This window comes from Rousettus aegyptiacus, unplaced genomic scaffold, assembly GCF_014176215.1.
Source record: "Rousettus aegyptiacus isolate mRouAeg1 unplaced genomic scaffold, mRouAeg1.p scaffold_m13_p_5, whole genome shotgun sequence".
Classification (NCBI taxonomy): domain Eukaryota; kingdom Metazoa; phylum Chordata; class Mammalia; order Chiroptera; family Pteropodidae; genus Rousettus; species Rousettus aegyptiacus.
In genome coordinates this window covers 79853194-80083611 of record NW_023416308.1, presented here as the reverse complement: position 1 = coordinate 80083611, position 230418 = coordinate 79853194, and the positions used below count along the sequence as shown (strand labels likewise).

Here is a 230418-nt window from a genome sequence, read left to right as displayed (position 1 = left end):
TTACAGCATATGTTAATGATCTGAAAACACCAATTAACAGAGATGGGCAGAGTGGTAAACGAAAAACCTAACACATTGTCTATAACAAACTCCAGAGGGAGGGAGGGAGGGAGGGAGGGAGGGAGGGAGGGAGAGAGAGAAAGCACAAAGGAAAGAAAAAAACTCATTTGTTAAATATAACAGACAAATTAAAAGTAAGGATGAAAAAGATGCAAACATGATAATCGTTAGAAAACAGGAGTGGTTATATTAATATCAGGTAAAGGAAACCAGAGGTAAAGAATTTGACAGAAAGGAACATTATATAATGACAAATAAGTCAGTCAATGCAGCAAGAAGACAACAATACTAAATGCACATACACCAAACAACAGAGTGCAGAATATGAAAACTAATTGAAAGGAGACAGACAAATCTACAATTGCAATAAGAGACCTCAACACCCCTCTCAATAATTGGTAAAACAACTAGACAGAAAGTCAGAATAGGAGACCTCAATAATACCTTCATCTAATAGGATCTAATTGCCATTTATAGAACACCCAAAACAATACACATTATTTATAAGTACCCATAGAACATATACCCAGATAGATTATATGTTGGGTCATAAAACAAATTTTAACAAATTTGAAAGAATTGAAATCACAGAATGTGTTCTCTGACCACAACAAAATAAAACTAGATATCACTAACAGGAAAATCTACAAACACTAAAGAATGCACTTCTAAATAATCCATGAGTCAAAGAGGAAGTCGTAAGGGAAATTATAAAATGCATTGTAGTTAAAATGAAAATACAACATGCTGATTTTCGTGAGACATAACTAAAGCAATTATGAGAGATTTATTTCACTAAGTGCATACATTGGAAAAGAAATAGTCTGAAATTAATAATCAAAGCTCACCTCAATCTAGGAAAAAAAGGAGCAAAATCCAAACAAATGGAAGGAAATAATAAAGGTAAGAGCAGAAATCTATGAAATTGGAAACAAAAACAATGACCAGTGAAACAAAGAGCTGTTTCTTTGAAAAAAAAATATATCGATAAAATTAGAAAACTTTAGCAAGACTAACAAAGAGAAAAGACATTATCAATATCAGAAATGAAATAACAAATATCACTACAAACCGCAGACAAATATATAAAGATAAAAGAATACTGCAAACTGAACAACTGAAGTGACTCCATCTTAGGTATAAGACCATCTTAAGCATAGGCCAGTTCCTGGAAAAGCTGCAGATAGCAAGACGATCACCCCACCCTAGACTCAGCCAATCAGAGCAACTATGGAAAGTAACTCTCCAAATTCTCCTCCTTGTTCCTTGGCGCTATCACCCAGCCAATCCTGCTAAGCGACAAGCTCGTTGTACCAATCCTGTAACGCCAAGACATCGCTCCCCATGCTTACGATTTTTCCCTTCAAATATCCGTGAAGCCCCATGTTCAAGACCGCCTCCTACTCACTTCTGCGTCAGTGTGTGGACTCTGACTCGAGTCTGAAATAAACTCCCTCTTGCTCTGGCATCGGTGTTGGCTGCTTGGTGGTTTGTGGAGATACGAGTCGGGGCATAACACAACTCCATAAACATATTTGACGACTTAGTTGAAATGGAAGAATTCCTTCAAAGGCACAAAGTATTACAACTTGTGCAATATGAAATAAATAACTTAAATTAAACTTATTTAAAAACAACTACAATTGTCTTGCTAAGGAATCCTACCAAATGTTAAAATACACTTGCGTGCATGCACGCACACACACATTCTGCACCATCTTTTTCTAGAAAATAAGGGAACCCTACCCAATTCATTTTTTTTTAGAGTCAAAGGAAATTTTATTATAAAAGGGGTAATACTCCACAGAGTGTGGTCTCTCAAAGGCAGAGAGTGAGAGGGATGGTGACAGAGACTGAGAGAGAGGAAATAAAGGCACTGAGAGGGCCCCTGAGTGTTAAGGGAATTCAGTTTATATGTCATTCTTTAGTTCCCATTTCCTTTGATATGGACATAGAATGAGGAAGGGGAAGGGAAAGAGTATGTAGTGCTCAAAGCCTGCTGGCTGGAAGTTCCCAGCCTTTAATCCTTAGGTTCCCCATGGTTTTAGCCACAGGGAATGATTTTGTTAGTTCCTGGTTCTCCTTCACAGGTGTGGGGAATGGGTTGTTAGTAATCCCAGCAGAAATCTTTCTTTGTTCTGAAGGTGTTCTTTTGGCTTGGCTGCAGGGCTGATCAGCTTATTGCAGTCTCTGAATGCAGCGTCATTAATATTTTTAATTCTCTTGCTTCCTTCCTACATTATTCCCACCTCAGAGATTTTATTCCCTTATTCTTAAGGGGATGTTGAGGGAAGATCTGTCTTCTATAACTTTAAAACTGAGATAGGGGTATAGTCCCGGCCTACCAGGAATAAAAATCTCTGGAAGCATATCCTAAGGGCCCCCAGAGGCAGAAAAGGTAAGGTCTTTCCAGCATGTAGAAGTGGTAGGAAGCCTTAAAAAGCCTGTCCTGTTGTGGCCAAAGGGTGCTGCTGCACAGTCTTTTAATTTGGAGTTTGGATGGGGGCCCCTCAGCAGTTCTTTGCAATTTTGATGGTGACACTGAGTTAGGGAAGTTAGAGGAAGAAAAGTAGGAAAAGTAGGCAGGACCAGTGAGTGGACTCCCGCTTGGTTAGAAAACAAGTCTCTTACCAGTCCCCTAGAAACGGTGTCAACCATTTGCCCAAGGCCAATTGATCTGCACAGCGTAAGGAAATAAATCCCAGCCACTCAGATGAGAGGAGTCATGGAGATTTTGGGAAGAGTTTATATCCTTTGATCCCTTTGTGGTTGCCAGAAAAGACGATGCAGGACAGGGCAAATGCGGGAGAGACCAAGCCCTGCACAGAGAGAAGAGGGTCCTTTGGCAGAGAGTGTAGAAAGAATTCAACACATATGCCAAAGTTAGAGTCAAAAGGTAAGTTTATTAGAGAAAGGGGAACACTCTACAAACAGAGTGTGGTCTCCTCTTAGAGGCAGAGAGTAAGAGGGAAGGTGGGAGAGACAGAGAGAGAGAGACAGAGTAAAGGCACTCAGAGGGACTCAGAGGGACAGAGACAATAGAGATAAGGACAGTGAGAGAGAGTAAAGGCACTGAGAGGAACTCATTTTTTGAAGCTAATATTATCTGATACCAAAACCAGAAAGAGATGGTATAACTAAAACTACAGACCAATATAGATGCAAAAATCCTCAATAAAAAAAAATTAACAAATAGAATCCAGGAATATATTAAAAAAGAATTATACACCATGGCCAAATGGAGTTTATTTCAGGAATGCAAAGGCTGGTCCAATATTAGAAAATGTATTCTGTCTTATTTAAATGCTAAAGAAAAAAAAATGACAATTACATCAACCGATGCAGAAAAAGCAACTGAAAATTCGACTCTATTTATGATAAAAAGTCTCAGAAAACTAGGAATAAAGGGAGACTTCCTTAACTTTATAAAGAACATCCTTTGTTGTTGTTGTTGTTGTTTTTTTAATCTACAGCTAACATTATACTTAATGGTGAAAAAGATTAATGCTTCCCCCCTCAGATTGAAAAGAATAGAAGGATTTCCTCTCTCACCACTCTTATTCAACATGGAGCTAGAAGTTCTAGCTAATGCAACAAAGCAGAAAAGAAAATGCATATACATCAGAGGAAGAATTAAACTCGCTATATACAGATGATATATACAGTGAGTTCGTCAAGGTTGCAAGATACAAGATAAACAGACAAAATTAATTGTATTTCTATACACTAGAACATGTAAACACTGAAATTAAAAATACCAATTATACTTGCTCAGAAAGAAATTACTTAGCTGTAAACCTAACACTATGTTCTGTGCTAAAAACTATACAACACTGATGAAAGAAATCAAAGATCTAAATAAATGGAGAGACATACTGTGTTCATGGATTGCAAAACAACAGTAGAGATGTCAGTTGTTCCCAAATAGAGAAGTTTAACAATTCCTGTCAAAATCCCGACATAATTTTTTATAGACGTAGAAAAGATTATTCTAAAATTTGTGTGGAAAGACAAAGGAATTAGAAAAGCTAAAACAATTTTGAAAAAGAAGAATAAAGTAGGAGGAATCAGTTTGTCCAAGGTTAAGACTTACTATATAGTTATAATAATCAAAGCTGTGTGGCATTGCTGGAGGGAAGGATAGATGCACAAAGTAATATGACAGTAGAGAATCCAGAAGTAGATGCACACAACATGCTCAATTGATTTTTGATAAGGGTGCAAAACTGATGGGGGAATGATAGCCTTTTCAACAAATGGAGCTGGAGAACTTGTACAGCCATAGGCAAAAACAAAACAAAACAAAAAACTTTGACCTAGTCTCACACCTTATACAAAGGTCAACACAAAATAGATCATGGACTTAAATGTAAAATATGAAACTGTAAAACCTTTAGAAAAAGAAAGAGGAGGAGAAAATCTTTGGTATCTAGAGTTAGGCAAAGGGTTTTAAATTTGACATCAAAAGCATGATCTATAAAAGGAAACATGGATAAATTGGACTTCAAAATTAAAATCCTTTGCTCCATGAAAGATCCTCTTAAGAGGAACCTACAGACTGGGAGGAAATATTTGTAAACTACATATCTGACAGAGGACTAATATCTATAATAATAAAGAACTCTCAAAACTCAAAAGTAAAAAAAACGGTAACCTTATATCTACTAAAGAAGTTGAATTTGTAATTATAGACCTCCCCCACAAAAACAGATGGCTTTACTGGCAAATTTTATCAACCACTGAAAGAAGAAAGAAATAATATCAATCCTACACAAACTATTATAGAAAGTAGAGGAACAGTGAAAAGTGCCCAACTCGTTCTGTGTGTGACTTTTTGAGACATAAAGCTGGGCACAGAATTGCTAGAACATAGTGTGTTTAATTTTACTAAGGGCCACGAGACTGCTCCCCAGAATAACTATTCCAGTATACCCACCTACCAACAGTGCATGAATCTTCTTGTTTTCCACTCTCTTCCTAGCATTGGTCATGGTAGAAGCAATAGAATGCTGTGGAGAGAATGGCTTCTGGAGACAAATGCCTGGATTAAAAACTGGCTCTACCATTTTCTAAATCTTTGTCTCAGTTTCCTTATCTGTAAAATGGAATAATAATCATGCCTATCTTATAGATACCAGGGCTTTGTAAGCATTAGTGGGTGAAAATGACACTTTTTAAAATTTTCTGTTTCAGACATTTCCCTTACTTACCTATTTCTGAATTTGGATTTAAAATTAGACTGAAAAGCTGCAAAAATAAATGAGTTTCAGGTGAGCTACAGAGTGCTAATCAATGAGATTTTTGGTCTTTGGATTTTTATGCATGTAGTGTACAGAGATGGATCACAGATTTCTTCACAAGTTTGAATATGCAAATAAAGTTTAGCTCCTTTCTCAATTAATGATCTGATTTTCCTAACAAGTTCACACTTCCATCCTGTACTTTACTGAATAATGGTAGAGGGTAGAAATAAATTTAATGCAGTTTCTTTAAGTTTCATTTATTCTCTTTGAAAAAATTTTTAGAAATTCAAATTCCTCCCATTCTACTTCTGTTCCTCTCCAAAGTGACATCTGGGTATAGAGGGGGAGGGCTTATTTGGCATTTTGATATCAAAATGAAGGGGTCCCCTGGCCTAATACTGGCTCTTGGAAACCTCTCTGTATGGTTGGCCCAGTTCCATACCTGGGCATTCTACCAACATTTGCTTCTAAAGCTGATGAATCCCTGGTCTTGTCTTTTTCAGTTGTCAGGGCCTTTGCCCCTCCCTACCAATTTGGCCTTCTCTCAACAACTCTGGTGCTGTAGACTACAGTGATTTTCTGCCTCATACTCCATGAAGCCTAAAGGGTCTCTACTTAGCATCCACATCATACTGGAATCAAGAGACTCCTCTTCCTGACCATGCCACTCTACCCTTGTAATGCTCCTGGGGCCACGGTAAGTCCATGCTGCAAAGTAGTTCCCTTCTAAAGTCCCAGGAGGAAAAAGGGCAAAAGCCTCTTTGTCCTCTGTAAGTCAATTTACTGCTCCATCCCAAAGTCCCAGGTCAGGTTGATTTTTGTCCAACTCTTCCCACTCTTGTCTCTCTGCTCCTTCATCTACCCCTGTCCATTAGGACAGGATGGTACATATTTCTCCCCTTTGTTGAGTGTCTTACCCCTTCCTTTCATTGTTTGGGACTTTCTTAATGGGATTTTAATTTATCTGGTAGACAGTTTCAATAGTGAAATTGTCAATTCTGGAACATTTTAATACAGAAGTCATTATATTTGGGCTATGCTGTCATATGGTACTTATTTGATAATCTCTAATTGACTCAGTTAAATAACTAGGTTGACCATAATTCAAGAATGAATTTTGGTCCAGAGAATAGTGTGGATTTGTGGAAAATATTTTTATGAATCTATTTCAGATGGTTTTACAGGCATCTCACTATCACTCCAAGCTCCCACTGGACAATAAATAGTAGTGATGGTAAACATGGAAAGAGGGTTCATTAATCCAAAAGGACTTCTTTAATAGTTTGCTAATCTCCTCCCTGGTTGACCATGGGAAAGAAAAAGGAATAGTTTCTAAGAAAAATGGAGACTTTTGCTTCTCTGCTCAGCCTTTTGTTAAAAGGCATTGGTTGCACCACAGTCACTGGGGAGTGGGGAGACTGTGAAGAAGTTGGGCATCAACATTCAGTATGTACTTTGTTTGCATTTCCCCCCACCATGTAGCTCGCACCTAGCTAGAGAGCAAGGGAAATAAGTTGTCCTAGGAGGTTTTGGTGCTTGGGGGTGGAGAGAGTAAGCCCGTGCAGACCTTTAGCTCTGCCATCCTCTAACTCGACTTTTATCAGAGGTTCGCCCTGGGATAGCATTTAATCATGCAACTAATAACAACATAACATATCAAAGCAGAACTCGATTCCCGACCCCCAAGCTGTCTGTCCCTCAGATTGCCCATCTCAGTTAATAATACCATGATCCATCTAGTTGCTTGCCCCTCAAATCTAGGAGTCATTCTAGATTTGTCTTCTCCCCTCATTCCACATCTGATCCATCAGCAAATCCTGTTGCCTTTGCCTCTAGAGTATTTGCTAAATCCATTTATTCTCCTTCTTCATTGTTATGACCCTCATCCAAAATCTGTCATCTCTCACTCGAATTACTTCAATAGCTTCCAAACAAATCCTCCTTGTTACTCTGGATTTCTTCTACCCATTCACGATAGAACAGCCAGTATGATCTTTGAAAAATGTAAATCAGATCATGTCATCTCCCACCTAATACTCTCCAATATATTCCTCCTTATGCTTTTAGAAAATACAAGCTCATTCTCATGAAAAGACTGTGTGATCTGCCCCTTTCTAATCCTTTCCATCCTCTTGGCTCACTCTGCCCCTCACTTACCATGCTCCAGCTACACATTCTGTTCCTTGAATACCCCAGGGTTGTTCTGCCTCAAGACCTTAGCATCTACTGAGCACTCTAACAGAAATACTCCTCCTAGATCTTCGAATAGCTCCCTTTCAATTATTCAGGAAGCCTTCCCTGACTACCCAAACTGTATTAACTGCTCCCCTCTGGTCACTCCCTTAAATGTCAGCCTACTTTATTCTTTTTATAGCACTTAAAATCATCAAATTTAACTTATTTATATGTCGACCTTTTATTGTCTGTCTCCCTGCATTAGAACAATTTCATCAGTGCCTGGAAGAGCACCTAGCTCAGAGGAATACTCAACAAATAATTGTTGAATGAACATAGGACCTTGGATCTTATTTAACTTTTGTTTTTTTGTGAGTATGGCTCACTCAGAGAATCTATTGTAGGGGAAGGGATGACTCCTAGGCACAATTGGAGCATTCCCAATAATACCACTAAGTGTCTTAAGAAATCATTTTGAGTTCTAATGTTATCCCTTTAAAAATAACCTTTATGGATTTAGCACAAATGCTGAGACCACAGTATAGAGCTGGGCAAGGATTTGAGATCCTGTATGTTAGCCATCCCCAGATCTGCCTAGTGCCTTGGATGCATGACCAATAGCAGACCCACCCTCCTCTCTCCTGGTTGCCAGGCACGCACCCTCCTCTCACCTCTCTCCTCAGTTGTGCACTCTGTGCTTTCCCATTAGTGTGTTACATCCTTGGTGTGCACACACCCTACATTGCTTCTAAATCTCAGAATTGTCTCATGGAATCACTCCAACTTTATTTTGGTTGAGGGCTCAGGACAGGGGTGGGCTGCACACATGGACCCGCCGTTGGACACAGATGGAGGGACTGAGCTTCGTGGGCAGGGGCAGGTGCATCAGGATGTTTCTGCTGTGCAGCCTCGTGGTGCCGAGGGGCCCTTCCATGTAGACAGGACAAGAATATGTAGCCAGGCCAGCATGGGGGGCATGGGGTGGCTGGTCATTGGTGCTCTGGGCCTGGGCACGGACACTGACGCTGACAGGAGGCAGAGGGCTGGGCTGGCTGGATAGACTGTCCTGCAAGGCCCCAGCAAGTGGGTCCCACTCCGCATTCCAGAGCTGTAGCCCAATCAGCAGCAGCCCCATCTCTGGAACTGTGAGCTTTGAGTCGTTCACCACCTGGGGGCGCCAAAAGCTGGTCAGGCAAGGCTAGAAAGCCGAAGTAGTCACGGTGGAGCGCAATCAGAAAAGCAGATGGGCAAGATGACTAAGAGGGAAGCTGGGGTAATTGCAAGGTGTAATCATGGACACTGAGGGGGCGGAATTAGAAACAAAAAGGCGGCTCTAAGATACCTGGAAGTGCAGAGGGTTGCTGTTTAGCTCCTGACGTTTATGGGGGAGCCAATTGGAGCTGGAACCTTGGCAACCAGGCAGATTCGAACTGGACGCATATTGGTCAGTAGCAAAGGCAGCCTCCCAACGCAGTGACAGCAGCAGACGACGCGGGTGGCGAAAGGCCGATAGGTGAAAGATGCGCTTTGGTACTTCTGTGCCCAGGTATCGAACCAACAGTTGCCCACGGCGTGACAGCTGTCGCAGCCAGTACCAGGGCGGCTGCGGCCCAGCAGGAGCATGAGGTCGCCAAGGCTTGGGTAGGCGGCCAGTCCAGAGAGCGTAGGCCACCGCAGCACAGCGTTGGGAGGCGCACGAGGGCGCGCCCTTCAGCTGCTGCAACAGGCAGTCGAGGTCCCCCTGCAGCACGCTCACCAGCTGGCACAATTCCAGCACCTCCATCTGGAGGAAGCTCTCCAGAGGCTGACGCACATTCAGTCCCAGCACCACACACCCGGCACCAGACTCATCTTGGCGAATGGTGTTGGTCAGCAGAGCCTGTAACGACTCCAGCCTCCGCTTGGCGAGCACCAGGCGTTGCCGCAGCTGCCTTTCGGTGCGCCAGGAGCCTCCCCGAGGCGCAGGCACCCAGGTGGGTGAACTCCGTTGCAGAATGCTCAGGAGAGCACGGCTCTGACGTTGTAACAGCCAGGCCTGGGGGCCAGCACTCAGTCCGCAGACCTGGGGTTCAGGTGGTGTGGGCAGCAGGTGCATCTGTGCCTTGCATTCTGCTATAGCATCCAGCTCCTCTAGCTCTTGTAGTTGAAGGTGAGGGGCGAAAGACAATATGGACTTTTCCCACCCCAGACCCAAGGAGCAGGCCTTCCTCTGACACTTTAAGCCATCACCCCATAACTGTGCCCCCTCCTGCCCCTTTATTGGCACCACTCTTCACATTCCCATGAGGGTAGCACTGCATTTTTCTGTTCTCCACAGAAACACAGATACCTGACTAGAGCTTACCTGGGCTGGGCATCAGAGTGGCCAGCAGATACTGGGGTGTATGTGGTTGGCCCCAACTCTCCTTCCTCGGGCTCAGGCAGGCTTGTGTGAGGCTAATCAGGGCCTCCCTGTCTTTGTCGTCTCCCAGAGCACCCCCATAGAAAACCGAAGCTGAAGATGAGGTCAGAACCCTTCAGTTCCGGCCCCTCCAGTTTCCACCACTTCCTAAACCAAAGTCGTGAACGATGTCCCAGGGCCAGTACTCCCACCTCCACCCCTTTCAGGGCTCTCCTGTGGGCTAATGACTATATGAGTGACAGGAAGGGTCTCACCGGCTAACTCCTGCATGGCAGCACTGGGATTGCTAAGGCTGGCCCATAGCTGGTCTTGGATCTGAAGGACCTGGGTCAGGGTCACTTGACTCCTGGGGGAGGGAAACAGGAAGTAGGATTTCAAAACCATCTATATGCAGAGGACTCCCACATCTTTCTCTCCAGCCCAAACCTCTCCTGAGTTCTAGACTTATGAGGGCTCACTAATCATTGCCACTAGGCGCCTCCAATACAACTTGCCTTCAGTGGAAATACTAGCCACCCAATTGTCCAGGGCAGAAATCTGTCCTGACTCCTCTTCCTCACCCTCATACTCTCCATCCTGCTGTGACTACCCTAGTCCTTACTACCATAATCTTTTCCCTCAAGACTTCCAGAGCCTCCTAAAACTGCTTGCCTCCAGCCTGGCCCCATCTGATCCATTCTCCACACTGAAGCCAGAGTGATCTTTCCAACAGACAACGAGGATAATGTTACTTCTCCTACTTTAAACCCTTCAGTGGCTTCGCACTGTCCACATGGTCTTAAAGGCTCTTTACCACAAGCCTCACCTCTCCCACTCAACGCCCAGCATGTCCACCTCAGCCACACTGAAATCTGTCTTCTTTTGAGCTTAGTTCCCTCTTCTCAGAAAGGTCCCATCTACACCTGATCTACCTCAGCTTTCAAGCCTCAATTCAAAGTAAGATCCTGAAGACCTTAGAGAAGCTTTCCTTGGCTTCCCCCTGCCCTCACTTCCCAGAGATGAATCCCAGCATATGGAAAACAGTGTTTACTGAGTGACTGAACAGCATGGGTGGGTCCCTCACCAATGCCCCCTGTGTGCCTGTAGCTTCATCCCATAGAGCTGCCGGTGTAGCAGGAGACCATGCAGAAGGAGTAGAGGCAGCACCCTGGTAGGAGGTTGCTTGCATAGTTCTTGCTGGGCTAGCTCCATGCTATCAATCAAGACGTGGCTCAGATCCAGGGACTGCTCCCAGAAAACAGGCATGGAGTGGTGAGTTAGCACAGCTGGGGAGGAAGCAGAGTGCTGAGTCAACACAGCACAGTTGCTCTCCTCCCTCCAATCTGAGAGCCTATGGGGGGAGCTCCTCACCTGGTAAGGAAGCAATAGCCTCTGCAGACAAGATAAGCCAAAGACGGAAATCTCTGTGGACCACATTCCTGCTGGTAGGTTGGGCTAACAGCAGGTCTACCTCCTGGTCCGAGACCACTAGGGGTCAGACATGAGGCTGAGATTAGTCGCTGGGTAAAGGGTCAGACACAAGTTTAAGGATCAGAGTTGAGGCTAGGAGGTCAGGAGTCAGAAACGGGACAGGCTGGGAGGTAGGAGACTGGCCATGAAGCCTGAGAGTGCAAGCTCAGGCCCAAGTGTAGGAAAGGGCCCTAGAAATGATCTCTACGTGGCAAACCCACCCATTGCTCCCTCTAACAGCCCCAGCAAGGGCTGTAGCAGCTCTTTCGGCCAGTGAGGCATCAGGTGACAATTCTCCAGCACCAGCCAGTGCCCTTTGTGCATAGCCTGGCATAGAGTGCTGACCACGACTGGGACAGGATCCCAGGCTTCAGAGCCCAAGGCTATCAATTCCAGATGTTTCTGCCCCTGAGGACCAACAGAGAGACATCAGAAGAACTCAAAGTGATCTTATAGTGACTCAATGCCACAATGACCCCCAAAGTCCCTGAGTAATCTGGAAAAACCCATCAGACTGCTGAGAGGGTACCCTCGCCCCGCCACACATACAGCCTATCCCAGCCCATAGGAGCCTGGTCACTCTGTGACCTAGAGGTTTGGCTCGAACCTGCTCATGTTTGGCGGCCAGTTTCTGAATGACAGTCAGGGGATGCAAGATGGCTGTGGGGTGACCAGGTGGTGGCAACAAGATCAGCAGGGGCTGAGTAGCCTGACTGCATTCGAAGGGTATGGTGGAGGTGCTCAGGTTTTCATCCAGGGGCCGGCCCAGGAGGCTAGTGGTAAAGTCTGCGAGTGCACCTGCCAGGCAGTCAGGTCTCAGCACACGCCACAGGATCAGCTTCTGGAGGAGGCTGAGTGGATCAGGCCCAGGCCCAGGTGCAGGCCCCAGAACTGTGGATGACAGTGACAGGTAAGCCTGCCAAACACTGGAGTGGCCTGCCAGGGATGCACGCAGCCCAGCAAATGGGGGCAGCAACTCTAACATCCCACATTCATGCCAGGCTCTCAGCCCTAGCCAGGCTGGCCGAGCTACACCTCGGACTGACTTGGGGCAGACTATGCTGGGAGAGGCTGCCAGTCCAGGACAAAGTGCCAGCCTCTCCAGATCTGGCGCCTTCCTTGCCACTCTCAGCAGAGCCAAAGCACCCAAGGCGCCCACCAAGGGTACGTAGGTCAGGCCCAGTGCAGCCACAGTACTGCCCAACAGGTGGCGGGTCAGCTGTGTTCTCAGCTGCAGCAGATGGCTGGGCAAGTCCTTCCCCTGATGATTCTCACACTGCTTCATGCTGATCAGAGCCTGCTTGGTGGCTGCCAGCCAACTCTCTGGGCTCAGACGGAAAGGTATCTTCAGGTTCTGCAATGGGCTAAGGGCTTTGATAATGGCCATTCCATGCCAGACCACACGCCGATAGGGTGCCCACAATACCACCTCCTTCAGCCTCAGGTCTTCTAGCTCCTCACAATGGGCACGCAGCTGACATAGCTCTGCCTGGGTCCTTACTATGTCCCGCAGGAACTTGGCTGGTTTCTTATGATGTGGGTTCTGGAACAGTAGCATCGTCAGCAGTCGCTCCTGCATACAGTCACTCGTTGCATGGAGCTGGACCTTTCCCACACAGAGTCCACCCCATACCAGGGTCCCTTCCAAAGCTCATCCCAACCCATTGAGCGGGCCCCCAAGCACCTCAGCAGCCTCCACAGCTTCGCAGGTATCTAGGACTCTCATTTTGAGGTCCTGCCAGCGGCTCTCGAGCTCAGGACGCTCTATGCACAAGATTTCATGCAGCATCTGTTCTTCTAGGACATCTATGTTCAGGCTCAGATCCAGCACATTCAGTCCCTTTAGCAGGTCACAACCTAGCACTTGGGGTCACATGAGAGACAGTTAACCCCTTGCCCTTGGCAGAGCCATTCGGGGGTGGGTAACGCAGTCAGTACGGCTCTCTGCTACAGTCCTGAGCCTGCTCTGGGCCAGGCTGAGCGAGTCTGTAAGCCTAAGTGTGTCCACAAAGCTGTGCTGTGCTGGCAACTTACCCACTGAGCCTCACCTTTTTCCAGGGCACTGAGGGGTAGGGTAGTGCTCAGATAGAGACAGAAGCCAGACTGAACCTGGGGTGGACTCAGCTGCTCTCGCTGCAGTAGCCATTGAAGTTCTGGGCACCCTAGGCCCAGCTCCATGTTGGTCAGTAGCATAGGATGGCCTGTGGGAGGCAGGCAAAGACACCCTACTGACCATACCAGCATGTAACCCCTACCCCACCCTGCATAAAATCTGACTCTTCGGAGCTCCCTGCTAGCAGATAGCAGGGTTCCCTCAGGACTCTTCAACAGGTTCGTGCCTGGGGCGAAGGTGGGAACTGAGAACTGAGTGAGGGGAGGACAGAAAGGGAACTTGATGGGTAGTGACCAGTTCTTACCACTGGCAGCTGCTTCCCGGAGCTGAGGACCCAAGTCTGGGTCAGCGCCTGAGAGTACGTGGAGGTGGGGAAGGGGTGGAGACTGGGTCTCAGGGGCTGGCCTTGACTCCTGCCTCTCCGTCTCATCCTCCTTGTTCTTTTGCTCTTGTTTCTCTTCCTCCTCCTGCTGCTCTTCCTCTTCTTCCACCTCTTTCTCCTCCTCCTGTCCCCCTTCCTCTGCCTTCTGCTCTTTTGTCTCGTCCTTAGCCTTATCACTCTCCTCACTATCATCATCTTCCTCTTCACAGGCTTTTTCTTCATTTATCCTAAAGCCCTTCCCTGTGGTGGAAAGATGCAGAGAAGCTCTGCTTAGAGAGGGAAATAGCCTCCTAAGGAGCACCATTCACCCAAGGGCCCCATCTCATGAGGGAAGTCACTTAAGCTCTTTATGACCCAATTTCCTTATCTGCAAAATGCAGATGATATCAGTGGGACCCTCACAGGGTTACTGTGAAGATGCATGAAATAATACATAGAAAGCACTCGCTGGCACCTAGGAAGCATTTGATAAGTGTTAGCTATCATTATTATTACTCTAAAATTCAAGGGAAGAGTTCTAATCACCACTGAAATCAGCTCTGTTTCTGTCTTTCTGTAGGTTGAAGAGTTAGTGCATTTCCCTTTTTGCCTAAGCTAATTCTATCACTAACAAATAAAAGAGTCATCACTAATATAGAAATCAGTGCTTGGAAGAAGCAAGGTATAAGGGAAAGGCCATAAACTATAGAATTGACCAAGTCATGGGCAGCATGGTGGACATGGATATTTGGCTAACCAACAGCTCTCCTCACTCCATTCTCCTTTGCTGCCTTTACTGCAGGAGCAGGAAATGATAAGTACTTTTTTTTTAAGTGTTAAGAACTTGAATTTTAAGCATTTTTAAAAAGTATTAAAATTTAAGAATTTTAAGCATTTTTAAAAAGTATTAAACATTTAAGAAGTGGGCAGGGAGAGGTTGCCAGGTCCAACATTTGGTATATGCATTTCCTGTTGCTTAACAAATTACCACAAAGTTAGCAGCTTAAAAGAACACCTATTTATTATCTCACTTCGGTAGGTTAGAAGCCTAGCACAGCATGTCTGGATGCTCTGCTCAGGGGTACCTTGAGCTAAAATCAAGGCATCAACTGGGGCTGCAGTTCTCATCTGGGACTTGGAGCCTCTTCCAGGCTTATGGTTTTTGACAGACTTCATTTCCTTTTCACACTTTCCTGTAGCCCACTCCATCTTCAAACCAGCAATGGTTCATTGAACCCTTCTTGTATTTCACATCTTTCTGACTTCCTCTTCTTTCCTCTTTTCTTCTTCAAAGAGCACAGGTGATTACAGTGGGCCTACCTAGATAATCCAGGATAATATGTCTATCTTATTGATACTACCTTAATTACATCTGAAAAAGGGGACAGAAATGGCTATCAGCAACTCTGACATGATGCTTGGAGGGACAGCGGCCAATTCGATGACAAATTGCTACAAATATGGTCACTTAAAACAACAGAAACTTATTCTCTAATAAGTTTCTCTGAAGGCCAGAAATCCAAAATCAAGTTGCTGGCAGACAGCACTCTCTCTGAGGCTTTAAGGGAGACTCCTTCCTCGCCTTCTCCAGCTTCTGGTGGTTCCAGGAGTTCCTTGGCTTGTGGCTACCTAACTCCACTATCTCTATTTTCACATGGCCATCGCGCCTGTGTACCTGTGCCTTGATTTCTGTCTCTTATAAGGATACTTGTCATTACATTTATGGCCAACTCAGATAATCTAGGATGATCTCATTTCAAGCTCCTTAACTTAATTACATCTGCAAAGACTCTTTTTTCAAGTTAGGTCACATTCATAGGTCCCAGGGATTAGGATATGGGGGGTTGGAGGGTGGGGCGCCATTCTGCCCACAACAATGATAAGCCAACATGCTAAGGATCATAGAGCAGAAAGAGAAAAATCTGGGTGCTTAAAGGCAACACTGAAGCCATGTACCTGCTTATCTCAGTGCTTCTTAAAATGTGAGATAAATTCCTTTGTTTAAGCCATGGTAGGTTGAGTTTTAGTTACTGGCAGTGAGAACATTTCTAACTGATACAGTGAGTTGGGGGGTGGAGGCAGCAATGAGGATTTTTCTTTTCCCTACTGGGAAGGTGGCTAGGCTATGTGGTAGGTTAAAAAAAAAAAAATTAGTTTATCTCATGGGATTTGGATCATGTGCTCACTGAACTTTAGTGGATTTAATAGAAGATGTTAGAGTATGCTGGTTACTTATCTACTTAGATGAAGCAACCTCCAGAAAAAAACTTTAAGGCAAGTTCTTTTTGCTCATATTTAGCAATTTCAGACCATGGATTGTGAGATACTCCTACACCTTGCTAATTTATAAAAATGATTCTCTACTTCATGTTGCAGGGAATAGGAAATTATGGGCTACTGAAAGAGCCTGATTTTCTGGGTCCATCCCAAGCTCTTCTCTCTATGCATTCTCTGCTTGGCAAAGATAATAGTCTCTCTCTCCTTTTCAACTTGGATACAGCCCAAAGTAATAAGGGCTATGTTCCATGGCCTATAAGCCTCAGGTCACTGCTCAGACTATTTTCTTAACAGCTCTGAGGTGAAGGCCGAGTTTTAGATGGATAACAATTACACTAAGCTTAGAATTGGTGGAGCCCCCAGAACCAATATTAAGAGACAAAAGTGGGAAGATATGGTTTAAATTCAAGAATGAGAATGTATCAAGATTTCTGGCATTGGTTAATAGCTAATAGAATCCTTATAATTGAAATCTTCAGGAAAAAGATGAAATATTTAAGAGGATTAGTCAGAACCGCCCCCCCCCCAGTCTGATAACAAGTGATCTGTGTTTGCTTAATTTTAAAGCAAATCCTAAGCCCCTATACCACCTTATAAGGTAGAATAGCTATAAACAAGGGATCCTTCCCCGACTTTCCTTTCACAAGTAGTCCTGGGGACGGGGCAAAGAAAATTACACTCACTATTTATCAGAACCCAGGGCAGCTGAACGGGCTGTCCAAGAACTCCATAGCCAATGATGATGATCATTTGCTTTACTGTCTCTGTCTGGCATTGCACAGTACATGCTAGAGACTAATGTACAGTGTGTTTCTTACCCTTTCCCAGTTTCTAAGCAGGATGTTTATTGTAGTTATCTTGATTTGATTTTGCTTCACTTTGCCTGTCAGGTATATTGGTATGACGAGATGGAATGGGATCTATCATAGGTTACAAATCATGAAGAGCCACATCCAGATCTAATCAGGAGCAATAAACATCATTCAGAGTACTTGGACTCAGAACTGAATGCAGCAGCTAGATGTTTCTTTGAAGTGTCTCTTATGAGAGTGGGGGAGAGTTCATTTTTATAGCGACACATGTGATAGTTCTATAATGGGCATTTTTGTAATAGTGCATGGGCACAATGGAAAGTAGTGCTGGATGACCAAGGAATGGACTGTAGTAATGGTAGCAGTAATATATTAGTAGTAATAATGACTAACATTTTGGAGAACTTATTATATATTAGGCACTGTGTAAACCCATTTTATATGAATTGCTATTCTTAATACTCACAATAGTTTATGAGTTGGGCATAATTAAGACCCTTATTTTGTTGGTAAATAAACTTAGGTTTAAAGAGATTAAGTACCTTGCCTTAGGTCAATAGCTAGCTAGCTAAGGACAGATATCTGACCCAGATAGTTTGATTATAGAGCCCATGTTACAGACTCCTTTATTGTACACCTTCCATTGGAGATGTCTGTTACTCTCACCAATGCAATCCCTAACCCCTTCTTTTGGGAAATAAAACACTTTTACTTTCTTCCCCTAGGAGATGCTTTTTCGGACACTCCACCCAGATGGGTCCTGATCCAAGCAGAACCAATGGAAATTTTACCTCAGAAGTCCTGAACATAGGACACATTTGGCTAGGAAAGCTCTGAGTTGTAGGCCAAGTTTCCAAGAGTGCTGAGCAGACCAAGGAAGGGGAAGATCATGGACTCGTCAGCCATGTAGATTTAGAATCACTGCATTATGGGCCAAAAAATGCAAATAAGACCTAATTTATTAATATTATATAGGCTGGTGAAATCTGAGATGCCCTGCCATGACATGAAAATTTAGAATCTTCATTATGGAAGGGAAGATCACACATGGCTTGAGTGTTGGCCAGTTCAGCCGCTCGAGGAGCATTGTGATTATCATCCTTGGCTTTACCTCTGCTCTTGGTGGGACCTGGGGCCAGGCGCCTAGTCTCTTCCAGAGGCAGTGGGTTCAGCCAGATGAGGGCCTGTTTGCTGGGGTCAAGTAGCAGAGGCCAGCGGCAACTGAAGTAGTGACTGCGACTTCGCAGAAGTAGGCCTGCCAGGCGGGCTGACTTTGCCTGTGGCTTCCGGTCTCGGTCCCACTGGAACTGTTCAGATTCAGAGCTCAGCAAGGACAGAAGGCTGAAGGGAGAGCGTGTGGAGAGCAGGGGGTTCTTTGGTGGCACGAGGACAGATTTCTGATTCTGCTTCAGGGCCTGCGCCACATCATCTGGGCCCAGGGTCTCCTGAAAACCCTTACACAGAGCCAGCCACTTGTCCAGTAGCTCCTGGCGCCTCAGTGGTGGGAAGGGACCCAGGTAGATGATGGCAGCTGAACACAGGAGGGCATCTCCGATCACTGTCAGGCAGTACCCTTTCAACTTCTGATGTGGAAGGGAAGACCAGAGGGTGTGTAGGGCAGTGAGAAGGATATAGGCAAAGGGTTTGGCAGAGAGGGAACAAGGCAGGGTATGGAGGAAAGCATGGCAAGGAGGGGAGAGTGGGACAGAGGGGGGCAGTGAGGGCACAGAGGGGAGCAGAGGAGTGCAGGCAGTGGTGCAGAAACAAACTTTGGGAGAAAATCCAGGCAGAGCTGGTTACCTGAAGCTCTGAAGTCCAGGAATGCATGGGTGTGAGCAGTGCAGCCTTTATGGGCCACTTGTGATACTGGTCACACTGAGCCCAACTGAGATTCTCTACCAGATGGTTATGGGAAGCCTGGACATCCTCTAGCTTCTTGATCAGGGCCAAATTGTGCTCTAGGATCTCCTGAGCCTGGAACTGGTAGTGGGCCAGGCGGGCCTGCTCCCGAGCTCGTGTTGCCTCTACCTGCCGCAGCAGCAGGCCTGTGGGCAGTCCTCGGCGTTGTGCCAGCCTGTAGTGCAGAATGGCCCAGAGCCAGGCTGCCAGGCTTGCTGCAGGTGCACTTACTGCCCGCAAGGCTGCATCACTCATAGCCGGAGCCTTCAGAGCTAGGTTTAACTTCATTATCTCTGAGTCCGTCATCTTCTCCTTGGGGAAGAACACCAGCTCCTGGGAGAGTGTATGTTGAAAGGGGGTGGGGGGAAGACTTAGATGCTCGGAACCTTGCCCCAACAGCCTCCCTCTGCCAAGCCTCTGCTCACCTCATCCATTTTGCCCCACATTCCCTACCTGATAAAAATCTTCAGTGCATAACAGCTGCTTGGCATTGGCCCAACCTCTTTCACGGTGAAACAGGTCACACAGTGCATCAGTCACCTGGACCACAGATTCTGGTGGCGCTCGATAACTCCGTATCTCCTCAAAGTCAGCCACCTGCAGCTGGCTCAAGGGCCCCAGAAATGCATTGCCCATCTAAATGAGGAGAGATACACTCTTGAAGTGAGCTTGCAAAATGTCCTCTTTCTTCACGGTATTGCTAAGACGGATCATCTCCTCCTAGGCGTCCCCACGAAGGGACCATTCTTCAAGCCATCCTATTACTTTTGCCCCCTCTCCCAGGACACTCCATGATGAGTCACCCCATCCTCTCCTCTGGGCATCCTTTGAGGGGCTGTCCCCTCCAAGAGAGGATCACTGCAGGGCAGGTGACAAGAGCCCACCTGCTCCAGGAAAGCCTCATGCTGAGTCCGCAGAGCATCCCACTGCTTGGTGAGGTTCTCAATAAGATTCTCCTGCTGCCGACACTCTGCCAGCTGCCGCTTGTACAGGATCTTGCCTTGCTCTAGCTCCTGATGAAATGTGCTGAGGTTCTGTGAAAAGAGACCCAGGTTACAGCTCTAGCTCCTAGACTAAGTGAGAATATCCCAAGGGAAGACCCTGGAGACTCAGTGGGCTTGGGACCCTAGCATACACCTTACTTGATAGTCAAGGTGATCAGGTTGAACTCCAAATAGGCCACAGACTGAGCTCTGAAATTGTCACTTCTTGGCTTGTGAGTACTACATCTAGTGATGCAGCCCCGAGTTGGTGGTCACTTCTCCTGACCTGCCATGCAGGCTCAGGCAGTCTGAATCCAAAGCCTGTGTGCTTGACCATTACGCTACACTCTTTCTTTAACTTGACCCATTAGTGGCATTTGTCACAGAAGACAGTTCCCTTCCTTTTGAAACAGTTTCCTCCCTGGACTTTGATGATACTGTGCTTTCTCCAACTTCTGTGGCTGCTCTTTCTTAGTCTCTTCCTCTGTCACCCATTAAATATTCAACTTTTTTAGGCTCTCTTCTCTTCTCACCCCGCACTTCTATACTCCCTCCCTAATCTCATGATTTTGATTACCATTGATATTTTAATAATCCCTAAGTCTCTATCTCTAGCCAGATTCTTTCCCAAGCCCCATACCTATGGACCTATTTGCTTGGTGGAAATCTCTTTGGTGTCTCACAGGCCTTTCAGACTCCACATATCCAAAAGGAACTTACTAGTCATGCCTCCTCAAATCTCTTGCAATCTTACACATCACCTCATGTGTTCTTTTTCTTAGAACTGTGCCAAAATGCGCCCAAGCTTCCCAAGGAAGAAACTTAATTGTTCCTTTACACCATCTCTTCTATTCCCCCCAAACTCAACCCATCTTAAGGGACTTCCAATTCTGCCTCCTAAATGTCCCTCATGTCTACTCCTATCCCCAGTACGCATCACTTACATCAGTGCTCTCACTCATAACCTTCTACGTTGACTTCCTAACTGGTATCTCAGCTTCCACTCTTAATCCCTTCCTCTAATCCATTTTCCATGCTGCAGCCTGATGGGTTTTCTAACAACCAAACATCATCATCATCGTGTCCCTTACTGAACTTGCCACTCTTTCATTTGATTTACAGTTCCTTCATAATCAGGATGATCTACTCATCTTTCCAATCTCATCTATTTTTCCTCTCCAGTACTCTACTCTCCGGCCAGTCCCAATTTTCAGGTCCTCCGTCGTAGCACACATTCTCTTTTCTCTGGGCCTTTGCACATGCTCTTACGTCAGCCTGTGACATTCTTCCTTCCCACCCCCATTTATGCAAAATCTTACCAAATCTTCAGGTATCAACTTTGATGGACTTCATTCGTTTATATATTTGAGGAATGTTTTTGAGTGTCTACCATGCTCTACGTATGACTCTGTGCTACATACTACATCACTATGCTTCCTCTAGAAAGTTTTTCTTGATACTTCAGAGTACCCTGCACTTTTTCTATCATAACATGCTGTTTTATAATTGCCTGGATTAATTTATATCTTCCAGTAAACTAGGTACCATAAAGGCAAGTACAGTGTCTTATCTTTCTTATTAGGAGACAGCCTAACCTAATATTAATAGTATCTAACATTTATCAAGTTCTTACTATGTGCCAGCACTTTTAAATGCTTTGTGTAAGATTTCATTTAATCCTCATCCTAATCTCTCTGGATTTCAGTTTTCTCATCTGTAAAATGGAGGAAAGGATAGCCACCTCAGAAAGTTGTATCAAGGATTCTGTCTATCTAGATGTAAACATAGATATAGACGTAAACATAGAGACAAATCTCAATGAGTGCCTGGACAAAAGAATGCGGAGTTCAATTAATTTTTGTCAAGTACAATCATTTGAATAGAAACAACCAATTGAATATAAAATAGAAAAGAGATGGAGGTTATCCTGAATGACTTCTGAGATTTTGCTTAAATGACCGAGTGGATGATGGTGCTATTTCCTGAGTGGGGAACATTGAAAGAAGTATACACGATTGTGGCTGTTGGGTGAATGACCAAGGAATCTGACCCTGAATGCACCTGAGACTATGAACACCTCTTATCCATATTTTGGACTTCTTATGTTGTACTTGATATAACTGACCTAGGGATAAAAGAATAATAGCACCCCTAAACTATAACAATTCCTGGTATTGCTCATCTTGGAAAAAAAGTAGGACCCAAGACAAAAAACTGGAATATGGAAAACATGGAAGAGAGGACTCCTGACCTTCCATAGACATCTTTTTTTTTTTTGCCTCTCAACTGAGTCTTGAGGTCTGATCTCAGCTAATGATCTTCAGTGGTAGTGAATAGGAGGTAACGGTCCCATAAGAACTCCAGCGAGCACCACTATATAAAACACAGTTAAAACTACATATGGAGATACAATGTAAGCTGTGCCTCTAGAGTTGTTCCACACTGGGTGATAGCTCTGAGGGCACCCATTAAAAGAGGCAGGCAAGGCACTAGGAGCCTGAAAGCCCAGTAGAAAGTAAGTCAGATTATTCACCTGTAAGCTGATCACTACTTCACTTCTCTGTAGTTATCCCTGAACCTGCATCAAAGTCTTGTGTAGCAGGAAGAGAAAAAATGCTATTTCAGAATTCCCCTTATTAAAAACAAAAGAAAAAACATTCTATTTTGTGAAAACACTTTTAAATGAGGGTATCTGGCTGTAGAAGGTATGATGACTCCATTCCCACCAGTTTTAGCTAGATATGAGAGGTTCATTTATACAAAAAGAAAATTGCTCTGTATAAGAAAGCAACAGGGTTTAGAGTTTAAACTTGAAAAAAAAAATCTCTTATTACATAAAATTTGTATTTGTGGAGCTCTAAAGGGAAAGTGGGGTGGCTGAATAACATTGTGGAGCAGATCATGTGGAGATGGGAGGAGAAAAGTTGGCCACTGGGAAATGCTCTGTAGAGGAGAGCGACTGAGGAAATTTAGGACACTGAGGTCTAGTATACCTTTTAAATATATTTCTGGTTCTGTTCTAGAATATAAATTGCTCCTACTGCCATCACCCATCCACATCTCCCCACTCTATAAACAGTAGCTTTATATATTTGGTGTTTTGTGGAAGGGATAGGTAGAGGAACAAAGTGGTATGGGAAAAGAGGACAACTATAAAATGTGTGCCAACTAGCAGTGATAGAGAATTCAGGGGAGAAAGAGGATAAGAGGGAGAGGTGACCATGACAATGTAATCCCTGTCCCATCTTCAGTGGGAATCACAGAGATCTTGGGGAACATACTGAACTTTACACAGTCAAGGTTATTAGGGCCAACCAGAAGCAGACACTTGGGTTTCATGTATTTAGAAAAATCAGCCAGGTCTTAGTGACATGAGGAACGTTGAACCGAAGCTCTAAAGGAGGAGGCAGCAGAGATTAGAAAGATCCCATGTGGGAATGGGAGGTTTTCCAGAGACAAGAACTAAGATTCAGACTGGTTGGTTCCTTCAAAGTCCCCTTTTGGACTTCTGCTTTGACCCTACTGTGCACGCCTCTACCTTCTCCACCTTACCCTATGTGAGTCTTTCAGCTGCTGTTCCAAGTTGAAAACCAGGTTGGCATGGGCACTGTGCTGCTCAATCAGCATTGTCAGATTCTCCAGGGCATTGTGGATCCTAGAGATACAATGTACCAGTGAGTGGACCCAAGTGAGCAGATGGAGGTACAATGCAGGGAATGGGACCACTCACCGCTGGGCCTTGTTCTTCATCTGCAGGATCATCTGTTGCTGTAGCAGTATAAAGGTGTCCAGGAAGTCTAGGAAGGTCTTGGGGGTGACGAGTGGCAATTCAGGGCACAGGTGCCCATGGTAGCTGGCAGCCGAAAGGTGGATGAAAGCCATGGCTTTGGCCACACTGGGAACTGTGGCCTGGAGGTCTGGGCACTTCAAGGAGTCTGCAATGGGCATGGCTTTAGCCTGGACTTGTGAGCATGTAGGGGATGGGAAAGGAAAGGGACCCTCTCCTGGCTCAGGAAGAAGGGCAGAAAGGGTAAAGGAGGCTAGTTTCTAGAGAGTGAGAGATTGACCTAAGTAATAATCCTCATTAGGACCTGGTCGAGATGAGTAGAGAGGACAAGTAAAAAGTGCTCACCGTCACCAAGAGGTAGACTCTGAGCACACTTCAGATGGTGCTGAACCACACTGACCAAAGAATCTTGGTCCCAAGATTCATAGCGGTCAGTGTTGGCGATAGCCAGTTGAAGGAGCCTCAGGAAAAGGGTGGAGGGCAGCTGTTTGTGGGCCTGGTCATCGCTGATCAGGATGAACATGTGCAGGTGGCTGCATACTTGCTGGTAGAACCTGTGGGCCAGGAGCTCAGATACTGTCCTTCCCTTTATTCCTGAGTGTGCCCACCCAGGCCCTAGTCCCGACCCTGGCCTCTTAGCCCTGACCTTCTGAGCCCTCACAGCACCCCTAGTTTTCTTTCTGGCCTTTTGACCAGAACAGAGCAGTCAGAGTAGCCCCTAGAATGAGGTTCTTGGCCTCACCACTGCAACAGCACTTCCTTCCTGACGGTCTGCTTGACATTAAGGTTCTCTCTGGGGAGATGTTCCTCAATGCCGTCCAGATCTGCCTCTGTGTACAGGTCAGGGAAGCTGCCCGAGGTTGCTAGGGCCAGCAGGCGATGAAGGGTAGTAAGATCCACACCTTTGGGCACCAGCAGGGCCACTGGCTGGCTTAATATGCCAGCATGCCAGCTGGCATCCCGCAGACACTGAAGAATGGCCTCCTCTGGCCCACATGGCAGATGGAAGAGGCGGGCCTGACAAATATTAGCTGCCAGAGTGACGGCAGTACAGCGCCCAGTGCCCAGTGCCCCTGAGAGCAGAAGACCATGCTGCCGGGGCCTGGCAAGCACCCGGACCAAGCGGGCCACATGCTGGACCATCGAGTGGCACTGGGCAAGGTGTGGGCTCAGGTTCAGTTGAGCGGCTGAGGTGGCCAGCTGCTCCCGCAGGCTTTCCCAGTGCCGTTCCAGGTACAAGTTGGGACTCTCAGAGTTGGAACCTAGTATCAGCTCCTGACTGAAGACCAGGTCTGAGGGCTTTTCTTGGGGACAAAGTAGTAGCACTGGTGGCAACAGGGGTGAGACAAGATCCATCTGGGATGTCTTCTGCCAGCAATTCTTGGATCTCTTTAGCTGAGGTGTGTAGCTGGTGGCCATTGGGTCTTCCTCCTGGTTTATCTTTTCACATATGGCCTCTGTAGTCTCCTTAACTGGGGCTATGGATGGTTTTAGACCCGAATCATTGGAGGGTGGGCCTGTTGTGACCTGAAGGCCATAAGGGTCCTCCTCCTCCTCACTCTCACTGCTGCTGTTGCTTAACTCCTCCCACTGGGCCAGCTCCCCCTCAGACTCCACTTCAGTCACCCTCTCCTCCTCCTCCTCCTCTTCATAGCCTTTGCCCAGGCTCTGCGGCACCGGCCCACTGCAGAAGACCCTCTGAGCTACTTCTAGGAGTAGTTTGGCACAGTAAGAGCGTTCTCTAGGGGTGTCTAGCCGGTCACAAAAGGTTCTCTGTGCCTCGTGCAGCCAAAGACGCACCATGTTGCGCATGGCCATCATAATTGTCAGGCGGGTGCCACGCAAGCCTGATACTCGGCGCAAGTGCTCCTGGTGGTTGGGATAGTCCAGAAAACCTCGGGAGCCTGTTCTGGTTGGCAACATCTGCAGGCTGCCCAGTAGTTGGCTCACAGAGTGCGGGGAGAAGCGATAGTGTGGGTGGCGGGGTGAAGGCATAAAGCAGTTGCCCACAGCCTCCCAGGCCTCCACTGAGGCCCGGACTAGGGCTCTTGCTAGGACACCCTCCCGCTCCACAGAGGGGAAGCGCTCAAGCCAGGCCTGGATGATAGGTGTGTGCCTGCTCAGCAGCATTGCCAGGGTCACATTGCCCAGGGCCAGCACTGTGAAGAGTCGAAAGAGGCGTGGGCACAGTGGGCGCTCACAGAAGCCTGGCACTGTGGCTGTGGCGAGGAAGTTGACAATAGGCTGTAGTGTCTGCAGTTCCAAGGTGCTGTGGGCACACACACTGCCATTCATGGCCTGGCGGAGAGTCTCCAGCACTGGCTGACAGCTCTTCTCTGGGTCTGTGGGACATTAAAAATAAAAGGGAGGACATGCATGAGTCCACATGACTGTTCCCCCTAGCCCTGCCTTGCCACGTTTACTTATGGCTCACACAGGGTTTTGTGTATCTGATGAGTTGGGACTTTGTCATATGTAGGTTTTTTTCTCTGCCCTACACTCTCCTTGGAGAAATTTCTTCTTTCTTCTCCTTCAAATCTTTATGACCAATTTTTCATTAACTTCAGGTTAATGAATAGGAAAGTTTGGAAGCTGAGACAAATGGAAACCTGATCTGACCACAATAGGGAAAAAATGCAATCATCATAGCCCAAAAGTGTGGAGTTTTAGCACAGGCGCTCTTTTACAAAGTCAACTTTATTAAGACATGATTCATGTAAAAAAAAAAGTATACATTTTAAATGTATAGTTTAATGAGCTTTGACAATTGTGTAACTACCACCCCAATGATATTTAGAACATTTTCATCATCCCAGAAATTTCCCTCATACCCCTTTGCAGTCAATCCCTAAACCACACTCTCCCAGGAATTTCTATCTGATCTAATTTCTATCACTATAGATTAGATTTGCCTGTTCTAGAACTTCATATAAGGGAACTCATACAGTATGTAGTTTTACTGTGTCTGGTCTCTTACTCAGCATGATTCTGAAATTCATCTATGCTTTGTGTATTCAGCAATTTGTTCAATTTTATTGCTGAGTAGTATTCTACTATGAAAATAAAATTTGTAGATCCAAAGACACATTGGTGGACATGTAGGCTGTTTCCAGGTTTTATCTCTTCAGGATAATGATGCTATCTATGTACAGTCATGTATAAGTTTATTTGAGAACATACGTATGCTTTCATTTCACTCAGGTAAATAACAAGTAGAATTTCTGGGTCTTATAGTAAGTATATATTTAATTTGATAACTGCCACACTTTTTTTTTCATAGTGGTTGTATCATTTTATACCCCTACTAGCAAAGTGTGAGAGTTTCAATTGTTCTGTGTTTTGCAACACTTGTTTTTCTTGGTCTTTCTAATTATAATCTTTATAGTAGGTATGAACTACTATCTCATGGTGGTTTTAATTTGCATTTCGCTGATGCCTGATAGCCTCAAGAAGCTTTTCATGTGCTATTGACCACGCATATATCTTTCCTTTGTGAAGTGTCTATTCTTTTGTCCATTTTTTTTTAAAAAATAGTTTGTTTTCATACTGAGTTATGAGCTATTTATATATTCTGAACATAAATCCTTTGTCAGATATATATGTCATGAATATTTTCTGTCTGTGGCATATTTTAAAATTTTATTAACAGTGTCTTTTGAAGGGCATAGGGTTTTCGTTTTGGTAAATCCATTTTTTGTGTCTTGTCTAAGAAATCATTGCCTCGGCCCATGATCACACAGATTTTTATCTGTTTAAAAAAATGAATAGTTTTAGCTTTCACATTTAGGTCTGTTATCTATTTATAACTGATTTTTGTGTAGGTTGTAAGTTAGGATTCAAGGTTCATTTTTTTTCCCCACACAGATAATGCATTTGTTCCAGCCCCATTCATTAAAGAGATTATCCTTTCCCCCATCGAACTATGGTGGCACATTTGTTGAAAACAAATTGATCATATATGATCATATATCAGATTCTCTGTTCCATTCCAGTTGTCTGTATCCATGTCCTTATACCAATACCACACCCTCATGATGAATGTAGCTGTATAGTAAGTCTGAAATCACTAGTTTAAGACTTCCAATTTAATTCTTCTTTTTCAAAGTTTGGCTCTTCTAGGTCTTTGCATTTCCACAAAAGTCTCAGAGTGAGCCTGTCAATTTCTCCCCTCCCCCCCACCAAAAAAAAGCCTGCTTGGATTTAGATTGGCATTACATTGAATCTGTAGATCAATTTGGCAAGAATGAGCACCTTAAAGATATTGACTTCTCTGATTCATGAGCATGGTATATCTCTATTTATTTAAGTCTCCTTTATCTCAGCAATATTTAGAAATTATTGGTGTTTATCTTTCATTAACTTTATTTCTGAACATTTTAAGCTTTTAGATGATATTTTAAACAATATTTAAAATTTTTGATTTCCAACTGTTTGTTACTAGGCTATAGAAATACTAATGATTTCAATAGACTGACTTTGTATCCTGTGACCCTGCTAAATTCGCTTATTCATTCTAGTAGTTTTGTAGTTTTTTTTTTTTTAATATAGATTTCTTAGTATTCTCCGTGTGGAAAATCATGTCATATACCAATAGAGAGTGTTATTTTGTCTTCTCTAATTTTAAAGGCTTTATTTTTTTTTTCTTATTGCACTGATATGGGCCTCTGGTACAATGATGAATAGAAGCAGTGGATATTCTTGTGACAGATCTTGGGAAAATAGTGTTCAACATTCACTGTTAAGTACAGACATGCCTTGTTTTACTACAGCTTGCTTTATTGTGTCTCACAGATACTACATTTTTTACAAATTTAAGGTAAGACTCTCCACAAGCAAAAAGATTATGACTTACTGAAGGTTCAGATGATAGCATTTTTTAGCAATAAAGTATTTTTAAAGTAAAGTATATATATTGTTTTTTAGTTACAATGCTATCACACTCTTGATAGACTACAGTATAATATAAATATTTATATGCACTGGGAAACCAAAAAATTCGTGTGAGTCACTTTATTGCAATATTTGCTTTATTGCCGTGGTCTGGAACTGAATCTGCTATAGCTCCAAGGTATGCCTGTATGTAATTAACCGTAGGTTTTAATAGACGCCCTTCATCAAATTGCATAAGTTCCCTCTATTCCCAGTTTGCTGAGTTACCATGAATAGTTTTGATTTTTATCAAATGCTTTTTCTTTATTGAGGTGACCTTACACTTTTTCTTTATTCTGTTAATGTCATGGACTACACTGATTGACCTTTAAATATTTGCGAGGCAAAATTGAGAGACATGATGATGGGACATTGGTGAGAGAGATGTCAACAAGATTTCTGGCTTAAGTGACTGGATGGATGGCGGTGCCAGTTACTAAGAGGACACATAGGAGCAGGTTTTGGGGGAAGATGATAAGCTCGGGGTTAGATCTGGGGTACAACAGGACAGCAAGGTAGCAGTATGGAGTAGGCAGTTTGATAAATAGGTCTGGTGCTTAAAAGAGAAGCCTCAGTTGGAGATAAAGACTTAGCAGTCAACGCATAGAGATTGTGGAAGAGCCATGAAAAGAGTAAGATTGTTCAAGTAGCATATGTAGAATGAGAAGATATTAAGAATGGAACATGGAGGTTTGGTCTATAGGTATATATCTGAGAGTCAACGAATATTGCTAGGGATTTTACGGTCTTAAGAGATAACAACCATTCCTTCCTTCCCTCCTCCCAGGTCCTCACCAGTAGCGGCCAGGTGCAGATCCTCCAGCAGGAAGAGGAGAGAACCTTTAGAATCCACGTGCCGCCCAGGCCATGGGTTGGCTTGGGCTTGGCTGTGAACCCCTTGGCTCAGCAGAAGGCGAAGGTGGGTTGAACTGAAGGCAGGGTGGATGGGGCTGTAAGTGTAAGGGTGATGTGGTTCCACCAGCACCTCCACAAAGGCTGACTTCCCTGTTGCTGCTTCTCCAGCCAACAACACTGGGTATCCCTCTGACAGAAGTAGGTCCACCACATACAAGAGCCGTTCAGTCTGTAGGACAGAAGCAAGGCTTACTGTGGCAGTTCCAGTTTGGGACACCAATCTTAACTGAAAATAAAGGTCTAGGGGTCTTGTGTTAAAGCTGTACTTGTAGAACACTTCGTGTATTCTTGTGAGTGTGAAAACATATCAAAGAACGGGAGCAGGTGGGCCTCAGCTGGGCCTAGAATGTGGATTCCCCCAAGATATCTCCTTGAGCCCCAACCCCAGCACCCACACTGTCCTCACACCTGGGGAGAAGGGCTGAAGGTACCCAGAGCACCCTTGATGCGGCTACCCAGGTACTGGCCAGTGAAGGGGACCAGTGTCCCATCTTCAGGGCATACATGTAGATCGAACACCAAGGCTGAGGGCGGTGGCTCAGGATAGTTGGAGAGGTGACTAATAGAACTCCTCAAGAAGGTATCAAAGAGGGGCCAGAGCCTGCTCAAATGGATATATAGGCAGACGTGTCAGGTAGTTACAACAGTTTAATTTGTGACACATGCACATGGTCCACCCTCCCCCCCAACAGGGATGTCACCTGGGTTTTGACTCCCATGGTCCAGTCCATCTCAGCCCTCTGCATCCTCCCCCATCCCTGGCCTCTATAGATACCTGGATGGAAGGTGGGCTCCAAAGCCCCAAATCAAGGCAAAAAGAAAGCTGCTGACAACCAGCAAGTGCTCCCTGTGTTTATTAGGTACATCATCGCTGTCACCCTGGGACCGGTTCAGAGAGCTGCTTTTTGAGGACCTGAAGCTTTGGGCTACAGGATCATTATAGACGAGGTCCTCTGCAAAGGTCACCATGGCCAAAACAGGAGCCCCAGTAGGAAGAAGTGGGGGCAAGGGGGGAGAATAGAGGTCAGCTCTATTACCTTTCACTTTTAGTCCCCAAGCCCAAGTCCACCAAAGAACCCATGCCCCAGGGTCCAGCCATATGCCATCCATCCTTGAAGCCCCATAGTTCGCAAACCAGCCCTCTCTTTCCCTTCCCTTCACCTGTGATATGTGCCTTCTCCTCATCTATGCGCAGGTGGCGGTCAAGCAGACAGCGCAAGAGGCGAGCCAGGCTGGTGACTTCAGCCACGCCTGGGCATACAGCCTGCTGCCCATGTGTCTGCAGCTGGGAGCTGGCACCCTGGCAGGTGAGGAATTGGAATGTTGCAGGCACCAGCACTTCAGCCAGGTGGTTGAGCTCGGTGACTGTCTGGGGTTGCAGGTGGTACTCACGGGGCAAGGCTGCCATTAGGACGCTAAGCATCCCTTGCCATGTCTGCTCCCCACCACACCAGACTAGAGCACAATGGCACACCACTGAGGGGGACATGCCTGTTGCATCTCCCACCTCCATCAAGAAAAAAGTACCTGGGGGTCGTTCTATCTGCTGACCATTGGGGAGAGTAAGCTGTGGGGGCTCGCTCAGGAGGCAAGTGACAGAGTCCAGCCAAGCAGCACTGGAGGCCCCATCGCATATTATCCAGTGCTGGATCCCCACCGATTCCTGTGCCTTCCTCTTTGGGTCCACAGTCTTATGCAGAAGCCTGGGGAAAACACCTTGGTGCCAATAGGAGCCCTCTAGCCATCCCAGGAACTCCTGGGGGCTGAGGACACTGGGATACAGGTGTGTAATTTCCACAGGTGGATAGCCCTGTGTTGAGCTGTCTTCCATGGCCGCCAGCCGATTCTGGATCTTAAATAAGCTGTGCCAACAAGTGGTCTTGCCACTCCCCGGAGGGCCCAGGAGCAAAATGCCAGAAGCCCGGTCCAGAGCCTGGCTCAGCTGCTCTAGAGACCCCAAAATATCAGGACTGGGGTGCAGGCCTGCCTGCTGCAATTCCTCCTCCAGCAGTGGCTTCCTCAGCCTGTGGGTCGGAGGCTCTGCCAGCACCTGGCTGGCACTGGGGAAGATACCACAGAGCAGCTTTTGGAGGTTGTGAAGGCGGACCCCATCGAGGATGCTAAACAGTGGTGAGTGTAGCAAGGCACGCAGTAGGGCAGCCTCCTCGATGGCAGGTAGACTGTGGGGCTGCTGGGAGTTAAATTCCTCCTTGGTCACATTTAGAGCCTGTATCATGTCTGTGAGTATCTGCTTGAGCAGTGGCAAGCGGCAGGGCAGGGACCCAGACACAAGCTCACACTCTAGGGAGAAGAATTTGGATAGGCGGGTAGCCATGCGGGAGGCATCCCGTATCCCTGCACCCAGCAGAGTCAGCTCTGCCACTTGCCGTAGGTTAGGCAGTGTCAATGCCACAGGCCGTAGCAGTAGGCGCAGATTGGCAGGCACAGCAGGGCTCAGGGCATGCAGCGTCAGGAGACAGCCGTAGCCAAGGCGTATGTACACATGATGTTTCTCAAAGAAGCCACTGCCAAGGAGCTGGAGGTGGGTAGGGTCAACAGTGCTGGTGCTTCGGGAAGCCTCCTGGTACAGTGGGGCATAGATGTGGTGCAGTTCAGCCAGGCGCTGGCCCAGGGCAGAGAGCAAGCCAAGGGGCAAGTGGTGAGCTGCCTCCAACAGCAGCCAGGCACCACCCTGCAGGGCACCATTAAGGTAGTTGCTCAGGCTTTGGGCTTCTATCTGAGGCGAGCAGGGCATCATCACCAGTTGGCGCCCCAGGGCCTGTGCCAGGTTCTTTACCATGGCTACCTTGCCTACGCCATGAGGGCCCAGTAGGGTCCCACAGGCCACCTCCTCCAGGGCCAATAACAATACCAGGGCTGGCCGCTCAGGCAGCAGGTTGGGTAGAGACCCTAGTCTGGGCCCCAGGTACTCATAATTGTACAGGAAGGATCGGCCCAGCACATCTATCCAGCATGCAGCTGGCGACAGAGAAGTCTCAGTGGATGCATTAATCTTGAGATTCTGCAGGGGACTCTGGGGGATGGTGTGAGGTGAACCCAGGTGGTACTTGAGTTGGCGGGCCCAATGGAAGTCTGTCAGATCACTGACCTGGTGCTCCTTCAGCAGCTGTGCAATATCCCGGTGAGTCACTGCCATGACCAGTAGGGCACTGAACAGGCTAGTCTGGCGGACAGAGGGCAGTGGCAGCCCACCCTGGGAGGCCCTTTGGGCCCGTACAAAATGCACCAGTACTTCCAGCTTATATACATGTGTGGGGACCATGGCCAGGGTCCTCCCTGCAAGCAGAGCCTCTTCCATCTCAGCCCGCCATACCACCTCCTCTGCCACCAGCACACATTGCCATGGGAAGGCCTCAACTAAATCCAACCAGTGGTGGACATATAGTTGCAAGGGCAACTGGCTTTGCTGGGGCACCTCCTTGTAGGCCTTGTCTAGGGATGGGCCAACAGCTAGACGGGCAGCCACACAGTCCTGCAGCAGGTGCACCAATGCCAAACGCAGACACTTCTCTAGAGAAGAGAGCCACTTGAGGAGATCTGGATGCAGAGGAAGGGACTCCTGCAGCTTCACCTCCTCCCCACCTGCCCCTAGCACTACAAGTGCCTCCACCTGAGTCTGTGTGCTTGGCCTTGATTTCTGGACATCTGTGTTTCTGTCCAATAGGATGGACTTGAAGCTCACGGCATGCACATGGGGAAAGCAGCGTCGTACCCATATCTGGGCCTCACATGGCTCCAGGGGGGCAGCCAGCAGAGCCACCAGCTCAGTGTCACTGAGGAAAAAGAGGCGGGGAAAGTGAGCACAGAACCCATAGAGCACACTCTCCAGAGCCATAATGATGCCCTCCAGCTCCAATGAGCCTGCTTGCAGCAGCTGTTGCAGCTTCTGGCCTTGGAAATGAGGGCTCCGATTGGCACTGGGCACTATAAGTGACAGAACCTGGGGGTCAGTTACAGAGATTTGCATCAGGGTCCGATATTGATCATCCATGGCCTTGAAACGGGAGTCCTGTAGTGAGGGAGAGGGTAAAAGTGAGGGCAGATGTGAAGGGGCAGTACCCCCTCCCACCCTATGCCCCACTATTCAGTAGCCTGTGTCTACCCTGCCTCACCCCTGATTCCTACCAGGTCGGAACTGGGAAACTGGATCTTCATCTCATGTAGAACTTTATTCAGAAAAATCCACTTCTTCTGGAAAGTCACCCACACCTCCAGCACGTCACCTATGTGAGTAGCCAGAGGGACACTGGAGGGAGACTAAGGTTCTAGCTTCTGCAAGGGGGTCCAGCCTTGTCCCTACCTCTCAGGCTTCCCCACCCAAAAATATTCTGCTCAGCAGGACTTAGGGATCTTGCTTGGAGGAGAGAAAACTTTCACTGAGAATAAAGACCTGGTCACCTCAGCCCAAGAAGTAGCCCTTAAGGAGAGCCTCACTCTGTCTTCCAGATCTTCTCCACCCGAACCCCATCTCTCACCCCCTGCCTCTGGGTCAACCCACCTCAGGTCCCACCCCTCGGCCCAGCCAGAGGCCTGCACTCACCCAGGCCTTGAATGATGGTCACCCACTCCAAAGCTATTTTGTATAAGTCTCCTGACTTTTGGGTGGCCAGGATCTTGAACAACACCTGAAGACTTTCCTGGATAGAATCCTGCAGGCTGTTGTAATCTAAGGAAGAGAGGGCTCTAGCTGAGCAGAGCTGAGCTGAGAGGAGCTGGCAGTCAGATGAGGCAAGGGCAGGGGTGGGAAAAGAGTTGGTTTTATGGAAACCATGGAAGGCTTTAGTAAAGGTGAGTTGATAAAAACATATTAAATTAGGTATAGGCCAGCCATTTTTTAAAATTGGGAAATTATAATAAAAATGTAGAAAAGTTCTGGACTCAGGTAACTTCGCAAATGTCTTCATGTCACTGCTCAACTTTACAGAAACAAATTGGAAATAGTAGACTCTGCACTAATGCAAGACAGGCAGTGAGGAACTTCTATCACTTGACTGCAAATCAAAAGAAAGCTCTTGTCCTTAGGTTAAAAGATTATAAATAAATGTACATTTACATGGTTTAAACTAAAAACAAACAAACAAACAAACCCTTAAACCATGTATGCATCATCTTTTATGATTTCCCGATGTAACTAACAGTGGGTTTCAACTATGTTGAAGACTTCTCCTCTACTGGCTATTCCCTAACTATACCATCTTGGGTGCCTGTACATCTGCTCTTCCCTCTCCCCGGCACACCCTTTTCCCCCTCCCTGGCACACACTTTTCCCCTCGCAAGTTTAGAAAATTCCTCCTCCTTCAAAAGTCAGCAAGAGGCCACTCCCTAGGGGAAGGGAAGAGTTCTCTGACTCTCCCTGGTTCTTTGAAGCTGTGCTCTTTCTGAGGTTCTACTGCCCTCTGTTAGGTGCTCCGTCATGTACTTATCTCTATTCTTTTGTCCCTCTCTCACTGGACTGGGAGCTCCTGAGGATAGCACTTCTGTCTGTAAATCTCAGTGTCTCCTGTGTTTGGCTCAGAGGAGACAGGTGAGTTTGATGAGGGAACAAAAAAGGAATGAGTGAGTGGGGCAAAAGATCAGCCAGCAGGGTATAATCTAAAGGACAAAACATTGAATGGTGGAGAGACATGACCATGAAGAATCCATTAGCACACCCAGAAAGGGAAGGACCATTGCTGAAGAGGCTAGGCATTGGGTGGGGACGCTCACAAAGATTAAGACTATTATATAGGAGCTCATTGGAAGACATTGTCTCAGAACACACTGGTGTCTCATGCTGTCCAGGAATGATGGGGACCTGGCTAGAGAAGCCAGATCCGGCAGGGTGTGTGAATGTGGTAGATGAATATGGCCCCTGGCAAGGGCCGGGTCTCACCTGAAAGGATGAAAGTGCCACTATCCTTGGCCACTACATCCCAGTGGGGGCTGCGGAGCATTTGCCTCTTGGAGCGCTCCAGGGCTTGGGGCTCGTAGGGCACATGCAGGATAAAGTTGAGCAGTCGCAGCTGGCGCACTTCCCAGGCCCGCTGCAGCTGCCGCAGGGTCTCTTGGGCATGAATTCGTTTATTTTCACACTGCCAGATCTGGAACAGCTGGGTCTCAGGAACCAGGCCTGGGTAATGGCTCAAGGGATAGCACTGGAGCTGGGACTCAGGGGCCAGGGCTCAGGGGAGAAGAGCTCTCAGAGATGGAGAGCAGCAGCATCAGGCTTCAAAGACAGGCAATCAGCAGCCTACTTTGACCTAGGGCTGCTGCCCCAAAACCCACTCTTACAAGGCTCCAGTTGAGCAGACAGTACCTCAATCAGCTGTGTTCTTTTGGGACAGAGTACATCTGCCATCCTGTGTGCCCAAAACTTTGGGGCTGCCACCCACTTCCTTCCCCCTGGGTAGTGGGGTGTGTGTGGGAGGGGGCATATGCTCAGTCACAGAGAATCTGAAACCACCCAGGTCCCCTTAAGCTCCTGACAGGCCAACAATCTCAACCCTCCTACCCATAAGCCAGTATCTACTACCCCTTTGTCTCAAGAGCTGCTGGGCCTTAACTGGCTCTGTTAGAGCTCAGCAAACATGTCTTGGATTTGGACCACTTCCCTACCTCCAGTGGGCCCCACCTGATTGAGTCGATCTGCAAACTCCAGGAGGGGACAAGAAAGCAGCTGGCCCAGTGTTAGGAGTTCGACGTTGAGACTGCCCAGCCCTAAGGCTGGAGGTAGAGAAGACAACAAACCAGAGTAATACTGGTATATGGCAGAGTCCTACCCATATCCCGGAGCCCAGACCTGAGACCCAGAGCCCATCCCGACCCAGAGCCCATCCCAGCCCAGCTCCCAGACAGCAGTTCTCAGAGCACAATTTAGAGCCAAGAGCTGTGAACCTAAGGTCCAGAGCACAGCACAGAGCCCAAAGTGGATTCCAGCCTGAGCCAGCCCAGGTCAGCAGGGAGGACCCACATGGTAGAGCATAGTGGAGGTGGAGTGTGTGTGTGTGTGTGTGTGTGTGTGTAAGGGGGCGGAGATTACAGTACTTGGGGAAAGGCAGGGAGCAACCCAGGAAGGGAAAGTGTTTCCAACAGAGAGGCAGGGTATTGAGCTGTTGCGTTGTGCTAACCCTTATGTCCTACCCTTCCCCTCTGACGGAACCCAAACACACCTCGCAGAAAGGCTTGGAAGTTGATGCTCTGCAGCTGGAGGCTCCCCAGCTTGGTAAGCAATGGCAGGTAGCTGCAAAACTCCTCCAGAATGTGCTTGCAGCACTCCAGAACTGGGCTATGCAGCCCCAGGGTGGCACTCAACTGGGCCGCCTCTGTCAGCCAGCCATCTGTCTTCTCCTGGGCCATAGCCAGGCTGAACTGTAGGGAGAAGGGCTCGCTGTGAGCTGGAGACCCTTCCCCCTACCTCCCACCCACAGATTCCATTCGCAGGCGGGAGCTCCAAGGAAAGGTGCCAGCACCTTGGCAAAAGCCATGCACTTCCATTCACTGATGTTTTCAGAGACGACTCGGTACAGGTGCCAGATACGCTGCTGCTGCACAATAGGACGAGTCCCACAGATTGGCAGAGGCACAGGACTCCCATCCCCTATGAGACAAGGCTGGCTGAGGACTGAACTATGTGTGGGGGTAGGGGGCATGATGAGGAATGGTCAGTCAAGAGCCCATAATGACAGAAGGGAGAGTCCTGAAAGTGCCAGGGTTCCAAAATTATTCAGGATAATAATGGAGATGAGGACAATCTGAGGGACAGTTATTCCAAGGATAGAATAGCTGAGGAAATGTGATAGGAATGAAAGGGAAGGGTTTTTTCCATGAATCGCCATCTCACTCACTCCACAGCAGACTCTTTACTTACTGTTGCTCAGGTACACCAGGCCTGATCCCTCCTGCTGAATTGCCGACAATTCATTCTGGAACACTCTTCCCTCAGAGAACCAAATTTAAGTCCTTGCTCAAATCTCATCTTCCTAATGAGGCCTATGCAGCCCACTCTTTTAAGAACATTCCTCACAGCCTTTCTTATTATTAGTGTGGATAATGAATTCCTGTTTTTCCAATAGTTTACTTTGTACTTTGGTGATCAAATTGTCCCGCATTTGGCAGTTGGTGTCATTTCTGTGTCCCTGTGACATGCTACCATCACTTTTTTAAAAAAACTTGACAGTTTCTTTCTGGCTTAAAAGGTATTCCAGACTCATTTTGTATCTACCCTGCCACAGTCTTGGGATCATCCATTGTCTGGGGATCCCTGGTTCCTTCTAGTTGGAATGGTATTAGAAACCAAGTTCTGGGCACAGTGTGGCTCTCTGCTCTTGGGGTATCTTTGCTTCCTGGCCTCTTCAGTAAACAGAGCTAGGAGATATATTCATACGTATGTGTGTATATATATATATATACACACACACATACACTTTTTTCATTTACACATAAGCATGGCTTCACATATAACATGTGTATATGTGTTTTAAAGTGCAATGGAAATTATAGAGTAGATACCACAGAAAATGGAAGCTTAGAAGACAAGCTCTCAATATTTCCCCAGAACTCAAAAAGAATAAAATGAGTAATGATGAAGAAGTTAAAAGAAATGGAGGAGATGTCCAGAAAATCCAATATACAAATAAAAATTCTGGAAGGAGACCAGAGCAAATATAAGAGCCATTAGCAAATAATCAATAAACAGTTTACATACAAAGGAAAAAAGTCACAGTGATATCAGATTCGTCCACACTTCTACATGTCAAAAGAGAACTATGCAGTTTCTAAGGCTGAAGAAAACATTTTGTGACTTCGGAATTCAATATTTAGCCAAGCTGTGATATGAGGACTTCAGAAGGTCATTCTCAGCATAGGAGCTTAGAAATTTTAACACCTCTAAGTCCCTTCTTGGAAAAGAAATACTCAAAGAACTATGACAGCCATCCAAGGAAAGAATGAAAATTAATAATAATAAAAAAAATGTGGCATTTAAAAAAATAGAAGTGGATAAACAAAACCAGGAATCCTTATATGTCAAAATAATTGTTAACATGGTTATAAAACAGCAAATGTCAAAAGTAATGAGTAAAAAATACATAATAAAAAAATAAAGAATAGTATTATAATCTGGACCTAAGATCCTAGATTATTTTAACAAAACTTGGGAGTTTGGTGAGGAGACAGGGATGGAAAAAGGAAGTAAAAGCAATGTTGGGGGTTTTTCTGGGCCTAGCACTGCAGGGCCTGAGTCCACTACTTTGCTTTTTCACAAATATCTCCAAACCTGGCAGGAAAGGTCAAGGTCTGTGATCTATGTCAGTTAGATTATGACTAGGGTCTCCCGATACTTAGTCAAAGAAAAAATCCCTGGTTTGAGGATGGTCCCAGAGTGTTCAACACCTCACATTTGGCCAAATGGCCCCGGGAATGGGGATGCCCATGGGCAGAGATGGTAATAGGTAATAGCTGGCAAAGAGGCAACTCGGAAGCAATGTGCCTTCCAAAGGATGTAAGTTAACAACAGAAGTGACTGCATCTGAGAAAAAACACTTGAGCCTACAAAGTTCTTCACATGCAGAAAGAAACCAGCTGCACCACTGTACAGAAAGGCGAAGACCAATAGTTCTGTCCTGGTCTCCTGTGGGCCAGTAAGGCCCCCAACAGCTGTCTCGCTACACCACATTGGCTGGAAGAAGTGGCTATGGAGCATCAAGACCTATGTTTATCTGGGGCCTGCTGCCTGGTACAGGCCTGGGTTGAACGGGGCTGCACAAAGGCTAGGTACTACAATGAGGACACTTTTATGTTCTCCTGCACAGGCATTTAGCCCTGTCACCTTAACACATTCTAACGAGACATTCATCTGTTTGCCTTCCCTCCCAGACTGTGAGCCCCCTGTCTCCCCACCCTAAGCACAGCACTTGACATATCCAATGTATGAAGATTTTGTCCTGCAATCTTCATTTATAAAAGAGACTAATGAAATTCCTGAGACTTGCTTAAGGTCACACCATGAGTCTTAACCCTTATCTCAGTTGGAGGGTCTATCACAGGGGCGGAGGGGGGTAGGGGCAGGGATCCTCAGTACCAGTGAAGGTGGCATAGGCATGGTGCAGTTCACTGAGGTGGCTGGCTATGTTCTGGAACTGACGCTCCAGGGAGATAAGCTGGCGCTCCATGCTCCTCTGCTCTTGTTCAGGGTCCATGAAAGGGCCAGACAAGGCCTTCTCGATCAGGCCTTCCAGCTCTATCAACGCTGCCGCCATCAGCTGCTGCAGCTTGGGCACAATGGTATGTCGCTTGCTGAGCAGGAATTCTGAGGCCTGGCTCCTCTCAAACTGAAATGCCTCCCACATATCCAGAAGCTATGGGGCAAGCAGAGGGCAGTCAGGTTGGTGCGGTTGTGGAGGAGGAGGGCTAGGAGGGATGAGAAACCCCCTGAATTGTCTTCTCACCGAGATGTCCAGAGCTTCATTCTCAGCACTAAAGAGGCTAAAGTAGTTGCGGATGAGTTCATGGAGTGACCGTATGTATTCCATTCGCTCCTCCAGTTTGGTGTACTGCTCATTGGCCTCGTTCAACTGCAGGGTCCACAGTATGAGATCAGCACCCCAACAACCCTACACCTTCTGGAGGTCCCAGACCCCAGCAGCTGCCTTTTAACCCACCATAGCTGGGGGGAAATCAGGGATCAGATCCCCATCTGACCAGGTTTCTCTGAAGACAGCACAATTCTTCCCCCACCAAATCATTACCCTGATGACAGGGCAACAGATGCCTCTCTGACTGTCACACAGAACAGAACCTTGTTTCTGAAGCAGGACTGTATGTATCTCTTTCATCACACAGGGGCCTCCCACGACCATGTGGAAACTGAGCCAGGCGAATAGGGCAGATCACTTATATGAACACAGCTTAAGAGCACTGAGCCCTTTTGGGAGCTCAGCTGAGACCTCAAATGATTGTGCTGGGCAGTCAAGCAGGATGGGCCCTGTGTAGGCTGGGAAGGAAGAAGGAGAGCCCACCTTTTGGGAGCACTGGGCAATGGTGTGAATATCTGAGTTAATGGCTTGGAAGACCTCCATGAAAACTGTGAGCTCTTTCATTAGCTGCTGACTGCGGCTCCAGCACTCATTTTGTACCTGTGCAAGAATGTCCTTCCTGATGCTCTCCAGCTTGGACTCTAAAGACAGGAGAGGGTTAGGTGTTATGGCATACACGAAAAAGAAGAGGTGCTAGGCGAGTGCTATGGATCCAGAGTACGAGCGGGAAGGGGAAGCCAGACTGTGAATTCATTCCATCACTCACTGGACACTTACTAGACCCCTGTGCAGTGTCCAGTCAGCTGCTATGCACTGGGGCCTAGGCTGGGTACCAGCAGCTAAGAGCGAGTGAGTGAGTGAGTGGGTGAGTGAGTGAGTGGGTGAGACAGAAAGGGTTTCCATCTTCACAAGCTCATGATATGGTGAGAGAGACAGCTATATAAACAGACCATCAAGAACCAGCATGATAAACGCTCTGCAAGTGCCCAGGAGCCTTCAACCTGGCATAGTGAAAGGAGAGGAGGCCCAAGGAGGCTGGGAAAGGCCTCAGAGGGGTGGACATTGGAGCTGAATGTGTTGTGTAGTTAATGCTCCAAGGGGCGAAGGTACATCAGTCACATAGATGAAACAGCATGCGCAAAAGCATGGGGATGACATGTTCATGAGCAGTAGAATGCCCTACCAGAGATGAAAACTTCCTGTCTGGGGAGTCTTACTGCTTCTGCTCTTCCTAGAAGAGTATATAATCTGCTGTTTGTTCTTGAGGATTAAAGGGGAAAAGCTGTCAGGTGGATATGGCGCTAGAAGATAATCTTGGAAGCTGCCTTTGGTGATCTGAACAACCTCGCTGTCTCTGAGGGCAGGAATAATATACCCATATGGGACTTCATCAAATCTAAGATACAACTGATGTAACAGGCATTGTTATTTTATATACCACTAAAAGAGAAAAAAGTGATGCCATCTAAACTCTGACATGCCATCAATCATAATACACCTCTCAAGTTCAGAGATGTTAAAATAATGCACAGAAGAACAAAATACAATATAGAAACATGGTGTGAAGTATACCATGAAATACAGTATAGAGTGCTTGCTACATGACACATACAATGTCAACCACTTTACCTGTATTAACCCATTTAATCTCCACAAAAACTCTTTGTGGTAGATACTATTCTTGTCCTGATTTTACAGATAAGAGAACTGAGGCTTGGAGAGGTTAAGTTACTTTATCAGCATCACACTGTGGCAGAGCTAGGATTCAAACTCAGGAAGCCTGGCTCTACTCTGTTACCTTTTATGTTTTGAGGGTGCATAGTAAATCAACTTATCCCCTATGAGCATCTAGTCCACTGGAAAGTGAGATAGTGAGTTCCAGGAGCAGATACTTGAGACGTAGTGGGTATAGCCTTTTTGGAGCTTAGAGGATTTAACCAAGAAGACTGGGCACCAAGAGTTGAGACTGAGAAAACCAAGAGAGAGGGAATCTATTGAGGGGCACTCAAGGTTGAACAGAACACAAGGATATGAACTTATCCTTTTTCAAACTATCCCTCTGGCCTATGACAGTAGCTAGGCCATTGCCATGACCCTGCTTTTGGACCAGCAGCATCAGGCAGGTGAAGGCAAGAGAGGAGTTCAATGGCGACACCATGTGGTATAAAGGAGAAATGGACTGATCAAATACAGGATTCCCAGGGTTGAAGTTGGAGATATATGGGAAAACAGATTTGAGAAATATTTAGGAGACGAAAGAATGGGAAGGATTTGGCAACAGGTTGAGTGTGGTTGAGTTAGGGAGAGGGAAGGATAAAGGATGAAGTCAAGTTTCTGATGAAGACAACTCACCAGAGTGGGTAGTTATAGTATTCATTGTTCAAGGGAGCCCAGGTAGAAGAGGTACCGAGTTGGAAGATAAGAAGATAAAATTAGATCAGCAAGAAGGATGACAGCAGACAGAAAGAGATAAGTTGAAATAAAAAAATAAAGCACCTACTGCATGCCATACTCAATGTTAAATAATATTTAATCCTCCTTGACATGACCCTGTGAGTGACTGCATTATTACGTCTGCTACAAATAAAGACACCGAAGCTCAGTGATCTGAGGTCACACAAACCAGTGAAAAACATATCCAGGATCCTGAACCCTGTGCTTTCCCTCCCCGTCTGCTCATTTTGAAGAGGCCTGTGAATCCCAGACTAAGGATCAAGAGGCCAACAAACTAGAAAAAACACAGGCTTTCCAAGCAATTGTGGGGCAAAGGCTGTGTCCCAAACAGGGTCAGAATGAAAGCAGGCCAAGTGCAGGCCCAGTTCCCTCCTTGCCAGCTTAAACCTCCTGTACATTTAAGACAGGGGTGGGGAAAGAGCGGGGGAGTTTTGTGGCCCATAGATACCTAACGAGGCATGTACTTCATCTGTTGAAGAACAAAGGCAGGGAGTGCAAGGCAGACAAGTACTTTCAAGCAAACTCTTTCAGGTCCCAGCCTCCAAGGCTTCCCACCTTCATAAAGAAAGCAGGCCTAGGAGCCATGGGTCTGTTAGTATCTTATCTCTTCAGGAAATGAACACTACTGGTTATCGCCATCCTTGGGGGTTAGGTGAGGAAACAGAACTACCTCCCTGATTCCTAGAACAAGTCACTGGCTTCCCAATCTACCCCACTATGAGCCTCTCTAAGGTCAGCTCTTAGGTGGGGGCACTTAGCTAATAAACAATAGCATGAGACATCCTTCCATGGGAAGGAAGAAAGAGATAAGGGGGACAAGACTAAATCTTAAACCAGATTTCTCAAAGACCTAGGGAGACCAACAACTAGGCCTTGGCCTAATGGGGCAAGTATAGGGAAGAGGAGGGAAACAGAAGGGTTAGGGAGGAAATAGCGGAGTAGGCTTGAGCTCCACTTTCCATGTGGAAGAGAATCCCTTGCTGGTGCCCTCATGCTAACATGAGCTAGTCATCGAGCAAAGTAGAAATCACAGTGTGATGTGCTGTGGAAGAAAGAATCAGATATTACATACCCAAGTCCCCCCACAGCTCCCAAATGGCAGAGGATAGAGACAATAGCAAAGACTTGATAGCAGAGAGTGGGCCCAGATGGGGTTCTTGTGTTGAGGGGCAAGGAACCCTAAACAGAGGCTATAGAAGTGGCCAGCCTAAGACAAAGACTAGATGAAGGAGTCAGTAAAAGCCCAAAGATCTGCAATGCCAGCAGGAACGGATGCAGGGCCAAGTCAGCAAAGGTAGACACTCTTGCTCCTACACACCCCAGTTACACTAGCTCAGTGCACAGCTGCAGCAGAAACAGCAATGTTAGGAGGGCAGAAACCAGGCAAGGAAGCATTACACCTCAGCAAGGGTCAACAGAAGCCAGCAAAGAAGAGACGCAGCCCAGCAGCCCTCTCTAAAGCCAGACGCCACCATGGGGAAGAAATGGGGGCAAGAACACTTGAGAATAAAAACAACCCAGAACTGTAGTATCAATTTTGAATTGACTGACTACCCCAAATAGATTGAATTTGACCAAAATGAAAAGTGTTTTCACTTTCAATTGGAATATATTATTTTTTCAACATCAGCAGAAGTTAGGACTACAGAGTAAGACAAAATCAGTTAAAGAGGGTAACTTTTTATATATATATATAAGATTTTATTTGAGGCAAACTGACAACATGCCAGGAAGCAAGATCTCAAATGCTCTCAAGAGGGTAACTGATGCTATGCAAATTATAGGTCAGTTTTGACTGCTACACATGGAGAGGAAACGCCCTTGATTCCTGAGAATCTCTGTAAAGAGACCAGCTCACTTAGCCTAAGGGCAGACTAAGGTTTTTCTCAGTCACATGGTTTGAATTACTTCTAGGCCATAACAACAGAAAGCATCACGTGAAAGGAGCATGATTCCAAAGGAGTATGGAGAATGATCAGAACCAAAACAAGTGGAGAGGAGGTTCTCTGTAATGGTCACAGTCGCAAGAGGAAGGGGTTGGGACCTGGGGCTGTGGGAAACTCTACAGGTCCAATGAGGGGCCTATACCTAATGTCCCTAGAGGACATTCCTGGCCCAAGGAAGGTCATGTGGATAAGGTAAGGAGGCAGAAGGAAAGGAGAGAGGGTTAGCAACACTCACCCATCTCTGCCTGTATATTATGGCAGTTCAGCAGCAGCAACTTGCCTTTTGTGACCAACTCAAGAGGTATACCGGAAACACGGGCCTGCCAAACATTCAGGCAGCTCACCAGCATCACATAGCTCTTGATAGGACAACCTCTCATAGACTCTAGCTTCTGAGGCCCCCAGGCTTGTAGAAACTCATAAATGACTGTCATCCAGTGATATTCCCTGCAGAATTCCTGCACCTCCCTTAGCATGTCCTAGGGGCAGACAAGGTGCTTAGAGCAGAGGTAGGTGGCTACGATGAAAATTGGTAGGTGTCATCCCATTCCTTAAGCCTCTGTGCTTACCTTCATTAGGGCCTGTTGTGTAGTCAGTGCCTGCTGGATTTGAGGGTTGTTGTTTAGGTCCTCTTGTAGCTGCTTGTAATTGGGGGGCAAGTACTGGCCCCGCAGCCGGTATCCACGGACCTCCAGGGCTTCAGTAATTGTGTGAGACTTCCAGGGCCACACCAATCCTATATTTGGGCCACAGAAGATTTGTACAGCATCGCTGGGCTGGCCCTGGGACTTGGACATCAGGGATTCCATGTTTGAGTCCTCCTCTTCATCTTCTTCTATTGGGACACATGTCATAATTGTCCATGAGTGCCCTCTAGGGCCCACATACAACCTCCTTCTCTAAAGTCTATACAGACACATTACTTAAACACACACACACACACACACACACACACACACACACACACACCCTCCCTGCTCATTTGTGAATTCACACATACATCTGTATTAGAAACACAGTACACCAGACTCACCTAGGGAATTTATGAGTGAGGGTTCAGGTTCAGAGAAGAGAATTTACTTTAGTATAAACAGGAAGGGAATTATTAGGGAATATTAAGTGGGTTGAGAAGACATGGAATAGCTGAAAAACAAAAATGCTCTAGCTGCAAGGGTGTCTGGGAAGCATGGACCTCCAGCCTCTCTGTAGAGCAGAGGAGGAGGTGAGAAAGGATGCTGAGCATGCCAGTCCTCAGTATCTGCCTTACGGATACCCTCAAACCTGGCCTCCCCTTTAACTTCTTAGGAACTCATTAACTGCCAATTTCAGTACTTGCGTTAAAACTTTGTAGAAAAAAAGGGAAAAGGCATCAAAATTTTCAGAAATTAGACCCTTACTACCAACACTTTAACACTAAAGTGTCCCCCTACATGCCCTGCACCCACCCCCACCCCTCTGCAAGGCTCCGTTCTCAGATCTCTTCTCTTATCTGTACTCACTTTCTAAGTGAGCTCATCCAAATTCATCTATTTATTCCCAACCTATCTCTAGCTCAAATCTCTCCCCGAATGCCAAGCCTGTTTAAACAACTGCCTACTCCACATCTCTGCTTGGATGTCTAATATGTCCCTCAAACTTAATAAGACCAAAAACGAGCTTTGATTTCTCCCTCCCAAAATTGCTTCTCCTGCAGTCTTCCAACTTCAGCAAATGGGGACTCCATTCTTTCAGTTATTCCAGTCAAAAATTAAAGTCATCTTCAACTATTCTCTCACACAACATACCCAGCTATCACAAAATCCCATTGGCTTACATTGAAAATACATCTAGAATCCAACCAATTCTTTACTACCTCTACTACTGCCTGGCCCCCTCTCCCTAGTTGGTCACCATCAAATCTCATTGCATTATTGCAATACCCTTCTACCTTGTCTCCCTGCTTCCACCCTCCCTGCTCCCCAACCTTGCCTCCTCTTTGCCCATGATTTTGCTTGAGAGTAAGATGCTTGGAACTGCTGCTTCCCTTGAAACTATGAGGCAGTAAACCTGAGGATGAAAAAACATTTTTGGATGTGGCCTCCTCTACTACACACACCCTTCTAAAAGGATCTGCCCTTACCTATGTGGCCTCCTCTACTACACACACCCTTCTAAAAGGATCTGCCCTTACCTATAGCTAAACCCAGGAAGGAGTTAGAAAAGGATATGAAGAGCTTGGTACTTGAAGACATTTTTAAGTTACTGAACCAATCTTGGAAGCACTTACCTTGCAACTTCTTGTTATATGAGATAATTATTTTTATTATTTAGGCCACATTTAGGTATATACAGTACTCAAGTTAGAGCTGCTCCATCCATGCCCCAGGTATGACTATGGCCATGCCATTAGCATGCTGCATATCCCTTCCCCTCTCCTTCCACCTGCCATACCCCCTGCTAGGTCTCCTTAAATACCTTCAAAATACAGGGAATCCCCAGGGGTCTTCAGGTCTGTAGATTGCATTACCTTCATGCCACGGAATGGAGAGAGGACAGAAATAGAAAACAATGAAGGTTCAGGCCAGGCTGAGAGCTTCTGATTACACAGAGGATAGAAAGTGGGAATTCCTATAGTCAACCCCCTAACCTATCCCGAATACCTTCAGAGGAGAGGCCTTGACAGAGTATAGGCCTCCAGTTAGAGTCTGGATTATGTTTTCAACACAGGGCTCATGAGATAAGTGGCCACAACTATCAAACACTAGCTGTGCTGAGAGAAAGGGTTTCTGCCTTGGGGCCTGTAAAGAAGAGTCAGAGGAGGTAACAGGGCTAGATGTCAGTATCCACCACCAGCCATCTGGCCCTTACCTGCCTGCCCACCCTGACACATGCCACCACCACCTCACTTGCAGGATGTTGGTCACAAAAGAGGTTATCTCCTCCTCTATGATAGACACAAGGTTCTGGCAAATCATGTAGTGCACCAGGCGGGCCAACTGTCCCAGCTTCAGCAGCCAGGCCTCTGCCTGCCTCAGCTTCTGCTCCAGATTCTGGAGCTGTACCCTCTGAAGGTATGTGGAGCCTTGGCCTGTCCTGATCCTCTTGCAGTTTTTTACTCGCTCCTGCAGGCCCTGTTGCATTTGATATGTATCCTCATGAACCTGTCAACATAGAAGAGTGGAAAACTCACTGGAGAAAGGGGGATGGAGAGCAAACTGGCCACCTATAGGTCTGTGTAAAACTCTCGGATCTTGGAGCCTGAAACCTAGAACCTAGTTACAGACACAGCGGGCTGCTTTTTAGTAGAGATTAGCTCCAGACATCTTTCAGTTACCAGAGAAGATGCGAAACGGAGGACATATATTGGGAGGCCACGATGTGCTCATTTGATAGGCCAGGCCTGTCTACTAAAAGCCCCCAGGGTGGAACGCAAATAGAAAATTCATACATATATAAACAGAGATTCACATGTCACAGATTAGACAAAGAAAGAGAAAGAATGGATAAGTAAAACTTAGCAATAATTCCAGGATGTGAACTCCAATCATTGAGCCCAGGTGAGGTGGCCTGCTGACTAGCATAATACTATACATATGATAGTGGAAACGGACTTTCTGTTGGAGTATGAGGGGTGTGGAATAAAAGCCTGCAAGCTTCTCTGTGGGTTCTTCTCATATTTGGGAGTGTCCTTAGCCTACAAAGGCTGCTGACAGTTGCCATCTCTCTGGGCCTGTCCTATTGAGGAACAGAGGAGAGACACCAGAAAGATATCCTTGATGAGGTGGATTTTTGGTCCTTGCTACTCTCCTGTCATTTTTGATGCTCAATAGAGCTTGTGATTAGAACTACTTGGTGTCTGTGAATTGTATTCTGCTAACTCTGAGCTCAAATCCCAGTCTTCTGATACCCAGACATAAGACAGTTGAGGCCCAAGTTAGGTGCTTCATACACAAACATGCCCTCAGATTTGGCAAGATGTCCTCTTCTGTGCTATAGAAATATTCTCAAACCTAGTGCTTCCCACTTTATAACCCTTAGTCCAATGTATTATCATTTTCTAGTTACTCGTATGACTTCTATGACACTGTAAATTCTTCGAGGAGGAGTTCTTTGTCACATCTTATTTTTCATTTCTCTATTGCTTAACACAGTGCTCGGCATGGGTAATTCCACAGTAAATATTTGTAAAAGGAATGTATCACCTCACATGAAAGAGCTTGTTGAGTGCCAATCAAAATAAAACCATATTAAAACAATAATAATTACTACAACAGAACATAATCAGTATGTTTTAAAACCTCACCACTAGGGGCAATATCTTCAAAGTTCTGAGGAAATTTTTTAAACCTGGTATTCTGTATCTAGCCACAGTATCACTGATGTTTGAGAATGAATAAAGATGTTTTAGATAAACAAAGACTCAAAAATTTTCCTTCCACAGATTCTCTCTGAAAGACAACAACAATAATATATTTCTGACAAAGGAAAAAAATACAAGAGGATAAAGTGGTCTACAAGAATCTCTGAGGCGCAAAGAAGTTTTTGAAACATATTTTTAATTCTAAATGGGTAGGCTGTAAAACAAGAATATTCGTAACAATCCAAAATTAAAATTCCAAGAAATATCTATATAAGCATAATAGGAAGGGTAGAAGGTAGAGATAGGAAGAGAGGAGAGAAAGGAAATTAAGATGCATGATAAAGTTCTTATTCTACTTGGGAAAAAGAAAAGGGTACAAATTCACACCTGGCATTCATTCAACAAATATTCGCTGAGTACCAGCTATGCGGTATGCCGCAGAGGTATATTAATGAATGAATTAGATAAAAATTCCTACTCTCTTGGGGGAGGGGGAATACAATAAACATAATAAATAAGTAATTTATATTGTATATAAAAATTTGATAAGTGCTATGAAAAAAACCACAGAGCAGGGAGAAGGAAGGATTGGGAATGCTGGTGATCATGGGGGTTTGAAATTTTAAACAGGGTGACCAGAGAGGGACTCTTTCAGAAAAAGATATGATAGAGACATAGACATAAAAATGTTAAGTTGAATGGCACACCTGTTGGACAGGTGTATAAACATCTTACTTATGCATTCGGCTGCAAGTAAGAGGAAACTAGAAAAATGCAGCTTAAGCAAGGAAAAGGTTTCTTTATTTAATGCAATCAAAAGTCCCTGGGGTGGCATATTGGCCCAATAATATCAATCAGAACAAAGCTCCTTCTGTTTTCCTCCTCCATTTTTAATATGACTTTCATCCTTATTATGGTGAGATGGATTCTCTATCACCAAAAAATTCATCCAAGGGTCAGGCAATAAGACAGGAGTAAAGGTCCGAAAAGACATTCAGATCTGCTTTGTTTAAAAGTTTTCCCAGTGACTTCCATTTATGTTTCATTGCCCAGAAGTGAATTACATGGCTTTCCCCAAGCTAGGAGTTTATGAAAAAAAAAAAAAAAAAAATGAAGATTCTAAAACTAAGATGAGTAGGCACTAAGTAGTTCCTAAGGCAACAATGAGAAGAATAAAAAGTATAACATCTAAATCAATAATAGCAACAAAAATGCAAGCAATCCAAGAAAGGACAAGAAACAGGAAGAAGAATCAAAGGAAAAAGAAAAATACCAAAACAAGATGGGAAAAATAAGTCCAAACCTATCGGTAATCATAATAAAAAAGATAAACTCACTACAAGACATAGACCCTCAGACTAAATGTTTCCCAACTATTTAGAAGAAATACACATAAAATAACGAAGCAAGGTTAAAAACAAAGGAATAAAAAAAGATAGATCAAGCAAATGCTTGATGTTCTTAACATCAAACGAGACAACTCTAGTAGAAAAGTAGTAACAAGAATGAAGACTTTTTATATCAATAAAGTCATCATAAAATATTGTTATGAACCATTATGCAAATAACAACATGATTTTGAAATACCTGTTGCAAATGAAAGAACATCAAGGAGAAAACAAATCTATAGTCATAGGAGAAGATTTTATACATGTATCTCTCAGAAAACTAAAAGATAAAATAGATAAGAAAAATCGTTGTAGCTGTAGAACATTTGGATAAAACAATGCATGAGCTTGGTTTAATATATATTTTCTCAGTTTGAAATAGAAAAGGTAATAAAATCTCTAGAAGATAACATAGAATATCTAAATGACTTTGGGGATTGGCAAAGATTTCTTAAACCAGGACTCAAAAGGCATGAACCAAAAAAGATCAATAAAATGAACTTCAAAAAAGTGAAGGACTTCTGTTCATCAAAAGATACCATTAACATAGTAAAAAGGTAAGTCACAGACTAGGAGAAAATATCTACAATACATAATTTTGATACAGGACTCATATCCAAAATATACAAAGAATTCCTACAAATTAATAGGAAAAAAGCAGATAACTCAGTTAAAAAAGAGCAAGAGAGTAAGATGCTTCACAGAAGAGGGTACCAAATGGTTAATAAACATGTGGAAAGATACTCAACATCACTGGTGATCACAGAAACATAAATTAAAATCTCAAGGAGAAACCACTGTATACCCACTGGTTTGGCTAAAATTAAAAACCCTGGAAATACCTAGTGTTGATGAGAGCACGGGATAACCTGAAGTCTCCTACATCACAGGTGGGACTATAAACTGGTACAACCACTCTAGAAAATTGTTTGGCACTGCATAACATACATAAACCTTATTCCAGCAATCAACAACTCCTAGAATATATGCCCCCAAACAAATGAGTTCTTTTGTCCACCAAAAGACATGTACAAGAATGTTCATAGCAGCATTATTCATAATAGTGAAAAATTAAGTCCATCCATAAGAGAATTAACAAATAAATTGTGGTACATTCATACAGGGAAACACTATATAGCATACAAAAGAGTGAACCACTGCTACCTAGAACATTATGGATGAACCTCACTAACATAACATTGAGTGAAAAGAAGCCAGGCAGAAAAGAGCACATGTTGTCTGATTCCATTTTTAGGCAATTCAAAACCAGACAAAATTAATCTATGGTGACAGAGTTGAGAGTAATGGTTACCTTTGCGGGGGTATTGACGAGAGGTACCAGGGAGCTTACCAAGGTGCTAGAAATGTTCTAGATTTTCATCTGAGTGGTGGTTACATGGATGTATATATGTAAACATTTCAACAAACTGTACACTTAAAGTTTACTGCATATAAATTATACCTTAATAAGAAAAAAAACTAATACTGATTATAAAAAAAAAAAAGTTACCACTGTTTTTGTAACATTAAAACAAAGGTGAGATTTAAGAACTGGGAGGTAGAGAAAGGCTATGGAGCATCTCAACCCACTTTCTGCCCCACAGTTTAGTGCAATGGCAGGTCCAGCTGTTGTCTGGAGGATAAAGACTATTTCCCTGTATGAATGCACCAAGGTCCTCTTTTGCATCATTTCTCATTTTCACAAAATCTGGGTGGGTCCCCTCTCTCAGAACTGGACTATCTGTACATGGTGATTATTAGCCAGAGAACTGTGTATTTAGCCCCACCTGACAGACAACAAACTATGAATGGTAGGTCATGGGCAACAGGCAAGTACAGCAGGGCCTCCCAGAGCCCTAGGCTGGGATCATGTATGACTGATGCAAAGTAGGCATAATTAGGAAGGACTCCAACTTGGATGCTTTTACCAGCCAGTGGTCTGCCAAAGTTTCAAGATAGGTTCAAAGATAAGCCCTGCAGCGTGAAAGAGCAGGATTCCAACTCTTAAATTCCCTAATGCCTCTGGCACAAACAACTGAAAAATAAATGTTATGTTCCTATTCCTCCTTCCTCAAGGCCAGGACCAGCCCATAAGGAAAGACTGAGCCTAAGTCTCTGCTCACTTATTATTGATCCATCCACCCCAGAGAAGAGACTGCTGTTGCTCGGCAGGACAATGACTCTAAACCAAATGCAGAGTCCAGGCCATCCAGAGGATCCCAGAAGGAGCATAAGCTAGGCAGAGACTGGAACTCTGGCAAGTTCAGCTTGAAGAAAAGGTTCTCTTACCGTTTGAAGGATGGATGTGCAGAGGTGCAGGCAGCGACAGAGCAGCCGCAGAGCCTTGTGGTTCTCCCTGGCTAGAGCCCGCTGCAGATCCACCAGCTGGTAGCTCTGATCTGGCTCCTGGGGAAGCCAGGACACGGAGCGCAGCTCCTGTAGAAGTCTGGAATCAAAAGCCAAGCTGGTCAGAGCTGGTATCTCAGCCCTATTTCCTTGAACACCTTTGACCTCCTCCTAGCCCAGCTCACCTCTGAATGAGCAAATGTTTAGAAAGATTATAATATTCCCAGTGATCAACAGTAACAGCTTTTTCTTGAGAGTTCTTTGGAAGAATTCAAACCCAGGAATTCTTTGGGAAAGGCCTGGGGTATGTGCAAACATTTACAAGAGAGAAGGTCAAATAGATCCCAAGGTCCGACCTAGAAGGAGAGACTACAGAGGCTTCCTCCTTGGAATAAAGGAAGCCAAAGGCCCTAAAAGTCTAGATGGACAGGTGAGTTTTAGGATCATCAGTGATGAACTTGCAACTTCTTTATGGGCTGACCAACCCTGAGGAAACCTGCTTCTGTTATCCACTCCCCTACCATCACCCCTGAGAACACATCTCTGTATATCCTTGAAGAGTGAAGGCCTCCAATAAGCATAGGATGATCATAATAGGTGTGATTTATTCAGTACCTAGTAAGAGGCACTAAACATGGTACTTTATATTCACAATTTCATTTAATTCTCACTATAGCTGTGTAGCAGAAATCTTTATCTCTAGTTTTCAGATCAGAAAACCGAGGCTTAAAGAGTAAAGACCCTTGCTGGTATTCAGGATTTAAATTCACATCAGTACAGCCTTCAAGCCCTTATGCTTTTCATTGCACTTTGAGGATTAGGCTAGACTGGAGGATGCCTAGAGTGGAGGTTGTAAATTGGTAGCCCCTGGACCAAATTAAGACTGAAAAGGTTTTCATATGTACCACTAAGAGTTGACCAGCACAGTGTTTTAATAAAAATTGGAGCCAACCAGGTAAAACTAAGAAATTTTAAAACAAAATGTGGATTTCTAGGAAATCCTGAAAAATAAGGCGGCTGATATGCTGGACCTATATTCCCAATGGCAAAAGTCAACTGGAACTGAGTATGACTGTCCTCTTTAGATGCAATCTCCAGGTTACAGGCCCCAAACTTTGTAATATCTTGCACCTAACCCACTGAAATTTTTCTATAGCTCCCACTCGGGCCTCATAGGTGTTTGAGATTGCATCACCTATCACAGAAGACAATTGGAGTGGCTGAGGAATGCAGAGAAAGGAAGAAAGTACTGAAAATAAGAACTACTAATCTTTTCCAGAAAAAGAATCCCAGTAATATCATGGAAAGAGCAGAGAGTTTGGATTCAAACACCTGAGTTAGATCCCCAGATTTGATCTGAGACAGGTATACATAATTACACGGAGATATGTTCAGCCTATATTATTCAGAGGAAAAAAAACAAACTGGTTACTTAACAATATGTAAAAATAGAAAGATATGCAGCAAAATGTTCATAGTGGTTATTTGTGAGTGGAGGGATTAAAAATGTTTTTTCTTTGAGCTTTTTTTTTTTTTTTTTGTATTTCCTAAATATTCTACAAGAAACGTGCTATTACTTTTTGTAAAAATGATTTTTCAAAATCCACTGGCGTCATGTTTTGAAGACCTCACCTGCTAATATGGAGCAGCCCAGCTCCAAAGTGGGGCACGACAAAGAGTAGATGCTTCCCCAGGAAAGTCCGGCACCGGGCCAGCCCTTGCAACTTCACACTCTTCTTCCAGCTACAGATCAGAGGAAAGTGACAATGTGCTGCTGCTGCCTGCAACACTTCTCCCCAAATCCCATAGCCACCATCACCTACCGGGCCAAAGCTTTGCGTAAGAGGCAATACTTGAAGAAAGGAATGAACTGGAGCTGTTGCCAGAGGACAGAATGGCGGTGCCAGGTACCCAGCGTCATTGTCTCACTGCCCTCCACGGGGTGCATATGCAGGATCCCAAAGGGAGAGAAGATGTAGTGCTCAGGATTCACTTTGTTTGGTGGCACCACCACTAGGCTGTAGGGCCTTTAAAAAAGGGCTCTGATTAGTAGGAGCCCTGGGAACTTGTGCAGACTTCAGAACAGGACAAAAGAAGGAAGAGGAGATTAAAAATAATAATAATAATAATAAGGCAGGAAAGCAGACAGAAGAAAGTGGAAAGAAGGGAAAAAGAGCAGAATGATCTTCAAACTAGAAAGATGGAACAAATATTATTAAAAAGAAATGGAAGCCAAGGATAGATGGGAAGAAAGAAAAAAAGCCCCTAGCCAGTTCCAAGAAGTTCTTGTCTCCAAACCCAGATACCTTACATCCTATCAAATCTAAGATGCCATGAGTTGTAAGCTGCAGATGAAACACTAAAACAAAAAATGCTGCCAATATGATACTCCATCAAATTATAAGATGCATAACAATTTCAGACACGTTGAAATGTGAAAAAAGTGTACATCTTGGAAATGACAAAATACATATATATCTCTAGGTTCTGAAATAACATCAGAGATAATCAGGGAATGCCATTTGGCCTAACTGAGAATGGGGAAAAGCAGGGGGCAACTAGATTGGCACAGATCATAAAGAGGAAAACTGCCACCTAGTGAACAAGAAGTATCTCTGGAACTATCTTAAAGCCCTACAAAATTCTCTTCAGCAAAATGCACCTACATCCCACATTAAATATAATTTATATGTAGCTATATAACAGCTATTATCTAGTTACAGTAGTTAGCTTAATGTTATGTCACATTTAATAAAGCATTTATTATTTTTTATTTTGCAGTTTTTGTTTCATAACAGAGCCAAGAATATTTTTAAGCATTTCATATACTTTAAAGCCCTTTAAAAGCTGTATGTCCTAGGTCCTATGCCTTTAATACCTAAAAGATAAAATGATCCTCCTCTGTCTCTTATTTCTCTCAACTTTCCAAAATACATTGTTAAACAAATGATTTAAGAGTGTTTAGATAGATACCAGAACGAGTTCACTAAGTCAAGTCATATAAAAACCTTTTTCATTTCTGACAAAGTAACTACATCTTTTCAAGCACTATTATCACCAAATTACAGACGAGAAACAAAAACAAAGAAAAACCATAACTTACCCAAGGCAGTCAAGGAAATAATACAGGATTTAAAAACAAATCTACCTAATTCAAGCCCCTTCTCTTAACTACTAGACCATTTAGCTTCCCACAGGACAAGTACCTACCCTAATGGAGCCCTGTCCCTGTGACCTTCTAAAACAGAGGCTACTCTTTCTGCACCAGGCCAAGAGTTAGGGAGCATTCTCCTCACTCCCAATGGCCACTGCTCCTTTAGGGGTATGGTCACTCATTCTACAAGTGTTTATTAAGCAAAGCACTGTGTCAGACACGGTTCACAGACGTGAACAAGAAAAACCTAGTTCATGACTTCATGGAACTTAATTAAACCATTTATCGAGTTACCTTTCTGTCCAGGCTGAGATCAGAGACGAAGACATAAAGATAACGGCTACATAGTCCTTGCCCTCAAAGAGCTCAGATCAACTGGAATAGTAAGTGATGCTAGAGAGTAAATGGGGCAAAACGAGATCTTCCTGAGTCCCAGACCCATGTACTCGACTGCTTCCAAAATATCTCAAACTCTCTGTCTTCTTGCATGTGCCTGAAACACAGCAAGTTCTCTAACTGAACTCATAATTTATCCTCTCCAAATATGAATGAATGAATTTATGCATTCATTCATTCAACAAATATTACTGAGTTTGTACTCTACGCTAAACTGTTTTAAGCCCCGAGGATGCTAAACATAACAAAAACACCTGCCCTGACAGAGCTCTCATTCCACTGGAGAAGAAAGACAGTAAACCTACTAAATAATAAACCTAATAAATGGCAGGGCAGTGGGCAGGAAAAGGGAGACTAGTAGTGCCAAGAAGAAGGGAGTGTGATTTTAAATGGGGTAGTAAAGCTAGGAAGGTGATAGTAGAGAAAATGCTCTAAGGAAGTGAAGGAATAAATTACTCAAAATCTAGGACAAAGACAAGAAAAATTTGATAAATTCAAACATATTTTTTAAAACCTGTTACATGACAAATAAATAAACAAAATGAAACAACAAATGTCAGTTTCCACTTTGGCTATGGTGCACTAGAAATTTGGACCAACATTCCCACTTAAGAATAACTAGAAAAACTGGGCAAAATATCTAGATAAAATATAAAAATCATCTCAGAGAACCCACAAATTAAATCCCCTGGGCCTTGAGTTGGGACCCTATTTACAATATATGTTAAACCAGAAAACACCTCCCTCCTTGCTGTGGGTCCTCGGCACTTCTGCTACTTCTGCTCTTGAGCTTTCTGAGTCTGTCAACAGCTCAGCTCCTCTTCCCAGTCTTTTGGGAGGGTAGAGTAAAACACACAATTGCCTCCATTGGAACTGACAGGTGTCCGTTTGGGGAAAAGCAGCACCAAATGCTAAACTCATTTCGCTGGTTTTCTTCCTTGGCAGATGCCGCCTTTTCAGTTCTCTTGCTCATGGGTTCTTGTCTCTCAATGTGCCTAATTATCTTTGATTGTGCTGCTTCTCTGATTATGACTATGACTGAGATGATAGTTGAAAGCTCTAAGCTTGTAATTTTCTTTCTGTGAGCTTTCCATCATGGTCAATAGACCTCTCGTCCCACATTGCTACCATTACTATCATTACTGCCAGGTGGTCAAGAATAGCAGCCACTATGTGGCAGTAGATGCTTCATCACACTCCAGCAAAAGTGATAATTTAATTAATTGTGATGCCACTGCATGTCATGGATTACTAGTATCCTAGTTTCCATTAGCAAGGAGCTCAGTACTGTTTGAGGCTAAGGACATTACGAAACCAATATCAGAACTGCATATTTGAGGCTTGTTTCCTGAGACCACTCATAATATCAAGAACTGTATCAATCAGGGTCCAGTCAGGAAAACCAAGACCACACCAGGCATTTCAACAAAGTAAATTTAATAGAATGTGTTTTTTTAAAAGCTGTAAGATAACTGAAAAAGCAAAAGGGAGCACTAAGGTAGCACAGAGATAATAACCACAGGAAATGGATGCCAGCCTCAGAACTAGAGGAACACAGAGACAAGGTTTAGGTTCTTAGAAGCTATGAGCTTGGAGGAGGGGCTTGTAGAGTTGTAAGTTGGATTTCTAAGGAGATGCTTCCTGGCTCTTACTAGTATCTCAGAAGTTTAGAGGGGGCACGTTACAGAGTTGAGACTCAGAATTCTGATGGAAAGTGCTACCCAGCTGGTATGGGTACTCCTCAGGATTATGAAGAGGCTGATTCAGAAAGTGCCTGCCACTGCCAGGGTGAAGTACCATTTCTGGGACAATGCTGACAGGAAGACCAGGCAAAAGAGACAGTCTCTTCTCTTATCCTGCTGTCCAGTCCCCTTCTGGCACCCACTATTAATCAAACCTAATGGGGTTTATAGTCTCAGTCCCAGTATCACAAAGCAGAGAGAAGAGTAAACTCAGAGCCAAGACACAGTTGCTTAATAACAGGCACAATGCTCTCAGTGAATGTTAAATGAATTTATCAGTAAATGAATAGACGATACAGATCAATAGTGCTACCTAAGTCCAGGAGAAAGAGATCAGTGTATATAGGAAATAAGGCTCTCGGGGAGGTAGAGTTTGTATCAGATACTGCTTAAGAGCACACTTGTGAGTTAACATAGTCCTGGGTTTAAGTCTTGTTTCCACCACTTATGTGGCTTTGGACAAGTTACTTAACCTCTTTATGCATCAGTCAATTCATCTCATACATGGAAATAATAATAGCACCTACCTGGCAGGTAAGGATTAAATAACACATCTCATGTATTTATTAGCAAACTGCCTGGTTTATAGAAAAGCTTCATTAATGGTAATTATTTTACTATTATTTCTGAGAAGAGATGGGATTTGAAGAGGACTTTTAAAAATATATAAGATTTGGATCTAATGGAAGAAAGTCAATGAATGCCTCTTGAGCCATGTGGAAGGAGGAGATTTGTTTTTATAGCCTCAGAGAAAAAATTGGGACCAAGGGGCAATTGTGAAAAGAAAACACATTTTGGTACAGTCTAAGAAACAGGATGGCTTGAGAAACACAAAACTTCCCTGACACTAAAGATTTGAACAAGCACCTGATTCATGCATTAAAGTTGGAAAAGATCACCCTTAAATTCCCTTCTGAGGTAATGACTAAATGCTTCTATCATTCTAGGATCGAATAAAGAAGAGCAGAAAGTAAAAGAGGATGACTAAGACAAAAGACTGTGAGCAAAAGGGAGCAAAGAGGAGGGGAAGGGTGGCGAGCAGGGGGCTGAGGAGAAGGGAAGAGGGAGGGAAACAGACAGAGGAAAAATGACAAGGGAGAGGAGAAGGGACAGGAGAGGAGTGAGTATGGGGAAGAGGCAAGGGGGAAGATAGCCTTGGAGGAAATCGGGGAGTAAACAAAGAAGAGGTCTAGATTTAGGCTCTTACCTAAAGTACCGGCTAGGAGCCACATTGAGATAGAGGAAGTGGATCTTCTTCAAGTTTCTCTCTGTCTTCAGAATGGTCATCGCCTGGCTACCCAGCAGGGAAATCCCAGGTAAAAAGCCAGTGCTGCTCTTTTGGAAGGTCTTCTTTCCAGCAACTTCAGAGTCAAGATGAGACCTATATGAGAAAAAAGTGAGAGACCACGCAGAGCAAAGACATCAGGTTTCCACCACTGGCCAGTGAGAGGACCTGATGTGGCACTATCAGAGCCTTTCTACCACCTATTCTACCAAAAGTGTTCACATACCAAGTAAAACCAGTCCATGATGCAACACAGCCAGGCAACTATATTCACACAGACATGTGCATGGACAACTCCACCCTTTCTGATAAATGAATAATGATTCTGGATTGATTGTGATTACTACAAAATAAATACTATGTAATACTGAGTAAAAGTAGTGGGGATACTTTTGTTTTCCCAACTTGTCACCCTGCAAGCCCTCGGTCCTGGATTTCTGCTCTCTGGCAACCTTCCTAACCTTCTTGCACTCCTGTCTTTGCCCCCATTATACCTGCTTTCCAACCCTGCCTCATCTCCCTGCCTCTGTCTCTTTCTTGCTCTTCCCCTATCATCACTCAGCCTCTAGCTTCACATCCTTTCTTTTCCAGCCAAGATCTAAAGGGACATTTTTCAACCTCCTCAAGCCTGTGCCAGTACTGTCAATGTTCTCACACTGCTATCATAACAGTCAACAAAATTATTATGAAAGTTATTTGTCCAAGAAGCCAAATGTTAAGTTAATTACCTGGACTAACAATTTTGGTTGGAGTGACTTCAGAGTGTGCACAAAGTCTCTCTCTCTCTCTCTCTCTCTCTCTCTCTCTCTCTCTCTCTCTCTCTCTCTCTCTCTCATTAAACTTTGACTTAACCAATCAAATTATACTAGTGCCATTAATTGACCCAAACTTAAATCGATAGAACAAGTTACCCCAGGGATAACAGTGCAATCTTATTCTAAAGTTCATATCAACAATAGGGTCTATGACCTTGATGTTGGATCAGGACATCTTAAAGGTATAACTGCTGTTAAAGGTTCATTTCCTACATGATCTAAGTAGGTTCTGAAGAACACAGAACCAGGAATATTGGCTCCTCTATAGATTTCCGGTGTCCAGCCTCAACTGTGGGCTTGTTCTACTCTTATGCCTTAGTACAAGTCCTCAAGCAGCTATCTCTTCCAGTGTCCTCAGCTGCTATTCCAGGCCTCCACCAATTCCCCAAGCCCAGTCCTGCCAAGCCCCAGTCTCCTCCTTTCTCTACCCAGAGAAAAATGAGACATTTTCCCCTCAAGTTCAGCTGCTTTCCCACGTATTTATGTGCATATACTCCCATCCTAATCTTTTCCCCCAATTTGAGAGGAAGGAGTGACCTTTCTTCTTTACAAGGCTAATTCCTCCATTTACACTCTGGATCTCTTATCCCCTCTTCATGAGCTATCTTCAATCTCTTCTTACTATTAGCCTATTTGTATTCATTTGCTCTACATATGTTTGTTGAGTACCCGTTTCTCAAGCACTGTCTTAAGAGCTATGAACATCTCTCCATATATTTTTTTTAACGAGTCCTACCCAGACACCACTCTTCTTTCAGTGTGCGGTCCTGTTATCTCTCTCTCTCTCCCTTTCAAGCCAAACTTTGTGAAAGAATAGTAAAATGTGCTTCCACTTCGTCTCCAATAAACTCCTGAATGCAGTACAATCTGGCTCCCTCCTCACACAACTCCACTGACACTGCTCTCATCAACCTCCTCCTTGCTAAATCCAATTAACTTGTTTCAGATTTCTTACTTGCCTCAGTAGAATTTAACACTACTGACTGGTCCCTTCCCTTTGAAACTTTCTTTTTATTTTACTTCCTAACCTGCAAGATATTTTAATTCTAAACACAAACTCCTCTGATCTGTTCTCCCCTACCTGTGTATACACACACACACACACACACACACACACACACACACACACGAAGAGCAACCAGAGGGAAGGCAGTGTTCTTTGGTTTTATAGCACTTATCACAATTTGTAATTATATTTTACTTGTATCAACTTATTTAACATCTATCTTCCTAAGTGTAAAATCCAAGAAAAGGGATAGAGTCTGTCATGTTCATTTCTGTATCCTCAGCATCTATAAGTTCCTGATATATATTAGGTATTGAATAATACTTTTTGAATGAACCAATGTCTGGGAGACCACTCCTGGAGAACGTCATGCAAATTAAGCCGCCTTAGCTAGGCCTCAGATGTTTACCACCAGGTCCAAAGAGAGGGCAGAAAACTTGACCCCTTCCCAACATCTCAACACATTCTCACTTCAATTAGGTTCCCCCGGGAGAGGAAACATACATTCGAAGCACATGGCAGGTCTTTAAAAAAGAAAGAGTTTGCTGGAGTTATCGAAGGCATGAATTGTTGGCATCGGCCACTCGCTATCAGGGCCCCTAGGAGCCAGCCTATCTGTCCACCATAAAGGTGCTAAGGCTTCAGAAAAAACTGCCCCAACCATAAATTTGGAGTAAAAACTGACAAAATCAGGCTTGATTTAAGGTAAAGTCTTTAATCTGGAAACTCTGGAAACTCAAGCTTTTCCTCTGAAGCTTTGGTTTCCTCCTGGCTGTCTTGATTTTCATGAATTTCTGCATTTCCCTATGGAGATTAACACTCAGACCACCAGCTTTATTTTGCACCTTCTCACTAGCTTGGCTTATTGTCAGGCTAATCCCTAAAGTCAATAGGGAGCTGGTTTTAGACATCCGAGTAACCCAAGGGGTACCCATAAACTGCCTTCTCTCTCTCTTCTGCTCAAAGCCCCAGACTAGATCTCTCACTTACTTAGTCTCTCTTCTTCCACCAGGCTCCTCCTCTGTGTTATCCGTGCCATTGCTTTCATACTGTACAGGGATGTCTGTTGCTAGTGCCAGGGGCAGGAGGCTAAGGCCATCTAGCCACTGCGCCTCTTCCAGGGCCACCTCAGCACCAACAATGCCCAGACTGTGCTGTAGCTCAGGCAGAGTCAGTGGTCGCAGCCATGTGGCCAGCTCCTCCTCCACTTGCTGCCTATCCCTCCAGGCCTTCATAAAAGGGCACGCTGGGAGTGAGGAACCATGATGGAACCTCTGCTTCTGAAGACAGCAGTCAACATGGGAGGCATTCTCTAATAAAGAGATGTCTCGAGGAAAGGCTTGGTTTATGGCATCTAGCAGATCCAGCTGGAGCTGGGATAGGACCCAGGGTGCCCAGTGGTACAGCTGCTCCAAGAAGGGCAGCAAATCAAGGTGACCCACTAGCAGCGCACGATATGGGGGAAGTAGACCCAGCACTGCATGCAGGTAGTGCCAAGCTGCAGGGCTGCCATCTTGCAGCACGGCTGAGAATAGAGTTCGAAGCTCAGCTACTAGGAGTTCCAGCCCTCTGGGCTGCTCTGACTGAGTCCCTGCCTTCAGGAACTGCCTCTGTCTCCTCTGATAGCGCCGAGACTCAAGGGGATCAGATGATGATGCTGCTTCAGGAGAGGAGCCCACCCTCCTCTCTGAGGCCAAGAGGAGTTCGTCATTCAACTGTTGGCGAACCAACTTTGCCCACTGCTCAGGCTCCGACTGCCAGTTCCAGGTTCCTGGCTGTTGGGCCTCACCTGTTGGACCCAGCCCAGGAGAGGGGCAAGAGAAGGGGGTCTTAGGCTCTGGGCAGGGGATGGTCAAGGTCAAAAGGGTTGGGCGAAAGGGGAAGGGAGGGACTTAGGACAGGGAAACGGGAGCTGCAGGCAGAGCCAGACCAGCAGAGGGTCTTTCCTGGGACCCTCGACCCTACCTACAAGCTTCCCCAAAAACTCTGGTAAGAAGCAGGCCCTGGACAGCAGTGGGGGCGCTCCCTGCACAAGAGTTCCTTCCTACTCCCCAGGACACTGTCCCCCTCACCTGGCCTAAAGGGTACAGGAGGCAAGACAAGGGACGGCACACAGATCTGCCGATGAGGTTTCATCAAGGAGTGCCTGTTGGGGAAATGGACGAACTTAAACTTGGGTCCTAGGCACGGGCTCCCTCTACTCACAGCCACCCACACGCGGAGACTGGCAGACACACGTGTGACCACTTGTAGAGGCAAACTGATACACAAAGTGAGGAACCGTCACTGGGAGTGGAGCCTGGCGATCGCCTGAAGAAGAGAAACAGGTCGTCACTCAGAGGTAGCAGAGTCCCAGTCCCGTCTGCCTGCCGGTCGGCTTTCTGTTAAGGACAGAAAGCTGAGGAATGGCCATAGAGAACTATTAGATCGGGATGGGGTGGGGGAAGGAGAGCAAACAGAAAGGGAAAAGTGGCAAAGGACCGGCCTGGCAGGAGGAGGTGGAGGAGGGAGTGAGGAGGCCTCCGTGGGAGCGTGGGAAGATAGAGCCTAACTGCGGGAAGCAGGCGAGAGTGGTCCTAGGGGGTGAAGGGAAGCAGATAGTGCGCCGTGGACTCAACCGCAGCTCCAACCCCTCCCAGCTGTTAGAACGGTTACTTAGATCCCACCCACGAGGCCCGGGCTGCAGACTCCTGGAGTGCGGGAGGAGCCAGAAAAGGAAGGGGCGGGACCCAGGGGGCAGGGCCAAGCCAAACGTGCTCGCTGCCCTAGAGCCTTGGGAATAGAGGGTCAGCCTGGCTGGATCTGAAAAAGAACGACGCGTTTGATTAGGGGAAGTAGCAATCCCTAGCGCATCGTGGGCAGGTGTAATCCATCTGTTTATCCATTTACTACGCAGCTAAGCTAGCACCAGGCACCAATGACCTATGTCATTGGGACCATCCCCACCCCCCACAACCACCTACCCCATCTTATCTCCTCCCAAACCCCAAATAAGACAAAATCCTTGATCACAGGAAGCTCAAAATCGGGGGTAGGGGAGCTAGATGATTCAAACAAAAGTAGAAATTCAGCATATGATAGTCCCACCATAGCCCTGAAATCTATATGTGCGTATCCAACTGCCTATTTAATGTCTCCACTTGAATATCTGATGAGTATCCCAAACTTGAAATATCCCAGATCAGACCCTTAGCTGCCTCCTCCTGTCCCAAGAAACCTGTTTCTTCATTGTCTTCCACTTTTGGTAAATGGCAAGCCCATTTTTCCAGTTGCTCAGGTCAAAACCTTGGAGTCTCCTTTGACTTCTCTCCTTTCCTCCCACCCCTCTTATCCCTACATCCCATGTCTCATCCTTCAGCAAATTCTGTTGGCTTATAGCTTCAAAATATCCAGAATCCAACTATTTCTTATCACCCGAAGTGCTAGATAGAAGTTGATCTAAGCCACTATCGCCTCTCACTTGGATTATTCCATAGCCTCTGACTTGGTCTTCCCGCTTCCACTCTTGTGACTACAAGTTGCTCTTTTCAGAGCAACCAGTGACCCTTTTCAAAGAAACAGGTCCTGTCACTCCTCTGCACAAAACTCACAAAAGCCTTATCATCTCATCCCTTCAAGTGAGAGCCAAAGTTCTATGATGGCCTACAAATTGCTATCTGTTCAGTTGCCTGCTACCTCTGTGATCTTCTGTCCTACTCTCTTTCCCCATTCACTCGCCTCCTGCTGTGCCTGGGTCACATCAAGCATGCTCCCACCTCAGAGCCTACTTTTAAGAGCACAATTGGGCAATGCACATATCACTATCACATAGACACACCTAGTGTCAAGGAAAGCTGCAAAATCGAATCTTGATTTTCAGTGGGCATGTGTCCAGACAAAAGCCAGGGATCCTATTGGTAAAGAAAGAAGGAGACAATAGATACTGAGGGACAACTAGAGGCTTAAATCAGAGTGAACACTCTTTTTCCCGATGTCCACAGGGCTTATCCCCTCCTTTCAAATCTCTGCTCAAAGACACCTTATAAGTGAGTTCTCTGACCACCCAAAATAAAACAGCAATACTCTCTCCACCTTCTTTATTCTTCTTACCCTGCATTATTTTTCTCCACAGCACTTATTACTATCTCATGTAAATGTTTAATTGCTTATTGTCTGTTTCCTCTGACTAGAAACATAAGCTCCATGGTGGCAGAGATTCTGATTGCTCTCTGCTCTCTCTTCAGCCCCTGTGCTAGGCACCATGAATAGGTGATCATAAAATCTGTGGAACAAATTCATAAAGCTGAAGTGGACAGAAGATAAAGCTGAAGTAGACAGAAGCTGGATCATGCAGGGCCTTCTGGGTCAGGTGTAGAATGTCAATTTTTATCTTACGAGTAGGAAGCTGTTGCAAAATTTTAAGCACCAGTTTGTGTTCTGGCCTGTGAATGGAGAACAGATTGGAGGGGTGTAATAGTGGGTATGGGGAGAAGCAGCAGTTGCAATAATCTGGGTGGGAGATTGTGGAGATGGAGAGAAGCAGGCAAAATCAAGGGATATTTAGAAATGTATGTTGTTAGGATTTGGCAATTGAGTGAGGGGATGAGTGAGGTTTCTAGCTTTGCCATTGGGTGAGTACTAGGCATAGGAAGAAAGTTCATGAGAAAAACACATTGAGTTGGGGATGTTTTTGAGATACCTAAATGGAGATGTCAATCAGGAAGCTCAAAAGAGAGATCTGGGAGTCATCAGTAACTAAAGCTCAGAGTGGGAATGAAACAATCCTAGAAAAAATAGACTTGAGAAAGAACAGGGCGTAGAGAAACTTTTAGATTTGAAGGTTGAAGGTGGGTGAGCCAGCAAAGGAGGCTAAGAAGCTGCAGCCAAAGAGGTAGTAGTAAAAATATGTGAGTGGAATCGCAGATGCCGGTGGATGCCTGTCAATGGTGAGGAATTAGACAGTAATACCAGGTGCTACTGAGAAGTGAAGTAAACTAAGGACTGGGGAATAACCCGGGATTCAGAAATATGAAGGTCACTTGGTGAGCCAGCGTCACCTCAGTAAGAACCATTTCAGTAGAATGGAGATTGTAGAAGTCAAAAGACTAGGTGGAGGAATGGGATGGAGAGGGCCAAAGTATTCAACTGTTTATCTGCAAACTGGAAGAAAATAGGATGGAGCTGGAGGGAAAATGAAGTACAGAGTGGTATTGTTTGGTATTAACAGGGGAGTCTTTAGCATGTTTAAACACTGATGAGAATTTAGTAAGGTGGGAAAAAGTCAGATTCCCAAGGAAGGAAAGAAGGACTAGAATTCAAAGTACAGAATATAGGCGTTGGCTTTAAGGGGAATGCTTGCTCTGTTTTAGAAAGGAGAGGAGAGAATAATGCAGATATGGGTGGGTAACCATGTCTAGTAACCAGATGTTGTGAGTTCCCAAATGACAGCTTCTACTTTTCTGTGAAGTAAGAAATTAGATTATCTGCAGAAAGCAGAATTGTGGTGGGGGTGTGTGCTAATAAGAGATTTAGGAATATTAATTTGAAATATTCATTGAAGCAAGAGGGAGAGACAACTAGAAAATCCAGTGGGATTATAGGGGCTGAGACGCCATTTGAAGCTGGTAACCATGGATTCATTGTGACATAAATCTACTCTATAGTGATTTGCTTGGGTGGCTTTTATCTGTCCAAACACAGGAACGAATGTGTTTCATTTTATCTAAGAGTCTAAAAAAGAATTGAGAGGTAAGGAAATAAGCTATTCTAAGAGGTTCACTAGAATTTAAGCTGGATAGGAATCTAAAGACAGCAAGGTTTTAGTATAGAGAAGGGAGAAGCAATGGCCTGATGCCTCTAGTGAAATCAAAGAATGGTAGTGTTACTGTTGCGGCGATCAGAGTTCCAGTAACACACCTCTGATTCATCACTGATGAAGAAATGAATTTCAATTCAGTGAATATGAGAAATGTTCATTTATTAAAAGCATATTATGAGGTAGAAGACGGGTCAAGCCTAAAACTGGCTATGTGGAAATGAGGATACATATCTCAGTGGGGGCGGGGGTGGGGGCGGGGCAGCGGTGGGGGGCAGGCTGGGTTATAGCCAGGGAAGATGGAGAGCTCTAACCTCAGGGGAGGGAGAGGTCTGCATTATATTTAGGGCCGTGATGGGTGGTTACAAAGGCGGGTGGTTACAAAGGCGTTCTTAGGTGATTGGCAAGTGAAGTCAATTTGATTGACACAAGATTGCTATATAACTCTTTACCTAACGTGCATGTGCTTGCCCTGAATTCAGTCTGTTATAGATTCGTGAACTTCCAGAAATAAACATAGCATTTTAATGAAGCTTAAACTGTGGGCAAATTAGGATAGTACCTTCTGCGCAGATGTCTGTAGCTGGCTAAGATCATGACCCTCCTTTCCTTAGTCTCTGGGGATGCAGGAGGGATTCTCTACCAGTAAGGTGTTCTTTGGGTGGTCTCTAGGCTGGGCCCCTATTCCTTTGTTCCCCGTTGCATATGTCTAACTAGCTACCTAACATAAGTAGAATAATTCAGTAAATAAAGTGGGAACAGGGTTGGTAAATAAGATGTAAGCAATAGGGTTTAGAAGACAGAGCAATGTGGGGTGAAGACAATGACCAGGCTATAACTGCGGGAATTGCAGGTAAGGTAGTGGAAATCGTTGACAATTATTAGGTCAAAGAACTAGACCAAAACACTGAATGGAGTGTCCATGTAAACATTAAGGTGGATAGGAAGATCAAAGGCTAGCTATGTAGAGGAAAGTAGGAGAGTGGTAGTTACTAAGGCCAGAGAGGGTAGCACACTTGAATAGCCTCAAAGGAATCAGACTTTGCAAAGGAATGGTAGGGGTAGTTATGTTCCGAAGCCACAGTGGCAGGAATATCAACCCCTCAATGTTTGTCGTAAAGGGATAAAGCTTTATCATCATTTATTCTTGTGCTTGAAACCTCATGTGCTCTCATTTTGCCAATGACTACCACTTTATGGCAAAACCTGAGGGAGACTTCAGCAACTACAGATCGATGGTAGGAAGAAGGTTCTTCTAAGTATAGAGAGGAGAGAATCAGGACATCAGAGATTGAAAATTTAAGAAACAGACTGATGGATGAGATTTAGGGACACTTGTTTTTCCATGCTTAGGGACAGGTTTGGTGCAATTGAGTAAGCAAATAGAAACTCTGTAAGTACAAAGAATGTCTATATTCCTAGCCCTTCTCCAGCAGTTATTACGTGACATGGAAACAGATAATTCACAATCATCTGGAAGTTTAATTACATAGAAGTTTATTGCAAGGATACACAAATGTTGATGTGGAAGAATCCTCCCACCAGCAGCACATCCCAGGTCCTTATTCCTGTTTCTGGAGATTGGGAAGTTCACAAGCTGTTTTACCTGAATTTATACTTCCCAAGGAAAGAATGTTATTGGTAGACATGAAGCCACTAAGTAGGGAGTTTCTGACATCCCTAATAAACATTTCTATGTAAGATTTGTTCACAAGAAAGCTAAAAGGCAAAAAGCTGATCAGAGCCACTTTTCTCAGCATGTAACTGTGTATAAGATGTGCTTCTAGTACATTTTAGATTCTTTTTCATCTGTTAAGTGAAGATAATACCTCTTGCAGTTTTGTCATAGATTAAGATGAAGCATGACACATGCCAACATCAACCCATACAAAGTACGGGCTCAACAGATATTGAGAGGTAGCCTTGTATAGTAAAAAGAAGATGGATTTTAAAGTTAGATTTGTATTTTAATACAGGGTCTGCTTGCAGAGAATTTCAACTTCCTGAAATGTATGGGGAGAAAACGTGTGCTTTGTAGGTGGCTGTAAGAATTTATTATTATTCTGAGAGCCACTGCTTAAGAGCTTCCATTTCCTCTGTAAAAAATGAAACTTGGTCACCTGATGGGGGACAGTTGAGGGTGAGGTGGGGAATTAAGGGGAGCAGTAAAGGTGTAAATAACTGCCCTGTGATTAAGGAGAGCTAATACATCAGGAATCCAACAAGGGTTGCTTGTTGGTAGTGAGGGCTCGGTTGAAGTTGGGGACCTTAAATATTTAGTGGCATTCATTACACAGCTGTGGTTTTCTCTTAGCAGTTCAGAGGAACAGAAAAGATTGAATGGCTAGAATGATACAAAAAGGACACAGGAGTAGCAAGAAAACAGAGTGATGGAGTGACAGGCCATTCAGATTGCTGAATGTAGAAATAAATTCCACAAGGCAGGGCAATAATGAGGAAAGAATGGATAGGCTGGATTTTGCAATTAGAAATCACAGAACAGGCACAGTGGGAACATCATGGAGTAGAGGGTGAAAGAGCTGGAATTACAGTTAAGGTAACATTAAAGATTTTGTCTTATCCCTTTTTTCCCGTAACTACCATCATCTATTTCTCCCTTGAGTTTCTCTCCCCCAAGTTCGACCGTATTGCAGAATATAGTCCAAGTTTTCCCCTTTCCAACTGCCCCTAAAGACAAGCACACAGACCTTCTTTGCTTAACTGTTTTACTGCTCATTCAGGAAGACAGAAAAGAATAAGAAAGTGACAACTTGGGGAAAAGGCTGAAATTCCACAACACCCCAGAATTCTTATAGGTTTTAACTTTGTTCTGGAGCTACTTACTTCCCAGGAAGTAGCGCCTAAAAACTCTGTGATTTCTTGATCTGTTGTCCTTAGCTAACTCCTTCTTTCCCTAAATCTGGCAGAAATTCTTCTTATAAGACATAGTACATGCACACGCACACGTTATGAATGAATGCATACCTGGCTCACAGTGAACCAGTACAGTCTGACAGATTTAAGGATAGCTATACAACTCCCATTTCTCTATTATCTGGGCAGGAACCAACTTTCTGCTGCTACTACCAACCTTAAAATTGTACCCACAGACCTTGCTTTAACCAGGTGCCTGGGAATGCTGAGGTTTCCTTCTACACATAGAAAGCAATTTCTCTGCTGCCCGGGCTGAAGCCAGCAAATATGCACTGACAGAGTAAAGGCTGGTGCTAATAGTGGGCAAAGCTTCCGTGCCCAGGACATAAACAAAACAGAATAAAAGTGGGTTTCTTAGCTCCAGGAAAAGGAGCAACAGTGCCCAGCTCTCAGACAACCTCTTCACTCTCTATATACAGGCTGCACGCAGCCCGAGGTATGCTGGCTCCTTAAATTTGAGGGTCCATCCAGCGCCTCCCTCTGGGGTTAGGGATGGCTAGCTGCCTGATGGCGCGGTCCCGGGCTGTTCAGTAGCAACACCTGGCACAGCTGAGGCAGCCTCGTAGTCTGCGATGCGGCGCTGTACCAGGGCCGGCATGAGCTGCACGTAGGCGGCCATGAGGCGGTGGTTGGAATGGATCAGCTTCCCAGCACAGCTGTGGAGACAGGCCTCCTGGAAGGAAGACAGAGTGGAAGTAGGGACCAAAAGTGTCCTGTCAGGTCAGTCTCCTTCCTTCCCATCTCCAGCCTCGGGGCGAGGGTCATGGAAAGGCCCCGGCCAAAGGTAGGGGAAGTGAGGACAGGAGGGATGCAGTCCACGGTTAACACTCTGAGGATGGAGAGTAAACCCCTACTCGGTTCCCCACCTCCTCAGCATCGAGAGCTCGGTGGTGCAGGCTGGGCACGCAGCGCTGGAAGCAGAGTTCCGTCATCCGATTGTAGACCAACAGGAAGTCTCGCAACTGGGAGAGAAGGGGACCAATAACTCAGCGATAAGGGAGGCCACGACTTATTTCAGGGCCGCGCCATCGTGAAGCCTCCCAGGATCGCGCGTTACAGCCTGACGTCCCCAGCCCTCGGATCGCTCCCTCGCCCTTTGGGGTTCCCGTCAAGCGGACGGGGATTAGAGTTGAACGTAGGACCCTGAAGCCACTCTGGCTGCCACTCACGTTTCTCAGCTGCTGCTGCTGCGGCTGCGGCTGCTCCATCCCACTATGCGCGCACGCCCGACTTCACTTCCGTTACAGCCTCTCGGTAACGCCCTGGAAGTAATTTCTCGTCCAATCCCAAGGGACTGAGGGGTCGATTCAAGGATCGCTCTGCCCCTGGCTCCTAACGTCACCTCCGCCCTCATAACCTACGACGTGGCCGGCTTCTTCTGCCCGGGAGAGGACATCACTTCCGCTGAGTCCCTGACCTGCTGCTAAGATCGCGACGGGAACTGGAACCTGAGGTCCCCGCGCAGCCCGGGCCTGGCGCCCTGAGGGGAAGAGCGGCCCGTCCCCAGGTGAGAGGGACATACTTGGGTGAGGGGAAGTTGAACGCATGAACCTGTCCTGAGGGCAAGATACCTCTGAGCTAGGGGAAGGATAAGGACACACCTGATGCCCAGGTGTATGGGGGGGGGGGGATAGAGAGGGGAAACACACCTGGGGAGACGTAAGCGACTCTGGAAGGGATCACCTATGTCCTGGGGGAAAGAGTGTTTTCCCAGAGGCCGAGAGCATACACCAATTAATTCAAGTAAGGCCTGATGGGGATGGCCTGAGAAAGAGAAGGAGCCTGGGATGGAGGAGAGGGAGACCACCTGAAGGAATGGGGAAGAAACACCAAAGGAGTGTTGAAAGACCAAGCAATGGAGAACATATCTGAGTCCTGGAAAGGGGTTCATCTCCTGATGGGAAGAAACACCTACATGGGGATAAGCTCCAAGGGAACACAGACTTTATTTCTCTTGTTTACTACTGTATTTCATGGCCTCACATGGCACATGACACATAGTAGGCACACATTAAATGTCTTTTCAATGGTTGAATGCATGAATGATCACTGGAGTCCTGGTGGAGTTGGAGGTTGACGAGCCTGGGCGTGCATGTGTAAAAACACGCACCTTGGAGGGAAGAAATACATATGCTACCTGAGGAAGGAGTGGTAGCCAAACTTCAGAACATTCAAGCCCTGAGACAACATCTAAAACCTAAGAAATGTAGGGGAGATCTTCTCTTCTAGCGCTCTGGCCAGTTTCCAGAACTGTCTGTGTTGGGCTTTGCAGGGTGCTGGGGTGGAGACATTGAGTCCAGTCCCTTCCCTAGCCATGACGGACGGGATCCTAGGGAAGGCAGCCACAATGGAGATCCCCATCCACGGGAATGGTGAAGCTGGACAGCTTCCTGAGGATGATGGGCTCGAGCAGGTGCTTCTGTTTGATTCTTCTTATTGTTTCAATTTAGGATTTCCAACTCATAAACCCTGGGCTCTACCCCTATCCCAGTAGCTTTCCCTAACTTATCTAACTCCCTTCAATCTTTTTATAAATCTTTGTTCTGATTCTGTGCAGACTTCCCTTGTGTGCTCTATGATGCTTCAGTCCAAGCTTGTTCTCACCCCCAAAATGCTTCAGCTGCCCCTATGTTCCTGAAGCCCCCCCTCTTCTCTGGCCTATAGGACCTCCAGCAGGTGATGGTGTCAGGACCCAACCTCAATGAAACCAGCATTGTGTCTGGTGGCTATGGGGGCTCTGGTGATGGACTCATCCCCACAGGTACGAATGATCAGAATGATCAGAGTGGAGAGGGGGACAAATGATTCTGGGAAACATAGGATACGTCTAAGAAAGCTTGAATTATCTCTGGAGATCTTGGAAACCTCTGTTAGTATGAACCCTGTGGACTCTCCTCAGCCCAAGGCCAGTTCCCAGGGTTGTCCAGCTATTCCCACTTGCCATTTCCCCTGAGAATCACCCCTTTTTTCTGTTGCCACCACCTTAGTCAATAAGAACTCTGTTCCACAGCAGTTTCCCCTGCTCTGGAGCTTGAGGCTGACTTGGAACTTTATGAGGCTTCTCAGAGTTTTGCTTTAGACTCTAAAGTTCAGAGGAACAAGCAGCCCTGAATCTCTCACTGACTAGGGTTCCATGTGGGAATGCCAGCCAGGTGTCTTGTTATCAGGACCCACCATCTTTGACCTTCCACTCCACACTCACTGTATTTTTTTTTTTTTTAGTTTCCTCTGCCCCTGTACACCAGCAGCTCCCTCCTCCCTCATCCTCCACCCCCCACCATGACTTCAGAAGGAGGCCAGATGTATATTGGGATTTGGTTCTCAGGGCATAACATGAGTTCCCCCTAGTGAACAGAAGAATCTAATTGTCTCTAACTTTTGCTCCTTGGGGAAGTCATGTTCAGGTGCTGGGAGGGAAGTATGGGTGGAGCCACATAGGGGTCTGGTTGTATCTGAGAGAGGCTGGTATCAGAGAACTTGGTCCTTTAGGGTCTGGCCGCCATCCATCTCACAGTGCCACTCCTGGCCCCGGAGATGAGGTGGCTCGGGGCATCGCTGGAGAGAAGTTTGACATCGTCAAGAAATGGGGCATCAACACATATAAGGTGGGATTCAAGTACATCTCCCTTCTCCCACACCACCCCCTGGGTACCGTTTTTCCTTCTCCCAGATCCTAATTAATACTCCATCTATGGCTGAGAGCAGGAGCCTGGGTATGCTGGGGTAGATACCTATTGGGGGTGGCAGGATACTAGGGTCTCTGACCTGTTCTCTCACTTCCCAATCAGTGTACAAAGCAACTGTTATCAGAGCGATTTGGCCGAGGCTCCCGGACTGTGGACCTGGAGTTAGAGCTGCAGATTGAATTGCTGCGTGAGACAAAGCGCAAGTATGAGAGTGTCCTGCAGCTGGGCCGGGCACTGACAGCCCACCTCTACAGTCTGCTGCAGACCCAGCATGCACTAGGTGACGCCTTTGCTGACCTTAGCCAGAAGTCCCCAGAGCTTCAGGTACCTTGGCCAGGCCAAAGAGGGTGGGGGTGGGGAGGGACTGGGCCCAGGCCTTCCCAGGCAGTCACCCTTCAGCCTCCCTCCCTCCCTCCTGCAGCCCAGAGGGAGAACCCCTCCAGGGTGGGCCCAGCCCTGCCCCCAGCAGCACTCACCTGTGGAGGCAGCCTAAGGGTTTGTACAGAGGTCCAAAGTTGGAGGGGCTGTGGGAGGTGGCACACCAGGTGCCTCACAAGTAACCCTCTCTGCATTGGCGAGAATGCCTTTAGTGCTTAGCCTAATTGGAGCCCCTCTTTTGCCTGCTGCACTAGCTTTCCCTGTTCTAGTCCTATGAATTTATCTGAGAACCCTACCCCCACATTCCCACCCCAGGCATCCCCAGGGTGGCTCCACTAACTCTCTGGCTGAGACCCTAGCTGGAGGCAGTCCTTGGTTGTTTCAGTTTTGATGGCTGCTTCCTTCCTGGGGAAGGGGGGAATGAAGGGCCCTACAGCTCCTGTCAGATAGGGGACTGTTTCTCAAGGCCTGTTCCTCCCTTCTGCCCTCAGGAGGAATTTGGCTACAATGCAGAGACACAGAAGCTGCTGTGCAAGAATGGAGAGACACTGCTAGGGGCTGTGAACTTCTTTGTTTCTAGCATCAACACGTTAGTCACCAAAACTATGGAAGATACACTCATGACTGTCAAACAGTATGAGGCTGCCAGGTGTGGGCACTGGCAGGGTTTAGGGTTTTGGGAGTTGGTTGGCTTGGGTGGAAGTTTGAGATTAGGAGCTTAAGAATTCAGGAAGGAAATGAGAGTATGTATGTAGGACAAAGGGGTAGAGATGAACCTCTGTCACACCCTCCCCAGGCTGGAATATGATGCCTACCGAACAGACTTAGAGGAGCTGAGCCTAGGCCCCCGGGATGCAGGGACGCGTGGTCGACTTGAGAGTGCCCAGGCCACTTTCCAGGCCCATCGGGACAAATATGAGAAGCTGCGGGGAGATGTGGCCATCAAGCTCAAGTTCCTGGAAGAAAACAAGGTGCCAACCCCACCCCCTTTAGCCCCACCTTCCTATCTTTAACACTGACCCTCCCCCTACACGGTCCCCATCATTGGATGGAGAAGTGCAGCCTGGCAAAGGAGTGGGATCTTCCCCTAGCCCTCTTTAACCCCTGGGCCTTTCCAGGTCTCCCTCCCTTCGAATCTTTGCTCTTTTCTATTGAAGAATTTGGTTCCAGGATCATAACAGAAAAATCACCCTTTGATATGGGGTACCAGTACCCCAGTCCAGCAAATCAAGGTTTCTCCCATCATACTGAGCCCTCTCCTTTGGCTCCCTTGGTGGAGTTCAGCCCCCATCCCAAAAGCACCATCAGAGCTCCTAGTCTGGGCTCAGGCTTAGCCCCTCAAGAAGGGCATCTGAGTCCAGCTTCAGCTGACCCTCTGGACCCTCAGATCAAGGTGATGCACAAGCAGCTGCTGCTCTTCCACAATGCTGTGTCCGCCTACTTTGCTGGGAACCAGAAACAACTGGAGCAGACCCTGCAGCAGTTCAACATCAAGCTGCGGCCTCCAGGAGCTGAGAAACCCTCCTGGCTAGAGGAGCAGTGAGCTGCTTCCAGCCCACCCTGGCTATCAAGAAAGACATTGGGAACGGCAGTCCATGGGTGGGGGAGGTTGGACATGGGACATCCTTTGCCACCTGCCCTCTGGCTTGGGCTCCCTTTCTCTGGCTGGGGCCTGATACCAGTTTTGCCCACACTGCTGTGGGTAGGGAAGGGGGCCCGCAGGCCCAGCAGCCGCTGCCCTGTCCCTTATCTTCCTGGCCACTGGGCTGCATTTCCAGATCTTTTCCTTCTACTCCGCAGCCAAAGGCTATGACAAAACCACTCCCTGGCCAATGGCATCACTCCTCAGGCATATCCCCAGATCCTGGGGTGTGCCCCGTGACCAATGGCAGAGCCTCACAAGGCCCTGTCAGCCAATGGCAGCTCTTCTTGGGCTCCCCTGGGCCAATGATGTTGCCTCCAATACCCTTTGTCCCTCCTTTATGTGTGCCCATTGCAGAGAAGGGGACTGGGACCAAAGGCGTGGGAATAATGGGGAGCCCCATTTTGGCCCTGCATCTGAATGGGCCTCCCCTCACCTACCCACCCAGTTTAATTGTGCTTAGAGCCCTGGAAGATTGGGACCTAGCACTAGGAATAAACCTTTCATAAAAGCAGGCCCAGTGAGGTCAATTTGTGGGGGACTCTAGGTGGGTGGGCTGGGTGGAGAAATGCTCAGTCTAATCATACACCAAAATCTTATCTAATCAGAAGAGCTGGGGCTAAACATCTGAAGGCACAGGTTTCAGGAACAGCCCCAGTTGAAGCCAAAGCTTTATTTGCCCTTTAGGCCAGCACCAAGATAGCTATGTATCATAAGAGAACAAGGCTCAGAGTGGGTTGGGCTTGTCAACATTCATCATGCATTCATTCATACAGCAAATATTTACTGAGGGCTTTTACTTGCCAGACACTGCTCTAGACCCTGGGGAAACATCAGTGAATAAAACACGGTCCCTGCCCACAGTGCTTATGGTCTAGAGAGCGACAGAGTCAAGTAACCAGGCAACTACAACAGTAACAAGTACTAGAATACAGAAGTACAGGGAGCTATGGGAGCACAGAGGAGGGGCATCTGTTGTAGATGGGTGGAAATGGTTATGTCACCTTGAAAGCTGAAACCCAAAGGGTGAGTTGATGACAGCCAGCCAGAGTAGGGGAAAGAGTATCCTAGGTAGAGAAGCCAACATATGTGAAGGCCCTGAATAGGAATCTTTAGGAACTTAATTTGACAGGAATGAAAGATGAGGAGGGAGTGGCTAGAGGAAGACCAACTAGGCCTTTTCAGGCTGACTAAGGATTTTTGCCCTTTGGACAGGGAGCTGTGAAGCCTTTTCAGAAGTTTGATGGCATAGGAAAGACTATGGTTGAGGAAGTAGTCCTATGAGGCTTAAAGTAGTGTAATATAGACCCCAGATCCTTCATATTGGGTAATCTAGTAGCTCAGGCTCAAATTCCAAAGCTAGCACGACCCCTGTCAGGTGCAGTCACAAGCTTTGGAGCACCTGTGCTAGGTGTCAGAAGTCAGGGATGAGAGGTGGAGGCAGTTCCCAGTGACCCTGCTGCACCTAGGTTGTGAGCCCAAATCTGAACCTTGTCCGAGGCTCCTCAGCAGCACTTTTATTTAGTCACATCTGTGCTCCTTAGCCAAGGAAAGCTCGAGAATGTTTCAACATTCTTCCCTACCTGTGCAGAGGGCTGGAGGAAGGGGACAACCCAGTCAGCCTATTCTCAGCACTGAGATCCATGCAACCTGATTTTCCCATTTGTCACAGATACTGCAGCTCCTAGGCAGGCTTCCTGGGCTTTATCAGCTTGCAGTCTGTCATTTGAGTGGAGCTTGATTATTAGTTGGGTGGTCCATATTCAATCCCCAACTTCTTGAGCCACTGGGGATTTTTCAACCGTGAGTGGTACTGACTCTCCAAGTGACTCAAGGCAGGACTTAAAAGAGCTTGAACTCTGGTTACATCACTTTCTAGCTTAGTGATCACGGTAAACGCCTGGGGAGCCAGGGCCCTCAGTTTCTTATGTTGTAAAGCACAGCTATTAAAAGAAGCTATCAAGATTATGAGTATTAAGGTAATATATGTAAAGTGATTCGTTATGTGTCTGGCACAATATAAGCACTCAGTCCCTGTTAACTGCTATTATAACTTTTATTATTTTCCACCCGGGCCGCTTTTCCACAATGCGATGATGATTCTGGGAATTGCTCTGGTCTTTGGACTGTGGAAGGGAGTCGCTGGATGGTCCGAACCATAATTTCCTCGCTAGGGGGCTCCTGAGGGAGAGCCAGGCAACTAGAGCCGCCGAATCAAGTCCCCTCATCTTTCTACCCTTTCAGCCCCTTTTCCAGAGGTCTGGATACTGCCTTTCCACTTTGGAGCCCTTCGCCGCCCAGACATCCGCGCCGAGATACAGACGATCCCCGTCTTCCCTGCTCTTCAGACACCACACTAGCATATTTCGTAGGAGCCCCCCAGAAAGCCGGGAAGGGCACCTCCAGGAGGCAGCCCGAACTGGTTCCCAGAGTCCGAAATCCCTGCTGTCCAGCTTGCCTTTTATTGACGGATCCTCATCCCTGTCCCTGAGACTTAACTACGGCGCCCTTCCCTGGAGACGTCGGGAGCAGAAGCAGCTGGCGGGGATCGGGGACCTAGGATCCGGGATCCTGGATCCGGGATCCGGGATCCGGAATCCGGCTTACCCGCTCTCTGGCCGGCGGGCGGAGGCAGCTCCAGCTGGAGCCTCCGGGGGGTGGCCGCAGGGAGCGGTGCGGGCGGGGCAGGGAGGCGGGGCCTGCGCAGCGGCGGGCGGAGCGTGGGTGGGTCTTCAGTTCTGGAGCCGCCCCATCCCCCGGCTAGTCCGCAGCCCCGCCCCGACCCCTCCCTCCGTCCTGTGCGGCGGGGTCCGGCGGCGGCGCCGGCGCGAGGACAGGCGGAGGCGCGGGACGTGGGGCGGCGCCGCGGGCAGGGCCGGGCAGACAGGCGCTGGCAGCGGGGTCAGCGCCGCAGGCCCCTCGGAGTGGCCGCAGTCCGGGTCTTGGCCTCCCATCCTTCTCCGCCGCGGTGAGTGCGACTGGCGGCCCCCAGGGGTGCGTTTGTATTCCTGTCTGCCTTGGTCCGGGGCCGGGTCTCAGTGGTCGGGTTTCTGTCCGAGCGTCTGTGGGTGGGGGCACAGATGCATTTCAAAAGCTGTGGTTGTCTCTGTCCACGTGAGGCGTGTCCATGTCCGTGAGAGCAGTGAGGGGATTCTTCGGGCTGTGGCTGCTCACGTGAGGTCCATGTTTGAGGGGGGGAGGCGCGGGTGGATGGGTGATGGTTCCTTGGAGGAGCGCGGGGTTTGGGAGCTTGTGTATGTTGGCGTAGGGTGTCGAACGCTGCAGCCGAGGGTGACGGTGTGTGTGTGTGGAGGGGCGGGGGTGTTGCTGAGTGGGACTCTGGAATCTTGTGGCCCAGCTTGTCTGAAGGGTTCCATTCTCCCTGGTGCAGACACTTCTACCCCTTGCTCTCCCGTCCATCCTCTTCAAGCACCAAGAGGCCCACCAGCCACGATAGAGGACACTCTTTCCTCCTCTCATACTGCTCCCTGGACAGGAAGCCTCATTCGAAGGCTATTTCATGTAGGAAAGGACCCCCCTGGTTTCCCTGCAGCTTGGGCCCTGCCTGGAGGACCCCAGGCCCCTCCCTGGTCTGGCCTCCTCCCTTCTGGACTTGGCTACAGATCCTGGGCTGCAAACCTGCAGGGACAGATGGTTGCAGGTTGGAGGGACAGGCTGCACCTCGGGAGGTCATTCTGACTGAAGGCAGGCCCCGGGCTTGTTCCTGGTGTGGGGGTCTCTCATGTGGACACCATGAACCCAGGACTGGCCCCTGTAGGAAGATGAGATCTGGGAGGTTGGAGCAGGTAGAGCCATCTTTTTCACAGGTCTGCCCCTGTGTGTGTGTCCAGCTCTCTAGTGCCCATTCATCCCCTAAGCAGAGCTCTAATTTGCTGCAGAATTGGAATCAGCTGCAGGCCTGACAGGTGCCCTGCCTCTTTTGGCTTGCATACCTCCAGTGACAGAGCACTTACTACCTTTTGCTGTGGGAAAGGTTTATGTTCAGTGGAGGTCTTTTTCCTTGGAGACTTGTTCACTTTTATTGCCTTTGCTTTTGCCTCTCTCTCTAGTGAGAAGGAACTGCAGTGATTTAAACATGGCTCTGCTGTCACCAACATATACTGAGCACCCTCTGTGTGCCAGGTGCTGCCTCAGCCACTTAGGGGACAATGGCGTTTTTGCGGAGAGACAAGCTTGAGTACTACCCCATAGTTGGGGTAACACTGCCTGTGTTCAGAAAAAAAAAACAGCAAAACCATACTATTAGAGTAGAGGGTGCCCAGAGGGAGTGTCATGGGTGTCCTAAACTCAGCAAACATTTATTTTGGAAGGGAGTGGGGGGAGGGGGGAGACAACTGCAGCCACCCTCTAAACATGTCTACCATAGAAACCAGCAATCAAATCCTCAAGGTAGTACAAGATGGAGTTTAAGCATGGGCACATATTGCAATCTATAGAGACGTTTGGCTGGAAAGAGAACCTTGGGAATCTCAGATTTGGGAAACAAGAAGACCCCCGCTTCCCCCAACTTACAAAAAGGGGATGGAGTAGGAAGTTTCCCAGAGTCTTACCTTTCATTAGTGGAATTAGTGACAGTCAGGACTAGCTCCTAGATCTTCTGAGCTTTTTAAATCTAGACATATTTTAGAGGTAGAATCAAAGATAAAGCATCATAGCTTGTATCTCAAAGGTGAAAGAAGAGGAGAAATTGAGAAAACTCCCAGGGTTCTGGCTGGCATGATTAGATAGATAGTGGTACCTTTTATTGAGATGAGGAATGCAGCATGAATAGTAGGTTAAGGGGAAGTGAACAGTTGTAGACTAGTCTCCATGCATCTTCCATGCAGAGATGTTCAAGATACAGTTGGATATACAGGTGCGGGGATTAAGAAAGTTTTTTAGCATGGGAGATAAGGCTTTGGGGTCATTAGCAAGTAGATGATGGGATTTCTATAGCAGAGTATGAAAGTGAGAGAAGAGGCCCTAGAACACAGTCCTGGGGAACTAGACATTTAAGGAATGGGCAGTGAAGCAGTAGCCAGGGAGCAAGTGGAGAACTCACATCAAGTGATTGTGAAAGCATCATACAACCTCTGCCCTTTCGAGTCCTGTACTATTGCCCAACTGGTCCACGTTTCTTAATTTTTCATGCTTCTGTTCCTTCACTCAGTTTTCCCATTGTACCTATCAAACTCTTATTTGTCCCTCAAGAGCCAGCTTTATATATCCCTTCCTCTGGATGCCTCTTCATTTTTCTCCACCACCTGTTGACAGGTATTTCCTCCTCTTTGCTGCCATAGCAGTTTGAATATGTTACTATCATGCTACTTATCACATTGTAGTTATGTATTTCCATGTCCGTTTCTCACAATAGTCTGAGAGCTTGTAGACAGGGAGTATATATCTTTTTCAGCTTTGCCTCTTCAGTTCTCATTCGAAGGGCTTGGTCCAGAGTGTGCCCAAGGAAGTTTGATTGATATGTTGATCAGCTGATCAAATGGTTCATTCACCTACTCATTCTGGCAGTGGTAGGGGAGATGGTACTGTGAATTCCATTACTTTCCTTCCCTGCCAATCTTATTAAAAGGATTCCTTGGCTTCGAGGAGTTTACCTCTTCTTAGGCTTCATCTGCTCCAGAGAGACCCCAAAGACTGTAACCTGCAGTCATTTGTCATTTTGCTGAGGTGTCAAATAATCAAATACACTTAGAGGCTAGTGAACAGGAGTGAGTCATTTTAGGAAACAAGTGAGCCTAGCTGACCTCTTGCATCCACTTTTTAACAATGCTTTGGTCATCTACCTCCACTCACAGCTGTGTAAATCTGGGACTCTCACAAGGTTGTAGGAGGAAGTCATGGGGGGAAATCAGCTTCTGTTTGAGAATTTGGGGAAACTAAAAAGGCTTGGAACACATCCTCTGCAGATGTTAAGGCTCTAGTGGAGTTACCGCTGGCCACCTTCTTTTGCTCACAATCAACTTCCTCCTCAGCCCCCTGAACCTGGCTTACTCTCCTCTAGCCCCTGGAAACCACACTCCCTAAAGTTAATGATAGCTCCTCCTGGGCTTTAGATCATGGGACCTTTCTGCAGTGTTTTGCAATGAGATTGTTCCTTTGCCCATGAAGCTTTCCTCTCCCTTGGCCTTCACAATCTCCCTCTTTCCTGCTTCTGTCTCTCTGCCCACAGCTTTTCATTTTTTTTGCAGGCTTTGCTTCCTGGGACTATACCCTAAATGTTGAGGTTCCTTGGGGCCATAGTCACAGGCTCTCCTTTGTCATCCGTGGGTGATGTCATCCACTTCCATGGCTTCAGGTGCCATCTCTACACCCAAGACTCCCAATCCTTACCTCCAGGCTAGACCTCTTTCTTAGGCTCCAGCCTGTCTTTCCAACTGCCAGCTGGACCTCTCCACTTGAATGTCCCATTCTTTCTTCTCTTCCTTTTCACTTCAAACCAATCAGCCATCAAGTTCTAACGTATGAAAGCCCCTTCTCTCAATCTCCCCTTTGCTACTACCCTAGTCAAGGCCACCGTCATCTCTCTTCTGGCATATTATGGCAGTCTCTTAACTTACCACTTGTGTCTCCTCTAAACTATTTTCCACACAGCAGTGAAAATTTTTCTATTGTGGCTTTATCACTCTATACTTAAACCCTTTCCACTCCTCTTCCCCCCAGGTTTCCTTTGTTTTTTAGATAAAGCCTTAATCCCTTAGCAGGGAAGGGTGAAGTCTAAATTTCTTAATAAGACCCACACAACTCTGTGTGATCTAGCTCCTGCCTAGCACCCCATCTCAGTTCTTAGCCCAAGACTGTCTCAGTGCATGATTCAGTCTCTTGATGCAGAAGGCACCATGCTATCTGTAACTCATCCTGGCCCTCTCAGCTTGAATGCCACTTTCATAAGAATTCCCTTGTCCTCCAACCACCAATACCTCATCCCCCAACCAACCCCAAATCTAAGTTAGGTAACTTCTGTGCTCCTGGAGCTATCCGTGCTTCCTAATCATAGCCCTCACCAAGTTGTGTTACAATAATCTATTTATTAGATTGTGGAATCCATGAAGGCTGGTCTAGCAGAGGTGTTGAATGAATGCCGAATGAGGAAATGAGGTGCCTTTAGAACTGAGCTATACAAGACAGGTGGAATAAGGGATACGGGATGGTAGTAGGCAGCCTGAGGAGAGTGAAATCTCAGCTCTGAGTTCAAGGTTCACAGTGTCTGCTGTGATAAATAGTTCACTTAAACCATTGGCTAGAGATCTGGAGGCAGATCTCCGGGGCACAGTGGTATTGGAGAGGTGGGAAAAGGAGCCCAGGAGAAGGGAATCTGAGTGATCCAGGCTGGGGGGGTATGGCCTCAGCGATTGCATGCCTAGCAAGTCTGGGTGGGGAACTGAAGCAGGAAGGGGAAGGGAGGGAGGAGCTGTTAGGTCTTGGATGTAGCCCAGTCCCCGCCCCTGTGTGACAGGCTCGCAGAGCCCCTTGGCGTTGGAGAGAGGCAGAGCCTGACATCCGCTGCCCCAGCTGAGCGGGCGCAGTGGACTTCTCCTACTCTTCCTCCTAGGCCTCCCCTTCACCGTACAGAAGCCTGAGCTTGGCTCTGGCCTCCTGTTTCTTCCGCCAACCTTCAATCTGTTCTCCCCCCTGCAATGTTGTCCATGTATTAAGTCTCTAGATTCAGAACCCGTCACCTCTGAGGAGAGAATCTCAGGATCCCAGTGCTCACATCAGGGAATCACTCTCCTTTTGATTTCCTTGGTCCCACACTCCCTTGGTTTTCCTCCCATTGCTCTGGATTCTTCTTTACTTTCCACTCTCTGTCCCTAGGTGGTCTCATTCATTCTCATTGCTTTATGTGTCATTAATATGTCAGTGCTCCTTAATCAATAAATAACAAGCCCCAACTTCTCCCTTGAGCTCCTATATTCCACTCCTTACTTGATGTTTCTATGTGGATATCACACAGGGATTCAAACTTAGCGTGCCTAAAACAGAATGCCCCAAATCAGCTTCTCAGCTTTCACTGTCTCTGCATGGCCCACCATTGCTCAAGGGAGAAATCTGAGGGTCATTATTGACATTCCTTTTCTCCTTTCACATCCAATCCAACATGATGTCCTTTTGATTCAACCTCATGAATATATTTCTCAAATCCATCCACCTTTCTGCCTATAGCTCTGCTAATACCCGACAACTTCTCACTAAAGAACTGGGGTAGGTTCCTAACGGGTCTCCCTGCTTCTACCCCTGGCTCCTCTTCAATCCTCATAGCTGCCAAAGTATCTTTTAAATTTATTTATTTATTTATTTTGTAAATTGCATCATTTCCTTCCCGATTTAGGAGAAAACCATATTCTTAACATCAAGGTCCTGCCTGATCTTATATCAGCGGACCTTCCCAAACTCACCTGTTGCCCCTTATTCACTTTGCTCTAACCACATGATCCTTTTGGGTTCTCAGTGAGCCCTCTAAGAACTTTCGTGTATGCTGTTCCTTGAGCCTAGAATGATTTCCCTCCCTCATTCTCTTATGCCTCCACCTTTATTCTTACCATTTTCTTTCCATCCCTCAGAGCTTTACTTAAAAGTTACCTACTTGGAGAGGCCTTCCCTGATCACCCAATCAAGAAAGGATGCTTTCTCATAGCATCCTTTTCTTCTTTATAGCACTCCCCTCTCCCAATTTATAATTATCTATTTATTTGTTTATTTACTTTTAAAATATCTGTAACCACCTCCCCATTATAGGGACAGTGACCATATCTGTTTTATTACTCTATCACAGTGCCTGTACAAAGGAGGCACTTAATAAATATTTGTTGGATTACTGAATTAGTTCAGTAAATATAGATTGATCCTATGTCAATCTCTGTGCTAAGTGCTTGGATTAAGAAAAATAAAATATGTCTGCCCTTAAGAACTCTGCATACAGTAGAGGAAACAGAGAAGTAACAAGAAAATTATAATATGACATATAAGAGCTAGGATGAAGGAAATACAGGATGCAGTGAGACACAAAGATGGAGCATCTAACCCAGACTTCAGGAAATCAGGGAAGGCCTTCTGGAGGAAGTGACATTTACATGGCAACCTGAAAGATAAGTGGTAGTCAGCCAAAGAGGGGCTTAGAAGAAGATCTTAGACAGAGAGAACAGAATATGTAACTGCCTGGAAGTAAAAGGAGTTTTCCAGGAACTGAAAAGAAATCAGTGTGACTGATCATAGAATCATGAGACATGAGGTAGTAGAGGGAGGTATGGGCAAAGCTAAGCCTTGTTGGCCAGTTTAAGGAGTTTGGACTTTGTCCTTCGGACAATGGATAACTGTTGAAAGAAATATAAATGGTGTTAGTGACAAGATGGAATCTGTTTTAAAAGCTTCATTCTAACTGCGTGGATGGATGAGAGGCACAGTGAGGAGAAAAAGATACCAGTTAGAAGGCTATTGCTGTATCACAGGAGAGAATTGGTGGTGATCTGAATTGGGGGCAGTAGTGTGGTTGGAGAAAAGGGGATAAGAGATTTGGGAGGCAGAATCCACAGAGCTGGATACTGATTGGCATGTGGGAAAAAATTTGCAAACCTGGGCAGTTGTGCTGAGAGGTAAGTCAGAGCATAGGTAGGAGGGCTGTAGGTAGTCAGAGAAGAGAGGCACTCCATCAGAAAGGTCTCCTGGAGGACAATTTGAGGAGGCAGAGGAGTTGAAGGATGGGCGTGTCAGTAAGAGTGGGCACCCATGTACCATGCACTTGACATACACTGTTGCAAATCCTCAGACAACCATTTGAGGTAGGGATTTTTATTCCCGTAATTCCAAATTAGGAAACTGAGTCTCAGAGAGGTTATATGAATTGTCCAAGGTCACATAGTTGGTAAGAGGCTGAGCTGAGTTTGAAACCTAAGCGTGTGCCCTTAACCACAGCAGCATGCTCAGGGGTCACTCAGCCCACCTACTTCACCCTGTTCCTTCCAGATCACTGTTTGTCCTGTCCCTGGCAGGAAAGAAATGGGACTAGTTACTGCAAAGCATTTGAGTGGTGGGGACCAGGTGGGGAGAGGGAATGCTGACTTCCCAGGTGCTGACCATCTCTCCTTACACAGGCTGGTGTGAGTGGCAGGAGCCATCGTGAGCACCATGGCAAAGAGGGAGGACAGCCCTGGCCCGGAGGTCCAGCCAATGGACAAGCAGTTCCTGGTGTGCAGCATCTGCCTGGATCGGTACCGGTGCCCCAAGGTTCTGCCTTGCCTGCATACCTTCTGTGAGAGGTGAGGGGGGCTGTGTACTAGGAGGGATAAAGACCTTGCAGGCACTCCTTAGAGGGGAATAGCGTGTATAAACCTGTAAGAGGTGAGGGAATTCGTGTACACATGCAGAGGAGCTGGTGACTTCCAACCTGTAGGAAATGAGGGCTTGATGCAGGAACCCATAAGAGAGCCAGAAACTCCTAACACTGAGCTATCATCCCTGTTCAGAACAGAGCCTTCTCTGCCCCTCACCAAACCCCAAGGCAGCTTTTGACAGCACCAGAGAAATCAGACAGAGCTGTGACTGAATCAGCTCTGGCACCAGAAGGATTTGTGACCAGTGGGAGGATATTTGAAGCTAGGTCTGTTCTTACCTGTCCTCATTGTTTCCCTGAGGCAGTGAGAGAAGATAACCCCTCCCAGCCTCTAGGCTTCTATCAATTATTGATTCATTAAACAGATATTTATATATTGAGCAACTACTATGTGCCAGCCATGTTCCAGTCACTGGGCATGCAGTGATAAGTCAAAAAAGATACATCTTTGCTCTTAGAAAGCTTACAGTATAATGAAGGAGAGAGTAATCAAATAATACAGCCAGACACAGGTAAATATAATATTGCACCCTTAATAAGTGCTGCAAATAAAGTCTAAGCTATGACAGCTTAGCATATGGGCTCTTATAATTTGAAGAATTGGGGAAGGCTTCCCTGAAGTGTGATCTGGAGGCTGAGGAGGAACTAAGTGAAGGGAATGGTAAGAACATTCCAGGCAGGAGGAAGGATGTGGGATGAGGGACTGTGTCAGGTTAGAGGGCCTAGAGGAAGCCCTGCGAAGCCGGAGCAGTGCTAGTGTGACTGAGAGTGGCACAGGATGAGGCTCAAGAGGAGGGTTGAAGCCAGACCACGTGGAGAGCTTTGCAGGCCTGTTAGGGAGTTTTGCCTTTACCCAGAGAGCCACATGAAGTCTTCGCAGGGTTTTAAACTTGATCACATCTGTGTTCAGATAGTATTCTCTCTCCCGCCTTCATCCCTCTGCTCTATCGTGAATGGCCTGGTCCCTGGGTCTTTTCATGTTTTTTTCCACCCAAGCATTCTCTCTGCCTCCCACCTGGTCTGAAACCTGGCTCTGCCCCAGGGACCCTGCTTCCCTTCCAGCCCTGTTCATTCAGATTCCAGTCCTACCGCTCTCTCCCCTTCCTTCATCAACTGGAAACAGTCTCAGCCTTCCTGCCCATTCCAACTCCTTCCATCAACCTTGGTGACTTCATCACCCACTTATGCCTCTTGGTTCTTGACTGTTTTTCCAGGGATATCCTCCATGCCACCTTAGTCATACTCTTTCCCAGCAATGCCCCAGATCTTGCCATCACCCAGAATAATACCACTTCTTCTGGGTAGTATTATTTAAAGTCCAGTATCCCACTTCTGGCTCCCATTATCCCACTCCAACTGCACCAGTTTTAACTGGATATAGACATCCAGTCTGCTCAACTACTCCCTCTCCTCCCAGCCACCAGATCCATCCTGGCCTCTCTGTCTACCCATCCTGGATCCAATGGCTGTCCATCTGACTGGCTGCCACAATTCCCTCACATCTTTGTCCTTTTCTAAACCCACATGGCAGAAGCTCAGTGCTGGATCAGTAAAGATGTCTCTGCACCTTCTCCTACCCCCAGATCACTAAACACTTCTGGAGAAAATCAGTGCCTGAGAAATTATAATAACTACCATGTATTGATTGCTTAGTATTTGCCTGGGACTGGCAAAGTGATTTACATGTATTGATTTACTTAATGTTCACAACAGATACTTTATTATCCCTATTTCAGAGCAGAGGAAACTAGGGTTCAGAGTCATTAAGTAATTAAGAAATATGTCTACGGCAATAGACGAGGTCTGAATCCAGATTTGACTGCAGACTTGTCACTCTCTTTTTATTGATGTATAATTGACATATAATATCCTGTAAGTTTCAGGCATATATCATAGTGATTCAATATTTATATATATTACAAAATGATCTCCATGATAAATCTAGTTACTGTCACCATAGAAAATTATTACAATATTATTGATTGTGTTCCCTATGCTGTACATTATACCCCCATGACTTATTTATTTTATAATTGGATGTTCTTACCTATTAATTCCCTTTACCTATTGCTCCCTCCCACCCCCAACCCCTCCACATTTTGGTAACCACCAGTTTGTTTCCTGTGTCTCTGAGTATGTTTTTGTTTTGTTTTATTTTTTTAGATTCCACATGTACATAAAATCATATTGTATTTGTCTTTCTTTCCCTGTCTTCACTTAGCATAATACCCTCTAGCTCCATTCATGTTTTCACAAATGGCAAGATTTAATTCTTTTTTTTTTTTATGGCTGAATAATATTCCATTACACACACACACACAATTTTATCCATTCACCCGTCAGTGGACACTTAAGTTACTTCCATATCTTAGCTATTGTAAATAATAATCAGTGAACCTAGGGGTGCAGATATCTCTTCAAATTAGCTTTTTCATTGTCTTTTGATAAATACCCAGAAGTGGAATTGCTAGATCGTATGATAGTTCTATTTTTAGTTTTTTGAGGAGACTCCAAAGTGTTTCCTATAGTGGCTGCACTATTTTATAATCCCACCAACAGAGTAGTAGGGTTTCCTTTCCTCCATATCCTCATCAACATTTGTTATTTTTTCTTTTTGATAATAGCCGTTCTGACAAATGTGAAGTGATAACTCATTGTGGTTTTGATTTGCATTTCCCTGATGATTAGTGATGTTGAGCATCTTTTCATGTGTCTGTTGGCCATCTGTATATTTCTTTGGAAAAATGTCTATTCAAGTACCCTGCCCATTTTTGATTGGGTTGTTTTTCTGATATTAGATTCTATAAGTTCTTTATATATTTTCGATGTTAACCCCAAATCAGATATATGATTTACACATATTTTCTTTCTTTCCATAGGTTTCTTTTCATTTTGTTGATGGTTTCCTTCTCTGTGCAAAGCTTTTGAATTTATTGTAATCTCATTTGTTTATTATTGCTTTGTTGTCCTTGCCTGACAAGACTGGTCTAAAAAATATTGCTAAAACCAATGTCAAAGAGCTTACTGCCTATGTTTTTCTTCTAGTAGTTTTAGGGTTTCGGGTCTTGTATTCGAGTCTTTAATCCATTTTGAATTTATTTTTGTATATGGTGTAAGAGAGTGGCCCAGTTTCATTCTTTTGCTTGTAGCTGTCCAGTTTTCCCAATGTCATTTATGAAAGAGATAGTCTCTTCCCCATTGTATTTTCTTGCCTTCTTTGTCATAGATTAATTGTCTATATATGTGTGAGTTTATTTTATGGGCTTTATAGTCTATTCTGTTTATCTATGTGACTGTTTTCATGCTCGTGTCATACTGTTTTGATTATTATAGCTTTGTAGTATAGTTCAAATTGGAGTGTGATACCTCCAGCTTTCTTCTTCTTTCTCAAGATTGCTTTTGGTGTTTTGTGGTTCCTTACAAATTTTAGGATTCTTTGTTCCAGTTTTGTGAAAAATGCCATTGATATTTTGATGGATATTGCATCAAATCTGTAGATTGCCTTTGGTAGAATGGACATTTCAACAATATTCCAATTCATTATCATGGTACACCTTTCCCTTTATTTGTATTCTCAATCTTTTTCATCAGTGTTTTATATTTTCAGACTACAGGTCTTTGACCTCCTTGGTTAAATTTAATCCTAGCTATTTTATTCTTTTTGATACACTTATAGATGGTATTGTTTCTTAAATTCTCTTTCTGATAGCTTATTAGTGTATAGAAACAGGACCAGATCTGTATGTTAATTTTGCATTCTATGGCTTTACTGAATCTATTTATTACTTCTAATAGTTTTTTGGTGGCGTCTTTAGGATTTTCTATATATAATGTCATGTCGTCTGCCAACAGTGACAGTTTTACTTCTTCCTTTCCAATTGGATAATGTTTATATATTTTTCTTGCCTAATTTCTATAACTAGGACTTCTAATACTATGTTGAATAAAAGTAGTGAGAGTGGGCATCCTTGTCTTATTCCTGATCTTAGATGAAAAGCTTTCAGCTTTTCACCACTGAATATGATGTTAGCTGTGGGCTTGTCATATATGGCATTTATTATGTTGAGTTATGTTTCCTCTACCCCTACCTTGTTAAGAGTTTTTATCATAAATGCATGTTGAATTTTGTTAGATGCTTTTTCTGCATATAGTAAGAGAATCAAATGATTTTTATCTTTCATTTTGTCGATGTGGTATATCACATTGATTGATTTGTGGATGTTAGCCATCCTTGCATCCCTGGAATAAATCCCACTTGATCATGATGTATGATCCTTTCAATATGTTTTTTAATTTGGTTTGCTAATATTTTGTTGAGGATTTTTGCATCTGTGTTCATCAGGGATATTGGCCTGTTATGTTCTTTTTTTGTGGGATCTGTGTCTGGGTTTGGTATCAGGGTAATGCTGGTCTCAAAATGAGTTTGGAAGCATTTCTTCCTCTTTAATTTTTTGGAATAATTTGACGAGGATAGGTATTAACTCTTCTTAAAATCTTTGGTAGAATTCACCTGTGAAGCTATCTTGTTCCAAACTTTTGTTTTTTAAGAGTTTTAAAATTACTGATTCAACTTCATTACTTGTAATCCATCTATTCAGATTTTCTATTTCTTCATGATTTACCCTTGGTAGGTTGTATGTTTTCAGGAATTTATCCATTTCTTCTAGGTTTTTAAATTTGTTGGAGTATAATTGTTCATAGTATTCTGCAGAGCCTTCATCGTTTACTACTACTCACTTATTTATCTTTTGGTCTTTGCTCTTAAAGAACTTATGATCTAGTGAGCAGTGATGGACAGTGAACAAGTAAAAAATCAAACAGTCATGTCACATCATATGCTGAATGTTTTGCAGGAAATAAATAGGGAGTAAGTGGGGGTGGTTGAGCTATTTTTCATAGAGTCATCAAGGAAGGTTTCCCTGAGGAGGCGATATTTGACCTGACACCTGAGGACAAGAAGGAAACAGACATGTGCAGATTGTTCCAGGCACTGCAAAACTCTTTGCATTGTTCCATATAAAGGCCTTAAGGAAGAAGTGGCTGAGTTAGGAAGAAAGTGGGATGAAGTGAGGTCCAAAAGAGGACCAGTTCGTGGGGGAGCTTGGCAATTTTAGGAAGGTGTTTGGATTTTACTTTAAATGCAATGGGAAACCATTGGAGGATTTTTTTTTTTTAAATCAGTGAAATGTAACATAAATTAGATTTTTTAAAGCTCACTCTGGCTGCTGTTTTGAGAAGGGATTGTAGAGAAGCTATTGTAAGCCAGGTATGGTCAACCAATAGGAAGGTCTTTATGAATTTGAGGGCATTTTGCAGGAGAAACGCCAGATTCAGTGAGCCGGGAAGAGAGCTACAGGGGAATGGAGTGGAATAGTTGAAATGCAGATTTCAGAGTTGATGCAGTGACAGCTGATGGGATATGGGTGGTGGTGGGAGTGGACAGCTGAAGTGAAGTGGAAGAAAAGATCACGGGGGTGAGGTGGTCAAGGGACTAAGAAATCCTGTTGGTGGGTGGGTCACCTTGTCGATGTCAGAGCCACTGGGACCGATGGCAGGTGTGTGTGTGTGTGTGTGTGTGTGTGTTGGGGGGGGGGGGATGTGGTTCAAAGAAGAGAATAAACCAGAAGAAAAGCTTCAGAGAATGGGGAAGCAACCATTAAGTCAGCAGAGACAATAACAAGGAGAGGTAGTGTAGATAGAAAGCATGAACTTCCAGGGAGCTGAGGAATAGTTTAGAAATGTTCCAGTTGAGGGCGGGGAGGACTCAACCGCACCTTCTGTCCCTAAGGAATGTGGAGTATGAGGCAAAAACCACTCTCTACTCAAAAGTTCTGCAGGGGAAATGAGGTCACAAGTAAGTTTATATTTGCGAAGCATTTAGAGTTGTGCCTGGCACATAGTGTTTGTTAAATAAATAAAAATTAATTAGTTCAGATCAAGAGCCATGGAGAACATTAACAGAAGAGATTGGGGATTTGGGAAAGTTTGCAGCATGCAGATCTTCCCTCCACAAATTCGCTGTCTCCAAACATGCTGCCTGTTTCTAGTAAGCTTCCTCTCCTACTTCCTTTGGTGACTAATCACAGCCCTGCTGTGCTGAATTTCCCCTCCTTCACTCTCAGCAGCTGATCTTGCCTGAGGCAAGTTAGGCATTCTCTCTCTCTAGCTTTGCTGCCTGTACTCAAGTACATCCACCTCTTTTTTCCCCTCCATTTGGAGGGATGAGGTCTAGTCCTCCTCTTCAGGCCAATCTGAGCCGCCCCTCCATCCCTAGATCTTGTCTCATCTCTTCTAGTCTCTTCCACCTCTCTTTCTGTACTATTTCCTCAATTTATAGGCATGCTCAAGGGTCCCATTACAAACAGATAACTTTCTGCCTTTATGCACCCAGCTGCCATCAAACTTCCAACCTCCCATTCACTCTTCAACTGGCACAAGTCAAGCTTTCCTTCCTCTACCACTCCGCTGTTTTCCTTACAGACAGAAGTACTCTCATTTTTGCCAAATGTGATGGGCATTTCCTCGTCTTTATGTTCTCTGATTCCACTGCTTTTGACACTGATGACTACTCATTCTCTCCATCTGGAATTTGCTACCCTGACACTGTCTCTCCCCCTGCTTCTCTGCCTGTTTCTTTTTGCTCCCCTCATTCAGTATTTGCTGGGTGCCCGGACCTGCTTTCATTACTGTCTACCCCTTTTTGGCTGATCGCATCCTCTCTCATGGCTATAGAGGCCATCTAAATGCTGATGGCATCCTCATTTCTATGTCTAACTTGCCTTCTTCCCAGCTCTCGACAGGTCTCTCTACCTGGATGTCAACTGTTAGAGTAAACTTGGCCAGGTCTAGGCTGAACTTTTCTACAAACCACCCTTTCTAGTTTCTCATCTTAGTACTCAGGGATCTAAGCTAGGAATCTGGGAATCAACCAAGACTCATCTCTCACTCCACATATCTAATCAGACAACACCTCCCATTGGCTGTACTTCTTAAGTACTTCTCAGATTTGTTTCACCTTAGTCTACATTGCTACTGCCTAGATCTAGATCTTCTTATCTCTTGCCCAGACTATTGCAAGAGTATCTTGGTTAAGCACATGCTTTGCATTGGATTTGGATCCAGGCTCTAATGCTCACTCATTTTGTTACTTTGGACCACTTACTCTTTCAGAGTCTGTTTACATAAACACAAAGAGCAAAGCACAGTGCTTTGTACATAGTGCTTAATAAATGGCAACTGGGCGATGCTGCTGCTGCTGCTGCTGATGCTGATGCTACCACCCTTTGTCTGCTGTTTTGTCACATTCAAATTCACCCTCTACCCAGAAACAGTAAAGAAGAGCTTGATAGAATGTAAATCTGGCTGACCCATGCTCCTGTGGCTCTCTTTTGTTATCGCAATAATTTCTAAGCTTCTTGGTGTATCCTACGAGGCCCTCCACAGCTGGCCCCTGCCTCTCTCTTCAAACTCCTCTTACCATTCCTTGTCTTGAACTTGGTCTCCAGCCACATTAAGCTGTTTATAATTCCCTGCCCACACTGTACTGTTTCTGGCTGCCTTCTCTTCTGGAACACTGTTCTTCTCCCTGTACCTTTCTTTGGTCAGGCTAACATTATTTATCCATGAAGATTTGGCTTATCCTCTGAGGCTTTTCATGGCTGCCCTCTCTACCTACTCTGGGCCAGATGCCCCTTCTGTACATTTCCTACATTTCCTTATCAGTGCATCTATTCCTTATATTAACAATAAATAATATTAATTACCTATAATATATAGTGCTTTCTGTGAATTGGGCTTATAAGCCCTTTACAATTAATCTTTCCAACACCCTGTAAAGTTTATACTGTCTCCATCTTACAAAGGAAGAATCCTTGGCTCATCAAAGTTAAGTAACTTGTCAAGGGTCACACAGTATAATAGATGACTGCCCTGGGAATTGAACCCAGGCAGCCTAGCTCCAGGACACACACCCTTAATTATTCTACTGTTTACTTCTAAAACTCTCTATTTCTGTGACCTCTGTTTTCAGTAGATTAGAAGTATTTTAAAGGTATGCACTGTGCTTTGTGTTTGTATCCCCAGAACTTGGCACTAATTTGGCAAGAAAGGCAGTCAATAAATGTTTAATGAGTTAACGAAGTGGGAGCATTTATCTATGAAAAGAGTTTGTAGACACTTCTGAAAGGTGAACCTGTGTTTGTGCACACTGTGAGGAAAGAGGGTATGTCGCATTCTGGGAGAGGTCAGGGATGTGTTTCTACTCAGTTGTGAGAAATGAGTCCTTTTATACCTATTGGCAGGGCAAGATGTGTGTGCCATCCAGAGTGTGGTTTCAAAATGAAGTGTAATGGCATACCTTCGAGAAGAGGGATAGCACCCATGGAAGGTATGAGGAAGGTTGCACTGATGCTCTACTCACTCCTTCGGCTCTACCTCCTTCCTGGCCAGATGCCTCCAGAACTACATCCCTGCCCAGAGCCTGACGCTGTCCTGTCCAGTGTGTCGGCAGACATCTATCCTCCCCGAGCAGGGTGTCTCGGCACTGCAGAATAACTTCTTCATCAGCAGCCTTATGGAGGCAATGCAGCAGGCACCTGATGGGGCCCATGACCCCGAAGACCCCCACCCCCTCAGCGCAGTGGCTGGCCGCCCCCTCTCCTGCCCCAACCATGAAGGCAAGGTGGGCCCAAGCAGGCCCAGTGAGGCCAGGACTTGGGGTGGAGGGTCAGGAGGCGGGGGAGGGGCCGACGGGGTGAGAGGGTGTTTCTCTGGATAAGTCCAGGTAGGGGGTGCACCTGGAAGGTAAGGGGCCAGGAGGGCACATGGGAAGGGGCACAGAAGTTTGGTGTCTAGCCACTGCCTAACTGAAGTCTTTATGCTGCCAGACGATGGAGTTTTACTGTGAGGCCTGTGAGACGGCCATGTGTGGCGAGTGTCGGGCGGGGGAGCACCGGGAGCACGGCACGGTGCTGCTGCGTGACGTGGTGGAGCAGCATAAGGCAGCCCTGCAGCGCCAGCTGGAGGCTGTGCGCGGCCGGTAGGCACCTGGTGGAAACCTGGGCTGGTGGGGCCATCAGGGATGGTGTCTCAACAGGGGCAGGTAAGGGACCCTGGGGAGTGTAGAGATAAAATTCTTAGGGAGGGCAGGAAGGCGTCAGGTAGGGCAATCTCCTGGAGGGCAGCAGCAGGGAGAAGGAATGGTTTGGTTTGGTGAGGGCACCTCAAGCCACCCCAGTATGAGATTTTTCCCCTCCCCAGACTGCCACAGCTGTCTGCAGCTATTGCCTTAGTGGGGGGCATCAGCCAGCAGCTGCAGGAGCGCAAGGCAGAGGCCCTGGCCCAGATCAGCGCAGCCTTTGAGGACCTGGAGCAAGCGTTACAGCAGCGCAAGCAGGCTCTGGTCAGCGACTTGGAGGCCATTTGTGGGGCCAAGCAGAAGGTACCTCTGCTCACCCTTCCCTACCACTGTCCATCATGAGAAGGCTTTATTGCCTCCATGTGTTCCTGCTTTCCACACCTGTGCACCCCTTTCCCTTGTCCATACTTTCTGCCTCCTGACGTGGCCCCGCAGGTGCTGTGGGCATCTGTGTCCACATTTCCCCTCTCGTATTTCTTTAATGCTGTAGTATTACGAGTTCATCAAGAATGAATGGCAGGCTCTGCGCCAGTCTGCTCACCCAGCCTTCCCCTAACGCTTCCTCAGGTGTTGCAGACCCAGCTAGACACACTGCGCCAGGGTCAAGAACACATTGGCAGTAGCTGCAGCTTTGCGGAGCAGGCACTGCGCCTGGGCTCAGCCCCGGAGGTGTTACTGGTGCGCAAGCACATGCGAGAGCGGCTGGCAGCATTGGCAGCGCAGGCCTTCCCAGAGAGGCCACACGAGAACGCGCAGCTGGAACTGGTCCTTGAGGTCGACGGGCTGCGGCGATCGGTGCTCAATCTGGGCGCACTGCTCACTACGAATGCCACTGCACACGAGACGGTGGCCACGGGTGAGGGTCTGCGCCAGGCACTGGTGGGCCAGCCCGCCTCGCTCACTGTCACTACCAAAGACAAAGATGGGCGTCTCGTGCGCACGGGCAGCGCCGAGCTGCGTGCGGAGCTCACGGGCCCCGACGGCACGCGCCTTCCGGTGCCGGTGGTGGACCACAAGAATGGCACGTACGAGCTGGTGTACACAGCGCGCTCCGAGGGCGAGCTACTTCTCTCAGTGCTGCTATATGGCCAGCCCGTGCGTGGCAGCCCCTTTCGCGTGCGTGCCCTGCGTCCTGGGGACCTGCCACCTTCTCCAGACGACGTCAAGCGCCGCGTCAAGTCTCCTGGTGGCCCAGGCAGCCACGTGCGCCAGAAGGCGGTGCGGAGACCTAGCTCCATGTACAGCACAGGCGGCAAGCGGAAGGACAATCCCATTGAGGATGAGCTCGTCTTCCGAGTTGGTACAGATGGCCTGGCTCCCGGGCAAAGCCAGGCGAAAGTGGGCTCAGGCGGGAGAGCAGGGTGGAGAGGTCAGGGTGGTTCAACGTGATGTGCCAGTGAATTCTTTTGTTTCCCCCATCCCTTTCCCACAGGAAGTCGTGGAAGGGAGAAGGGCGAATTTACTAATTTACAGGGTGTGTCCGCAGCTAGCAGTGGCCGCATAGTAGTAGCAGACAGCAACAACCAATGTATTCAGGTGAGTGCCTGTCCAGCTCCTTAACACCAAAATAAAAGTTCTCCAGCTACAGTCTCCTAAAAGAGAGTGTATAAGTCACCTGAAAGATGAAACCCTACACATAGTACCATAAATCGTAGCACCATCCTTTTTATTCATCCACTTGCAACCTCACCTCCACCTGCCATAACAGTAACCACATTCAGTTAGGTACCAGGGTTCACTGTGCTGGCAGCCTCTACTTCTCAGGCCATGGCTCAGGCCAGACTAGCTCCTGGACCCCAAAGATTTGGCTCATTCTTCCTTCCCGTCTGCCTTCACTTGAGCTCCGCCTGGCTGGCTTACTTTCTTCTCTTTTCACCACTACATGATCAGGATACAAGTTGACTAGACAGTCAAATGGGGTAACTTGTGAAAAGGGCTGTCTTCCAGGGGCAAGACCAGTCCCTCACAGACCTGATTAATACATCCTCCACATGAATGGACACTTCAAACTCCTTAAAGCCAGAGAATGTAGTTTTTGCTTGCTATTCTTTGTAGTGAGCCCAGAGCCTAGTGGCAGGTACCAGTGTGGTAGACACAGCAGAGCAGTTAAAAAAGTTCAGGCTTTGAAACCAGACACCTGGGCTTGAATCCTAGCTCTGTCACTTACTGACAAGTCATGTGACCTCTCTGAGCTTCAGTTAAATCATGTGTAAAATTAGGAAACAAATACCTCATAGGGTTTCTGGGAGCATTAAATGACATAATGTACTGTGCCTGACACTTAGTAAACCTTCTAATGTTAGTTAAAAATATCATTGTCCAGGCGGAGGCTATAAGCAAAAGCCAAAAGGTGGGAAAGTGCTGGAGGGGGTTGATCAGGGAACTAGAAGGATCCCAGAGGGGCTGGAGGTAGATTGCTATTAAGAGCCAAGTAGCTGAGGCACATTGTAAATGGTTTTGGAGAGGATGCTATGGAATTTTGATTTTATCCTGTACAAGATTGTTTTTAACTACCCTGAACTTCAATTCTTGGAAACATTTTATCAGGGAGCGAAACATTTCCCTGAAGATTCTTACTTCACAACATCTATAAATTTAAACTTCTTGACCCACTTGAGTACCCCTGTCACAGATCCAGCTCTGCCAAAGGTCTGTCACCTTAATGTCAGCTCCTCCCTCACCTGTGCTTTCTACCTAGCAGGCTGAAGGTACCAGGAACTCTTCCATGACCGTATTCCCAGTCCCATCCAGGCCATCTTTATTCCCAACCTGTTCCTAGGAGCAGAGGAATGGAGAGGCCCAGGTCAGCAAAGGGAAGGATTTAGACCCAGCCTGGAAAGTGAGGAGGAGATGGGGTCGGGCACACGAAGAGAGAGTTGGTACTGAGGTCCTACTCAGTCACTCCCTCCGCCTTCTAACTTTTTTTCTCCTTCTTGTGCCAGGGATGCTTTCTGGTACAAAAGTTGAGTTTTAGGAAACCCCTGGTGTGCATACACGTGGGTGCTCATACATACAGGATGATGTGCTACTTTGTCTCTCTGATGAAGGGCTGTGCATGTCTCCTGTTTCAGGGTGGGGAATTGAGAGGCAGGGCCTACTACAGCCCCCTGTCCTTTCCAAACACTTGCTGTTCTTATAGTAGTCTTCCTTGCTCCTGCTCCTCCCTGTACCCCGACTTCCTAGCTTCTAGGAGCCTGGCTCTCAGATTCCAAAGCTGAGTTTCTGCTTCTCTTACTCTGGAGGCCTCAGGCTTAGTATGGGCTGGGCTCCCAGATGGACTGTGACCTGCACCCCTCAGTTTGTGAGGATTAGGGTGAACGTTTCCTCCTTTGGATCTGTCTGTGGTGGAGGCCGAATGAAGAATTTGATTTGTATATTTGATTTGACAATTGGTGTAATTATCTTAGTCCAGAAATTTTTATCAGCTCTTCTATGAAAATTTGTTCATTTCCTTCAGGCAGAATATTAATCACATTCTCCTCTGAGCTCCCTCAGCCTTTTGCTATAACACTTTTCACACTTTACCAGAATCACTGGTTTGTTTTGTTTTGTTTTGGTCTCTCTCCCCTACTAGATTCAGATCCTGAAGTGATTTAGTTCTACTGTGCTGTAGGAGAGAGATGGTAAGGACCAATCTAGGGCACCAGCAGATTCTTGAGATGCTAAGGAACCAAACATGGCAGGTTTTGATGTACCATCGGATGCCAAGAGAGAGGCAGGGATCAGGAATGGCAGGACTCAGTGCACTGGGTAGATGATGTTGCCATGTAGGATCACATCTAGGTATAAGCTGATCAATTCACTTTTGCACATGTTGAGTTTGAGATCGCTGTGTGGCATTCAAGTGGAAATGTCCAGTTCTGGTTTGAAATTGAGCAAATGCCCGCTCTGTGCCAGTTACTATACCAGTACTGCAAATGTAGCAACAAACAACAGACACAGTCCCTGCCCTGCCTAGAACTTACATTTTTGGAAGGGGACAAAGATATTTAGTAGTGATTTAGTTATAGAAGTGACTATTATGAAGAGAGCTATGAAGTGTATATTATGGATACCTAACTGTATATGTATACATTGATTCAGGGGTGGAGTTGGTCATTAAAGTCTTCTCTGAAGAAGTGACATGAAATTCTGAGAATATAAAGATGAACAAGAGTTGGTCAGTTTTAAGTGGTGGTGTATGATAGGATGGGAAGAGCAAGACACCCCCACACCCTCCAATCCTCATCAGTTTTGAGCTGGAAACTGAGCTGCTCAGACTGGAGGAGAAAGATACATGACCTCACTGCTGATCTGGTGGTATCATTTAGTGTCTCTCACATCAACTCCTTAGCCTGCAGTGCCCCCCTTCTCATGCCGACAAGTGCTGTTTCACCACGGGACCAGGGCAGAATAGGCAGTGGCATGGTGGGAGGTCTGCCATGGAGGGAGTGAGATCTGTTGAAGGGACCAGTTCAAACAGTCCTGCAAGCCTAAGAGATGGGGATGGGCCAAGGGTAGGGAGCCCAGTCCACTAAAGAGGGAGCAGCTCTGGATCAAAGAGCAAAGCCAAGGCCTAAAACTTGAGTTTTCCAAGGCTGCTCCTGGCTTTGACTTATGTCCCTAGAGCCTGTAGCAAAGCCGTGTGTGAGACTCATGCAGTGAGTGATGATGTCTTGCCTGTGAAGGAGAAGCAAGAATGTTTAGCTAAAGAGGAAAGGAGCATTAAGGAAGGTGCTTTTAGGATGGGGAGAACTGAACATGTTGGGTGCCTAAGGTGGAGGAGGTAGGAGAGACGTGAGGTTGAAAGGTCATTCTGTCCAAAAGCAACAGGCTATTAACCCCATAGCCTGGCCGGGCTAATTCTTGTCCATTTCCCCACTTCCCTACCCATCTTGTCTGCTACTAAGTCTTGTTGAGTCTACTTCCTATATGTCTCTTGAGTCCATCTGTTGCCCTCCAGCAAGTGCCCTGGTTCAAGTCATAATCATTTCCCACCTGGACTGCTGCAGCGGCCTCTGACTGGTCAGCTAGCTTCCAGTCTCGACTCTTCCCTGTAGCCAGAGTGCTCTTTCTTAAAAGCCTCAGTGTGTTTTTTCCAGTACCACCAAGCAATTTTCTAATTCTCAGTGGACTGACCAGGTATCCTACAAATTTAACTCAATGCTGACACCGTCTACCTGGAGGTAGCTTCACCTCCCACAGGTTAAGGGCTCAGTCCCATAAGACTTCCCCCACTTCAGACACAATTGCAAGTCCAGGTTGTCACCTATGCATCTGACCAATCAGCTATGAGTTAGAAGTTCCCACAATCCCCTCTTTGGGTTCAATTAATTAACTAGAGAGGCTCACAGAACTCAGAGAAACATTTACATACGTTTACCAGTTTACTATAAATGATTTGATAAAGAATACCAATGAACAGCCAAATTAAGAGGCACATAAGGGTGAGAGCTGGGAGAGTCCCCAGTACAGGAGCTTCAGTCCCCATGAAACTGGGATGCACTATCCTCCCAGCACCAAACTGGAAGATTGTCAAAATATTGTTTTTCAAGGGTTTTTATAGAGCTTAATCTGCATGTGGTGCATAACTCCCCTCCTCCTTCCCACATACACTTCCTTCCCATAGGTTAGTGGATAAGGCTGAAAGTTCCAACCCTTTAATTATTTGATCTTTCTGATGACCAGCCCCATCCTAAGCTATCTGGGGGCCCTACCCTAAGTCACTGCCATAGCATAACTTCAAAGGGGGCTCCTTATGAATGACAAAAGATACTATCATCAGGAAATTCCAGGGCTTTGAGGAGCAATGTGCCAGGCCCTTGAGGACAAAGACCAAATATATTTCTTACCACAAAGGCAAATCTCATCTTGTCACTCCTTGTCTCAGTGAACCAGTACACTCAGGGTAAAACTGGTCTCCTTTTCATAGGACTGCTTCTTGCAGTCCAGCCACACTGGATAGGCTCATACTGGACTCTGTGCCCTTTACATATTCTGCTTAAATGCCTTTCTTGCCCCTCCTTTGCTGGCTGATTTTAGTCCATTTTTTGCCATTCTTTTTGGTTACTAGCTCAGATACCCTCTTCGCTTGGAGCCCTTTTTGACCACTCCCCCTCTCCTCTTTCATATTCTTACAGTCTCATCGCACCTCTGCTGCAAGTCCCTAAAGGTCTGCAGCCTTGTCTTGTTGTTCTTTGTGCCCCTCACATGGTTTCAGTGCTTGTCAAATGACTGAATGAGTGGGGGCGGGTCTCTACCCTCAGGATCCTCCTCCCTTCCCTCTGTGCCCATAGTCTCTCCCCTCCTTCGTCCTCCCTCCCTTGATCCTCTGCTCCAGGTTTTCTCCAATGAAGGCCAGTTCAAGTTCCGCTTTGGGGTCCGAGGGCGCTCACCTGGGCAGCTGCAGCGCCCCACAGGTGTGGCAGTGGACACCAACGGAGACATTATTGTGGCAGACTATGACAACCGTTGGGTCAGCATCTTCTCCCCTGAGGGCAAGTTCAAGGTGAGAGCCTTACTGTCACTACACTCTGCATCCCTGGTGACCAGCTGAGGTAACCATTCTAGTGCCTCCTGGTGGTCAGGGCCTGACTGGTCCATTCCCAGCCCAAGGTTCTACTTTTGTGCCAGGCGGGACTACTTTCCCCATCAGGAAGGATAAAGCCCTTAATGGGTATCCCCTTCCTCCAGACAAAGATTGGAGCTGGCCGCCTCATGGGCCCCAAGGGGGTAGCTGTAGACCGGAACGGACATATCATTGTGGTCGACAACAAGTCCTGCTGCGTCTTCACCTTCCAACCAAATGGCAAGCTGGTTGGCCGTTTTGGGGGCCGTGGGGCCACTGACCGTCACTTCGCAGGTATTGGAGGACAACTCAGATCTCTTCTGATACCCTAGTCCCAGAGAACCCCACCCTAGGTACCCCAGCTATAAAGACCCCCTCTTCCTATCTAGGCCCGAGAGGACCTATTTCATTCACTGTGCCCCAGAGACCCCACCCCTCTCCTAACACCCCCGGTTTTTCATTACAAACATTATTCCCCGTACCGTTCAGTATCCCTACTTGCTGCCCTAGAGACCCATTTTATATTTTCAGGGCCTCACTTTGTGGCTGTGAACAACAAGAATGAGATTGTAGTGACGGATTTCCATAACCATTCAGTGAAGGTCAGTGTCCTCCCTCACCTTTTTTTCCCTCTTAAGATCATTCATATGAACAGTAAACACTCATGTCATAACTACTTTAACCCAGGCACTATCTATAAGCTGGGGATACAGTTATGAATAAACCAAATACTATCCCTATCATATTCTTATGTGATGTGATAGATTCTGAGGTAAGGACATTCAGGGAACTGTGCAAGGACATAGCAGAAATATGTGACTCAGGTGAGACTGAGAATGACCTAAAGCACCAGTGGGAATTAGCCTGAAGGTAGAGAAGGAGGACAGGATTTAAGGCAGAGGGGACAGGAGCCAAGAACTGGAGATAGGAACCCTAATGGCATGTTCAAGAAACTATAAGTACTTCAGACTGGGTTTGCTAGGATGAGGCTTGTGTGCCCTTTAGAGGAAGGGCTCGCTCTCTTCCTAAGAGTGAGCGGGAGTCACTGAAGGATCGCAGGCAGTGAGGCGATACAATTCTATGTGTCTTAGATCACTCTGGCTGGGGCAAGAGTAGAGGCAGGAAGATCAATCCAGATAAGGACCATCGTGGTGGCAATATATGCCTAGGGTACAGATTTGTGATAGAATCAATGGTTGTGTTAATTTATCAGCTGTCAGGCAGAAGAGAAGGTGGAGTCTAGAATGACTGAAAGCCGAATGGGTGTTGCCAGTCACTGAGAACAATAAATCAAAACTGCTTTCCTAGGGAAGATGGGCTCTTAGATTTGATATACCCAAGGGACATCAGCTAGAGATGTCCAGTAGGCAGTCGGGTGCCTGGACACAAAGCCTGGGAAGAACTGAGCTGTAGTTGCAGATCTGAGGATCCTCAGCCCTGGGGCTTCACCCTGTCCTTCAAGACTCCACCCTTAGCCCAAGGCCAGCTCCCCAGTCCCCAGCCTTTTGCCCTGCCAGGTGTACAGTGCCGATGGAGAGTTCCTCTTCAAGTTTGGCTCCCATGGCGAGGGCAATGGGCAGTTTAATGCCCCAACGGGAGTAGCTGTGGACTCCAATGGGAACATCATCGTGGCTGACTGGGGCAACAGCCGTATCCAGGTGAGTAAAGCCCAGGGATGACATGAGGGTAAGGTTTTCTGATGTGTCCCACGCACATACACACCCCCAAAATGCCTCTCATCTGCCTTATCTCACTTCTCCCTCATTCTCCATTCATTCCCCAGGTATTTGACAGCTCTGGCTCCTTCCTATCCTACATCAACACATCTGCAGAGCCACTGTACGGCCCACAGGGCCTGGCACTGACCTCGGATGGCCATGTGGTGGTGGCCGACGCCGGCAACCACTGCTTTAAGGCCTATCGCTACCTCCAGTAGCTGCACAGGGGCCCTGCCTGGCTCATGGAGGGACGGACATAGGGGTGATTGGACAGGAGGGTCTGGTCCAGAGTTGGGCCAGACCCGGCAGCACTGAATGTGGGCTGTGGGCGTGGGTGCGCCCGGTGCCCTTCCTCTTCCCGTCTCCCAACCCCACGGTTGCACTTTATTTATTCGGTTCTTGCTTTGGTAACTGGGTGGGCCTGGACTGGGGTCCCAAGGACGTGTGCAGAGCTTCACCCTACCCCCCTTACACGTCACCCCTGTCCCCTTGGTCTGCTCCTCACCCCCCCATCCTAGGGCCGGAACAGCCTCTTACTCCAGGGCAGAAGTCCCTCTGGTTGTCTCCCTACCGCCCCACACACACTGACAGAGACAGCAATACCCCACCCCTATATTAAATAAATGTGTTCGCCACGTGTTTTTGTTGCTTTCTTGTGGGGTGGAGATGTGAGTGGGTGGGATGGTGGGATGGTGGGACTAGCCCTGGACTAAAAGGCAGATTCCCAAATGGATCCTGATGTTTCGATGCTTCAGGAGAGGAGAGCAAGAGAGGGTGAACCCCTGGGATCCTGAGCCACCGACCAAACGCCCACTCCTGCAGAAATAATAAGTCCTTTGGCCATTTGCCCTGGGGAAAATGACCCTTGACCTGAACACAGCCAGCGGCTGCAGGGAGAACATTGCAGGGTATGACAGCAATCCTTGAGGGCCAAGCCTGGGTAAGGGATCTGGGCCTAGCCCAGGTGGAAGCTGGGTGAGGGAGACTCCACGGCAATAATAGAGCTCAGTCTCAAAGCTCTGGAGCCCTACTTCAGCCTCCTGCCCTCCATTTCAAGATTGCTTCCCTTTCTCTACAGTGGATTGAAGGTCCTAGCACCCCTTCCTGAGCTCCAGTCTGCCAGGGTTTGGCTGCCAGTTTCAGAGATAATTACAACCAGCACTCAGTGATTTGGGAGGTAGGGACTGTGATGCTTTCTACAAAAGGGTAAGGCTCAGAGAAATAGGGCATATGGCTGATAAAGAGCAGAGCCCAGACTTGAATCTATAGCTATTAGATTCCTACCTGATAAGCTGTAGCACTTATTCTTAAGTCCCTTGCACCTAGCCTGGTGAGTGGCAGAGAAGGCATTCAATAAGATTTGGAGAATGATGGCTCTGTGAGGATTGCTTATAGGAGGTCATGGGAAAGCTTAAGACATTGTCTTGGTGCAGCATGACTCCAAGGGCTAGGATAAAAGGACCTCTCCATGGATCTGCAGAAGACCATGGGGGACATGGAAGTCTGTTATGTTCACCTTTCTGGTCCTTTTTGTCCCCACTTGAGACATGGTAGGCAAGTAGGAATAGATGACCTCCCTGAAAGTTCTAGGATGAGTGCTTATAGGGCCTACTTGTAGCCCTGATCCCATGCCCTGGCCAGCAGAGATGGTTGCTCAATCATCAGTCACTCAGCTCTGGTGAGGTCTTCCCTGAGTGCTCTCAGGTAAAGATTTATTCCTCCCCCGCACCCTCATCTTGAGCAAAGCAGTGACATAGGATGGAGGCTCAAAGTTCCCAGCCCTCAATCTGTCATGTGTTTACATTCTGGATACTTGATGGTAGCAGGGGAAGAAAATGGCAATAAAGGTGAATTTCCTTGGGTGGGAAGCCCCACATGGCTCACCTACCAACTCCAGAACAGGATGCTGGGGCTGAATTTCGTAGATACCAGGTTAGTAGACTGCCCAAGCCATGCAGAAGGTGTCTCAAGGTGGGTTCACTTCCTCCTAGACATGATTCAGTGGGCATTTTCTTCCCTATTCAGGCCTTGGGCACAGAAATAGGTGGAAGTGGTACCTGGCAGTGGAGGCTGTGCCTTGACTTAATTGGCATGTCTTAAATGATCTTTGCAGACTTGGTGGTTACAGCAGAGCCCCTGCTGGGATAGGTCATAAAATTAGTCTGTGGTCCTAGAAGGGTTCACACCTTGCTTGTATAGGACTATCTGATGATAGGAACAGCCCTATAGCCATATGTGGCCTCCAGGTTCATTTATTAATTCAACAAATATTTCTGAGTACTTGCTGTGGGTCAGACAGAATGGCGGGCCCTAGGGATATAGACAGAAATGGTCCCTGCCTTTCTGGAGCTTATAGTTTACTGGAGAAGGCAGGCAATCAAGTAAACACATGGAACTAAATGTGTAATGACAGTTTGTGTTAAAGCTATGAAGGAAATAAAATAGAGAATATGGTGTTAAGTAGAGTGGGCAAGGAGGGCCTCCTTGAGCAGTGAGTGACCTGCAGGTTGTCGTTGGTGGTGGGGGGTGGGGTAGGGAACCAGTTGTGTTAAGAAGAAGAGGTAGAGATTTCCAGACTAAGCAAGAGCAGGTACAAAGATCTTGAGGGGTCAAGATCCTGGTGCGTTGGAGTACCCAAAAGGAGGCCAGGGTGATTGGAGAGGAAGCAGAGTGTAGGGAGCAAGGAAAGGAACAAGTTTGGAGAGTCAGGCCTGAGTTTAACTCAGATAAAGAGTTTGAATTTGATTTGGAGTATTACACTAAACCATGGAAAATTTTAAGTGAGAAGGATGAAGGGATACCTAATGGGATGAACTGGCAGCTAGACAGTAATTCTATGTTGTGAGAAGAACAGTGAGAATGAAAAACAGAAGAAAGTTAATTATCTCTGAACTGTTCCTCTCAAAAACCTTGGATACCTTAAAACCATCTAAGGTCTTCCAGTTTGGGGAATATTTTCTAAGAAACTAATTGGGCAAAGGCATAAAGAGGTATGTGCACCTATGTTTATCATGGTTTTATTTATAATAGAAAAACTCCCAGGAAAACCTAAATGTCCATCTGCAGGAAATGATTATATAAAACTTTGCTTAAAAATGCAATGGAATTGTATGCACCCTTTAAAAGTGCTAATATCTCAGATATGCTGTTAAGAAAAAAAATTTTTTTTCTTGAAAAGTTTTTTTCTTTGATAAGAAAATCATGTTTTTGTTTTAATAAGGATGTAAAAATAGAAAAAGTACAGAATAAACAAAATATTAAGAGTGGTGGTCTCTGAGTAGCAGAATTAAAGTTGATTTTTATCTTCAAGAAAAAAAAGACTTTTAAGCAGGAGTATAAGGTGATTTCAGATATGTGTTTAAAGATAACCATGGTTGCTATGAAGAATGTATTGTAGAGGGGCAGGAGAAGCAGACAAGGAGAGGCTATTTCAGTGGTTAGGCAAGAAATGATGGTGTTTTCATGATGAGGGAGGCAAGAGTGGCAGATAGATGTTAGGTCTAATTAGGAAGTAGGAATGGCAAGATTCAATATTTCTTAAATATATACAGTGTTTTAGGCACTGTGCTAGGTGCTGAAGATATGAAGTGAATAAATCGGAAAAAAATCCTCGGCCTATTCATTAAGGCAGCATGACGGACAGTAGTGGGGTGCCCAAGCTGGTTTATACTGGCTTACAAGAGCTCATTGTCAAATTTTCAGGAATTTTGACAGCTAGTTGTTGAAACCCAGACATTATTAAAAAGTATGTAAAGTTAAAGTTAAATACATTTTATTAAAATCAAAGATAATAAGTATTCAAAACTCATCACTTCCTAATTATTTTACTGCATTTTACTATGACCCGCGTGTGCTGTTGAGCTTATTTACATCTATCGTATCCATGTGGTGGAAAAATACCATATAGTAAGTAGTAGGTTACTGTGCATTTCTTCCCAACTTTACATTTGGTAATATCTTGTTGGTAGCTTGAATATGACCATGATAGGTATTTATACCACAGAAATTAACAAATGCTACAAATCAGAGCTTTTGTTCTTCTGGAGAGTTGGCTGTTAAATGTGTACTAGCACACTCCTTAACAAGGTACAGGGCACACCCTGAAGAGTCAGGCAGCCAGAGCTTAATTGTGGCTCTATAACTTGTTAACAATAGGATTTGGCTAAAATACCTAATATTGGTGTCCTCATTTGTAGAATGGTACCAATAGTTATTATGTGTGTGTGTGTGTGTGTGTGTGTGTGTGTGTATGACTTAATGAAACAATCTCTGTCAAGTGCTTAGCATAATGCCAGGCACCAAATGTGCCCATAGATAGGAGCAAATTATTATAATGATTCATTCATAGACAAGCAAGAATGGACTATGCAGGAAAGCCCATTATAGACAGAGCCGGTGAAAATGTGCATGTTGGAGGAGTCAATTGGGAGCAGTGAGCTCGTTTTGGACCCTGGAGCTTTACCACTAAGCCTGCTCAGCCCCAGAAAAGGGAAATCCAGTCTCTGCTCCCAGAGCACACAGCCACAGGGAGCAGGCCTAGCATACCAGTACTCAGAGAAATTACTAAAGTCAGAGAACTAGGATCAGCAGCAGAGTAGGCTGGGTGTGGCTGTTCCATGGGACAGTGGGTCAATATCCAGCTTAAATTGTGGCCCCTGGCAATGTAAGAGGAAGGATCTGTCCATGAAGACATTTTCAGGCCTGTGTTCAGAACCCCTGTGTGGGCCAGAAAGCTGCTAGTTAGGTTGACTGAGAAGACTGTATGGAAAAAAAGATAGTTGAATTTTTCAGGGCTTGAATTCCCCAGAAAATCAGAGACTGAGGTCTCCTATTTTGAGTAGCAGAGGTTTGCAAAGGAAAAGGATATGCCAGGGAGGCCTCACAGCCAGGCTGAGAGGAGTGAGGGAGGGGGCTGTTCAGTCAGTTTCAGGGAGTAAAAATACTCCTGGGCTTTGGCCTCTGGTTCAAGGGTAGGAACGCGCTGATTCCTATGGCCTCCAGGGGGCGCTCAGGCCCAAGCAAGGACAAACACTTTGAATGCAGCTCAGGCCAGAGAGCCAGGAAGGACTCAGGACAAGAAACGCCACCGCAAGTGAGAAGAGAAGCAAGGCCAGCTTGAATCCTCTGAGAAGAGCTGTCTTATGCCCTGTGACTAGCAGCAGGATGGCCGATGTATCTACAGCCCAGATTTCCAAATAGAAAGTCCTCTGCCTCTCGGCTCCTGCTCAGAACTTGAGCTTCAGCCTGAGCTGACTGCCATGCAGAAGACTCTGCTGGCCTACTTCTGGGTCAGGGAGGAAGGCTCCCATAATGCTGTCTGAGCCACGTTAGGGTAGATGAGCAAATTAGAAACAACAGTGAAAAGAGCCTGTAAAGCCCTCTTCTGAGTATGTTATACAGGTATATTCAGGGGTACTGCGAGGGAAACAGAGCTGGGTGGGGAAAAAGATGCCAGAATGTGTGCTGCCTCCCCTCAGAGAGCTGTACCAGGCCAGAGGGGAGGCTGTGCCCTTGGATCCGCAGGTCTGTAGAGAGCCCTGATGAAACGACTACTGAAGACCCTCATCATGGGTTTTCTGGGGGGTGTTTGTGACTCCATGTGAAAGCTCCCAACTCTCCAGGCAGACTCAGTGAAATCTGTAGGGTAACGGGCATAGTTCTGGAGCTAGAAAGAGTTGTTGAGGGGGTAGCCAATGCAAGGTGCTCAGAAGGGAGATTCCCAGGAATGTCTCATTAGATTTTAGAGGCTGAGAGGAAAAGAAGAGGTGAGGGGGAGTCTGGGAGTAGTGGCTTCCAGAGCCCAGTGCCCTGCAGAGGGAAGAAGGTGGGTGTCAGGCATCTACCATAGGAGTTATGGCACTGCTCGTGCTTCCGGAGCTTGTGGAATCCAGCTTTGCACACTAACCTATGGGAGAGGAATGATGTTAACAAGGCATGTTTTCATTTGTAAGTCAGGAGAAGGCACTGAGTCTAATGGCAGAGGTCCAGTGACATGTTGTTCCAGAGGTCCCGGAAAGCTTTATTTTTTCTGTTGGGAGGAGCTTTTGCAGAGTAGAAAAGGGATCAGAGTTTGGTAAGTTTGTATAGGGGGATGTCAAGGGCACAGAGCCATCTGAGAAGGATCAGGGCCCTTTCAGATGGGGCTAGGGAACAGGAGTCCTGTAACCTCAGCCTGGCCCATAGCTGACTCTCCTTATGTTTGTCTTCGGACTCAGCAGGGAGTCTCAGAAATGGGGCAGGCTTTGGGAGAGGCCTCAGGAAATACTGAAGATAGGTATTAGAGATCACAAGTGAGATCTCAGAGCTAGAGGAAAAGAGAGATATGGAGCTCGGACACTGTGCCCTGTGGCCAGAACCAAGATGCCAACATAACCACAGGAAAGAGAAACAAAACCATAAGGTGAAGTGCAGTGACAAGGGGATCTTTGACAGATCAATCGCAATACACCTCCCATCACCGCACACCCCAGTCCCTGGTATTCCTCTTGCCCCAGGAGGGAAATTGTCAGAAATTTGGCTGTAATACTAGTCAGTACTTTGAATCCATTTTTTCATTCAACAGATATTATTGAGCACCTATTATATGCCTGGTACTATGTATGGTGGAGAGAATGTAAGAGTAAACAAAATAGGCAAAACAAGACAAAGAAAAAGCAACAAATAGGTAGACAGATGAAATAATTTCAAGTTTTAATAAGTGACACAAAGGAAATAAGCACGGGTCTGAAATGGCTGGATAAAGTGGTCATGAAAGTCTTCATTGAGAAGATAGCATTTCAATAAGTATCAGCTGTAAATATTGTGAAACCCATTACAGTTCTATTTATTCTGTGATGAGTAAATAAAGCACTTTTCCCTTAATGTGGAAACTACCAAAAAGACTAATTACTAGCAGGGCTCTTTAAAAGAGAGACACCTCTTCCTGTCCCATTACTGTCAGCCCTTCTCTTCCAGGTGATTTTTGCTAAGCTCTTTGCCTGAGGGAGTGGGGCATGGGGTGGGACTTGGACATTTGACAAAAGTGACATCTTATTGACCCACCAAGGGCAAAGCAGAAAAGGCTTGGGAATGCCCCCAAAAGGCCCTCAGTGGAACTTGGATATAGCTGTTCTTTGAGTGTTTCTAAATATGTTTGTATGTATGTGTGGTTTACAAAGGATATAGAAATATCAGTGTCTTTAGCTGTCTTAGAGCAGGGCTTGACACTTAGTACACAAAAATGTTAGTTTCCTCCTCTCCTCCCCCATTGTAGAGGTAAATCCAATCACAGAAAGTGATCCTCAATCAATTCACTCCATTCCCTGATCTTAAGGGCACCCAGACCCATTATTAAGATGATGAGCGTCACAGCTGGACATGAGGACATGGGCTAGTTACTGCTTTAAAGTTAATGAAGGGGGATGGGGCCTCCTGCCGGGAAGAGTTAGTTTTGGACTCAGATTTCTGTCCAGACCCTGACCTTATTTACACTGATGTAATCAGCCAATATTGGCCTAATCCTGAGAGACTGCTCATTCCCAACAGGTTTGGAGGTGGGGGTGGTGCTGCTGCCATCTCTATATAGGGAGGTCAGCCAGGTGCCGAGAGCTGTCCTGTGGCCTCTCCAGCTCAGCATGGCTCGAGCACTGGGAGCATTAGTTGTGCTGGGGTTGTTGGGCCTGTGCTGGTCTCTGGCCATTGCCCACCCTGTTCATTCGTGAGTAAAACTGCACTGGGGAAGAAGGACTGGGGTCTGGGCTAGAATGCGATAGGGCTAGTTTTTAGACCTGGGGTCGGGAGCTAAGGAAGAAGGATTGATTGGGTCCAGTGGACCCAGACATCTGTCTGTCTTCTCTCTAGGGCTAGTGCCTCTGGGAATAGAGCTGAAGATGGGACTAGGATCAAGCTGGACCCAGATATGCTCCGTGAGTCCCTGACTCCCTGAGTGTGTTTCTCTCTCTGGCTGTGTCTCGCATTTTAGCATATGACGGTTTTTTTACTTTGCCACTTCAGAACTCTGCTCAGATGGCTGGAACTTTGATGCTACCACTTTGGATGAAAATGGGACAATGCTGTTTTTTAAAGGTAGGAGGTGGCTGAGGTTAAGGCATTTGGGACCTCAGACTTGGTCCCTTTCACCAAAGGCATATCCATCTGTGGGAGATCTTAGGAATTTTCTGAGGGTATCGCCTACAGCTTTTTTTGTATCTTAGTAGGCCAAAAATGTGTTCTGGGTCTCTCAGTGAGTATGTGTTTTCCAGGGGAGTTTGTGTGGAAGATTCACCATTGGGCCCGGGTGTTGATCTCAGAGAGGTGGAAGAATTCTACCAGCTCAGTGGATGCTGCATTCCGCCTTGGTCATGACAGTGTCTTCCTGATTAAGGTACTGTTGGGTCAAGATCAGGGCCGAGCCAGGAAGTACTGGAATCCACAGAAGAGATCCTCCCCCAAATTGGCCCTGGTGTGGAGACCTTACCGATCAGTTCCAGGTTTCCTCCCCGTGTCTTCTTTTCTGGAAAAAGCTTAGGCTAAGGGAGCGTGTTAATTGGGCATGGCAGGCACAGCGTCCAGTGGCTATTCTTCAGCCCTAATCTTTGTTCAGACCTCTTTGCTATTCCTTGTGCTATTGGACATCCTTTCCTTCACGGCAATCTCTTCCCTTGGATTCCATGACCCAGCATCAGGTCCTCTTCACATGGTGGCCAGGTTGTTAACAACACAACGGCACCTGGCCGATGGGGTGACTGGAGGGTCAAATCCAACCTATTGTGTTCACCAAGTTGTGTGCCCTGGCCCAGGCTGTATCTGCTCAGAGGAAGGGGCGCCTTCTCCTAACTTGGCCAAAGGCACTGTGAGGTTGGGTGGCCCTCACCGCCAGCTTTATTTTCCCTCCTGGGCCTTTTCTTGCTCTTTCTCAGGTTTCTCATCCTTGGCCAGTCCTTGAATGTCCCATGGGGACCTATCCCTGCCCTTCCATATACCCTCTCTGGGTGATCTTCACCATTGCCCTGGCTCTGAGGTTTCTCTATGTTGTGGATAGTAGATCTGGGTTTCTCCCTGGAGCTCCAAATATCTCTTTCCAATTTCCTGGCAGACATCTTCAACTTAGATGTTTCATAAGCACCTCAAATTTAGCATTCAACAAACTGAACTTAGTATTCTTCTCACAAATCAACCCTCATCCTCTGTTTCCTATTTCAGTAAATGGCACCACCACATGCTGGTTCCTGCAAGCCAGGTGCACATGAGTCTGAGCTCTGGCTCTTGGTTATCTTTTCAGGTTTATCGCCCACCCTTGCCGCATTCACTGCGCCAGCAACATGAGACCACATGTCGTTCTCTGAGCATGCTCTGTACATACTGCTCCCTCTGCTGGAGACACTTTTTCCACACTTGACAACCTAGAACATTTCTACTCATTTTTCAATTCTTGGCCCAAATGCTTCCCTGTGAAGCTTTCCAGGAATCCAGGAAGACAAAGGCACTCCTCCCATATTTCCAAAGCACTTCACATGCTTCTACCTTGGTGTTTGTGTGGCTAAGATGGTAGCATCCTTTCTGTACCTGTACACCGAAATCCTTGAAGGCAGAGACAGTCTTGTCAACCCTTTGTCCCTAGTACTCTATGTGGTATATGGTAGCTATTTTTGAATGGATGAATGAATGAACAAATGAATGTATAAATGGATGGATGACTGCATGATATATAAGTGGATGACTATTTATAGATGTGTTGCAGATAAGTGTGTCATGGGAGTGTTCTGTTGTACATAGCTGGATGTGTGTGTTATAGTAATATTACAGGATTTTCACAAACCGAGAATATGTATTTGTGCAAGGGGACAGTGCATTATTGTCCACAGATGGACTGAGAATGTGTGAAGCTGCAGGAGGATTTTGTGTAAGTGTAATATATCGAAGATATGTATAAACGTAGAATAGCAGTATGCAGAGGTCCATAGGTAAATATAGAGTGGTTTTTATGCAGGGGGACAAAGTCTGGGTGTACCCCCATGAGAAGAAAGAGAAAGGATATCCAAAGTTGCTACAAGATGAGTTTCCTGGAATCCCATTCCCATTGGATGCTGCTGTGGAATGTCACCGTGGAGACTGCCAAGAGGAGGGCATTCTCTTCTTCCAAGGTCAGTCCAGGTTAGAATGAAAGAGGCTAGCGTAATGGAGGGTTGGTGGTGATACAGGGAGTGGTAGGAATAGTGGTGGTGGTGGAGCCACTATATGGCTCCCTGAGGAAGGAATGAAATAGGCCAGTTAGGGTCTAAAGGGTCAACTAGGGGAAGGAGAAGAAGTCATCCTAGAGAAGGTAACTGGATGTCATTCTGCTAAGTTCCTCATTGTTCCCAATTACCTTTAGGACAAATCAATGTTCCTTAGTCTTATATACAAGGTTCTCCATGACCAAGTCCCTACTGACCTCTAACTTCAACTTTCATACCTTTACCTTGGATATGAAGCTCTAGAAACTCTATGCTATTCCCTGTACATCCAATTTGCTTTATGCCTCAGACTTTCCTCTATCCGAAGTGCCATCTTCCCTTCTTGCCTACCTTGTAACTCCTGCCTCAGATTTTAGTTTAAGTATCACTTTCTCTGGGAAGTTTTCCCTGACTCTCCCCACTGCCCTTGCTGAGCTGATCATGAGTACTTTGCTGCTGAATTTTATTGTATGATTACTCTCTTCAACTATTTCCCTGCTGGGCTGTGAGCTCCATGTGGACCATTATCTGATCCAAACTGGGGCCCAGTGAAAGCAGAAGGGAGGGGACAAGCCAGCCTCACCAAATGCTTGTTGATTGAATGAAGGTAACCGCACGTGGTTCTGGGACTTGGCGACAAAAACCAAAAAGGAACGTTTCTGGCCGGCTGTTAGGAACTGCTCCTCTGCCATCCAATGGCTCAACCGCTACTACTGCTTCCGTGGTAACCAATTCCTGCGCTTCAACCCTGTCACGGGAGAGGTGCTTCCTAAGTACCCTCTGGATATTCGAGACTACTTTATACCCTGTCCTGGCAGAGGTGAGAAAGCCCCAGCCCCTGGGACTCACTGAAATCCATCTCCCTTCCCTGAGTTTGCAGACCCCAGCTCCCACCTTAACTCTGTAGCATAACCCTTGGCCCTTGCCTTAGCCCCATTTCCATTTTGGCTCTTCTCAGTTGTCCTCATATGGGGGAAGCCTACATCCCACTAACTCCAGCCATCTTTCCCACCTCAGACTTCATTCTGACCGCTGGCCTCCATCTGTGTTCCCCCTTGCCTATTTTTCCCCCTAGGCCATGGACACAGGAATAGGACCGGCCATGGGAATGGTACCCACCCCGGTCCTGGGTATGGGCGCTGTAGCCCAGATCTAGTCTTGTCTGCACTGCTCTCTGACAACCATGGTGCTACCTATGCCTTCAGTGGTAAGAGATACCCCCAAATACCCTGGCTCTGCTCCCCATACTTCTCATCTCTTTCACATGTCTCCCATCTCTGATGCATTTTCTTCGTTTTCATCACTATGTCCCTTATTTTGTCCCTTGGCTCCCATGACTTTTTTTTAATCCCTCATCTCCTCTGATGCATATTATACAACCTTGTCTCTCATTTTCTAGGCCTCTAACTTCTGCCTCCAAGTACCATCTACTCCCAGATTTGTGCCTTTTCTAGATCTTTCTGGGTCCCTATGACTCCTCACATTACCTTTGCTCTTGCCTGTCTTGCTTGGTCTTCTGCAAACTCCCAACCCCCGCCCTCTCCCCCACCCCTCAAACTTATCCTCAGGAGCTCCATCTTTTTCCAATTGCCTGGTTCCTATGTCCAGGCCTCTGGGAATAGCATTATCTCGATATGAGGTGTTTCCAGTGCTGAGAATCAGTCAAGAAGTGTTGAGTCCCTTAGACCTTTAGGAGATAGCTTCACTAGCCTGAGGAGGTTTCTTCTCTGAGTGACCAATGGAAACACTTCTCTCCAGACTTGTGGCATTAATGAGTAAAAGCCATCTAATAATACTTCAAGATGCTCAGGTTAGTCAGGCAAGTAGTAATAAGTGTCGATCATATTGGAGAACAGCTTCAAAAGAGAGGGTAACCACATTACATTCAGCCTAAGAAATATGTATTACCAGATACAAATGTAAAACAGAGGTGCCCCCTGGACAAATGTAATCAGATATGACTACCAAGCTATAATGAAAAAATACACAGTCACAAGGATAGCAAATCCCCACAGCAGTAATGCATGCTGTAATAAGAGCATATAAATGTGAGGAAACACACACCTTCAGTGAAAATATAGGTCTATACTGAGAATGTATGTCATAGTAAGAACCATTAAGTATCAAGAGAACACGGGACCATTGGGACACACAGACAAAGAGATAGAGATAGAGATAGAGATAGAGATAGAGATAGAGATAGAGATAGAGATAGAGATAGAGATAGAGAGATAGAGATAGAGATAGAGACAGAGACAGAGATAGAGACAGAGACAGAGAAAGAGGAGAGAGAGACAGACAGACAGAGAGAGAGAGAGAGACAGAGAGAGAGACAGAGAGAGACAGGGTCATGGGGGACCACACAGAGACACAGAGAGAACATATAGCCATGGAAAGATCACAAAACCTCAAGGCCAAGTGGCTATGAATAGAACGCAGCTGAACTTTTAACTCAAAAGTATTAGGTATGTTCCATAGGTGTCAAGAGAGCACCTAGACATGGCAAGAACACCATTATGTTAAAAATACCCAGCTGAGGTGAGAACTCACTATCTTGGTGAAAACACCAGTGTGACCCGGACACTCAGCATAGGTCTGGTTCCTTCCTCTCTCTGATAAATCTTTCTTTTTTCTCTACCTCACAGCTTCCTATCCATTCTTTCTTCTTTCCCACAACTTTGGCTTGCATAGGGACCACCATGTTCTCTCCACTTTTCTCTATTCATGATCTTTCAGCCTCAGATCCAACTGAAAACTCCCTCAGTTGCTCTCTTTTTCCTAGTTAGATTTCCAGAGAGGGAATCTGACTGGCCCAGCTCATATTTTTATTCCACCACATTAAAGTGGTTGCTGGTCAGCCTCTGCATTGGCTATTGATGGATCAGGGGCTCATCACTTATTTCTTTTGCACAAAGAGCAGTATAGCTCTGGTTCTCAAAATAAGAGCTCTGAGCAGGGTAGTTTCAGCAGGAGGGGAAGGTGGATATATAGGTACCATGATATGCCCAGTAAACAGCTATAAAGATAACTTATGGCTGCTGTAGGAATATTAGCTATTTATTCAACAAACATTTACCCAGTGCTTGATAGGTTCTGGGCATTGTTCTAAGCACTGAGGTACAGTAGTCAACATGGCAGACAAGACACCTGCCCTCAGAGAGTCTGCTAGAGGAGGACAGGACAATAAGAAAGAAAAATAAGGAAAGAGAATACTTTCAGGTAGTATTAATAGCTATGAAGTATTCTGGGAACATCAGAATATTTCTTATTCTCAAGTACCATTTGGAACTAGTATAAATGAATTTAAAAGTCATTGATGTTTCAAAATATAAAACTAAAAATGTTGTGTCAAAAAAAGCTGTGAACAAATAAGATAGGATAAAACAATACAGGTGAGAAGAAGGTGCCTCTTCTTTGAAGAGATGATTTTTGAGCTGAGATTTCAGTAATAAAAAGGAGTTATCTACATAAAGCGCTAGATGAAAATCATTTTTGGGAGGGTGGACAGCAAATACTCTGACGAATCAGGAAAGGAGGCCATTGTGACTGGGGTGGAGCATAGCGAAGTTGCTGGTGAGTGGCTTGAGAAGAGGTAGTTTACATAGGCCTGGTAAGGATTTTTCAACCGTAAAAGGAAGCCAGAAGGTGTTCTTAAGTAGAGCCGTGATATGTTCTAATTTATTTTTTTTTAAAGATCATCCTGGCTTTTTGTGGAACAATTGTGTAAGCAACGAATCCAGCTAGTTGTTCATGCATCAGAGGTAATGACAGCTTGGACTATGATAATAGTAGCACAGGTGATGAGGAGTCATCAAGACATATTTAGGAGGCTGAGCTGGCAGCATTATCCAATGGATTGGGTACTGGTGGGAGTAAAGAAGGGAAAAAGAGAGATCTCAAAAATGAGTTGGTTTTTTGGGACCAGGCAACTTGGTGACTGGTGGTTCCTTTTTCCAAAATTGGGAAAGACTAAGAAAAGAGTAAGAGAGTGTGTGTGTGTGTGTGTGTGTGTGTGTGTGTGTGTGTGTGTGTGTTTGGCGGGGGCAGCAATTGGTTCAGACATGTTAAGTTTTTGGTGCCTAGTGGCCTCGAATGGACATGTCAGATAGGCGGTTGACTTTGAGCCTGACACTCAAAGGAGAGGTTCATCAGCTGAAGAGAATGGATTAAAAGCCATCAGTATATAGTTGGTATTTAAAGCCCTGGACTGTGTGAAATGAGTGAGTGTAGATAGAGAAAAGGTTCAAACTAGCAGATTTCAATATTAGACATCAGGCTGAAGAGACAAATAGTCAAAAAGATAAAAAGAGTCTATTATCACAGGAGCCAAGATCTAAAAAAAATATTAAAGAAGGGAGTTGTGAGTAGTCAGGTGCTGCTGAGAGGTAGACTAAGAGGAAGACAAAGAATGGACTATTATATTTGGCGAGTTGGAGGATACCGGTGATCTTGAAAGGAACAATTTCAATGCAGGAGGGAAACAGAAGTGTAAGTACAGAGGTTGAAAAAGAAAAGGTAAGTGGAAGCTTAGGACAGTTCCTTTAGTAAGTTATTATGAAAAGGAGAGAAGAAAATTAGGATACTAGTCTGGCTACTCCCTCACTTTCCTATCCATTTTAGGGGTGAGAGAACACAGCCAGAGTGAGAACACCAGTGGAATCTTGCTACAGTGCTGCCCTTTTAAATTCTGGTCACAATCTCTCATTTTCTATAGCATTTCTGTTCATGGACATCTGAGATGTGTAGAGAGCCCCCACCAAACCCCATGACATTGGCCTTACCAGGCATCTTGGCCACTGTTCTCCATTGTTGCCCTTCTGTCAGGCCCCTACTGACTCCAGTTCCAATCAGGTCAAAATGCCCAACTTTGCTGTTCAAGTTCTTCTCTATTCCCTCTCATGTGGCCTCTTCTCTTTTGGCCTCTGGATGCATTCTCTCCTTCTTCTCAGGACTCAGTGCTTCTGGTATCTCACAGGGTCCCAGTACTGGCGTTTGGACACCAGCCGGGATGGATGGCATAGCTGGCCCATTGTCCATCAGTGGCCCAAGGGTCCTTCAACAGTGGATGCTGGCTTTCTTTGGGATGATAAACTCTATTTGGTCCAGGTATGTGTTGGGAGTGAGGCTTGAGGTGGGGACTGGGAGAATATCCAACTCTATGCTGATTAACGTCTTTTGTCCTCCAGGGCACCCAGGTATATATCTTCCTAACAAAGGGAGGCTACACCCTAGTGAATGGTTATCCAAAGCGGCTAGAGAAAGAATTTGGGAGCCCTCATGGAATAAGCCTTGAGGCTGTGGATGCAGCCTTTGTCTGTCCTGGGTCTTCTCGACTCCACATCATGGCAGGTGAGGGGCAACTGGGCAGCTAAGGGGTGGTTTGTTCTGCTGCTTCTCCATAGCATAGACCCGCATCAGAGCATGAGGAGAGCTAGGTTGGGATCCCATGATGTGGAAACCATGTTAAGTCTTGTGTCTTTTTCCTAGGACGGCGGCTGTGGTGGCTGGACCTGAAATTAGGAGCTCAAGCCATATGGACAGAGCTTCCTTGGCCCCATGAGAAGGTTGATGGGGCCCTGTGCACGGAGAAGTCCCTTGGCCCCAACTCATGTTCAGCCAATGGTCTTGGCTTGTACCTCATCAGTGGCCCCAATTTGTACTGCTACAGTGACGTAGAGAAACTAAGTGCAGCCAAGGCCCTTCCACAGGCCCAGAGGATGAACAGCCTCCTTGGCTGCAGTCACTGATAGGGCTCCTGATATGAGTCTGGCCCAGCTCCTTTTCCTTTTCCTTACAATAAAGCCAGAGGGCTTCGTAACTTGAACCAAAGGGCCCTGGTTGTGGATCAATCTCACTTCTTTCTTTGAATTGAGAAGCTAGTAACATTTCTTTTGAGGCTCTCTAGGTTAAATGAGGTTGCAACCTCTTCTCAAGCCACTCACCATCTCCTTCACTATGCTCCAGCCCAGTCACAATGGCCTCCTTTCCTGATTCCTCAGTATTTGCTCTCCACTCTCCCTAAAATGTTTTTCATCCAGTGCTTTATGTGGTTAACTCCTTTTTATTACTGCCCAGGTGATTCTCGATCCAGATCCTAAATTGGCTTCTTCTAGACTATCTACACATAGAGGAAAATAGAGGACCAAAAAGAAAGAGGAACTGCTGTTTTTGTATAGTAAGAAAGCGGCAGAGAGGGACTCTGACTCAGCCTGCTGATAATTGACCACCGTTTGGCTCCAAGGCATTAGGAAAATAGGGCCAGGGTCAGCTATGCATATGCCAAGTAGATTGGCTCAGAGCTGCCATTTGAGGATCACGGGAGCCTTCAAATTGTGGTTCCAGGTGGTTCAGGCAGCACCACACTAGAAGACAAGGCTTTGGTTACCATGAATTAGGCATAACAAATGGAATGATGTTAAGGTGAGGAAACAGAGGGATATCACTTGCCTGTTAAAGGCAAGCAGAGGAGAGGGAAGAAGGAACGATTCAGGGACTTGGCACCATGAAACATTTATAGAACACCTCTCCTGGGGGGCCATGCTGGCTACCATCCGGTCCTCTGGGTATGTGCACCATCTGAGCCGTGAGTGTGGGCCTAGATGGTATGAAGTGCTGGTGGAGGCTTCAGTAGTTGCTTCTTTTCTGGCCATAAATGAACTAAAGCTTTAGGCTCCAAACTTGACAACCTTTTGATGGGGGAGTGGGCCTAGACCATAGGGAACTGGGTCTCAGGTGAGACTCTTTTTCTCTTCTACTTTTTCAAACCAGCAGAATTTACAGGTTGGTTTGTTTTAGACTCAAGAAATAGTCTCAGACTCTAGCAGAGAGCCCTCACTCTGAGCTTCCACATCCTAGCCTCGATGATGACCTCTTCCATAAAATGGGTATAATACTGCCCACCTCCCAATGACAATGAATATACTCAAACCCATTCCTTGGATTCTCTCAAGAAGGTGCACTGGAAGTAGACCCACGCTCTGGCCTTTGGCCTCATCTGGTTTAGGGTCAGCCCCTCCAGACCTGGTGGCCTCCTGCTTTGTGAGGCTTTGATGGGTAGAATGGCAGACTGACAAGCTCCATGGCCACACGGGGCTTTGCACTGGGAGGCCAATTCATAGAGTGACTCCTGATAGGCACCAGGCTCCTCTGGTTGAGAATTACCTAAGGTCCCTTCACCACCCTTGATGGCTAGGGGGTGAGTAGGGGGTGAGGCAGCAGGGGTTAAATCTGGATCTCCTAGATGAGGTTCCACTCAGGATTTGAGGTTGGCCAGGGCTGGGAGCAGAGATTAGTGACCAGGTACCAGGGCTGTTGGGTCCATTCCCAAGAAGTATCTCGAGCTTTCCCTTTCATCCTTGATGGTGTCTGATGGTTCTTCTCATGGGGTTGGCTGTCCCTGAACAAGACCAGAATCTCAGATCCGGCCCTTATTCACTCCACGGGCTACATCTGGAGCCACTGCTCCATCATGCCAGGGAGTCTAGAGGTGTCTGAACAGTTATCCAGCAACTCTGGTACTCAAGGTTAATTTCCTCCTCTCAAGGTGGAGCAGTAAGTCTCCTTTCTTCTCTTCTCCCACCTGCTCTGTTACAAGGAATCCTCTAGCTTGTTTCCAAGGAACTCCCAGAAAAGGTCCAATTCACTCTTCTTTCATCTACTAACTTAGCACTCCCCCTCTCCCCCATAAGCAGAGTAGCATTTCAGGCCATGGAGTAACAATTGAACAGTGACTGCCCTCAAAAATCTGCCACTCTATCACAGTCAGGAGGAGAACACAGGCAAGAAATCGGATAAATGTAATATGTAATAAAGTGAACTAGACATTAAGATGGAAGACTATACATACAAAGGAGAATGAAGCCAGCAATACCTGGGATGGAGAGTGGGTTAGAAAAGGCCTCATACATGACATAACACTTAAGCTGAATTTTAAAAGATGAGTAGAATGTATGTAATTCCTTTAGAAAATATACATTTACTGCTTACTATGCACTACCATGCCAGGAAGTATTAGAGGCAGAGGAGGCATCACAAGCAAAGAAAAGCCAGGGGAGACGAGATAGACAGGACTGGGAACCACAACTACTCAGCAGGGCTGAGTGATGGGCTGGTAAGAGCTGAGGCTGGAGAAGGAGGCAGGGGCTCATGGGGGTCTAGAAAGCATGGATTTTGTCTGTCTTTGGGGCACTGAAGACCTACTGAAGGATTTTAGACAAGGGAGTGAGGTGACGAGATTTATATTGTAGAAAGTTTCCTTGTTTTTGCAGAGTGGATATTGGGTGAAAGGAGACTACAGAGGATGTGAAGAGACCACTGAGGAGATTGGTGCTGTAGTCCAGGTGGTAAATCATGGAGGCCTAGACACTGGGCGGCAATGGAGATGAAGAGAAGTGGGAAGAATAAAAAATATTTAGAGGACATAGTCTGTAGGACTCGCTGATGAATTAGATAGGAGGGCAAAGAGTGAGAAATCTCACCTCCAAACTTCCCCATGACCTCTTTCCCTCTTCATCATTGTGTCTTTTCTTTCAAAACTTTTCATGGTGCCCTCCCAAATTCACAGTCCATGGTTAATAAGCTTCTCTGAATTCTTTACACACTCCATGGTTAACATGCTTTTCTATCTCTTTACCTCTAGCTTTAATTGAGACTGGGTTCAGACCCAATGCTGACACTGCTTCCCATCCATTGGGACAGGTACAGGGCCCCTCTTCCTTTCCTATAGCTGGCCCAATGATGGGAAGCAGTGTCAGCACTGGCATGACTCCACACACATCTGTACCATTTCTCTTCCTCTTTCCATGCAAGTTAAATGTCTCTTTCTCTGGCATCATGCAGGTGAGCCATACCATTCTTAGGCCATCATCTACCAACCGTCTGACAGTCCTCTCAATTGCTGAAGTGCCTACTTCAGCCACCCAATTACTATGGCCCAACTCCGACCCCAGCCATCATTCACAATTGTTCCACCTGTGAAGAAATTCTTTAAATTCCAACATCCCATTCATGAGCACAACCCCTTATTCTCATCCTTTTGCCTTCCTTACAACCTCTCAGTTTTCCACCCTTTGACTTTATAGAGATATTTGATACCTTTATTATCTTCCAATCTTCCACTTTCTAAAAGTTATTGTTTTTCCTACCCAAATCGAACATCAAAGTTGATCATCTGAACAACTTTCTTAAAAATATTTTTATTTCTCTGTCCCCTTTAACTTCTATTTAATCTAGCCATAGAAAAGAACAGCAAAAACCAACTTCAGGTCAGAGACAGAGTGAGAATTTTAAAGTCAGATATGTCTGAATTCCAATCCCAGCTAGGCCACTTACTACCTCTGTAGGTTTGAGGAACTGCCTCTCTGAGTCTTGTGTGTGGTGTGTGTCTGTGTGTATCACATATGTGTAAAAAAATAGTATCGACCACTGCTCAGTAAGGATACAGAAATCACTAGATATTCCAAGTAGGGAAAGTGTTTGTTAGGAAGAATTTGTTACAATGCTGTGGGAGAGGTCTGGAGAAGTATTAAGAGGAAAAGCAGGACTACCCAGAGACCAGAAAACTACTCCTAATATTGGTTTAGAGGAGAAGAAGGGAGAAATGGTTTGACCCAAAGATCAAGGAGCTGGAATCCACAATCTGCACTATCTACTGATATGGATGAGCATGTATTACTGATGGTGCTGGGACTTCCTCTACTTCTGCAACATCAGAAGTTGATGTTGCCAGAGGAACTGCTGAAAGCAGAAGGATTTCTTGCTTCTTCCCATCTTCTTCATGTCAAGGTCACCATTGGTAGAGCCTAACTGTAACAAAGCAACAAAGGAATCTGAGAAATGTGATTTTCAGATTTCTAGCCCTTTGAGTAGAGGGGAGATTACAGAAGAGCAATATAGGGACGAACACCAATAAGCAATATCTGCCACATGTATTCATCATAACTCTTGGGTGCAAGTGATAAAATCCAATTCGAAGTGGTGTAAGCAAAAAGGAAATTTATTGACTTATGTGACTTCAGGAAGAGGTAAATATAGGTGTTAAAGTAATGTTATCAGGTATTTGCCTCTCTCCATCCTTTAGCTGTTTCATTCTCAAGCAGGCTCATCCTTCATGGTGGCAAGATACCCACCGGGCTTATATTCCACCATCAGCTCTTGCCAAATAGTTGCAGGAAAATTCCTGGACTTGATTTTCACTGGCTCACATTTAGTTATGTGCCCGTCTCTGAATTGATCACTTTGATTTGATCATGGTCCAGGAGCCCAATACTGAAGTGGGTTGTGGGGCTCCGAAGATTCCCATTTGAACATGGACTGAGAGTGCTGAGGGGATGCATCTCAAAAAAACTGATGTGTTGTTTCCAATAAAAGGGGGAATGGATGCTGTGTAGATAACAACAATAAAGGAGACAACATGTTCATGACAGATTAATACTTGTAAAGTTTTTCTTGTTCTCCATGCAACCCTCCTTCTCTTCCTCAGCTAAAGACTGAAAATATTGAAAATATTGGACATGAAATACCTCAACCCCTGAAAATATTGGGCATGAAATACCTCAACCTCTTGCCTGCTCCCATTGTATTAATTACCCCATCTACACCCTTGTCTTCACCCCTATCTCTTTATCTTATAAAGTGAAGGTTTTCCATTCTTCTTATGAGTCCTTGATCCTACCTCCTCTCATCACCTCTAGGATCTTGCTCCATATCTCAGCTTCTTTTTTCTTTACTTTCAAATTCATCTTCTCTACTGGTATCTTTTTGTAGTATATAGCCATGTTCAAGTCTCTACCATCTTAAAAAAAAAAAAAAAAAAGAAGACAAACCAGAATCTTTAACTTCATATCACTTTTTAGCTGTCTATTCTCTCTTCCAAATTTCTCAAAAGGGGGTGGGTCTGCCCTTACTTATTCTACTTTCTCATTTGCTCAGCTCATTGCATTGTGGCTTCTGCCTCCATTTTCTGCTAACACAGATCACATCATGGACGTTCATGACCTCCATGTCACCAAATTCAAAGGATACTTTTTTGTCTTAACCTTATTGGAAATCTTTGCTGCACTTGATGCTGTTGACCACTTCTTCCTCCTTGAATATCTTTCCTCCCTTGGATTCCTTCCATGACATTACTCTTTCCTAATTCTCCTCTTACTCTGTTTCTTCTCAGCTTTCTTCCTGTCATTCTTTTCCTCTGCTGGCTCCACATATACTGGGATTCCCAGAATTCAGTTCTCAGTCCTTTTCTCTTCTTACCCTATATGCTCTTCCTGGGAATGTATTAAAATAGTCCTGTTGAAGAAGGGTTTTGAGGAAGTCCTTGACAGACCTATCATATGATTTATGAATTCCACTCTATATAATATATGGGAAGATTTTACTCCTTATAGATTTTCCAAATGATAACAACCCAGAAGAAAGAGGGTTTATTGGATCAACTACAAGAAAAATTATAACATCAAAGCAATACTTACATGTGGTGGTAGAAGAGGCCGCCTTTGCTCCATTAAGAGTTTTTGCTGCTAAGAGATACGTAAGTTCTATTCTTCCATATAGGTGACTTGAGTGCCAATTGCCTGGTAATGCATAAAGCCAGTGCTCTCGGTAAGTGACTCTGAATGGATTTGCTTCTAATTGAAGTTTTTCTTAATAGATCCAAAGTAATAATTTTAAAAGACCACTGCCTCAGAGGGACCGACATTGGTTATAACTAAACACAGCAACTGAGGTGGTTTATAGATACTGTGTGTCCTAGGCCATGGAGAGCATCAGAAGGGGGAAGAAATACAATAGAGAAAGGACAGATGAAAGGCACAGATTGACATCTCATTGATCAGGAGGCTTGCAGACCTAGATGATTAGGGATTCGGGAAGATTGTTTGTGGGACAAACTGCCCTGTATGTAAACTGCACATTTTCCTTTTTGCATCTTAGCTAATTAGACTCCTCTCCCCATCCTCATCAACCTATCTTTCTGCCTCTGGTTACCTGAAGAGATTTCCCTGGATATTGCAGCCATCCTGCCCAACGAGATTTGGAAGACAAGTATTTTGGTGGGTGGTTTGTAAACCATTGTTATGTCTGGATTTTTTCATTTGCTCAAGCAGAAATCTGGAAGTCATCTTTTCCTGCGTATTTTCACAGCCAATCGATGGCTAATTTATACCTCCTGAATTTTCTCCATCCCTACTCTCATGATTATAATAATCACCCACCTAGACTACGTCAATTGCTTCCTAACTGGTCCCTATTCTGCCAATTTTGCTCTCTTCCTATCTATTCTCCACTTAGCAGCTAGAAATGATCTTCTAAAATGCAAGGGTAAACATGCTACTCCCCTGCCTCAAACTCTTTGATGATTTTTCCATTGCCCTTAAAGTCCAAAACACTTAGCATAACATACAAGGAAGGCTTTTCTTGATTTGGCACCTATTCACCTTTCCAGCTCATCTGATGCCATTCTTCTCCACTGTCACTCATACTGGCCTTCTTGTACTTCTCCTTCGACCTGGCATAATTTCCTCTTCTGGCTGCCCTCTCTCTCCTTCACCCCTTTCCCCTCACATAAGGGCTCTTCCTTATAAAAGCTTTCCTAAACCTCCCCAGGCCAAATTTAGTCCACTCACATAGCATCCTTTACTTTTTCTTCAAGATACTAATCACGTTTAATGTCTCTTTCCCCTGTTATTTAAGCCTCAAGAGGGCAAGGACTGAATCTTGCTTTTTTATGTGTGCTTAGCACCAAGGACAGTGCCTCATGCAATAATAATTTGTTGAAAGAGAACAAACGAATGAATGAGGACACCTTTCTTCTTCTGGATAATTCTTACTCATCTTTCAAGGACCAAGGTCAGATGTTATATCCTCCAGTTTTGGTTGCAGTCAAATCTGATTCATCTTCGGATCCCTAGCGCCTAGTTTGGGACCTAGTACATAGTTCATATTACAAAGATATTTGTCAAATCACAATTATTCAAACTGAGTGATAGGTTTATGAGGGTTCATTATACCATGCTGCCTCCTTTTGTATGTATTTAAAATTTTCCATAATAAAAAGTTAAAACATTTATATTCATGTCGAGTCAAGTGAAAGTGTAGCTGAAGATGATCTGGAAGCTTCTGGCTTGGGCAAGCCAGCAGATGGTGGCGGCATTCACTGGAAGAGATGAAGTGGAGCTGCAGCCAATCCTGTGCGTACGCACGCGCGCATGCACTTAGAGTGTGTCAGGGAGGGTTTTCACCCCAGTGAAAATCTTAGAAGGCCAATAAAGGGGATGAAAATAATGCATTTCAGTTTTAGATACCTTGAAGGCATCTTCGGTCAGCTGCACAACAGTTAGCAGCTACAATAAATTAAAACCTCTGCCTTAGAGGAATAAGCCATGAGAGGGTTTCTGGATGGTTAACATTCCTCTCATGATCCTTGATGGCCTCTGGGCCACTAATCTGACCACCGGAAATAATCCCACTATCCAGGGAGTCTGTAGTAAATATTGGGACCCAGCATTCCTTCCTTTTCACTTTTCATCCACATTTTCCCATTCTTCCTTACCTCTTATGTATTTGTACCGGGGAGCGATTTATTGACAGCTGCGAGGCCTTGGTGTCACAGCTTTTTGTTCAGCATCGGCAGGCATAGGGTGTCAGGAAACCTGGTTCCAGTCTGGTTTCACCGCCTTGTGACTACACGCAAGTCTTTTTACCATTCTGAATCTCAGCATCTGCCTCTGAAAAATAAGGATAACAGTAGTGGCGACTTCACAGGGCTGACTCAAGGACAGATGTGCGCAAAGGGTTTAACACAGAGCCTGGCACAGTATAAGCGGTCAATAAATACGCGCTATTATTGTCGCGGCGCTGCCCTCATCGCCTCTCCACCAGGACAAGCTGCCGCAAGAGCCGGGCAAGCTGCGTCCTCAGAGCCCGCCCCGCGCAGGCGAGGCCTGGCCCCGCCACCGCTGTCCCGGCTCCCGCCCCTGGGGTGCGTCGCCCCGCGGGGGTTCAGGGCACCGCTGGTGGGCGCGCAGGGTGAGTCCGGGGCCTCAGAGTGGAGGGCGGCGCGGGGCTGGGCAGGGGTCGGCAGGCGCAGAGGCAGCGCTCTGGGATTCGGGAACCGGGCGCAGGGATAGTGGCCGGCGAGGGCGCAGGGCCGTGGGCTCACCGAGGCCGGAGGGCGGTGCTGGGTGCGGCGCTCCGGACGCGGGGCCAGAGCCGCCCCGAGGGCTCGCGCTCGCGCGCCCGGCCCAAGATGGCGCCCCGCCTCGCGCGTGCGCGCGCGCGCCTGCCGCTCTGGGCGCGGCCCCGCGGCCCGCGCGCTCCTGGGCGGGGGATGTTGTGATGGAGAAGCCGCCGCGGAGCCGGAGCCCTGCAGCCTGAGCCACCTCCGCCACCTTGGCCTGGGGCCTCCCTGCGCAGGTAGGAGCTGCCCAAGGCCCAGGCCCAGCCTCGGTGGCCAGATCCCAACCCTCAGGGCCCCGCGGACCCCCCAGACCCTTCCCCACAGACCCCCAGACCCTTCCTCACGGCGGCCTGAGTCCCCCGGCCAGGCCTAAACCCGCGAGCAGCCCTCCCACCGCGCGCATTTCCACCATCTCCTGTCCCCCTACTACCCCCACCTCTTGTAGGATCCATCTCCGTCCTCACACCGTCCCTTCCCGACCTTTACCATCTGCCCCTCCAGGATAAATAGGGAGCAAGTTTGGGAACGCGAAACGAGGGGCGGTAGGGGATGGGGGAAGGGGGGGGGAAGGTTAAGGGCTGGGAAGGGGACATGGGGTGAGGTAGGTAGAGGCCGCGCGTTTTCCTTTAGGTCCCAAGCCTGGAATCTGTCAAGCCGCATTCTGTCGCCCTCAGCGACAGAGAGGTGTGCCCTGGGGCCGGCTGCGTCCCCAGTTCTGCCAGGAGGCCTAGCAGTCACAGAAGCACTCATTAGGAGCAGTTTTCCCACCGCCGATTCAGAGGTTATTCTGAACCTATTTTGAATCTGCCTGTGCATTTCTTGCATTCCCAGATTTACCAGCATAGTCCTAGTTCTCTCCAGTCTTCAGAGCCAATACCTTCTCTACACTTGCTGTCATCATTTCCTCACTCTCCATTCATTCTTAAAACCGTCTCACTCATCTTCTATCTCACACCTGACCAAACTGCTCAAGCCAAGGTCGCTGGAGATTTCCATCTGGCCAAGTCCAATAGACAGACACTTTCCTGTTATCCTCCTTTATCTTTTCATTGTTCAGTGGTGTGTGTCAACTCTCCTTGAAGCATTTTCCTGGTTTCGCTCCTGGCATTGTTGCTTCTTCTCAATCTCACTTGATACCTCTTTCCTCTCCCTTGAGATGTCAGTGAAGCTCTCGGTTCTGTCCTGAGCTCTCTCCTCTCATTCTGTACTTTCTCCTCGGGTATTTTATTCAAGCCTAAGGCTTCAAATTTCATGTATCTCTATGTATGTATGTATGTGTGTATGTATGTATCTATGTTGATGATCCTCACGTTTATATATCTGGCCCAGACCTCTTTCCTCAACTCCAGATTCAATATCCAACTGCCCTCACAACATCCCCTTGAAAATCCAACAGGAACTCCAAACTCACAGATCCCAAGCTGAATTGTCTTCCCTATGTTCCCCCCTTACCCTTCTTCCAAGTCTGTTCTTCCTTTAACTCTCAGGAATGGCCAATTTCTAATCAGTTACCCAAACTAGAATCCTGGGAAACATTCTGATTAACCTCTACTCCCTCACCTCTACATCTAATGTCACAGAGTTCTATCTAAATATCCACTATATCCACTACCTAAATATTTTTCAAATCTATTTATTTCACTCCATCCAAACTGCTACTAAACTTAATCTACGCCACACAGCCATTTTTTCCCTTGACTGCTCTAATAGCATATCTTTGTGTATACCTCCTGTTAACTATTCTGATCATTTTTAAAAATGCGTCTATTTGATCATTTATTCATTCAACAAATCTAATTTGAGCACCTAGTATATACAAAGTACTATGTTAGGTACTGAAGATATAATTCATGAGCCAAATAGACTGAGGTCTTGTCTCCATGGAGCTCAAAGTCAAAAGGGGGAATTAGATGAGAATAAAATTAAAAGTATAATAAATACCATAAGGAAAGGTGGATGGTGCCTTGGGAATACACAAGAGTACAAGCTAAACTGGTCTGGGGTTAGGAGGAGAGAGTCAAGGAAGGTTTCTCTGAGAACAGAACATTTGAACTGAGATATAAAGTATGAGTAGAATTTAGTTAGGCTTAGTTAGAGAGGGTAGAGGAAGGTTTCAGGCAGAAGATAAATCAAATATCTTGTAGAAAGAGACAGCATGATGTCTTTGAGGAATCAAGGAAGGCCAGTGAGGCTGGAGAGCAGAGTGCTAAAGCTGGAGAGATAGGCAGAGACCAGACTGAACAGGACAGCTGAGGCCATGCTATGAATTTCGGGTCTTAAGGTCTTTGTTCTTAGTGTGGATTATTGATGGTAGTGGATGTGGAGAGTAGATCAAATCTAGAAATGTTTCTCAGAGAGAAAATTGCCAGTGGATTAAATATGAGTAAAGGAGAAGGTAGTGTCAAGGATGGTACTCCTACTTCTGCTTTGCACAACAGTATGGCTGGTTATATTCCATGACCCAGGATCCTGAAAGAGGACCAATTAGGGATGGGTGGGAGAAACATGAGTGAGCATGTTAGTTTGAGAGGCCTATGAGATATCCAAGTAGAGATGTTGAGTAAAAAGTTGAATGCGCTGTCTAGAGCTCAGATGAGGGGTTTGAAATGGAGGTGAAAATTTGAAAATCAGTATATAGATAGTACTGAAGCTATGGGCATGAATGAATACCTGTATTGAAAAGCGATCAAGGAAAACAAAAGGGCGTAAGAACAAGCCATGAGAAACTCCAGCTGGTAGAAGATAAGCCAGCAAAGGAGTGTAAAAAGCCACAAGACAGCTATAGTGTAGGAAGAAAACCAAGCAATGTAGCATGTGGAAGCCATGGGTGAAAGTTGGATGAGAGGCCCTGGTGTCAAATGTTGCTGAGAGTACAAGCAAGATGAGGACTGCAGGTGTCTGTTGGATTAAGTGACATAGGGGTCATGTTGACCTTGGTAGGAGCTGTTACTGAGCTGTGTTGAGAATGGAAACAGGATTGAAAAGGGTTGAGGAGTGAGTGTGAATTGATAGACTGGCGACAGTGAGTAGAGACAACTCTTTAAGGGAGTTTACCTGTGCAGGGGCGACAAGAGAGCAGCAAGTGGCACTGGGGGAGTGTTGGGTCAGGAAAGGTTCCACGTTTAAATTGAAAGATAGTGGATCCCATAGAGAAGAAGAGGCCAATTATATAGAAAAGAAAACAGTTAAACAGTGGTGTAAAATTTCTGGATGTGAAATTTCTAGGCATGAAAGGAAGGATCTAAATGGTAGGTGAAGTAATTGGTTTTAGGAAGGAGGGAAAAGGATAGATGCTGAAGTCAGTAAATTTGGATGTTTGAAGACGTTTCCCGACCGATGGCTTCTGTTTCCTCTTCGAATTAGGAGTGACAGGTCATCCTCTGAGAGGGAGGGGTGGTGCACGAGGTTGTCCAAGGAGAGTTGTGTTCTTGTCTCAGCTTGAAAGTGTCTTACTCAGAAAGGTCTTAGAGATACCTAGGCTAGAGTGAGCCTCAGGCTCCTGTAGTGCCCTCTTCTTCCCCTATCATAATACTCAATCATTTATTCAACAAATAGGGAATGCTCGTAGGTGCCAGGTACTGTTCTAGATACTGGCATTACACTGCATTTCAATGAGTCGTTCAATGACTGTTTCACCACTTGACTCTGAGCTCCATTGGGAAGGAACTGTTTCCTCATTATTCATCATTCTCTCCCATGCCATGTAAGCTGTCAGGTTAGAAGACCCTTGACCTTGAGGAGGACTCGCCCCTCATTCCTGCTCCCCACCCATGGTTTGATATCAGCTTCTTCAGGCTTAGCGGCCACTCTTAGTTTCTGCTCTGAATTCCCTGACCAGCTCCCTGCCTCCCAGAATCCTTTTGGCACTTTCCATCTTTTGAGAGGTTCCAGGTATGGATAACCCCAGTGAGAGGGGAGAGGTTGGATTGTGCCCCTTATGGAAGGTATTGGGCAGCTGGTCATCCTTTGATCTTAAAAAGTGAAGTGATGGTGACTACATTGCCTTGGGCTAGGTGTTCAGGCTTTAGCACTTACAGCAGAACTTCCCTTTTCCTCCTCCAGTACTATCTGCCTTGGTGACCACAGATGGACAGGGCTGTCCTAAAGTCAACCTGTCTCTTCACTGTCCCAGCCTCATAGTGCACGTGCCCTTCCCAGATCACATGTCCAATTGCTAATGAGGTTGGCACCAGCCTGCCCTCTAGATAACTTGGCTCCATACACCACTGCTTCAGAGAAGGGCTCATCATGAGCTTGCCAGAGTCACAGGGTCTTCCACCTCCTGAAACTCATGGAGATATCATTCCATCAGCCTAACGGCCAGGATGTCATTTTAAGCTAACTCCCTCCCTCCCCTTTTCCCTAGATTTCAGCCTGTACCTCTGTGAGATCCTTGGCCTATCTTACCTCTTTCTAAGGGACTTTTCATCATTCTCCAGCATCCGCCCTAACACTCTCGTTGCCCATCCCCAGCCCATGGGGCCACACAAGACCCAACAAGGTCTAAGCTTCCTAGTTCTTCTCTATGTCTGTCACCTCCATGCCTCCCTTTCTTCCACACTGAGGGCCCACTCTGTGTCAGATGCACTGTGCACTCTCCTCGCTAGTGGGAATATGAAGTTGAGCAAGACACAGTCTCAGATGTTCTGATAGAATGCTAGGTATCATGAGGCACAAGATGGGAATAGTCATTTGAGGATAGAGGAAGAGAAGACTGAATAGAGAAGGCTTACTGCTTAGGAGCTGTGACCACTGAGCCAAATTTTGAAACAAGCAGAGGTTCTCACAAGGGAAGACAAGCTGAGGATAAGCAAAGAGCCAGGACTGCGAGAGTGTGACATGTTCTAGAATTTGCCACATTTCCTGTGGTTGGAGTAAAAAGTGTGAAGGAGGCAGGGAGGAGGAGGAGGTCCAACAGGTCATTGGGATTGGCTCAAGGAGGCTTTTGGTGTCTGGCTAATGAGCGTGGAAGTTACCCTAAAGACAGCGGTGAGCCCTCTAATTTTCCAACCTGGGGAATTACACAATCTGGTTTCCATTTTTGGAAGATTACTTGTTTCTGGGTAGAGGCAGAGCCATTGTTTTTCTTGGTTGTGCCAGTGACCACAAATTTTCTCATTGCCCAGGTGGAACCACAGTGAGCAGACCAGCAGTTACACATGAGGCAGACACAGACAGGAGCCTTTTTTTCATTTATTTCACAAAAGGAACATAGCATCATGCTAGGGTTGGAGGAGCCAGAAGGGACAGAGAGGTGAGCTATGGCTCCTGCCTCAGAACCATGAACTGCACCTGAGAGTTGGTAGAGCCTTGCTTGGCAGCCTAAAAAATCTCACTGCAGCCTGTGCTCGGTGCTGAGAGTTACAACACTGAGATGGCAGAGGCAACTGGAGCAAAGGGTCAGAGAATGAAAGAACCTCTTAGTGGGGAACAGGGAGACAGATGGAAATTGAGGAGAAAGAACAGTACAGTGGGAGTCAGAAAGGTGAGCATTTGAGGGGCTGTCAGTGAGGGAGAGTTGTGTGTTGTGGGCCAAGTAGGAAGAGAAAACCCTGAGGGTTTTGGGGCAGGGGGTGCCAGAGGCAGGGGCTATCTAAGAGGGTCAGGATGAGAGAGGAAATGGTTAGTCAGGGAGCACGAAATGTGATGTGAGAGGCCAGTGAGGGTCCAGGGAGCAAGCACTTTATAGTGGGGGTCAAGGAAGCAGAGTAGCCAGTAGTGGAAGGTCAAAGAGAATGGGGAGGTAGGGATGGGGTCTTGAGGGTGGGATTGCTGGGGTGATGGGGGTGGAAGGATTCATAGGTAGAGAAGGTGATCCATGAAAGGCTTGTAAGGAGGGAAGAGATCACTTGAAGGACAGGTGGAGTTTGGTTGGGGCACCTGAGTAATGATTGAGACACAGTAACGTGACCAAAGTGTGTTTTCAGAAACTGGCAGGGGAGATGCTAAAATGGGGCCTGGGAGAGATAGGAGGACACATTCATAAATATTTCAACAAATATTTTGTTGAATATCTGAGTTCCTCTTCTGTACCAGGACCGTGTTAAGATCTAGGCATACTGCACTGAAAAGAAAAAAAAAAAAAAGACAAAATTCTCACCAGCATGGCACTGAAATTATAGTCATAAGGAGACAATGATTAAGCAAAGCAATAATGATAATAATCGTAATAGTAATAATTATAATAGCTTGTTGGATGGTGCTAGGTGCTAGGGAAGATTTGAGGATTGCTGAGAGGCAGCATGGGGGCCTATAGTTTTAAAAAGTTATTCAGGAAGGTCTCGCTGAGATCAGGTGACATTTGGGCAAAGACCTGAAGGGCTGGAGGGTCCAGGTCAAAGGCTCATGCAGTGACCCAGGCATGGGTCATTATAGGGTTGACAGAGGGATTGGTGCTCTAAAGGTGAGATACTTTGTAGAAACAATCAACAAAATGTAGCTTCAACAAGCCAAAGGAGCCACAAATTGGAGCTGGAGGCCCTTCCTTTGTGACCTGCCTTCCCCGGCCATTCCCTGAGGGCTGGGTCTTTTGCTCTTTCCCTCTTGTCCTCACAGTCCCTTAGAGGGGGTGGGCTTCTGGTCTGGTTGAGCCCAGTGGTTTGTGATGATGGGAACACAGCCTGGGGAGCTCAGTGGTAGGGCTATGGATAGCAGTGTGGCAGGAGGAAGGGGACAGTCAGTGTCCAGTGTCTGGAACACATGAGCCAGTCCCATGCCAGCTGTGTCCCTGGCACAGTAAGCCCCAGTTGGATGAGCTGGGGGTGGGGTTGCACAGAGAGCCATTGTGTAGAGGCTCTGCTTTTGGGAGTGAGGGCAAAGCAGGGGCTGGCTGTGCTTTCCCAGGAAGCTTGAGGCTGGGGATTTGAGGATGGGGTGGGCTTTGGACTTGGGCCTGGCCAGGAATAGGGGTGGTGGTGATGGGGGATAAGAGTTAAGCTAGTCATGTCTATGGGAAAATAGCTCATAGGACAGGGAGCAGTGTGTGCCGGCCTGCTGAGCATAATGGAGGTGAGGAGGTGCAGCTCTGGGGCAGAGGCAGAGTACTGCTATCCTGAGCTGGAGGCTCAACATGGTCTCCCCTGCCCCCTCCCCCACAGGATCGGCTAAGGCCATGTCTGTTCCATCATCACTGAGCCAAACGGCCATTAATGCCAACAGCCACGGAGGCCCCGCCCTGAGCCTACCCCTACCCCTGCACGCTGCCCACAACCAGCTGCTCAACGCCAAGCTGCAGACCACAGCCGTGGGACCCAAGGACTTACGCAGCGCCATGGGAGAGGGTGGTGGGCCTGAGCCGGGCCCTGCCAATGCCAAGTGGCTGAAGGAGGGCCAGAACCAGCTACGGCGGGCCGCCACAGCCCACCGTGACCAGAACCGCAATGTGACCTTGACCCTGGCAGAGGAGGCCAGCCAAGAGCCTGAGACAGCACCCTTGGGCCCCAAAGGCCTGATGCACCTGTACTCTGAGTTGGAGCTCTCTTCCCACAATGCGGCCAACCGAGGGCTCCGAGGACCTGGCCTGATCATCAGCACCCAAGATCAAGGGGCAGATGAGGGAGAGGAGAAGGCAGCAGGGGAGGCCGAAGAGGATGACGAAGAAGAGGATGAGGAAGAGGAGGACTTGTCTTCTCCCCCAGGGCTACCTGAGCCCCTGGAGAGTGCAGAGGTGCCCCCTGGACCCCAGGCACTTGCAGATGGCCCCCGGGAGCACAGCAAGAGTGCCAGCCTCCTGTTTGGCATGAGGAACAGTGCAGCCAGTGATGAGGACTCAAGCTGGGCTACCTTATCCCAGGGCAGCCCCTCCTATGGCTCCCCGGAGGACACAGGTACCTCAATATGGGGAATGAGGGAGGGCAGGAGGGCAGAAGGCAGGCCTCTCCACACAGAGGCTAGGGCCAGCCTGGGCATGAGTCACAGAGCCCATGTCCTCAGTCCTCAGCAGGCCATGGCCAGGTTTTACTGAAGGAAGCCCTTTCTGCCTTCCAGGAGTGCTTGAACAAGTTGATCAGCCCATCCATCAAGCACACCCTGACGAGTGGCTGACTAGGTCCGCTTACGGGGGATGTACTGGCTCTGTGCTCAGTAATGTCGTGTTTAATCCTCACAGTAATGCTGTGAGGTAGATACCATTATTATGCCCATATTACTTACAGGTGACAAAAAAAGAGGCCCGGAGAGGTGCAGTAGCTTTCTTAAAATCACAGGCAATCCGAGATCACAGTAGAATTGAGCTCTAAACCATGTCTGAGTCCAGACCCGAGCTCTGGGTGCCGTGGTAGCCTGCCACTTGTGCACACAGCATGATGAACCAGGTGCACTTGGGCCAAGTTTTAATAGGCCGGTCCAGAGGAAGCAGCTGCACCTCCCCAAAGAGGTTTATTTGCAAAGACTGGGGGGTGTTGTGTGCAGAACACATGCTGGGCATTGTAAGAATCCTGTTTTGTATCCTTTGTATCAGGAATAGGCTATTGACTAAAAAAGTTAGGAAGCAAAATAATAATAAACATGTGCTTCTTTGTTGGGGGTAGGGACAAAAAGAATAGATAGTCGGATTCTAAGTACTGACCATTAAATGTGTCCTATTTAAATAAGTTGACTTTCCTCTTTTGCTACTGTCATATAGAGATATAGATAGAGCTGAGAGCACAGGGCAGAGATAATGGGGCATAGCCACAATACGGACATTTGGTGGGTGCAGGTGTAAGTAAAGAAAGACTCCGTCACACCAGGCAGTGGGTGCCATACCCACGCCCCAAACCGTGGAACCTTCTCAGGGAGCGTGTGGTTCAGAGGAGCCACGGACAGCACACTGTCCCCTTTCAAAACTCTTATTATGGACATTTTCAAACATATACAAAAGTAGATAGAATAGAATAATGAGCCTGATTTATTTACCTATGACCTAGTTTCAACAATTATCAACACCTGGCCAATCTCGCTAACTCTGTAACCCCACCTACCCTGGGCCCCAGTGTAGGTTATTTTGAAGCAACTATTTTCATCTGTAAATGTTTACCCATGCATTTCTAAGAGAAAATACTCTTTTAAAAATTCACAATACCATTATCATGTCTACAAAAATTTAACAATTCTTGAATATCATCAAATATCCAAGTCAATGCTTACATTTTTTCGGTTGTCTAATAAATGTCCTCCCCCGCCTTTAAAAAAAAGTCTTTGTTTTTGAATCAATATCCAAATAGGTCCAGACCTTTTGATGGTTGATATGTCTCTTAAGGTTTCTTTTGATCTACACATTATCCTTGTATCTCTATTTTTGCTTGCAGTTTTTTGTTTTTTAATTAAAGCCACTGTGGTGTTTGTCCTGAGTTTTCCACGATTGGGATTGCAGACTGTGGTGGTGCTGAACATGTGCCCCTTCTCCTGGATTTCCTATAAATTGGTAGTGAGTTCTAGAGCCTTGATCAGATTTAGACTTGAGAGTTTTTTGCATTTTGTTTTTGCAAGGACACTTCAAAGGTGGTATTGAGTACTTCTCTCAAAGGTGACTTCCGATTGTCTTTCTTTTTTGTGATGTCAGCGGCCTTTGATGGTCATTGCCCAGACCCTCTTTAAAGGGAATAGCTGCTGCTCCAGTCCAGCTGGTTATTTATAGGGTTGGGTGGGGCAAGATATAACCTCAGAGGAGCCAGTTCATGTAACTTTTCAATGGAAAATGAAAACTAGATATTGATGTGAAATATTCCAGTTTCTAAATGTTAGCAATCAATTCTGTTTTTTAAAAAGCACCGTGAGGGCCACACAAAATTGATCTGAGCCTTGCACCAGTCTGCAGGTTGCCTGTTTGCAACCTCAGCCCTAAGGGGTGTGAGTCAGAGACCAAATAATGGAGGGCCTGGTTGCTCAGGGTCTCCTGGAATGGCTACTGTGGTGGCCGCGCTTATGAAGCTTCTGGGAGTAGGAGGACAAAACTGCTGGAGAACTGAGAAGGGTCTCCCAGGCACGGGCAGCACCCTCAGCAAGGGCATTGGTGTGGCAAGAGTGTGGTCAAGCATTGAACTATGGCAGAGGCAGTGGAAATTGAGGGTGGAAGTGTGGGACCAGCCTAGGGAAGGGCTTACTCTTTTTGTGATTGTGTTGCTATGACCATGAAGGCCACAGAGGAGGTCTGGACACTGATAGGAATTGGGTATAGAATAGAGAAAAAATTATTTTCTCCTTCCCACCTTAGGATCTCCACAAAGTTATTGATTGAATGCATAAGTACATGAGTGAACGAATGAATGAGTGATGAATGAATGAGCTTTACTACCCGCGTTGAGTTCATACTCTGTGCCAGGCCCCACCCTAAATGCTTGAAATGCAGGCAGGGGAAAGATGTTCCTCCCCTCATGGCACTCCCAGCCTAGTGGAGAAGGGGAAGTAAACAGACCGTTAAAATCAGCAAAATGTGCTCTGGGATGGGGGAGGTACAGGAGGGGCACCAACTCTGCCTGTTTGTGGTGGAAGACAGGGGGTTAGGTCTGTTTTGTAAAGCGACCTTTACAGTGATGCCTGAAGAGGAGTTGATGAAGACTGAGGTGAGGGAGGCTTGGCTTGGAGAGGATGAGGGGCACGTCCCAAGCAGGGAGAAGAGAGAAGGAGGCTGGGGGTGGTCAGCGAGAAGGCTGAGAGGCAGATGGTTATGGCTTCCTGACAGCATACAAACCCTGTGGGGAAATTTGGATTCTATCCTGAGGGCAGGGAGAAGGTAATTAAGAGTATTAAACTGGAGAGTAACTTCATTAGTTGAGTATTTCAGAACAATCATTTGGGCTTCAGTGTGTAGCCCAGACTGGAGGAGACTAGACTTCAGGGAGACCACTGTGAGGCTCTCACAATGATCCAAGTAAGAAGTGCTAGTAGTCTGGGCTGTGGTGGGGTGGAGAAAAAGCGAGAGCATGACAGGAGTCACTGACTCCTGAGCAAGGGACTACACCTGGCTTATCCACCAAAGCATGCATAGATGGATGAATGAAGGAATGATACCTGAACCTTTGAATTTGTGTGTGAGTGTCTGAATGAATCAATGCAGGAGTGAAGGTGTATGTTTCTGAAGAAATGCATGCATGTAGAAGCAAAGGCCTGGGTGGGACTGTGCTTGGAGGACATGTGCCAAGCTCCAGAAGGGCCTCCCAGATGGTCTGAGCAGAAGAATGACCCCTCCAGGACAGATCGGAAGGAAGAAGCTCTTTGAAGCAGGAAAGTGCAGGCTGACAGGGATGGCAGATGGATTGGTGTGTGTGACTCAGAAGACAGTGAATTGGTCCCTAGATTCGAGGGGTATATGACCTTCATGAAAAAGGGTGTGGCTGTGGAAGGCACGGCTGCCTTGGGTGCTGGTGTTCTTGGAGGGTTTGGCAGTAGAACCTGGAAGGCAGTGGAGGGTCTCTTGGGGAAAGGCAGGCATTCTAATTCCCTAGGACCTGAGGTGAGGTGAGGATTGGAGGAGAAGAGGTGGTAATGGTTGCCTAGAAGGCTGGATGGGCAGGAAGAGCTCCTCTTCTGTGGGCCCACCTCATTTGAAAGGGGAGGGTGTTGATGCTCCAACCCAAATAACTCACCTCAGGTGCACAGCCACCTTGATGTAACCACGCCCTCTGTGCCTGGTTGCTCAGCAGCCTGGGTCTGGGGACTGCCTGTCCCTCAGTGCTGCCTCTTGGACCAGTCAGGATTCCTGGTTTCCCTGGTAACGGGAAGCACGTCAGCAGTCTGGGCGCTCCCAGCCCATCCTGGTGCTGCGGTTGCCGAGGAGACACTGCAGCCTTGCTGGGCCCTGGCAGGTGAGGGGGGTTGGTGCTGGGAGCCCCAAACCCAGTCTCATTGCCGGGGCCCATGCCCTCAAGGCCCATTCTCAGGCTCAAACTGCTGGGAAGGTTCTGGGGAGGGAAGGCCTGCCTGACATTCTTGAAGCCACACCCTGTTTGTGCTGAGAGCTCCAGGCTTTGCCGAGCCCCAGGTGGCTTGGGTATTCCCGAGAGGCTCAGCCTCTACGTGTCCTTGAGACAGGGTTTGACTGTGGCACTGAGGTGACCACTGTGGGGTGGGATGGAGATTTGGGATTTGGTGCAGGGAACCAAGATAAAAAGAAGAGATGTGAGTAGGAAGGACTGGGGTCTCCTGAGCCCCCCATCCCCACCCAAGGAGGTTCCCTCCTATGGTGGTCTTGGCCCCTCCCTAGTCAGCTCCAGGCGGAGGAGGCTCTTGCTTGGCAGGCGCTCTGCCCTGGTGAGAAGGGGGCGGGATGAGCTTTTCTCTGCAGCCCAGCACCAGGCTGTGAGCCCAGCTGGCTGGGCTGGAGGGGCTGTGAGGAGGGAGGGTGGAGGCAGGAGGGGTTGGGAATGAGCGCCATGTTCTCCCAGGACTTTTTCCTGGCCATCATCCTTCAGGACAGCAGTCCAGGTGAGGGGTGGCATGGGACTGGGTATGACGTGGGGCGGGGCCGGCAGGGAGAGCAGCAGGGGATGAGATATGAGCTGGGGTGCAGGGCTGGAGTGGTGTGGTCGGCCAGGGGAGGAGGGGCATGTGTCACAGGTTCGCGGTACGTGTGCATGGGCACAGAATGTTTGTCTGCATTTGTGTGGCAGGAGTCAGGGTGTGAGCATCTGTGGTGTCCGCACACACGTGGTTGATATATGTTGTGTCTGAGTGTGCTTTCACTATGTGGTACTCGCACATGTGTTTGGGGTTGTTGTGGGAGTGGTCTCTGCACGTGTGTGGCAGGGGCTATATATATAACTGTGTGTACACTTCTGTGTAAGGTGTTTGCATTAGTGTATGGCCAGAGTTAGTGTGTGTGTTTGCCCATTTTCTGTGTGTACATACCTTTGTGTTTGTGGTGGCTGCACAGATGTGTAATTGCGCTTATAAGTGTTATGTACCTGTGTGCACATGTGTGTGCAGGAGCTGGTAAGTGTACTCACCTGAGATGTAGACGAGTATGACAGGAGGTCAGCTGAGGTCACCTAATCTCCCTTCTGCCTTCCTCCTTCCTTCTGTGTGGCCACATTATCTGAGAGCAGAGCCCAGGAGGAAATCTGAGCCGTGTTCCCTGCTGGCGGCTCCCCATGTTATGCCTCCATACTGTAGGCTCTAGGAAGAAGCAGGAACCATGTTGTTCTGGAGCCCTTCCCCCACCCCTTCTTCTCCACCATGGGAGGGGACTGGGCATAAGCACCCACTGTCTGTGTGTTGGGTGGGCAGACCCTCACCAAGCCCCTGACCTGGCAGATTCTTTCTGGAACCCTAACGCCTTCGAGACGGATTCCGACCTGCCGGCTGGATGGATGAGGGTTCAGGACACCTCAGGGACCTACTACTGGCACATTCCGACGGGGACCACCCAGTGGGAGCCCCCAGGCCGGGCCTCCCCCTCACAGGGGAGCAGTCCCCGCGAGGAGTCCCAGGTGAGGCTCACGGGCCTGTTGTGTTTTAAGCAGGCTGCAGGGGTGGTACATGCTAGAGTAAGGTGAGTTGCTTTCTCACTGCTCCCATCCTCCCTCCCAGCTCACCTGGACAGGCTTTGCCCATGGAGAAGGCTTTGAGGATGGAGAATTCTGGAAGGTGAGTGGGGGAACCTGCTTCACAATGGGGGAACTGCAGAAGGGGCATGAGTTTGGTCCTGATTCCTCTCTCTACTTCCTAAGGATGAACCGAGTGAGGAGGCCCCGATGGATTTGGGACTAAAGGACCCTGAGGAGGGGACATTGCCTTTCCCAACTCAGAGCCTCAGGTGAGTGGGAAGGTGCAACACAGTGGATAGACAGGGAGATGGATTCTTTTGGAATGCGCCTTGGGACAGCTCCATGTCTGGGGGCCCGTACCAAGTGTTACTATCTGCCTCTAGCCCGGAGCCATTGCCCCAAGAGGAAGAGAAGCTGCCCCAAAGGAATGCCAACCCAGGGATCAAGGTTTGTTCAAGACTGATGCCCATTCTCTAAGCTGGCGCCCCCCTGTGTGTAGGAGAGCCCCTTGTGTCAAGTTCTGGAGGGGCATCTCTGGTCTCAGTACAGCTCCCCAGGTCCTGAGTTAGGAGCTCTTCAAGTCTCAGCACAGACCCATGTGTCCTGGCTGGAGGCACTTCAGTTTTTAACTCAACCAGCCCAACCAGCCCAGTGGCCTGACAGGAGGCTCTTCCAGGCCTGGCTAAGATGCTTCTTTGTACTAGCAGGGGTCTCCTCTGAGACCATCACCGCTCCCATCAACTATCTCCTGTTTGGGGAGCTTCTCAGTCTTAGCTCAGAACACCCTTCCACCCACCATGTTCTGAGTCAGGGACTCCTCTCATCTCAGCAAAGCCCCCCGTGTGCTGTGATGGGGGTCCTACAGTTGTAGCTCAGACCCTCTACCTCCCACCCCCTCTTGTGTGTCTGGCAGTGTTTCGCTGTACGCTCCCTAGGCTGGGTGGAGATGACTGAAGAGGAGCTGGCCCCTGGACGCAGCAGTGTGGCTGTCAACAATTGCATTCGTCAGCTCTGCTACCACAAAAACGATCTGCATGACCCCATGTCTGGGGGCTGGGGGGAGGTAAGGGCCTGGGCTGGCAGGATGTGGTGAAGTGAAGGGAACTGTGAAAGATGGGAGGGCAGAGCTGCCCAGGTGGGGGCTGAGGGAAGGAGGTGTTGTCTCACCCCAAGTGATAGTTCTGTGAGATGGCTGTGTGATCTCAGGTTGGGACCTTGGGGGATGGTTGCCTAATGGGAATGGTGATGATAAAAGGAGTAAGAGATGACAGGTGTGACTCTACTCGAATGCAGCCTGCAGGGTGGGTGGTCTGACAGCCAAGCAAGGGTCTCAGAGCTGTGGCTGAACTCCCCTGAGCTGGAGGTGGTGGAGCTCAGTCACCTTCCCAGCTGGAGCTCCATTGAGTGCCTACTTCCTGGGCCTGCAGGGAAAGGATCTGCTGCTACAGCTGGAGGATGAGACGTTAAAGCTGGTGGAGCCACAGAGTCAGGCCCTGCTGCACACCCAGCCCATCGTCAGCATTCGTGTGTGGGGCGTCGGGCGGGACAGTGGAAGGTGGGCGCAGGGTCTGGGATCCTTGGGTGGGGTCAACCAGCAGCCAGAACGGGGCCCTCCTCCCTAACTCTGTTCTTTGCCTCTCTTGTGCTGCCGGACCCAGAGAGAGGTACTATGCCTATTTACTTCCTTCCTCCTCCCACACTGGGACTCAATGCCTCAAAGCGCCCAAGTCCCCCTATCTTGCCCTGCCTCTTCCTGCCCGCTGTGCTCACCTATTCTTCCTGACCTCAGCATGCATGCCTGTCTGCCGTCCAGCCAAAAGGCTGCACCCACAGGACACCATCTGGGGGGAGAAGCCCTTTAGGAGTCGTGATGGATGGGGTGGGGGTGGGGTGTATGGGTGGTGTGGGGATGAGCTCTCAGCACTGGATGGCGCTGGGAGACACTGAGATGCCCCTCCCCCAACAGGGACTTTGCCTACGTAGCTCGTGATAAGCTGACCCAGATGCTCAAGTGCCACGTGTTTCGCTGTGAGGCACCGGCCAAGAACATCGCCACCAGCCTGCATGAGATCTGCTCTAAGGCACGGCCCCCTCCACTCCCTAGACTAGCTGCCACCTTTGCTCTATAAGGGTGGGGGTGGGGTCACTGGGTTGAGGTGGGTGCATCCAGATAGAGGATTCTCTAACAGACCCTCCCCTGCTCCTTCCCCCTGCTCCTCCATCCTCAGATCATGGCCGAACGGCGCAATGCCCGCTGTTTGGTAAATGGACTCTCCCTGGATCACTCTAAACTTGTGGATGTCCCTTTCCAAGGTCAGTATCACAACCCCACCAAGTCTAGCTGACCTTTGTTGGCAAAGGTGGGGTGACCCAAAAAGAGGCACTACCTACTGGGCAGTCATGATAGAAAAATGGACAGTAGAGACTAAATTCTTCGGACCAAATAAGTGGAGGGACTTTGGTTAAAGGGAGACAGGGACGAGGGGTAGAGGTAGGGCCTTGGCTAGAAGATCCAGCTTATGCCCAGGTGGTGGGGACTGAGAGTGAGCAAGATCTGCCACCACAATTGATCCTTTTCTTTCCCACAGTGGAATTCCCAGCGCCTAAGAATGAGTTGGTGCAAAAGTTCCAAGTCTATTACCTGGGGAATGTGCCTGTTGCTAAACCTGTTGGTATGTGTGTCCTCCTTCATCCAGGGACCACCACCTTGATCCTAAAGCTCTGCCCCCACCTTCTGCCTTCTGACACCTCTTTTACCAGGTCTTTTTCATGGTTGATGTCACTTTGCCCTTCAATATGCATGCCACACTCACGTACCTCTGTCTCAGCTGCATTCTGTGTCCTGCCTATTACAGCAATTAACATGCCTGCACTGAGTGTGAACCAGTGAATGAGGCAGTCTTGAATCCCAGAGAAAAGCTTTGATTGGGTTGGGCAGGTCTTAGATGACTGGAGACACCAGGCAGCAGCTGGGAGCTGGGTTTGCCATTACAGCACCAACTATGGGCTGTGAGCATCTACAGAGGAAGCAGTGAGCATGATTGTCACATGCTTTATTGCTTGTAAAGTATTTCCTTGTATATTACATCATTTAATTCTTGATTATCCTATGAGATTACGATTCCGCTAATCCCTATTTTTTGAATAAGGGAATTGAAGGTAGCGACTGTCTGGTTCACTCTTATATTTCCAGTACATTCACAATACCTGCTATTTATTTGTTCATTCACTTAGCAAATACCTATGAAACCTACCATGTACCAGGTCCTGGGGGAATAATGGCCACAGGTCTATTTTCATGTAGGCAACAGTAGAAATAATAGGAATTAATCAAATCACACAAGTAAATGCATAATTACAATTTGAATCATTCATTGAAAGAAAGTAACAAGGTCCTATGAAACCTCATTTAGTCCAGGGAGTCAGAAAAGTCTTCCTTGAGAAAGTGACATTTGAATTGAGATCAAAAAATGGAGAGGATCTAAGGCGGTAAAGTGAGATGGAGAGTGGAGTGAGATAGGGGAAGATCATTCCAGGCAGAGTGAAGGGTGTATGTGAGAACCCAGAGTGGAAGGCACTTTGTTCTTCAAAGGCATTGAGAGAAGGTCAGTGGTGCCAGGTGAGGCTGGGAGCTGGGCAGTGGTCAGACCACGTGGAACCTCACAGCCATGTTAACAATTTGTTTTTCATCCTAAGAGCAGCAAGGAACTATGGAAGGTATTCAGGAGAGCACTTGGCATAATGAGATTTGAATATTGTAAAGCTCACTTTGGCTGTACTGTGGAGAAAGGTAATCAGTGGGTGGAGGTGGATGGAGAACTCAGGAGGATCTTGCAGTAGTGGCGGCCGGTATGAAGAATATTTTGGATACTGGTGGAGCTGAAGAGGAGTACGTAGACTCAAGAGATATTTAGACAGGAGTGTGTAGATTCAGGAGATACTTAGACAATTAAAGTCAACAGACCTTGGTGATTGATTGAATGTGGGGTGAAGATGGAGGCATTGAGGATAACCCCTGTCTTCCTAGCTTTTGGAACTGAGTGGACAGTGGGGCCATTTTCTAAAGGTAGCAGGCCCTGGAAGAGGCCAGTTCGAGGTGTCTTGGGGAAGCTGAGTGGCAAATTCAAGTAGGCAGCTGGATTCACAGAGGAGAAGCCTGGGCTGGAGATACAGATGTGGGCATCAGTGGATTATAGAGGTAATTAAGGCCATGAATGTGGAGAAGATTGACCCTGGAAAGTGGGTGGCCTGCAGTGAGAAGGGAGGTGGGCTAGACCCTTAGCCTTGAGGCCCTCCAACATTTAATGGCTGGTGGAGGAAGATGAAACTGCAAGGATGGTGAGAACAGAAGGAGAGGCCAGAGGAAAAAAAAGACTATTTCAAGAAGTAGTCAGGTATCTGTCAAAGCACACTTAGGAAGAACTCAACAATGTTTGGTGAATGGATAAACAAACAAACAAATGAAAGAGTGAATGAGATAACATAGCCAGGAGGTACTAGACCTAGGACTCGAACCCTCATCACCTTCAGTTCTCTGCTATTCCCCTCAACCATGCTGACTTTAATAACCAGTATCATATATTAAATGAGGGAATCCTACTTAGAAAGGGTGGGGATTGACCTGGGGTTCAAAGGAAGGCCCAGATTTGCAGAAGAGTGAGTATTCTCATTGGATCCAAAGTCACTGCTACAGATGTGGACCTGAGGGTGAGAAAAGTATGCTGAGGGAACAGGAAGGAGGCTTGGCTGACCCCTACACCTTTGTTCTCGTTTCCTCCACCCTCCTAATCTCAACTTCTAAGCCCTCGTTGTCTCTTCCTATTATTACTCCTATTTCTTTATCCATCTGCCACTTACTGGTTCTCACTACACTTAATTATCTGTCTTAAACCCTTGACTGCTCCTCTGTTGCCTATCAGCTCGATGGGTCTGCTCTGTTGAAGCCAGAGCTTTCACACCAGTAGGCTCTAAGCTCACTTCCTGCTTCGTCTTATACTCCCTTTTTAACCTCTAGGAGTTTACATTGGACCCCGCAGAAGCTCCGATGTTTATTTGTTACTCATTCACTCACAAATGACTGCTGACTGCCTGGTTTGTGCCAGGCACTATTCTAGGTTCTTGTCATACACTAATGAACAAAAGTGACAACAATTCCAGCCTTCAAGTAGCTGCCATTCTAGCCAGGAGAGACAGACAATAAAATAAGTAAATTATATAGTATGTTGGAAGGCGACATTGACATGAAAAAAAAAACAAAGAAAGAAAGAAAAGCCCATCAGGATAGGGAACATTGGAAATGCAACTCAGGCTTTTTCCAGGCCACAGTTGTTCCACTGCTTTCCCCACCTCCATGCTGATCCTCCTCATACCCTGAGGCCAGGCCCCAGCCCCACAGCCCCATCTGCTACTTAGGCAGTTTGACTTTGATGTCTTGTGCACACTCATGATCTTTGAGACTTTCCATTGACTGGCGTCAGTGTCATAAACATCACAGTCTTCTGCAATCTAACCCAGCTCATCCACTTCTGCCTGAATTATTACCTTCCTGTAGACTCCTGGGTTAGTTGGTTATACCAGTTTAGGTGCATTAGCATGTGTTGCCTCCACGGTGACTTGCTCATGCATTTGGAAATCCTTCATAGATGAGCCTGTGCTAGGATTGGTGACACAGAGATGAATTAAACTTGGTTTCTGTCCTTGAGATGGCTAGCCCAGTGTAGAAGAGATGTTCCATCGGTTAAAAGATGTTGGGCTAAGAGTTGTCCCAGCAACACCCCATCTTTGCCCTGCAGCAGGGAAGGCTTCCCTGGTGGAGCCTGAGTGAACCCTGAAGGGTGAGAATTGGGAGTTTCAAACAGTCAAAGAGGGGAGGGCTCTCCAGACAGAGGCTTTTCCATCATTGACAGTCTTGTGTCCCTTGAGGGCATCCTCTTCTCTCACTTTGTATTCCCGCCTGTGTCGTGGGGCATTTGCCAAGATGAGATGTTAGTAAATGCTATATAAGTCATTTGAAGCTCAGGGAGCAGTAAAATATGATGCTTGACAGTTCAGATGAGGCCAGTTTTTGGAGGACTTGCATGCTTGGGAATTTGGCCTTGATCCAGCCAGAGCTAAGATGACCAAGGCCAAGAGAGAGGACTTTCGAGGAAGATGTTTATCCTTAACTTTGTCCTCTGCCCACAAAGGGTCCATGTGTCTGCTTCTAGTAGGAACCCATAGGCACTGAAAGGGGCAAGAAGGCCTGGGAGGGACCACAGAGGTGTGTGCTTTTGCACTGGCATTTAAGCTAACATCTTCACTGCAAGAATGAAGACACAAGATTCCACAGCCAGCTCCTGACTTGGACAGGAACTAGAACCCATGCCTCCACCATGCCACGTGCATGGGTTCTCCACTGAGTGCAAGCAGAAGTGGGACGCAAGAGTGGAGGGAACCCATTGTGTTACAAGGGAAAGTTGACTGATCTAAAATCCAGGAATTTTGGGTTCCTCGGCCTTTGAGCGCATTATAGAAATCAAGTGTAACTAAGAGTTTAAGAACCCTTCTAGTTCTGGAAATTAGCACTATAGAGGAGTCAGGGGAAAGGCCTGGCTAAGAACTCAAGCTCCAAGCAAACATCCTGTGTTCACATCCCCATTCCTCCATGTGACCTAAGGTTTATTACCTGACTTCTATAAGTTTTCTTATCTATAAAACGATGATAAAAGGATCTGTTATGAGATTGTTGTAAGGCACTTAATGAATTAACACAGAGTGACAGAAGAGTAAACATTTTCCCAAACGAGTATCTTAACAAAAACAAAGGTCCGGTCTGGGTGAGGACTGGCCTGAGGGCTGATTTGGGAGTCATTATTGTGTGAAGCCCTGGAAGGCCTGAATGTGGATGATCATTGAAAGCAAGAAATGGGGAGGTCAGAGCTTTGGGGGGCCAATCAGTTTAGGAGGCTGGAGGAAGAGGCAGAGTTAGTGAAGAAAACCAAACCTAGGATTCAAGAGGAAGAAACTAGAAAAGTGCCAAGTCACTGAGGCCAAGGAGGAAAGCACCAGTGAAGGGATACCTGCGCACCGCCGTTGGGTGCTGTAGGCTGGTGAGGTGGGGGTGGAGGGCAGGCCCTGGGCTTGACTGAGCAGAGCTGGAAAGGCTAGCGTAGAGCCATGTTTGTGTCCATATCTTCTAGGGGTAGATGTAATAAATGGGGCCCTGGAGTCAGTCCTGTCCTCCAGTAGCCGTGAGCAGTGGACCCCAAGTCATGTCAGCGTGGCCCCTGCCACCCTCACCATCTTGCACCAGCAGGTAAAGACCGGGGGCGGGAGAGGTATGGCAGTGCTTTGCCGTGGTGAGGAGACTAGGGGGTAGGGGGAGAACTGCCAGTAAGGTGGATGTGCCCGGTAAATACTGAGAGTCGGGTAGCTTACTCACTGGGTTCCCTCCCTCTAGACAGAGGCAGTGCTGGGGGAGTGTCGGGTACGCTTCCTCTCCTTCCTGGCAGTGGGCAGAGATGTCCACACGTTTGCATTCATCATGGCTGCCGGCCCAGCCTCCTTCTGCTGCCACATGTTCTGGTGTGAGCCTAATGCTGCCAGCCTCTCTGAAGCCGTGCAGGCCGCATGCATGGTAAGAGGGTATGGTGGTGGAGTGGTGACACTGACCCAGTTGTAGCAATCTGGAGAGTGACTGTCCCACCTGCTTCTCTGCAGCTCCGCTACCAGAAGTGTCTCGATGCTCGCTCCCAGGCCTCCACCTCCTGCCTCCCGGCACCCCCTGCTGAGTCTGTTGCCCGGCGTGTAGGGTGGACTGTCCGCAGGGGTGTTCAGTCGCTGTGGGGCTCCCTCAAGCCCAAACGCCTAGGAGCCCATACCCCTTGAAGTCCTCAGTTCTCCCTCCACCTGCTTGCGTTGGGCTCCAGGGAACTCAAAGGTATGGGGTAGGGGAGGAGGCTAGAGGCTATCCTTAGGCCTCAGCCTCCCCCTTCCCAAACTACCCCTCAGTAGCTGGGTTCCCTGCCTAGGGGCTGGGGAGGGAGACTTCTCATCCCTTCAAGGAAGTAAAAATACTAGATTGATGACAAGAAGAACAGGAAGCAAGCCAGCCCTGGGCTTTCCGTCCCCATTTCAGGTGGAGCAGGATGAACTGGTCCAGGCCAGGCCCCATCTTCATAGGGTCCAGCAGGAGCAGAAGGAGGGGAGCAGTCCAGACATGGATCCCTCCCCACTGCTCCATGGCACCTCTACTGTACTGATACTACTAATAAAGTCTGTCTGCCCTGCCGAGCTGTGTGCCTTCATGTGCCTGTGTCACACCGTCACCCCTATCATCCTGATTCCTCAGTTAGGACCATGTTCCCAAGGCCGCATTGCCCTACCTGCTTTGGAAGAAGAAATTGGGACAGTCACAGAGAGCTCTGGAGTCCAAGTGTCTTATCTTTATTTTAACAGCCTGGCAGTCAGGCGGCAGCAGCAGTAACGTGTCCTGGCTGGCCAGCACAAGCCTGGGGCCACAGCTCCTGTCTGGTCTGCCCAGGGCAATGCCAACTGAAACCTCTGCTCCATGTCTGAAAGGACAGCAGCACCAGGGCAGCCTAGATGCTGGGTTCAGTTGAGCCGCCAACCCTGCTCCATGTCTTGCCAAACCAGCACCAAGAAAGGAGAAAGTGCTGCTTCCCGGGTATGCTTAAGGCCCAAGATAGGCTCTTCCACTGACCTCCTCACCACAGCTGCCCTCTGGGGGTTTTGTTCGCTTCCTAAGACACATGCTCTCCCAGCGCAGTGCTAGCAGAATAGTGGCCGGGGCCACAGGCTCTGGACATCGGAAAGGCTGGCATCAGGTACCAGGTGCCGACACAGAGCAGGGCTGTCCGAACGGGCGGAGAGCTGGGCGCACAGAGTAGCAAGGCGGCAGGGAGTGCCACAGGGCTCAGAGGGCGGGTGGCCCTTATGGTAGAGAAACCAGAAGGTCTGAAATAGCCGTGTATCGCCCCGCATGCGGTATACCAGGTCGTGCCAGGCAGCAGGTAGCGCGTTGGGCAGCCCGTAAGTTTCTCGAGCCCTGTAGAGGAGATGCCAGTGCGGAGTAGCTCCTGGCTCGTTCGCCTGTGTCAGGTTCAGGATGTAGGTCTCATGGTCCAGGACCACGTGAGAGCTCCCGGGGTAGTTGCCATCTATTTGGTAGACCCGGTAACCTGCAAGGAGGGTGTGCAGGCTGGAGAGGGGAGGAGCGAAGGCACCTCCCAGGAGGGTGGGGCCTCATACCCCGCCCCTTGCCGCCTGGCCTCTAACCCCGCCCTCTTCCTCTATACCACCAACTTCCTTTATTCCACCAACTGGCACTGCCTCCTCACTCACCAGGATTAAGGCTGATGTAGGTAGTGGCACTGGGTGCCAGGAAAGCTACAGAAAGCGGCCGGCTCAGAGTCTCCTCGTCATAAAAGACTTCAAACTCGTCCACGTGGGTGTGGCCAAAGAACTGACCAGCCAAGGTGTTCTCATACCTGGCCAGAAGACATATCATATTCAGAAGATTCTAGGGAGGGAGAAGTTAGTATGCTTTCTTCTATACGCTATTCAAGTAAGTAGCCTCCCCACTTCCATGGGATAGCAAGGATGGTGAGAGGCTCAAGGGAATTTCCACCTTCAGGGTCTTCACCCTGCCATGCCACCTCCTTCCTACCTGGCTACAATTCGGTAATAATTCCAGCTCCAGCTCTTCAGGCAGTGCCCTGGGGGAATATGGCCAATTATATGCACCTGTGGGGAGAGGTGAGGATGGTTATCAGGGCAAGGAGGGGTCCAGGCAGCCTGGGCCAGCATATTTGGCCAGAGAGAGGAAGAGTGAACGAAAAGACTTCTAAGGGAAATGGTGAGCTGAATTTCCAGAAAACGCTATTTTGGGGAGCATGAGAAAATCAAGCTTCTCTGCTCACAGATGCTCCAGCTACAGACAGGAAGTCTACTGGGAAGAGCCTGCCGCTCCCCCGCCCTCGGTGCCCACACTGCCATGCTCCCACCACTCTCCCTCACCTTGTCTCCTCGATCCTCAGCAGCCTGAAGCTCCCTGACCAGCCACTGGAGCTGTCCAGCAGGATCTGTCGAGTTGATCAAGAGCCAGAAGTTTTCACGGGAACAAAAATTCATATTGAGAGAGATGAGGCGGAGGCTAGGGTGTGGGGAAAGGGCATAGAATCCCCCAATTCTGAAACAAAGTGAATACAAGGGGTCAACACTCACTCGTTATCTTCGTCCTTCATGCCCAGTCCTACGCTAGGCATTTGAGTGGAGGGCAGAAGCATACAGAACATCATCCCTGCCCTCAAGGAGCTCACACTCTAGCCGAAGACCGAACAGCACAGATGGGGGGGGGGGGGGTCAGAGGGCTAAGGGCTCTAGGAATTCAGGGCAGAGAGGAAAGTGAGCTAGAATGGAAAGCAAAGGCCACTCAGAAGGAAGATGACATGGGCTTATGTAAACTGGGAAAGGTGGGATGTTAAACAGGAGGGGAAGGCATTCTACAAAGGGCCAACATGAGCAAAGATACAGACTACCATGAGAGGGTATGCTGCCAGCCTGTAAAAGGGGGTGGCTGGAGCGAAGGGCAGAAATGGAAGGTGGGTCAAGTTAAGGAGTGCCAGTGGGGAGAGCTGAGGATTCCTGCTAGAGCCATCATAGATAATGCCCAGGTTCTCTGCTCCCTTTACTTTCATCCACCTTTTTTTCCCTTCCTGGGTTTCCATGGACCTCAAGTACCTGAGGGTATGAAGGGCTTCAGCAGGCAGCCAGGAATCCCATGCCTTGGCCATCGCCTCATAGAGCCAACGGGAAGAGTGGTTGCCCTCTATGAAGGGGGGAGGAAAGCCATTGACAGGTGTGCTTTCGTGATTGCCCACAGCAGGGTACACAGGCACTGGACCCAAGTACTTCTTCACAAGGGCTGTGATGGTGGTCAGGGCCTGCAGCTGGTCCTGGCGAGACTGGTGCCAAACATTGTGGGCAGGGATGTCTCCTGTCCAGTACACCATATCAAAAGGGCCAGCGGGTCCCAGCCCACGCAACAGGCTCTCCAGGGTCCGCAGGGGCAGGTCGCACTTGCTGTACTCGCCCCAGTATCCAGCACCGAGGCGGGAGGGGGGTGGTAGGCCAGAACCCTGGCGGCAACACAGTGGGTCCTCACAGTCAGGATCTGTGCCCTCCAGGTAGTCCCGATCCCAGTGCAGGTCAGTGAGGAAGAGGACACGGCTGACCGGGGCACCTGGGGCTGGGGGGTTGGGTGGCTGGGGAGATGGCTTTGGCACAGCTGGCAAAGAGATGTTCCAAGGTGAGAAAATGTCCCAGTGTCCACAGGTGGAGCCCAGGAGCAGGCCACAGGCCTCAGATGGGCTCAGTACTGAGTGTCTCCACACCTCTACCATGTCGTCCTGAAAGAGCTCCACAGCTGACTGGCACACAGTAGGCGGTGCTATCTTCAGCAGCTTGCACAGCTTGATGGCCAGGGAGCCAACCCGGGCCACATTGGGCTCCTTCTGTTGTGGGAAGACCCAGTGGTAAGAGGTCAGAGACCGAGCACAGGGACTAGGCCATCCCTTGGTTACCAACCTTTGGGCTTCCATATTCAAACTGGGGCTGGGCTGGACTCAGTTTCACCGTAGTGAAGAGACCTCATTGCACCCCTGTCTCCCACAGATATTGACCTGTGGCTCAGGCAGCACCAGGCCAGTACTTTCTCTTCAGTTCTGTGGCCAGTGGCATTTTCAAGTCTTTGCTTGCCCAGCTGGCTTTCTCAGACACTGTCTGTAATGTGCCATGAAATTTGGGCTGGGCACAATGACAGACTGTCCAGGGTTGGGGACATACACAGAGGCAGGGCTTTGTTTGCCTGGGGAGCTCCACAAAACTCACCTACCAACTAGCACTTATCATAACCCTATCAGGGTCAAGGCAGCCCCATCAAGTACCACACCCCTCGATAATTCTTATTTCAAGTTTCTTTTGAGTAGCTAGTGCTCAGGAATGGTGCTCAGGGCTGCAGATGCCAAGTGTAAGGCAGAGGTGACTCAGGCACATCGGGGTGGGAATCTCAGCCTTCCCCTTGCCAGTTGTTTGCCCTTGGACTTCATCTCTCTGGGACCGACTATTTTTTGTAAAACAAAGATAACTATAATGAAACCAGCTGGCAGGCTTGATTTAACCTGTATAAAATGGCTAGTGCAGTGCTCAGCATATAATTTGCAGTCTTTCCTTACTTCACAATGTCAGAATGGAGATAGTGGTGGCGTGTAGCCACGGGTGTCCCTCAAGAAGAGCAAATCCAGCCTCTCCATCAGGGATGGTCTTCAGGACCCCAGCCCCCACCCTGGAACTCCCCTTTGGCTTGCTTCACTGCAGCCCCTTTAGCGCTCACCTGCAGTCCAAAATCGATGGCGGTGAACAGGCCTTTGCAGGCTGGACAGGTGAGGTTCCACGATCCAAAGGTGTTCCGGAGCTGGGGCACTATGCGACTGAACCTGGCATGCTGGCCTTGGTCGGGAAGAGGGTGGGCCCTGGCCGGGGTCCAGAGAGCCAGGGAGTCGGGCAGGGTCAGCGCCAGTGCCATCAACAGGAGCCCCAGGCTGGGGGTCCCCCAGGTCCTGTTTGATCCCTGCTCCCGGCCGGACCTGGGGTGGTCTCGGCCAGGAGCAGTTACTCCGTGATGGGGCATGCCAGGGTTCTAGACTAGGCTGGTCCGCCTGTGCCGGCCCCGCGGGTCTAAGCCCTGGCTGGCCTCAAGGCCCGCGGCCGCGCTAGAGATGCCAGGATTAGTCCCGCGGCAGTCGGCTGACAGCTCGGCAACCAGCCGCAAAGCAGCTCCACCCCTTCCTCTTCCTCTGTCCCCAGCAGCTGTTCGCGGTGGAGGCGGGGAGCCTTGACAACGCGCCGCGGAGGCGGAGTGAGCGGGGCGCGCCCCGGACCCGCCCCCGACCCCGCCCTGGATTCCGACCCCGGTCCTGCGGCGGCTGCGACAGACTGCCCGCCGCCAGGCGGCTGGAAGCAGCTTGCCGTCATGATCGCGGGAGGCCGCTGCAGCCACTATGCTCGTAGACACCATGCTCCTAGGCGCCTCCTCTCAAACCTGCGTTCAAATTCCTGAAATAGCCAATTGCCAGGCCCACCTGCCTTTTAACTCGGGAAGGGAGCCTGGGGGCGAGCAGGACTGGGCAGGGATTCTCACAGTGAGTGTGCTGCGCTTGCTGAGAGGGCGCCTCCCCTCGATTTTTCACGTTCTGCCACTGCACCAGCCAGTACTGTCACCCTGACTGAGAATCTTTGAGTCATATTTGATTCAGGCTTCTCCTAATGGAAAGAACCCAGAGCTCATGTGGTGACACCATACTTTAACTTTATGGCTGAGGAAACGGGCTTAGAGATGGTGAAGTGACTAAGTAGGGGTAAAGCCTGAAGGACAGGAATATGGACTGGAACTTGGGTCCTTCCACCTGCTGTATCTATGATAATAAAATCTCTGTACATGTTTCCGGCACTGATCCAGACACTTGATAATTACTGATCTTCAATTCTAACAACCCTAAGAAGCAAGTGTAATACTATTATTATTACCTCTACTTTACAGACAGGGAAACTGAAGCATGGGAAAGGTTAAGTGGTGGAAAAGCAATGAAACCCTAAACCATTTAACTCCTAGAGTGCTGCTTCAAAATCCACAGAGCTACCAAGTCCTGTTGGTTCTTTACTTTGAGAATTGATCCCGAGTGACTTTTCCTCATTTCCATGTGCAGCACCTCAGATAGGGTAATCGTGGTACAGTAAGAAATATATTTGGTCTTTGTCTCCAGTTCCTGGAACAGACCTCCTAAAACTCTGAATTTTTTGAGTGATTTTCCCATTAAAATCACACCTGAATTTATGCTAAGGAGTTGACTTAAGTTGGGGCCCTTAGATAGACTCTGGATGTGGCTGGTCATTAGAAAGAAAAAGTGATTTGAAGGTGAGAAATTTCAGTCTTACTTCCTAACCTCCATGGAGGTGGGTGGGGCTAGAGATTGAGCTCTTTAAAAATGTTTCGAGAGCTTCCTGTTGGTGAACAGTGTGCTGGTACACCTGGAGACAGCATGGGAATTCCATGGCACTCCTTTTCTAGGCCTTGTTCTATTCCATTTGGTTATTCTTGAGCTGTACCCTTAATAATAAACTGGTAAATATAAGTAAGATGTTTTCTTCTGTGAGCCATTCCAGGACATTATCAAACCTGAGGAGAAGGTCATGGAACCCCTCCTTCCTCCCCCTGCCCAATTTATAGCTGGTTGGTCAGAAGCACGGTTGGTAAACTGGGACTTGCGACTGGCATTAGAAATGAGGGACAGTCTTGTGGGACTCAGCCCTTTACAATTTGTGGGATCTTATACTAACTCCAGGTAGATAGTGTCAGAATTTAATTGTTCTACAACCAGTTGGTTTCAGAAAATTGGAGAATTGCTTGATTTCAGAGGAAGCAACCCAGAATTGGCATCAGAAGTAGAATTTGCCGGATTGGTCCTGGCTTGTGAAGTATGTGGTTTGGGAAGAAAAAGGATGAAAGGGTAGAGGATGAGAAACCTTTGATTCCTGGGTGACCACATGGTCATCCAAGGTATGGAACAGCAGCCATGCTGCAACTAGTTACTAAATGGGAAGAAAAAGGATGAAAGGGTAGAGGATGAGAAACCTTTGATTCCTGGGCGACCACATGGTCATCCATGGTATGGAACAGCAGCCGTGCTGCAACTAGTTACTAAAGATTGATGAATAATGTGAAGGAAAAAAATGGAGTCACTATGGTGAAGCTGCTAGATTACTAAATCAGGTAGGTTGAGGCATGAGGAAATGATTCTTTTCTTGTTTTAGCCTGGGAACTCAAACTTTTGAACTTTCCTGCCCAGTGTCAATGCCTGGAGATAACTCAAAACCTCCAGATAACTCTCTGGTTACCCCCTGAGGGACTAAGGAAAGAATGTTCACATATCCAAATCTCCTGACATCCATTATCCAGACCACTGGTCATCTGGAAGATGACAATTTCAGACCAGTTCAGAGGCTAAGAATACAGGACTGAGTCTTCTCAAGAATGTACTTTTTACTGTGAGAATGCTTAGTTTTCCTTTCTTTTTCTGATCACTTTGGGTATTACCTACTTGTGTTTCCAGATGCTTAAGGAAATGGAAGCTAATAAGAAAAAAGCAAAATATGTAATCTCTTGGTTATTGCTTTCTGTAATAACTAAAATGAAAGTAAGAGAGAGCGCTGGGTCAGACTTCGATGCTAGACCAAGCTCAGATTTTGGTCAGTCTTAGCTTTGGCCACTAGTCTCAAAACCACTGTCAAAGGGAAAAATTATGTGAGGACAATGGAGTGTACCTCTAAGACTCTGGTCACCAGGATGGTGGTATGCATGGAGAGAAGACAAAATCAAGAAACTACTGAACCCAAGGGGTGTAATGTGAAGGAGTTATTTTATTTTGAAGCTTACATCACCAACTTCTTGAAGAATCTTTACTAAAATGGACTGAGAGGGTGACAATTTAGAGGCAATATATTTGCTTTTAAATGCTACAGAATGGAAAAACATGTTTGGGTTTACACAGGATGCACAGCTCACTATGGAACAACCATGCTGTCAGATTTGTTTACCCTGGACTATACAGTAACCCCTATAAATGCCAAGTAGAATACCACAGATGAAGCAGCTTATCTGTTTTGTATGGAAGTCACATGAGGCTGACTTAATGATGACCTGGATCTTCATCCACTGACTATGCCCGTTACCCAGGCCATGGTAAATGCTATGGTTCAGCAGCCCCCTTTTGCATGGGCACCACTTTGGCACGGTTCCCTCATGTAACTTTACTGCTGCAAACTCAAGCAGCAGTCACCTATGGTAACCTATTAAATTGCAAATTAAATCCGTAAGTCGAGCCAGCGGCTGGTGGGAAATGTCTCCCTCTTGTGGAATTTTTTAGGGAGTACCAGAGGGCTAGGAATCTAACAATATAACGGTGCAGGCCCTGAAGAAATGGTATCTCCTGATAGGCAATTCCAACACAGTGTGTACAAAACTGTGAATGGCAGTGGCAGAGGCAAGGAAGATGGGCTTTAGGTTTAGGGTCCCGGGTTAGAATCCTGACTCTCTGCCACTTACAAGTAATATGACCCTGAACAAAACACATCACTTTCTGAGCTTCAATTTCTTCTTGTGTAACGTGGAGATAATAATAGTACAAGTTGTTGTGAGGATTCAGTGAGAAAAAGAGTACTTAGAGCAATATACAGTGCAGAGGAAATCTTAGTATCTGATATCCCCTCTTTAAGCTGCATCTTTGATCTGAATTGACTATCATTGATTTATCATTGATTTAATGAGGTCCAGATCCCTCTCTCTCTGGCTTTGCATGCCCCATTCAGAGGAGAGGGCCTCAGGCTGCAATGAGGTGAAGGCCAAAGGAAAGAATATGAGAAACTCTGAAAAATCCCTCCACTCAGTGAAGATGTAGGGAGCACTTATTTAACAGGCAGAAACGTAGTTTCTTTTATTGCCAGGCAATTGTACATTCATTCACTCAACACACATACAACCATCACTGAATTCAGGCTCCCTAGAAATGTCCTGCAGTCACCTACTGTTATTCGTGCAGCCTTCAGAGGACCTCACTCTTCCTACCCTAAATGTCTCATCAAAGGATTCACTCAATGAAACCAATTATTTTCTGAAGGGAGAAGGAGAAATTCTGCATCCAGAAAAATGTGTAATTAAGGAATTACTCTATTTTGTTATACTAGTGACTAAGCAATTCTAATCAGTCTGATAAGAGCTTCCAATATTACCTGAAACCGACAGCCTTAGTGCAGGTTCCAAGGAAGTGATTTGTCTACCTGAGGCCTGAGGAGTGCCTTGCGTGGTCCTCTGACAGAGAAGGGCTGGGCAGGTTCAGTAACTGAGAGAGAAGACAGTCGGACTGGAACCCTGAGAGGGAGCAAGGAGCTGAACGGTGCTGACAGCTGGCGAGACCGGCACGGCCAGATTAAGAGGATTACATTCAAGAGTTTAGACTTAATTCTCAAAGAAATGGATGGACATATTGTTAATTTTATTCATTCATTTTCCCAGCCAGCTGACCAGCCATTCCCATGACAAACACTTTTAGGAGTCTACTCTGCACACAGTCTTGTGCCAGAGACCATGAAACACAGAGCCGACTAAGACACCAGCCCCTCCCTCAGACCCTCCCTCTTGGACCTGTGAGAAGAAACAGACATGAAAGCATAGACCTACAATGAAGGGCTTTTGAGGACATGCTTACTTGGTACTGTAGGGGTCAAAGCAAGAAGTGATTGATTCCTGCTGATTGGGGGGGAGTAAAGATTGGTGGAGAGGAAAAAACGTTTTCCAGAGGGGCCAGCCTTGAAAAATGAGTTAGTATTTACCTGGAGGACAAGATTAGGAAGAGGTTTCTCTTTATTTCTCAATACTTGGAATGCACTAACCTTTCAGAACTTATTCAACATGCTTCCAGCTTTCTCAAGGCCTCTACACATGTTGCTTCTCCTTCCTAAAGATTTTTCCTTTCCTTTCACTTAATTAACTTCATTCTTCAGCTCAATTGTGATTTATTTGGGGATGCTTTTATTTTGATATCTTTAATACTACTTTTCTATTCTCTGCCTCTCTCCTTCCTGCCTCTTCCTCTTCCTTCTATCATGCATTTACAGTTCCATTTACAGTTATAATTTTACATCTATTTATGTGCATATTTGGTTCATGTCTGCCTTTTCTTGTTGACTGTAAGCTTCACTATGGCAGGGACCATGTCTGGTTTTGCTCTCCATAATATCCCCAGTATTCACCACAATGCCTGGTGATATCTTGGTAAGAATGATTGCTTGGATAAATTAGAAATGAGAGCATAAGCAAAGGACCAATGGCAGAAAACACTATGCGACCAGGGGAAAGACTCAAAAGTTTAGATAAAAGGCACTTTTGAGAGGAGATGGAGGATTGGTAGGTAAGCAGGAATCAGATCTTTGAGGGATATCACTTCTGGCACTTCAAAGATGTGTTAACCTAGATGCATGAGAACCATGGACAGGGCTGGCTGAAAATCTTTCACTAAAGAAGTTACAAGCCTGGGGCTTGACGACCTACTATAACCTGCCCAGCTAGGAATTTATGATTTATTATGGTCCCCCTTTTTCATTCGAATTTCAGATCTATGTAGTGGGAGGAGGAGGAGAGGGAGGACAGAAGATTGGAAGATTTCAAAGTCCCCATGATCTCTGTCAGGTAGGAATTGAGGTCACGCAGGCCTTGGTCTGTGCTGCCTCCTCCCCAATTTGCCTAACTTCTTGTCCTTCAAGTTTCAGCTTAGCCACTTCAAACCACAGAGGGGACCACTCCCACAACACACCCATCAGGAGAAAATTAACTCAATGTCTTCCCCACTAGATCAAGAGTGATGGGGGCAAGGACCTTCAGTTTCACCATTTAATCCTCCTTCCTTGGCATGATACCTGGGGCACAGTAAAGGCTCACTGTGTATTTGCTCATAGAGGGGCTGAGGTAAGGCTCTGGAGGAGAACCATTGACAGTATAGAAGTGAGGGTAACTGGAGAGAATCTAAGGAGAAACAACCAACATTACTGATAAGTAAGACTGGGAATCCAGTTGTTAGAAACAGAAAAACAAACAAACAAACAACAAAACTCTGGAACCTGAGAAAAAGGCGAAATCATACACTACTGAACTGATAATAAATGACCTTGATAGACAAATGGAAAAGAACTTTGTCGTTTGATCTGATTAACAGCCCCTTTTTGAAAGACTAACCCTATCAGCTGACCATTAGTCTTGCCTGATGAGCCTAATGACCTTTAACCAGCCATATTTATCTTGTATCTAATCTAACATCTTTATCTGCAGTGGAGAGGAGTGGAGGAGGTGGGGTCTCAGGAGATTAGTGGGAAGATGCATACCCCTTCCTGCCCACTTCTTTTCCCACCTCTCAGGTCAGGAAACTGCAGTATCAAGAACTCTGTGGGACCTCTGAAATCCACAAATGTCCCCATGAAAGAGCCAAATTCAGACATCTCTATACAGAGTGTATCAAAAACTCAGTACAACAGGGTAGTGCCACACATAGAAACTCACATCCAAAAACCCAGCTGCAGGAGGCGAAAGAGGTGGATGGAAAATGAAAGAGCTGTGCACGTCTCTTTTTGTTATTACAGGTTCCAAGTCACAGAACTGGCCTGAGCTGGAAGTGCAAGGCTGGTAAAGGAAATTTTGAATTGGAAATATTTTGTATTTCTATTTAGGCAGAACGGAATCATTTTAATACATACAAGGTTAGTTTTAATTACTAAAGTGACACTGTTTTTCCATCCGAAAGTGACCTTAAGATCTGCTTGTGACGTCATGGGAGAGGTAGTGTGAAAAGGGCATTCAATACAGAACGTGTGAAGGCTGTGGTTGAAAAGAAAGCCGAGACCAATTTCTACCCCACTGAGTTCAGTTCATTCAATAAATCTATTACATGCATATTTATAAAAAACAATACAAAATACACAAAGAAAAAAAGTGGTACATATTTTTTTTTCCCCCCACTTAGCAAAGTGTCTTTTCACATCGACTTGTAGAAAGCTAATTTCTAGGTAATGACATGTTATTGACACAGCTCCTCACTGAGCTCTGAATGCTGGATAGGTGCCCAGTGGGAGAGGATCCGGATATGCCAGCCTCACATGGGTCCTCAGTGCTACCCGGCATTTTTCTACTTTTCTCTAGTCAGCTTGCCCTATCTTTTTCTACAATAACTGTCCCACAACTTTGTAAATCTTCTCATATCTCTGGCTCCTTTGTCCTCATACCAGCCAGTCTTATTTAAGGATTTTGCCTTTTACTTTACAGATAATTTAGGAGCCACTAGACAGAAACATTCTTGTCTTTGTTATAACAAATTAAAAGCCTCCTTGCTTCTTGTAGCCATCCTCTCCCTTTCCCTTCTGTTACATCCTAACGGCCACAGCAAACACTCATATAGCACTGTATTGTGTGCATCTGCTTTTACACTCTTTTACTGACAATGAAACTCAGGTGGAAGAGGTTAAGTAACTTGCTTAAGATCACACAGCTAACGGATAGTGGTGCCCAGTTTGGAATAGAGGAAGTGTTCCTCCTTCTACCAAGGGCCAATGATTTCATAAGGCTCTCTATCCCTTCCCACTCATTCTACTCAGCAATCTAACTGTATTACTTATCCTTCTCTCTCTGTTAATATTAAGTTATGCTGTGAGTGAAAACTGTAAATAACAACAGCTTTAAATAAGGCCAATACTTCCTCTTCCCCTCACACAGACATGCCCATCCAGGACCTGTAAGACAATAGACACTATAATCACCAGGGACCCCGGCTCCTTTTATTTTGTCCTCCATCCTCAAAACGTGGCTTCCATCTTATGTCCCATGCTCTAGCCATGACACCTGCATTCTGTCCAGCAGAAAGAAAGAATGGGCAGGACAAAGGCAGGCTCCTCCCTTTTAAGGACACTTTTTTTTTTTTTTTTGTCTTTATTTCCAAGGCCAAAACTTGGTCGCATTATTTTAATGAGCTGCAAGGTTAAATGGAAAAATGCTATTTTTGTTCCAGGAGGCTGTTTACTCAGCTTAAATTCATGGATTCAACTACCATAGAGTATGGAAAAATGGATAATGGAGGACAATAACAGTCTCAGCTATACTCTTCTTCTGTGACACCTTTGACCTCTTCTACTCAGCTTGAAAATCCAACGGGCCCTCCTTCTTTAAAAGTTAAAATGAAGCAAATCAACAGAAAACAAGTGCAATCCCCTCTTTGGGCCTAACCCGATCTCTTCCAACTATCCCCATTTCCCTGCTCTCTGAAATGGGGAGTGTCTCAGAAGAGCTGTCTCCACTTCCTCGCCTATTTGTCTCAAAACACTCCAATCTCGTTTTGACCCAACCATTTACCAAAACAGTTAAGGCACCTATTGGTGCCTTTACATTAACATCAGATGCACACTTTTCAGTCTTTCTCTTCTGGATCTGCCTACAGAATTGAAAACATTTGATTACTTTCTCTGTCTTCAAGTGCTCTCTTCTTTCTGCTTCTCTGACACATCTGTTTTGGCTTTTCTCCTTTTTTTTTTCCCCCTGTCTCTTCTCAACTCCTTTGCTGTTCTTTCTCCTTTAACTACTCTCCGGATCCCTTACAACTTTGACTTCCTGCCTAGCCTTCAAGGAAGTCGGGCTAAGTTGGAGGTGCTGCAAACACAAGGTGACATGTGCTCTTCATCCATTTTCTGATTTTACCTGAGAGGTGGAAAGACCTTGGTTGTTTAAGCTACTTTCTAACCCAGCCTAGCATCAGTGCAGGGTTCAAGGTACAAGGAAAGTGATCTGGGCTGATAAGCAAAATCACGGTTCTGCTCTCAGCTCCAAATAGCACCCAAAAATCTAGATCCTATTTGTGACACCCAGTTTCCAGTCTTGCCCTCCTTTAGAATGGCCTTCCTGGCTGTAGGATTTGGCCGCTCAACAGACAGAGTCTGACTCAGGAGTAACAGGCGTCTTTTATTGAAAGGCAAGTGTCCCAGGCGAGGTTCTCAGGTCAAGCAGGTTGGCCAGAGAAGTTGCGCCTGGGCGGGGTGGGGGCAGGGTTTTAAGGGTTGTGACCAGGAAGGGGAAGCAGGTGATTCAGAAGGGTGTCCAAAAAGGCAAAAACATAGCATGGGGCTCTTTCATTGGTGCAGCGGTTTGGCACCAGGAGTGTAGTCCTGGCACCCGTGGATTGGTCCATGGGCTTCAGGTGGCTAGCAGGTGGGAGCTAGGGGCAGGGACCTGCCCCTAGGCAAGCCCCCAGTGACTGTCTGTGGGGCCTTTTCTGCGAGTGCTGGCCTTACACTGGCTTTATGCTATTTCCCAGTAGACCACTGACCTCTGACGTAACCAACCTATAATGCACTTGAATTTTGCCTTGGTAGTGGTGAACTAAGACAGCTAATTTCAGCCTCTATCACCTAAACTGTTACTGGAGAATGGGTAACTCTCCGGGTGCATTTTCCAGGTTCTTGATGTCTCAAAAAAAAAAAAAAAAAAAAAATTGAGCAAGACACTGAAATACAGTAGAAAAAAAAGTTTTGTTAAAAAGGAAAGTACACTTCCAGAAGTGGAATCTGCCCTGAACAAGAGAAGTATGCCTCAAAAATGCCTGGTAACAAAGACTTCGTGGTTTTTATTCCTTTTTGCTGTGAGTGGCTACTTTTCTTAGAGGGGTGGGCTTCCTTGATTGACAGTTAAGATTGACAGGACTCAGTGATTTATCATTCTGAATTCCCAGAATTCAGTCTGTTACAATGATATTAATGAACCTATGGGCATATGCATCATATTATAATGATGGTATAATGAGGCTCAGGTGAGTCGAAGGTTGTTGGGGTCTTCATTGCGCAGATGTGAGCGACTGGCTTAAGCGGGTACCTAATTCTCTGCCTACTGGTTTCCTCGTGTGAGTTAAAAAAATATGTCTTTAGATTGCTTAATTGTGGGCAGATTAGAACAGTTCTCTTCTAGGATAGGATGACCTTAGTGTCTTTGCAGGCAGACCCGAAACCCCCTAACTAACTTTCCTGCCTAGCTCATTTCTAAGAGCCATGACCCCCCTTATTATTAGTATGGATATTGAGGGACATGAAGTCTCTTCTGTTTCTACTTCCTGCTGAAAATAGCCACAGTCCCTGCATACAGGGGTTTCATGAAGCTCTTTCCCTTTCTGCCTCAGTCAGTGTGGGGTCTTGGGTTTCTTGCTGAAGTGCCACCTCGGTCTCTACACAAGGAAAAAAAAGATACAAACTTATTATTTAAATCATATATCAATTAATTTCTATTATTGATTTGCCTATTAAGTGAGTAAAGGGAACTAGGCTTGGTTAATATATTTCTTAAAGATATAAAAAAGACCTTGGGCCTAAAGTCCGCTCCCCTTTCAGACTCTAAGAGCCCAGTCTGGTTTAACACCATTTCTGCTTAACAATGGGCTGATGGCTCTTATCAATAGCCAGAGGGTCTGAGTCACCAGTTTCAGGCAATTATCAGGATTTGAGGGAGAGGGCCTTTTTTCCAAAGAAAGGCGGGAAGAAAACTTAACTAGTTTTCCTAAAAAGGTTAGCTCTGCAAGAGATGTCCCATTTCATTTTCTGCTAAAAGATTAAGAATTTTACAAGTGATATCCTCTCTCAAAAGTATAAGGAAATCCACTGTCTAATATAAGGATATATCCCATAACTTCTTAGCGTGTGGCTAAGAACCCTACTTATTGGGTTTTTCCTTATCTTTCTTGTCTCCCTTGAATCTAAGACAAGAAGAAAGCATATATTTTTTTTGCAACAGTTTTCTTCTTTCTCTTAAACAATATCTTTTTTCCCCCTCCCTTGTGACACTGAGATGTTAACAGTAGCCAATAATAGACTTTCTTTTGCTTTTTACCTGCTACTCTAGTTCAAAGTAAGCTTCTTGCTTTAATTTCCCCATTTTAACTTTCATGGGTTAAAGCAGAAACTTTAATACATTAACCACTCAAAGATACCTGGGAGTCACTAGGGCCAAGGTCTGTAGGCCCTGCCTCACTCGGGAGCTGGCTGCTTTCCAAGTTCTGGGCAGCTGTGCTGTGTGGATAGGACAGGTGACCTTCCAAACTTGCCAGGCTTGTTTAATGCTTTCTGTTGAAATTTAATTTGTCCCTCTCACTGTTTCTTTGGATGCAAAATGGTTGAGTTCAATTTTCATTTGCAGCAGTCAGAGATTTAATGCACAGACTGGAGGGGGGGTGTCATAAAATCATATTCTGGAGCTGGCCTCTCGTATCTTAGCAGCTAAGAATGGGGAGAAGAAGCCTGGGAGGATCAGAAAATTTAATCAAATTATCACACCATGACCCTGAGACAAGTACTGTTATTATCTCCAGCTTTCAGGAAACAGGCATAGAGATTAAATGACTTGACCAAAGTCATACAACCAGTGAGTGGTGGCATCAGAGCTCACGATTTGCTTCCAGGTTGTCCAAACCCCTGCCATGTTCTCAGTGATTCCAATGCATTGTCTCTCTCTGTCCTCATTCCATTGTGAAAAGCCTGCCAGTCACACACAGGCCTAGAAGATGTTAAGATTTCTTCCAATTTAGGAAACAGTTGTAGATATCAAGATGCCACGTAGATCTCTCAAATAGTGTGCCTCCCGGAGGCAAAGGTGGGAAATATGTGTGATATTACAATGTCTACCAATAACAGAATGAAGAACTTTAAAAACAAACAAATAAATAGAAAGGTCTTTTCTCTACTCCTTGTCTGGGTAAGAAGACAGCTGAATATGTGAAAAATGACTAAGGAAGTGACCTAATTTCTTAGCTGAAGGATGGGGCTTTGGTTTTCTGTCCCTGGATGTACCGATCTCTATCACCATAGTATGAAGATATAAATGAAGATGGTGGACGAGAGAGTAGATGGGAAATTGGTAATTTGAAGAAAGTTAGAAAATAGTGCTGTGGACAGCATAAAAGCCAACTGATTAGGGAAACACTAATATTGCAGGACAATTTTGGATTTACAGGACATACTTGCATATTAGTCTTTAAGAAACAATCTTAAAATATCATTGACTTAACACAGTTCAGGTTTATTTTTGGCTCTTGTCACTGTTCACTGTGGGTCTGTGGTGAAAGAGAAGCGAGGAGGACCCAGGTAGACAGAGGTTCTATCATATTTGACTTATGACTCCTGAAGTTGCCCAGGGTGTTACAATCCAGACATCAGATTTGGGGGTGGGGGATGGAGAGAGATATCCAGGCTTAGAAGCAGTTTTTATGTGCCAGGCTTGAGAGTAGTCTCCACTGCTCCTGCCCAGATTCCCTTAGCAGGAACTGGAGTGAGGGGGCCTAGGAATTTTGTTTAGTTGTAGGCCAAGGAAGGAGAGGAGAATAGGAATCTGGGAGAACACTGTAGCCTCTACCGCAATGCATAATTCTTTGATGCCAGGTCTAATTAAACTTATTTAGATATTTCCTCTCTGCATTGTCCCACCGGCACAATGTCTGGTCCATAGAAGCTCAGAAAATATGCTGAAATTTTGAATGACTTAAGTGCTAGACCTTAGAAAAGCATTCAAGCTTTCTAATTTTTACTTTAGTGTTCTTTTACTAATTGTATTTACTTGACTTAGACTGTAAAGAAAAGCCACTGTGTTCAGAAGAGGAAGAGCTCATAGTGCGCTGAGGAGATTAAGAAAGGCTTCAGGTGAAAGCAGTACCTGAATCGGACCCCACAGGTTGTGTAGGGTTTAGATATACCAAGCAGAGGGCAGCACACTCCAAGCAAGTTTGGAAACTCAGGCAATGAACATACTTCCTTACTTAAATTTATACCCTTTTATTAACTAAAATATATTTTTTAAAAAGGTAACAAATTCAACAGGTACAAAATGACATAGAATGAAAAAAATCTCTCATCCTCAGTCCCCCTGCTCCTACCCCCACCCCCACCTAAGTTCCCTTTTTCAGAGGCAAACATTATTGTCAGTTTCCTTGGTATCTTTCCAGAGATCTTTATATCCCAAGTGTAAAAATAAATAGTTGGGAGTGCCTGTTACTTAAACATTTTACCATAACAAAGTATTATCTTTGCTAATCAGATGGGGTGAAAAATAATATTTTAGAGTTGTTTCAGTTTGCACTTTTTCTTTTGTTGAACTTACTCAAAAAGAGTCAGGAGGCTTTGGCTAGAAAGAAATGACAAAGATTTATTCAAGGGTCTGAGAGTTTGCAAACTGGAAACACAACTAGGCAATACTCAGAGTGTTCTGAAGGAGAAAGAAAAGCTGAGGGTTCTTATCATAAAAAGCACATTATTATTAGTCTTGCATTCTTAGCCTCTGCATTGGTCCAAGATGGTAATCTTCAGCCATCCGGTGGTCTGGACAAGGGAACAATTTCTTCTTGAGATCATTCAAATAGTCATCTGAGGATTTGATGTACATCCAGGCATTGACACACACTGTCCTGATGTGCATCCAGGTATTGATGGGGAAGGTCAGAAGTTGAATCTCCCAGACTAGTTAAGGCAAGAATAGAATCACTTCCTCCTGCCTCAGCATACTTAATTTTGATAACTCAGCAGCTTGACTATAGTGACTCCATTTTATTTCTTCACCCTATTTCTCACTTTTTATGATTAAAGTTGAGTGTCTTTTCATATTTAGAGCCATCTGCATATTCTTTTATCTATTCTATTATTTTAATTGTTATTGTTATTCTAATTATTATTATGAATTTCTAGGAGCTTTTTCTATATTAGATAAATTAGATCTTTGTCACAATTTTTTCCAGTTTGATTTTTTTTTCTCTTTTGCTTATAGTGGTTTTCACAATACAGAATTCTGATTTTGCATTGTTAAAATTTGACCTTTCTTTTATGGGTTATGAGTATTGGGATATACTTAGAAAGATCTTCGATACTCCAACCTTAGTTTTAGAAAAATCTTGTGCTTTCTTTATCTAAAGGGAAGAAACAGGGACAGGGGTCCACATGGATCCTGATGCAGACTTGGGGTGACTCACTGGGCGGCACTGCTGACCTCAGCCAGTCCTAGACGCCAGAGGAGACAGAAAAATCTGAGGAAAGTATTCATTCCAAAGCAGAGATTCCCTGAGTCCAGGGTTTGGGCAAGGAACTTGCGAACTTGCTTGTAGGAATCAAAAGGCCATAATAGAATGCAGAAATTCTCTCCTGACAAAAAAAAGGATAAGGAGACTCTAGCTGCCCACAGAGTGACAATAAAGATCCACTGCCTACTGTGGGATCTTTTTTTGGTCAGCCTGACCCAGACCCGGCATCCCTCCCTGCATCCTGTGAAGGCCAGGTGACCTCAGTCACACCCACAGCCTCATTTACTTTTTCTTCCCCATATACTTTTTATATGGCGATAAATTCTAGCTTTATATTTCCAGTTTCACCTCTGAGCTCAGATGTCTCTAACTTAATTATGTCAAAAATGGAACTTTTGATCTTGCTTCCTGAATTTGGCACTGTTCCAGCCTTCTACACTGGGCAATTAGGTGCCTCAATCTATACAATTCTTTGTACCAGAAACTTGGAGTCGCCTTTGACATTTCATCTCCCTTTATCCTTCAATTTTATTCATTACCAAGTCATGTCTTTTTCTCCTCCAAAATCTACCCTAAAGCTTCCCCTGCTAAGGCCTCTGCAAGTGCTATCTCAGCCGAAGCCACTACTATCGTCTCTCACTTAGATTGCTTCGAGTGAGCCTCACTCGTGTCTCCGCTTTCCCCATTGCCCCCAGACTTGTGGTCTATTTACTATACCTGCTCTGCCTGAGTTTCTCTCCTCCTCACCTCCCTGCCCACTCTTCGCTTTGTGCTCAGCCATGGGTGTGGGATTCTCTGAACAGTCTGGCCCTCCGTGTGTTTGTACATGCAGTTCCTGCTTCAAATATCTTCCTACCCTTTGACCTTCTGGCAAACTCCTACTCATCCTTCAAATCTCAGCCCAAATGCTTCTTCTGTGCTGCTGTCCCCCGCATGCCACCCCCACAACCCTCCATTCAGTTGATTTCATGTAGAAACTCATTTAATGTTTATTTGAATAAGCGGATGAAGACTGAGGAGGGACGGGCCCAAAGTGTGCTGGGTCAGGAAGAAAGGGAGAATGGGAGAGTCAGCACTAGGGCCTGGGCATGGGTGTCAGGCCTGGTGGGGTGCTGGGTCTGAGGAGCACTCACTCGGCTTGTGTGTAACAGGATTGTGATATGATGGAGGGGCTTGTCTGTGTGATGACACAGACCTGTGTGACCTGGTGTTGAGGGGCCAGCAGATGTGAGCCCCAGGAAGTGGTAGGTGGGCTGCCTTGCTGTGGGATCTGCTCTTCTCAGGCCAGAGTTCCTGAGATGGGATTAATTGTTCCAGCAGAGCACACTCTCCTCATGAGACCCAGGCACAGCTGTGGTCATGACTGAAGCAGGGACCCACGAGCAAAAGCTAAACAAGATGGACAGCCTTGGTGACTGGAGGCCTCTATCTTAGCTTCTCTGGAGACGAGGGGGTGGAAGATAGGGGAACCAGATGGGAAATGCATGGCTCTGGGGGAGCCAAGAGTCCACCAGAATGCCACTCCATATGCCCACTAGGCTCTGAGAAGAGTCTCTAGTTTGGAAGTACAGAGGGTCCTGAATGGGTGGCTCTAGGTCACTGAGGGACCCTGATCTCTGGGAGTCATGGGCTAGAAGTTCTGGTCATTGAATGGCCTGCGTGTGATTTCAGGTCACTGAGGGGTCCTGAGTGAGGGGTCCTAGTCACTGTGGGGCTTCAGTGAGGAGTTCTGGTCACTGAAGCCCCATTGAAGGTTTCTGGTCATTATGGGGTCTGAGAAAGAGTCTCGGTCACTAGGGGGATGACCTACGGTCCCTTGTCATTGAGGAGCCTGAGTGAGAGGCCCTGGTCACTGGGTAGAGTGAATTAAGGGCTGAGTGATGGGCCTGATCCCTGAGGAGCCTGACCTGGGGGCCATGGTCACTAAAGAACTTGAGCAGGGGCCTGTGGTCACTGAAGCCTGAGTGAGAGGCCCCGGTTGCTGTGTGCTTAAGGGAGAGGCTACCCTGTTAATCTTGAGCTGAAGTACCTGGGGGAAGTCTTCCCAGTGCCCCCAACCTGTCCAGCACGCTTCTGAATGTTCTGGGCCTGAGCAGCATGGCTCCCACTGGCCAGCAGATGGCACTGTGGCCTCATAAACAGCCTGGACTCAAACAGGGGGCTGCTTGCCAGGCTGTCATGTCAGTCCCTGGAGTGGAAAAGCTCAGGTGACAGGCTCAGGTGCAGCCTCTACCAGCTGTGGGAACTGCAGGGTTGGGAGGAGGAGGTGCAGAGTTAGGAGGACTCTGACCAAACTCCCCTGGGTGATGAAAGGCAGATCCCCTGGAAGCAGATAACACGGTGCTGGGGGGTCAGGAGTCCTGGGTCTGCTCCATACCCTAGACACCAGGACAAGCTTGGTCAATAGCTGTGGAGCTCAGGACAAACTCTATTCCAAATCTCGCCTAACACACTGAGATGCACTTTCACCTGTGGGTTGGTTCAGCTGTCCCTGTCCACAGATCCAAAACAAACAATCCACCCTGAGCATTAGCATTGTTTCCCAGAGCATTCTGTGTCCTGTGACACCCAGACAAAATTAGATTCTGTACCTTGTCAATAGGCAGAACTTGTCACAGCTCTAAACTTGTTGATATCTCACATAACCAAGACCTGGGCATGTTTCAGAATCAGGTCACATTTTTGGGCCTTGTCATACCCCAGATATAGTCACAGAGCCGGGCTCTCTTATCCCTTGAATAAAAGCATATCCCAGGACCCTGTCATTCTTCATATACAGAACAATCTAGGGCCTGTCCTATTGATTTTTATTTACGGCACTTCCCAGGGTCCTGTCAAAGTCCATGCTTGGTCCCAAGTTGTGACAGTATTGGGAATGTGACAACTAGGCTGTGACAGTATTGGGAACAGGACAAAGTCATAAATTGTGCCTGGATATGAGCAATGACAAGGCCCTGGGCTGTGACTTTATCCACGGTGTGCAGTAACTGGTCCTAAAACTTGCACCTGTAAGTTTGAGCATCATCAACACTTATTCATGTTAGGCATCTGTGATGATCACGGCGACAAGCTCGATTGGGGGTACAGAGGGTACAAAGCAGTGCTCCTCCCACTATCTGTGGTGAAAGTCCAGTTTTGTTTCTTAAAATTCCACTTTGGATCCATTGCAGACTGACACTTTAGTCAAATTCAATTAAATTGCTAGAATAATGAAATTGAAAAAAAGACACACAAAATATAAGCCTATGTTTAAAAAAAACAGGTGTTTTATTTTGGAATAATTTTAGATTTATAGATAAGTTGCAAAGAGAGAGAGAAAGTTGCTTGTACAGCCTTCACTCAGCTTCCCCTAATGTTAACATCTTAGATAACATTTGTCCAAACTAACAAATTAGCATCAGAACAGTACTATTAGCTAAACCATGGACTCCCTTTGGATTTCAGCAGTTTTTCTGCTAAAGTCCTTTTTTCATTTCAGGATCCAATCCAGGATACCATATTGTATTTAGTGCACTTTTTATTATTAGATTCAAATGGTGTATAAGTATTCTGTTGAATCACTATAAAAGTTTTGAAGCACTTAATTTCTGAACTCATCACATCATGAACAGGTAACAAATGATTTATGGCCTGACAGTGGTCTGTAGGCCACACCTTGAGCAGCGCTGGTATAAAGAATAGTTGCCATGTTCATGGTGGTGCAGCGGGGGAGTCAGAAGCTAGAGCACAGGGTACAGAGGAAGGAAAGAAGGTAGCCATATGGGCGGGCCTTGGGCATGGCCTTCATGGAACAATATGGTGGGAATAAGAAGCTTTTGGGAAAAAAGTCTTAGGAGCTATCCAGTGAGGCTGAGACGCTGCATTTGTGCATATTGTACTAAACTTAAGTATAAATATCTGCATTCACCAGCAGGTTCTGATGAGTATGGATGAGCTCACTGAACTATATAGGTGTCTGGGTGGAGAACTGAGGGCTTGAAAAGTAAACATTGTGCCTGGAGATTCCAAGGTCTGACCTAGGCTCCTGATAATTCAAGGATCCTGGTGAGCTCACGTAGTCTCAGGAAAACTCAGGTCTAAGATCGCACAACAGGAGAACAGGAAGCATACAGGTCCAGTATGGAAAAGACCCCTCAAGGAAAAAGAAACCAGAGCAAGACAGATGTGCCTGGGCTTGTAGTGATTTGGACTCCCAGCAAATGACTAAAGCAAACACTCTGAGTCTTAGTCTCCCCATCTGTGAGAGGTAAATAATGCTACCTCTGGGAGGATTCTGAGAATGAAAAGAGAATCGTATGGAAGTGCTGTCACGACACCTGGCACAGAGCAGGAGATCCTCTTTCCTGCTCTGGACAGCCAGTCATCAGTTTCCTCATCTTCACCTCTAGGAGCTGAAATTGAGGTTCTAGTAGGAGTTGCCTGGCCCAGGTCCCATCACATCTCACATTCTGCCAGCCTTCTCCTCTTTGCAGTTGTGCTCACTCATCCCTCAGGCGTTAGGTTGAAGCCTCAGAGCCTTCTCTAAGCCTTCTCTCCATCACCTCTAATGTGCTCAGGTGGATGTTGAACATATTCCACACTTAGTAACCATTGCTTATTCAATTATGAGCACAATAATGGCAGAAGCTGTGTCTGTCTTATTCTCTACTTTATTTCTAGCTCCCATCAAGTGCCTGGCCCATAGCAACATTTAACAACTATTTGTTGAATTAATAATCGTATATGGGGGGAATATGTGATTTTTTTCCTTCAAATATTTTAAGTGTAGTTAACAGAGAGTAATACAGAATATATCGTCAAGTGTTAAAATAATCATTGTCTAGAACCGATGGTTGTCTCAAAACAAGAGGGCCTTGATGTATAGGAGTTCAATATATCATAAAGGTAGAATCAGAAATTATTGGTAATTGAAGAAATTTATTCTGTATGCGGTCTGGGAAAACTGGCTAGCGTCAAAGAAAAAATAATCTAGATCTTTTTCTCAAATTGTATACCATGAACTTTCTATGTGGATTAAAGAGCTTTAAAAACCTTGGAAACATGACACTAATTATCAAATTTCCAGGAGGAAGTTATTTTCCGCCTTAGAAGCAATAGAAGCAGTCACAAAGGGAAAGGTTAACTGACTTGAATATAGAAGTATTTTAAACTTTTGCATGTTAAAAATAAAAGGTAACCTAAATAAAAAGGCAAACAAACCAGAGAAATATTCACAGGCAGCTGCAGCAAGAACTTCCATACAGTGATTTTAGAAGAATACACTGAGGCCCTGAAGAGTAAACAGGCAGAGTGCACGATCAGGATGGTTTCCAAAAGAGGAAAGACATTGAGTGGTGCTTAATCTTAGTAATTAAAGATAACTCCTGGAAGAAGAGGCCCATGGTGGCCAAAGAGTCAGGAAAATTTCACCAGTGAGGTGGAGCGTGAGCTTGTCCTTGAAGGTATGATTTTACAGAGATGGAGGGAGGAGATGTCACCCGTTTGGGTGACATTTCCTGCTCACTAGCCTCTCCTGTCTTCCCTCAGACTTTGCAGGCTGTTTGAAGCCTAAAGCTGGACATTCTCTTCAGTGTCTCTCTGGCCACCATCATCCTTCTGTAATAGAAACAACTTTATTCATGGAAACAAACCGCCACGGAACCTCGGTGAGGCCTAGCAGAGAGGTGTTCTGGAAGGAGAATTCTGTGGTAGTGAGGCAGGGAACTGGCCAAGGATCCTGAGTTTTCCCATCACTCCCCTCCCCCTAAAGCAACCTTGGAGTTGTCTGACTTAAACGCTAGCTGCTTGCCCGCCCCTGCCCCCAACTCCTAACTGGGGTCGAGCTGCCGCTTTTTCTTTTCCTCTTCTTTCACTTCTCTTGGGAACGTGGACAAAACTTCCTTTAATTCCTCTGAACACAGCTCAGAACTGGCATTTTTATTTAGAATCTTTTTTAAAAATATAACTTTTAATAAACATCTTTTAACAAATTAAGCAAACAATACATATTCATTGAAGAAAGTACAGATATAGTTGGCATTTCTGAAAGTTTTCCTGCAGAAAAGAGAGGAAGATAAAACAGAAAATATAAATAATTCACCAACAGTCAAATTTCTAAGCTCAGCATGCAGACTCCACAATAAAGAGACCCTGCCCTGACACTAGGCTTTCTGGAAACCTGGGCTGGCTTCCTCTCCTCCAAGTTCCAGACCTGCCTTTTTCTGGGCACCTGGATTCCTCCTAGATTGGAGAGATTTTCTGATATTACTGTTGCCTCCAGGACACAGTCCCCTCTTCCCCACTTCATACTTGCAGCTCCCAATCACTCTGTTTCTGATCTAAGAAACATGATTCATCCCCAGCCATGTGCAGCAGCCATTCTCAGTTTCTTCTCCACCCACCATGTGCAATAGATGATATCCATATTCATACACATTCTCAAAGGTTAGACTCAATTTTATCTAAACCTAGGAAGGATTTTTGCAGGAAATGAAAGCCAATGGCAAAAATAACTAGTACATCTCAATGCAACATGATGATTTGAAATTGGCACGACCACCGGTGTGTTCAAAGTCCGCCCACTCCTGTCTGCTGCACGTGTAGCACAGGCTTTGGAGAAGCAAATATGTACTGGCTATGACGCCAACCTTCTCCCAAATTAGTGAGAGTGACAAAATTATAGGGATAACCTTAACAGTGATCATCACTAAGTCTCATGCACATATATAGCAACTACCATATTTTGTTCTATGTCTAGTTTTCCAGTTAAACTTTTTTGTTTTTTGCTGTAACTCTAGTGCCCAGCACAGTGCTTGGCCTCAATCAGTGGACAGTGATTGAACGAATGAGTGAATAGACCCATTTTACTGTGAAGTCTGTATGTCTCTTGCTCTGATTCTAAGAAATCTTGCCTTTCTTCTATTCCTCTCTTCCTGCCTGGAGCTACCAGCATCTCTCTGCTGCAACCTTTTCTAAACTTAGTTTGCTTTCTTACAGTCTTTTCTTGTTTGGCCTGTTTGCACTAGTCTAGCACTCCTGCCCTGACACCTTGGACCCATTTTCTGGGCTCTTTTACCCACGTTTCGTCTCTTCCAGTCATCAGGAATCTTTGGGAGAGATTCTCAAGAATTTTATTTAGAATATGAGATTTCTTCAACCTTCTCCTTTCCCTAGTAGGGGTGAGTTCTGAGATGGCTCTCCACCTAGATTTTGACTCTGATAGTATATCTATGCCTCATACTCTTTTTTTATGTCATGAGAGCACATAGTCCAGACCTAGATACATGTTAGGCCCATTTCCTTTGTATCACACTTATTATTAAGTAAGTAAACACGTAGCTCGTCTAACATCTGTGTCTCCCATTTGGAAGCAAATTCTGCAAGGACAGGGGTTCTGACTATTTTACTCACTGCTGTATCCCCAACATTTATCACAGGGTTTAATAAACAGTAGCGATTAATAAAGATGTGTGGTAAGAATGAATGAGTGCATGAATGAATATGAGTGGACTGATGATCGACCCATTATAACTTTCATAAACAGGGCATGGTTTTGTTTATTTAAAAAGACACGTTAATGCTGAAGGCTCTGTTTGTGAAAGGGAATAACAGGCCTTGGGGCAGTTGGTGACTAAGGACAGTGGTTAATGTTTAAAGGGACCCCACACGCAGCCCAGCTCATGCCAAAATAGAACAAATGGTTCTAAGAGGGCTGGGAATGGGAGTGGAGATGGTGAGTCACAATTTCCTACATGCAACTCACCAGTTCTCCCATAATCATATTTGCTTTGGACCCTGTACCGTTCCCAGAGGATTTGGGGTAAAAGTGGAAGTCGGTTTGTTTATCTGCTATACTGTTCATGTGGATTAGTGTGTAGCTGCAATGTTTCACAGAGGGTTATTGCTAATCACTCCTGATGCACGCGGGCTGGGACAGGGTGGCCAAAGCTGGCCTTTTGGGGGACATTCCTAGGGATTGTACCAATTAGCCAGTTAGGCACACACCTCCTCATGAGATCTGGGCACAGCTGTGTCTCCTAGCTGGACAAGGGGCCCTGGGACAAAGCAGGAGGCAGAAGTCCTGGAGGCAAGAGGCTTTGGCAGCTTCTCTGGGGAACAGAGTGGGAAGCAGAGGATAGAGGGCCATCTGAAGGGACCCACTGAGCTCTTGTTATGCACATTAGACCTTAATTAAGGACCTTTGGTCCCAGAGCCTTGAGTGACAGGCTTCAAGTCCCTGAGGGAGTGGGTCTTTGTTAAAGATCTAAACATGTTAAAGATTATGGTTCCTCTTCATCTGTCTTTCAAAGTAAAACAGTTAAACCATAACATAGGTGCAAACAAGGTCAATGCCGGTCAGGTTTATCCACTGATGGCCATATTGATGCTTTCTGCAAATATTGAATTTTGTAAAAAAAACCCAAACCCTTTTTTTTCAGTTTCGTGTTAATGTTTTGGCTTTAGTAATGCCATAAGCTCTTTCTTGTCGGCCTATTAAAGAATCTATCTCTCAGCAGGGGTCTGAGGGAGGGTCTTGCCATTGAGAATTGATTGAGAAATGGAGAGATCTGAGTGAGGGCCCCTGCCTTACCGAGAAGCTGAAAGAGAGGCCCCGGCTGCTCAGAGAATGAAGGGATGAGCCCTGCTAACTGGGGACCTATGTGAGGGCCCTGGCGACCGAGGGGCTTAAGAATGTATCCCTGATAGCTGAGGAGGTAGACGTGGGACACTGCCGCTGAGATGTTGGAGGGAGGGTCCCTAGTCACTGACAGTACTGAGGGTGAGCTCTGGTCAGTAAGGTTTGGTCACTGAGGACCTGAGGGAAAGTCTATGAACACCAAGGGGTAGGAGTCAGAGGCTCTGCACACTAAGGGGCTTGACAGAGGCACCTGGTCACCAAAGCTGAAGGATGGGCTCCCATCTTAAATTCTTGAGTGTGGTCGGTGGGTCATGGTCAAGGAGTAGAGAGGGTCTACTCCTTGAGAGGACCAGGAAGGGAGTTTGGGTCATGGTGCTTGGGGCATTAACTTCTGAGGGGACAGAGGGTGCCATTTGAGAGGTGTGAAGAAAGGGCTTTGACTACAAGGACATGCCTGAGTGTTTTTGGTCAACAGGAACTGTAAATAAAGGGCTCCTTCCATCAACTCTGACCTCACATAAGTGGGGAAAATGGTTCAGCGGGAAGTCCAATAGCTGAGATGCCACGGCCAGATTGGATGGCAGTGGCCCCTTAATTCCTTCTTCCCTTTTCTTTCATCCTGACCTGCAGGTTTTCTAGTTACCAGTAGATGGCACTGCAGCTTCACACCAGGAAAGGGCTGCTGCTGGCTTGGTTTCCAAGGTGCGGTCCAGGTGCAAGCAAGCGACACATGGGAAAGGGAGGAAATTAGTTGCCCCCTTGACCAGAGTCCCTGGAGGCAGGGAGGAACCAGGTTATGATGGCCAAAGCAGAGCCCCAAAACACAGGCCATCTAGAGGCTGAGTCCTGTTATTACCAGACAAACCAGTTCTAAAAGCAGTGTGACTTTTTATGTTTGATTCATCCATACATTCATTTTGTTTAGCAACTGTATGTCCAATACCTGATAGAATTTGTGCTAGGCACCAAGGATATAAGGGTGACTAAACAAGGTTACTGTTGTTAAATCCATAGTCCTGGAGGTGAAATATTATTATATACAAAATAATTACAATAAATGTGATAAAGACTGTAACACAGGATGTATACATGCCCTGGAAGTCCAGAAAAAGAATGACTATAGAGTATGGGGAGGTTGTGAGCATGAGAGAAGAAAGGGATGGCATTGATGTAGGGTCTCAAAGTATGAAAAGGGATTTCGTTTGTGCAGTGCAATGAGGGAAGGAATCTTGTGTGGAAGCAAAGTGTGAATAGAGATGTGGGGTGTGTGAAAGAGCCTGGCAATGTTGAGGGATCTTTGTGCAGTCCAAAATGTCTAGCATATAGAAAACAGGGTTGGGTGGGCTGGGAAGGTAGATGGGGGGTAAGAATGACAGATACATATGGGGCACAATCACTAAGAACTTTATAACCCAAATTTAGGGATTTAGTTGTGGTCCTTTCACAGATGAAGAGTCAGTAAGTAGGCAGAGGAAACATTCAGGTTTCTGTTTAATTACTGTGGTAGCCATGGTGTAGGATGGATTAGAGGAGAAACAGACTGCATGCAGGAACCCAAGTAGGCAACCAAGTTAGAATTTATGAGTGTTAAGTAAAGAAGGGAGATAGGGAGGGGAAAAGATATTTGAGGGGTATTTAAGAGAGGAAGAGCAGGAATTTGTGCCAAAGCATATGTGAAAAGTTAGGAAAAATTAAGAATTTAAGAGAACAATAAATTAACATTTGTAATACTTTATCTCATTACTCATAACAGAACTCTAGCTGGTAGGAATTAGTACCCTCATTTTCAGATGAAAGAACTGGAGCTCAGTTTCGGCAAGGCTGATGTGACTTGGCAAAAGTCACACGGCTAGTTCTGACCCAACTTGGTTTTCCTCTCTTTAGCCTTATCCCTCTCCATACCATTCTTCACACTGCCACCAGACTGAGCTTTAGAAAATCCTTCCTTATAATCCTCCAATGTCCCTCTACTGTGTGTAAGATAAAGTCCCAGCACTTCACAGTTGCACACACAGACCTTGGCTATCTAGTCTCTGCCACTCTCGGCCTTTCCCTTCCCCATTCTAAGGGTCAGGCAGGCGGGGCTGCTAACAAATCCTTAAAGGGGCTCCCCTCTCTTTACTGCACGCACACCCTACCCAGAACCTTCTCACATACTGGCCCTTCTGTGTCGCAATATCAGTCTCTTCCACTGTACTGTAAGCTCCTTGACAGGAGGGGCCTACCTGAGGATATTCATGGCAACTGTTTTGTAAAAACAAACATGCCACAAAAAGAGGAGTGATTGAATAAAATGTGATTAAGCATTCTTTATTATGAAATATTATCCAGTCATTAAGATGAATGAGAACGCATGCCACACTCTCTCAAATCTCACCCAGAACCTGTTGACAGAGGATGAGAAAACTCAGGCCTGATTTGCAGAAAACTCTGCACAGGACACAGCCACCAGGCAGAAGTAGGTAGGAGGAAGAAGAACCCACCATTCGCACAGCCTAAAAGGCAGGTGTGTTATCGCTCATAATTATACTTTAATAATCATTTTCAAAATGTTGTCTTCCTGACACCAAGATTCTGTTACTGCCCACGTCAGAGACATTTGTACTAGGGGGTTGTTATAATGATTCCACTAAATTGGACGGTGGAAACTGGTCACTTCATGTTTCTCCTGATATACGGCAGAAAGGGAAAAAAGGGAGGGGGTCTCGTGTTGACTATGATGATTTATCTTTAAAAATTGTTTTAAATTATTTTTAATTTTTCAATTACAGTTGACATTCAATATCATATTGGTTTCTGGTGTACAATGTAGTGACTAGAAATTTATGTACTTTGCGAAATGGTCCCTCCCAGTAAATCTAGTACCCATCTGCCACCGTGCATAGTTACTATGATATTATTGGGTGTGCTCAACCTAACTTTTCTTATTCTTTCTCTTTAACCAGACTTCCCCAGGATACACATATTCTGCTCTCCTCCTCCATGAAGTAAAATTTAAAGGGGTCTTTCTTGGATAAGGGTGGGGATCAGGGTGTGGGGAGGAGAGCTATAGTTTTCTTGCATGTTATGTGGGCCGGTGGGTTAGTTTTCCTAATCATGGGGTTCAGTATTAAGAAGCCTACTTACTAAATAATATAGCTACGTTGGCCCATATCAACTTTATCAGTAATATTTTTTAATTTTGACCTCTCATTCGCCTGAATCTTTTGCATTATTTCTCAGTTGATTCAGAACTTGGGCAAGGAACAGGGAGCACCAACCACCACCAAGGACAAGTAGATTAGCTATTTTTTAGACACTTTTTAAAGCCACTTTTCTGCCTGCCTTGTCGACAGACCCTGTAAGAGACATCAGGCTCGCCATGTTTCTCTCATTCCCTCAACCTAGGCAACAACTGATTGGACCTGACCAGAGGCTGTTAGTCATATGCTCACTCAAGAAATTCAACTAAAGCAGAGTGACTGTAATCATTTGACAGCAGGCACTTGAGCTGGATTGGGATGGACATTTTATCACCATGTGCAGTGCAGGTGAGTAGGCACAGAAAGCCAGCTTCAGGGGAAGCAGCAAGGAGCAGGGCCATGGAGAGGGGCAGAGTTAAGAGATCAGGAGGCCTCTGAGAATCAGAGGGAGGAGATTGGCTGGCTGACCTCCTTGTTCTAGTTCCCCAGGCTTTCCTTGTTCTTAGGTTCTGTGAGATGGTCTCTCAACTCTAGGTGTAGGAGATGAAGGAAATTATACTCACCGGACTTGTTGTAAAGAGAGCACTGTAGCTTTTTCGGAAGAATTTTTATGACGGGCTCATTTGAGGTAGAAGCTAAGATGCCAATGGGTCTGAATATGGGGAGAACATCTACAGGATAAAGGAAAAGCATTTGTGAATTATTCTGAAGAGGGAAGGAAGAAAGCGTAAGAGTGTATGTGGGCGGGTAGACTCTGTGACATTGATGTGACAGGTCCCATGACCAACCTTCCTAAACCTCAGAGTTCTTATCTCTTGAAATAAGATTTTAAAAATTTTCTTAGTGAAAATTGATGAAGGGGCTGTGCTTGACACTAGATTCATGCAGAAGAATCAAGGCAGCAAGAGGGAGTATGGGAACCCTGAGTGTGTGTGTGTTACGGTAGGAGTGTATCAGAGTATGTAGAACTTTGGGCTTGAAACTGGGGCTTAGAACTAATTGTAACCAGATGATATCTGGTGACTTTGAATGTCCAGCTTCCCCCAGCTTCTCTTTCAGAGGGCAGTGTTCTCCAATCTATGTGAAGACTCAAAAGTTTTAGTCTTTCTATGTTTTTTAAATTGCATAGGTTACATATTTTTTATTTTTTATATTTTTATTTATTTATTTACATATCTATCTATCTATTTACTTACTCACTCACTCACTTACTTACTTACTTACTTACTTACTTACTTACTTACTTACTTATATGCCTACAGCACCTAGGTGGTCTCCCATCCAAGTACTAACCAGGCCCGACCCTGTTTAGCTTCTGAGATCAGAAGGGATCAGACAAACTTCAGTCTTATTGCCCCTCAAATGTGTCATCTCTGAAGTGCTGTCCCCTCATCATGGTTATTTTCACCTTGCTCTCAGTGTGGCCTGTCACCACCAGGATTTCCACATTATAGCCCACTTAATGTCTCTTTCCAATAAATCAAAGGAGGAGATGACTAGGCAGATCTTTCTTCCCCTTATAGTTCCCTCCCTCTAGTTTTTCCAAAGTTACCAGCAACCTAAGTTGTTATACATAGGTTTTTTCATTGAGAGTTGAGGCAATTTCATAAGGAAAATTTAATATCAAAAAAAGGAGAAAGCGCTCCTAACTTAGACTTTCTCTTTACTTCTCAAAAGGATGGTACCTACAGAGCAAATCTCTTACAAGCTCACTGGCTTTTGGACGTATGTATAATCTTACCTTCTTCATGGGCTCCCCTTTAAAATTTGCTCCATTTGAAACTTCACCAACTTCCACACCTATCACAGGAAGGAATACCACTTCTTGACTCTCTTTCTCCAAAACTTACCACTTGTGTTTCCTACTCTAAAGTCCCAAATCTGAGTGTGCCAATTTGAGATGGGCCCCCAAGACTTTAGCCAGTTAAAAATAATGCCTAGTGTCGCCTAAGTCTTACAGAAAGGTGTGTATAGGGGTGGGAGTAGGGGAGGAAGAAGAAGAGCCTCTGAGTCTTTCTGACCAGATTTCCTTTTCAATATTCCTGCATGTGTGAATGAAAATCATCTCAGTTCATTCGATTAAGAGAATTGTTATATTAGCTCTTCTTCACTCCTAGGACCAGGCATTAAATTTTAGAGAGTGCAATCTAAACCCATATTGAAAAAGGATATATTTCCTCAATTAGAAGGGTGTCTCGCATTTTTCCCAGAGTTAGTGGGTCCCATTATTGTGCAGAAAAGAGGTCTGATTTCTTTCCTGATCCGCCTGGGAAGCTATTGAAATAATAAATAAGCTATATTATCCTTTAATGGCTCCTCCCTTTTGTTAATTCAGGAAGGGCTCCAGACTCAGTACACTGCTTCAACACTCTGCTTTGGGGGCTTGGGTGGTTGCCAACTCTTTTACAATAAATCCACCTTCACTTAAGTCAACCGAGATAGTTCCCGTCTTTTGCAACCAGCTGATCCTTGTCTAGAAGAGAAATGGATTCCAGCAAGTAGGTTTGCAGCAACAGGGCCTCAAAAGAATGTGGATGCTGTTCGGAAGAGTAGTTTGATGAGGCCAAATCAGCTTGTAATGAATAGCTTCTGTTCATGGCAAAAAAGTAATACTGAGTAGGATCCACTTTAATAGAAGCCTGCACAAAAATGGAGAGATTGTAAGGTATTCCCGGCACTTCTTATTCTGCCATGTCTGGGGGTTAATGTTAATTAAAACATTAGCACAATTCTAGGCTAATTCACCAAAGGTTCAGATTCTTCTGGTATAAAGGTTTGGGTCAGTTCACCTGGTAAAGAACCCCTATCAGTTTTGATACCGGTTAAGAGCCTGGGCAACATAAGATGTGTTACAGAGTACGGACAAAATGAAGACCAGCTTTACTTCTTGAACTCAACCATCAATTTCTTATCTATTTGGCATATTTGAATTTAACTTCAGCTTATTTTTGTTCAGTTTGTATATGTTTAACTCAATCTGTTTTCTAAGATTTCAACTCTAGTTTTAACTCACTTCTCTTCCTCTCTCCCTTCTTCTTTCTCATAATATTTGGCACTTAAAATCTTCCTTGTTTATTTTCCTCTGTTATTCTAATGATTCCAGATTGATTAAAGGGTGAGAGAGGGAGTCCCTGATTCAGAAAATATGAGCTTCGGTCAAGAACTAGGCAGCACAGGCTACTTTCTGAGAGATAGACTACGTGAGACAGTCAGGGAGAGTCTTTTTACACACCCCCTCCCAAAGATTCAGGGCCAGCAATGTTCGTGTACCATGTAGGTAAGCCTCAGGGTTTCCCTTTGGTCATTGCTTTCAGTTTCAACCAAGACACTATGGCTTTGGCCTCTTGAGGTGTCTTACAGAGGCATAAGCCCTGGATCTAGCCTGGGATCCTGAGCAGGCTTTAATAGTTCAGACTTGGAAAAAGCTTCTTGTTGCTGCCCCTCATTCACTTTAGTAAATAAATCAAGGCCTGTGAGAACCCAAAAGCAGAGGGTTATTTACAGAGGATGAAACAGACACAAAGCAAAGCAGTGCATTAATCCCTCTCATTTCTCAACCTTTGTTGTCAGGATATCACCATGGTCTGAAGACTCTCCTTCAGGATTGGCAGGTTCAGAAATGAAGGTGATGGTGACCCCTTTGGACTGGTTGTGCAGGATAAGCAAAGAAGCATCGATTAAACAAGCAGAGTTCAAAACTCCAAACACCATAGCCCTGGCCCATGACCAGGCTCAGTACACTTATCCTGTGTCCCCCACTCCTGTTCTTGATTCTCACTGGTCTCTCTCCTGAAGTCGCTACATCAGAAGTGGAGGCTTAACTCTCTTTTACATGTTACTCCTAGGGCTGTCATTACAAGCCCTAGGAGTAATATCATCTGCTTTTTACTGGTGCTCTATCTTGCTTAGTAAAGAATACCGTTTTGTTTTTTTTTGTTTTTTCAATCAACAAATTTGTGTTGGGCCCTTTCATGTTCTAGGCTCTTCTGTGCTAGACACTTATTATTAAAGCTAAGAACTAAAATATCCATGGTAAACAGTTACAGATAAATGCAAGGTTACATTTACTTTATAATTCAAAATTGCATGCTCCAAACTAAACATACTCATCTTTCTCATAACTGCACATTGCTTTTCCAGGGCGAGGTAGGCTTATAGTGGACATCACAATCATTTTCAGTATATAGGCAAAAGGGAATTTTGTTACTTCATCAGATACAAATTTTTATAATACTTCTCCAAAAGGATAAAATCAATAACAATAATATTCTGATAATTCACAAAAGTAAACCATGTTAGAAGTTATGTATTTTTGAGAATGCTGATACAGGTCCTGAAGCATTTCAGAAACTGCTTTCCTGTATCCTTATCTACCAATTCAAAATGGTCCCAGATGCTGATGGAAGAAATCATTTCTTTATTAAATGCTCTGTAATTTCAATCATATTCATCATTTCTTGTCAAAATGTGGCTTTCAGGTGAGATAGAAGATTTCTTTGTCTCATCTCTCAAAGAAACCTGTGGGACTGTCATTAGTAACATTTGTGGCATCTCACCCACTCCATGGAGGAGTAGTTACTTGAGGCGTAAGGTCCAATATGACAGCCACATGCCACATGTGGCTGTTAAGCTCTTGAAATGTGGGTTGTATGATTGATTACTGAATATTAAATTTTATTAATTTTAGTTAATTTAATTTTAGTTAACTACAATTAAAATTTAAACAGCCACATGTGGCTAATGGCTATCATATTGAAAGCAAGGCTAGAGTAATCCTTAAATAAATTTAGAAAAATGGGTTTTGGGTCACACCGCCTGTATCAGGCTTTACCAGGTGGCTCTCTAATCTGCTTTCTAGAGGATACTTCAACTCTTAAGTGCAGAGAGCAGTTTCCATTATTCGAAGATTCACCTTGTAATTCTACCAAGTTTATACATACCGCAGCATCCAGAGATTACATTGTTCTGTCCTTATATATTTTCCCATTGTAGTTAGAGCCATGTAGCTATAGAGTCTCCTCAATATCTTATACAAAATTTTCCAGATGTGGAAGTATAAGTGAGTATATATCTATCTTTCCTTCTCTCTTCTCTCTTCTCTCTCCATTCTCTCTCTCCCTCACGCTCGCGCGCTCTCTCTCTATTTCTTTTTTTGACATAAGCTTTTGGCCCATATCAGTAGGACGGCTCCATCCTCCTCCTACATTTCCTCTACCTGCATTAACTTCTCAAGCAAACTGACCTTTGACTGAATCTATTCTTCTGGAGCCTGACTCCAAGGCTAATATCTCTTCTTGTTTCTTTTGCCTGGGGAAGGCCCTGAAGCAGTTGTTTGCTCATTTATGTGGCAGGAGTGCTTTGTTCATTTCTCTCTGGCCCATCCATTGTGTGGCTTAAATGAAACTTGGTGACAGGAAGAATATCTTAAACCCTGTGCCCTGACTATGTCATCCAACACCCCATAATAAGGAGGAGTCATGATTAAGCTGCAGCTCCCATAAACAGGCACGCAAAATTGTCGGTGGTATACTGGCTTTGCATAGTACACTGCCTCCAGGAAACTTGGTTGGTTACCGTGATATCATCACACTTAAGTGGATGGAGTTTTGATACCAAAAAGCTGAGAGGTACCAGTCTCAGGGACCATTCTCATTGATGAACAAATGTCCAAACCTATAAAAAAGTTATATAAGCATTTATTTGAACCAAGTTTTGAGGACATGTCATGAAGAAAGATCTCAATCAATTGAGAAAATGCTCCAAAGAACAGCAGTTTTGCAGTTCCTTTTATGTAGTTAGACTCAAAGGAGAAATGTAAGACAGGTACATGAAATCCATTGGTGGTAGGTTAAGGAGATGGGAGAAAGCAAAGCTGGGAAATCTCTAGGATTGGATAAAAAGCAAAATGGAGAAATATGTCCTTCTTTTACATTGGTGGGTATAAGATAGTTAATAATTAACATTTACAGCACATAGAGATGGTATGTGGGGAACGGGATAACAATAAGGGGTTCTGTGGGTTCATGCTCTGGTGGTCTTGTGTTCTGGTGCCTGCGTTTGTGCCTTTGAGGGGGTCTAGAAAAGAAAATTACTCTAACACTTCAAAGGTATATTATCCTAGATGTGTAAAAACAATGGACAGGGCTCGATTAAGGTAAAGATTGACTTTTGCTAAGGAAGCTATGGGCCTGGGATGTGCCTACCCACTATGACCTGCTCAGTTAGGAATTTGCGATCAGACCATCATTTATGGTTACTTTTGGTCACTGAGCTTATCAAGCCTGACATGCGGCCCCCATGAGCTCGTCAGTTTTACTACATAGCCCCTCTTTTTTGTTCACATTCTCACCCTTGGATTAGATGGGTAAGCTTGCAGACCTATTAAAATATTTCTCCCTTTTCAAAGCCTCTCAACTGCCAGACCTGGCTGGCTTAGTGAATGCATTATTATACATATGGTCTGGTTCTGAGAGCCTTCTCTTCTGTTTCTGAAATCCATTGAATGCAAACAGGAGAAGAAATACTCAGTGGGGTACTTTGTGTTGTGCAATGTCACTGAATCATGCTAGCTGCCTCACAGTGGGGTGGATTGGAAGAGGCAATGCTAGCAGGCTCACTTGTTGGATTGATTAGCTACTATCTCTTTTTTAGACACCAAACAAATGATAGTTATTTTTCAAACAAAATCTCATAACTAAATACCACCCAACTAATGTAGAGCTAAATCTTATAAGTCATATTATTTCCCAGTTGTGGTAGATAGTGGGTGGATAATAATGAATTCTCCTTCCTTGAGCCCAGCCCTAGATACACAGGGTGATGTCCGTACTAAGATAAAAGTCATTGCAGGACTCTAGCTATATACAATTTCCTTAAGTCACCACTGGTCTGAAATTGCTACCCATGGCATCCTGGTCAAGTTCATCTTCAGTGCTCCATTCTATCTCTCAGTATACAGGGCTACCTATGAGAGGAAGCGCACAGCTAATGATCTGCCCTGCCCTTATTATGTGGGTGGCAAAACGTGTTCCTGGATCAGAGGCTGAAGTTGAGAAATGCTATTTTAGCTTAAGGTAGAGGGCTGCAGCGCTTTGATGGTGGCTCCTCAATGATTTGCCTAAGAATGCAAGCTCAAGTTCAGGCAAGACCTCCCTGTCAGAGCCCATTAAATTCCTCAGATTACAAAAAGAGGTTCAATAGAGTCTATTCAGTAACTGCTTCTAGGCTTTTTGCCTTTTGGAATGTTCCAGGACATTTTTTTCAGGGGAGCCCAACTCCCACGTCCTGGCAATCGGCTCCAGCAGCAGTTACATACTCCATACTTCTGGGATCCTGCTAACCTTGCTCTCATCTCAAGTGCATGGTGCTCTGATGTGTACAGTGTACCTCGGCCAAAGCATTCATGCAGGCATATTGCTAGATCTACTTGGTTGGTAAAATTGTTTTTTCCTGCCCCTCACTGCCTGATGGCCCATACCTACAGCTCTTTTAATTACCAGTGTCGCAGAGCTCTCTCATTGTGTGGAATGGCCATACCCCTTCCGTAGACAGGATGTCTATGACAAAGAGTGGAAGGTAGTGCCTGTCCACTGAGGCTTATTCCCTGTTAAAAGGTGGTTCTGCTCTGCTGCCCATTGTTACTTTTGATTCAAGGTTAAGTCCCTGGAGGATGCTCCAGTTTGTTTGGCAGCTGAAAGTGAGGCTCAGGGTCAAGAATATTTCTTGTATAATTAATTCACATAGCCATCTCTTAGCCTTCTTAGATTATTTTTTCCTCCTTCCATTTAATAATCAAAGACTGTTAGGCTTCATTGCTATGTGAAATGGAGGGTTCCAATTTACAAAACAACCCAGGAACCTCTGGCGACTCTCTCCACTGGCATGTGGTGATAAGCCAGCAATTGTCTTTCAAAAACAATATATAGTTCAGCTGCTGGAAGCATTGCCTTCAACATCCCATATACTTTTGTTATATTTTTCCTTCTAGGATCTGCCATCCTTCCCCATCCCTTCAAATTGTCTTGGCGAGAGAAGTAAAAATCACAGTGTCCTCCAGTCTCATTTTCTTTCTGACTCATGGGGCACAAGGGGTAGAGCTGGCCAGACTGTGGCTTGTAACTTGGCTAGGGTGAATCACTGAGGCTCCTCTGAACCCTCTAAGTATGTGGCCTTTTGGATAATCCAAGATACCAGTAGAACCATCAATGGCTTTATTGCTAAGTTTTAAGGTCATCCTTATTCTACATACCCAGAGAGGGATTTAGCAGGTCTTTGAATAATATCTGTCTACACAGTTCTTGCTTCCGAATGCCTTGGGCTCCATTAGCACCATTCCTTAAGACTGGTGATTCTTTCATAGGCTTCCTGTAGTGGGTATTTTGAATGACCATCTATTCCTAGCAGTGCTCAGATTTTTAATACTGATATCCATTTTTCCTCCTATACTCACATGCTCATGGGGAAGTTGACCTTACACTGCTCTAGAAGTGGGCCTAATTTGTTAAAAGGTGATGGGTTAAGGAACTCAGGCCAAAGCCAGCCCATGCTTAACATTCTCTTAGCCATAGAATTTGTTTCTGGAATGGCCGAGACAAACAGAAAAATTCTGGGGGGCTTCTTGGAAATAAATATCCTAAATTGTAATGTGATCTTTTCTGATCTCTTGATCTCATGCAGAGATGTGAGGCTAGTAACTGCTATAGTCACCTTGCTTCTAGCCTCAGAGTGAAGCTGACACCTGTAGGGGGCACAGTTGAGAGAAGTGTAGGAAACCCGATTGGGACTGTGACTGACCTACATTCAATCATCAATCTACAATGGTTTTTTAAAATTGTTAAGATTTAGTCTACAGCCATGCTACCCTGAACAAGCCGGATCCCGTCTGATCTCGGAAGCTAAGCAGGGTCGGGCCTGGTTAGTACTTGCCTAGGAAGACCAGGTGCTGTAGGCTTAAAAAAATAAAAGAAATAAGAGATTGTAAGCTGACAAGGTCCTTGTAATCTATTAGGTCAAGCAAGGGTTACTTGCCCAAAAAAAGAAAAAAAAAGGAATAAATAAATAAAAGTGTTTAGATTTATTTCTTATTTCTGTTCCAACTGGGTTTTCTGTTTTCTCAGTTTGAAAGTATTTTAACTGGCTCATCCTGATGGGACTCCCTAGGCAAATACAGATCCACTGGAAGAGATGTGATTCCACTCCGGCTCCCAAGGGAGTCCACTTTCCTTTGTGTTAAGGAAAGCGGTCAGGCTCCATGACCTTTTATTTATAGGGGTCAGTCATCAACTTGGCATTACCAGGTTTCTGGTAACAGTTGCCCATCCTCTGCTGTACTTCTAAGTCAGACTTCAGGGCCTCCAGGGCCATGAAACTATCCCGAGTGACAAAGTTTCTTCAGCAGTCATTATCAAATGGCACTCACAGAATGAGCAGGGAGAGGAAGAGAGAGAGAAGGAGAGAGGGCAGGGGGTGAGAGAGAGAGACAGAGAGAGAGAGAGAGAGAGAGAGAGAGAGAGAGAGAGAGAGAGAGAGAGAGAGAGAGACAGCATGCATGCACATCAATTTGGTTGGATTAATGGGACTTCTGAGCCTAGATTCTATTTACCAAGTAATTTACCAAGTATTGCTAAAGGCAAGGCATGGGATTTTCCAAACTGATGACATTACAAATTCATGACTCACATCATTCACTGGATCTTAAACGCTCACTCTCTCCCCCTCTACAGTAGCAATTTAAAATCTTTTTCACTCACAGCAGATATTTTCACCTATTTCCAGAGAAAATTAAACAAAATAAAACAAACAAAAAACCAGGCAGGAGCCACAACCTATCTCCATGAATACAAAGACATACCAGTATCTATCTACTCTAACCCTGTAAGGGTTTCAAAGGAAGAGGTGTCCTGTCTGCCCTCCAGGCTTGGGGTGCAGGAGCTAGGCCCTTCTGGGTTTTATCCATGAAGCCCAAAGAAAGGGGCGGGGCAAGAAAACTGAAGAAAGAAAACAGGGTAATGCTACTCAACACTAAGAACTAGAGAAGCAGGAAATGAGGCCTGCAGCTAAATAAGGCATGGCGATGACTATTAGGAAAATACCAGAGGATACCCGGCATGGCCAGGTTGCAAAGTCTGCCCAGTCACAGAGAGAAGTCTCGGGCTTAGACAGTCTTAGGTCCGTAGCAGAACGGAACATTCGCCATCCAGCCTGAGGGTGCAAATAACAATCCTTAGAGGCCAGGGAGGCGTAGCGCTGGCTGCTGCAGAGGCCCCTCTGGTTATCCTTTTGCTGCACTAACATAAATACTGTAGTTTCTCTGCCCACTTGATGCAGACAATAAAATTTTCCAGGGCTCGCCCTTTCTGGTGGAGTGTAAGTTCCTGAAAGAGGCACACCAGGGAATTGGGACTGAGGAGGGTAACTCAGAGTGAGTTTGTGGGATGGGGTGGGGCTGAAGCTGGGTCAACCTGCTTTCCCAGAGTGCCCCCCGGGGCAGGGCAGCAGAGGGGAAGCGCTTCCTAAGGACCCCGCCACCCTCTCTCCCTCCCTCCCTTCCTCCCACTGCCAGAGAAGGCCAACTCCGCCTGCCTGAGTCACGGCTGGGGCTGGGGAGGAGCCGGAGGGGGAAAGGCGGCCTCAGCCCAGAGCGCAGCGGCTGCAGCAGGGAGAGCAGGCCGGGTGGTCGGGGATCATGGGGGAGAGCGCGCTGGAGCCGGGGCCTGCGCCCGGAGCGCCGGTTGGGGGCCCCGTGCACGCCGTGACCGTAGTGACCCTGCTGGAGAAGCTGGCCACCATGCTGGAGGGGCTGCGGGAGCGGCAAGGGGGCCTGGCGCAGAGGCAAGGCAGCCTAGCCGGCTCGGTGAGCCGCATCCAGAGCGGCCTGGGTGCGTTGAGTCGCAGCCACGACACCACCAGCAACACGTTAGCGCAGCTTCTGGCCAAGGCGGAGCGCGTGGGCTCGCACGCCGATGCCGCCCAGGAGCGTGCCGTGCGCCGCGCCGCCCAGGTGCAGCGGCTGGAGGCTAACCACGGGCTGTTGGTGGCGCGCGGGAAGCTCCACGTCCTGCTCTTCAAGGTCAGTGATCTCAGGCGTCCCCCAATCTTGGGGCTTCTTCTGCTTCCAGGCCACCACCTAGGGGCTCCCTCCTCCCATCCGCCTACCACACCCACATTCCTGACCCTGCCTTGGGGAACAGACACCCAGAGCTGCACACAGCCCATCCCTCCCACGCCTGAACCTAGCCTGGCCAATCAAAGACCTGCCAGGTCTAGCTCAAGCCACGTCCTCAGAATTTGCTCCAAGCCCCAGCCCATCCCCAAACGAAAATAACGGTGGTGGAAGTGCATCCCGCGACAGGGCGTCGCCTCCTCCAGTTTTTGCCCCAGCGACCACCATGCTGGTCTCACAACAACTTATACAGCTCTCCCCGCCCCCTACTTTCCTATGCCTGCCTTTTCTTTCCCACTCGGTGTGAGGAGGCTAAGGTGGGGCGGGTTCCCCTACTGTAATTCGGGAATGAGGCTCAGGCTCGTGCGTGTTAGGGGGCTGCCAGAGTCAGTGCTGTGTCCATCACATGCAGGAGGAGGCTGAAATCCCAGCCAGAGCCTTCCAGAAGGCACCGGAGCCCATAGGCCCGGCGGACCAATCGGAGCCTAGCCCAGAGCAGCTCGAGGCCGAAGCTGGAGAGAGCTCAGATGAGGAGCCGGTGGAGTCCAAGGCGCGGCGGCTGCGGCGCACTGGGTTGGAGAAGGTACAGAGCCTCCGAAGGGCCCTTTCGGGCCGCAAAGGCCCGGCAGCGCCAATGCCCACGCCTGTCAAGCCACCTCGCTTTGGGCCTATCCGGAGTGCTAATGGCCAGCCAGAAGAAGCCCGGCCTGCGGTGGAGTCCAAGCTGGAGCCAGAACTTCCACCAGCCACCGAGGAAGATTCCGGAAAACCTGCGGCTGCCGATTTGGCTGTGCTCCAAATAGAGAGTACAGCCTGATGGCTGGTGCTGCTTGCCTCCTCTGTGCCTGTGCCTTGTCCCAAAATAAATCTTCCTCTCAGAATGCAGCATTCACTCCCAAATAAGGAGTGAATCCTACATCCACAGCTCAGCTCTGGCGCTCCCTTCCGGCTTTTTCAGCCTAGCACCCTGTGTCCTAGGAGCAGCCACTTAACACCTGCTTGCATTCACCATCAATAAAAGTAGTGTCACCTAATCCAGACTCCTTGTGAAAGGGGGTGGGGGAAGGCAGTGTGAGGAATAAGAAAACTGTTGGAACCACAAATGTGGCTTCAATTTCAAACGTTGTACGATTTCTCCCTTGTCCACTGATTCCTGGGCTCCACTTCAGTGGCACCTAGAAATATCCTGCTGGCTGCTGGCTCCTTAAGTGCTTTCCTCACTGGGAAGCGTCCAGTACAGTTCTTTGCTGTAGGTACTCAATAAATGTCAGCTAGTGGTTTTCCTCTTCCACACATCTTACTCTACCACCTCCTAAAAGCTGAGTTTTCCAGGATTCTGTTCTTCTCGGCCCTCTTCTCATTCTAGGTACTCCTCTGTTAACATTCACTCCCAGGCCTCTTCTACCAGCTGCATGTACCCCAGACTGCTGTCTTGAGCTGCAATTGAAAAGTACTGGAAACTCAATGTGTCCAAAGAAAATAATCTATCTTCTACCTTTTTATTAAGTTCAGTTTCACTTCTACGGCTATTTATTGAATACTTACAATTCAAAATTGCTCCTCTTTTGTTTTCTTTACCAATGAATGGTACCATCATCCACACAGAAGCCTGGCAGTCGTTGACTCTTTCACACCCCTGCACTGCATGGAGACAGTTATCTTGTTGCTTTGACCTCTGCAATCTGTCCGCTTTTCTTAATACCTATGGCCACTGTTCTATTTCAGGCCTTATCTTTCACCAGATAGTCACAGTATTGGAACTGCCAATCTGATCCCATCACTCTCCTGATTCAGACTTTGGCCCCCCATCACCTTAAAATAAAATCCAAGCTCTTTCACATTACCTTCAACAGCTATATATAACCTTCGAGATCCTTCATGATCTGGTTCCTGCCAAGTTTTGTAGCCTCACCTCTTGTCACTTCCCTCCATCCTATTAAGTTGCACTGAGCCATGTGCTCTCACTCTCATCTCTACTGTCCTGCAAAACTCAGTAAGGTGCCCTTGTTTCAGGGCCAGATGCTTCTCTTTTTTTGCTTCCAAAGCACCACCTGCACACCTCAGTGCTAACTGCACTAATTGTGATGATTTACAATTACTCTCCTTGTTCCCACTCCACTAGACTGTGGATCCTTTGCAGTACAAGCCGTTTTATTCATTTATATATTTTCCAAACCAAATACTATGCCTGGCACACAGTAGGGCCTCACTAGGCCTTGTGAACACCAAGTCCCTTCTGAGGCCTTCAAGGACTTCAAAGTTTAGGGAAATACAAACATAATTATGATGAAGGACGTAGGTGTAGTGATAGTTAGATGTAGGTTATTTTGAGAGGAAAGAGGGAAGAACACAACCTAACCTGAAGGAGGAAAAGGCAAATAATGAGATGGAAAACAGGAATGGGCAGGAGAACTCAATGGTTAATAGTTTTAGTTCTCAGTTCCCTCATCTATAAAATAGGATAATGATAACCCTATTGGGCTTATATGAGGATTAAATGATGTAAGGGCCTAGCACAGTGCTTGGAACATAGTTTATTTCGGCTATGTAATTTGTCCACACTCATTCCACAGATATTTACTTAACTTCGAGTGTCTTCCTGGCACTCTTTTAAGAGCTGGGTGGGTATACGATGGCACATAAGAAAGACAAGAGCTCTGCCTTCATGGAGTTAAAGTCTAGTAGAGGGAGATAGGCAATAGGTAGACTTATAAGCCAGATAAAAACAAGTAAACATGAACTAGAAGGGTCTTCTGGTTATGGGCTCTGAAGAAAACAGGAAGGGTACAGATAATGACTGGGAAGGGGGAGGACTTTGAGATGAAGATATTGGGGATTTATAATGGGACCAGAGTTCAATAATGACTTAATTTTTTTTTCGTGGATTCAATTTAGAAGAGTCCAAGACTCCACCTGCCACGATTGTGGGAAGTGTATTATTAATCACTTTAGAGCTCCTCCTCTTCCTTAGACTGTGTACTTAAAAGGGGGTTCCACCTTCTCCATGTCTCCAGCTTTGGATGTCTCTGCTGTTATTGCTCCTTATGGCCACACGATGACACTGTTGGGGCACCAGTATCTGGACTGATGCCTCATCTGACAACTCTGGGGTCTGCCCGCCCAGTTCTGTGCTCTGAACCAGAGGCTCTTCCATGGAGGGGGGCTCTGCAGTCGCTCCATTCCCTTTGGAGAAATCAGCTCTCTTCCTGCAGGTTTCTAAGGCTTAGTGTTCAGACTGTCTCGGCTGCCTGGCCACCACTCCGTTATGGAGGGCTGGTCTGAGCAGGCTCAGTTTTCTATCTCCAGGGAAAAATAAATTTTTGATCTTTTTCCAAATCCTTAGAAATCCAGCCAATTACTCCCTTTCAACAAATATACAAAATTAAGAGCCCAGCTACACATTTCTTATGTAAAATGTCTTGAGAGCTCATTGGGAAGCACATGAAGGCTCAGGGAGTCTGGACCCTGACCCCTAGGAACCTAAAGACTTGGCTAACTTTGATGGGAAGATGCTATTTTCTATTCCTTCCTGATACTTCTTCAGCAGCAAATAATAAAAACCACTGTAAAACAAGAGTAACTTAATTTCTTAATGATTCTCTTTGTTACATTACATTCTCCTTTGTCACTGCAATGGCTACTTTATTAATGTGATTATAAATTAAGAGAGTGGAGACACTGAACCAGAGTATCAACTTGTTATCCATCATAGGTGGCATTTAGATAGCTGCTTTAATCAAGGGTTTGGCAAAATACAGAGATTGGTTCTCAGTTCCTCAGACCAGAAGCACAGATTTATTATGCATTCCAGCATGATCAGGATGAGAGGGACTGATCTGCAATAGCCAAACTCAGAAAGCATGGATTAACTCAAGTGCTGGATTCATTAATTTCCCAGAGAAGTCTAACTGCCAAATGAACTAGAATAATCCTGTTAGCTAGTTAGAACATTTTCTATCCTGCAACATGGGAGGCCAAAACAAGACCTTAAAGTGTAAGGATATGAAATAGTAGAAGCAGGAAGAGGATAACGGGCAGGATTATCCAAGCTATATGCTCATTTTCCACTGTGATATTCCTCCTTACATGGGTAAGAATATATACATTCCTGGTAGGAAATTTCTTCCCCTGTTAAGTGCTGAGTTCCTTCTGACTTGACTTTATTGAGAACTGTATCACATAACCTTAGCACTGAAGGGAACGCAAAAGCCATTGAATCAACCTCCATTTCCAATACTTAAATATCCTCTGCTATCTGCTGCCTACCCTTAGCTGGCCCTATACTTGAAAAAGGCTAGTGACAAGGCACTCACTACCTCTCAGGTAATATATTTTTGTACAACTTTGACTGGTAGGAAACTTTTCTTTATACTGAGATCAAAATCTGTCTTTATGGTTTCTAATATGTGGCAGTTGGCCTCCCTTCAGCAACATCTGTACAACAAAATTCCTTTATTTCTGTGATGTATATATTTTTGGAGTCTAGCTATAGCAGGACACAGGGCTGACTTATTTTAGGATTTCTTTCTCAATCTCAGGCCAAACATTGCTGGTTTATTTAGCCATTCCGTGTGATATATTGTTAAATCTTGGCCATTCTTTTGTGAATTGTTTTCATGTATGCATATCCATTTTAGAAAGGAAGGTGACAAGGTGCATAGAAAAAGCATGGCCTTTATAGTCAAAGACATCCGAGCTTCATTTCTGGTGAATGATAATTCTCTCTTTTTTCAGGTCTGTTATGAGGTTTGCATAAGAATTTTCATTTACTCGTTCATCCATTCATTTGATATTTATTGTGCTATGTGATGGAGTTGAAGGGTGTATTACACAAACAGGGATGCTGCCTTCATGGAACTTCCTTTAAACTAACAATTGTAGTAAATTTTTAAGTAAGTGCTATGATGAGAGAATATAAGGTGCTATAGGAGGACTCAGGGGTGGCCTCTAACTCAGTAGGAATGGTAGTAATTACAGAAGAGGTCTCTGGAGTAAAAATGATCTTTCCTCCAACTTGATTTCTTCTTCTGTTTATTTTTCTTCCTGTTGTATTATGTCTTTTTAAGTTTCTCAAGTGACTTTTTAGGATGACCTGATATAATAAAAAGATTGTTATCTGAGTTTCCAGTTGACACACTAAATCCAACATATCCAAAACCTCATTCATCTTTTTTCAAGTCAATATACTCCTCTGTATTCACTTTAGAAAGTGTTATAGCTGAAGACCTGATTCTTCACCCCTGCTAGACCCCCATACATCCAATGTGTCACCAAGACCTACAGATTTTTTATTAATAACTATTATGAAATTTTATAAGCAACTCTAATACATTTGGGACCACTCTGAGGACTTAAGAAACCCCACACGCCCGAAGGCAGCACCAAGAAATGGAGAGAAGCCGAGTTTGAACTTTTCTTCTGGTTTAAACGGAGCTAATTATACTGCCTACCTTGGTTTGTTGTGACTTAAATGAGTGGAAACGTATAAAATGCTCAAAATTGTGCCCGGAAAGTGAAAGCTTAATGTTTATCATTGTTTTGTTAGAATCACTTGATGCCTGCATTCAGTCAGGCAGGAAACCAGCTCTTACCGGAGACATTTTCATTTATATGAGCTAATAAATATGCTTTTTAGCTTAACCCTAGTTTTCGTATTTTATGTACGGTGATTTTCTCCTGCAACTGAAAGATTCTTCATAGACATTGTCCCGTTGGCACTGGAACCCACATAGAAGTTAAGGGCAGTGTCTTCTTAGTGCAGTGCCTGGCACAGAGTAGATGTTCAATGAATATTTGGAAACTAGGCAAATTTATTTCAGTGAGGTGCTAGGGGCACAAGGATGAACAAGGAGCTGCCCTGAGTTGTCTTACAGGTGAGACCTATTTCTCATTCTTTGGAGTTCTGTTGTGTCCTCTCAGGGCTCAGTTCTAGTAGAGACAGTGCTAGGGACCCACAATCTTTTCTGAAACCATGATAATGTTTTAACTTTTAAAATCAGAAGGACAAAAAAGAAATTTTAGGTAAAAGAAATGTTTTAATATATAATATTAATATAGTCATCTTTATACCAACACAGTTGTAAAACGTAATTAATTATTATTATTTTTTTTTAGGGAGGAAGGAGCTCATGAGGGCAAAAGTACTTAAGACCCAGAGAAGTCATAATGCAACACTGCTTCCTTGGTCCATGCTTTATCTTCTTCCTCTGTGGAGTTTCCATGGTTTTACTTTTTCCTCTCACACTCATCCTCACATATTTGATCTTTAATTTGATGCTAATTTCCTCTGGTCTGACACATTATTTCTATGTTCTTTGGTTATTTCAAATTTAGAATTAACCTCAGATTTTTTTTTTTTTTTTTTTTATTAAAAATGCACTAGATCCACTTTATGTCTTTTCCCCCATCCACTTAGCCTTACCTAGCCTGCCGGTGGCCCTTGGCCACTGGCCCTGCTTCCTGGCTCAGGAGCAAAGCCCTGAGAGTTGCTACATTTGTCTCATCTAATACTGCCTGTTGTGCTGACCATCTGGCAGCAAGGCTAGGCTTTGGCTTGAGCTCCATTGCCCCGGCCACTGTAGGAGCAATCTGCAGCAGTTCTAGTACTCAGGTACAACCAAGGAGCTGCCCAAAGGGACTGTCTCCAGATGAAGTGGTTCTATGTGGCCCAGCAATCAATGTTTTCTTGAGAAGCTGTAGTCAGCTTACTTATTACAACATCTCCGTCTGTTTTCCTTTCTTTGCCTGCCTCCCTCCCTCTTTCCCTTCCTCCCTTCCTCCTTTCTTTTCTTCCCTATTTTTTTTTTTTTACCTTGTCTCCCTTTCCTCTCACTCTTGTTTCCTTGAGATTGTACTCTCCAAGAATTGGTCACATATAGGTTACATTTATCAAGACCTTCTCTATGCCAAGTACTGCCCTAAGCTTTTTACATTGGATTCTCATGTCAGTTTTATGAAGTAGGGATTGTTATAGCATCTCATTTTATGGAAAAAGGTCATGCCTAATGTTGCTAATTATGCACTGCACTTGATTCTTGGTTTAGATAATTCCCAGTTTGAGCACATGTAAATCTTTTTTTTTTTTTTTTAATTTTCAATTACAGTTCACATTCAACATTATATTAGTTTCAGATACACAGCATAGTGGCCAGACTGAGCCTCCAAATCTTTAAATATTTATAATTGATATCTTATCAATGGACAGAGGACCCAATATCCCACAGCATGTATTTCAAGGAAGTTCACTGTGGAGAATGAGCCAGGGAGGCGATCCAGACTAGCAGGAATTCTCCTTATGACATAGATTTGATCTTTTCTTTAGTACTTAATGATGCGAAGTTTCTCTTCTTCCTGAAATTACTTGCTGCAAGATAGGTGGCTGTTTGCTTGATTGCTTGCTTAGCTCTGTGAGTTCTGCTCCTATACAAATAAAGCTAGTTTTAAGGAAGCTCATGCCAGCTACCCATGGACTCTGTTCTCATTGCTACAAACTAAATTTTGTTGCTTCTTCATTTCCGAATGTGCTTGCACACCTTGGAAAGGTGTTGTGTTCTGCCCACTCCGTGTGTGTTGGTCTTTGAGATTTGTGCCTGTGCTCATCCTTGCTTGTATCTTCACTGCTATTGGCAGCACTTACTGTTTGTGGTTGGGGCTTTCAGATGTTTTCTAAGTTTGTCAGAGATGGACAGAGTTTGCATTTCTGTTCCTCTTTCCTACCTTACGATTTTGTTTTCCCAAGATGATAAGAAAAATACACTTGTAGAGCAACTATGGGACATAGTATAATAAATGTGTGAAATTTTCATTCCCCTCAGTTTAAAAAAACTTAAAATTGATTTTATAGACCATATATCCAAACAGGTGTTAGAATCATCTGAATATAACACAAATATCTCTGAAAATTCAAGGAAAATATAACCTCATCCAAGGGAATACTGGGGAACATGAAGCCAGAGGACCTACATTTTCATACAGCATTCCCATACAATTAATAGAGGATAGTAATTAATAGATAATACAGACAAATACTTATCCTAGCATTTTTTCTAAAATTTGCCAACCCTTACAATTCTAGGGGATTAAAATGTAGACTTAACTTTTTCTTAGAGTCATAACTTGAACCCACTTACTTTTTTCATACACACACATACAGATTTCAAAACATGCCAGTAATTACCTTGGTTGAATTCCAGTTTCTCAGTAGACCTTTGGAATCCTCTCCATCTAGTTCTATACATATACTATATATGCGCATATATATTTGTATGAAAACACACACATATATAGATGCTTAATATTATACATACACAAACATTTTTTATCTTAGTTAAGAATGTCAAGTTACAATTAAGTTAATATAACATTAGAACACAATCAATTTGATACTAAAAATTATTAGAGAAATAAATAAAATTACATTTCTGAAAACTTTAATGAGGAAGTTTGTGCAGAACAATAATGATAATTATGTCCAGCTGATTTTCACAAAATCGGTTCATAAAAAATATTTCGGTTTTTATCTCACATTATCATTTATATTTAATTCTCCCAAACATTGAGCCAGATGTTATATTTTTTCTATAAAAGCAAATAGGCAATATTTAGAAAACTTTAGTCATAAGAAATTTCATCTTTAATATAAATTATAACTGACTCTTTGAATGGATTAAAATATAACTTTCCCATATGTATTTTCTGTAATAATTTTCATGATTATGACAGAGATAAAAATGTGTCCATCTGTAAGTAGTAAGGCTCATAAATGACATTTCACCATTTTTCTATTTTCATTAATAACATTGAATAAGGAAATGCCCAAATTGAGATATTACATCTTTCAGTTCTGTTATAGTATATAGTTTTACTGCTATATATTTGAGTTTAAAACAAAACTTTTAGAATAAAAGTTACTAAGCTTGAAATTGTACAGATTAACTTAAGAAACCTCATATAAGAATTTTACTAAAATAAGAATTGTGATTGATTCACTTTCCCTCTTGATTCTGAAGCAGTTATCTCAAGGTAGAATTTTTAACTGGCCCAGAAGAGTCCTTTCACCCTTGTTTCTCCTTCTAGAATTTACATATGAGAGAAATTGTCTGGGTATGTTTTATTATAATTAGCTTTATTTTCCTCCCTGACATGTTACTTGACAGCTTATCAAGATCATATTTATCCCTGAAAGAGAAAATTCATGGAAAAACCATTCTGAAAAAAAGTTATCACTTTATTCATGATTTAACTCTTCATGGCATTTTGCTTTTCTGTAATGGAGTCCATCTTTCTTTAGTATAGCTGAGAACCAAGATCATTCTGGAACACACAAGGCTAATAGTTTAAAAAATATTTTCACAGGCAAATCGCACATTAAACCAGAACTGATAATATTTACAGTTACTTAACTTCTTAACATATAAATCACACATTTATTCTGGCCAAAATTCCCTGTCAAAAAATAAATTTCAAAAAAGAGTTTGTTATATTTATGAATGGAAATTTTATGTTCCCAATGAACTATTTTTAGACATTTGCTTAGAAGGAAATATATTTTGGAAATGTCACATAATTTCAAGGTCAGAATATCCTCTCCTGCCCCTCACTCCTGAAAGACATTCTTTTCTTCCATGGACAGAAAGATTAAACATACGCATTTCAAAAGGAATGATTCAGCTAAAAGCATTAATTTACAATCAGCACAAGCACAAGTACTTATAATTTTTCAGTGTTTTAACTTGTTTCCGGTCTTTTCTTTGCCATTTCTTTAGAGAGGACCAGTGAATTTAGAGAATATACATATTTCCTCTCGCAACTAAAACTTTGACTTCTATCCAATATCCTTTGCAAAGTTAAGGTTCTTCATTGTTTCAGATGCTCTCTATTTTAAAGTTGACACATGGAGAGACATTTTACATAAAGCAGGGATTATTATTTCTTTGATTTGCTAGAATTTGCCTTTAAAGTTTTCAGAACATTGTGTTGATCTTAGGTAGTTGATGTGCTCAGGGATTCACAGAGGGTCTAGAGGATAGAGACATTAGCCAAAGAAAAAAACAAACAAACAAACCTAAATGGTATCCTTTAGGGGAAATCCCTAAAAGATCATGTCACTACCTGGCAATCTCATGAGAGGACAAGTTTTGATATTGGGAACATGCTGATACCTAGAACATGGTATAGACGCAAAATGGTATAAAGGTCATAGTGGCCAGCATGAGATGAGTTTGTAGATGAGTGGAAAACTGTCCTTCGCCACCAAAGCAGCCTCAAATCAGTTCAGTGAACAGGTTATATATATATATAGTGCATACTAATGGAAAGGGCCCTCTAAATGTCTAGGTAAGGATGTACACTATGATTGTTACCATTCAGTTTTACTCTGAGAGTTCTACCCAATGTAACAAGGCAAGAAAAAAGAAATAACAATATGTGCAAAGATGTCATTAATGTTGTTAATTTAGAGAGTAAATGTAGAACAATATGAATTGTATAATCCCATTAAAAACATATAAGTATATAAAGTATATAATGTATATGCGATATAAAACTATTTACTTTTTGGTAGCAGGACTGGGAAAGATACTCTTATATTTTTTATTTTCTATACTCCACCAATTATTTGCTCTTAAAAGTAGGTACTAATTTTGTTGATAAAAATGGGAAAACTACCTAACTTAGGAGCCCCTAGGCTATAAGTAAAATAGCTCTTTGTTTCACTCTAACCTTAAATATATAAGTACTTCACATAATTATTGTCACAACAAAATTATTTGTTTTTTAACCAAAGTGTATATATCTTTTTTTCCCCCTCTTTGATTCTTCTACTCCTCCCCACTTCCCCCAGCTTCCACTCCTGACCTATGGATATTGCCGTTTCCCCTTAAGAACTGGATCTCTAAAGCGAGGCGTCTCCTCCCACATGCTCGTGGCGCATACCTGGGGCCTGGCACACTCAGGACCTTCTGCGTGTAAAGCAGACGTGCTAACCACTACACTATGGAGCTACCCCCAAATCGTATATATCTTTTATAGCAGAAGTATAAGCAGAAATCTTGAATTAAGAATTATATAATTTTTTAATATAAATTTTGACTTTTATTCTCTTCTTTTTCTCTTGTGACTATACGAATATGCATAGCGGAGAAAAATTTTATTAAAAAGAATTAAGCAATCAGCATAGAAGATAATACCACAAAGAAAAATATAGCATCCAAAGTAATAAAATTTCATGCAGCTATCAAAAATGACTTAAAATAATTTTAATTATATGAGAAAATTCTCAATGTAAAATGGTTAAAAATATCAGAAGACCAAATCATTTACACAGTATTATCCCAGCTATGTTTTAAAATTAAAATATGCATAAAAGGAAAAAGAATAGCCCGAAATGTTAACAGTGATGAGAGGACAGTTCATATATTTTCTTCTTTTTACTTTGTTCTTAGTTCCCAGATCAACTTATTTTTGTGACGAGTGCATATTACTTTTGTAAATAGGAAAAAGTAAATATTAAAAAATGTTAAACAACAATAAATACAAATCCAAGTAAATAAAAGTTGTCAAGTGGAATTTATCAGTGTAAAGTAGAGGTACAAAGATTAAGGCAATTCTATACTGGCATGTTTAAAATTAAATAGACTCAATTTAGTAAAAGTGCCTCATTTGATTATTATAGAGAATGGTGTCCCAAGATGTGACTTAATTTTTTCAGTATCCAAATCAGGTACTTTCAGATTGTACTGAGAAGGGGTGGGGTGGGAAAAAGTACCTAAGATGGATGATCTCCCATTTCAGCCCGAATCTCCATAGGCAGTCATTCCTCCCTTGACAAATCTTTAATAATGGAGTATTCTTAGATTCCAGGTGGGCAGGCTCCTCTCCATCTTGTCAGTGCATATTGGAAAATAAAACTGCAGGCATCCGAGTTACTTATCGGAAGCTAAAAGTAAATGAAAGGGTGATGGCGGGTAGCTGAGTGGTGATGCCATACATACTAAGTACTGGCTTTCAATGTGCAAATACTTAGGCTGCACAGAGTATCTATGAACCAGGGATGTAACTGTAAACAGACAGAATCCAGAGGTAAGCATCTCCACTCACTGGGGAAAACTAAGACAAGATAGCCACACCCTATATAATCATCAATCCCTTATATACTCAGTGTACAGTATTTAAAGCAGAACCTCAAAAAGTAAGCTTGCTGTCTTCTACTTCATTTCGATTTTACCCCTCTTCTGTTAAATTAATTAAACAAGAAGGCCATTAAACTGAGGTGGCTCTAATGCCTTGGTGGCCTATGTAAGCAAACCACAATCTAAGCCTGTATGTGTCTCATGTTTACAAAACTGAAAACTAAAGACAACCAATCACAAATGGCCAATTAAGCTTGAAGCTATAACCAATAAATAATTTCTTACTTTGCTTCTACACTTTTTCTATATACATCTATCCCTTGGCTACTGTGGGATGAGTGCCCCTAACCATTCATGTTGGGCACTGCCTCATTGGAATGGATAAATGAATAAATCCTTAAAAATTTCATTATGCTTCAGTTTATCTTTTAACACTTCTGTAAATCATTTCTCCATTGTCCTAATTACCAGTGTTCAAACATTTGTCTCCTCCCTCTCAATCATCTCCCACATACGATTATTTGACAAACGTTGAAGAAAGTAGATAGGCTACATTTCACAAATCTAGTCCCTCTGTTCTGTTTCATTGCCAGAATCCTCACTTAGAATCTCATTGCCTCTTGTATGGGCTCCTGAAATCATCTCTTAAATGTCCCTACTCAAATCTATTTGATATACTCAGTTGGTCATAACACTATTTTTGATTTTCTCAAAAACTTGTGAGTTCCTTTTCACCTGAGGCTCTTCTTGTGTGACATTTGTTATATTCTGTATAACAATGTAATTATATGATGTTAATGTAATTGTTCCATTCCCTGCTACACTGTAAACTTCTTGAGGGCAGGGATACACTGAATTTATCTTTCAGTTCTTCTCAGTGCTACATGTTTATTTAGAAGTCACAAAAATGCCTGTTTTATGTAATAGTAGGCCCTTTGGTATACAATTATTAACTTAGCTACCCTTTCTTCTTACCCCAGTGCCAAGAAGCTCCTTCCAAGAGAGAGAGAATGGTGATGCTTCTTCTCTAAACCATAAAGACCACTTCTTGAGCGCCTGTTTCCCCACATATCACCAATCAGTGATGGAAATACATTAATGCACAGTCCATCCAAAATAGACTGAGGTTATCATCCCTTTTTCATAACTGCCTGTTTGCCAGAAATTCAGTGCAACCTATATCTCTCGAGGAAATGGATGGGATCTTGATTTTTTTCTCCAGGTCATTGGGTTGAGAGACTCAAAGAAATACCTCAAACAGACTTACGGTTCTTTGACTTTCAAGCGTATTATCTGGCCAGATCGTTAAATACACTAAACCTTATGATAGTGGGGGTTTTTATTCTGCTAAACCTTTGCTATTAGCTACTAAGATGGCTCTAGACTTCCAGAGTGTATGAACAAATGAACATAGAATATTTGGTTATGATGATACCCCTTTTTTCCTTCCTGGAGGACAGACACGATAAAACCCATATGCTTGCCTAGTATTTTTCAGGTTATGCTAATGAGATGGAATTGATAGGAAAAATGGAGCTCTGATCTAGATTAAACATAAATCAACTCAAAATTTATTTGAAGATGGCAAAATATTAAAATTGTAGCTAAAACACCTGAAAACAGGAAAAAAACTTCTAAAATGAGGCAAGAAATCTCAATACCTACAGACAAAAGTAATACATAAATATAATAATGAATTAAAGAGTTTAACACCATTAACAAGGAGTAAGGCTACAAAAGTCAAATCCTATAAGGACTCCCTGCAATGTGTTGAATGCTTAGCAGATGGATTTTCCAGCACCCTTTAAAGAGCAGCCACATAGATCCAGCTACAGTTATCTTCTAAATTACTGACCCCTATTCACTGGTCACAGCTGACTGGCCTAGGACTAAACATTCCATCCAAGGTAGGTCAATCACAGTCCTTTCTCTAGACCAGTAGTTTTCTACTGGAGGTGATTTTGTCCCTAGGGGGACACTTGGCAGTGTCTGGAGGCATTTTCAAGTGTCATGACTGGCATCTAGTAGGTAGAAAGCAGGGATGCTGCTAAATATTGTACAAAGCACAGGACAGCTCTCCTCAACAAAGAATTAGCCTTTCCAAAATGTTAATGGTGCCAAAGTTGCTAAACCTCACAGTCGATTGATCCTTGGTGTGAGCCTTATCCAGACTGTTCCTTATTCAAATATCTGCAGTTAAGAATTTGGTGAAAAATATTCTCTTGGCATGTGATGAAAGGTAAGAATAGAGAGTTTTAAGTTTTATTTATTCTTGAGTCAGAGAGAAGAACACATTATCTAGAATTTATGACACTATAATGAGACAAGTTGTGATTCAGATAAACTGTTTGGTAGGGAAAAAGTTGTCTCTACTTTTTTTTTCTTAGCTTATAATAAATGTAGCCTATGGTTCCTCCACAGCACTCAATGTATGAGACTGTTGAACTGAGAAGTTTTTACTATCAGTCAAAATGGACCCTTTACTCAGTTTGGCATCCAGTAACACAGACCCAGCTAATTCAGTTGTGAAGACTCTATAATATATGCTGGAAAAAGATGCAAAGCTAATTTAAAGCAACTTTTTTTGTCCCATCAATGATATTTCATCATCCTCTCTCCATTTCTGGAAAAAAAAAATAACCCCAGGTATATGTGGAAGTATTTTCACAGGGAGTGAGGACTTTATTTTTTTTTTTCAGAGATACTAGTGCCTATTATTGGGACACTTACCAGTGCCTTTATTATAATTGCAACAGTATTCTGAGGATAGGGTGCCAACAAAAAGATACTAATAAACAAACAATACCAGAGCCACCAGCAAAGTGAAATAAAAGTGAATAAAAGTATGCAAGATTATTTGCCAGAGTGATTTTTAGGACAAGATACAAAAGGACAAGAACATATGTGTGTGCATTTTTTCAGAGATATTTTAAAAATTGTGTTTTAGGTGCAATTACACAGAAAGCAGGAAGAGACATGGTATAGATCCAGTGAAGGTATGAGTCATCATCACAGCAGGAAGTTAAAAGGGGACTTAATGATGTAGGATAAGGCATTAAGGCCGCTGTATGCTGACCAAACTTGTCAGCTGTTTGTCTGAAAGTAACAAGGGAGATTTTAAGACAAAGCTCATGCCCATTAGACGGTCATGACTCACAACTGTAATTGTTGTGTCAAGGCCACGTGTACGGCCTGTCATGGCAGCCAAGTCACTGTCATAGTACACGGTTTGCTGGATTTCCCAGCTTAGCCAAGTGAAGGAACAGAGAGGGCTCCCTAAATAGGACTTAATATGGTTCTGGTCAAAGTATATGGGACTAACGAGATTGATGAGGTTGAGTATTTTAAAGAAACTTCCACATAACTCTTGGTGGACATTTTGATTAGCAATCTGCTCTATAAAAATGAAGCTTCCAATTTCTAAACCACGAAATGCAATATAGTAAAGAACGATTATTAAAAATAGGGCATTGAGTTAAACCACTATGTGATTTATTCAACAGATATGTAGTGCTTACTATGTGACAAGTACTTTTCTAAGTAATAGAAATAGAGAAGTGAGCAGAATAAAGTTCTCACTTTTCAGAGAACAAAGTTTTAGGACTATAATCAGAGGCAGCTTAGCACATTTCTTCTGAATGAATTGTGTGATAAATGTGCATAGTGGTCAACCCTTTCCAGTACCAACTTGGTGAGAATACCTGGGAAACACAATAGCAAGATGTTTTCATGATATATAGTACTATTTTCTAATCTTGATTTCATAGGTTATGAGAAAAAAGTTAGACGTGCAATCTCGATTTATCTACGTTTACAAATTACATGCACGCACTACTGCACTAATATATTAAACACATACACAAAAACAGAAATGAAGAAAGGCTGTCTTGAGTCACCCTTGAGATGTGTGCATCCAGCTTTAGAGGTGGCTAATAAATCTTATGTCAGTTCATGGGTGATGATGTGGTAATAGCTTGATGGAAGAATGCAAAGGATACGTGTGCTACTCAGACCATCTTTATGCTCAGATTTTACCACAGTATGTGCCCTCCTGGGTCTTTATACCTTGCTTGACTATATGAGGTCTTCTTTGAGGAAAGTATGACTTCTTTCTACCTGCATGAAACTTTACATGTCTTTAACTTAAACAAGCTTATAAAGTTCCATGTGGCAATGCTTCAGCACTGTCTTGCTCTTATCTGTGGTAGGTAGAAAATGAAGGTCTTAATTTCATATTTCTCCCCCAAATTATACTTTTGGGGTATATACAGCATTTTAAGAGGAGCCAAATGATTAGGACTATGTTTATTAAGAAATCCTAGGCCACTTTAATATTAGAGCAGAAAAAAAATCAGCATCTTCTCAAAGGGCTGCCACCATAAAGCTTCTAGAAAGTTCCTATGCTAAGTTGCTTGAATGATCGCCAAACTGGGCTGCCTCAAAAGTCTCTTTGACACTTTTTTTTGGAAAGTCTCTAGACCCTATGTGGCTAAAGGCAGATGTGATCAGCCATTAAATGATGTTTTAGTTCCATGTAGGCAATAAAAGATAATTTTCAAAAGCAGGTAAAATTATGGTTCTCAGATATGTTGATATAATAAACACATGTTGAAGATTTTATTTAACTCATTCATGAGGAAGCTAGTGAAGTTATAATCAGGTCCAAGGAGATTTCTAAGAACAGACACGGGTATAGATCAGGAATATTGACATAAAGGTGCAAATAGAGTCCGAATTGGTTGTTTCTTCCCTGGACAGAATTTGCGTGTTTGTGTGTCTGTGGGCAAGAATTATTTGGTGATGCTGTCAATCACCTACAGTTTACAGAGTCAGAATCAGACAGCCCAGGCATGCTTTAGAATGAAAACATATAATCTCCTATGTAAGCATGAATTTTCCCCTACTGTTTCCCACCTTTGATCAAAAAGAGTCTCAAAGGTTCTTCAATCTTTAAGTTTGCTCTGCGGGAGGTTTCCATAAGGAATTTCAGGTTGGACTTTTTAAAGCTTTTATTATTTTCTGTCTTGAGATGAAAACACTGTATTCGTTAGAATTCACCTACAGTACCTATACATTTTGGGTGACTTCCTCTCTTCTCAAAGTTCTTTAAACATCTCTAGGCTCTTGGCCTGCCATAAAAGTGGCCTCCCTTATCAGCTCTAAGGCTAGATCCTGAAATCCAAGCACCAGGAGGGCTTTTTTAAGCACCGTCTCCACGAAGTCAGCTTAATTCTCTAAAACTAACAGGTCAGGCACCAACAACAGTTTCCTCTGTTTGGTGGGGAGCCTCCTTGTCCTTGTGGTCATGTCTACCTGAAGGGGACTGGTGACAAAATTGCTGCTGGCATGGGCATTCTGTGTTTCTCAAAGCAGCTGCTTGGTGGTGGCAGACACCAAAGACCTCAGACTAAAAGCAGCAGAGAATCAAAAGGTTTGAGCCCCTCTCCCAGCTTCCAGAGTGCCTCTTCACCTGTTCCTGGTTATCTGAAATAAAAGGTTCCTAGCTACTGCCATATAACAAGTTGAGTTCAATCTCTCTTTCCTATTAAGAAAGTTTTAATAAAGCCTTCTTTACTTGTAAAAAAAAAAAAAAGGTTATCCATAGTGTTCTTTGGTTGGAAATTATTTGGTAAATTCCCTCCCAGAGAAAATCTTTACATAGCTTCCAAAAATCATTCAGCAGGAATATGAAGCATGAACAGGGAGGACTTATAAACAACCACTTCAGTCTTCAAGACATAAGAATTTTGAATTTGAGCCACTTTCTACCACAATTCTGATTCTTGAGTATGGCTATCATATGATTCACAATTGCTTTTGTGTCCTGTTTAGGAAATCTTTTGCCTACTTTAAGGAAATCTTCTGATCAAATTTGTGGAAGAAGCTTTATCTCATCAACAAGAACATTATTTCTTCGAGCTGAGTTTCAAAATTGAGAAATTAAAGCAGTACATTAAAAAAAATTAAGCAGGGAGGAAATATTGCAAATGCAATGGCAATTTGTACTAGTGAAATACTGCCCAATTGGAAGTAACACAGTAGGAGAAAGCTTGGGGAATTGAGGTGCAGGGATTGCTTCTTAGTGTTCATGGCAAAGTTTGGAGTTTTATTATAGGAAATGAACTAATATCACTCCTGAACTTTATGAAATATTGCTCACCAAAGGAAAGCAATAGTGTAAAAGCTTTGGTGAAACACGTTGTCTCTAAAAATATCATTCTCTACGCGTAGGTCGTGTAGCTGTTGATGATCCAGATGCCTGTCTGGCATTAAGCTGGACATGTCCTATGCATTTACATCTTTTTAGATCTTTGATAAGGATGACCCACATCATGATATTTTATACAGTATCTCAAGAGCACATTCATGTTACGACAGATTTGATGCTGATTTGGTCCAAGGATATCCTTTACTGAGGCAGTGCATATTCTCAACCTGGAAGAGGCAGGTGCCTTCACTGCATTTGGAAATCTCATGAAGAATCTGTGCCAGCTTGCCTTTTCTGTGTTGATCGCAGTGAGACATTGAAATATTTTAGAACATTTGAAGAATTCTTTGAGGATAATATCTCCAAAATGTGTTTTCAAATCGAGTCTTATGGTCTTGTAACAGACAAATACTTGATAGTCACACAGTATCACAAATTACAACTCTACTTGACCTTGCCCATCCAGGTGTCTTTTGCAGATATGGGGAGGAATTTTTATTTAGAAGGGCTAGGAATCCTCCAAATATACGAAGATATTTTCCTACAGATTGGCTTTACTCATACGGCACAGTTTCTAACTGAATTGGCAGAGGATATCATGCCAGTGAAGCTGTTTGGCTATATTTCAGCCACTCAGATGCAGAGAAGCACTAGAAAATGGACTTTGGCCTTTGTGTCTGTAATGGAGGACCTTCGAGAGGACACAAGAGTAACAGTACTGCTTTGAACAGCCAATCCTCATAATAAACAGGTGAATTAAAATGGAACAGTGTTCTGTTTCCTGTGTAAGCAGCATGGAGGAAAGTTGGAGAAATCCAAAAAAGTCAAGTGATGACTTGACTTTGTGTCAGAAATAAAGAAAATAAATAACCTACTGATAGTATTATTTTAAAAAGTATTTTGTAGGGAGGATCATTTTTACAAAGAAAAAAGTATAAATGGCTAGTTCATACTACATAATTTGGGGTGAACATTTTAAAACAGTTTTTTGGGGGGAAAAATTGCTGGTTGTGCCCAATTAAATAAATGTCATTCTCAAATGTGACATTCCAGACAAGGTCTTGGTTACATAAACAATTTTTCTAATTATATCTAGTAAAAATGTGCATAAATTCTTATTGAACATACACAAATAGCTATCTCACTATTTAAAAATAAGAATATTTAATAAAAGTTTCTGAATTGGGGAAGGTGGATTAGGCAAGGAGAATAAGATATCATTTAAGAATTTTCCATTTTAGTGTGCAAACCAGAATTTACTAAATAAGAGAAAGGACTTCCTTATGTATGCAGGAAATAGAACATTAAAACATCAACAATATTCCAAACAAATAGCTACGATCATCTCTTATGAGTTCATTCAGTCCTATGGAATCAATTCTTATTCTGCTGGATCTTGGGTTAGCAGTATCATAAACCAATAGGCTTCTTCACTCAAATGAGTTCTGGAAATCCTGACTCCATCCACTGAAAGCTGTTTAAGTGATGAAAACAGAAGATCTATTCTTTGAAGTGTCAGTAGGTTGGTGTACCTGGTACAGTCCTTTTCCACAGGCTCTGAGACCATGCTTCTTTGTTAAAGATGTGAACTCTGACCTGCAGCTGATTGCAGAGCCTTCACAGAAGCTTCCAGCTAATACTAAAATGATCTGTAGATCCAGAGGTCTAAAATGACTGATAATTACTGAGGAAGGTTCATAACAAGAAAGGTGCTACTGACAAAATTTGGTGGTTTCTGTGTCATGTAAAACAAAGCTACTCCAAATTCAATCAATCAATCAATCAATCAATCAATCAATCTTCAGATACAATGTCTATATGGATAATGATTAAGGCTGTTTTCAAAGAAGACAGTGAATATTACGTCTGATTTATGATAATAGATGAACATACTTTTTACAGGGGAAAAATTCATGAGATGTACAAAATCTCTGAGTCATTATATATATATATATATATACACACACACACACACACACACACACACTATATATGTGTGTGTGTGTGTATATATAATATATATATATATATATTATATATACACAAGAATATACCAAGGATGTATCAAGAATATCCTAAAGAAATACAAGAATATGTATAAAGAGATTCAAAGTAGGTCTTAAACATCTTTATTTTAATTAAACTTTACAGTAAGTCTAATGTTTTTCCCAAATGAAAACTACCAGCCTAGAAGATGTGAGATTCAAATTAAAAGGGAAGATTTCATCCACATAAACATTTTAAATAATAATTAACATTATGACTGGTAAACACCATATTGTTGTTGCCTAAATCAGGCAAAGCACCATCGGGACACTGATAAATATGAACATTGACAAATCTTCAGGGACCTCCCATGAAGCATTTGTGGGTTCTAAAATATTGACATTAATAATATTTTACCTATACAAACGTAACATGGAGAAGGTTGAACATCTTTTGTAATTCGAGGACTCTTACCATTAAACTCACCAATAGTAACATAAATAAAACAAAATTACTTCTAAAACCTCTCTTTTATAAGGTGAATAAACAAATTTTTGTATTTTAGGAAGGCAAAATTCAAAAGTTTTCAGCTGATTTGAACACTTAAGATAGGGTCATGGTTGCCTAAGAAACAATAGTTGGCTCCATTCGAAGATGACAGTAAAACATCTAAAAATAAGCACAGACTGTAACATGATTGTAAAGAACCTCAGTTCTTTCATAAATGAGGAAACTTTGCTTTTTAAAAATAATCAAGAACATAATAAAGCATAGAAAGTTATTCTAGTAAGAAAAAATCTTTTGCAATTTAGATGGACTACAAAGAAGAAAGAAATTTTCATGTTGTAGGTGAAAGCAGTAAACAATAAACCAAGGAAACTAAACCATCAAAACTGAGCAAGCTTTGCTAAGATTTTAACACATTTTATAGTTTTTCAGACTCAGGTTTTATAAACCAAGGCAAATAAAATTTATTTCCAGACAGAAAATAGAATTGTGGCTTGCTATGGTCTGGGGTGGGATTGGGGGGATGGAGAGTTATTGTTTAATGGGCACAAAGGAGTTTCAGTTTGGGAAGATGAAAAATTTCCTGGATAAATGGTAATTTTGGTTGCACAACGTTGTGCATATACTGAATGCTACTGACCTGTACACTTGAAAAATGATTAAAATGGTAAATTGTTTCTAAGATTGGTCATTCACTGTGTTCTTCTACATTCTGAAACAAACTCGTACTTTATTTTAGGACCTATTTCAGGGCATCTGCAATGTCAGAACTAATTTCAAAATATTATTACCATATTATTAATATGCAATGCATTCATTATTGTTATCTTCATATTCAATAAATAAGTATAAACGTTTCTCAACTCAATTATTAACATGGTAAATGTTGATAGTTTAACACCTCCCCATCCTCACCCCCTACTTGCTTTTTAAGGCCCCCAATATGTTTGAGGAGTACAAAGGGGGCTTTGGAAACAAAACAAAACAAACATAACCCCTTCAAGAACCATTGCTTTAAGACAAAACTATTCTTTTTTCTTGAAAAACTGAAGCATGCACACAAGTTTTTTTCTACTGCTCCTCAATAGGGTTTCAACTATGAACATAAATGATAAGTTTTAACCAAAATAACTTATATTTCACAGAGAAAACTGGGGCAAGAGTGGGGAGTGGTTAATTGTGAATTCTGTGCCACATACCAGCTTTTCAGCTTTTTAACAGATCAGCAGGGCTCATAAATATGTATAATACAACGTTCCATGGCCACGTACATCTCGTACAGTACAACTTACCAAAGTGACAAAGACGAACACATTTATTAACAGACTCAAAGATATGGCCTCTGTAGCATATAAATAAAAGAAACAAAAACGTATAAACTTAAAATTGTGCTGAGTAATCAATGTTTTAGTATTCTATTTACTTAAGAATAATATTGGTATCTAACAATTAACCATTAATTAACTCAATTTTAATATCAGTCCAAGGTTTTTAGTTACCTAAACCTCTTAGAAATTATTTCTGAGCTGACATATTGCAAAAAAATTACTATTGTAATAAGCTTTAAAGAATAGTGATTCAAGTTAGTTAAATGCAAGTTTCCATTTTTCATAATCTTAAATATTATTAGTAATGTTAACTTATTTGCTCAGTAAACCTGTATAGTTTAGAAAAAAAATATAACCACATTGAATATTCTTAGGAATTATATATAACATGGCTAAATCAGAGAAAATATAGCTGATTTTATTAAACCCCAAATATTACAATAGTCTTATTTTTCAAAGATACACTTAAATTTGTGAACCTGAATTCTAAAATGTTATTGAGTTAGTTTCTGTAAGAATATTTTATTAATGTAGCACATTTAAAGATTAGAGGTTTGATTTCTCTAATTTCTGAGAATTTTATGAATATTCCTTTTATTTAAGTGCTTATTTATCTCTATTAGTAAATCAGAAAACTCCTTTAACACCAGACTTTATAATCAAATTTATTAGTACTGTCTGAAAGTAGGAAAATATTACACACCCACACAATGAGAGATAAAGGCCTTTCTAAACTGCAGACACATAGACACACAGAGACAGACAACAGACAGAGAGTTTATAGCTTCAATTCTAAAATTTCAGTCACAAGTCAAGAGTAAATATAGAAACACTAAATCTCACCAGTCCTAGTATGGAAAAGTTGTTCTCCTTCCCAATGGGCACAGCATTCTTAATTGATTTGGGCTCAGAATAGACAAACAAACAAACAAATAGGACTAACAATCCAGATTCTCCATTGTCTCTCTTCCAACAGAGACTAGATCTCCGTAATCCATTAATCCATTTATTGAGATTACCAAAAGTTCAGGCCAAATTCTCAGTCGTTGCTGCCACTAATGAGTATTGGCTATAAATGAACCAAAACTGAAACCAAAAATAAAACACAAAATTGGTAGAGAGGCAAGTCAAAATTAAAAAAATAGCAAAGATGCCTTATCACTTTGGATTCTCCTCTGGGAGCCAAGAAGCGATGAGCCAAGAGATGTGCCCAGGCTTAAGCAGCCAGAGGAAGAGCACGTCTCTGGTGACTAGCCTCTATCAGATGAATCCATGGGCATTCTGGTGAAAGACCTTCAAAACTCTTAAAAGGTCATTTCTGAAAGAAGACAAAAACATGACCCTCATACATATATAAACATGTATTGAAGATTTTATTTAATTCACGAAAGAACTGATGAGGTGTTATATCTAAGTCAAAAGAGAACTGAAAGAATAGACACACATTTATAGATTAGGAATATTGAAATGCATGTGCAAATGGAGCCTAAACTGGTTATTTTGGGGGGTGGGGGTGGGGTGAGGGAGGTGTTTTCAATTGTTATTATCTACAACTTAGAGTTCTGAAACAGATCTAATAGACTCAGAATAAGGTAATGAAAAGGGTTTATCATTAACAATGCAGAGTGTAATTAAAGCTCAAATTTTTCCTACATAAGGTTATCGTTAAAGCTGAGATGCTGATGCCTATGCAAGAAGACGTGGTCTTACTAGACTTGGCTGTAATTCAATCACTGCTAGGCCCCAACTAGGGGTTGGGATTACTCTAGGATTATGTTTGCAGCCCTCCTCCAAACTTATCTGCCCCACAGCGTTCACCCAATCGGGCTGGGCACTCCCACCTAACACTCACAATATCACCAGCCAGGCCACACGCAACGGGGGAAAAAAAATCAGTCTTTCTCCTATGTTTCTAAAACTTAGATGTGAAAAGCTCAATACTAAAAAAAAAATTTTAACTTGAATTTATTTAAAACTTCCTTGACTTCAGTTTCCAGTGTAAAAAGAAAACACCCACCAATCTAAAAGCATTTGCCTTAACCTGCTTTCAACAAGAAAAATAGCAGGGATTTCTATAAAAATTCTTTTTGATTCAGAGTCATGGTAAATTGCCTGGTCTCATTTCTAAATTGTTAAAAAAGAAAAAAAAAAGGAATGCTCACAAAAATATACTATGATAAACTATGAATAAGAACAGAAAAAAAGGCAGTCTGTCACTCATAAGTCTAAAATAGTGTTCAAAAAAGGTAGAGATGCTTCCTTCTACTCTGAGGGTTTTTAAATGACATGTCATGGGTGCACAGTGGAGTCAGAAAGCACAACATAATGTTAAAATTGTCCCTCTCTGTCTTGGTTGCAGCTGAGGCCCAGAAGCAAAGGAAAAAACAGTAGGTGGCAAGTCCCCTTCCTTCAAGATGAGCTGTGAGACCATGTGTGAGGGGCAGCAAAGGAGCTAGTTGAAGACAGTTTTATAACCCTTAGATTAACACTCAGGTCTCAACCTCACAAGGTTTGGGGTTAAAAAGCTTGAAAAGAAAGACTTTGGAAAAAACAGTGGAAGCACTGTGGCATTTTCCTTCTCTTCCTATTGAGGTGTGCTTCTCCTCACCTCAGGTCTCTTGAGAAAAGGCTTTGATAGATCAATCAGAAAATGGTGTCCCTTTGGAACTGAGAGAGCCAAAGTGACTGGTGTTTGATCCATGCGGGAGAAGATAAAAGGCAGAAGGCAGTGGCTGGAGTTAGGTGGTAGAACAAAACCGAGGGCATAAACCACTGAACAAGGAACAGAGGAGTGTGTTCCTTGTAGACCAGAGGGGGAAGGGAGACAATGAGTGTGAGGGTTCTTTCCAAGGAGCTACCACATAGGTGGCTTCCTGCTAGAGGCTGGTAGACAGCAGGGGTTTGGGACCAAATGCAGGGGCCAGTGGAGCGGAGGTGGTAAAATCCAATGTTCTCAGTGGAACCAATTCCAAGGGCCTCTCAAAAGTGCCCCCTAAGAGGAGGAGTCTATGGTGAATGTCCACTAAGATCCTGGATCAGCACCACCAAGCCCTACAGTTCCCCTAAAGTGAGGCCTTTCCTTTTCTTGCTCTTGCCTCCTTCTACCTCCACTCCATGCCCTGTAGGACCCACATCCTGGAGAGAGTTGGGGAGGAGGGGTAGAAGCATTATGTGGGAAAACAAGTCAGTTGTGCCATGCCCCTCCCATATTGGCCCATACCTCATTCTTCTCATTTCAGGCTTTTAGCCTGAATCAGCCTTACCTGGGAAAGGAGAGAAAGGAGAAATATTTGCATTAAATAAAGTTTAGAGTTTTAACTAGTACATGAAACTGGACATTTCAACGATTGAAATGAGGTACTTCATGACTAAAATGGACTGGAAGACCTTTTAATTTTTCCTAGAGTGTTTGGAAAAGCTACAGGGACCCACCTGAGATTTCATCCTGGGGCCAGGAAGAAGCTATACCCTGAGCAGAAGGAACAGGAAAAAAGTTAAGTTACTTTATGAGCACATTCTGCCAAATGCCACTCTTTTAACATAATGGCTCTACAAGTTTGCTCCAAAGAAGACAGCCTCTTCCTCACCTTCTAGTAAGTCAACCACTGTCTCCCTAAAATGGTTCAGCAGGACTTCAGAAATTTCCATTCCTAGTATATCCTAGCCAGAAAAAGACCCTGTAGGGTCTGAGAAACTTCTTGGCCACAAAGAACACGACAGCCAGCAGGAAAATAATAGCAAGATTTTATGTTTTTTTCAGGGTCTTCTAGCATTGGCTTCGGATTTCGAGTAGTTCTTGGGATTTGTCAGATGGAAAGTTCTAGAGCTAAGAGCTTATTTATCAGAGGAGGAAAAAAAATCAGTGCAGACTCATCCAACTGGTCAAAAACATGGTAAAATCATACTAGACAGAAGATACAGTGAGCTCTGAAAACTCGCTCGCAAGGCAGTTCTTTGTACTTTGTGAGACTTATGTCCCAGGATGCATGCCAAAGAACCTTTGGGTGAATTCTGGAGACTCTGCAACCTAGAGTGGCAAATGAACATTAGCTAGAGCCCTTTCAACTTCTTTGCTGAGAGCAGCAATGTCCTCAGAGGAATCTTTTATACAAGTTATGGGCTGAGGAGAGAATTATTTTCAAGGATCACGTGCAGATACAATTTCAGTGTAAACTGTGCTATTTATTTCTAAGCACAGTGAATGTGTTCATCTGCTGATGATATAGGTGCATTATAACCATTTTCCCATCCATAATTATTCAGATAAAATTGACTACTGAATGTTGAAATATATTGAAATATCTGAAATATATCTGAAGAAGAAGGTATTATGAAGTTACAAGTACAAATGGTTTTCACATTCCTTCAAAATCTACCATCTACACTGGCTTGGGTTATTTTTTTTTAATGATTAAGGAATCTTCAATCAACAGATGTGAGGCTGCTTAAAATGAACCCCTGCAGAACTACTGTGGCAGACACATAGGCCAGCATGCATGAGGTATCACTGGCAATCCCAAGAAATAAATTTCTGACGTGAGGGGCTTAAGGGGCATGGGAAGGGATAGAGAAGTATGTGATCTCTACTACATGTGAGCTCCATAAGAGCCAGCATGCATGGAGGGCATCATTGCAGGCTGTGTCAGCCAGAGGAACAGTAACCGCCAGCAGAGAAGGTAATCCAGCTCACCCTGTCAGGGTTGGGGGCACCTCCGTTTTGCTTTTCTTTCTTCCCCAACACCAGAGGGAAGATGTGGGAGTAACTAAGAGCCAGACTATGCTTTCTTTTTTTTTCTCTCTGATAATATATATTAAACAGTTTGAACATATTTTTTTTCTGTGATTTTACATGTTTATAACCTCTGGCTATTTTCTACTGTATTTTCTTATTGCTTTATAAGATCTCTTTATCTGTATTAATAGAGTGAGGACTTTTTTGTGGGAAAAAAGTCTAACAGCTTGAATCTTCGAGATGTTCAGTTATTAGCAATAATAAAAATGGCAGCCTACCTTTATCAATCACTATTTTCTAGGTATTCTGTTGGATGTTTTATATGAATTCCTTCATAATCTTCTTCAGAACTCTTTGAGGTAGGAACTGTTATCTCAATTTTGTAGGAAAATGAAACAGATTTAAGCAGTGTAGATCAGCATTCCCCAACCTTTTTGACACCAGGGACTGGTTTCACGGAAATAATTTTTCCACGGACCAGAAGGACAGGAAAGGAGGGTTTCAGGATGATTCAAGTGCCTTACATTTATTGTGCACTTTATTTCTATTATTATTACATTGTAATATACAATGAAAAAATTATACAACTCACTATGATGCAGAATCAGATGCTACCAGATGCAGCTGTGCAATTGAAGTATATCAACTTACTACCACTACAAAGCCTGCCACCAGATGCAAGTTAATTGCTTTTTGCCACTTATTTATAGGGTTTTGAAATGAGCCTACGAGCAATTGATTTATTATGGTCTCTGTGGAGTCAAACCTCTCTGCCAATGTTAATCTGTACTCACAGCTGCTCCCCGGCTGTAGCATCACCGCCTCAGCTCCATCTCAGATCATCAGGCATTAGATTCTCATAAGGAACACACAACCTAGATCCCTTGTATGCACAGTTCATAATAGGGTTCACACTCCTTATAACAGGAAATACTGTTCACTCAAATTAATCAATGGCTTGGCCAGTGTTGTCATTTTGACCTCCTAGCCATATTACCACTACTCCATGAAGGTGAGAGTCACCTGTATGCTTGTCAAAAAGTCAGATTCCTGAGTTTTGCCCTGAATCTAAAGAATCATACTGTTCAGGAGAAGAGAACCAAAAACTGTGTTACTAACAACTGCCCCAGGTAATTCTTATCATGACTGAAATTCGGAAAATACTACTGAGTGTAATTTAGGTCAGGGAATTATCAGGTGCACTCTACGCTAGATGTTTGTTCACTCACCTTTTCTTCCTCCTGTGATTGAACAGGTGTTATTGCAACAGGATTTGTTTTTCTGAAGCCTCTAGCCATTTAAAAGGGAAGGGAGAAAATGTTTTAGATACAGAAGTATTTCAAGATGGATATTTAGAAATGGGAAGAAAGCCTGGAGTGAAGGCCTAGATGAGAGAATAAATTTGCACAGAACAGAAAGAAACCCAAACTTGGGAAAGAATCTACATAGAACAGGAGCATCTACTACACATTAGGAGCTGTTAGGTTTTTTATGTCTAACTCAATAATAATTTAATTCTGGCAACTTTTTACAAAGTAGATTTTGTTATCTACATTTTGCAGACTAGGAGACTGGGTTTCAAAGAGGTCAAGTGACACAAGTCAAGGAGCTAGTAAGCAGAAAAGCTCCCAAATATAGTGTGATAGTTTATTCACTTAACGAATGTTTATTACATGAACCATTCACCTTTCTTAAACATAATTAATCCTATTCTCTAGCAGCTTTGAAGCTATTCTCCTCTTCGCTGTTCTACAGTTTCATTATCGTGACTCTAGGCGTTGAATTCCTTTGTATTTATCGGGATTCATAGTTTCTTGAATCTGTGGCTTTAATTTCTTGCTAGAAGCTGCCCTAAGCTCCTTGCCATGTGTCTATTGACAAGACTGAGGCTTTTTATAACATAACAATTTCAGGAATGATATTCCATCGCTTTGCCATATCTTCTTGGTTAGATTAAAATCATAGGTGCCTTCTACTACACTTAGGGTGTGGAGGAGTGGGTTCCTTAGAACCTGTTCACCACAATCTCCTATTAGACTCCATACTTTGCCAGCCTCTGGCTTTAATCTCTGTACATTGGGATCCCATTCCTTGACAAAGGAATTTGGGGAATTCTAATTTGGGGACTATGAAGTGCCTTCAGGGTAAAATCGACTCCCTTGTCTTCTTACCCCTCTTAAGTCTTCCCTTCACTTTTTGGCATGATAATTCCTTATTGTTTTGTCATCTCTTCATTGATTTTAAGATGAAGACTTCTAATATACTGTTCAGTTTTCTCTTTCAAGTCATTTTCAACTGAAGGTTGATCCAAATAACTTAGCCCACCGTTACTGGGAAAAAGAAATCCTGATTTAGTGTTTAGAAGATTCACTCAGATTGCTGTTCAAGGAATAGCCTGTAAGGATACAAATGTGGAAGTACAAACATAAATTAGTTACTTATTGCAATAATCCAGGTGAGAAATGATGGTGGCTCAGTGTAAGTTAGCAATAGTACAGAAACCCCAGACAGAAGAGGTGAATTATTTAAAAACATGTCCTCTAAAAACAAACATTTAAGAGTTTTACATCATCATTTTCTCTCAAGTGAAATTGTTAAGGCTATATAGAAACTCATTAGGGCTCTAAAATCTACTGAGTGGTGTTATATTCCAGTATTTTTTATCCTTTAAGACTTTATCTTTTATTATAACTATTGTAACATCTCTATCATCAGACAATCTGTTAAAAACCCTATTTATATACTTGAACTATACATTTTTAGAGCACAAGCTCTGAGCCAGTGCATCATAAACTTCCATGTATTGCCATTGACAATATATAAGGTTTCCCATTTTTTAATAGAGACCCACAATGGGAAGGTGCATTCCTATACTCAGAGTTGGACGTCTCACAGAGTCCTCCAGAGTAAAGTCACTTAAGATAGTCTGCAGCTTTGAATTGGATTTGTGGTCTCAAATATCCTCCCAAACATCCCTCATTTTTCTGGGCTTGAGACATTGGTATGGCTTTTAGTAAGGTTCCTTATAGGTCACTGGCTCTCTGTATTGCAAACTAGTGGTCTCTGTGTATCTTCCTATTCACCCCACATCATCTCTACCAGGCTTCTTCATTTAGGAGGCTCATGCCAGGTTGGCATAGATTTTCTTGTCTCACCTCCACGGTATTAAATTGAGGACTCTAAGGGGACATTCCTACTGGTAGCCCATCTCTGCCCAGATTTCATATGTTAGCCTGAAGAGCCTCCTCTCTCCAATTGTGGTTGGACCCCTACCTTCCTGTCTGACTTTATTTCATGCCACTTTATTTCCTTGTTATGTGCTTCAGCCTCCTGCGACCCAAGCTGTTTCCTAAGCTTGCCAAGGTCATTCCTGCTCTAGAGGCTTTCCTTCCCTATTCTATCTGCCTGGAAAGCTCTTCCTCTAGACCTTTCAGTAGCTAGTTTCTACTCACCATTCCAAATAATTCCTTGGGTTTAGCATCAACAGATTAAATAAGCACCTAAGTTTTATGGATAGGAAGAAAGGTTAAAAACGTTCTAAAATAATAAAAGAGGTCTGGCAAGCCAGTCTAAGAGATTAGGAGGCTGTAGCAATCCCTCCTAAAGAACAAAAGATGAATCATTTTAGTCGAGCATATCTGACACCACCTTAGCAGTGAGTCCTTTATGGCTCTGCTATGGTCTGAATGCTTGTATACCCCCAGATTTGTATGCTGTAAAACTAACCCCCTATGTGATGGTATTGGGTGGGGGCCTTTGGGAGTAGATTAGATGAGGAGAGTAGAGCCCTCAGGAATGGGATTAGTGTCCTTACAAAAGAGGCCAGAGAAAGCTCCCTTGCTCCTTAGAGCAAAAAGGTGGCTGGCCATCCAGAAAGCAGGTCCTCACTAGAACCTTCCCTGCCAGCACCTAGGTCTTGGACTTCCCAACCTCCAGAACTATAGGAAATATATTTCTGTTGTTCATAACCCATCTAGTCTATGGTATTCTGTTATAACAGCCTGAACCGACCAAGACAGGCTTCCAATTTCTGAACTGATTGTTACTCTGAGTAAAGGCATACCTGGTAGAGGGCTCCATGCTGAATACTCTCAGAAATGCTACAGTGAGACTTGGAGACCTGAGGACCAGGGCGAGGCGCTTCTGCTGTCCTTTTTGAGTCTGGGGACGTTTTTTATTGTGGGCTCAGCAAGTCATCAGCTTCATGTCACTAAGTCACGTTTTGCTGTAATTATTTTCATTCCAGAGTAGGCCATACTAGGTTCAATGAGATCACAACCAACCTCAGTATTACTTGATTTATGACTCTAGGCAAGTCATTTCAGCTGAATTTTAACTTCTTTGCCTGCAAATTGCAATCACCTAAAGACATCACTGGTGTTGTTGCAGGGACCAGATTAGAACAAGGGAAAGCAGTTTAAAGGGTTAAGTGTTACATGACTGAGAGGTAGGTTTATTGGTAATTTGCATTTTGCCAGATCACAACAGTTACAACCTAACCCAACAGTTACTGCAGCGTCTGCCAAGTCCTGCTGAGTGAGATGCTTGCAGGATTATCAAAATATATTAGAATCAAGGCTTATCCAGGCAGCTACTTCTGGGCTCCACAGCTACATGTGTTTTTCCTGTCCCTGGTGAGGGACACCCCTCCCCCTCCACTGGAGTTAGAGATCACACTGATTCTCCTCCTAAGTCCTTTCTTCCCTGAAGGTAACTTTCCATCCTCTATTTCACTTTCCTCTTTATTCTCCTTGTCCATCTGTTCCCCTTCTCTATTGATCACTCGCTCAAACCACCTCTACCCATGCCCCTGGCCCTTTGCTCTCATTATCCCCTCCTTATGCCCCATTCTTGTTGCCAGTTACTCCCCACAGCTCACCCTCCTCCCCCAGCTACTCTTCTTTGCATCTCTTCACCCCTTTTCTCCTGCTCTCTGTCCTGGAGGCCCCTTGCAGCCAGACACTTCTGTGTCCTCAGCCTCTTTCCTTCTCGGCTGGTCCTGGCTTAAGCCAATGCTTTTGGTTCCTTTCCTAGTGGTGTGTGGCTTGGATTCTCACCATCAGACGTTGGAAGTTCAAAGCTTTCAGAGATGCACTGGCTTCACATGTGCTCATGGGTGGGGGCTCAGAGGGCGGGACAAAGTGAGGGCGGTCCAACAGTACCTGAGAAACATGCGGATCCGATTTTCCTGGGGCTCAGGATGAAAGGGTCTGGTGCTGAGCCACCTCTCCTGGGCATACCTCGCATCTTTGCATTTCCTCCTGAACTGGCTTGGGTTGGTCTCTTCTTCACACCCTGACATTGAGATGAAGGATGGTAGGCAAAGATCAGACAGGTGGAACCCAGTACCCATCCTCGGGAGTGTCCTCCTTGCCCATCCCCTCTATACAAAATAATTGATTTTATAATTCTTTTTATAATTGTTAAATTACATTTGTCATAATTAAAGTGATTATTTGAGGAGTGCACTGAATATGCTGATAGTGAAATTATACTTTCTCAAGCACCAGCAGTATTTGCTCTCTTAAAGGCCTAAATTTATTTCCTAAAGCAGTCCATCTGGTGCTGGATAATTCAATAGAAAAATGAAGCAACGGCTTAGGGCACTTCCCAATAAAGATTACAATGTGAACACAGGCATAACATTTTGCTGTCTTTTTAAATCCCACTAAAATTCAGTAAAGGGATTTCCCCTCCTTCCTAATGCAGTATCTGCAATATGAGTGAAAGTGAGAGGAAGTCAGAGTACAGGCTTTCCTCATCTATCCTAGGCAAAAATGTGTAATGTGTCCCCACCTCCTGTGCTCTGTTACTCCTCTGGCAGCATGCCAAGGATTGCCCCGATTCCCGTAACTGAGTTTTAAAAGATTTTTTTTAAAGGCATAAATCCTCAGAAATGGCGAGAAAAAGAGGAGATGACAACATTTTGGCAAATGAAAAACAGATGGACAGATGTTGAATGACATTGTGGACCCAAGTAAGCAGAAACTTAGCACTACAACATAAGCAAGGAACTACCTCTGCTAAATGATAGAACCCTCAAAAGGCCAGGTGGTTCAAGGTATCTCTGAAAGTGAGGAAGAGAGAATATAGAAGAAAACTGGTTGAAAGCTATCGAGAAGGTAGATTTATAGATCCTTTTTCTATCTCCTTACTGTTCTTTTCACCAGGTAGAAGCAGGAGATCTGTCTAGAGAAGGTAAAACTGAGGGTCCTTCAGGGACAATTGAAGGCAGGAATACCGTAAAACAACGGCGAAGCCTAAGTACACATATGCACACTGAATGCCTAGTCAGCCATCCCCCCACCCCTCCTTCCAGCTCACCCCACCTTGCATCTTCCTTTCCCACTGGCTCCCTAAATGCTGGGGGATATACTCTACTCAGGAAATTGGAAAAATTTTCTTTAAGATATCTGACCAGTCCAAGAGGAAAGACGCAAAGGTCCGGACACATGGAGTTTCCTAAGAAACAGTTTAACCAGATCACCCCACAGCGAAGCTCCGAGGTGAAAAGCTCCACCCACTGTTCAGAATTCCCAGTCAGCGTTCAATCTTTTATTGTTAAACTTTAAGTCCTGCCCTACTGTGAATAGGACTGATTTGTATAACCAACAAAATTCCAAAATCGATAGCTTTACTATGTAAAGCAAAGGATCAGAAGTCAAATGGCTTTGGACTTTGTAAGAATAATATCTTCAAAATATTGGTTAAAAAAATTCCCAATGTAGAATTATATACCTGGCCAAACTATGAATCCAGTGTGAGGGTAGAATTGAACATATATAGACATGAAGTTATTTAAAATGTACTTCCCATATATCCTTTCTTAAGATGCTATTAGAAAATGCTAAGGCTAAGACTAAGAGGAAGTGAGTGAAGTACTTTTGTGCTTTGAATACAAAATTTGAAGGGGCATCAGAACATTTAGTGATTAGGATAAAAATACCTTAATGCAATATTTTAAAAATAAAAATAATGGAAAAAAAATTCATGATGAACAAAACATTGAAATGTTAAATAAAGATAGGACCCAACAGAGCTGGGTTAAGGTAAAGTGAGGCCAAGTCATGCAACTACATTGTTGGATCCTGTCTTTATTAGACATTTTAGTATTTTGTTGGTTATAGAGGTTAACCCTACTTAAAGTGGGACAGGACTACATAGGGACATGAATACAAAGAAGTGAGTATCATTGGAGATCACCTTGAAGTCTGGTTATCACAATAACAAAAATTATGTTATGATTCTATGAGGCAAAAAAGGGTATAGGAGCATGTTTGTCTGGTAGACTGGTGGTGGAAATAACAGTTAAACCTTCATTTTCCTTGGTGGGTAGTCAATAGATAATACTACCAAGCAGAAGGATTAAGAAGTAATATTAGCATGCTATTAAAAGATATGGTGATAAATACTAAAAAAAAAAAAAAAGAATATGTAAAAGAATTTGAAAGTGATGGGGAAGGGGAAGGAGAGGAACAAGACAGGGAGCTGGGGACTGCTATTTGTTTTAATGTTGCAGAATTAGTTGACTTTTCAAACTAAGTGCATATCAGTAAGTCAATGTTTGACATTTCAATTAATGACTCTAAAGTACTTATCATGGGAAATGCAGAAGTTTTTTGGACTTCTCATACAATGTTATGATTCAGTATTATTTTTACTTTGGATTATATACGGAGGTTGGTGCTAAATTTTTTCAATGCTAGGGCCTCTAATAATCTTCCTGAGCTTGTACATTTTTGGGGTGAGATAGCTGCTCCATCTCATGTCATCCTCACAACTACACAGCAAGGCATGAAGTATCCCCAGGTGAGAGATATTGACAGATGAGGGAAACTGAGGCTCAGAAAGGGAAAGTAACCAGTCAGAGCTAGTCACTTCACAGTAAGTGGCATTGGGGTAGATTGTGTATGAGATCCTTCTGCCTATGACAGCAGTGTTCAGACCAGGAAACTGGTGTTAGCTTCCTAGACTGTAGCTGCTTATTGGTCTCCTCTGGTCAGATTTCCACTTTCGCTGTCTAGACCTGGTTTGATGCGTACCACCATTCCAAGTTGGTGGCTGCAGCTGTTCCCTGACACATGCGAAGGCCCTTCATCTCTCTGTCTGCAATACCTACAAATTCTGTGGTTAAAGCCGGACTTCTGGCCTTAACCACCCTATTGCTTTTGCACTTGCCTTTTCTGGGCTGAACTATTGGCCTTCATATCTAGTCAGTCTGGAGATTGACGTTCAAATGCCCTGAAGTGCTGCCCATTACTTCAGGGAAGGTCAATACTGCTAAATTTGAAAGGATCATAACATTATCTCTGGTTTGAGGCAAGAAAGGGATTCTCCCCACTGCCCACAAATGGAGTTCCACCTGGAAGGCTCTGCCCCTGTCCGGGGTGGGGGTGGGCTTTGCAAATGCCTCTCTTAGCCCATGTGCAGTGTTGTAGCCCTGTTTCCTGAAAGTTAGAATGGGTCATGTATCCTGGCTAGAAATGTCTTGCGTATCTAGCTTTCCCATGTTGCTCAAAGCCCGCTTGTTTTACCCTTGGAAATTGGACAGCCTTATCACTCAAACCTGACATATCATTCCTCAGGAGCCCTTCTGTGTCTTATTTCTTACTCCTTATATGCCCAGTTAGGGTTCTGGGGCCAGAAACTATTTGGTTAAGACAAAGTGCTACTTCAATGAGCCTAATTAGTTAACTATTTCCTTATCTTATGATGTGGCTACATGGCTGGGCTAGAATTCCATTTCCAAAAGACCTGGCCCTACCAAGAGGGAGGTATTAATCTTTGTGCATGGTGCTAGTGATAGACTGAGTCTGACTAACCAAGTGCCCCCTAAGGTTGGAGAATAGTGAATGAGGCTCAGAGAATGGGAAGCAGGCCAAGGACCATGGCTAGACTCTGCAATAAGGACTGCCATTTTCAAAAGGGCCCCACCTCCAGGCATTGTATTCCAGCAACAAAGCTTTGACTTCTGAGTCCAGCTTTCTTCCCCACCCTTTCTGTCAGTTTTCTTTCCCTCCCATTGTTCTCTCCCAGAGATAACTCAAGGGAAAAAAGTCTTTCCACAAAGCCTTCCTTGCTCCCCACTAGTCAGACCTGAGTAACCAGACTGTGTGGTCATCTAACACTCTGGCTTGAGTTGTCTATGAAAAAGGCCAGTTTCTGGCCCAAGGTCCTCCTCTGTGCATGTTTACTGTGACACCTCCCTTTTCTGATTTGTTCTTCTATCACCAGAGTTTCTGAGGCTTAGCTAGGAAACTTGCATTCCTAGAAGGTTTGAGGTGGTGAGCTTCCAAGGACAGCTGACTTACCTCCTCTCATTTTATGGAGGTGAATCTCCAGGGGTTTCTCTCTAGGGATGGGGGTGATAGAACTGGGTTTGGTTGAATGATCCAAGCTTGCAGAGCTCCTGACTTACTTGTTTTTCTACTTTGAGCCCCAAGAGGAATCCTGAATTGTTACAGATTGTTTCCAACTTTCCGGCCTTGAATGATCCCTCTGTGAGATCAGAGTCAGGATATAGAATGAAAAGAACATGAGCTTTGGAGTCAGATAGACCTATAACCAGGGAACGACCGCAAAATGGTCCTATCCTATTTAACCAGATACCAAGTTGCTTTTCAAAAACAACAGACTAAACCTGCAAGTCATGCAGCTGGAGAATGCACAGAGGAGAGAACTTTGATCTCCAGCTGCCCCTCAAAACCAAAGTCTCACCCCTTCACCCCATCCCATGGAACTGAAGGACCAGAACATAACCAGAACTGGAACACTGGAACCCTTTCAGAAGCCAAGGGTTCATTGTCCAGGAATATCTGGTGTTGATGCTCCTTTACTATAAATGGCTAAGTTCCAAGGTCCTCCAATTGAAATTTGCCCCACCATCACTTCTGCATATCTGTTCCCCTAACCCCTTAAAAACCCTAATCTAATCCAGTGAGCAAGATGGATTCAAAGCACCATTAGGTCTCCCATCTTCTTGGTTGGTGCCTTTCCAATCAATAAACCTTTCATTATTACAGACTCTGTTTTGAGTTTTGACCTCTCTGAAGCATCAGGCACTAGAACTTTGGTTTGGTAACAGATCTGGGTTCAAATTCTAATGCCACTACTTTCTAATACCACAGGCCCCAAGGCTCCCCTTGGACCCGGAGTTCTGCCCCCCTTGGATAGGGGTGGTCTTCTGTCTGCAGAGGGCTTTGTTTCCTGATGCTGCTCCTTTATGCTAGTCTTGAGGCAATCTCATCTCTAACTAACACTGCTTATGCTCTGTGCCTGGTACAATGACAAGCACTTTTTGAACTTTGCTTAACTTAATTCTCAAAATAGCAGTGTGCAGTTACCATTCTGACACCAATTACAATGTTTGTTTGTTTGTTTGGTTGGTTAGTTGGTTTTTTTTGTGCATACTACCAAGCAATTTGCTGATGCCAGCTGGATGTTCTAAAATTATTCAATTAAATCTGACACTATCTACCTAGAGACAGTGTCAGATCCCACAGTTTAATGGCTCAGTCCAGCAAGACTGCCCTTTTTCTTTGATACAAATCACAAATCCAAGTTGTCTCTCATGCTTTTAATGGACCAGTTATAGATTGGAAGTTCCCACAACCCCCATACTGGATTTGATTAATTTGCAACGGCAGGTCACAGAATTCAGGGAAATATTTTAGTTACTGGATTACTGGTTTATTATAGAAGAATATAACTCAGGAACAGGAAGGATCGATGTATTTCTTAAGTATGGCAAAGGGTGTGGAACTTCGATGCCCTCTTCAGGCACACTACTCTCCCCTAAATCTCTATGTGTTCCCCAACAAGGAAGCTCTTCAAACCTCGTTCTCCTTGGAGGTTGGGGAGTGGGATTGAAAGTTCCGACACTCTAATCACAAGGCTGGTTCCTTTGGCAACTAATTCCTGGCCTTAGGTGACCTAGGGGCTTTCCAAAAGACACTTTATTAACATCCCGAAAGACACATGTATGCCTTCCACACTTAGGAAATTCCAAGGGTTTAGGAGCTCTGTGCCACAAATGAGACAGGGGTGACAACTGAATATATAGTACTTATGTAAAAATCTCAATATCACAGAAGTTACTGTAATTATTCCTGTTTTACAGCCGAGACTGAGACTCACTGAGAAAATTTGGCACAAAATCATGAAACTTTTAAAAGTCGAGACCACTGGCACCCAGGTCTTCAAAGCTTGAAAGAAGGTAACATAGCATAATGGAAAGAGAAAATGCTTTGGAGGCAGATACCCGAGCTTAGTTTCTGCTTCCATTCTAGCAGCAGGAACTAAAATTTTCAGCTTCACTTTCTTCTCCTGTCAAATGAAGAGAAATGTTCTGTAGAAGAGTTCTAAGAGTGAAATGAATTGGTGTATATAAAACACTTGTCACATAGCACCAAGATTTTACCACCACCCCCTCCATCACCCCACCATCTAGGCCTGGGCTCAGTAATCTTCGCACTACATCATGCTGTTCCCAGCCCAATATGGGAAATTAGGCAGAGACATGATAGAAGAGAGAAAATAGAAGAGAAAGTACTGTACAAGCACATGAGCTTTGCTAGGATGGCTGAGCAGGACTTCTTGGAGGCAACGATATTAAATCTGGACCTGAAATGTTTTGCCACATTTCAAGAGATGAAAAATAGAGAGGAGGCTGCTGAGATTCCCCCTCCAGTAACTAGATGGGGAGAAATGATGAATGTGTAAATATTCCATAGAGTAAAAGGCTGCACAATGTGTGAAATGGGGTTATTCAGGCTATGCCTACATGCTAGGTTCTAGACTATCCCTCAGCTGGAGTACCTAAACTCACTCTCCAGGGTGAGGTAGGATGAAGCTCTCCCCGACTGTGCTCCCCACTGCTGTTTGGTGGTCATTACAAGCCCAGGCCCCAGATGGAGGGGCTGACAGTGGGACAGCCTCAATGAGGGGCTTAGGGGATGGTGAGATAGTAAGGATTGGAGGCAGGAAGGGCTGCAAAGCCTGTAGGCAACCCTACTTCCATCTCCTGGAAAAATTGGTATGAGAGAGAAAGGCCCAACATCTTGCCTTTAGCTCCTCAGACCAGCTGGGATTCTATTTTTAACCAGCACTGTTGTGGTTGACAGCTTGGAACGCCTTCTCCCTCTTTTTCTCCTTCCTCCTGCCTCTTGCAGCCCAGAGCCCTGTAGAAAGGATGGATAGGAGCTGCCTTAGTGCTGATAAACAGAAGACCCACTCTCTTTTCTCACTGTCCTTCACTCCATCCAGCCTTTGTCTAGTATAGTTAGTGGGTGGACTTTAGAGGCATTGTTAACTGTGAAGCTAATAACGCTTAAATTTCAGGGCTCCTCACTTGCACAGGCCTCTTCTAAGGCCCTGGTCAGTGTCTTAGCAATTTTACATCTGTAATTTTGTATTCTTTTTCTTAAAAGAAGCATTCCCAATTTTATAAGCTCCAGGACTAAAAAACTTGGGTTTCCTTTCTGATGGTATGGTATCTTTCTCATCTCCAGCTCAGTGTCTGTTTCGATAGGATTATTTCTGTCTTGTTCTAATTTATTGTATGACTTTGAGTAGTTTTTTTTTTTTTTCCTGCTCTGGGTCTCAGTTTGCCCATCTGTTACAACATACCACACCACTGATTATCCACATATATCCCCTTGGTGAGGTCATCTGTTCTTCCCTGTTCATCATTGTGTGTCTAGAAGGGTGATGCTGTCTTTGCCTCTCTCTGGGGCTGGATCAGTTGTATAGTCAAAAGGAAGGTTGGGCACTGGGGCTCTGGGACTCCTATTCAGATCCAGGCTTCCCCATCCCCACTTTGTCATTGCTGGACAATAGGGTGCTTCCGTGGGGGCAGAAACTTGGCCAGAGAAGGGTGCATTAGAAAGCCCTACTCCTTAATTAACTTCTATATACCTGTCATGGTTTGACTCCTGGTGTTTCAAACACATGTTGAATAAACTGAGTCTCATTATACAGCGCTTCTTTTTTTTAAATCTTTTCATTAAAATTTTATAAGCATCTATTAGATATTAACAACAGCACCACTTTAGGAGAATGTGCTCTGGATTCA

General features: G+C 44.9%; 8 protein-coding genes, 2 long non-coding RNA genes and 2 pseudogenes across 24 annotated transcripts; 8 read left to right on the top strand and 4 right to left on the bottom strand.

The window, feature by feature from the left end:
* Positions 1-6827: 6827 nt before the first annotated feature.
* On the bottom strand, positions 6828-66303 carry DNHD1 (dynein heavy chain domain 1). Its single transcript, XM_016133506.2, is given in 42 exon segments — positions 6828-8646; positions 8821-9614; positions 9823-9972; positions 10134-10225; positions 10943-11144; positions 11230-11346; positions 11550-11736; positions 11936-12901; positions 13013-13191; positions 13377-13529; positions 13746-14063; positions 18003-18474; positions 18692-19123; positions 19244-19426; positions 19675-19824; positions 23326-23428; positions 23504-23708; positions 23906-24114; positions 24303-25902; positions 29285-29573; positions 29813-30005; positions 30180-30357; positions 30566-33434; positions 33551-33648; positions 33966-34091; positions 35298-35505; positions 36036-36127; positions 36574-36772; positions 36874-37001; positions 39483-39975; positions 40420-40577; positions 44572-44815; positions 44906-45171; positions 46791-46842; positions 46976-47113; positions 47222-47476; positions 52353-52509; positions 54042-54152; positions 54233-54436; positions 58909-59082; positions 61798-62596; positions 62880-66303. Coding segments are annotated over 42 exon segments (14373 nt in total). The 5' UTR covers positions 62944-66303; the 3' UTR covers positions 6828-8280.
* LOC118602791 lies at positions 29316-33973 on the top strand. Its single transcript, XR_004950772.1, has 3 exons — positions 29316-29408; positions 30600-30711; positions 33554-33973. It is a non-coding gene; the product is annotated as an uncharacterized LOC118602791 (long non-coding RNA).
* Positions 66304-68075: 1772 nt separating the features above from the next.
* TIMM10B (translocase of inner mitochondrial membrane 10B) lies at positions 68076-70807 on the bottom strand. Its single transcript, XM_016133505.2, has 3 exons — positions 70705-70807; positions 70402-70497; positions 68076-70208 (listed from the first exon to the last, which is right to left on the bottom strand). Exons 1-3 carry the CDS (start codon positions 70741-70743, stop codon positions 70032-70034), a joined length of 312 nt encoding a protein of 103 aa, XP_015988991.1. The 5' UTR covers positions 70744-70807; the 3' UTR covers positions 68076-70031.
* A 104-nt stretch (positions 70808-70911) lies between these two features.
* ARFIP2 (ADP ribosylation factor interacting protein 2) lies at positions 70912-75756 on the top strand. Of its 3 annotated transcripts, XM_016133500.2 has the most exons (8): positions 70912-71042; positions 71808-71948; positions 72200-72296; positions 73025-73140; positions 73324-73545; positions 74091-74248; positions 74396-74570; positions 74987-75756. In XM_016133500.2, exons 2-8 carry the CDS (start codon positions 71850-71852, stop codon positions 75140-75142), a joined length of 1023 nt encoding a protein of 340 aa, XP_015988986.1. In that variant the 5' UTR covers positions 70912-71042; positions 71808-71849; the 3' UTR covers positions 75143-75756. The 3 variants fall into 3 exon arrangements, with proteins under 3 accessions (XP_015988986.1, XP_015988987.1, XP_036077055.1); XM_016133501.2 differs by lacking the exon at positions 70912-71042 and having other exon boundaries at positions 71837-71948; positions 72093-72296; XM_036221162.1 differs by lacking the exons at positions 70912-71042; positions 71808-71948 and adding an exon at position 72602 and having other exon boundaries at positions 72237-72296; positions 72974-73140.
* A 2304-nt stretch (positions 75757-78060) lies between these two features.
* On the top strand, positions 78061-103623 carry TRIM3 (tripartite motif containing 3). Of its 4 annotated transcripts, none has more exons than XM_016133525.2 (12): positions 78061-78235; positions 85345-85509; positions 94032-94263; positions 94469-94620; positions 94842-95022; positions 95287-96019; positions 96152-96255; positions 101039-101206; positions 101392-101560; positions 101798-101868; positions 102784-102924; positions 103050-103619. In XM_016133525.2, the coding sequence occupies exons 2-12, from the start codon at positions 85379-85381 to the stop codon at positions 103200-103202; spliced, it is 2235 nt and encodes a 744-aa protein (XP_015989011.1). In that variant the 5' UTR covers positions 78061-78235; positions 85345-85378; the 3' UTR covers positions 103203-103619. The 4 variants fall into 4 exon arrangements, with proteins under 4 accessions (XP_015989011.1, XP_015989010.1, XP_036077004.1 ...); XM_016133524.2 differs by having other exon boundaries at positions 78062-78209; XM_036221111.1 differs by lacking the exon at positions 78061-78235 and having other exon boundaries at positions 85343-85509; positions 103050-103623.
* A 6922-nt stretch (positions 103624-110545) lies between these two features.
* HPX (hemopexin) lies at positions 110546-119001 on the top strand. The gene is made up of 10 exons (XM_016133515.2): positions 110546-110680; positions 110824-110888; positions 110977-111048; positions 111225-111346; positions 112952-113105; positions 113785-113997; positions 114253-114384; positions 118153-118283; positions 118364-118526; positions 118665-119001. Exons 1-10 carry the CDS (start codon positions 110598-110600, stop codon positions 118922-118924), a joined length of 1395 nt encoding a protein of 464 aa, XP_015989001.1. The 5' UTR covers positions 110546-110597; the 3' UTR covers positions 118925-119001.
* A 4149-nt stretch (positions 119002-123150) lies between these two features.
* LOC107504373 lies at positions 123151-127419 on the bottom strand. Of its 2 annotated transcripts, none has more exons than XR_001595469.2 (5): positions 127333-127419; positions 126724-126898; positions 124646-124747; positions 123850-123969; positions 123151-123557 (listed from the first exon to the last, which is right to left on the bottom strand). It is a non-coding gene; the product is annotated as an uncharacterized LOC107504373 (long non-coding RNA). The 2 variants fall into 2 exon arrangements; XR_004950857.1 differs by lacking the exon at positions 127333-127419 and adding an exon at positions 127009-127026.
* APBB1 (amyloid beta precursor protein binding family B member 1) lies at positions 127096-149084 on the top strand. Of its 9 annotated transcripts, XR_004950856.1 has the most exons (16): positions 127096-127199; positions 134448-135176; positions 140581-140756; positions 140857-140913; positions 140997-141082; positions 141197-141260; positions 141727-141876; positions 142241-142368; positions 142472-142477; positions 142780-142894; positions 143042-143126; positions 143402-143485; positions 147992-148107; positions 148252-148428; positions 148512-148731; positions 148930-149084. XR_004950856.1 is itself a non-coding variant. In XM_016133508.2 (15 exons), exons 2-15 carry the CDS (start codon positions 134462-134464, stop codon positions 148677-148679), a joined length of 2127 nt encoding a protein of 708 aa, XP_015988994.2. In that variant the 5' UTR covers positions 127096-127199; positions 134448-134461; the 3' UTR covers positions 148680-149084. The 9 variants fall into 9 exon arrangements, 8 of the variants coding, with proteins under 8 accessions (XP_015988994.2, XP_036076595.1, XP_015988993.2 ...); XM_016133508.2 differs by having other exon boundaries at positions 148512-149084; XM_016133507.2 differs by lacking the exon at positions 127096-127199 and adding an exon at positions 127443-127586 and having other exon boundaries at positions 148512-149084.
* A 130-nt stretch (positions 149085-149214) lies between these two features.
* Positions 149215-153661, bottom strand: SMPD1 (sphingomyelin phosphodiesterase 1). Its single transcript, XM_016133514.2, has 6 exons — positions 153205-153661; positions 151554-152326; positions 150831-151002; positions 150481-150557; positions 150156-150301; positions 149215-149992 (listed from the first exon to the last, which is right to left on the bottom strand). The coding sequence occupies exons 1-6, from the start codon at positions 153499-153501 to the stop codon at positions 149583-149585; spliced, it is 1875 nt and encodes a 624-aa protein (XP_015989000.2). The 5' UTR covers positions 153502-153661; the 3' UTR covers positions 149215-149582.
* Positions 153662-188139: 34478 nt separating this feature from the next.
* LOC118603064 lies at positions 188140-188246 on the top strand (annotated as a pseudogene).
* A 1634-nt stretch (positions 188247-189880) lies between these two features.
* Positions 189881-192482, top strand: CAVIN3 (caveolae associated protein 3). The gene is made up of 2 exons (XM_016133528.2): positions 189881-190364; positions 190870-192482. Exons 1-2 carry the CDS (start codon positions 189981-189983, stop codon positions 191272-191274), a joined length of 789 nt encoding a protein of 262 aa, XP_015989014.2. The 5' UTR covers positions 189881-189980; the 3' UTR covers positions 191275-192482.
* Positions 192483-202413: 9931 nt separating this feature from the next.
* Positions 202414-209520, top strand: LOC118602973 (annotated as a pseudogene).
* The last annotated feature ends 20898 nt before the right edge of the window (positions 209521-230418 follow it).

What these genes read in the sequence shown, in the direction of transcription:
- TIMM10B (XM_016133505.2), bottom strand. Translation starts at nt 70,743, where the DNA reads ATGGAGCAGCCGCAGCCGCAGCAGCAGCAGCTGAGAAAC. An exon ending in AGCAGCAGCAGCTGAGAAAC is followed by an intron (nt 70,498 to 70,704) that starts GTGAGTGGCAGC and finishes CTTCTCTCCCAG; the next exon opens with TTGCGAGACTTCCTGTTGGT. An exon ending in GAGCTCTCGATGCTGAGGAG is followed by an intron (nt 70,209 to 70,401) that starts GTGGGGAACCGA and finishes TCTTCCTTCCAG; the next exon opens with GAGGCCTGTCTCCACAGCTG.
- ARFIP2 (XM_016133500.2), top strand. Translation starts at nt 71,850, where the DNA reads ATGACGGACGGGATCCTAGGGAAGGCAGCCACAATGGAGATCCCCATC. An exon ending in TGATGGACTCATCCCCACAG is followed by an intron (nt 72,297 to 73,024) that starts GTACGAATGATC and finishes TTGGTCCTTTAG; the next exon opens with GGTCTGGCCGCCATCCATCT. An exon ending in AGAAGTCCCCAGAGCTTCAG is followed by an intron (nt 73,546 to 74,090) that starts GTACCTTGGCCA and finishes TTCTGCCCTCAG; the next exon opens with GAGGAATTTGGCTACAATGC.
- TRIM3 (XM_036221111.1), top strand. Translation starts at nt 85,379, where the DNA reads ATGGCAAAGAGGGAGGACAGCCCTGGCCCGGAGGTCCAGCCAATGGAC. An exon ending in CTGCATACCTTCTGTGAGAG is followed by an intron (nt 85,510 to 94,031) that starts GTGAGGGGGGCT and finishes CTTCCTGGCCAG; the next exon opens with ATGCCTCCAGAACTACATCC. An exon ending in GCCCCAACCATGAAGGCAAG is followed by an intron (nt 94,264 to 94,468) that starts GTGGGCCCAAGC and finishes TTATGCTGCCAG; the next exon opens with ACGATGGAGTTTTACTGTGA.
- HPX (XM_016133515.2), top strand. Translation starts at nt 110,598, where the DNA reads ATGGCTCGAGCACTGGGAGCATTAGTTGTGCTGGGGTTGTTGGGCCTG. An exon ending in GGGCATTCTCTTCTTCCAAG is followed by an intron (nt 113,106 to 113,784) that starts GTCAGTCCAGGT and finishes GATTGAATGAAG; the next exon opens with GTAACCGCACGTGGTTCTGG. An exon ending in TGCTACCTATGCCTTCAGTG is followed by an intron (nt 114,385 to 118,152) that starts GTAAGAGATACC and finishes GGTATCTCACAG; the next exon opens with GGTCCCAGTACTGGCGTTTG.
- APBB1 (XM_016133508.2), top strand. Translation starts at nt 134,462, where the DNA reads ATGTCTGTTCCATCATCACTGAGCCAAACGGCCATTAATGCCAACAGC. An exon ending in TTCCCAACTCAGAGCCTCAG is followed by an intron (nt 141,083 to 141,196) that starts GTGAGTGGGAAG and finishes ATCTGCCTCTAG; the next exon opens with CCCGGAGCCATTGCCCCAAG. An exon ending in GCCTGTTGCTAAACCTGTTG is followed by an intron (nt 143,486 to 147,991) that starts GTATGTGTGTCC and finishes CATATCTTCTAG; the next exon opens with GGGTAGATGTAATAAATGGG.
- SMPD1 (XM_016133514.2), bottom strand. Translation starts at nt 153,501, where the DNA reads ATGCCCCATCACGGAGTAACTGCTCCTGGCCGAGACCACCCCAGGTCC. An exon ending in CTGAGGATCGAGGAGACAAG is followed by an intron (nt 150,558 to 150,830) that starts GTGAGGGAGAGT and finishes CTCTCCCCACAG; the next exon opens with GTGCATATAATTGGCCATAT. An exon ending in CTACATCAGCCTTAATCCTG is followed by an intron (nt 149,993 to 150,155) that starts GTGAGTGAGGAG and finishes CCCTCCTTGCAG; the next exon opens with GTTACCGGGTCTACCAAATA.
- CAVIN3 (XM_016133528.2), top strand. Translation starts at nt 189,981, where the DNA reads ATGGGGGAGAGCGCGCTGGAGCCGGGGCCTGCGCCCGGAGCGCCGGTT. An exon ending in TCCACGTCCTGCTCTTCAAG is followed by an intron (nt 190,365 to 190,869) that starts GTCAGTGATCTC and finishes CATCACATGCAG; the next exon opens with GAGGAGGCTGAAATCCCAGC.